The 272,947-nt window shown below is 48.4% G+C and overlaps 4 protein-coding genes, 1 non-coding gene and 5 pseudogenes across 7 annotated transcripts; 5 read left to right on the top strand and 5 right to left on the bottom strand.

The window, feature by feature from the left end:
- The first annotated feature begins 16,941 nt into the window (after positions 1–16,941).
- On the top strand, positions 16,942–17,812 carry LOC142446255 (protein FAM76A pseudogene; annotated as a pseudogene).
- Positions 17,813–29,911: 12,099 nt separating this feature from the next.
- On the bottom strand, positions 29,912–30,721 carry LOC142446253 (ras-related protein Rab-6A-like; annotated as a pseudogene).
- Positions 30,722–30,738: 17 nt separating this feature from the next.
- LOC142445584 (protein FAM76A-like) lies at positions 30,739–54,594 on the top strand (annotated as a pseudogene).
- A 17,753-nt stretch (positions 54,595–72,347) lies between these two features.
- LOC142446252 (phospholipase A and acyltransferase 3-like) lies at positions 72,348–89,546 on the bottom strand. Its single transcript, XM_075548026.1, has 4 exons — positions 89,409–89,546; positions 77,440–77,542; positions 74,033–74,301; positions 72,348–72,570 (listed from the first exon to the last, which is right to left on the bottom strand). The coding sequence occupies exons 1-4, from the start codon at positions 89,415–89,417 to the stop codon at positions 72,484–72,486; spliced, it is 468 nt and encodes a 155-aa protein (XP_075404141.1). The 5' UTR covers positions 89,418–89,546; the 3' UTR covers positions 72,348–72,483.
- On the top strand, positions 78,713–79,505 carry LOC142444264 (protein FAM76A pseudogene; annotated as a pseudogene).
- Positions 89,547–101,755: 12,209 nt separating the features above from the next.
- LOC142446251 (small ribosomal subunit protein uS5 pseudogene) lies at positions 101,756–102,669 on the bottom strand (annotated as a pseudogene).
- A 22,515-nt stretch (positions 102,670–125,184) lies between these two features.
- ATL3 (atlastin GTPase 3) lies at positions 125,185–172,036 on the bottom strand. Its single transcript, XM_075545567.1, has 13 exons — positions 171,880–172,036; positions 153,850–154,064; positions 152,454–152,597; positions 148,526–148,630; positions 147,844–147,894; positions 142,915–142,971; positions 142,084–142,176; positions 141,258–141,396; positions 134,540–134,667; positions 132,858–132,914; positions 131,729–131,800; positions 130,961–131,392; positions 125,185–130,019 (listed from the first exon to the last, which is right to left on the bottom strand). Exons 1-13 carry the CDS (start codon positions 171,923–171,925, stop codon positions 129,930–129,932), a joined length of 1,629 nt encoding a protein of 542 aa, XP_075401682.1. The 5' UTR covers positions 171,926–172,036; the 3' UTR covers positions 125,185–129,929.
- An 11,472-nt stretch (positions 172,037–183,508) lies between these two features.
- RTN3 (reticulon 3) lies at positions 183,509–244,392 on the top strand. 2 transcript variants are annotated; one of them, XM_075545564.1, is made up of 7 exons: positions 183,509–183,811; positions 233,980–234,187; positions 237,356–237,494; positions 237,888–237,957; positions 239,215–239,261; positions 241,090–241,148; positions 242,472–244,392. In XM_075545564.1, the coding sequence occupies exons 1-7, from the start codon at positions 183,670–183,672 to the stop codon at positions 242,515–242,517; spliced, it is 711 nt and encodes a 236-aa protein (XP_075401679.1). In that variant the 5' UTR covers positions 183,509–183,669; the 3' UTR covers positions 242,518–244,392. The 2 variants fall into 2 exon arrangements, with proteins under 2 accessions (XP_075401679.1, XP_075401677.1); XM_075545562.1 differs by lacking the exon at positions 183,509–183,811 and adding an exon at positions 215,540–217,541.
- Positions 228,284–228,445, top strand: LOC142447326 (U1 spliceosomal RNA). The gene has a single exon (XR_012784067.1). It is a non-coding gene; the product is annotated as a U1 spliceosomal RNA (small nuclear RNA).
- A 7-nt stretch (positions 244,393–244,399) lies between the features above and the next one.
- On the bottom strand, positions 244,400–251,842 carry ZFTA (zinc finger translocation associated). 2 transcript variants are annotated; one of them, XM_075545566.1, is made up of 5 exons: positions 251,638–251,842; positions 249,081–249,575; positions 248,170–248,538; positions 247,376–247,918; positions 244,400–247,063 (listed from the first exon to the last, which is right to left on the bottom strand). In XM_075545566.1, exons 1-5 carry the CDS (start codon positions 251,777–251,779, stop codon positions 246,585–246,587), a joined length of 2,028 nt encoding a protein of 675 aa, XP_075401681.1. In that variant the 5' UTR covers positions 251,780–251,842; the 3' UTR covers positions 244,400–246,584. The 2 variants fall into 2 exon arrangements, with proteins under 2 accessions (XP_075401681.1, XP_075401680.1); XM_075545565.1 differs by lacking the exon at positions 248,170–248,538 and having other exon boundaries at positions 251,638–251,819.
- Between the last annotated feature and the right edge of the window lie 21,105 nt (positions 251,843–272,947).

Genomic DNA, 272,947 nt, shown 5'->3' with positions numbered 1-272,947 from the left:
GAATTCCATTGGACTGCTATACACATCAGATAAGACCACAGAAGAGGAGATAAAAAAGTGGTACCCTTCACAATAGCCAAACACAAATTCTGAAAACATGTCGACCTGCCCCTTTGGATTGCTGAGACTGCAACTCTTTACAGGAGTACAAAGTTTGTTTTTCTTCCGGGAAGTGACTGGTGGTTTCCGAACACATAACCCACTATACCCCAGGACTCCTAATATTATGGGTGAGAAATCTTGCTTCTGCCAAGGACTAGCTGCATATTAGAACATCAATTGTGGGCCACACTGGTCAAACTTTAATGAATTCACCCCTAATGGGATGGCTAGAGGAGCCCTGGCTGTTTAGTGCTACATGCCGGGCTCTTAACTGCAGGGTCAGTAGTCCGAAATTACCTACGTCTCTGTGGGACAAAGACAAGGCTTTCCCTTCCTATAAAGATCTCCCGCCTCACAAACTCAGAGGGGCTGTTGGAGACTGTCCTGTAGGGTCTCTGTGAGTCAGCGTCCCTCGGTGGCAATGGGGTCGGTTTGGAGTGTGATGGCTGGTGCTGCATCGCCTTGATGAGGCATGCTCTGTCAGATGGCCTTGATGGTTTCCTGGACTAGGGAAGGTCGTGGGCCAGATGTCCCCCACCCCACCCCCCTGTGTACTTTGAGCTTCATAATTGTGGGTGTTCTCTCTTGACAGCTTGCTCTTACTGAATGGCACCTGGAAGCAAGAACTGAGGCTCCAGGATCCAGTGCTAAGATGGGATTCTGGTTTTGCTTCATTTGGCCACAAGGAAGACATTCACTCTCTGGCCCCAAAACCTTATTTCTCCTGCTGGACTATCCGAGAATCTCTCTGTCATCCCATCAACGCTGACTCAGAGCGAGCCCCTGTGGGTGGCCGAGGCTGGAACCCTTTATGGGAGCAGAGGGCCCAGTCTTTATTCCACTGGTGGTTTGGAACTGCTGGCTATTCGGTTCACAGCCCAACGCAAAACACTCCACCACCAGAGCTCCAAAAAGTTTGTGCAAGAAGTCCCATATCTTTCATTCCATTTCTCGAAGGGCTTTCTGAAGCCCCATCACATGTGCAGGTAGGTGCGCTGTGGTCTACAGCACATAAGTCATTCCATATGTAATTAGACTTGTTGTGAGCACCACGTCAAAATCTTACGGAGGCCTGCCTCCTGGTCTCCTTGCCTCCGCTGTCACCATTGCTGCCCCATCTGGAGGTGCTGACAGGGCCTGAGGGAGCTTTACCTCAGCAGCTGCAGCTGAGACATATAGAGACAGGAACGGTCAGAGGCAGTCAGCAGGGATGAAGCAGGGTGTCCCCAGGGTCCTGCAGGTGCCACCTGCCCACAGGACAAGGTCCAAGATCCCTGGAGCCATGTCCTCTGCCTTACTTGCCCGAGTCCCTCCCATTGTCCACTTCCGAATGAGTCTGAGCTTGGTGTCTTTGAATCCTCTCGGGGGAAAGAAAAGGAGAGCTGATTTCTCCAAAAACGAAACCCAAACAAAACAAAACCTAACAGGACCATGGAAGAATATGCTCACCTTGAGTGAGGTCCACCCTGCGGGACACTGAAAGTGAACTTCTCCATATCGAAGCAAGTGTTAGAAGAATCAGAACAGCACCAGACCCCACCCCTGCTCTGAGACGACTCTGGCAGGTCATTCAAAGCCTTGCTGGCCATCTAAGCGGGAGCTCCTTGCTGAGAAAGGTCTCACTTTGGTCACCGACCTTGAATCCAGGTTACTCCAGTGCTGGCCCTCTGAAGACAGTCCTGAGCAGTGTCTTTGTCTTTTTTAAAGTGTGTTTCTCTGTCCGTCTGAGCAGTGTCCACCTCCTCTCTGGGACAGGTCCAGAATTGGGGAGCCCACAGACCTGGAGAAGGGGCGGTGTATGCTGAGTGAGAGGCACTGGTTAGTTCAGATACAGCTGATCGGCCCTTGAGTGTAGGCTTGGTTGCGGGTCAGGGAGTGGGGAACCCCTGTTCTCTGGGAGGAAGTGAATCCCCACCTCGTCTGCCCTGGAGTCAGTTCATTCCTGTCGGTGCCTAAACTTTTCCTCTTCCTTCACAGCATTTGTCCTCCTTTTTAAGTTCTGTCAATCATGGCTGATCGGTGACCTGTCCCTCCAGAGCAGCCTCAGATTTGGAAATCAGACCCTTTCCAGGAAGTGGCAGGCCGAGCACAATAGAGTTAGATCCAAGTGGAAGAAGGGAGGCTCATGCAATTACACAGGACTGTGATGGGGATGAGAGCGTTAGTAAGCAGGGTATGATTGGGTTTACTTACTAATCTGTAGGGAGTCATGTCATAGGGGGACCTGGCTTACTGGGCAAGCTGTCCCTGTTACAGATTGTAACTTTGAAAAGAGGGTTTGATTCAATAGGAATGAGCTGTGTTGAGTGAGACAGATGCCACTCAGAACTCGAAACATCATGACACGTGGTGCAATATAGGAATTTGGGTCATCTTCCCCTGCAATGATGGGAAATGGAATTCTTGCTTAAAGATGTGGCCCCTGTCACAACTGAAGGGAGACATCTGGGATGGTTTGGGAAAGACATGGATCTTCCCAGGGTCTTCCCCTGCCCGTTACCTTGTCCAGGCAGGAGGACAGATTGGTTTCTCTGGTCAGTGTTGACAGTGCCCTGTCCCTGGTTTAGAATAGGGGTTTGCAAACTGTGGCTTGAGAGGATTATGTGGCTCTCTGTGTCCGTACGTGTGACCCTGAAGTCAAATTGGAAATGAAAATAAAACGATCCTGGTTTCTTTTCTTTTTCTTTTTTTTCTTTTTTTTTCCTGGTTTCTTTTTAAAGATGGTATTCAGAGAACGGTGGCTTCATTTGTTTGTAAAATGATCCTTCTGGCTCTCAAATCATTTTTAAATTATTGCAAGGGACAGAACTGGCTCTTCTGTGTTAAGTCTGCTGGCCCCTGGTGCAGACATCTGGGGACACAGTGATAAGTCCTCTTGGGGGCCCAGGTGGAGACCATCTATCGTTATGCTGACACCACCTGATAGGCTGCCATGGGATGGGCTAGACTAGTGAAAGAGCTGGCAGGAGTCCTGGCCCCTCTGACCTGATCTCTCTCCATAGATTTCCTTGGATCTGTGATATCCCAGCCCTCCATTCCTTGATTCTGGAGATGAGGAAGGGATAGACCAGCTCATGGGATCCCTGGCTCTCAAGCAGAGTTGCTCACTACAGAACAGTCGATGAGCACAAGTAAGCTTGTGCTTATGTTCTTGACTAGCTAACCTGCCCCTGTGATGTTGTATGAGTTCAGTGTGTTCCTTTTGCAGTCAAGAGCTTCTAAGTGGACCCTGTCTCTTCGTGGAAACCTTCAGATCCAGGAAGCTGGCACGACTGCAAGGAGACGTTAGCCATGGGCTCAAACATCCCATAGATCGTGAGCTTGTCGCACGACCAGGCAGTGTTCCGTTGTGCAGTACACTGGGAGTCAGGTCGCTGGGCATCAGAAGCAGCTTGATGGGAGCCAACAGCAGCAGCAGCCTCCACAGAAACTCGTGTGAGGTTCAGGCTGTGCTCTGTGAGACGTCAGTCCACCATGCTGAGGGGCTTCCTGTTTTTAATCATGTTACTGGGGGCTCGTACAGCTCTGATCACAATCCATCCATCCAGTGTGTCAAGCGCATTTTTACCTTTGTTGCCATCATCATTGTCCAAACTTCTTCTTTCCACTTGAGCCCTCGGCTTCCTTTTTCACACTGTCCCTGTTTTACCACCATGATGGCCACCTCCAGCAGGGTTCTCAACTTGAGGGTTGCGACCCCTTTGGGAGTCAAATGCTCCCTTTGCAGGGGTCATCTGATTCATAACAATACAAAATGACAGCGATGAAGTAGCAACAAGAATAACTTTATGGTTGGGGGGTCACCACTACATGAGGGACTGTATGACAGGGTCGTAGCATGAGTAAGGTTGAGAACCACTGCTCTGCAGGGACTGCTATCACCTGATGACATGTCCTCCGTGTGTAAGAAGTCCCCCCACCCTGAATTCTATGGAACCGCCTGGCTGCCCTTCTCCCAAGACAGATTTGGTCCTTCTGGCAGTCCATCCTTCAAAGCATCGACTCTTCTTTGCCCTTCTTTATTCACTGTCCCATGTCTGCATATGAAGTGATTGAAAACCCAACACTTAGTGACAAGGTAGTCCTCAGAGTGACAGCTGTGCTTTTGAACTCCTAGGTGTGGAGGAGGCTGAGGATTCCTTGGGACACAGAGTGCTCTCCAGCTGCGGCTCTCGACACATCAGTAAAGGGTCCCGGGGTCAAGCTCCAGCTTCTCCACCAGGGTATCTGCTGTCTCCCAGAGTCTGGTCACAGGGTCTCCGTTGTTTGCTGTTGTCGTCATACCAAGAACGCAATCCTGGGGACCTGGCAGATTTTTCCCTGAGAGCCCCGGCTATCCACGTGGGCGATGGGGATGTGGTCCATCCGACACCTGTAAGCGACAACAAGGGCACCTGTTTCTGTTGTTGCCTCACCTCCAAGGTTAGGATGGGGTTTGTTTGTTTGTTTGTTCCTTAAGAGGATGCTAAGGAATATAAACACCACACTTGAGATGACAAAACCAAGCAACAACGTGCTTAAGTATTGTGTACAGCTGCTGTCTCCATATTAAACAATGGCAATAACCTCACGGACATCTGAGCTCTTTGTGAGTGATATTCCAATGCCATCGGCTACTTTGTAAACCTATCTCTGCGTCCAGAACTGTGCAGATCATGGACTACAAGACAGTTGCACTAAGGATTTCCCAAGGATCAGCTCAGTGCACCAGGAAGAAACGCTGAAAAACAAACAGACAAACTCCCTGCCATCGGGTCAATTCTGACTACGAGTGACCCAGTAGGACGGGGCAGAACGCCTGCTGTGGGTTTCTCAGACGAGAACACTTTATGGGGGTAGAAAGGCTGCTTTTTCTCCCATCGAGTAAGTGGAGCTTCAGTGTGCTGACCTTGTAGTTAGCAGCCCCACCTGTAGCCCAGTAAGCCGTCAGGGCTCCCCAAAAAAGCCTGGTTTCTGGAATTTTTTTTTAAAATAAAGCCATTTCAAATCCTGATTCCGTGACTTACTGTGGTAGATTCAGACACTCCATCTCACTAGGTCCAGTATCGGCGCTGCAAAGTGAAGGTGGTAATGCTCACATTCAGGCACAGAATGAGGATGACATTCGGTAATCTATGAAAGACAGAGACAGTGCCTCAATGCTTCATGTCCTCCTCGCGTTCGGCAAGCAGGTGGTGACTATAAGACAGCATGAACAAGCGGTCACTGTTGGCCAGCACTCCCTCTACACCAGATGCCAAAGTAACCATTGTACCATGCACATCCTCCAAGCAACCCTGAAAGGAATGCCGCCATCCTCCACAATTTATAGACCAAGGAACAGGGGGGGTATGGTTGTTGCCCCACAATCTCAGCCAATAAGTGGAAGAGCAGAATTCAAGCCCCGCTTTCCTTTCGCTTTCAGGAGTCTCTGCCCTAAAACCAGCACCCATCACAATGATCAACCTATTACACCCACCCCCACGGGGGGGATGAACAACAGAAACATGGGTGGATAGAGACAGCAGGTGGTGTAAGATATGATAATTATAATAATGTATAATTTATCAAGGGTTCACAAGGGTGGGAGGGTGGAGGAGAGAGAGAAAAAAGAGGAGCTCAAGTAGAAAGAAATATTTTCAAATGAAGATGGCAACATCTGTACAAATGTGTTTGATACAATTGATGTATCGATTGTTACATAACCTGTAAGGGGCCCCAGTAAAATGATATATAAAACAAGAAAAAAATCAAGCCTTAAATTTAATAGTGAAGCCGTACTTCCGGAAGCTCCACCTACTCAGTGATGGCCACTGACACTGCTGAACCACATGAGCATCAACAGACAGCAGCCAATACCTGTGCAATCGGCCTTCATCCGTGCTACACACACTGCCCAAGCACTCACAGTCTCTGCCACACACCCCAAGAGACAGGGGATGAGTCCTAAGAACACACCAACACACAACCATCGGTTGAGCACAAAGATAACACCACCATGATGTTCCTGACGCAACAGTTTCACTTCACACGAAGAACTGAGGCAGGGACTCGAACAAATGGCGAAAACACAGAGTCACAAGACCTTTCTAAGGGAGACACGGCACTGGAACTACTTGTAAGGAATTCAAAGGCACGATACTTAGGATTTTTCTATGGATGACAAGGAAGATGTACTATGGATGCAAGCAAGGAAAATACAACACAATTTCAGAAATATTCAGGAAAACGCTCCAAGAAAACACCAACTAAATAAAAATTGGAAACATACAAAAAACAGCAAATTGCAACCCAAACGATTAATACTAAGATTTGAGAAACAGATGACACATTTAAATTAGCCAATCCCCAAAAGGTAAAAATTATATGGCCCCACTGTTAAAAGGGGGGTGGGTCTAAAAGACATTCATACAAAAGAGAATAGACTCAGGTGATTGCTAAGGGAGGGAAGACAAAGCAATGGACTTGACTGTTGATGGATGTTAACTTGGGTGAAATGGAAGATAGTTGTCACCAAAAAGAAGAAAAAAACCAAGAACTGGGTGAAGTATTTGGGTTTCAATTATTAGTTCCAACTGCTGAATATGAAATTGATTATCTGAAATGTAACCCCCACCTAGTTTACAACGAAATATTCAACAATGAAAATGTTATTAAACAATGGAAATGTCAGGCACCAGGACAGGCAAGGGGAGTCATACTGGATGCAGTGCGATGGCCTTTCCTCCTGATGATGTTCTGGTGGAGTGTCTTGGTGAACCTGGAGCTCTAAAGGAGCTCTGAAGCTGTCACCCCTCCCCAGAGTGGGAGGAACACTTGGTCTTATCAGCACTGCCAGCGCCCATTGCACACACACGTTCACCTCACCCTGAGAAGCACAGCGCACAAGGTCTCTCCCAGGAACTGTGGCCAGGGGTGGCCCCACCAGCAAGCATCTTCATAGAAACTTAGAGACTTGAGCAGCCAAATACCTTCCCTTCAATGTGCTGATGGTTTCCAGTCTGTTCCATGTGATATGCTCCCAGACTGTGAAGTTTACCTCCCAGGCAGTCCCCCAGAGGGGATAGCAAGCTCTAAACCCTTGTGGTTTGTTAGGATCTAGAAATAATACACACACACACATACACACACAAAGACACATACACACACAAAGACACATACACACACATACATACACATACACACATATACACACACATACACATATACATGCACATACACACATGCACACACATACACGCACACACACATACACACATACACTACACACACACACACACACACGTCAGCAAAGAGTTGAGCCACAGTTTTATTAAATCATAGAATCGCTTCAAAAGGAATCAAGCCTGTCCATCTCTCCAGTTAAGAACGACTTAAGCAGAGATAAGATACAAAGGGGTGCCCTCCAATGGATTCCCCCGCTCCCCAAAGCTATGTATTTAATTCTTTTCTCCCAAAAAACCTTATCACCTTCAAAGGACTCTCCATTACATTTAATACATTTGTCAAATCTGCGATTTCCTTCTTGGAAACACTTTTCAAACTCATCTGTTTGGATGGCTAAAAGCACCTCTCTCATTTTTTCTTCACCTTCTACATTGTCAGAGCTCTGTCCTTCCAGGTCCCTCTTCATTCACAAAACAAAAAGAAGTTGCATGGATTAAGAGCAGTTAAGTAAGGTATGTGGGAAAAGAAAGGCATGCTGGGGTTGTTTAGCCAAAAACTGGCACACTGAAATGACTGCCTGAACAGGTGCATTGTTGTGGGGGTAAAACAAGTCCCCCATCTGCCACAAATCAAGCTTTTTTGAGGGATCCCATATTATTACACAATCTTTTCAGAACTTCTGAATAGAAAGCTTAATTAACAGTCTGACCTGGTGATACGAACTCCAAATTCACTAGCAGTCGACATGTTCATCTATTAGGGAAGTTGACGATGTCCAGATCGAGGTTTGCCATCCATCAACACTTCACCTTTGTTGAAAAGAGAAAACTACTCATACACTTGAGTTTTTCCCATAGCGCCGCCCTGGTAAGCTGTGTTCAACATCGCAGTCGTTTAAGGCATTTTTCCAGAACTGTGACTGAGAGAACCTTCCTGGATGACACCACTGGGCGCACTCACAGCGAGTTGCTCAATGATCACCTACAAGGAAAATTGTACTACGAACGGGCCACTCTGCTCTGCTCAGTCGAGGGAAATTCTGGGGTTTTTTTTTGGGGGGGTCCCCTCTTGTACTCTTCACTCCATGAGCTAAGTGAGTCCCCCCTCTCAAGTCGAGAAGGGACGTTGTTAGAGGAACACTTCTGGTTTTTAAATGGTACCTTCAAATGGGACTGGGCTGCCGCTCTGCAGATGGTCCAGCGGCGTTGTGGTCAGGCGCTCTACCAGTCCTTGGGTCTCATACATCGTTTCTTTGCCATTTATCTAGGTTGTGGCTGTGGCGGGTCCTCTCAGAATGTCTCAGGATTCTCTCTGAGTACTGCCTGTCTCAGGATTTCCACAAGGGCTTGGCTGGCTTCCAGGCAAAGTGCTTACCAAGTCAGTTCCTCCAGAGTCCTTTGTGCATGACTTGTTCCACAGGGTCCTTTTTCATTCACTTAGCAGGCAGGGCAGCAGCCCCCGTTCTGTCCCTGCCACGGCTTTATTTTTGATGGTGGAAGCCACTGAGTCTAGCCCAACTCCTGGAGACCCCATGGAAAAAGACCACAGCGCTACCCTGAGAGTCCAGACCCACGGTCCCCCAGGTTTTCGTGGACTGATTTTCTGAAAGCATCTACCAAGCTTTCCTCCTCGGCCATCGTACTCTGGAATCCACCCCCCCCCACCCCCAGCCCACCCCACCCCTACACACACAACCCGCAGAGCATCAGGGCAACACAGAAGCCTTCGCTGAGAGTTGCGTGGTGGCTGCATTGGAGGTGCCCCACCTGGGAATTGAACACAGGTCTTTCCCATGTAAGATAACAATTCACGTTTATAAAACCCCAGTGGGGAGAACCAGGCAACTATCAAAGCGCATTTAGCCAAGGTGGGGATGGCTGGTGGCCGTACAAACCTCCTCAGAAAGAACTAAGAGGTTTGACTCAAAAGCTCAGGCGTCTGGGCCAATTGGGCTTGGAGGGAAACCCCGAGTGTGTGCGCACTGGCCGCGTGTCCTTGGCTAAGTGGGTCGGCTTCTCTGGGCCCAGTCTCCCTTCAGCGAGCACCTCAGATGGGGTTGAAGCCGGTTTACACTTGTGCCCTGAGCAGATGTGGTGGGGGGAGGGGGGCTAAGCAGTGGAGGGGGTGGCTGCGGACTGCTGCTGGCCAGGTGAGGGGTATGGATGAATGTGTCTCTCACTACTCATGCTTTCCAAGAAAAAGGGCATTTCAGATGTGGAGGGAAAAGGGGTTGGGTGTAAATATTTCACCTTGCACACAGTAATGGTAGATTGGGAAGTAAGACTTAGGGGAGCTATGAAAGCCTGCTTTTAATTTAGGTTAATAATCTCACCTGGGAGACTCAAATAGTGCTGCAAGATCCAGTGTGTGTGTGTGTGTGTGTGTGTGTGTGTGTGTGTGTGTGTGTGTGTGTGTGGCGGCTCGCGCACGTCCGCCCCCTCACGTGGGCACAGGTACAAGGGTGTCTGCACCGCATCTACAGCCATGTTGGGATCATGTGAGCCAGCTCCGTCAGGCAGCGCTGATTGGCCTTATTGAGAGGCCACGTGACCCACGGGAAGCCAATCAACAGACGGAACCCCGTGGTGGAGAACTGAGCCAATCAGAGCCCCTCCGGAACTGCATCAGGAGCACCGGAAGTGGCAGGATTCGGGCAGTGGGAGTCGGGGCAGGTGAGCGGAGCTGAGGTCACAAGGGAATCCTTGTGGCACCAGACGAGGGGGCTTGTGGGAAGCAGGGAGGTGAGCGAGCAGGTGCGCTGAGGAGGTGGAAGCTGCAAGGCCGACCAAGGCGTTGAGAGCCCATCAAGGGTCCTCTGGCAGAGTGCCCGCCGCCCTGCTGGACGCCTGCATCTGGTTGAGGCCAACGCACTGCAAGCGAAGCCACCTCCCCCCCAATCTCCCACCTGTAAGCGGACGCTTGCATGTCGCTGCGATGTGGGGCAGGTTTCAGCAAGCTTCCGGACTAAGACGAGGCGGAAAGGCCTGGCGAGTTACTTCCAATACCAGCCAATGACAACTGTGCGGGTCCCGGTGGTGCAGTTGGTGGCGGAGCGAGCAGCATGTCATCCTGCTGTGTGGGGTCGCTGTGAGTGCGGCCCCAACAGCTCAATCAGCCATCATCCTCAGTGCAGAGCCTCAGGGAGCATCAAGAGGGAGGGGAGCCGGCAGTCCCGGAGCTGAGTCCCATTCACTACGGAGAACCTCCATCTGCGCCCAGCGGCTCATTCCCTCAGTGGTCAGGTGGAAGGCTCTTAGCGTGTCCAGCACTCAAACCTGTCTCCTTGCCTGCCATGCCTTATCCTCACTCCACTAAGAGCACAGCTCTCAGAGAGGGAACAGGAGAACTAGAATGGCCAGAGCGACCTCTCTGTCAGCAGGCCAGAGTGCCCTGTCCCCTGCCCTCCCCCACACGACGGACGTCACACTGGGCTGTGTTTCCCCCAAAGGAAATCTTTCTATTCTTCAGGAAACACAAGGATATGACTTGGAAGTCAGGTGTGCCTGACCCTTGGCACCGTGTTCTTTTCGATCGCCTCATTTGCTTGTGAAAGCTGGACCTTGGGTAAGGAAGACCGAAGAAGGGTCAATGGGTTTGAATGGTAGAGCGAGAGAAGACTATTTGAAGCACAACGGGCTGCAAAGAGGACAAGTCTGTCCTGGAAGCATGGCCAGCGTGCTCCTTAGAGGCAAGGACGGTGACACGTCATCTCACATGTCAGGAGAGACCAGTCCCTGGAGATGGACATCATGCTTGGAAAGTCCAGGGGCAGCGGCGAAAAATGAGAGGGATTGACGCAGTGGCTACAATAATGGGCAGAAGAATGACGCGTGTGAGGATGGTGCAGGACCAGACGAGGTTGTGTTGTGTTGTACATAGAGTTGTGTTGAGTAGGGACAGACTCAGGGGCACCTTACAACAGGAAGAATAACAAGAACATCAACAGCAGTTCTTTTATTGAGCTCTGATAAAATAAGCTGCAGTGAGTAGAAATCAGTAAAATCGGTAAAGCAAGACCTGAATATCCTGTGTAGGTTAGAGACCTCTAAGTTGTTGGGTTTACTGTTTTTGCCACTACTTTGGGAGCAGCAAGTTGTCAACGATGTTCATGGCTCCCAGGGCTAAGACTCTCATGCCTACTGCCATGGCATCAGTTACCTGCAACACAGGAGACGGTGGGACAGACTTACCCTCAAGGATTAGACAACAGACACACACCAAGAGTCCTCAGCTCATAAAGCCCCATTGGGTCTTTGCTCTTTGCACCTAAATCCCTCCTGCCCCAACTGCTGTCCTGACTTCAACTTTGACGTCCCTCTTGATGGGAGATCCTGCCCCCTCCTGGATCTCCGGTGCCTAACCTGAGGGCAAACACCACTGAACCTGAAGCAGGTTGCTTCTCCTGGTGCCCTGCTCCTAAACAGAGGGCACTTTCACAGAAACATGCAGCCCATGGAGGGAAGGTCCATGCCTGGTCTATGGGCTCCCTCAGAATTAAGCTTCTACAGGGAGGTGGTTGACATTGAAATATACCTTCAACTGTGTATTTGAATTTAAATATGAAGCCTGGTGGAGGGGGGGTGTTCTAAAAGAAATGAACGCTCAGGCTGATTACATCGATGATAACGCCTGCCTTTGTCCTTGGCAGGATGAGGCAGACAGGGTCCCCTCGCGGAATGCGCTCACTCTGAAGCTCCCAGGTTGGAGGGACACATGGACGTACAGGCAAGACACATGGTGTCAGAAATCTTACCTTTTGCCAATGGTTCACATTTACTAATTGGAAACATCGGTGTCAGCTAATATGAATGAGGGGGTGCTCAGTCTGTCTACTTTCTTGAGAGCAGGAGTGGCCCCTATTCTTGTACAGAACAATGACCAAACCCTTTTATTGTCACAGAAGGCCCAACCTGTACCTACTGCCTGGGGCTGCTTTGGGGGCTGAGCAGATCAGGGCCAAAGGACTAGCTGCTGGGCAGACCTCCAAGATGTACTGGCTGGTCCTGTGAACAGGGACACAGGGCGAGCATACCTGGTTACCGTGGGGGATTCTGTAGCGAAGATTCTTCACAAAGTGTTCACAGTTATGGCTGATCAGGTCATAGACCAGTTCCTGCCCCACCATCTCTTTTGCCTGGCGAACGATCATGTTGGGAGGCAGTGGTGTGTACTTGGCATCATCTTTGTTATTGATCTGATACTTGTATCCCCAAGCCACCACGTACAGCAATTCCATCTTCACCTTGGCCTTGTCTGTTTTGCTTGACCCAATGCTGGCTGAGTTCACTCCAGAAAGTCCACCTATAGATCCCAAGAAAAAAGACCTTGTTTGTCATGGCAAAGGGGATGGGGTACAATCCTCATGGTTGGCAGTTCAAAACCACCAGTAACTCCATGGAGAAAGACTGGCCTTTCTATTCTTGTAAGTGGTTACAGTCTTGGAAGCCCACAGGGGGTGGCTGTGAATTAGCAAGGACTCAATTGCAGTAAGTGAGAGGGAAGGTTTGATGGCTTAGTGGTGACAAGTAGGGCTACTAACTGCAAGGTTAACCGTTTGAAACCCAGCTGCTAATTTGGAGAAAGACAGAGCTCTCTACTCCGATAAATGGTTAGTCTTAGGGGAATTGATCACAAGGATCTACATTTGACCTCTTCCCTGGGGGACGGACAACAGAAAAGTGGTGAAGGGAGACGGACATGGCAAGCGATGACCAAATAATAAGTTATAAATTATTAAAGGTTCATTAGTGAGTGGGGAGGGGGGAGCGGGTAGGGAGGGGGCAAAAATGAGGACCTGATGCCAGGGGCTTAAGAGGAGAGCAAATGTTTTGAGAATAATGAGGGCAATGAATGCACAAATGTGCTTTACACAATTGATGTGTGTATGGATTGTGATAAGAGTTGTATGACCCCCTAATCAAATGATTAAAAAAAGAGTCTCAGAAAACCACAGAGGGCACGTCTACCCTGTCCTTTTGTCCTTACAGATTTAATGGTGGTGAGATTTTTAGGGGAGGTTTAGGTGCCCTGGTGGCTTAGTGGTTATGTGTTGGGCTGTGAACTGCAAGGTCAGCAGCTCAAAGTCCCCAGCCTCTCCACAGGAGAAAGACGAGGCTTTTAACTCCCATAAAGAGTTACTGTCTTGGAAACCCACACGGGCAGTTCTACATTATCCTATGGAGTCACAAAGAGTCAGAATTGACTGGATGGCAGTGGGTTTTGGAGGGACTGCTTGGCTATCCCACCATGTCTCAAGTTCAAGGAGAACAGATGAGACCCTGGACTGTGTGATGGGAGGCCCCACTGGAATTCCCTGGACTCTGGTTCCTCCCTTCCTAAAGTGGAGGATGTGGGTTTTCCCAGAGGATTGTGGGAGTCCATTGTTCTGAAAGCATCAGGAGGGAGGGCAGAGAGGGGCAGCAGAGAAGAGGCAGGGCACATCCAGGTTCTAGGCCCAGTTTTCCCCTCACTAGCTGTGACCTCAAAACTTGCTTAACCTCCCTGAGCCAGGCCAGAGGAGCCGCACAGGCTAAGGTGACATCTTGAGACACTCGGGGACAAACGACAGCTGTGTGCAACCGAGGCGCAGGTTCTAGCTCAGGCTCATGCAAGTCTGTCCTCTCTGAGCCCCAGTTCTAACATTGACATGTTGAGGGGGATGCTCCAGATGAAATCCATGCTCTCTCCAGCTCAAAGTCTCGGATTCTCCTCTAAGTGGGTGCTGGATCCACCCAGGCCTGCTGGGAAGCTGGTGGAAGTGCCAGGAAGCACCAGGGAGGGACTGATGGCATCAGGTCTCAGAAGGACAGGCTGAAAACAAGCCAATTCACACGCTGGGGATTTTTGGGTTTGTTACAGTATAGTTGACACCTTTCTGTTTCCCTTTCAAAGTGCATGTCAAAGGATGCTGACTTTGTCCCTGCTCTGATCCCTCCAGCTGTGGGGACAGGGCAGGAGCAGAGAGGGGAGATGCTGCTAAGAACAAAGGAGAGAGGGGGTCTCTCCACACCCCTCACCCCTCCTACTGGACTGCAGATTCCAGAGAAGGAGAAACTGGGGAGCAAGCTGACTATAGATATAAGGTACCACCAAGCATTTACTTCTGCATCTTTGCCCTTCAGTCTCCCAACCCTGAGTCAGGCTTCTCTGTTTCTCACTGCCTGTCCCATGTCTCTCAGTCCCTAGATTCTCTCCTCCCCCTCACTCTCTTGTTACATCCCATATGCTCCCCACACCCCAGCCTCCTCTGCTCCACCTTGTCCTCCTCTCCCCTCCCCCTCCCTGCTCTCCTGAGGCCTCTCATCACAGAGGCAGTGCTTTCTCTCCACCCACAGAGGGCGAGCTCACATATCAGGTGGGGGCGGGGGTTGGGCATACTGTGCTGTGGGGCTCCTGAAAGAGTTTTCCAACAACAACAAAAGCACTCACTGCCACGGAGATGATTCCGACTCAGTGCCCCTATAAGACAGAGTAGAACCCAATGTTTCCATCCGTTGGAACAGCTGGTGGAATTGAACCATCAACCTTGCAGTTAGCAGTTCATCATGTAGCTGTGAACAACACCAGAAATCCTTGGTGTGAACACCAATTGTGATGTATTTAAAGGAAACTCCTTTCTTACACATCCTTAACAAGGACTGAATGCTCAGGTGAGGAGACACATGGAGGGAAGCTTACAGAACACAGCGAAAGGGGCTGGAACCTCTCATGGAATGAAGTTCAACAGGCCATAGACTTATGGTCGAGAGGACAGCCGCTGATGATCTCAGCACGGAAAAGCCTGACTCAGCCTGGAAATGCTCCTGAGGGCCTACCGTGTGCCAGGCAGTGAGGGGAACACAAGCACGAGGTCACTGTGCATCTGTCCACACTTCTACATTCAGTCCTTACTTGGATCAGTTTCAACAGAGGCTCTGTCCTTACTTGGATTAGACAGGTGGACGACATAACCATCTCCCACATAGATGGCCCAGTGGTTATAGAGAGGACGAGAAATCTCGATCAAGTCTCCAGGTCTTGGTTTGTCCTGTAACAGAAACACCAGGGTCAGGAGGAGCTGAGCCCTCCCAGGGAGCAGCCAAGAGCTCCCTCAGCCTGGGAGTCACAGCAGAAACAGGGAGAGGAACTCTCTTCACAGAGGTAGAGGCCCCTCCCCTCTACTAGGATTGGTGGGGCTGGAAATGTGGTCTACAGGGAAGTGGGGTGGGGGATTAGGAAATGGAGAGGAGATCTGGGGGGTCTGTGACATTAGCATGCATTGCTAGATATGTGTTGCTTGTTTATATAGAACATGTTTGTGCCTGTCGGGAAATGTATTATTCCCAAGCACATCTATTGCCCCACAGTGGCCGCTAGTCATGTAATGGGTGTGGTGGTTAGGTTGTCTGCCAACTTGATGTACCTGGGTGAAGGTAGGGGTCGAGTCTCACCTGTCAATCAGGTCATAGGATTTGGTTGTGTTCTCTTAATAAGAGAGAAACCCAGGAGGACGATTTCTCTCTTCTCCTCTTTGTCTTCCTGCTTGCTTGGATTCTGCATCCAACTTTGGGGGAGCAGATGTGACTTGCTTTCCCAGGGATCTGTTGGCTCCATGTCATGTCTCTGTGGACCTTGGAGCCACGTGACCCTGCACCAACTGGGATGTGACCTCTTGATATCCTGTTGACCTTCCTGCTTCACCTTCCAACAGCTGCATGAGTCTGAAGGGGACTCCAGCTAGCAGCAGACTCATGGACTTGAGCTGGGCAGGGATGGGCTGCGTTCTTGACATACAATTCTTCCTAGACATTAAGGTCTGTCTTATACATATGAGAGCCATTGGTTTGCTTCCCTGGAAACCTCAGCTGTGTTCATGCAGCCTGAGTGAGGCTGGAGCTTCACTGTCCTGGTTTGCAAAGCCCAACATTCCCAACAGGATGCCGAGCACTTGATCCACATCACCCAGCACCCCTTTGACCATGAGGGGTCTCAGGAGGGTGAAGTCCCTGGCCAGTGATCCTTATCCAGAGAGTAGGAGAGCTGGTTTGAAATCTAAGTCTGACAGTTTCTAACATTTGGGCCCTAAATGATCGCAGGCAGGGCTGGGTCAGCTGCATGTCTAGCTTTAGGCAAGCCATCTCAGGGTGGAGTTGGGAGTTGGGGGTGGGGCTGTGCCTTCCTGGAATTCACATGAGTGGGGGGCACATTGGCCAGCCCCAGCTGGATGGTACATGCTCTAAGCACACGGATTTCACCAGTAAGGCTCTGAGGCCAACCACGAGCCATGCTCCTCCTGACTGAGATGGGCTGGGTCGGATGGAGCAGGGTGGCCTGACCAGGGCAGTTGAGCTATGGCGGGAGTGGTTGACATCGTCAGTAGCTTTGGAAACCTGCTAAGGACACATGGTTAGCAGCCAAGTCTGGCTGGGACTTAGGAGTCCATTCAACCAAAGAAGGGATGATTTGGGGTCATAAAAATAATACCTTTAAAACCGAATGAGAATCCTCCAAAGCGGTAAGTTCCAAACTCTTTCTGCTCACAAATTTGAAATGACCCAGTAAAGTGAAACAGCATCCACCATCTCTGAGCCCTCCTGACCTGCCGGTGTCTGCCCACTGTAGCACCCCACAGCCTGTCCCTGCTGCTTCTGCCTCCAGATTGTGCTTCAAGCTGCCACATAAAGAAACCAGCCCTGAGCAAAGCCTGAGCTGCACATGGCGGTGCTCTGTGTTTGCACCAAATGCCGCCCGCGCCTCCCCTTCGAGGCTTTATCTCAGGAGCAGCTGCTGTGCAGGGGATGGCGGATTGCCCATCCTATGGAACCTACTGCAGTGGGGAGGACCAGGAGGAGAGTAAAACTGATGCAGTGTGCCAGAAATGTGCTCAGATCGTGCCAGCCTTGTCAGCGTTGCCACCTCATTGCTGCATTCATTGGCAATAAATGTCAGTGCCGTCCAACTTCAGAGACAACATATGGACTTCCCTGCCCTTGGGAACCGTGCAGGCAGGAAAGATGATGGAGAGAAGGCCGATGGGAAATGGCTGTGTTTTCCCTGCGCTGTCAACAAAGGACTCCTTCCAAAGGCCAAAGAGCAGAGGATGCCCCTGAGCAGCTCCTCCCGTGCCGGCCACCAGGAGAAGGAGCAGTGTACTGGACAGAGTGGGAGCCATTCCACCAGCCAGAAAACACTTTCTACATCTTCAGTACAAATGAAATCCCAAAGAACAAGGCCAAGTTTGACCCAATCACAACCAATGGAGAGAGCTTTTCCCCAGACCTGGCTCTGGGTTCACCGGGCCCTGTCCACTCTGTCATCATTGCCCGACTCAAGGAAGAAGTGGCCACTCTGGAGAAGAGGCGGCAACCAAAGGATCAAATGCTTTTAGAGAAAGAGAAGATTACTGAGTTGAAGGTGGATTGTCAGTAACCAGGACTCTCAGATTACAGCCAAAATGAACCAGAAGGCACAAACCCACAGAAGTCACAGAACAACTGCAGGCCCCAAACTGAGAATTTCTGCAGCAGACCACTGCCTGTCCAAAAGCAGGAAGTTTGAGAAATTGGGAGCCACAACTTCTCCCTGAGAGCCCACCAGGAGGCCATCCAGCAGCAGCACATGGAGTGCTCGGTTACCTGTGGGAGAGCCCTCTGGTGTCTGGGAATTGTAAGCTTTCTTAAGCAATCTCAATTTTTTTACTTTGTTTTCTTTGTGCAGTGCAGTGATGGACTGAGTGGAAACACTTGGTTTATGCTCTGTATGGGCTGCAAGCCTGAGTGTTCGGGGTTTGAATCTCTCCTTTCCCGCTCTCCCCCCTCTCGGGGGCACTACTCACTGTTTTGTGTGTTTGTTTGTTCTTGGTTTGGGTTTTTGTGGCAATCCCTGCTCAGTGTTATGTGCAGAATAATGTCCCCCATCGTCCTATCCTGCCATCCCCAGGAGCAAACAGTGAGGCATCGATTACCTGGCCCTGCGACCCTCTGAACTTCTGAAACTGCCCGTGGAAGACTTGTGAAGTGGAAGAGGCCTGGCCTCTCCAAGCAACCTTTGACCTCAGGGTACACTCTTGGTTTTATTCCCCAGGTATATTATGTGTGGACTCTGTCCTCTGTATAGCAGACGTTTTCATTTTTAAAAAATGAAACTTCTTCCTGATAAAGGAACATAGTGGCCTGGCCAGTTCTTCTCGTGAAAGCCATGCCCCTTGAAGCAGCAGCCTGCTCTCCCGCTTTTCCTCAGAACCCCGTCTCTTTCTTGTCACCGTGGAGTCTAAAAACCTGACTGTTCAGGTGGAACCATTCGGTCCTTAAGTATGAAGTCAAGTGCCTCTAGGAGGGTCTCGTGGAAGAGGATTGAAGGGGATATTTCAGGGAGGGAGCAAAGATCCGAACAGTCTGTCTTTTAAAATAAGGACAGAAGGGAAGGCTGTCCAGGTTGACCTGGACATTCCCCCAACCCCTTTCCTGACCACTTCATGTGGCTGATGTTAAATTCTCACACGACGGCTTCCTTAGAACAAAAGACTTGCTTATGTCGCTCGTCTCACTGGGCAATTTACAGAGTATCTATTTATTTATCATCTGAGCAGGTTGAAAATGGAATCATGTTTGAACTATTGAGCAGTTCTGGGGTGCAGAGGAGGTGCTCAGTATGGACTCTTGAGTAAATCTGACAGAAATTAAATGCTCACACTAACCTTCTCCCCATGTCCCCCACACCCCGGGCTCCACACTTCCTCCTCTTCATGGAAATGTACTGCAAGCAGGTGCATCTCAGGCACAGTTTGACCTCGGCCAGAAGTGCCTTTAGAACCCATGGTTCTTGACCCCATCAGGACTCGACAAAAACTGGATTTCAAAGCGAAATGTCGAGAACATTTTGCATCTGAACTCGAACAAAACATCAGAATCCAACCCGATGCACGTGATTTTTGTAAACAAAAGCAGTTCATGTTTCGGTCACTGGGCGTTAGTTGTCAGTATGCGTTGTGTAAACCTTCTGCAGCTGGGTTCCAAGCGTTTGCTGTAATTTTCTTAGTTCTTACGGATTTTTGTAATGTTTTTAGATTAAAAAAACACATGGGTCCAAAAAAGAGATTTTTGAAAAGAATCACCATGCTCAGGAAGTGGTTAACTGTGTTATCGATATTTTTTATGATAATTTAGGAAACCCTTTTAGAAAACAGTGAATGAAATGCCAACAGCAGAACGCATTAGACAGATTTAAATTTTTTAGAGAAAACCAGCCAGGTCTTTGTGAAAAGAGAAAAAAAAACCCTGAAGAGCAGCTGGCAGTAGATTATCTGGAAGGGGCTTCTTCTTCCAACAGTGACTCTCTCTCCGTCCCTCCTCTCCACATCCGTGCCCACAGATCCAGGTCCTCCTCAGTCTCCAGGCATGGGCCATACTGTAGTTATTAAAAACATTTCCAATGGTGTGTTTCTTATTTAAATTATATTATTTAACTCTGAACTTATTTACTTTGAAATATCTGTGTCACATATTGTATAAAAGGCGAGGTTAGGGTAAAAATTTGGTGGTCGAGTACGGATTAATCCATTTTCATGTTTTTCTTATGGGAAATATTGACTCGGAACTCGACTGCATCCCATCTCGATGCTTGTTCTAGAACGGATTAGCGTTGAAGTCTGGGGTTCTACTGTCTGTGTCCCGGTCTTCCCTCCTTGACCTTGGTCAACCATGCCCGGGAACCTGCTCGTCCAGAAGAGAGGACATATGTGCGTTTCCAGACAAGTACTCAGGGTCTCTATGTGACTGTTGCTGAAAGAATTGGCCCAACACGCCTGCAAACCCCACTGCCCTGGAGTCATTAACCGAGGAGGTGACTAGAGCGAGCAGTAATGCTGCAGGCAGGTGACTTGGGCCTCAGCCTCCAGATTGTAGCAGTGAGTGTCACTTGCTCCGCATTTCCTAGAACCAAACTGCTCCGTCCTTTCGGATGGCGACCGCACACGTGGAAGCCTGGACAGCGGTGCGTGCGGAAGTGGACGGCTGCAGTTGAGAAGAGGAACAATGGGCCATGATGCTCTTATGTCTCCCCAGTAGGGCATGTACATTTCCCTTCTAAGCTAGGGAGACAGCAGCGTTCAATCGTTTTGTAATCTTTTGACTGAGAAACTGTTAAGTCACGATCAGCTGTGGGATAATATTTTTTTAAACATAAACTTTATTTCTTAGCATATACTCCATGAAGGTGAAGACACTTGCAGGTAAGATGAGTTGTTTAGCTCACCCTGCAGAGCTAACCGTTTTGTTTAATTAACCACGTCAGCGTCAGTACAGTAGTTTTCATACTTCTAACTAATTAAAGAATTTTTCATTTTTTTTTAAGATTAGGGAACAAAGGAAGTCAGAAGGAGCCAAATTAGGACTGGAGGTGGATGCCTAATGATTTCTCATGGAAACTTTTTAAACGTTGTCCTTGTTGACGAGAGGCTTGAACAGGAGTATTGTCTTCGAGAGGAGAGATTCTCGGGTAAAACTTTCCCAGGCATTTTTCTCCTAAAACTTTGACTAACTGACTTTGAAAACAGTCTCATAAAAAGCAGATGTTGTTCTTTGACCTTCCAAGAAGCCAAGAAGCAAAATGCCTTCAGTATCCCCCAAAACTAGTATCATGACTTTGCTCCTGATTAGTCCACTTTTGTTTCGACTGGACCGCTTCCATGCCTTGTTTTCTGTTTTGTCCATGTTTGTAAAGCCATGTTGTAAAGCCATGTTTCATCTTCCATTAGAATTCTTCTGAGACGGATAATATTTTTCAGATTGCTTTTGAGTGCAGATGTGTGTGTGTGTGTGTGTGTAAATTTTGTGAAATGATAGCCATGTTTTGTTTTTTAGTTTCAAAACCTGAAAAAATTACATGAAATATGACAATATGAACATACTCTTAGTTATCTAATCTTTTTCTAACTTATTGGCATTCAATATAAAGCAAATTCACACATTTTATAACCTTCAAAAATCCCCAAAAATGGAAAGAAGGGGACTCAGTCATGAAATTTGCTTCCTAAAGGTTATGACATGTTTTGCCATGAACCTGAGTATGTGACTTTTGGTAACACCTTTGGTTTCTTGGTATGATTGTAATAATGAACACTTTTAAACACAGGCATGTTTTGCTTTGTACAGACTTTGACAAAGAAATGTGTGTGAATAAAAATTTTATTGACTCGGCAAAAATGATCTAACATTTGAAATACATCAAATGTGTTGGGCGCTAATCCATTAAACATGTGAGCACCCATGAATATTGCTCATTTTTTAAATTCCTGGATGATGCCAAGGATGTGTCATATTCTACTAAAAGCTGGTTAATCGAGGAAAAGGCTTAAGTATTTCCTAAATAAACTACCCTTGGAGAACTCAATTAAGGACAACCAACCCAAACCCAAATACAATGGGGCTGAGGTAGTTAGTTTATTGTGCCAACCTGGCCAATAAACACATGAAGAATTAATTGAAGGGCAGAGAGATAAATGGCTCGGCGAGCCTCGCCTATTCTGTCTCTTGCTCTTTGATCATCGGACCAGTGTGCGGCTGCCTTGCTTGTCCTTTGCCTCACTTTGCAAGCTACACTACCTGTGGGATACCTAACCCATGGACTGTGTTGCTGTAATTTGAGGTTCCTTCAAGACCTGCTTCGCCACACCGTTGGAATTTACATCTCTTGAGCTGGTGACTGTTGGACCCTGTCATCTGGCTGACTGTTGGTGACCTGCCTTGCTGTTTGCTGCCTGTGCCCGGATAGGCTGAATTGCTCTACGGAGGACTACTTGGCGGCCCTCAAGACTTTAAGGACTGCCAATGTCTCACAGCTCTCTCACGGGAGTGAGTTTCTCTGAGCCATTTGTACTGTTTTATTATTTAATTAACTGTTTATTTCTTATGTTATGTATCTCCATGTATAAATATATATAAAATTATTCATATTCTAGTTTTGTTTCTCTAGAGAACCCTGTCTAACACAGGGGGTGAGCTGTGTAAGCACTGCCCACGTGGTTGAGAGTGGGGACACCCAGAAATGCTGAGCCCCCCACAGGCTGGTTGTGGGAAAGTGCACACCTTCACATGTGTGGGGAAGATGCCAGGTGAGGGCCTATCCTGTGTGTGTAGGACGTTGGCCACGGATTCCCAATTAGCTTGTGTACATTTACTAATCTGTAGTAACCAATTCCACATGTGCCTTGACCTCCCTCTCTCCCTCATCAGCAGGATCCAGGGAAGACCTGGCGTGCCATGGAGCAAGGGAAAGCTGCATAGGTATATGGGAGGGTCAGTGGTGCCAGCACCCCTCCCAGTTCCTGCTCTAGGTGCCCCAGGCCAATAGACTTGGCAGGACAAAAGATGCCTTGACTTTTCAGGAGGGGAGGATTTTGGACTCTGTTCACACATTCTAAGTCAGACAGCGATCAGCGAGACATCAGTACCTCAGCTTGTTCCCCTGCTTTGACCAGGGAATGGGCACTCACCAGGAAGCACCATGGTGGGCTCATGTCCTTCCAGAACCTTCCCACCTGCCCTTCCTTTCCCTGAAATAGGAATTCGACTCCTTGTAAGTGTTTTAATCCCCACAATTGCAGGGGTAGCAAATCTAGTAGACAGGGCTGGCTTAGTGTAATGGTTGTCTCACTTCCTAGATCATTTGTTTGAGCAACTTCACATTTTTTACCACATTAAAGATTCTGCTCTTGAGTGTAGCTGACACCTTTCTCCCAAGTGACCAACACCTTCCTACAGAATCAAAGTCTCCTTTCAAAGTGAATGTCCCTGACAGGGAGTGTTTACCCAGAGAACAGGGTATGCTCCGGTTTGCCTGTGTTTACTTCGTGAGTTTGCCAGGATTCTCTAGAGAAGCAAAACTCGGATGCTTATAATTAAATACATATAAAAGAGGATAAATTTACACAGAGGAAAGGAATATCACAGCTAATGAGTCCACAGCAGTACAGAGGGCTCAGTTCAACTCACTTTCGTGGAACAGTTAATATACTGGAAGTCCTGGGCTGCTGGGTCCAAGATCAAGGAAGCAGGCAGTGGAGTCTTCCCTCAGGCAAGGCAGGCAGGCAGAGTCTGCCCACAGCGATAGACAGCAGGGTGGGTCAACAGCAGTCAGAAGCTCCGGAGCTTAGTGGAGCAGGTCCCATGGGATCTGGAGCTCAAGTGAGGCAACAGGATCCACCAGCATCGAGTGCAAGCAATGCAAGCACCAGCCACTTGGCGAAGCAGGTCTTGAAGCAGCCTCCAGCTCTAGCAACACGATGCACTGGTTGGCTTGGCGCACGAGTAGTACAGCATACAGGTCGAGGAAGAGAACTAGCTAAAGCGGCAGCACAATGGTCTGATCACCAGAGAGCAAGAGGGAGATGGGATGCCGGCTGTCTTTACTTTTGGTCATCCTCCAATCAAGCTGCAACCTGATTAGACTCTGCTGATATGTTTCTATTGGGCTAGTTGGCACAATAAACCTAGCGATACATTTAGTGATCTGTAGAGAGCCATTTCACACCTGCTCACACCGATTGTTCACTACTGATCCTTGAGAAGGTACACGTGGACACATGCACAGGAGCCTCATGTGACATTATTCTCGACAGATTGGTAAGTAAAGAAAAGAAAGCCAGTGTGTGTCTTATGTACCGGGGACTCCATGCCTGCACAGTTGTTTGAGCCAGGCTTGCTCTTTTCCAGTCAGCCACCCCTAAGCCGGGTCTACTTTTCCTGGACAATTTCTGGTCCATGAAATTAGGACAACTGAGAGGGGACACTTCAGAGATCAGAGGCTGAAATGAAAATGGACTTTCAAAGGACAAGTATCTAGGAGACAGAGGGGTGCGGAGAGCTGTTTGACCAGCGAAGGGAATAAACTCCGACCAATTCCAAAGGCAGACAAGGTAGGAATATCCTCCCTGTCCAGGGACCTGGACTCCTCCAGACTGGCCTGTACCTGGACGTACACCTGAACTCCCCAGGAGTCCAGCCCAGGCAGACAGTGCCCTTTCCTGGGGCTCTCTGTGCTAGCCCGTCTGACACTGACCAGAGGCACAGATCCCTCTCCCAGGGGTTGCATGATTCAGAATGGTAGCAAAATTATAGTTATGACGTACCAACATAAATAATCTTAGGGGTGGGAGTGGGGGTCACCACCACATGAGGAATTGTATGAAAAGGTCATGGCATTAGGAAGGTTGAGAACCACTGCATTGGGCTGTAGGGAAGGCCTGTCTCAGGGAACGTTCCACAACAGGGGGATTCCTGTGGCTGTGGTCCTTCACCACACTGCCCTTCGTGGCCGACTTGCCTGTCTCCTCATGCTCACGGCTCCCCTGACTGTGACAGTGGCTGTGACATCCTCAAGGGCAGGGCTTCCATCTCTGCTGTTCTGGCCTTGTGTCTGCCTCTCTCTCCACCCTGGCCAAGCCCCAGCAGAAGCCCAGCCCCTGTGAGCTGAGGGAAAGGTCTGGTGCCTGCAAACGGGGACACAGGTCGAACATACCGAGTCAGGGCAGCAGAATCCGTAGCGAAGATTCTTTGCAAAGTGTTTGCTGTTCTGACTGATCATGTCATAGACCAGCTCCTGGCCCACCAACCGTTCAGCATTCTGAACAATTATGTGCGCAGGCAGGTGGGTGAACTTGGCATCATCCTTGTTATTGATCTGATATTCCTTTTGCCCAGCAATCATGGACAGCAATTCCTTCTTCACCGTGGCCTTACCTTCTGTGACTGGCCCGATACCAGCTAAAGTCCTTGCATTAAATAGACCTATAGATTGATAAAGAAGAAAAAGAAGAAAAAACCTTGGTCCTGGGAATGGCCGGAGGGAATGAGCTGGCCCCAAGGCAGGTCCCTTTGTTGTCCTTGGCACCAGAAGCACCATGGAGCCCTGGTGGTGGAGTGGTTAAGCATTGGGCTTCAATCCTCATTCTTGGCAGGTCAAAACCACCAGAAGCTCAGTGGGAGAAACACTGGGCTTTCTACTCCTTTAAATGGTTACCGTCTTGGGAGCCCTTAGGGGTCACTATGAGTCAGCATTGACTTGAAGTCAGTCAGTGAGAGGGAAGGAGAGGGAAGAATTGGTGGCTATTGGTTAGGGGTGGGGCTAAGAACTGCAAGATTAGCAGTTTTAAAAGGAGCTGCTCAGTGGGAGAGAGATGGGGCGATCGCCTGTAAAGAGTTACAGTCTCAGAAAGCCACAGGGACACCTCTACCTTGTCAGGATCGATGCGATGGCAGTGAGGTTTTTGAAGGAAGGCTTAGGTCCCCTCATGGTGTAGTGCTTATGTGTTGGACTGCTAAATGCAAGGTCAGCAGCTCAGAACTACCAGCCTCTCCATGAAAGAGAGATGAGACTTTCAACTCCCATAAAGAGTTACTGTCTTGGAAACCCACACGTGTGGTTCTACTCTGCACCATAGAGTCACCCAGAGTCAGAATTCACTGGATTGTAGTGAATTTCAGAGGGACCGCTTTGTTGTCCTATCTTGTCTCAAGTTCAAGGAGAACAGATGAGACCCTGGACTGTGTGATGGGAGGGCGCACTGGAATTCCCTAGACTCAGGTTCCTCCCTTCCTAAAGTGGAGGATGTGGGTTTCCCCAGAGGATTGTGGGAGTTCATTGTCTCTGAAAGCATCAGAAGGGAGGGCAGAAAGTGGCAGGCAGAGAAGGGGCAGGGCACATCCAGGGGCTAGGCCCAGTTTCCCCCTCACTAGCTGTGACCTCAAAACTTGCTAACTTGCTTAACATCCCTGAGCCAGGGCAGAGGAGCCCCGCAGGCTAAGGTGACATCTTGAGACAGTTGGGGACAAACGACAGCTGTGTGCAACCGAGGCCCAGGTTCTAGTTCAGGCTCATGCAAGCCGGTCCTCTCCGAGCCCTAGTTCTAACATTGACAAGTTGAGGGAGGTGGACCAGATGAAATCCATGCTCTCTCCAGCTCAGAGTCTTCGATTCTCCACGGAGTGGATGCTGGATTCACCCAGGCCTGCTGGGAAGCTGGAAGGAGCTGCCAGAAACTATGAGGAAGGACTGATGGACACCAGGTCCCAGAGGCAACAGGCTGAAAGCAGCTCAACTCACACAGAGCCTTCAGTTGAAAGTGCATTTCAAAGGCTGCTGGCCTTGTCCCTGCTCTGATCCCTCCAGCTGTGGGAAGAGGGCAGCAGCAGAGGGGAGAGACCCCTGCTGAGAACAAAGCAGAGAGATGGTCTCTGTTCCGCCCACTTCTTCCTGAACCACAGATCCCAGAGAAGGGGACACTCTCTGGCTCCCTCCTCCCCCAATAACCTTCTAGTTACATCCCTCCTGCTCCCCGCATCCCAGCCTCCTCTGCTCCACCTGGCCACCTCTCTCCTCCCCCTCCCTGCCCTCCTGACACCTCTCATCACAGAGACAGTGCTTTCTCTCCACCCACAGAGGGCGAGCTCACACATCGCTGGCCATGCTGCCCTGTGCGACTCGGGGGAAATTTGGGCACCAGGAACCAAATTACTGTCTGCCACAGACAGGACCCTAACTCAGGGTGGCCCTATAGGAAAGCACGTGGTTCACTGTGCATCTGTCCACACTTCTAAACTCAGTCCTTAGGTTTAAACAGAGAATCCATCCTTACTTCGATCAGTCAGGTGGACGACATATCCACCTCCCACGTAGATGGCCCAGTGGCTATGGAGAAGGCGAAAAACCTCGATCAGGTCTCCAGGTCTTGGTTTGTCCTGTAACAGAAACACCAGGGTCAGGAGGAGCTGAGCCCTCCCAGGGAGCAGCAGGAGATCCCGCAGCCTGGGGGTCGCAGCAGAAACAGGGAGGGGAGCTCTCTTCACACAGGTGGGGGCCCTCCCCTTTTACTAGGATTGCTGGGGCTGGAACTGTGCTCCAGAGGGAAGGAGGGAGAAATGGAGAGGGGCTCTGTGGGTCCATGAAGTCAGTGTGCAACGTGAGATATGCGTGTGATGATCTGAGAGCAGGAAGGACCACCTATTTTTGTCAACATCAACAACTCCAAAATCCTTTCATTGTCCCACAAGGCCAGCCTGTACCTATTACTTTTCTCTGCTTTGGTCCCTGAGGTAGTTACAGAATCTGAATTTGAGAGGGTTATGAGTGAAGGGATGGAGTCCAGCCTGTCAATCAGGTCTTCACCAATGAAGCCTCTGTGTGGGCATGGCCTTCTCCTGAGGATTCTGGGAAGTCGGGTATTCCTCCTGGGAGATGGGAGACACTCTGCTCACTCTCTGTGAGACATCCCTATTGAGAAGACACATGGAGAGAGGCTAATGGAGCCAGACCTCTAGAGCTGGAGAAGCGCATGGAGACCCCTGCCAGAGCTGACATGGTTACAATGTCACTGGGTCCCCAAGACTTCCCACCTGCTGGCCTGTGATCCTCCTGCATTTGGCATTATTGCATGTGTTTTGTGATTCTGAAGAGGACTTTATAGATTGATATCCGACGTATGAGCTAATATTGGACTTGTGAACTTGATCTGGACTGGGCTGGGATGTTTTCTCAAGATTCAATTGCTCCTGTTTATACAGCTCCTTCTTTTTCCCCCCCATATTGAATTGATAGTTATTCCAGGACATGCCATGTCAAAATGAAACAAAACAGTCAACCCTTGCCTTTAACCATAAGATTGCATTAGAAAAGCACTTGACACCTCCCTCCCGTCTTTGAGCATAAGTTGTTGGTATGTGGGCTGATGAGTACCTGAAAGCATTTCTTTATCCAGATCAATAATCCAAGTGCTCTCTCAATACTACAAGGTGACAATAAGTGGACCGTGGAGGAGGGAGAAGAAAGAGAGGGACTACGGTTCCCAGTTCAAGGGCGTGGTTGCAGTGAGGAGATGAGGAGGTAGGAAAATAGTTTTGTTATCCTTTTACCTCTATAATGTCGTAAGCAATGCTTACAACCTAAATTTAGCAGGGTTTCTCTGAGCTGACGCTCAGAAATGTTCTTCCTGCAATGTACTTACAAATGTGTTTATTAACTTACACAGCAAGCTCACTATAACTAGTAAAGGTTAAATGGGCGCACGCCCAGTACACGTGTTTGCAGTGTGTCAAGGGAAGTATAGCTTGCCATGGGGATCGAGCTCTAAATAGTCAACATTACGGCCATAACCTGAAAATAGTTATATAAAAAAGCAGAGAAATAAATAGCGCCAACGGGAAAAAGAAGATTAATTGTAGCTTAAATGTAAAACTGAATCACCAGTTCATTTATCAAACTATACAGATTTAATAAAAAGAAAAAACCATCCTGAGAAACCCAACATTTTTTTAAAAGCTAAAAGTAAGGCATAAATCTGCATAATATTAATTTTAACTTCCATTCCATCCTTCCTCTCTTCTGTGTATGCTTTTTCAGATCTGCCCATAGGGGCTTATGAAAAACCATGTTTTCTTCTTCAATTTAAGATGCTTTCCTTTATTCCTCAATTTGACCTAAAATGTCCGGAGTAAACTGTCTGCTATTCTCTGAAGGATTCTTTTATTGGTGAGCTTTGCATAACCATGGTTCCCACTGGTTATAGTACTTTTGATCATGGTGCCAAACTAGAATTCTTCCCCTAGTTCTCTTTAAAAGAATTTTACTTCGTGCTAGACACATGCACAGCATTTTTTTTAAGAAAGGAAAAAACTCAAGAGAAATCGATTTCTCTAAAGGGCTTTTCTTAGGAGAAACAGTCCTTACAACTTTGCAATTTTTCATAATAAAGAATTCAATATTAAAAACCTATCTGAGGCATTTGTTCACATCTCTCTCCTACAGTCTTCGAACGCACACGTGAAAGGGTCGTTTGTTTTGGTTAGAAAGACTTTTGATGTTCCCCACTTGTGAGTCCTCAGTATGTTCAGTAGGACTCATGGTGAAGATGCACCGGACCTCAGAACCTTCTTCAAGCCCTGCCCACCATGAGAGCGGAGCTCTGACCTGCGAGGAGGTCTTCATCATTTCTCTCAGTGCTCAAGAATTATTTTGGATATTTTGGCCCCAAAAAGGTGACCAGATTTAAACATTGGTAAAGCGGGACACCATTGATGAAACTCATATCCCGGCGCAATAACCACATGGCAGCCGAAAACTGTACACCCTCGCTTGTCGTGCATTCTTTCCAAAAACGAAAGGATAATTCAGACAGGCCTGGTTTTCCTGTTGCTTCTGCTCCCTGCTGTCTGTTGTGAGGAAGGGCGGGGTGAGAATAAAGCATGAAAGGAATGGCTCAGGTGAAGAAAGACAGGGAGGGTCAGCAGGTGGGCAAGCGCTGTTATGAGCTTCTTGTTCCTCAGCAAACCCTCATGCCACACTTATACTATGAAGATTTCCATCATTGTGAAGTGCATCATCAGAACATTCAAAAAGGCAAAAAAGGTTAAGAAAACGTATCTAACTTTTAAAGTTATCTCTACAAAATGCTGAAATCCATTGGCTTTTTGTGAAAAACAAATGATGGTGACGCTGTCTTTATTTGTGCTTGGGAAGCTCACAGATCATCTCCATGAGACAGGAAGCAGTGAGGAATTGCAATACATTATAACTGAAGGGTAAAGATTCAAGCCAATATTCACACTGCCCGGCAGTCAGTGAAGGAGCCAAGGGCGGGGGTGGGGGGTGCTCAGAGCAGTGAGCTTCTGGGGAAGGCTGAAGATGCCTTTGGAGATTAGCAAGAACAGCCCCCTTCCCTGACAGGTTGCTCTGGAGGCTTTTCCAGTTTTATGTCAATCATGTCTTCTTTGCCTCTGGCCTGTGTGCTTTCCATCCCAGATAATGCTGCTACAACACATCGAAAGAGCTGCTTTAAATAATATCCCGTGGCACTAGTCTCAAAAAAACATGACCTTGAGCTCTTTGGCTTTCCTCTCTCCCATGGAAGCACGGACACTTGCCTCTTGTCAGCAAAGTCTGTTTTATTTCCTACTAACATGGTGATAACATAACTTCCTCTTCCTGTTCTGACATCATCCATCCATTCTGTACTTTGCTGGAATGAGTGGACATTGTGATGGCAGAAGCAACAATTGCCACCGGGGAGTCACGAATGTAGGTAGGAATCAAGCGCCTGAACTGCTCGTGACCTGCTGTGTCTCATAATGCCAATTGTACTGTTCAATCTCCCATGGACATTGTTTTTTGTTTGTTTTTAAACATTTTATTAAGGGCTCATACAACTCTTATCACAATCCATACATATACATACATCACTTGTATAAAGCACATCTGTACATTCTTTGCCCTAATCATTTTCAAAGCATTTGCTCTCCACTTAAGCCCTTTGCATCAGGTCCTCTTTTTTCCCCCTCCCTCCCTGCACCCCCCTCCCTCATGAGCCCTTGATAATATATCAATTATTATTTTGTCATATCTTGCCCTATCCTCCCTTCACCCCCTTTTCTGTTGCCATGGACATTGTTTTTGATAAAAAGCCAATGCCAATTGTTGCCTGACAGGTGTTGTTAGACCTGTCATACATGAATCCAGTGATCAATGATGTCTTTCCAGTTCCTGGACGGCAATGATCTCATCAGTCAGGTCCGCGCGCAGCACGGCAGGGGAGAGAGCAGGGGAGCATGAAGCTCTTTGTTACACACATGTGCATGTCTATGGATTTATTTCTCTAGTCCACCCAGACTAACACAGCAGTCAAGCAGAGGGGGGCCCCAGGGACCATCTGCTGGACAGACCTCCAGCATGTACTGTCTGTCCCGGGTGATGTGGCTTTGGCTCCTGCAGACCCATGCTGGCCCCCCTGCCTGCGCTCACCCCCATGCCACTCTCCCTCCTCACCTCTGCCTCATCCCCAGCTTCAGCTGAACTGAAAGCCTTAAATCAGACTCAGCTCAGGGGATACCTCTTCTAGGAAGACTTCCTTGGAGCTGAACACTCATGGGTTGATTAAGTAGTTAACTATTTTGAGCCTTAGTTTCAGCCATCTGGAAATTGTGTGGAATCAACCTGCCTCTGGGCCAGTGGTTCTCAACCTGTGAGTCATGACCCTTTTAGGGGTCAAACGACCCTCTCCCAGGGGACCGCCTGATTTATAACGGTAGCAAAATTATAGTTATGAAGTAGCAACAAAAATAATTTTAGAGTTGGGGGCGTCACCACATGAGGAACTGTGTGAAAGGGTCACGGCATTAGGAAGGTTGAGAACCACTGCAGTGGGCTGTAGGGAAGGCCTGTCTCAGGGAAGGTTCCACAACAGGGGGATTCCTGTGGCTGTGGTCCTTCACCGCACTGCCCTGCGTGGCCGACTTGCCTGTCTCCTCATGCTCACGGCTCCCCTGACTGTGACAGTGGCTGTGACATCCTCAAGGGCAGGGCTTCCATCTCTGCTGTTCTGACCTTGTGCCTGCCTCTCTCTTCACCCTGGCCAAGGCCCCAGCAGAGGCCCAGCCCCTGTGAGCTGAGGGAAAGGTCTGGTGCCTGTAAACGGGGACACAGAGTGAACATACCGAGTCAGGGCAGCAGAATCCGTAGCGAAGATTCTTTGCAAAGTGTTTGCTGTTCTGACTGATCATGTCATAGACCAGCTCCTGGCCCACCAACTGTTCAGCATTCTGAACAATTATGCGCGCAGGCAGGGGGGTGAACTTGGCATCGTTCTTGTTATTGATCTGGTACTTGTATCCACCAGCCACCACGGACAGCAACTCCTTCTTCACCGTGGCCTTACCTCTTGTGACTGACCAGGTGTTCACTAAATCCAGTCCAGAAAATCCACCTTTAGATCAAGAAAGAAGAAACGACATTGGTCATGGCATGGCAAGACAAGCTGAGTGCTCCCCAAGATGGGCCCCTTGTGGTCCTTGGCACCCATGGATTCCTTGCGGTATCCTGGTTAAACCTAGAGCTACGATCCGCATGTTCGGCAGCTAAAAATGAGCAGCAGCTCTGTGGGTCAAAGAGCGGGCTTTCTACTCCTCTAAACGGTTAAAGTATGGGAAACCGACAGGAGGCACTCGGAGTAGACATTGACTCGATCTCAGTGGGTGAGAGGGAAGACTTGATGGATGCTGCTCCACAGGAGAAAGTGGTGTTAGAGGCTCAGAAAATCACAGAGGTACTTCTACCCTGTTCTTTCATCAGGATGCACTTAATGGGAGTGAGTTTTTGGAGGGAAGCCTTAGACACCCTCCTGTTTGTGTGTTTCTGTGTTGGGCTGCTAACTGCAAGGTCAGCAGCTGAAATTCACCAGCCTCTCCACAGGAGAGGGGTGAGGCTTCGACTCCCACAAAGAGTTATGGTCTTGGAAACCCACACAACACACCCTATAGAGTCACCATGAGTCAGACAAGCTTGATTATCTTTTTTTTTAATGATTTTATTAGGGGCTCATACCACTCTCACATTTGTACATTCATTGCCCTCATCATTCTCAAAACATTTGCTCTCCACGTAAGCCCCTGGCATCAGCTCTTCATTTTCCCCCCTCCCTCCCCGCTCCCCCTTCCTTCATGAACCCTGGATAATTTATAAATTATTATTTTGTCATAAGCTTGATTATCTTATCTTGTCTCAAGTTCAAAGAGAACAGATGAGTCACTTGACTGTGAGCTAGGAAATCCCACTGGACTTCCCTGGGCTCTGGTTCCTCCCTTCCTAAAGTAGAGGGTGTGGGTTTTCCCAGAGGACTGTGGGAGTTCATTGCCTCTGACAGCATCAGAAGGGAGGGCAGAGAGCGGCAAGCAGAGAAGAGGCAGGGCAAATCCAGGTGCTAGGCAGAGTTTCCCCCTCACTAGCAGTGACCTCAAAACTTGCTTAACCTCCCTGAGCCAGGACAGAGGAACCCCACAGGCTAAGGTGACATCTTGAGGCAATCGGGGACAAACGACAGCTGTGTGCAACCAAGGCCCAGGTTCTAGCTCAGGCTCATGCAAGCCGGTCCTCCCCATGCCCCAGTTCTAACATTGACATGTTGAGGGGGATGCTCCAGATGAAATCCATGCTCTCTCCAGCTCAAAACTCTCTGGGAAGCTGGAAGGAGTTGCCAGAAACCATGAGGGAAGGACTGATGGACAGCAGGTCTCAGAGGCAACAGGCTGAAAGCAGCCCAACTCACACAGAGCCTTCAGTTGAAAGTGCATTTCAAAGGCTGCTGGCTTTGTCCCTGTTCTGATCCCTCCAGCTGTGGGAAGAGGGCAGGAGCAGAGGGGAGAGACCCCTACTGAGAACAAAGCAAAGAGATGGTCCCTGCTCCCCCCACTTCTTCCTGAACCACAGATCCCAGAGAAGGGGACACTGGGGAAACCAGTTTACTGTAGAGATGAGATCCCACCAAGCATTCACTCTTCATGAGAGAAGTACACTGTCTTCAGCATCTTTGCCCCTCAGTCTCCCCAACCCTGAGTCAGGCCTTCTATGTTTCTACCTGCCCCTTCCATGTCTCTCAGTCCCTGGTCCCTCTGGCTCCCTCCTCCCCCAATAACCTTCTAGTTACATCCCTCCTCCTCCCCACATCCCATCCTGCTCTGCTCCACCTGGCCACCTCTCCCATCCCCCTCCCTGCCCTCCTGACACCTCCCATCACAGAGGCAGTGCTTTCTCTCCACCCACAGAGGGCGAGCTCACACATCGCTGGCCATGCTGCCCTGTGGGACTCGGGGGAAATTTGGGCACCAGGAACCAAACCACTGTCTGCCACAGACAGGACCCTGACTCAGAGTGACCCTATAGGACAGAGTGGAACTGCCTTGTGGGTTCCATCCTTGGGAGAAGCGGGAGGGATTGATCCATTGACCCTGTGGCTAGTGGTTAGACATGAAACCCTCTTCACCGCCTAAACTCTCTGGTGTGAACACCAGGTGTGAAGTATTTGAAGGAAGCTTGTTTCTTACTTCTTTCTTAGAGATCCCAAACAAGACATGAGTGCTCAGACCACAGAACACGTGGAGAGATGATCACCCAGTGCAGTGGAGGGGCGGGAACCACTAACGGAATAAAGGTCAACAGTCCACAGACTTTCCACCTAGAGGACAGCAGGTGATGATGACAGCACAGAACAGCCTGACTCAGTCAGCAAATGCTCCCTGAGGGCCTACTGTGTGCCAGGCAGTGAAGGGAACACAAGCACGTGGTTCACTGTGCATCTGTCCACACTTCTAAACTCAGTCCTTAGGTTTATACAGAGAATCCGTGCTTACCTCGATCAGTCAGGTGGACGACATAACCGTCTCCCACATAGACGGCCCAGTGGCTATGGAGAAACTGAGAAACCTCAATCAGGTCTCCACGTCTTGGTTTGTCCTATAACAGAAACACCAGGGTCAGGAGGAGCTGAGCCCTCCCTGGGAGCAGCCAAGAGATCCTTCAGCCTGGGGGTCACTGCAGAAACAGGGAGACAGAACTCTCTTCACACAGGTGGAGGCCTCTCCATTCACTAGGCTAGCTGGGGCTGGAAGTGCTCCAGAGGGAAGGAGGGGGCGGAGGTGGAGAGGAGCTCTGTGGGTTCATGAAGTCAGGGTGCATCACTAGATATGGGTTTGTTGTTTTCACACATATTGGTGCCTGTCAGGAAATGTATTATTCCCACGCACGTGTGATACCCCACAATGGCAACATGTCCTGTAATGCATGGATGGTTAGATTCTCTGCCAACCTGATGTACGTGGGTGAAGGAAGGGGTGAAGTATAACCTATCAATCAAGTCATAGCCCGAGGATGTGGGTGTGGTCTATTAATAAGAGAGACACCCCGGAGGATGGATCTCTCTCTCCACCTCTTTGCCTTCCTGCTTGCTAGGATTCTGCATCTGATTTGGGGGAGGGGATGTGACTTGGTGTCCCTGGGAGCTATTGTCTCCGTGTTGTGTCTCTGTGGACCTTGGAGCCACGTGACCCTGCACCAACTGGGCTGTGACCTCTTGACATCCTGTTGACCTTCCTGCTTCACCTTCCAACAGCTGCGTGAGTCTGAAGGGGACTCCAGCTAGCAGCAGACTCATGGACTTGAGCTGGGCAGGGATGGGCTGCGTTCTTGACATACAATTCTTCCTTATTATAAAGTTCTTTCTTATACATATGTGAGCGCGATTAGTTTGCTTCCCTGGAAACCTCAGCTGTGTTCATGCAGCCTGAGTGAGGCTGGAGCTTCACTGTCCTGGTGTGCAAAGCCCAACATGCCCAACAGGATGCCGAGCACTTGACCCACATCACGCATGAGGGGTCTCAGGAGGGTGAAGTCCCTGGCCAGTGATCCTTATCCAGAGAGTAGGAGAGCTGGTTTGAAATCTAAGTCTGACAGTTTCTAACATTTGGGCCCTTAATGATCACAGGCAGGGCTGGGTCCACTGCATGTCTAGCTTTAGGCAAGGCACCTCGGGGTGGAGTTGGGAGTTGTCGGTGGGGCTGTGCCTTCCTGGAATTCACATGAATTGGGGGCACATTGGCCAGCCCCAGCTGGATGGCACATGCTCTAAGCATACAAATTTTATCAGCATGGCTCTGAGCCAACAACTGTCATGCACCCCCCTCCCTGACTGAGATGTGCTGAGTCACATGGGGTAGGATGGCTAGACCAGGGCAATTGAGCTATGCGACGTTGTCAGTTACTTGGGAAGCCTGCTAGGGAGACATGATTAACAGTCAAACCTGGATGGGTCTTAGGAACCCATTTGGCCAAAGAAGGAATGTTTGGGAGTCATAAAAATAATAACTTTAAGTCGGAATCCCAATCCTCCGAAGCTGTGAGTTCTAACCACTTTCTGCTCGATCAACCTTGAAATGACCCAGTAAAGTGAACCAGCATCCACAATCTCTGAGCCCTCCCTGACCTGCCGGTGTCTGCCCACTGTAGCACCCACAGCCTGTCCCTGCTGCTTCTGCCTGCAGATTGTGCTTCAAGCTGCCACATAAAGAAACCAGCCCTGAGCAAAGCCCGGGCTACACATATGCACCAAGTACCACCAGCGATTCCCCCTTGAGGATAGATCTCAGGGGAAGCAGCTGTGCAGGGCATGTCGGATTGCCCATCCAGTTGTGAAGTGCACCTGCTATAGGACTGAGGACCGGAAGGAGAGTATATCCAGTAAAAAATTCCAGAAATGTGCTCAGAATGTTCACTTGTACAAAATACCCAAACCATGTCAGTAGTGCAACACAATTGCAGCATTCGTTGGCGACAAATAACAGCGCTCTGCAAATTCAGAGACAATGTATGGACTCCCCTGCTCTCAGGAACCGTGCAGGCAGGAAAGATGATGGAAAGAAGGCCGATGGGAAACGGCTGTGTTTTCCCTGCGCTGTCTACAAAGGACTCCTTCCAAAGAGCAAAGAGCAGAGGACGCCCCTGAGTAGCTCCTCCCGTGCCAGCCACCAGGAGAAGGAGCAGTGTACTGGACAGAGTGGGAGCCATTCCACCAGCCAGAAAACACTTTCTACATCTTCAGTAAAAGTGAAATCCCAAAAAAACAGGCCAAGTTTGACCCAATCACAACCAATGGAGAGAGCTTTTCCCCAGACCTGGCTCTGGGTTCACCGGGCCCTGTCCACTCTGTCATCATTGCCCGACTCAAGGAAGAAGTGGCCACTCTGGAGAAGAGGCTGCAACCAAAGGATCCAATGCTTTTAGAGAAAGAGAAGATTGCTGAGTTGAAGTCGGATTGTCAGTAACCAGGACTCTCAGATTACAGCCAAAATGAACCAGAAGACGCAAACCCACAGAAGTTACAGAACAACTGCAGGCCCCAAACTAATTCTGAAACAGACCACTGCCTTGTCCAAGAACAGGAAGTCTGAGAAATTGGGGAGCTACAACTTCTCCCTGAGAGCCCACCAGGAAGCCACCCAGCAGCAGCGCATGGAGTGCTCGGTTCCCGGTGGGAGAGCCCTCTGGTATCTGGGAATTGCAAGCTTTCTTTAAAAATCTTCATTTTATTACTTTTGTCTTTTTTGTGCCATTGCAGTGGATGGACTGAGTGGAAACATCTGGTTTGTGCTCCATACGGACTGTGTGCTTGAATGGGGTTTCAATCTCTCCTTTTTCTCTCTCTCCCCTATTTTCGGCACTACTCTTTGTTGTTGTTGTTGTTGTTTTGTGGCAATCATGCTCAGTGTTATGTGCAGAGTAATTTCCCCCATGGTAATATACTGCCACATCCATGAGCAAATAGTGAGCCATTCCTTACCTGGCACTGCCACCCTCTGAACTGAAACTGCCAGCGGGAAGAATGTAAAGGTTGCAAAAGCAACCGTTTGCTTGAGGGTATGCTCTTGGTTTTTCCCCCAGGTCTATTATATGAACTTCATACTATGTGTAGCAACGTTTTATTTATTTATTTTTAAGAGAGACTTCTTCCTCATGAAGGACTAACGGTAGCCTAGTTAGTTCTTCTTATAAAAGGGATCCCTCTTGAAGGAAGAGGCCTGCTCTCCAGCTTTTCGTGAGAATCCCATCTTTTCTTTCTTGCTACCTTGCAAGCCAGCCTGTGTGACCACATGGGGCTGAAGGGATCAGTTATCGGGCATCAAAGAACAAAAATAATCATATTGTGTGCTCACCTCTCTGATACAATTGCTGAAGACAAACGGGTACATAAGCAAATGTGGTGAAGAAAGCTGATGATGCCCAGTTCTCAAAAGGTATAGCGTCTGAGGTCTTAAAGGCTTGAAGTTAAACAAGCGGCCATCTAGCTCAGAAGCAAAATAGCCCACATGGAAGAGGAACACCAGCCTGTGTGATCATGAGGTGTTGAAGGGATCAGGTATCAGGCATCAAGGGACAAAAAATCAAATCATTGTGAATGAGGGGGAGTTCAGAGTGGGGACCCAAGACCCATCTGTAGACAACAGGACATCCCCTTACAAAAGGGTTGCAGGGAGGAGATGAGCCCGTCAGGGTGCAGCGTAGCCATGATGAAACATACAACTTGCCTCTATTTCCTAAATGCTTCTCTCCAAGCCCCTCCCCACCCCACTATCATGATCCCAGTTCTACCTTACAAATCTGGCTAGACCAGAGGATGTACACTGATTCAGATAGGAACTGGAAACACAGAGAATCCAGGACAGATGATCCCTTCAGGACCAGTGGTGTGAGTGGTGTTACCAGGAGTGTGGAGGGAAGGTGGGGTGTAAAGGAGAAACCAATTACAAGGATCTGCATATAACCCCCTCCCTAGGGGACAGACAACAGAAAAGTGGGTGAAGGGAAACATCGGACAGTGTAAGACATGACAAAATAATAATAATTTGTAAATTATCAAGGGTTCGTGAGGGAGCGGGGAGGAGGAGAAAAATGAGAAGCTGATCCCAAGGGCTCAAGCAAAAAGCACATGTTTTGAGTATGACGATGGCAACAAATGTACAGATGTGCATGACACAATGGGTGGATGGATGGGTTGTGATAAGTGTAAAGGTGAAACTGAGGTACAGGGAGACAGACAGACATAACTGACAGGACAAGGGAGAGCAGAAACAGAAATAGCTTTATTAGAGGGGAAACTCCCGATGAGGTTCTGTGACCTAGGCCAACGGGTCAGGGAAATCCTCAGCCGCTGGGGGAGCAGGTTTTTAAGGGGTAGTGAGGCATGTATGGCAATTGTGGCAATTAGCATATGGGGTCTTGTTTACTCCTTGCGGCTTTCTTTGAACCCAGAGCATTTGGTTTCACTGGCTATCTTATCTGGAGCCATCTGCTGCTGACCTTTGGGATGTACAGGGAAGTGCATGCAGGTCCCTGATCTGCTTCAGCTTAGTCCAAACATTCCATCCTTTTTAGTGATAAAGGGGCGTCGATATCTGATGTGACTACTTCCTGCTGATATAGCAACAGGGCAAGGCTATGGGCGGGAATGGTTTGGACCAGCATTGGCATGAAGGGGCATGTAAGGATGTAACAAGAGTTGGTTAGCATTATATTGGATATGTCTTCATTCATTCTTGAAGTAAAGGGGTTAAAAGTAACAGCAAGCAAATTATTACTCGGTGTCGTACCAGGGCCGTGACCCAGGACATAATGGGGTTTTGGAATCAGGAGGTGGTTGCTGTGTTGCCCCAGCAGCGACTTCTGTTTTCTTCAGCCATGGTTTTTACATTTTGCTCAACCAGTCCCAACTCATTAATACAGCAGCGTCACTCTTCTCCTAGAAACATGCATGTGCCTTCTTTGTCAGCTGTTAACAGGTCTAATGCACAACGGTTCTGAAGGGTCACCTGCGCAGGGATGTAAGCTGTTGCTGTAAGGAGGTGAGAGACTCTGAGGTGGAGTTTATGACTAGCTGGAGTTGTTTGTTAAAGTTCTGTGTTTGGAGCATGCTGAGCTCTAATTCTCTCCTGGAAATTGTTGTTGCTGCCAGGGAGGAGGTAAAACCAAGGTTTACTGGGACAGGTAGGGATACAAGTACGCTTTCCCTTACTAGCGCTGATTTATTATCATGTTAACAGCAGCACTCTTGGACTGTCACTGCAGGGAGGCTAGAGAGACAGGATGGATTAGGAATGCTGCTCTTCTTGACTTTGGGTGGGGAGTAACTATGCTAATTCATTCTGACCATGTAGGACGAGCTGAGGAACTGCATACAGGAAAACAAGGTCCTTCTGTGGAAAAGTTTACACATTTAGTTATTTGCTCAGCCAAAGTCGGTACGTGGAGGTCCTTTCTGACCCAGCATCTATCTAGAGTAAACCCTGAGTGGTGGGGTGAGGCACAGGCCCGAATATACAATCGCAGAATGAGATAATGGTGCCTTGAAGGGAGAGAGAAGTTGGGCTGCGTTTGCTTTAAAACTGTTTCAGGTGGGGGCTGCAGGTAAAGGCAAACAAATGCTGACAATCGGCGTTAAGGGGGGTGGTGAAAAAGGTGTAGTGGAGGGGGATATGTGGGACAAAAGAGTTAGGTGTTGGGAATTACTGGGTATATGGGGATACCAGCTTCGTTAATGAGGCGCAGGTTCTGGACCAAGCGATAAGTACCATTTGGTTTCTTCCTGGTGAGACTGAAGTGTTGCAGGGAGAGTGGGTAGCAGTAATGAAGTGGTCAGAAAGGAGGCATTGTGTGATGGGTTAGCATCGGGTAGCAATGAGGTCTGCAGGGCCAGTTCTTTCATGTCGGGTGAAAGAAGGGGAAGGAGCAGAGGTGCTGTGAGACCAAAAGTAAGGTGTAAGGAGGCGCCTAACTTATTTTAAATGTCTCTTCCAAAAAAAAATAAAAAGAGGACCTGATGCAGAGGGCTTAAGAGGAGAGCAAATGCTTTGAGAGTGATCAGGGCAAAGAATGTACGGATGTGCTTTATACAATTGATATATGAATATGTGTGGATTGAGATAAGAGTTGTATGAGCCTCTAATAAAATGTAAAAAAAAGAGAAAAGAAAAAAAAGAAAGAAAATGATTAGGGCAAAGAATGTACAGATGTGCTTTATACAATTGATGTATGTATATGCATGGATTGTGATAAGAGTTGTATGAGCCCCTAATAAAATGTGTTTTTTTTTCATGGCTCTTCCCAACAGAGGGACAGGGCACGAAGGGATTATAATGAAGGAATGAGTGAAGGGCTAGTACCCCTGGGGTAGGCAGGCTTGCCATCAATATCCATGACCGAGATTGAGGAAGGACTGCCTTGTCCTGAAAATGAGGGCAGGTCAGAAGAGATAGCTTCTGTGTAAGAAGGAAATTTACTCGCCCAATACCTTGAGCAATACTTTAGGTTCGGGTGTGGGGGTGTCCAGTTAGGGTTTCTTCAGACTTTGGCCAATCCAAGCAGGGCCAACAGCGGGTCAGGAATTGGAAGGACAGTCCCCCAAGTGGAGATGTAAAGGGCCTGTCACTTTTCCAAGGACAGTCTGACTTCCAGTGTCTGCTTTGACCACACGCTGGGCAGGGTTTGGTTGGAGCGCCAGCCATGGGCACTCCCATTACCAGTGCCTTCCTTCTCCACACCTGAAGCAGGCGCCAGGTGATGGTCATTGTTCCCCTACACCCTTGCCCCACACTGCCTTTCTGGGGCCTTGGGGGATTGCCGGCCACGGGGCTGCTACCAAGGCGTGGGTTTGAAAATTTACCTTCTGCTGGAACCAAGCATCACAGGCTGACTCTGCCTGCTCCATACAGCTGTTAAAAACCTTAAATGCCATATTCACTAAATCTCAGATGGGGGTTTGAGGACCTTTCAGGTCAAAACATTAGTTAAGTGGCTTAAAAGGCAGCTAGATTTTTGTCAGGTTTTTGAGTGATCTTCTTAAGTTTATTAAAATGGGAAATGGCCTGAAGCCAAGCCAGAACACACTGAAGCATTTTTTTTTCACAGTCTGTCCCTACCTGTTTGATTGTCAATTTGTTCACTCTAACCAGGTTTTTGTCTGGGGACCGCCCAGGTCAGGGTGGGTTAAATGAATCTGGTTGGGGTGCTGCTGAACAGCGAGAAAAATGACAAAAAATATTATGCCAGGACAAAGCATGAGCTCGAGTTAAATATCGAAACTCCTTAATAGAGGTGGTGGGATCATTAGAAAGGAGCCTAAACACTTTTCAGTCTGAGATAAATCAGTGAGAGAGAAGGGAGCATGAACTGGACCATTCTCAGTCGTGGTCACTTGCGGGAGCGGACAGAGAAGGGGGGTTCTGAGACTGCGTGTACTTGCTACTTGGCGAGGGGAGTGCAGACAGGTTCCTTGAGAGAGGTGGGTAGCTCGGGAGAAGAGGACGTGGGGGCTCCGGGTGGCCAGAATCAGGAGAGTGGTGAGTAGGAGGGGAGACAAGGTGTTCAGGCAAGTCTGAAAAGGTAGACACTAAAGGGAGTGCAGAAGAGGAGGAATTCTCTTTAGTCAGGAGGACTTGGGAAGGGGAGCAGGAAATACAAAGAAGTGGGCGGGAGCGCATAGAAAAGGCGGCCAGCATGTACAGAATCTCAGACTATTTGTGAGTTTACTGGCAGAAATTGTCCAGATTTCAGAGGATTTTGAGATAAAAAATGCGACAGGTAATTAAAGTTGTTACTTCCCGGAGCTTTCTGACCCCTCCCTCCTGCCGGTCTCAGGGCGGCAACCATGGCTCAGGCTTATGGTGAACTGGGATTTGCACCCCGCTTCCCTATCTAGGAGAGGTCTGTCAGAGCTGTGGGTTCAGAGGAGGCTGAGCAGGGAGGAGTCGGGAAGGGGAGAGAGATACACCAGGGAGCCTGAAGGGTCTGGCTCTGGGGAGGTGAGGGGTGTCAGAGACCCAGTCACCTCAGCCTTTAGGAGTTGAAGGGGTAGCAAAGGGAGGTGATGGTGAGGGGCACCCAGAATATGGAAGAAACCTTACTGGGGGAGCAGACAAGGTCAGGAGGTTCGGAGAAAGACTGAAGGGGAGTACTGTCAGGGGCCTGATTAAGAAAGTGTTTGGCTAAGAGACCTTGAGCAGGGTGACACGTAGTAGAGAGGGATGGGAGCGAAGAGAGAAAAAGACCTGAACATATAGGACTTCTGATTATTTGTGAGTTTGTTGACAGAAATTGTTGAGGTTGTGCAGAATGTAAAAATCAAAAGTGCTATTTTCGGGGAGAGCAGAGAGGGAGAGGGGAAAATGAGGAGCTGATGCCAGGGGCTTACGTGAAGAGCCAATGTTTTGAGAATGATGAAGGCAATGAATGTACAAATGTGCTTTATACAACTGATGTATGTATGGCTTGTGATAAGGGTTGTATGCGCCCCTAGTAAAATGATTTTTTTTTTAAGAAAAGAATGCTATTTTCTGGCTAGCGCAACTCATTATCCAATTGGTATTGAGGCCAAACTTTGTTACAGAAACAGACCAGGCATTTAGGGTGGAGATCAGGAGCCAAGCCCAATTCAGGTTGGCAGTGGGCACCCCGAAGGACTGTCCTTAGGGGACTGGGTCAGAAGGGCGTCCCCTGGTCCCCGTTTGCACCCATCAGTCAGAAAGTGGTCCAGTGACCCTGAGGCCATTCCGGTCAGAGTTAGGGACCCAGGGGAGAGTCCTGGATTCTCCGGAACAGGAAGGTTTCCTGGCATAGATCTGTGGCTTTGGTCTAGCAAACAGGGACCTCGGATCAGAGAGACACAATGGAAGCCAAGGAGGGGGAGGAGGGGGCCTGGCTTTCTGGCTGTAAAAGATGGCATTTAGTTAGGCCTTTGTTCAGGGTGAGAGGAAGGGGAAGCGGAACATTTTAGAGAAAGCACTGCAGGGCCCCAAATGCAGAACACACAAACAGGAAGAAAGGGCTCAGACACACCCTCTGCGTTCCAGTCCAGGCAGAAGGTGCAGTGACTGCTAGGCCCAGTGCTAGGAGTCCTGTTGTCAGCAGGAGTCCCAGGAGGTGAGCACAGAGACAAAAGGCTGGAGACCACATGAGAGAAGACAGACACAGAGAAAAGACGGACACGAGAAACTGGCCTTATCATTGCACCCTTTAGGGGAAAGGCAGTCCTTTCCAGCTCCGCTTGGTACCAGGGTTGCAGAATAAACCCCCGCAGCAGCACCACGCTCAGCTTCCTAGTGCGCATGCTTCTCAGGGCTTTGAGCGAGCTAGCCTCCCTCGGACCCTACGTTCCCGTATGAGTTTGCTGGTCCTCAGTGTCCAGGGCGGCAAACGAGACAAACGAGACAGAACAAACACAGCGAGATACTGACCAGAAGTCACTCGTTCAGACAGGCTCTGGAGGTTCAAGAGGAGAGGAGGGGTGGACTGCGTCCGAGCCAAAGCAGGGCTTGATGTCATCTCTGCCTGCCCTCGCAAGCCCATCCCTGTGCCCGGATCAGGACTGTGATTCTTCTCTGACTCCACCTTCCAATCAGAACGATGCAAGGGACCCTCCTGTCTATAGGAAACATTGCTCTCCCCCAAACCTATGTACGATTGGGATGCCTTTGTTCCACTTCCTGTTCACTCTCCCTTTTCCCCCTTCTCCCTCCTGCTTGCTCTTCTCTCTGGCTGCTTCTCACTCCACGGGCTCTCCTGCCTGCAGGTGCCCCAGGGAGCTATTCCCAGCAGCTGTCCCTTCACTCTTTCTGTGCCAAGTCCGATTGCAGAAAGCTGATGGAAAACCTAACTGCTCTTCTTTTCCATATCAACAGCCTGCACGGCCTCTGGCCCTTTCGAGTCAGCGCTCTCTGTTTCTTTCGCCTGGCCCTGACCTTCCTCTATCCGAAATTCTTTTTACCAACCCCCTTTCCTAATCCTTTCCCTGTAAACTGCATTTCCCAAATACACACCTATGAATTGAAGAATCTCGCTCCATCTCTCGTCCCTGATAAAACCCAACACCTAGTGTGGCAATGGGCCCATTCCCTTGGAATCCACTGGTCGTATCATGTTCCTCATCATCCTGAAGCTGCCGGCTTGATAGAGCGATGAAATGGGCTCCTAAAGACACAATTACGGTGCCAACTAGGTGGCAACAACTTGCGGGACTGGGGCAATGTTCTCCAGGAAGCTGTATACACTCTAAACCAGCAGCCAATATATGGTGCTGTGTCTCCAATAGCCAGAATTCATGGGTCCAGGAACCAAGGGGTGGAAGCTGGAGTGGCACCACTCACTATTACTCCTAGTGATCCCCTTGTAGCATTTTTGCTTCCTGTCCCAGCAACCCTGTGTTCCTCAGGCCTGGAGGTCCTGGTCCCGAAGAAAGGAACTCTCCCACCTGGAAACACAGCACTGATTCCACTGAACTGGCAGCTGAGAATGCCCCCTGGGCACTTTGGACTTCTCATGCCTTTGGAGCAACTGGTCAGGAAGGGTGTCACTGTACTAAGTGGTGTGATTAATCCTGATTACCAAGGATAAATTGGACTGGTGTTACATAATGGAGGTAAAGAAGAATATGTCTGGAATCCAGGAGACCCCATAGGCCGACTCTTAGTGTTACCATGCCCTGTGATTAAAGTAAATGGTAAGTTACAGCCCCCCAATCCTCACAGGACTTATAATGACCCAGACCCCTCGGGAATGAAGGTCTGGGTCACCCTGCCAGGCCAAAAACCACAGCCAGCTGAGGTGCTTGCTGAGGGCAAAGGTCATACAGAATGGGTAGTAGAAGAAGGTAGTTCTATCTATCAATTACAACCACATGATCAATTGCAAAAGCAAGGTTTGTAATTGTCAATGTATTTTCTTTTTATGTGCTTATTGCATATATTTCCTTTGTTCAGGTATGACATATCAGATACAATTGGACTCAGTGTGTTTTCATTTATATGTATGATAGATGACTGATGATAAGTAGAAGTGTGATTTCATCAATGTTCGAAAATTATATAAGTATATATGGCTAAAGAATTGTGTACAGGTGCCAGGTTGGCAAGGAGTGGATTGAGATAGCTTATTGTACCAGCCTGGCCGATAAACACAAGTGGGATTAATTAAAGGGCAGAGAGATAAGCGGCTCGGTGAGCCTCGCCTTTCTTGTCTCTCGCTCTTTAATCATCGGACCAGTGTGCAGCTGCCTTGCTTGTTCTGTGCCTCAATTTAAAGGGGTACACTACCTGTGGGACGCCTAGCCCGTGGACTGTGTCGCTGTAAGTTAAGGTCCCTTTAAGACCATATGAATGAAATTTACATCTCTGGAGCTGGGGACTGACAGTTGGTGACCTGGCTGACTGTTGGTGACCTGCCTTGCTGTTTGCAGCCTGTGCTGGGATAGCCTGAATCTCTCTACAGAGGACTACCTGACGGCCCTCAAGACTTGAAGGACTGCCAGTGTCTCACAACTCTCTCACGGGAGTGAGTCGCACTGAGCCATTTGTACTGCTTTATAATTTAACTGTTCATTTCTTATATTATATATCTATCTCTATATAATTTAATAGTTCATTTCTTGTGTTATATATCTACCTTTATAAATACATATATATAATTGTCAGCAATTTGGTTTTATCTCTCTAGAGAACCCTGTCTAATACACACATTTTCACATGCATTTTTCATTGAGAAAGTACAAGTGAACGCTTGCACAGGAGTTTCATGGGACATTGTCATGACTGATTGGCAAGTAAACATAAGTAAGCCCGTGTGTGCCTTGCTTACTGGGGACTCCATGCCTGCACAATTGTATGTGCCAGACTTGCTCTTTATTCAGTCTGCCATCACTAAGCCAGGTCTAGCCCTTCCTGGAGATTTTCTAATGCAATCAATTAAGACTACTGGGAGGGGACATTTCAGAGATCAGAGGCTGAAATGAAAATGGACGTTCCAAGGAGGACAAGTATCTAGAAGACAGGAGTGAGGACAGGGGTTTGGACATGGGCGGGAATAGACTCCAGCTGGTTCCAAGGACAGACGAGGTGGAATAGTCTCCCTTCCCAGAAACCCAGAGTCCCCCAGACTGGCCTGCTCCCCATCCTCAGGAGTCCAGCCCAGACCTACAGCGCCCTTTCCTGGGTCTCTCTGTGCTCCTCTCTCTGGGTCTGATACTGACCAGAGGGACAGAGATACAGACTTTAACAAGAGGAAGGCACTTCCCTTGAGGGTTTTTAGACAAGTCCGCCAGTTAGGTGCACCCAGGAGCTGCTCCCGGTCTGAAGTCTGCAAGAGAGTCCGCTGAGAGCCACTAAGAGAAAGTTTGCATCCACTTACCATAGCCATTGCAGGACAACGGTGCTGCTGCTGGGAGGCTGATGTGTCTGCCACCTGCTTTTTGGTGCAGGGCTATCTTTAGACCACCTTTATAAATGCTGGGCATTTGACTTTCGGTTTCCTTTTGCCTTTACCATGTTACTTAAAATACACTAGGGTATCACCCAAAGCCACTTATCTTTCAAGGGTTCCCACAATTTCTGTTGTTTTAAGGGAAAGGTCTCCTTTTTAAAAAAATTTTGCATCTTGTTAGGTGCTATCAAAATCAGTTGCATCTCATAGTGGCCCTATGCACCACACAACAAAACACTCCCCAGTCCCAAACCCACCTCACCATTGAGAGACACTGTGCTTAGCCCATTTTTGCAGCCACTGTATCGATCCATCTGGTCAAGGGTCTTCCTCTCTTTCTCTGCCCACCCCTTTACCAAGCATGATATCAGTCTCCAGGGCCTGCTCTCTGCTGACAACATGCCCTAAGTATGTGAGACCAAGGCTCACCATCCTTGCACCTTGGCAGGATTTCTATCCGTTCAGGTGGGTTTGTCCTTTTGGAGGCCATGCTGTTTTCAATATTCTTCCCCGCAATTCAAATGCAAGGATTCTTCAGTCTTCCCTAGTCCATGTTCAGCTCTGACATGCATACGAGGCAACTGAAAATCCCATAGCTTGGTTCCTCAAAGTAGCATCTTTGCTTCCAACACTTTAAAGAGGTGCTGTGCAGGAGATTTACCCCGTGCAACCCGTCATTTGACGACTTGCCTGCTGCTTCCATGGCCATTGGTTGTGGATCCAAGAGCAAGATCAACTCCTTGACAACCTCAATCTTTTCCCCATTTATCATAAGGCGACTTATTGGTCCAATTGTGAGGATTTGGGTCTTCTTGACATTGGGTGGTAATTAATCCACACTAAAGGCTGCAATCCTGGATCTTTATCAGCAAGTGCCTCACGTCCTCCACACTTTCAGCGTGCAAGGTTGTGCCATCTGCATATCACAGAGTGTGAAGAAGCCACCCTCCAATCCTGATGCCACACTCTTCTTCGTATAATCAGACTTCTCTGATGATTTGCTCAGCATTTAGATGGAACAAGGATGGTGAGAGGATCCAGCCCTGACGCACACCTTTCCTGATTTTAAACCAAGCAGTATGCCCTTGTTTGTTCCCACGCCTGCCGCTTGATCCGTGCACAAGTCCGCATGCGCACAATGAAGTGTTCCGGAATTCCCATTCCTCTCAAGGTCACCCACCCCACCCCCTCAGGACTCGCTCTTCTTCCTCTCACATTGTCTCTGCACATCTGCTCCGTTCCCCACAGGTTCCTTCTAATCAGGGCTCTTGAATCCTCCAGTTGCAGTTTTGAAGAGAGCTGTCCTGGAGTGCTGAGTCAGTCAGTATGGCTCTTCCACCTCGTAACTACTGCCAAATGACTATGTCCGGCTATGCAATTGTAAGTTGTAGCTTATCAAAGGGACTGGATAGCTTGCTAAGAATATAAATAAGTGTGTGGATCCCTTGTGGGTGTTAGAACACAAATAAGGTGTAAGGAACCCAAGCAAGGGGATTGGTGAGTCTTGCCATCCCATTAGGTTTAGAAAGATTTGTTCCGGAGAAGGGAAGGGGAATCTCACTACCATCAAGAAAGACAAAGTAGCCAGTTACTTGCCTAAGAAACCCCATCATGAAGGTGATTGGCCATGATTTCTGTGTAGCCATAGCAATACAGTGTCAAACCCAGCAAAGAAGTAGAGAGTGCCATGGGAGGGATGACTGATATCAGAACTCTAAAAAGGGTGGAGGGCAGAGGGCTGCCTGACTTGCTCCTAAGAATAAGCCTTGGGCAGATACTGACTGTGGCTTTCTCTCCCATGCCTGAAATTAGAGGAGGTCAGATGCCACCTCCTTGCTTTCTGCTGATTTGTTTGACGTCACAATTTGTCTTGCTCTATTAAGTTTCTTCAGTGAAACCAAGCCAATCCCCTATTTAGAGAGGACATTTATTTTAAGGACTTGACTCATAGGATTGTTGAGCTATGCAGTCCAAAATCTAGAAGTCAGGTGATAAACGGGAAACTCTGGCAGTCTTGTTCCAAACCTCTAAGCTAAGCCACATAGTAGAGATTATTTATAGTCATTGGACTGAATCCTCTCCTTGAGAAATCTCACCTTTGCGCTGTAAGACCTTCTAAGGGCAAGAAGAGGCCTACATATTTTATGGATGGTATTGTGCATGCACATTACCCTTATTTTTTTTTATTTTTTTACATTTTATTAGGGACTCATACAACTCTTATCACCATCCATACATATACATACATCAATTGTATAAAGCACATCCATACATTCCCTGCCCCAATCATTCTCAAGGCATTTGCTCTCCACTTAAGCCCCTTGCATCAGGTCCTCTTTTTTTTTCCCCTCCCTCCCCTTCCCCCCTCCCTCATGACACATGACCCTTATTTAAATGCGAATTATATGCAAATGTCTTCATAGTGCAGTGCAGTGAATGGTTTAATGTGGTTTTTCTAGGCACAGCCTCTATAACATTCTGTAATAGTCTATTGGGTCACCTTTCTTTGGAATGGGCAGGAATATGGATCTCTTCCAGTCAATTAGCCAAATAGCTGTCTTCCAAATTTCCTGTGCTTCATCAACTTGCTCAAAGATTTCAATTGATACTCCATCAATTCCTGGAGCCGTGTGTTTGGCTAATGTTTTCAGTGCAGCTTGAATTTCTTCCTTCAACACCATTAGTTCTTGTCCATATGCTATTTCCTGAAATGGTGGAATGTCAACCAGATCTTTTTGGTACAGTGACTCTGTGTATCATTTCCATCGTCTGCAGTTGCTTCCTGCATCATTTAATATTTTGACCATATTGAAACTTGAGGCTTGAATTTTTTGGTAAGTTCTTTCCGTTGGTATAAGATATGCTGAGCGTGTTCTTCCTCTGTGGTTTTCTCATTTTAGGTCTTTACACATTTCATTATAACATTTGCTTTTTCTTCTTGCAGTACCCTTTGAAATTTTCTATTCAGCTCTTGGACTTCAGCGTTTTGTCTCGTTGCTTTAGCTCCTCTGTGACTAAGAGCAAGTTTCAGTCTCTTCTGACGTCCACTTTGATCTTTTCTTTCTTTCTTGTCTTTTTAATGACCTTTGATTTCTTCATGAATGATGCTCTTGACGTCCTCTCATAGCTCATCAGGTCTTCTGTCATTGGTGCTCAATGAGTCAAATGTGTTCCTGAGAAGTTCTCAAAACTCAGGTGGGATAGCCTCAAGGTTGTACTTTGGCTCCCTTGGACTTGTTTCAATTTTCTTCAGCTTTATCCTGAACTTACCTAGGAGCAATTGATGGTCTGTTCCACAGTCAGCTCCTGGCCTGGTTTTATTGCTGATATGATCTTCTCTAGCTTGTCTTCCCACAAATGCAGTCGATTTGATTTCTGTGTATTCCATCTGGAGAAGTCAATGTGTACAGTTGCCTTTTTAGTTGTTGAAAAAAAAGTATTTTCTATGAGCAAGTTATTGGTTTTTCAAAATTCTATCATGTGATCTCCAACTTTATTTCTATCACCTCATTTGTATTTTCCAACTACTGTTTCTTCCTCTTTGTTTCCAACGTTTGCATTCCAATTCCCAATAATCATCAATGCACCTTGATTGCACATTTGATCAATTTCCAACCTAAGTCGTTGGTAAAATTCTTCCATTTGTTCATCACTAGCTTTTGTGGTTGGTGCACACATATGAATAATAGTTATTTGATTGTATTTTCTTGAAGGTGGATAGATATAATCCTATCGTGATATAGGACTTCTTCACTTTCAGACAGCATTGCTCTTTATGATTGGTTTCGTCATGTCCATTTTTACAAGAGAGGCCATGATTTCCTCTGGATTGGGTTATTTACTCGCAGAGTAAATCATTATTTTCTGATCCAAAAATAGCCAATACCAGTGCATTTTAGTTCACTGATGCCCAGGATATCAATCTTTAAGCATTCCATTCATTTCTGGTAACTTCTAAAATCCTAGATTCATAATTCCGCACAACCCATGTTCTGATCCCGAGGAGATTTTTGCAGCCGTTTCTCCTTATGTCAAATTGGACCCCATCAGCAAGTGAAGATCCCCACGATTCCACTTCCACAGACTTTACTCCCATCCACGTCACCATGGTCGACCCCACTGTGAGAAATCAGCTCCTCCTCAGTCACACTTTGTGCTGCCTCATGCTGGAAGAACCCGATTGTTTTATCTCTGACAATGCTCCCTTTCCATTCATTAGGTCTCCAGTATCTGACAATGTTTTGAAGCTAAGCAGGGAGGTGAGTCCTTCTTCACTGTCTGTTATTAGTTCAGAAGCTCCCCCTGAAACCTCTTCACTTTGACCTTGAAGGCATTTGCAATATCAATAACAAAGCTTCCAGCATCACAACAACAAACAAGCTTCCACAGGACAATGACCTGACAGACAAGTGGTGGGGTACAGAATTGGTGGTACCCTCTGTGTATAGTCACCTTCATTCCCCATCCTTCCCTTGTCCAGCAAGGGACCAGCAAGGCGGGGTGCTGACCTTCTGTCTACTTTGTTGTCAGCAGAGGTCTCTGCTCCTTACTCCACCCTGATCTCACAGCTGGAGTAGTGCAGCAGGGACAAAGCTGTAATCCTCTAAAATGCTCCCTCCAGAGGGAAGTAAAACTGTCAAACCGAAGTGTACAAAAAGAAAATAAAACACATGGATAATTTAGGAAGTGGCCACTCAGTGAACTATTATTCAGAGACTGTGGTAGCGCCAACAGGCTCTGTATGAATCAGGCTGCTTTCAACTTGTCCTTCTGAGACCCTGGGGTCCACAGGTTCCTCACGGATGGCTCCAGGTTTTCCAGCCCTAGAAGTGACAGAAGCAAGAGAATCTAGGACAGGAAGGTGGTGGATAGTACCTGGCCCTTACCTCTCAGTTTCTAAATGAGAAAACTCTCCTGAGCGAGAAGCACCTTGCTTGAACACAGGCAGTGAGTGAGCCTAGGTTGGATAGGGGGGTCCCCTGTCTTGCTCAACTTATTGTCACCCTATCTTACTGGAGCTCCTCGGCTCTACCTTAGGAAGGTTTAGTGACTTTTTGAGGCCACAAGTAAAGAGGAGGAAGCTGGACTAGGACTTGGACAAGACCTGCCTCCTCTCCTCCTTGCACCTTTCTGCTCTGTCCACTGATGCTTTCAAGAACATCCGAACTCCCTCAGGTCTTTGGAAGAATTCATGTCTTCCACATTAGGAAGAAAGAACAGAGTCCAGCGAATGGCCGTGACCTCTGTTGTCATCTGGCCATGGTCACATCTGTTCTCTTGAGCTTAAGTGGAAGCAGGAAACAAGGCCTTCCTTCTAAATCTAAAAAACTAACCTCACACTGCTATTGGGTGGATTCTGATTCTGACTGCCAAGCTCCGCCTTACTCAAGGTATTGAAGAAAGGAGGCTGCCATGGGGGCTCAGTTCAGTTGCTGTGGGACTTCCTAGGACTAATATCTCGGTTTCATCTTTGTGAATTCATAGGTGAGTCTTCAGGACTAGTTTATTTAAGGGTTTGAAGGGCATCAATAAGAAGGCCAGAGTGAAGAGGAAATTTCTGTCTGTGGTGCTTGGGCAGGAAAAATGCAGATCCATAACAAACATGATGCCGAGGACCCACCTCTGCCTCCTGACCAAATTGTCCAGAGGGCAGAAGATCTGCTTGGGCAGGAGATGGACAGCAGTGTGCTCAGCCAGAACTGAGTCCTTTGTGGACATGCTGTGGTGTGGATTCTCCTGCAATGACACGGTATGTCCTCCTTGTGTCCCCATTCCTTGCTCTTAGAACTTCCCCTCAGCTGACTGTGGTGAGTCTCTGCTGTGGAGATAGAGTAGCAGAGATAGAATCCTTGCCCTTGAGGATTTCACAGTCCCAAGAAAGGACTGGGCTTCTTCTGCCTTTGTGAAGAGAGCTATGCCTCCCAGAGACACAGCTGAAGGGACTGTGTTTGGTTTCCCATTAGAAAAAGAACAGGGGAGAAGCAAGGAGTCCCCAGTGGCCTCTACTTCTCTACCAGGTGCAATGTGACCAGCCTCCAAATGGGACTTCCAGAATGAACCAGTTCTTACTGGGTAGTCCCTCTCCTACCTCACCCCTAACTCCAGGAAACTATTGTCATACTTAAAGCCTTGGTCCTGGATCTGCTACTAAATTCCTTGGTATCAGGTCCAGTGGCAGCATTACTAAGGACAGCAGAGACATCTGTTCTTTGACAAAGCTTACTCCACCCATCTTCCCACCCAGTTAAGTGATGTCAGCCTGGGAAGCTGGTGCCAGGCCCCTGGGTGTTGTCTGCACCAACCAGAAAGATGCTCAGGGGCCCTCCTGTCTAAAGGAGGTATAGACATCTGGAAGACTCAACACTACCTGAAATGACTCTTTGTTCCTCTCTTTCTGTTCTCTGACTGCGCTCCTGCTACCCTCCTGCTGCTCTGGTCTCTCCTGCCTCTCACCCCTGCTCACCCCTGTAATGCCAGCTCTCCCTCCAGCTGGGACCCTTTCTGCTGGTTCTGTAGCAGACAAGAGAGCCGGTTAACACCTTCCTTGCCAGAATCTGTTGTAGTTTGTTAGTGGCTCTGTATTCCACCTAGTTTTCTCTTCCTTTATGTAATAGTAGCTCTTGTGGGCTTTATACCTTTTAAGTTAGCTAATTCCCTGGCTTTAGTGTTGAAGGCCATTAAGACTCAGCCTTGAAAAGGCTGAAAAGTTTCATGACCTATATATCAGTGTTTGCTGATTTCTTCTGCGGCTTAACATTTTGAACAGACTGTTAAGAACAAGAAAGTATGCAAGGTCTGGGAAAATGGGTTGTTTAATTTTCTCAAGGATGTCTGGCTTGGCAGAAGATAGAGTTGTGATGTGTATCAAATGTGCTTGCTTAATAATGATATAGTTATAACCCTGGGTTGTTTCTGCATGGATAAAAGGAGAATGTGGAATAAACTCAGGGCTTCAGTATTCACAGTTGCCTTCCCAATACTTTCTGTCTCTCTTTTTCCCCTTAATCCTCATTCCCCCTTTCAGGACTGTTCAACTCATCAGCAGGCTCTGACAAGAGTGGCGCCCGAAACAAGGACCTGGAAACAGGGGACAAAGTGAAGGACACCGCGGATTATGAAGGTGTACGTGAAGAGAGTGGTGGTGCAGTGAGTGGCTATTGGGAGAAAAATGGGGCAAGGAAAGAGCAACCAGCTTTTTGTAAATATGCTTCAAAGTATGTTAAAAGCTAGAGGAGAAAAGGTAAGCTACCAAAGATTAGAGAAGTTTTTAGATTTTGTGGTAAGTTTTGTCCTTGGTTTCCTGAGGACGGAACTGTAAATATTGAAACTTGGCAGAAAGTAGGGCAATGGCTAAAAGATCACTATACTGCAAATGGACCTGGTAAAGTTCCCATAGACACGTTTAGTCTGTGGAATTTAGTTAGGGGTAGCCTGGACCCTGAGCATGAGGGACTCCAGGGTGAAAACAACCCATTTGCATGCTCAAACAAAAGTGAAAGTAAAGTTCCTTCTGCGCCTCTGCCTCCTCCTCTGCTGCTGAAGCCGCCAAAAGGTAAACTTTTGGGCTTTGAAAGCGAGGATGAGGAACCCCTTGACCCTGGCAATGCGGAGCAGTTAAAGGACGAGGCGGCTCATTATCATGATGAGGACTTAGGAATTTTTGCCGCCTCCAAAGAGCTTCAACCTGAGAGTCGCGACCCGGTGCAAAAGACTCAGGAGTCCTGCCCGGATGGGAGGAAGGTTATGCATCATTATCAGTAAAAGTGAGGGAGATGCAAGTCAAGTTAATAGAAAAGAACTGTCCGATAGAGTCCCAGGAATGGGTGCCAAAACTTACGGGGGCCACAGTATTTCAGAGGCTTCAGAGTGCACTCAGTGAAAAAAAAATCCTTTCCTAGAAGACTTGCCAGTTGTAGCACCAGTTGTGACTAGGGCTCCAGGGAAAGGATCCATGCTTAGTGCTGCCATACATGCTGCAGCAGAACAAGGAAAGGATGCGGGGGAGTTCAGTGTGCTGTTCCCTGTGACTGAGGGACAGGATGCTCAGGGTAATGTGGTTACAGATCTTACTCCAATTCCTTTTAAACAGCTAAAGGAACTCAAGGTTTCCTGTGCCCAATATGGCCTGACCACCCCTTTTACTCAGTCTTCATTAGATACACTTTCCATCGTGGTGATTGACCCTGCAGAATGGAAACAATTGGCCAGAGCCTGTATGTCAGGAGGAGATTACTTGTTATGGAAATCTGAATTTCATGAGTTGTCAAAATACAGCAGATAGTAACCAAGCTCAGCAGATTCCCATCAATGTTGGTATGATAGCGGGGGAAAGAGCACATAGGGACCTAGCAAAGCAGCTAAACCAGAATCCAGCCATCTATGTGCAAACCAGCGGAGTGGTGCGGCGGACCTGGAAAATATTGCCTGCCACAGGCAAGCAAACGGAGGACATTTCTAAGATGAGACAGGGACCTGGTGAGTTGTACCAGGATTTTGTAGCTAGATTGCTTGCTCCAGACAACGGCAAGACTCCTTGGAGATAATGATGCTGGCATGTTATTAATTAAACAATTGGCTTTTGAAAATGCAAATACTGCCTGCCAAGCTGTGCTGAGACCTTTTAGGAAAATGGGGGTTATTACAGGACTCAGAACGGTTAATGCTACTATGGAGCTTATGGGAGCCCTACAGCCTGGGCTTCCTTCCCCTTCTGCTATCCAGCCCATACATATAAAATCATCTTAGATTTAAAAGATTGTTTTTACACTATCCCACTGGATCCAAATGATTGTAAAATATTTGCCTTTAGTGTTCCTTCCACCAACTTCAAAGAGCCTATGAAGAGGTATCATTGGCTTGTTTTGCCTCAAGGCATGGCTCCAACCCGGTATTAATATAGGGAAGAGGGCATGTTTGTGTTTTTCCGCAGGATGCTGATGGGAGCATGGTGACTGCCTGAATGGTGGTGCGGTTTGGAGACCATGTGGACGGTGACATGTCTTGGAATGATCCTGAGGGTGATACCAGCAGCATACAGTGAGCAACACTGGGCTTACATTCCTGATCCATCACTCCTACACTCTGCTGTCTGGAAGAGTCTGGAAATCACAGTGTGGGTTAATGACTCATGCCTCTTAGGACAGCCAGCCACAAGACACATACAGTCACAAACCCTATCAAACTACAACTATTCGGGATATGGAATGGGACTTCCTTTATGTGTACATAAGAATCAAAATACCAGCCATAAGGGATGCATGTGGATGTATCAAACGACTAGGTCTGGAGGACAAACGGTGCGCATTACCCTCCCTGTACAAAGTGAGGGGCCCAGTGTGACCTCACCTGCTCTGCAATCTTTTTCCCCTTGTGGACTAGAGACTTGAAAGAATAACAAAACGTATTGTGGAGATCGTGTCTCATGGACAAGCCCATTTGATTCAACATCACAGATGAAAGATATGTCATTGATTGGTCAGGAAATCAGGACAGTAGTCAAAGTAATACTGATGAGTTGGGGAAAGGGCTGTCTACGGAACTTCGGTGGTCAGACTCGGGTTTTCCTCAAACTCAATGGTGGAAAATAGGGGCTGCTTTGGGGAATGTAAACCTCGTGTCGCCTTCTCACAGACCTCAGGGAAATGTCACCACATGCGTATCATAACCTTATGTACTTTTAGTAGGGAATGTTACCATAGAACATGATGGCCCCAAGTTTTATATGTTTTATAATAATTGTAACTTGACTAACTGTATTACCTGGACCTCTGAAGGTATTGTTATCACAGTTTTGAACCAACCTTCTTTTGCTATGGAACCAGTAAATATCACTGGACCCTGGTATTCAGAAAGAGGGTTACAGGTATTAGAAGAGATTGAAAAACCATTAACCAGACCTAAGAACTTTGAGGTTTGCTTTTAGTAACTATTTTAGCTATATTAATTTTAGTTGCTACTGCTACTACTACAGCTATTGAGTTTCACACACCATACAAACTGCCCGCTTTGTTAATGAAATATCCAAAAATGTGACTAATGTGTTGAGTGCTCAAGAAGCTATAGAAAGGAAGTTAGAACAAAAGGTAAATGCTCTTTCTGACATGGTCATGTATTTAGGAGATGAGGTGCAGGGGCTTAAGGTCAGAGCTCATCTACAATGCCATGCTGAATATTCATGATTTGTGTTATATCCAAGTAGTACAACAGCAGTCAGCAGAGTTGGGGAAAGGTGAAGAATCATCTTCAAGGTATTTGGGAGGCTTTTGGCACATTGCTAATGATCCTTTAGATTTAATACAACTCAATCAGGAAATACAAGCCATGAAAGAAGCTAAGCTCCTTGGTTGTGATGCTGCTAAAGCCGCTGAGGATTGGCTCCAGCATTATCGAGATGCTTTCTCTTCATTAGGAAATCTCAGAGGCTGCCTCACATGCGTACATCTCTAGTCACAACAGGAGTGTGTGTGTTGTTGATTTTATGCATACTCCCTATAATACTGTGCAAGGTTATGGTTGAATTACTGGCCTTAGCAACAAAGGTACATGAAGTACACCTGCGTACTTTGCCCCCTCCCCAAACAGGAATATAAGGCAGAGGCTGGTTAGTCAGAGACAGGTAAGATCGAGTCTGAGTCTCCCAACCTAAGACAGGTCTGTGTTGCCTGGAAGACTGTGATTGATGATGGGTAAGGACAATTTCAGGACTCCACAACCTAAGACAGGCACAGTCATCTGCTGACGTTTTGAGTAAAGATGTCTTTAGTAAATAAAAAAGGGGAAGATGTTGAAGGTCACTAAGACAGCCTTGAAACGGCTATGAAGTCTCATGACCTATGTGTCAGTGTTTGCTGATTTCTTCTGCGGCTTAACATTTTGAACAGACTGTTAAGAACAAGAAAGTATGCAAGGTCTGGGAAAATAGGTTGTTTAATTTTCTGAAGGATGTCAGGCTTGGCAGAAGATAGAGTTGTGATGTGTATTAAATGTGTTTGCTTAACAATGAGATAATTATAACTCCGGTTGTTTCTGCAGAGATAATAGGAAAATGTGGAATAAACTCAGGGCTTCAGTATTCACTGTTGCCCTCCCAATACTTTCTGTCTCTCTTTTTCCCCTTAATCCTCACTCCCACTTTCAGGACTGTTCGACTCGTTGGCAGGCTCCAACACTTTAGACAAAAGGTCAACTCTAATCTTTCTTTATCTTATTATCCTAAACCCCTTTCTCCTCATTTCCTTTGATTTCCTGTTCCCTACCAACCTCAGCTCCCTCAATAAATCTATAAATTAAAGGTTTCACTCTGTCCCTTGTCTCAGTAAGACAGTGGTTCTCAATCTTCCTAATGCCGTAACCCTTTAATATAGTTCCTCATGTTGTGGTGAACATCCCAACCATAAAATTATTTTCATTGCTACTTGATAACTGTAATTTTGCTACTGTTGTGACTCAGACGACCCCTGTGGGAGGGTCATTCGACCCCCAAAGGGGTTGTGACCCACAGGTTGAGAACCACTGCTGTAAGACCTCACACTTTGGGGTATGTGAATCAGCAGAGAGAGATGACACATCAAATGACCTCTCGCATCATTTCTAGGATTTATATTATAGAGAGAGCCAGCCCAGCACAGATGGTCATCCGAGGGTTGGAAGGTTCTCATGAGACCCATCTTGGCTTCTTGGTTCCTGACTCTATTGGTCTCACATTTGTGGGAGAACATGATATAATCCTATACCCCTTTAAACACGAGTTCTGGCTGCTGCCACCAAGTCCATCTAGCTAGCAGAAACATTGCAGGAACTGACAGACCTGCAAAATGCCCAGGAGGGCAGAAAGCCTTATCCTGCTACCAGAGAGCAACTGGTGGTTCCAAACTGTTGACTTCAGAGTTCACAGACCAGAGAAAAGCTCAGTAAGCCACCAGGGATTCTTACCCACCTTAAACGGATAAGCACTTCAAGATAGGTAAGTGTGACATCTTAAATAAATGGCAGGCCCTCTTGTCCCTTTACCACTGCCTAAAAAAAACACTTTTGACATGCTTCCTACAGGATGGGTAACGTTGCAGATAGACCTTGCTACCACCAGGAGAAACAGAAGTGCTCTGGCGTGGTTAGCTTCATTATATATATATATTTCCCCCTTTTTCTTCACCAGGTTTCAGAGACAGAAGTTAGTGTATTGTGTAGTGGCTCCATGTTCTGTCTGTGGGCAAGACTGCCAAAAATGTCACTTCTCTGGCTGTCATGAATCCTCTTACATGTCTGAGAACATCCTGAGAAACTAATAGACTCAGGACTTTCAAGAGCACTTGACAGAGCACACCTGTTTAGCATCCTCCTGATGAGTCTATTATTGTTCCCTTACAGTGACTTCTAGGACTCCCTATGATGCGCCTTCATGTCATGGGGTTCACTCCAGGTGAATGTCCAGGTATGCAGATGAGGAACAGGTGCCTCTTTAATATTTGGTGTCTACAAGCCTGGACACTCATACAGGTATGAGCATGTTGTCTCCAAACATGTTCTTCTTTCGGAATTCTTCCCTTTGCACCCCTTAAAGGATTGAAAAGAAACAAGAGAACGGAGAAGAGGAATGGGATGGAGGAAGTTTGTTCCCAAGGGAACAGTCACTCACGGTGGGTCCATCGATGGCCCAGCGAGGGGTGTCACTGCTTCACAGATCAAGGTCACTGGGTACCAAAAATATTTTACTGGGAGGAGGCCCAGACTCTCAAGCCTCTCCTCTTGTTGCTTCTTCTCCTGCTGACAAGAATAATTTCAGGTGAAGAGCAACATTCAGACAAGAGTCAGAGAAAAGTTTGAATACAAAGGGTGAGTTATTAAATGAGGAAACTTTGGAAAAGAAGTCCAAAGGGCCCTGAACTCATCTAAAAGGCCCACAAGGCCTCTTTAAAGTGCTAAATATCAAGTATGCTACTTTGAGGACTAAGGCGGACCTAATACAAGACAGTATTTGCAATCATCTCACATGCATGTGACAGTTGGACATTGAATTCAGAAGAGCAGAGTAGAATTGATACCTGTGAATGATGGTGCCGGAGAATATTGAAAGTACTAAGAACTGCAATAAGAATGAACAGATCTGTCATGGGAAGAAGTACAGCCACAATGCACCTTAGAAGCAAGGGTGGTGAGACTTCATTGCATGTACTTGGGACATGTTATCAGGAAAGACAAGTCCTTGGAAAAGGATATCATGCTTGGTAGGGTAGATGAGTAGAGAAAACAAGGAAGATCTTGGAGAAGATGGATGGGCAGAATGGCTGCAACAGTGGCTCAAACATAAAAACACTTGTGAGGATGGCACGGTACTGGGCAGCGTTTCGTTTTGTTGTTCATCAGGTCACTTGAGTCAGAAGCAATTTGGCAGCATCTAACGACACCACGACCATGACTAGAAGGGTCATATAACAAATTTACAGCATGATAGAAGAGTTATCTCCCAAACCAGAATTAGAGCATGCAAGAACTTGATTAGCAGGAACCTAGAGGAAATAGAACAGAGCTGCAGAAAGCAGAGAAGACCAGAAATCTATTGACTTGTGCCTTATTGACTCTTCAAAGGCAACTGGGTGGATCATAATAAACTATGGATAACCTGGAAAAGAATGGGAATTACAGAACATTTCATTGTGCTCATGAAGAACTTGCACATGGATCAGGAGGCAGTTGTGTGAACAGAACAAAAGAGGACTATCACACCACCACCGAACTCACAGCTAGTGAGTGGATGCTGACTCAGAGAGACCATATAGGACTGGGTAGAACTGCTCCTGTGAGTTTCTGGGACTAACTGCTTATTGGGAATCAAAAACTCAGTCTTTCTCCCATGGTATGGCTGGTGGTTTCAAACTGCTGACCTTATGCATTGAAGTCCAAAGTGTAACTACTATGCAACCATGGGCTCCCTAAGGGAATACTGCATGGTTTAAAATCAGGAAAGGTGTGCAGCGGGGTTGTATCCTCTCACCATAGTTACTCAAACTGTCTGCTGAGGAAATCATTAGATAAGCTGGATTATGTGAAGAAGAATTTCTACAACAGGCTTGGGGAAAGGCTTACTAACAACCTGAGCTATGCAGATGACACCACCTTGCTTGCTGAAAGTAAGGAAGACCTAAAGCCCTTACTGTTGAAGATCAAGCATTGCAGTCTTCAGTACGGATTACAGCTCAATGTCAAGGAGACCAAAATCCTCACAACTGGACCAATAGAGAACATCTTGATGAAAATAGAAAAAGTTGATGTTGGTATGAATTTTGTCTTGTTTGGATCCACAATCAATGCTCACAGGATCGGCATTCAAGAAAGAGATCAAAGATGCATTGCATCGGGTCAATCTGCGACACAAGATCTTTTTAGAGTATTGAAAAGCAAGAATGTTACTTTGGGGACTAAGGTAAGCCTGACCCAAGACATGGTATTTTTTATCGCCTCATGTGTATATGAAAGTTGGACATTGATTAAGGAAGACTGTAGAAAATCAATGAATTTGAATTATGGGACAAATATTCAAAGGATCATGAACCGGTAAAAGAACAAACAGAGCTGTCTTGGAAGAAGTCTAGCCCGAGCGTTCCTCGGAGGCAAGGATGGCGCCACTTCATCTTATCCGCCTTGGACACGTTGTCAGGAGACCCGTCCTTGGAGAAGAGCATCATGATTGGTAAAGAGGAGGGGCCTTCAACAAGACAGGGTGACACTATGACAGCCACAGTGACTTCAATCATAGGGACAATTGTGAGGAAGGTGCAGGCCTGGGCAGTGCTTCATTCTGTTGTGCATAGGATCAGTATAGATCAGAACCAACTCAATTGCATCTAACAACAACAGCAGCAGCAGCAACAACAGCCAACCAACTGTGTTCTTCCTCCTATTCCCAGGCTGAAATAGCAGCCTTTCTTGGAGGGACCTAGAACGGTGCTTATCTCTCTAGCTTCAAGGCTAAGACCAGGTCAGGTTTCAGGTCAGTGTTCACATACTGAAGAGATAGAGTGAGTTCAGTTAGGGGAGGCCTCTCAAACCACAGGGCAAATCCACGTGAGTTATGATGGCTACAGACAGATCAGGGTTTCTGTTTGTTAAGTGAAAAGTGTCAGTGAGTTCACATGACCTTGTCCCCCCAATGCCACATTCATATAATATTGAATTATACCTCAGATGAAATTTCATCACAAGCATAGGCATTTAGTAAACATTAGCTCCACACAGAAGCACATCTTTCCCATTCTGGAAGTCACATGAAAATGAGACATCTACTATTGTTCTTGTGGGGGGAGGGGCTCATACAACTCTTATCACAATCTATACATCTATTCATTGTGTCAAGCACATTTGTGCATTTGTTGCCGTCATCATTTTCAAAACATATTCTTTCTATTTGAGTCCTTGGTATCAGCTTCTCATTTTCCCCTTCTCTCACCCCCTCCCTTCCTCATGAACCCTTGAGAATTGATAAATTATTACTATTTTTTCATGTCTTACACTGCCCAATATCTCCTTTCACCCACTTTTCTGTTGTCCATCCCCCTGGGAAGTGGTTATAGGTAGATCATTGTGATCATTTCACCCTTTCTCCCCCGACCTTCCCTTTCCCCTACTGACATGGCTACTCTCAATATTGGTCCTGAGGGGTTTCTCTGTCCTGGATTCCTTGTGTTTCCAGTACTTATCTGTACCCGTGTACATGCTCTGGTCTAGACGGATTTGTAAGGTAGAATTGGGGTCGTGATAGTGTGGGGGAGGAAGTATTAAAGTAGTAGAGGAAAATTGTATGTTTCATTGGTGCTATACTGCACCTTGACTGGCTGGTCTCCTCCCCCTCTGTCCTTCTTCTTGAGTTTGCTGCTAATTCTGGTTTTCTTCCCTCTCCATATGAAGTTGGTAATCAGATTTGCCAAATCTTTGAACAAAGATGATGGTACTTGTATCAGGATAGCATTAAACTTATATAGTGCCTTGGGCAGAACTGGCATCTTTCCTGTATTGAGTCTTCCAATCCATGAGCATGGGACATACTTCCATTTGTTGAGGTCACCCTTGGTTTTCTTGTAATTGTTTTCTGTAGTTTTCCTCGTACAAATCTTTTGTTCTTTTAGTAAAGTATGTCCCTAGATATTTCAATATGTGCTTGGCTATTGTGAAGGGTACCACATTTTTGTTTCCCTATTCTGTGGTCTTGTCCAATGTGTATAGCAGTCTGATAGACTCCTATTTGTTGATTTTGTACCCTGCCACTCTGACTTAGTCCCTATTGCTTCCAGTACTTCCCTTGTGGGGCTTTTGAGATTTTCCATATATAAAATCATTTCATCTGTTAATTACCTCGTCCTTCCCAAGGTGAATACCTTTGATGAATTTTCTTTGTCTTATGCTGACAGCTAGGACCTCCAGTACGATGTTAAATAAGAGTGGGGACAAGGAGCATCCTTGTCTGGTCCCCTTTTCAATGGGATTGTTTTCATCTTTTCTCCATTGACTACCATGTTGGCTGTTTGTTTTTCATATATATTGTATTATATTGAGGAATTTTCTTTCCATTCCTATCTTCTTTAGTGTCTTAAATAGGAATTGGTATTGGATGTTGTCGAATGCTTTTTCCATATCTATCCATATTATCATGTGGTTCTTATAATTTTTTATGTCAATGTGGCAAATAATACTAATGATATTTTGTATGTTGAACCATCTCTGCATCCCTGGTATGAATCCCACTTGGTCATGGTGAATTCCTTATTTTATTTTATTTTATTTTATTTTTGTATTCAATTGGCCAGTATTTTGTTAAGGATTTTTGCATCGATGTTCATTAGGGACATTGGTCTGTTGTTCTTGATTCTTGTGGGATCCTTGCCTGGTTTGGGTATCAAAGTTATAATAGCATCATAGAAAGAGTTCAAGAGTTTGCCATCTTTTTCTGGGTTCAGGAAGAGTTTATGTAGGATTGATGTCACTTCTTCCCTGAATACTTGGTATAATAGTCCTGTGAAGCCATCTGGTTCGAGGAATTTTTTTGTTGGTAATCCCTTGATAACCTTGTCTATTTCTTCTACTGCATATGAGTCTGAGCATATTCTTATTTGGACACTTTTATGTGAATGCTTGTTTTCCCCAAGCGGCTCACATTATTTTCTCCTTTTCCTCAAAGTGGATAGGTTAATTATTATGTGCCTTGGTGACTTCTTTCTTGGGATTCAGTCTTGCTGGTGTTCTTTCAGCCTCCTGAATGGTTGCCTGGTTTTCATTCATTACACTGGGGAAGTTTTCCTCCAAGAATTCTCTTGCTATTTTTGCTATTAACTTCTTTGTTGTGTCTTCTGCCGGTAATCCAATTACTCTAAGGTTGTTCCTCTACATAGCATCAGACATAGTTCTTAGGTTTTATTCAGCTTCTCTTATCTCAAGTGACTTTTTTCCATGTTTGTCAGTGTCTGCTTGACTGTCCTCTAGGTCACTGGTGCAATTCTCTGCCTCCTCCAGTCAGTTGGCCAAGTCTGTGAATTTGCTACTGGTGTTTGTTATTTCATCCCTAAGCTCTTATATTTCCCTTTTGTGTATGGTCTTTATCTCCTCTATCATTTCAAACCTTTTTCCGTATTGCTTCCCTCATATCCTGTATGACTCCATGCAGAATTCTGAAATTTTCTTTCTGTGGCAGATCAATGTCTGCTTCTCCTATGCACGACTTCAAGGTGGATCACAGATCTAGAGGTAAAACCTCAAATTATCAGGACTTCTTCTACATTTCCTTTGTTTTTCATTGAGGTTATTGGGGCTGATTGCTGTTTGTGTTGTGTTATTTTAGAGGATCCTGGCACCATTTTCCAGAGAGCTGAAGAGCACTGGGCTCTCTCTGGGAGACTCATAGGAATGCTTCTTCTCCTGCCTGCAGCTAATTGTGCTATGGGATTGGCCTACCTCTTTATCCACCTGTGGCTTCACTCTTTCTATGCCAACCAGTATTCTATTATTTGGAGGGCAAGTTACATGGTCCTCTCAGGGGATGGTAGTTGGTTGGTTGTTGACCCTCGATGATGGTGTTGCATTGGATGATCTCACAGGAAGCCATGCTGAAATGGGCCACAACAGCTTGGGCACCACAAAAGGTATGCAGGGGTGCCACAGAAGACAGGTGGCTGTGCCTGCTTTGGTGTAGAGCACCACGGAGGGTGGGCAGAATTTCCCTAGTAAGCTATGTTGCCACAGAGGTGGGACAGAGGTTCCTGCAGCAGTGTGGAGTACTGGAGAGTGTTGGCAGAGCTGCCTTAGTTCATGTCAGGCAGTATGGCAGGCGGGAGGAATTCCCTGTCATGTGGTACCACAGAGGTCGGGAAGGAGCTCTCCCAGCTATGCAAGTTGGATTTCCCCCAGAAGAAGGTGGATTGGCTTCCTCCAGCTGTGTGTTACAGCTGCACAGGGTGGAGCTCCCCTAGGCTGGATGGAGGGTGGGAGTAATTGCCCTGGGCTAAGGGGAGTGGTCCAGAGGTAGGCAGTGGCATGTGAGAGAAAAGGGAAGAGAAAAACAAAACAAAAACTTTGCCCCACTGAGACTGGAAGGGGGCTGGGAAAGAGAAAAGAGAGAGGAACAAAAGTAAAGAAATAGCTGAGCCCCACTTGCCTGACCGTGGGACTGGAGGGATTTAAACCCTGTGAGAGGTGGTTGCAAGCTGTGGCTATTGAAGTAAAGGCCTAGGACCAGCCAAAGAATTCCAGCTCTGACTGAGACTATAGTGGGGCTAAGGATAAACCTTAGCTGGCCTCCACAGTGGTAAGCCAAAAGCCCACAGATCCTCAAAACCTAGTGGATCTGTGCTACTTATCTTTATGATGCTTCTCCTGTGACCTGGCAGCATGGAATTTCCCTCTCAGTTGGTCTCCTGTGCTGATTTCTGTGGAGTCCCTCTGGTATGTGTTCCTCGGTCGCCATCTTTCTGGAAGTCGAGGAACATTTTACCAAAAGCTTATTGCCCACTCGTGTTTCCTCCTTTACGAATCTTCTATTCAAGTGTTTTGCCCAGTTGGCAATTCATTTTTTTTCTTGTTATGAACTAGCAAGATGCTGTAGTTTTAGTAATAAGTCCTCTGTCTGTTATGTCTTTACTTAATATATTTTCCATCTGTGGTTCTTTTAATGCACATGGGTGTTTTAGCTTTAGTATTTCCCACTCGTCCATTTTATCTTCCTCTGTTTGTATATACCTTTCTTTATTTCTAATAGCCCATGTATTCCCTGCGCTAAGGTTCTTCGATTTTTTTCCCCAAAATTTTCTCATTAATGACCCTGGTAACTTGAGGTTTTACCTCTAGATTTGTGATCTACCATGAATCTGTACTTGTGCCTGGAGTGAGGTAAAGGTCTTGTTTCATTCTTCTGTGGGCAGATACCCAGTTTTTCCAGCACCCTTTGTTGAAAATGTCATCTGCTTCCAATGTGATACAGTAGAACTCTGGTCCTCCACATCAGCACTTGACATAATCTGATTTCGACATGAAATGTCCAGAAAATTTTGCATCCGAGCCGAAACAAAAAATGGAAATCCAATGCATGTGATTTTTGTGAATAAAAGCAGTCTATGTTTCAGTGACTTGGCATTAGTTGGTATTGTTAATATTCATTTTTTGAACCTTTTGCGGCTGTGTTCCAACCATTTTGCTATAATTTTCTTAGTTTTGTGGGATTTTTGTACTGTGTTTTGTCAGGGTACCTGCCCTAACACAGCATCATGGGTCTGGTAGGTGCAATTGTACAGTGATAATAAGTAAAGATTATAGTGAAGTCATAAAGAGCATGAGAGATAGAAAAGAGATAGAAATAACAGAGGCAGACATGTTTCATGGTAGCAGTGCTCACCTTAGCACCACTTGGTGGTCCATGTGGAGAGAGAGAGATATTTAATGCCAGCCAAGGCTTTTTTATTCTCTGGGGCTATGCAAGCCCCCTAATTACAGGTGAGGACATACATCACAGGAAAGGGTTGTGCTATAGGTAATATAGTAATGGGAGGGGGTGATCTAGAGGTATGCATGCAATAGGAAGAGGAGGGGTTGGAGCATATATGTGGCAAGATGGGTGGATCCTAGATTCAGGATGGCAGCCTAACTTTGGGTGTCACTGAGCTGGTTTGACCTGTTCCCTGGCTCAACTATAGAGACCATTATCAGTAGGTTGTGAAGTCCACCTACAGAAACCATGACTGCAAGCCTTTAGGGAGAAGTAGCCCATTGTCCTTAGCAGCAGGGAGCAGGCCTACCCGAGATGGGACTAGAAGTAGTCTGGCAGCTGTCTGCCTTAAGGGAAGTAACTTTTACCATTAGCTGCAAGCAGTGTCCTAAGTTTAACATATTTGGGGGAAACAACTTGGGAGAAATCTTCCTGTTTCCCACAGTGTTTAGATTAAAAAACATGGGTCTGAAGAAAAAGGGTTGTTTTTTTTTTTTTTAAGAATCATCATGACAAATAACTGGTTAACCGTGTTATCAATATTGTTGATGAATATTTAGTAAACCCTTTTAGAAAACAGTTAAGGAATCACCAACAGCAAACCACATTAGAGAGATGTTTTTTAAGAGGAAGCCTACCAGGTTCTCATGAAAAAAAGGCAATGAAGGGAAAAACTTGAAAGCATCTACCAGTTGATTTTCTTGAAGGGGTTCCCCTTCCAAACAGTGACTCTCTCCCCATACCTCCTCTCCACATGTGTGTCCACAGATCCAAATCCTCATCAATCTCAAGGTATAGGCCATGGTGTGGTTATTAAAAACTTTGTTAATGTTGTGTTTCTTATTTAAATTTTATTATTTAACTCTGAACTTATTTACTTTGAAATTTCTTTATAATGTTTTGTATAAAAAGGCAAGGTTAGGGTAAAAACTTGGTGGTCGAGAATGGATTAAAGAATTTTCCGTAATTTCTTATAGGAAACATTGATTCAAAATTTGACTTCACCCCATCTCGACACTCTTTCTAGAATGGATTAGTGTCGAGATCCGGGGTTCTACTGTATTTTTTGACCTTTGTTAATGATCAGTTGTTTATATGCTGTTGTGTTTATTTCTGGATTTTCTGGTTTTAGCCATTGGTCCTAGTATCTATCATACCAATACCATGCTGTTTGGACAACTGTGACTGTATAATAAGTTTGGAAGTCAGGTAGTGCACGTCTGCCAACTTTGTTCTTTTTCTTGAGGAGTTCTTTGCCATTTCTGGGCTCCTTACTTTTCCATATGAAGTCGGTAGTCAGTTTTTCAATTTCCTTGAAAAATTATGCTAGTATTTGTATCAGGACAGCATTAAATGTATATAGTGCATGTTTACAATACTGAGTCTTTTGACAACGAACATGGGATGTTCCTTCATTTGTGTAGGTCTTTTTTGTTTTATTGTAATAAAATTCTGTAGTTTTCTTCCTACAGATCTTTTTTTGGGTTAGGAATACCTCTAGGTATTTCTATTTATGTTCGGCTATTGTGGAAGTTACTACCTCATTGATCTCTTTTTCTATAATCTCATCAGTGGTCTATAGCAATACAATTGACTTCTGCTTGTTGATCTTATATCCTGCCACTCTACCATATTCCTTTGTTGCTTCCTTTGTTGGATCCTATGGCGTTTTTAATATATAAGATCATATCATCTGCAAATAGCTATAGTTTCACTTTTTCTTTGCCTAGTCACATACCTTTCATATCCTTACTTCATCTTGTATTATTAGCTAGAATCTCCAAGACGATGTAGAATAGAAGTGGAGACAGGGCTATTCCTTGTCAATTTCCCTTGTTCAGTGGGAGTGTTTTTGTCTTTTCTCCATGGATTGTAAGTCTGGCTGTTGGTTTTTCGTATATAGTTTTTATTATATTGAGGTAATTCTCTTCTAATCCTATCTTCTTGAGTGTTTTAATTAAGAATGGGTGTTGAATGTTGTCAAAAGCTATTGATATTATCCACTGGTTCTTGATCTCTTTCTTATTGATGTGATGCTGAATGTTGATGGCTTTTCATATCTTGAACCATCCCTGCATCCGAGGTAAAAATCCCACTGCGTCACCTGAATTACTTTTTTTGATATATGCACTTTTGTAACCTATTGTTCAAGATTTTGTTGAGTATTTTTGCATCTATATTTCTTAAAGTTATAGGCCTGTAGTTCTATACTCTTGTGTGATCCTTGCCTGGCTTTGGTGTCAACATTATACTGACTTCTTAGGATGTGTTTGGGAATTTACCGTCCAATACTATATTCTGGAAGAGCTGCGTAGAATTGGTGATCAGTGAAAGCTTGGTAGAACTGCCCTGTGAAGAATCTGGGCTGGGACTCTTAGTTCCGACTTCTTTGATAACCTTATTTATTTCTTCTTTTGCTATGAGTCTGCTCAAATTCGTGACATTCATCTGAGATCATTGGGGAGGGATTGTTTTTCCTGGTATTTTTCCATGCCTTGTGGAGTGGTGGGACCGGCCAGATCCATGACTCCCCCATGTTCTGATGGCAGTGTGGGCTTGAGGCAGGGGACGCTCCAGTCACAGGTCTTTGAGGTGCAGCCTTGGGTGGCTGGGTTATCCAGATATCAGCCACAGCAACTGGCAGAGCAGTGGGGCAGCATGTACCAGAGCCATGAGGAAGATTGGTGCACATGCCAGGACAGAGCCTGGGGAGACTGTGAGGCAAAATCGTGTCGTGTGTCTGGACTCTCCACTCAGCCTCCAGATCCCCAAACCCAGCAATCTCCCACGGAGCTCGCCACGCTATCACCCTAAACTCGGTGCCATTTTCCTGGAAGTTTCCTAGGTCGTTTATTTGGAATTTATCTAGGTGTGGCTCTGGGCCAGCCTCTCAGAATGTCTCAGGATTCTCCCTGAGTACTGCCAGTCTCCGGATTTCCACAAGGGCTTGCCTGGCTTCCAAGCAAAGGTGCTTACCAAGCCAGTTCCTCCGGAGTCCTTTGTGCATGACTTGTTCCACAGGGTCCTTTTTCATTCCCTTAACAGGCAGGGCAACAGCCCCCGTTCTGTCCCTGTCACGGCTTTATTTTTGATGTTGGATGCCACTGAGTCTAGCCCAATTCCTGGAGACCCCATGGAAAAGGACCACAGCGCTACCCTGGTGCTATCCCGGCCCCATCACCACTGAGAGTCCAGACCCACGGTCCCCCGGGTTTTCGTGGACTGATTTTCTGAAAGCATCTACCAAGCTTTCCTCCTCGGCCATCGTAGTCTGGAAGCTACACACACACACACACACACACACACACACACACAACCCGCCGAGCATCCTAGCAACACAAAAGCCTTCTCTGACAGTTGGGTGGTGGCTGCATTTGAGGTGCCCCACCTTGGAATTGAACACAGGTCTTTCCCATGGAAGATAACAATTCACTTTTTAATAACCCCAGTGGGGAGAACCAGGCAACTATCAAAGCGCATTTAGCCAAGGTGGGGATGGCTGGTGGCCGTACAAACCTCCTCAGAAAGAACTAAGAGGTTTGACTCAAAACTCAAATGTCTGGGCCAATTGGGCTTACAGGGAAGCCCTGAGTGTCTGCGCACAGGCCGCGTGTCCTTGGCTAAGTGGGTCGGCTTCTCTGGGCCCAGTCTCCCTTCAGCGAGCACCTCAGATGGGGTTGAAGCCAGTTTACACTTGTGCCCTGAGCAGATGTGGTGGAGGGAGGGGGGCTAAGCAGTGGGTGGGGGGTGGCTGCGGACTGCTGCTGGCCAGGTGAGGGGTATGGATGAATGTGTCTCTCACTACTCATGCTTTCCAAGAAAAAGGGCATTTCAGATGGGGAGGGAAAAGGGGTTGGGTGTAAATATTTCACCTTGCACACAGTAATGGTAGATTGGGAAGTAAGACTTAGGGGAGCTATGAAAGCCTGCTTTTAATTTAGGTTAATAATCTCACCTGGGAGACTCAAATAGTGCTGCAAGATCCAGTGTGTGTGTGTGTGTGTGTGTGTGTGTGTGTGTGTGTGTGTGTGGCGGCTCGCGCACGTCCGCCCCCTCACGTGGGCACAGGTACAAGGGTGTCTGCACCGCATCTACAGCCATGTTGGGATCATGTGAGCCAGCTCCGTCAGGCAGCGCTGATTGGCCTTATTGAGAGGCCACGTGACCCACGGGAAGCCAATCAACAGACGGAACCCCGTGGTGGAGAACTGAGCCAATCAGAGCCCCTCCGGAACTGCATCAGGAGCACCGGAAGTGGCAGGATTCGGGCAGTGGGAGTCGGGGCAGGCGAGCGGAGCTGAGGTCACAAGGGAATCCTTGTGGCACCAGACGAGGGGCCTTGTGGGAAGCAGGGAGGTGAGCGAGCAGGTGCGCTGAGGAGGTGGAAGCTGCAAGGCCGACCAAGGCGTTGAGAGCCCATCAAGGGTCCTCTGGCAGAGTGCCCGCCGCCCTGCTGGACGCCTGCATCTGGTTGAGGCCAACGCACTGCAAGCGAAGCCACCTCCCTCCCCATCTCCCACCTGTAAGCGGACGCTTGCTTGTCGCTGCGATGTGGGGCAGGTTTCAGCAAGCTTCCGGACTAAGACGAGGCGGAAAGGCCTGGCGAGTTACTTCCAATACCAGCCAATGACAACTGTGCGGGTCCCGGTGGTGCAGTTGGTGGCGGAGCGAGCAGCATGTCATCCTGCTGTGTGGGGTCGCTGTGAGTGCGGCCCCAACAGCTCAATCAGCCATCATCCTCAGTGCAGAGCCTCAGGGAGCATCAAGAGGGAGGGGAGCCGGCAGTCCCGGAGCTGAGTCCCATTCACTACGGAGAACCTCCATCTGCGCCCAGCGGCTCATTCCCTCAGTGGTCAGGTGGAAGGCTCTTAGCGTGTCCAGCACTCAAACCTGTCTCCTTGCCTGCCATGCCTTATCCTCACTCCACTAAGAGCACAGCTCTCAGAGAGGGAACAGGAGAACTAGAATGGCCAGAGCGACCTCTCTGTCAGCAGGCCAGAGTGCCCTGTCCCCTGCCCTCCCCCACACGACGGACGTCACACTGGGCTGTGTTTCCCCCAAAGGAAATCTTTCTATTCTTCAGGAAACACAAGGATATGACTTGGAAGTCAGGTGTGCCTGACCCTTGGCACCGTGTTCTTTTCGATCGCCTCATTTGCTTGTGAAAGCTGGACCTTGGGTAAGGAAGACCGAAGAAGGGTCAATGGGTTTGAATGGTAGAGCGAGAGAAGACTATTTGAAGCACAACGGGCTGCAAAGAGGACAAGTCTGTCCTGGAAGCATGGCCAGCATGCTCCTTAGAGGCAAGGACGGTGACACGTCATCTCACATGTCAGGAGAGACCAGTCCCTGGAGATGGACATCATGCTTGGAAAGTCCAGGGGCAGCGGCGAAAAATGAGAGGGATTGACGCAGTGGCTACAATAATGGGCTGAAGCATGACGCGTGTGAGGATGGTGCAGGACCAGACGAGGTTGTGTTGTGTTGTACATAGAGTTGTGTTGAGTAGGGACAGACTCAGGGGCACCTTACAACAGGAAGAATAACAAGAACATCAACAGCAGTTCTTTTATTGAGCTCTGATAAAATAAGCTGCAGTGAGTAGAAAACAGTAAAATCAGTAAAGCAAGCCCGAGATGTTTCTGTTTAGGCTAGAGGCCCCTAAGTAGTTGGAGTTACTGTTCTGGCCACTAGGTTTTGGACAGCAAGCTGCCAATGACGCGTATGGCTCCCACGACTAAGGCCCCAACGCCTAAAATCATGACTGCATCATCGACCTGCAACAGAGGAGAGGGTGGGACAGATTTACCTGCAGGTTATCAAAACACATTGCCACACAAAAGTCTTCAGCTCAGAAAGGCCCATTGGGCTTTTGTTCTTGTGACCCAAGTCCCAGACAGCTGCCCCCACTTCATCTTTGACCTCCCTCCTTATGAGACAAGCCCTGAATCCTGCTCCCTCTAAATCTGGGGTGCACAGCCTGATGACCCCAAGGAGGTTGACTCTCCAGTGCCCTGCTCCTAAACAGAGGGCGTTTCCATAAGAAACTTGCAGCCCATTTTGGGAAGGCCCCGGCCTTGTTTGGGGGCTACTCTAGGATTAACATTCTAGAGTGGGGAGGTTTACATGGAAATATACCTTCACGTGTGTAGTTGAATTGATACATGAAGGCAAAGTTTTGGGGTTTTTTGTAAAACAAATGAACACTTAGGCTGATTGCATCGATGATAACGCCTGCCTTTGTCCTCTGCAGGATGAGGCAGACAGGGTCCCCTCATGGAATGTGCTCACTCTGCAGCTCCCAGGTTGGAGGGACACATGGACGTACAGGCAAGACACGTGGTGTCAGAAATCCTAACTTTTGCCAATGGTTCACATTTACTATTTGCAAACATCGGTGTCAGCTATAATACATAAGGGGGTGCTCAGTTTGTCTACTTCCTTGAGAGCAGGAGCAGCCCCTATTTTTGTGAAGAACAACGACCCAAACCCTTTTATTGTCACAGAAGGCCAACCTGTACCTACTGCCTGGGGCTGCTTTGGGGGCTGAGCAGAGCAGGGCCACAGGACTAGCTGCTGGGCAGACCTCCAGCACGTACTGGCTGGTCCTTTAGAGGGAAAACCTACCCCCCACACACACACACACACCACCCCATGACGTGGCTTTGGCTCCTGCAGACCCGCGCTGGCCCCCCTGCCTGCACTCATCCCCATGCCACTCTCCCTCCTCACCTCTGCCTCATCCCCAGCTTCAGCTGAACTGAAAGGCTTAAGTCAGACTCAGCTCAGGGGATACCTCTTCTAGGAAGTCTTCCTTGACCACAGGCTTGGAGCAAAACACTTGTGGGTTCAAATCCCACTCCCCGCGCCCCGCAATCATGGCTGATGCCTATGAGAGACTCAGTTGCTAATGTTCTAATTCCTTAAGTCGGGCACTACAACCTGCTTAGCTGTTGGGAGGACTTGTCTCAGGGAAGGTTCCACAACAGGGGGATTCCTGTGGCTGTGGTCCGTCACCACACTGCCCTGCATGGCCGAATTGCCTGTCTCCTCATGCTCACGGCTCCCCTGACTGTGACAGTGGCTGTGACATCCTCAAGGGCAGGGCTTCCATCTCTGCTGTTCTGGCCTTGTGCCTGCCTCTCTCTCCACCCTGGCCAAGCCCCCAGCGGACACCCAGCCTCTGAGAGTTGAAGGGAAGTTTTGGTTCCTATAAACGGGGGCATGGGACGAGCATACCTGGTCACTGTGGGGGATTCTGTAGCGAAGATTCTTCACAAAGTGTTCACAGTTATGGCTGATCAGGTCATAGGCCAGCTCCTGCCCTACCATCTCTTTTGCCTGGCGAACAATCATGTTGGGAGGCAGTGGTGTGTACTTGGCATCATCTTTGTTATTGATCTGATACTTGTATCCCCCAACCACCATGGACAGCAATTCCATCTTCACCTTGGCCTTGCTTGTTTTGTTTGACCCAATGCTGGCTGAGCTCACTCCAGAAAGTCCACCTATAGATCCCAAGAAAAAAGACCTTGTTCATGGGCATGGGCAAGGAGATGGGCTACAATCCTCATGGTCGGCAGTTCAAAACCACCTGTAACTCCATGGAGAAAGACTGGCCTTTCTATTCTTGTAAGTGGTTACAGTCTTGGAAGCCCACAGAGAGTGGCTGTGAGTCAGCAAGGACTCAATTGCAGTGAGTGAGAGGGAAGGCTTGATGGCTTAGTGGTGACAAGTAGGGCTATTAACTGCAAGATTAACAGTTCAAAGCCCAGGCGCTAATCGGGAGAAAGACAGGGATTTCTACTCCTATAAAGAGTTAGTCTCAGAAAACCACAGGGGGCACTTCTTCCCTGTCCTTTTGTCATTACAGATTTAATGGTGGTGAGATTTTTAGGGAAGGTTTAGGTGCCCTGGTGGATTAGTGGTTATGTGTTGGGCACCTAACTGCAAGGTCAGAAGCTCAAAGCCCCCAGCCTCTCCAAAGGAGAAAGACGAGGCTTTCAACTCCCATAAAGAGTTACTGTCTTGGAAACCCACACGGGCAGTTCTACATTGCCCTATGGAGTCACCAGGAGTCAGAATTGACTGGATGGCACTGGGTTTTGGAGGGAGGGCTTTGTTGTCCTATCTTGTCTCAAGTTCAAAGAGCACAAATGAGACCCTGGACTGTGTGATGGGAGGGCGCACTGGACTTCCCTGGGCTCTGTTTCCTTCCTTCCTAAAGTAGAGGATGTGGGTTTTCCCAGAGGATTGTGGGAGTTCATTGTGTCTGAAATCATCAGGAGGGAGGGCAGAGAGGGGCAGCAGAGAAGAGGCAGGGCACATCCAGGTTCTAGGCCCAGTTCCCCCCTCACTAGCTGTGACCTCAAAACTTGCTTAACCTCCCTGAGCCAAGGCAGAGGAGCCACACAGGCTAAGGTGACATATTGAGACAGTCGGGGACAAACAACAGCTGTGTGCAACCCAGTCCCAGGTTCTAGCTCAGGCTCATGCAAGCCGGTCCTCCCTGAGCCCCAGTTCTAACATTGACATGTTGAGGGGGATGCTCCAGATGAAATCCATGCTCTCTCCAGCTCAAAGTCTCAGATTCTCCTCTAAGTGGGTGCTGGATACCCAGGCCTGCTGGGAAGCCAGGAAGCACCCGGGAGGGACTGATGGCATCAGAAAGACAGGTTGAAAGCAACTCAAATCCCATGGAGCCTAAGTTTGTCCCGGACTTTTTGGGTTTCTTACACTGTAGTTTACACATTTTTATCTCCCTTTCAAAGTGCATTTCAAAGGATGCAGGCTTTGTTCCTCCTCTGATCACTCCAGCTGTGGTAACAGGGCAGGGGCAGAGGGGAGAGACCCCTGCTGAGAACAAAGGAGAGAGAAGGGTCTCTTCACAACCCTCCTTACTGGACTATAGTTCCCAGAGGAGAGACTGGGGAAGCAAGTTGACTATAGATATAAGGTACCAAGAAGCATTTACTTCTGCTTCTTTGCCCCTCAGTCTCCCCAACCCTGAATCAGGCCTTCTATGTTTCTTTTTTTTTAAACGTTTTATTAGGGGCTCATACAACTCTTATCACAATCCATACATATACATACATCAATTGTATAAAGCACATCCATACATTCCCTGCCCCAATCATTCTCAAAGCATTTGCTCTCCACTTAAGCCCTCTACATCAGGTCCTCTTTTTTTTATCCCCCTCCCACCCCGCTCCCCCCTCCCTCATGTGCCCTTGGTAATTTATACATCGCTATTTTGTCATATCTTGCCCTATCCGGAGTCTCCCTTCCCCCCCTTCTCTGCCGTCCCTCTCCCAGGGAGGAGGTCACATGTGGATCCTTGTAATCAGTTCCCCCTTTCCAACCCACTCACCCTACACTCTCCCAGCATTGCCCCTCACACCCTTGTTCCTGAGGGTATCATCCGCCCTGGATTCCCTGTGCCTCTAGCCCTCATATGTACTAGTGTACAACCTCTGCCCTATCCAGCCCTGCAAGGTAGAATTCGGATCATGGTAGTTGGGGGGAGGAAGCATCCAGGATCTGGGGGAAAGCTGTGTTCTTCATCGGTACTACCTCGCACCCTGACTGACCCATCTCCTCTCCTAAAACCCTCTATGAGGGGATCTCCAGTGGCCGACACTTGGGCCTTGGGTCTCCACTCTGCACTTCCCCCTTCATTCAATATGGTATATATATATATATATACATATATATACACATATATACACATACATATATTCTTTTTTTTTTTTTGCATGATGCCTTATACCTGGTCCCTTGGGCACCTCGTGATCGCACTGGCTGGTGTGCTTCTTCCATGTGGGCTTTTTTGCTTCTGAGCTAGATGGCTGCTTGTTCACCTTCTATGTTTCTACCTGCCCCTTCTCTGTCTCTCAGTCCCTGGTCCCTCTGCCCCACCCCCACTTTCTAGTTACATCCCTCATGCTCCCCACATCCCAGCCTCCTCTGCTCCACCTTGCCCTCCTCTCCCCTCCCCCTCCCTGCCCTGCTGACACCTCTCATCACAAAGGCAGTGCTTTCTCTCCACCCACAGAGGGCGAGCTCACACATCACTGGACATGCTGCCCTGTGGGACTCAGGAAAGAGTTGGCAACAACAACAAAACCACTCACTGCCACGGAGATGATCCTGACTCAGTGACCCTATAGGACAGAGTAGAATTGCCCCTGTGGTTTCCGTCCTTTGGCACAGCTGGTGGGATTGAACCATTGACCCTGTGGTTAACAGTCCAACATGTAGCCCTCCACACCACCAGAGCCCTTTGTTGTGAACACCAGTTGTGAAGGATTTGAAGGAAGCATGTTTCTTTTTCCATTCTTAGAGATCCAGAACAAGACATGAATGCTCAGGGGAGTAGACACGTGGAGGGAAGCTTACCAAGCATGCAGTGGAGGGGCTGGAGCCTCTAATGGAATGAAGGTCAACAGTCCACAGACTGATGATCTAGAGACAGCCGCTGATGGTCTCAGCACGGAAAAGCATGACTCAGTCAGCAAATGCTCACTGAGGGCCTACTGTGTGCCTGGCAGTGAAGGGAACACAAGCACATGGTTCACTGTGCATCTGTCCACACTTCTAAACTCTGTCCTTACTTGGATCAGTTTCAACAGAGGCTCTGTCCTTACTTGGATTAGACAGGTGGACGATATAACCATCTCCCACGTAGATGGCCCAATGGCTAAAGAGAGGACAAGAAATCTCGATCAGGTCTCCAGGTCTTGGCTTGTCCTGTAACAGAAAAAGCAGGTGAGGCAGAGCTGAGCCCTCCCAGGGAACAGCCAAGAGCTCCCTCAACCTGGGGGTCACAGCAGAAACAGGGAGGGGAGCTCTCTTCACACAGGTGGGGGCCCCTCCCCTTTACTAGGATTGATGGGGCTTGAAATGTGTTCTACAGGGAAGTGGGGTGTGGGGAAGGGAAATGGAGAGGAGATCTGGGGGTCTATGACATTAGCAAGCATTGCTAGATATGTGTTTGTTATTTGTATAGAACATGTTTGTGCCTGTCAGGAAATGTATTGTTCCCAAGCACATCTATTGCCCCACAGTGGCCACTAGTCATGTAATGGGTGTGGTGGTTAGGTTCTCTGCCAACCTGATGTACCTGGGTGAAGGTAGGGGTCAAGTCTAACCTGTCAATCAGGTCATAGGATTTGGATACAGGTGTGGTCTCTTAATAAGGGAGGCACTAAGGGAGGACTGCTCTCTCTCTTCACTTCTTTGTTCTCCTTTTTGCTTGCATTGTGCATCTGTTTTGGGGGGGAAAGATGTGACTTGCTGTCCCTGGGAGCTATTGTCTTCGTGTTGTGTCTCTGTGGACCTTGGAGCCACGTGACGCTGCACCAACTGGGCTGTCACCTCTTGACATCCTGTTGACCTTCCTGCTTCACCTTCCAACAGCTGCGTGAGTCTGAAGGGGACTCCTGCTAGCAGCGGACTCATGGACTTGAGCTGGGCAGGGATGGGCTGCGTTCTTGACATACAATTCTTCCTAGACATACAGGTCTGTCTTATACATATGAGAGCCATTGGTTTGCTTCCCTGGAAACCTCAGCGGTGTTCATGCAGCCTGAGTGAGGCTGCAGCTTCACTGTCCTGGTGTGCAAAGCGCAACATGCCCAATAGGATGCCGAGCACTTGACCCACATCACCCAGCACCCCTTTGACCATGAGGGGTCTCAGGAGGGTGAAGTCCCTGGCCAGTGATCCTTATCCAGAGAGTAGGAGAGCTGGTTTGAAACCTAGGGTTGACCGTTTCTAATATTTGGGCCCTAAATGATCTCAGGCAGGGCTGGGACAGGCTGGGCTCCAGGTCCAGCCCGAGGCAAGGCATCTCAGTGTGGACTTGGGAGTTGGTGGTGGGGCAGTATCTTCCTGGAATTCACATGGGCTGTGCAGGGGATGGCGGATTGTCCATCCTATTGTACCTACTTCAGTGGGCAGGACCAGGAGGAGAGTAAAACTGATGCAGTGTGCCAGAAATGTGTTCAGATCATGCCAGCCTTGTCAGCGTTGCCACCTCATTGTTGCATTCATTGGCAATAAATGTCAGTGCCGTCCAATTTCAGAGACAATGTATGGACTCCCCTGCTCTCAGGAACCGTGCAGGCAGGAAAGATGATGGAGAGAAGGCCGATGGGAAATGGCTGTGTTTTCCCTGCGCTGTCTACAAAGGACTCCTTCCAAAGAGCAAAGAGCAGAGGACGCCCCTGAGCAGCTCCTCCCGTGCCGGCCACCAGGAGAAGGAGCAGTGTACTGGACAGAGTGGGAGCTATTCCAACAGCCAGAAAACACTTTCTACATCTTCGGTAATAATGAAATCCCAAAGAACAAGGCCAAGTTTGACCCAATCACAACCAATGGAGAGAGCTTTTCCCCAGACCTGGCTCTGGGTTCACCGGGCCCTGACCACTCTGTCATCAGTGCCCAACTCAAGGAAGAAGTGGCCACTCTGGAGAAGAGGCTGCAACCAAAGGATCAAATGCTTTTAGAGAAAGAGAAGATTGCTGAGTTGAAGGTGGATTGTCAATGATCAGGACTCTCAGATTACAGCCAAAATGAACCAGAAGGCGCAAACCCACAGAAGTTACAGAACAACTGCAGGCCCCAAACTGAGAACTTCTGCAGCAGACCACTCACTGCCTTGTCCAAGAGCAGGAAGTCCGAGAAGTTGGGAGCCATAACTTCTCCCTGAGAGGCCACCCAGCAGCAGCACATGGAGTGCTCCGTTCCCCATGGGAGAGCCCAATGGTTTCTGGGAATTGCAAGCTTTCTTAAGCAATCTCAGTTTTTTTACTTTGTTTTTGTGTTTAGTGCAGTGATAGACTGAGTGGAAACACTTGGTTTGTGTGTGTATGCACTGTATGCCTGAGTGTTTGGGGTTTGAATCTCTCCTTTTCCTCTCTCTCACCCTCTTGGGCACTACTATTTGGTGGGTTGGTTTGGTTTGGGTTTGGGTTTCGGTTTCGGTTTCGGTTTTTTTGTGGAGATCACTGCTCAGTGTTATGTGCAGAATAATTTTCCCCATCTTTGTATCCTGCCATACCATTGAGCAAACAGTGAAGCATTGATTCCCTGGCACTGCAACCCTCTGAACTTCTGTAACTTCCAACTGAAGACTTGTAAAGTGGAAGAGGCCTGGCCTCTTCAGCCCACCATTTGCTCCAGGGTATACTCTTGGTTTTTCTTTTTCCAGATATATTATGTATGAACATTGTACTATGTGTAGCAGTTTCATTTATTTACTTTTTAAAGAAACTTCCTGATAAAGGAATAATGGTAGGCTAGCTAGTTCTTCTTGTAAAAGCCATGCCTCTTGAAGGAAGAGTCCTGCTCTCCAGCTTTTCCTGAGAATCCCAACTTTTCTTTCCTGTTACCTTGGAGTAGTCTTAAAAACTGATGGCTCAGGTGGAACAATTCTGTTCATATGTAGGAAGTGAAGTGCCTTTTGGAGGGCCTCTTGGATAATCCTTTAAGGAGATATTTCTTATCAGGGAAGGAGCAAGGATTGGAACAGTCTGTCTTTGTTTTGTTTTTTAGGGTTGTTGTTTGTTTTTTTTAGTATGTCTTTTTAAAGAAGGGTAGAAAGGAAGGCTACACAGGTTGTGTTGGATACTCCCCCAACCCCTTTCCTGACTATTTCATGCAATTGATGTCCAATTCTCACACTTCCTTTAGAACAATAGACTTACTTATAATTACTTATCTTACCGTGTAATTGACAGGGCTTTTTTTTTTAATCGGAGCAAATCAAAATGGAATAGTATTTGAACTATAGAGCGTTTCCTGAGTGCAGATTAAGTGCTCAGTACGGACTCAAGTAAATCTGATTGAGAAAAATGCTAACATTTACCTTCTCCCCATAGCTCCCCCAACCCAGCCTCCACACTCCCTGCTCTTAATGGAAATGTACAGCAAACAGGTGCTTCTCAGGCACAAGTTGGCCTCAGCCAGAAGGTTGTGTGCCCTGTCTTCCCTCCTTGACCTTGGTCAACCAAGCCCGGGAACCTGCTCGTCCAGAAGAGAGGACAGATGTGCATTTCCAGACAAGCGGTTAGGGTCTCTATGTGACTGTTGCTGAAAGAATTGGCCCAACGCGCCTGCAAACCCCACTGCCCTGGAGTCATTAACCGAGGAGGTGACTAGAGCGAGCAGTAATGTTGCAGGCAGGTGACTTGGGCCTCAGCTTCCAAATTGTAGCAGTGAGTGTCACTTGCTCCGCATTTCCTAGAACCAAACTTCTCCGTCCTTTTGGATGGCGACCTCACGTGTGGAACCCTGGGCAGCGGTGTGTGCAGAAGTGGACAGCTACAGTTGAAAAGAGAAACAATGGACCATGATGCTCTTACGTCTCCCCAGTAGGAAATGTACATTTCCTTTCTAAGCTAGGGAAAAAGCAGTGTTCAATCGTTTTGTAACCTTTTGACTGAGAAACTGCTAAGTCATGATCAATTGTCAGATAATATTTTCCAGATGTTCTTTTGAGTCTTGGGGAAAGATTGTGGAAAATGATAGTCATGTCTTTTGTTTTTGTTTGTTTTTTTATTTTAAAGTCTGAGATATTCTGTTACATGATATACAAAAATATAAACACACTCTGAGTTTTCTCATTATTTTACTGTCTAGGCCACTGCCAACCTCCAGAGGACTCCCCTTATCCTAGGGCATTTATGCCAGACCTCCACCCAGCTGGGAGTGCTCCACCCCCTGCAGCATAATCCAAGGCTGGGGAAAGCCAACACACCCTCCACCAGGGAATATCCTACCCAACTTCTTCCCAGGGAAATTCCAACCACCCAGCTTCTGCAGTGCTTAACGCTTCAGGGGAAATCCTGCCTGGGAGCTCCTCTCCATCCTCTGTGGTTCAATGTGACTGAGGGAACTTCCTCCCAACAGCCGTAGTGCCTCACACAGCCTAAGGCACCTTGGCCAACATTTACCAATGGCCCATGCTGCTGCAGGATCCTTTTCCCAACCTTCACAGTAATCTACCTGACCAGGGAAATTCCATCCACCATTCATGGTGCTCTACACCAAAGCGGGCAATCCACCAACCTTCCATGGCACTCCTGTTGCAGCAAGCACCCACGCATGCCATCTGTGGTGCCCTAAGCTGACCTGGGCCACACCATCATGGCTTCTTGTGAGATCACCCATTATAACACCTTCCTCATGGGTCCACAACAACCCAACCAGCGTCCCCTGAGAGGACCATCCAACTTGCCCTCCAGATAGCATAATACTGGTTGACTAGGGAAAGAGTGAAGTCACAGGAGGATACATTGGTAGGCTAATTCCATAGTGAAATTAGTTGTAGGCAGATCGAAGAAGCATTCCTATGAGTCTTGGAGAGCCAGTGCTCTTTGGCTCCCTGGAAAATTGCACCTGGCTCTTCTAAAATAACGCAATGCAAACAGCAATCAACCCCAACAACCTCAATCGAAAAAACAGGAGAAACAAAAGGCAATGGTAAGTGATGTCCTGAACCTAACGACGTGAATAGAAGAAGCAGACATTGATCTGCCACAGAAAGAAATTTTCAGAATGCTGCCTGGAGTCATATAGGATATGAGGGAAACAATACAGATACAGGAAGAAATGACAGAGGAGATAAAGTCCATACACCAAAGGGAAATATAAGAACTTAGGAACTAGGCAACAAAAACCAGTTGCACACTCACGGCTTCACCAATTCACTGGAGGAGGCAGAGAATTGCACCAATGACCTAGAGGACAGCCAAGCAGACTTTTAAAAATGTGAACAAAAGTGAAATGAGATCATCAGAGAAGCTGAAGAAAACCTAGGAGCTATATCTGATGCTTTGAAGAGAAACAACATCAAAATAATTAAATTACCGGGGGAAGACACAACAAAGAAGTCATCTGCAACAATAGTGAAAGAATTCTTGGAGAAAAACTTCCCCAGCTTAATGAATGAAAACCAGGCAAAAATTCAGGAAGCTGAAAGAACACCAGCTAGACTGAATCAAAAGAAGTCACCAACGCACATAATAGTTAAACTATCCAACTTTGAGGAAAAGGCGAAAATCATGAGAGCAGCTAGGGAAAAGCAAACAATCACATATAAAGGTTCCCAAATAAGAATATTCTCAGACCTATCAGTGGACACTGTGAAGAAGAGGAGAGAGTGGAGTAACAGATTCCAAAAATTGAAGGAAAATAGCGCAAACCCAAGAATACTCTACCCAGCCAAATTATCTATCAAGATAGATGGAGAAGTAAGAGACTTCCCCTACCAGGCAAAACTCAACGAATACATTAGAAGAAACCCAGCCCTACAAAAGATCCTTGCCAAAACAGTATGGCCAGAAGAACAACACGCACCAAGCATAAATAAGAGACTGCCAGATAGAACAATCCCACCAGGGGGCAACAAAGAGAAAACAGACCCCAAGACAGCATTGGTTTAAGGGTGGAAAGAAGTCAAGAATGAACACCTACACACACACACACACACACACACACATGCACAACACACATGCACAACACACTGATAATAAAGGGAGGTAGGAAAAGACCCAACCCAAAAGATATACTATGACATCACAGAGTCCACAGATGGAGATAATAACCCTGAATATCAATGGACTGAACTCAGACATTAAAAGACTAAGGCTAGGAGACTGGCTTAGAAAATACAACCCACCGCTCTGCTGCCTACACGAAACACATCACAAGACTACAGACAAAAATAGCCTCAGAATCAAAGGCTGGATAAAGGCATACCAAGCAAATAGCAACTTAAAACAACAGGGGTCACAATCATAATCTCAAATAAAATTGACCTCAAAGTGCAAACCATAAAAAGAGATAAGGAGGAACACGATATAATGCTCAAGGGAATGGTAGGCAAAAAACCACTAAGCATTTTAAACATATTCCCCGAACAAGAGACCCACTGAAAACATTAACCAAATGCTCCAAAAGTTGAAAAAAAGAAATCACAGGTGACTTCAATACATCGCTCTCTGAGAAAGATAGACAAAGGGAAAGAATCTCAACAAGGAGTCTAAAAATCTAAACACTACAATTAGACAATGTGACCTGATAGTTACAGAGCTTTTCATCCAAATAAAAAAGAGTTCACATTCTTTACAAGCCCACATGGCACATATTCAGAGATAGACCACATGCTGGGGCATAAGGCAAACCTGCATACATTTAAACACATTGATATCATACAGACCTCTCTCTCTGACCACTGTCCCATAAGACTGGAAATCAGCAAAAGGAAGATGAAGAAGACAAGAGCAAGCAATTGGAGGGTGAATAACTCTACTACAAAAGGACTGTGTACTGGCCCGGATGAGAGATGAAATTAGGAAATTTCTAGAAACCAATGAGAATTAGAACACGACATACCAAGACTTATGGGACACAGCAAAGGCAGTTATCAGAGGAAGTTTCATAGTAATACATGCAAACCTGAAAAAGGAAGATAGACTTATGATTGATATGCTGCCGCCAAAGTTACAGCAACAAGAGCAGAGTGGACAGGACAGTTCTACTAATAGCAAAATAAAAGAAATAATTAAGATCAGGGCTGAGATTCAGGAGACGGAAAATAAGAAAACTATGGAAAAAAGAATTTGGTTCTTTGAAAGGATAAACAAAACTGAGAGGCTGCTGGCAAAGCTAACCAAAGACAGGAGGGGACAAATTTCAATAGCAAGGATAAGGGATGAAAGAGGGGACAATACAACCGACCCTAATGAAATCAAAAGGATAATTATACAGTACTACGAAGGACTGTGCCCTAATGATTCAACAGCTTGGAAGACATGGACAAATTCCTGGAAAAACAATCCCTCCCTAGACTATCCCCGACGGATGTCAAGGATCTCAATAGACCCATAGCGATAGAAGAAATAGACATAAATGTCACGGGATTACCAACAAAAAAATCCCCTGAACCAGATGGCTTCACAGGAGAATTCTAGGAAGCATTCAAGGAAGAACTGACACCAATCCTACTCAAACCTTTCTAGAACATAGAAAAAGATGGCAAACTCCCGAACTGCTTCTATGAAGCTAGTATAACTGATACCGAAACTTGGCAGGGATCCCACAAGAATCAAGAACTACAAACCAATATCCTAAATGAACATCGATGCAAAAGTCCTTAACAAAATACTGGCCAAGAGAAAAAGTACATGAGGGGCTGGGCCCAAACCCAACTATGTGGACAGCCACCCCTCCCCACAGAAGAATTTACTTCAGAGGACAGCACTGAGGCTGCAGCTCAGGGAGAGGAACATGTCTGATCAGAGCACATGGGAGAAAATGAAGGGGGAATAAGAGAGTGGAGCATATCCTGGCCCACTAAGTCTTGAGGACGATATTCCCACTCAGAGCAACCAATCCACAGAAAAGACCATGTGGCCAGCCCCACTATGAGACGCGACATCCCTCACTGACCCATAGTCGTACAGAGGACAACACTGGAGACACAGTGTGGAAGTTGCTCCCAACCTGACCCCTCCAGACCGGGGCAAAACACTAAGGGCGTACACCAGAACAGCAAGGGGAGCAGAGCAAGGATGTCCCGAGGGAGTACCAATAATAGATTTTGGGGACCAGGGCTTGGCACCCCATCAGACTCAAGCAAAAAACACTCCTAAAGGCCTACAAACAGTCCTTGAACTATCCACAGGCTTTTGTGTGTGTGTGTGTCTTTGGTTTTTGTTATTGTTTTTTGTTTTCTTTTGTTGCTTTCTTTTACTCCATCTTGTTTTTGTGCATGTTATTATTTCCACAGGTCTATCTACATAAGATAAGCTGAATAAACAATCTGGAGGAGAAAACAGTGGGACCGAGGGTTCCAGGTGGACATGGGAGTGGGGAAGGTGAGGGAAAAGGAACTGATGTTGGCAAACCCAGGGACAAGGGAACAACAGATGATCCAAAATCGGTGGTGAGTGGGTGTGAGAGGCCTGGTAGGGCTTGATCAAGGGTAAGGTAACTGAGAAGAATTACTGAAACCCAAATGAAGGCTGAGTATGATAGAGGGATAAGAGAAAAGTAAAAGGAAATAGAGAAAAGAACTAAGAGGCAAAGGGTATTTATAGATGTCTAAATACAGACATGTACATATGTAAATATATTTTATATGATAATAAGGAAATATATATATATATATATGTTTAGTATTAAGGTAGCAGATGGACATTGGGCCTCCACTCAAGTACTCCCTCAATGCAAGAACACTTTGTTCTATTAAACTGGCCTTCCATGACGCTCACCTTCCTGAGAGGATCACTAAAGACAAATGGGTGCGCAGCAAATGTGATGAAGAAAGTTGATAGAACTCAGCTCTCAAAAGATATAGCATTTGGGATCTTAAAGGCTTGAAGGTAAACAAGTGGTCATCTAACTCAGAAGCAACAAAGCCCACATGGAGGAAGCACACCAGCCTGTGTGATCACAAGGTGTCAAAGGGATGGAGATATCAGGCAAAAAGAACAAAAAATCATATCATTGTGAATGAGGGGGGTTGCAGATTGGGGACCTAAAGCCCATCTGAAGGCAACTGGACATCCTCTTACAGAAGGGTCTTGGGTAGGAGATGAGTCGGTCAGGGTGCGATGTAGCAACAATGGAACATACAACTTTCCTCTAGTTCCTCAATGCTTCCTCTCCCCTCCCCCACCAACTATCATGATCCCACTTCTACCTTACAAATCCAGCTAGACCAGAGGATGTACACTGGTACAGATAGGAACTGGAAACACGGGGAATCCAGGACAGATGATCCCCTCAGGACCAGTGGTGAGAGTGTTGATACCAGGAGCGTGAAGGGAAGGTGGGGTAGCAAGGGGGAACCGATTACAAGGATCTACATATAACCTCCTCCCTGGGAGATGGACAACAGAAAAGTGGATGAAGGGAAATGTCGGACAGTGTAAGATATGACAAAATAATAATAATTTATAAATTATCAAGGGTTCATGAGGGAGGGGGAAAAGTGAGGAGCTGATATCAAGGGCTCAAGTAGAAAGCAAATGTTTTGAGAATGATGAGGGCAACAAATGTACAAATGTGCTTGACCAAATGGATGGATATATGAATTGATAAGAGTTGTACGAGCCCCCAATAAAACAAATTTTTTAAAAGCTGCAGACTGCTTCTTTAAAAATTTACAGTCAAAAATTAATATTTACACCCTTGAAAACCCAAAAAAATCAAATAAATTAGGACACTGTTTTTCCATGAAATTGAGCACGTAACTTTTGGTAGCACCTTGTTTCTTTGTATGTTTGTGATAATGAACATTTTTAAATGTAAGAATGTTTTTGCTTTGTATAGACTTTGACAAATAAATGTGTTCATCAAAATTCATATTGACTCAGGAAAAACTAAAGAAATAACTTTACATTTATTGAAATACATCAAATGTGTTTGGTGCTAACGCATTGAATATGCTGTCATCCATGAATGTCATTTATTTCTCAAATTCCAGGAGGATATCAAGGAGTTATCCCATTATTCTAAAAACTGGTAAATCAAGGAAAAGGCTCAAGCATTTCCTAAAGAAATTAAGCGAGAGAACTAAATTAAAGATAACAAAACCCAAACCACATGTGGTCTTATTAAACTAGGGTCAGCCCCCCTCACGTGAGGGAGAGTGGGGATGCCCTGGAAATGATGAGCCTGGGAAAGTGAGCACTTTCACAAGTGTGGGGAAGAGGCCGGGTGAGGGCTCCTCCTGTGGGTGGGGAGGTTGGTCACGGATGCCCAGTTGTATTGATTGACTAAACTATTGTGTTCAATGCCACATGAGTTCCAACAATCCTGTGTGCCTGTCCCTCCCTCCCTCATCGCCAGGATCCTAGAGAGGCTTCAGATGCGTAATTGTTCCCAACAGATTAGCAAGCAAATGAAAGTAAGGTCAGGGTTTACCCAAAAGTCATCATGATTACCCAATAGCTATCTGCCTAAGCTGAGGTAGGGTGGAGTACTCTGGGTCTCCAGGAAGGGGGCACATTCCTACTTGTGTGCTCCTGGGCCAGCTGGAAGAAATCAAGGAACTGTTCATAATTTTATGAGTTCAGCAGCTCCTTTCCTGTTTTTAATCCACTGAACTGGGGGGGGGGGGGGGGGTCCACCACGTCCTGGAAATTTTCTGACTCAGTGAATTAGAAAGACTGAGAGGGGAATTTCAAGAGCACTAATCTGTAGTAACCAATTCCACATGGGTTCCAGCGATCCTGTGTGCCTGGCCCTCCCTCCCTCCCTCCCTCATCCCCAGGATCCAGGGAAGGCCTGGAGTGCCATGGAGCAAAGGAAAGCTTTGGGGGAGGGTCAGCGGTGCCGGACTTCCACCAGTTCCTGCTCCAGCCACCCCAGGGCCACAGATCAGCCAGGCCTTGGCAGGACAAAGGTGCCTCCACTTGGCAGGAGGGGAGGAATATTTACTGGGTCTACACATTCTACATTAAACAGTAATCAGTGAGACATCAGTACCTCAGCTTGTTCCCCTCCATTGACCAGGTAATGGGCACAGGGCAGGCACCATGGAGAGTTCATGTCCTTCCAGAACCTTCCCACCTGCTCTCTATGCCCCTGGAGTAGGAAATGCATTTCCTATGAAGTGTTTTATTCCAACAATTTCAGGGGCAGTATAGCTCATAGATAAGTTAAGCGTAGTGTTTGTCTGGCGTATCAGGTCATCGGAGTGAACAATTTCAGTTTTGACCACATTAAAGATTCTGCTTTTAAGGATGGCTGTGGCTGACACCTGTCTTTGCCCCAAACCAACATCACCTTCCTACAAAATAAAAGCCTCTTCTAAAAGTTAAAGTCCCTGAGAAGGAGAGGTTCCCCAGGAAGCAAAGTGTGCTCTCGCTTACTTGTGCTTACTTAGTGATCTGCAGAGAACCATTTCACACATGTTCACACCGATTGTTCACTACAGATCATTGAGAAGGTACAAGTGAACACTGGCCCAGGAGGTTCCTGTGATATTGTTCTTGACCGATTGGCAAGTAAACATAAGTAAGCCCGTGTGTGCCTCACTTGCTGGGCGCTCCATGCCTGCACAAATGCATGAGCCGGGCTTGCTCTGGTTCAGCCTGCCACCAGTGAGCGAGGTCTAGCCCTTCCTGAAGATTTTCTGATGCCATCCATTAGGACTACCGGGAGGGGACCTTTCAGAGATCAGAGGCTGAAAGGAAAATGGACGTTCCAAGGAGGGAAAGTATCTAGAAGACAGGACTGAGCAGAGGGGTTTGGACAGAGGTAGGAATAGACTCCAGCTGGTTCCAAGGACAGACGAGGTGGAATAGTCTCCCATCCCAGAGACCCAGTGTCCCCCAGACTGGCCTGCACCCCATCCCCAGGAGTCCAGCCCAGGAAGACAGTGCTCTTTCCTGGGGCTCTCTGTGCTCCTCTCTCTGGGTCTGACACTGACCAGAGGGACAGAGATACAGACTTTAACAAGAGGAACATAATGTCCTTGAGAGAGCAAAAGACAAGTCCCGCAGTTAGCTGTACCCAAGAGCTGCTACCAGACTGAAGTCTTTCCAGTAGTGGAAGCTCCCCATTCAGAATCACCGAGAGAATGTTTCCATCAACTTACCACAGACATTTCAGGACAAAAGGTGGAGTTGCTCTTGGGCTGACTGTCTCTGCCGTCTGCTCTCTGGTGCTCTCTGATCCTGGGTTGCTTTGGGACTAACTTTTATACCAGTGCTGAGCATCTCACTTTCAGTTTCCTTTTCCGCTTACAATGTCACATAAAATTTCAAATCCTGCACAGCCAGCCCCAATTGCACCACTTCCCCCCAGAAGAATGTACTTCAGAGCATTCTGAAGCTGCAGCTCAGGGAGAGGGCCATGTCTGATCAGAGCACACAGGAGCAAACAAAGAGGGAAGGAGAGAAAAGGGAACACATCCTGGCCCACCAAGCCCCAAGGCCAATATTCCTGCTGAGAGCAGCCAATGCACAGAGAAAGGACCATAGGGCCAGCCCTACCATGAGACAAGATGTCCCTAACTGACCCATAGCACTACGAGGGTCAACACTGGAGGCACAGTGTGGGAATTGTGCCTGATCTGACCCCACCACACCAGGGCTGAACACTAAGGGCAGGCAACAGAACAGCAAGGAGAATGGAACAGAGCAATGAAGTCCCCAGGGAATACCAAAAATAGACTTGGGGACCAGGGTGTGACACCCCATCAGACTCAACAGGGAAAATGCCCCGACCAGCGGGACTCACTTATTCGAGGGGTTTCCAAGGGGGACCCAGCCTGAAAGAGAAACAGGCGAGAGAGAGGAGCAAGACCAAGCAGATTCTTGTCAAGGTCTCAGTTTATTGCTACACAAGCCTCTTTTTAAAGGGTGAGGCAAACAAAGGAATTCCAAGGGAAGATATAACAAAAGGAAGGGCGGGGGGGGGGGGGGGGTAGAGCACACAGGGCAGGTGGACACAAATCTACGGTTGTAATGTCTGGTGCTGGAGCAGACAAGGGTGGGCCATCTGGTGTGTGTCAGGATAAGATAAGGTTGAGGTGACGTGGCTTTAGCCCTGCCGGGCAGACAGTATGGAGTCGGTTTTGTCAGGCTGATTATGTCCGGTTCCCAACAGGAAAACACTCCTAAAGCTCAACAAACACACCTGGAACTATTTATAGGTGCTTTTTTTTAAATCATTTTATTAGGGGCTTGTACAACTCTTATCACAATCCATACATCCATCCATGTGTCAAGCACATTTGTACATTTGTTGCCATCATCATTTTCAAAACATTTTCTTTCTACTTGAGTCCTTGGTATCAGCTCCTCATTTTCCCCTTCCTCCCCCATCCAGGCTTTTCTTTTTTTGTCAGTGGTTTTTGGTTGTCTTTTGTTTTTTTGTTTTGCTCTGTCTTATTTTTGTGCTTATTATTGTCTCTGCATGTTTATCTAGATAAGATATGCGGGATAAACAATCCAGAGGAGAAAACAATGCAACTGGCGGTTCTGGGGGACATGGGAGAGGGGCAGGTGGGGGAAATAAAAGGGGGGTGTCAACCAACCCAGGGAGAAGGGAACAACGAGTGATCTAAAATCAATGGTCAGGAGGGCATAGGATGCCTGGTGGGGCTTGATCAAAGGCAATGTAGCCAAGAGGAATTACTCAAACCTGAATGAAGGCTGAACATGATAGTGGGACAAGAAAAAAGTAAAAGGAAACAGAGAAAAGAACTAGGAGGCAAAGGACACTTATAGAGGTCTTAATACAGGCATGTACATATGTAAATATATTTATATATAATGGTAGGGGAATATATCTATGTACATATATTTATATGTTAAGTATTAAAGTAACAGATGGACATTGAGCCTCTATTCAAGTACTCCCTCAACGCAAGAACACTTTGTTCTAATAACCTGGCATTCTGTGATGCTCACCTTTCTGACATGATCGCTGAAGACAAAATGAGTGCATAAATGTGGAGAAGAAAGCTGATGGTGCCTGGCTATCAAAAGATATATCGTCTGGGGTCTTAACAGCTTGAAAATAAACAAGCAGCCATCTTGCTGAGAATCAAGAAAACCCTCATAGAAGAAGCACACCAGGCTGTGTGATCATGAGGTGTCGATGGGATCAGGTATCAGGCATCAAAGACCCAGAACAAAAAATCACATCAATGGGAATGAGGGGGAGTGCAGAGTGGAGACCCAAAGCCCATCTGTAGACAATTGAACATCCCCTAGCAGAAGGGTCACAGGTAAGAGCCCAGTCAGTCAGGATAGGGTATAGCACCGATGAAACATACAACTTTTCACTAGTTCTTTAATGCTTCCTCCCCCCACCACTTCTACCCCAATTCTACCTTACAAATCCAAATAGACCAAAGCATGTACATGGGTACAGATAAGAGCTGGAAACACAGGGAATCCAGGACAAATAAACCTCTCAGGACCAATAATGACAGTAGTGGAGGAAGGTGGGGGAATAAGGGGAGAACCAATCACAACGATCGACATAACCCTCTCCCAGAGGGGATGGATAACAGAAAAGTGAGTGAAGGGAGACATTGGTCAGTGTTAAGACATGAAAAATAATGATAATTTATAAATTATCAAGAGTTCATGAGGGAGGGAGGGTGGGGAGGTGTGAATGAGCTGATACCAAGAACTCAAGTATAAAGAAAATATTGAATGTGTTGAAAATGATGATGGCAATAAATGTACAAATGTGCTTGACACAGTAGATGGATAGATGAATTGTGATAACAGCTGAATGAGCCCCCAGTAAAATGATGTAAATCAAAATAAATCCCAAACCCGCTTATATTTCCATGGTCTCAAAAAGTTTGTTTTCAGGTGGTGGTTCTCAACCTTGCTAATGCTGCGACCCTTTAACACAGTTTCTCATGTTGTGGTGACCCCCCCCCCCCACCGCCAACCATAACATTATTTTTGTCGCTACTCCATCACTGTAATTTTGGTACTGTTAGGAATCAGGCGACCCCTGAGAAAGGGTCATTCAACCACCCAAAGAGATCCTGACCCCCATGTTGAGAACCGCTGTTTCAAGGGAAAGATGGCCTCCTTTTCTTTGTTGTTGTTCTTGTTGTTAGGTGTGATTGAGTCAAATGCAACCTCTTATGACCGAGTGCACAACAGAACACACTGCCCAGTCCTGCACCACCCACACAATTGATCCTCTGCTTGAACCCATTGTTGCAGCCACTGTATCAGTTCATCTCATTGAAGGTCTTCCTCTCTCCTTGTCCACTACTTTACCAAACACGGTGTGCTTCTCCAGGGATTGGTCTCTCCCAACTACATGTCCAAAAAATGTGACACAAAGTCTCACCAGCCTTGCCTCTTGGCAGGACTTCTATCAATACCGATGTATTTGTCCTTCTATAGTTCATGATATCTTCAATATTCTCCAGCCCCACAATTCCAGCGCAAGGACTCTTCAGTCTTCCTTATTCAATGTGCAACTTGCACATACATTTAAGGCACTTGAAAATTCCATAGCGTGGGTCCTCAAAGTAACATCTTTGCTTTCGACACTTTAAAGAGGCGTTCTGCAGCAGATTTTCCCAATGTAATGCATCGTTTGAGCATTTGACTGTCGCTTCCGTGGACATTTAGTGTGGTTGCAAGCAAGACAAACTCCTTGAAAACCTCAATCTTTTCTCCATTTACCATGATGCAACCTATTCATCCAATTGTGAGGATTTGGGTCTTCTTCACATTGGGTTGTAATCCATACTGAAAGTTCCAATCCTTGATCTCCATCAGCAAGTGCCTCGAGTCCTCCACACTTTCAGTTAGAAAGCTTGTTTCATCTACATATTGCAGATTGTTAATCAGCCTTCCTCCCATCCTAATGCCACATTGTTCTTCATATAATCCTTCTCTGATGATTTTCTCAGCGTACAGATGGAATAATTATTGTGACAAACTCCAACCCTGTTGCACACCTTGCCTGATTTTAAGCCAGGCAGTATTCCCTTGTTCTGTTTGCACAACTGCCACTTGACCCTTGTACAAGTTCCTCGTGAACACAATGGCGTGTTCTGGAATTCCCACTCTTCTCAAGGCCATCCAGAGTTTGTAATGAGGTACAGAATCAAATTCCATGGCACAGTCAATGCAACACAAGTAAACATCTTTCTGGTATTCCCCGATTTCAGATAAGATCGATTTGTCGTCAGTAATGATATCCCTTGTTGCATATCTGAATCGGGCCTGAACCTCTGGCAGTTCCCTGTCAATGTATTGCTGCAACCATGGTTGGATGATCTTCAGCAAAATTTCACTTGCAGGTGGTATCAATGCTGTTGTTCTACACTGAGCATTCTGTTGGGTCACCTCTCTTTGTAGAGGGTACAAACATAGATATCTTCCAGTCGGTTGGCTTTCAAATTTCCTGGCATAGATGACTAAATACTTCCAGTGCTTCATCAGTTTGTTGAAACACTTTAATTGGTATTCTATCAATTCCTGGAGTCTTGTTTTTGTCTAATGTTTTCAGGGCAGTTAGAACTTCTTCTTAGAGTACCATTGGTTGTTGCTCATATGCTACCTCTTGAAATGGTTGAATGTCAACATGTTCCTTTTAGTACAGTGACTCTGTATTCTTCCTGTCTTCTTTGGATACTTTGCAGGCATCATTTGATGTTTTGCTCATAGAATTTACAACTTGAAGTTTGCAATTTTTCTTGTGTTCTTTCAGTTTAAGATATGCTGAGCGTGTTCTTCCTTTGCGTATTTGATTGTAATATTTTACTTTGTCTTCTTCAGCCGCCCTTTGAAATGTTTTATTCAGCTCTTTGACTTCATTTTTTTCCTTCCATTTGCCTTAGCTACTCTGTAATTAAGAGCAAGTTTCAGAGTCTCTTCTCAGATCCACTATGAATTTTTCTGCCTTTCGTGTCTTTTTAATCACTTTTTGTTTTCTTCGTGAATAATGTTCTTAATGGTCTCTCGCAGCTGATCAGGTCTTCTGTCATTAGTGTTCATTGCGTCAAATCTGCTCTTGAAATGTTTCAAAATTCACATGGGATAGACTCAAGGTCGTATTTTGGTTCTTATGGATTTGTTTTTATTTTCTTCTGCTTCAGTCTGAACATATATATGAGCAATTGATAGTCTGCTTCATCATCAGTTCCCAGCTTGATTTTAGCTGCTGATCTTGTTCTTCCCCATAGTTTCTTCCCACAGACGTAGTTAATTTCATATCTGTGTATTCCATCTGGAGAAAAGAAATTCATCTGTATTTTTATTGTTGTATTGTTGAAAAAAGGTATTTTCAGTGAGCTAGTCGTTGGTCTTGCAAAATTATGTCATGTAATCTCCAACTTTGTATCTGTAACCAAGACCATATTTTCCAACTTTGACCTGAAGGCGTTGATAAAGTGATGGAATTCTTCAATTCTTCATCACTAGCTTTTGTAATTGGTACATAAATTTGAGTAATACATGTATTTATTGGATTTTCTTGAAGGTGGCTGGATATAATCCTATCACGCACAGCATTATACTTCAAAAGAGATCCTGAAATTTCCTTTTTGACAATAAATACAATGCCATTCCTCTTGACTGTGTCATTCCGGAATATGTTTCTCCCATTCAAAGTAACCAATAATAATCCATGTCAGCTCACTAATGCTTAGGGTATCAATTTTTGTGGGTTCCATTTTGATAGAAAAAATGGGCCAGAACATGAGTTTCAAATAACAGGCTTGATTGGGAATTGCAGTCTGCCAAGCTACTCTGAGGATGCGAAGAGGAGCCCCAACACAAAGAATGCACTCACAGATACATCTCGTGGTGCACACTGGTAACTAGGGCATATCCTCCTGATGGGCATGTTTGAATGAAAGGGGTGACGTGACCTTTGACATGCGCATGCACAGGAGGCTTTTGGTGCCCATGCAGGAAGGTGTATGGGTGGTGGGTGTGGCTGGAGAGTCTGTGAGCAAGAATCGTGGGAGGGAAATGTTTGGATAGCCAGACGCAGTTTTACACTAAGTTGGATCCACTATTCTTGCCTTTTGATAATAGGAAATAGGGCGGGTGGCCTCATCTTCTGTAACTGCTTCCTGCTGGGTAGGAGTGATGAAAGGCTTATAAGTATCCATAGGGTCCGGTGAGCACCTCAAGGGCTGGGACCCAGCCAAATACATAGCTCCACGTAGGTTTGATTGGTGAAGTCACCCATGCGTTCCTGCAAAAAGCTCTGAAAATGCTGGAACCAACAAGGCCCAAAGCACAGAGTTATACATGTTAAATTGAGAGGTCCCAGGAGTGACAGGAGCCATGGGTCTTTTAATCTGATGGAAACAAGCAACGGAGCTTTGGGTAGCATCCCAAACTCATGGGTTACCTAGAGCAGGTGATGAAGGAAGGGAATTGGTGGGGGGCGTTGGGACACTAGAGTTATTTTGCGGGGAGATGGAGGCAGAAAGTGTGTCTGGTGTGGCTTGTAAGAGAGGTGACAGGTTTGGATCCCAAGACCTCTGGTAAATGAAAAATTACTACTATTTAGAATTTAATAAGAATATCTCTGCCCAGTAGATGGACAGGGCATTTTGGAATGACTAGAAACTGGTGTGAGAATTGTACATTATAAAGGCTACATAAGAATGGCTATGTAACGGGGGGTTGTGAGATTATACCTGAGACTCCTACTGTAGTGGTGGATGCTAAGGGAGCTTTCCTGAATGTTCAGGTTGTGTTGTAAACGTGGTCCCTGTGACCAAAAGAAAAGAAATTGGCTTTCCTGAGATGATGATCGTTACCCTGGGCTCATGAAGATGGTCTCCATTGGGATCATTGGCTCTGGGAACCGGCAGTCCTCTGGGGTTCAACCTAGAATCCCTGACAACAAGGCTTCTTGAGCTGATTGCTCTAGAGGTGTTTGGGAAGAGATTCTCTTTCCCACCCTCTGGCCAACGGGCTATCAACTCCCCAGTGCCCCCCTTCTTTGTAGTGTGGACAAGATGTCAGCAAGGGTCGAGGATGGGGGCATTCATGTGCCCAATAGCCCGTCTGGGAACATTTAAAGCAGGGCCCAGCTGGCTTACCAATTCGTAGCCCAGTGTTTATTGGTCTGGATTCACCCGCATTGCCCTGAAATCCTCAGCCAACATCTGATATGTAGCAATGTCTCTTTCTATAAGATCTATTTTCTCCTGTTCCTCCCTTTTATTGAAAACCTTGATGGCTGAATGAGAAGGCCTCATTGTGGAGTTTGAGGACCTTCCACAAGCCTTTTAAGCTTCTTCTTAATGTTGGGAGCTGCCAGTGAGATAAAGTGTGAATGGAGTAAAGTAGTGAAGGTTTGAGGGACCAGCCCTGGGGAACATATGGAAAGCCTCCGAGAGAATGGATAGGAGCTGGGCAGGAGTTTTTTTGGGGGGGTCTTCTCATCGTTGACTGCTTTTATTAGGCTGTGGCAGTTACATCATCTCCTGTCAACTTTCAAAGGGGTGGAGTCTGGCCTGTCAATCAGGTCGCAGTTTGATGACCTCATTTGGAAGTGTAAAGGAGATAAATAGCTCATTGGAGGCCAGATACACTCTCTGTTTGTCTCCCTGGGAGACATTCCTGTTAACAATCCAGATGGAGCTACACTGATGGAGCCAGAGCCCTGAAACTGGAGGCGCCACATGGAGACCCACGGTAGCACTGAGATTCTTCCACAGCCGCTGCACCCATAAGACTTTTCCCCCCAAAATTTAAAAAAAAATACTTTCCACCCACTGGCCTGTGATCTTCCTGCATTCAGCATCATTGCATGTGCTGGGTGAATATGAAGAGGAATTTACAGACTGGTCTTGGACATCTGGGATAATATCAGACTTATGGACTTGATCTGGACTGAGCTGAGATGTTTTCTTAATGTACAATTGTTCTTTGATAGAAAGCTCTTTCTTTTTTCTTTTGTATGTGTGTGTGTGTGTATGTGTGTGTGTGTGTGTATATATATATATATAAGAAAGACCTTTATATACAAGAGCAATTGAATATTGAGAAAACATCCCAGCCCAGTCCAGATAAAGTCTGTAAGTCCAATATTAGCCCGTATGTTTGATATCAAACTATAAAATCCTCTTCAAACTCACACAGCACATTTAATGATGTCAAATGCAGGAAGATCATATGCCAGTGAGTGGGAAGTCTTGTAGATCCAGTGGTGATGTAAGCATCTCAGTGCTGGCAGGAGTCTCCACAAGGCTTCTCCAGCACCCAGGGTTCTGGCTGCATCACAGTAGCTTCATGTGGTTTCTCATCACAAATGTCTTGCAGGAGTGTGTCTCCTGCCTCCAAGGAGGAAGACAGGAGTTTCCAGATTCCTCAGGAGAAGGCCATGCCCACACAGAAGCCTCATTGGCTATGACCTGATTGACAGGCTAGACTCCACCCCTTCACTCTTTTTTTTATCATTTTTATCATTTTTTAGGGGCTCATACAACTCTTATCACAATTCACACATACATCAATTGTGTAAAGCACATTTGTGCATTCATCATTCTCAAAACATTTGTTCTCCGCTTAAGCCCCTGACATCAGCTCCTCATTTTTCCCCCTCCCTCTCCACTACCCCCTTCCTTATGAACCCCAGATAATTTATAAATTGTTATTTTGTCATATCTTACACTGTCCGACTCTCCCTTACCCCCTTTTTCTGTTGCCCATCTCCCAAAGAGGAGGTTATATGTAGATCCTTGTAATCGGTTCCCCCTTTCCAACCCACCCTCCCTCTACCCTCCCTGTATTGCCACTCTCACTACTGGTCCTGAAGGATCATCCACCCTGGATTCCCTGTGTTTCCAGCTCTTATCTGTACCAGTGTACATCCTCTGGTCTACCCAGATTTGTAAGTAGAATTGGGATCATGATAGTGGGTGGGGAGGAAGCATTTAGGAACTAGAGCAAAGTTGTATGTTTCGTCATTGTTACACTGCACCCTGACTGGCTCATCTCCTCCCAGAGACCCTTCGGTAAGGGATGTCCAGTTGCCTACAGATGTGTCTTGGGTCCCCAATCTGCACTCCTCCTCATTCACAATATTTGAGTTTTTGTTCTTTTATGCCTGATACCTGATCCCTTCGACACCTCATGATCACACAGGCTGGTTTGCTTCTTCCATGTGGGCTTTTGTTGCTTCTGAGCTAGATGGCCGCTTGTTTACCTTCAAACCTTTAAGTCCCCAGATGTTATATCTTTTGATAGCTGGACCATCAGCTTTCTTCGCCACATTTGCTTATTCACCCATTTGTCTTCAGCGATCATATTAGGGAGGTGAACATATAATGATATGATTTTTTGTTCTTTGATGCCTTCTACCTGATCCCTTCGGCACCTCGTGAACATGCAGGCTGGTGTGCTTCTTCCATGTGGGCTTTGTTGTTTCTTAGTTAGATGGCCGCTTGTTTACCTTCAAACTTTTAAGACCCCAGACCTTATATCTTTTGATAGCCAGGCACCATCAGCTTTCTTCACCACACTTGCTTATGCATCCACTTTGTCATCAGTGATTGTGTTGGGAAGGTGAGCATCATGGAATGCCAGTTTAATAGAACAAAGTATTCTTGCATTGAGGGAGTACTTGAGCGGAGGCCCAATGTCCATCTGCTACCTTAATACTAAACCTATAAATATATGCACATAGATCTATTTCCACATCCTCATACATAAATATATATATTTTTAAACATTTTATTAGGGCCTCATACAACTCTTATCACAATCCATACATCAATTGTATAAAGCACATCTGTACATTCTTTGCCCTAATCATTTTCAAAGCATTTGCTCTCCACTTAAGCCCTTTGCATCAGGCCTTCTTTTTTTTCCCCCTCCCTCCCCGCTTTCCCCTCCCTCATGAGTCCTTGATCGTTTATAGATTGTTATTTTGTCATATCTTGCCCTATCCGGAGTCTCTATTCACCCCCTTCTCTGCTGTCCATCTCCAAGGGAGGAGGTCACATGCAGATCCTTGTAATTGGTTCCCCCTTTCCAACCCACTCACCCTCTACTCTCCCAGTATCACCCCTCACACCCCTGGTCCTGAAGGTATCATCAGCCCTGGATTCCCTGTGCCTCCAGCTCCTATATGCACCAGTGTACAACCTCTGCTCTATCCAGTCTTGGAAGGTAGAATTCAGATCATGGTAGTTGCAGGGAGGAAGCATCCAGGATCTAGGGGAAAGCTGTATTCTTCATCAGTGCTACATCACACCCCGACTGACTCGTTTCCTCCCCTAAACCCTTCTGTGAGGGGATCTCCAGTGGCCGACAAATGGGCTTTGGGTCTCCACTCTGCACTTCCCCCTTCATTCACTATGGTATATATATTTTTTGGGATGTTGCCTTATACCTGGTCCCTTTGGCTCCTCGTGATCGCACAGGTTGGTGTGCTTCTTCCATGTGGGCTTTGTTGCTTCTGAGCTAGATGGTCGTTTGTTCACCTTCAAGCCTGTAAGGACCCCGGACACTATCTCTTTTGATAGCCGGGCACTATCAGTTTTCTTCGCCACATTTGCTTATGCACCGTTTGTCCTCGGCGATCGTATCATGGAGGTGTGCAGCCAATGATATGATTTTTTTGTTCTTTGATGCCTTATAACTGATCCCTTCAGAACCACGTGATCACACAGGCTGGTGTGTTCTTCCATGTGAGCTTTGTTGCTTCTGAGCTAGATGGCTGCTTGTTTATCTTCAAGCCTTTAAGACCCCAGACACTATCTCTTTTGATAGCAGGGCACCATCAGCTTTCTTCACCACATTTACTTGTTCACCCGCTTTGGCTTCAGCAGTTGTGTCGGGAGGGTGAGCATCGTAGAGTGACAATTTAATAAAAGAAAGTATTCATGCATTGAGGGAGTGCTTGAGTAGAGGCCCAATGTCCTTCCGCCACCTTAATACTAAACCTATAAATATAGACACATAGATCTATTTCCCCATCCTCATATATATATATTTGCATGTACATGTCTTTGTCTAGACCTCTATAAATGCCCTTTGACTCCTAGCCTCATACATAAATATATTTACATATGTTCATGCCTGTATTAGACCTCTATAAATGCTCTTTATCTCCTGGCTCTTTCCTCTATTTCCTTTTACTTTCCTCTTGTCCCACTATCATTCTCAGCCTTCATTTAGGTTACAGTAATACCTCCTGGTTACATTACCCTTGATCACACACTACCAGGCCTCCTACACCCTCCTCACCACCGATTTGGATCACTTGTTGTTCTCTTTTCCCTGGGCTTGTTACCACTACCTTTCCCCCCACCTTCCCCTCTCCCATGTCTAACCTATCTTATTTAGACAGACCTGCAGAGATAATAACATGCACAAAAACAAGACAAAGCAAAACCAAGCAACAAAATTAACAACAAGCCAATGACAACAAAAAAAAACACAACAACCAGAAAGAGACGCTTGTAGTTAGCTCAAGGACTGTTTGTTGGCCTTTAGTTGTGTTCTACAGTGGAGTCTGTTGGGGTGCCAAGTCCTGGCCCCAAACTCTATTTCTGGTATTCCCTGGGGTCTTTGTTGCTCTGTTCCCCTTGCTGTTCTGTTCCATGCCCTTAGTGTTTTGCTTCAGTGTGGTGGGATCAGATCGGGCAGAATTCCCACATTGTGTCTCTGGTGTTGTCCCCTGTAGGGCTATGAGTCAGTGAGGGATGTCATGTCTCATAGTGGGACCGGTCATATGATCCTCTCTGTGGATTGGCTGCTCTGAGCAGGAATCTCTTTGTCAAGGCTTGGTGGGCCAGGATGTGCTCCACTCTCTTCCTACCCCTTCATTTGCTCCCATGTGCTCTGATCAGACATGTCCCAGATCTGCAGATTCAGTGCTGTCCTCTGAAATATATTCTTCTGGGAGGAGGGGTAGCTGTCCACGTAGTTAGGATGGGGGCAGGCCCCCCAGACTTCTCCACCAGTTACCTACTCCATGCTGGCATGTTGCATTCACATCTTGGAGCACTGAGTTGAAGTCTGGTCCCTCTTTCTCTGTGGAGATATAAACAATACCCTCCCCTGGGTGAGTTAGTGCCCTGTGCCCCCATTACCCATTTCTTTTTAATTTCCTCCCCCCTCCTCTTTTAGTTGGCATAAAGATCTTTCTTATACACATGTGAGTGTCTATGAATTTGTTTCTCTAGTGTCCTGGGACTAACACATAACTGCCTTTTGTAAGTCTTCAATGAGGTGCATAACCATGTCGTCTTGGAAAGTGGAGTCCCCATAACCAAGTTGATAAATCCAGTTAAAATCTTGTCAGGGAACTTCATCAGAGCCCACTGGTTTATTCTGGTCCTGAGCATGAATTTCATAGCCTCTCTGTGGGACTGCTATACCCAGACTCTCTCCCTGTCTTCATGAGGTAAAGTAGATTTAAGAGTAATATAAATTAAAAATAATAATTTATTTTAATTTGGGGGGGGCAGGCTCAATTCACTTTATTACATTTTGTATAAAATTGACTATGTGGCAGCCACAGCTGGAGCCTGGGTCCTCTGCATGGAGACTCTGGTGTGGGTCTTCACAAGATGGTCAGTGAATTCCTGATAGGGAGACTTGGTGAACACGGTCTCTTTCCAGAGGTCAGGGGTCAGATAGCTGTACGTCTTGGAGATGGCATCAAAGGTGGCTTTGGCAAAGTTGCCCAGGGTGGCTGTACAGCCCCTAGCCGACGTGTAGCAGTCATCAATCCCTGCCATCATCAGCAGTTTCTTGGGCACAGGGGCTGAGACGATGCCAGTGCCCCTGGGGGCAGGGATGAGTCGCACCTGCACAGACCCACAGCGGCCGGTCACCTTGCAGGGGACCGTGTGGGGCTTGCCGATCTTGTTGCCCCAGTAGTCTCGCCGCACAATGGACAGCTTGGCCAGGATGATGGCCCCTCGGATGGCGGTGGCGACTTCCTTGGAGCACTTGACACCCAGGCCAACGTGCCCATTGTAGTCCCCGATGGCAACGAAGGCCTTGAGCCTCGTGCGCTGGCCGGCTCGGGTCTGCTCTGCACAGGCATGATCTTTAGGACCTCGTCCTTGAGAGCCATCCCCAGGGGGAAGTCAATGACCTCAGACTCCTTGATGGGCAGCAGGGAGAACAGAGAGATCTCCTCCAGGGACTTGATCTTCATGTCCTTGACCAGACGACCCAGCTTGGTGACAGGGAGGCACTCCTTGTCTTCGGCTTTGCCCCCGCGAGCTCCGCGGCCTCGTCCACGGCCCCGACCCCGGCCGCGACCACGTCCTCGCAAGCCGCTGCCGAAGCCTCCGCGGAAGCCGCCGCGAGCTCCGGATCCCGGGCCCCCGGAGCCTCCAGGCCCTCCCGCTGCACCGGCGTCATCCGCCATTTGGTGTTTTCTCGGAGAAGTTATTTTCATTTTTAAAAAGAAAAATATAAATATCATGCCATGTAAGATCATAAGACTGGTTGAGCTATTTGAACACGTTAATATGTGTCTGGGTTAAAGGAAAAGTTTTCCACATGTTATTCCAAGAACCAACAGGACATAAAGAGAAAAAGGGTCGTGCACTCTAATGAGTCGCTCAACTCCTGCCACCTCACAAAGAGGGAGAAGAGGGGCTGGGCGAGGTCTGAAGGTGAAATTTTCAGATATATAGAAGAGGCTTTTTAGCAAGGAAGGCCTGAGCAGGAATGGGTGTGGGGTGGAAACAATGGTGGCAGAGGGGAGGGGCGAGATAAGTGAAGAAGCTGGAGGCAGCAGGAGGAAAGATGGTCACATAGAGGAAAGGGTAGGGGACAATGGGGGAGAAGATGGTGAATCAGAAAATGACAGGTGAAGAAGGAGGAAGGAGCTGGGGGGCAGAATGTGAGACACTAAGGATAAGCGGGAGGAGGATTATGAGGAAGAGGAGGAGGGGCGGCAGATTCAGCTGTGGGTAGAGAGGCGTGATCCGGAAGGATTGAAGGAAAATCCATTGTCTGGGAGAGGGGGCTTTTCCTGAGCCAGCAGGAGTTGGGTAGTGGGCCAGTTTGGGCACAGATGGGGGTGAGAGTGAAGATGGAAAAAGGCCGGTACATAAGAAACTTCTAGGAATTTCCCTTTATGTTGACAAAAATTATCAAGGCCCTGGAGGATGTTAAAATCGAGAGTGCCATCCCCTGGCCATTTTGAGCTATTGTCTAATTTCTTTTGAGTCCAAATCTGGCTACAAAGAAGAATTAAGTATTTAGGCCTAAGGACTGGGTTTAGACCCAGAGGTTTCAGATAAGCAAGTAAGCACCCCAGAGGCAAATTTTGGGGTGGCTTTGATTTGGTATCTCCCATGGTCAGGGGATGAGTGTAATTTGAGCTCCTGAGAAGTGTAACAGGCTCAGGGATCATCCTCAGTGAATCCATCAGACTTCAGAGCAGAGAGGGAAGCAGGTCAGGAAAGTATTGCTTCTGCTGAGTGCTACCCAAGCCCAGGGGGCTTAGCATCCACCGACCTGGTACCGGTATTTCTAGATGGGGCCTTTCTGAAAGGCAGTAGAGACATGGAGGACTGGAGAAAGGGAATTCAAATGAGCACTCCCCAAAAATCAGCAGGAGTGGGAATACATAGTCTATATGGAAGCAGAGAAGATCCCTAGAAAATACCTGCTCCAGAAGGTCTGGGAGGGGTGGCCAGGAGGCCAGTCAATCCAAAAGAGAATCATTGTGGTCCCGGCACTGCACCCTGCCAGGTTTCTGCACCAAGTGACAGAAAAAGATGGCTGGAACATGGGTATCAAGTAGAAGTCTTTATTATGAATTGCAGCCTGCTGGGATACTCCAGGGATGGGAAGAGTAGCCTGGACACACAAAAAAATGCACTCGGGGGTGCACACTAGTAACTAGGCCTGGGAGAGTATCATGTATCCTCCTCATTGGCAAGTTTGAATGAAGGGGGTGAGGCTTTGGGCACTCACTCGGGAAGGTGGGGGGAGGGATGGAGAGAGTTTGTGAACAAGAATCATGGGAGGGAAACCTTTGGAATGGCCAGGCGCAGTTTTACGCTCATCCATTAGAGTTCATTTTTATATGTCTTCCGATTTTCCTAAATTCATACCTCATCCATTCTAAGTGCCGGTTGTTAGATTTTTGCAGCTGTTCCTTCTTGTTTTGAGTTGTGCCCCAACAGCACATGGAGGCTTTACTCCCACAGGTTTTATTCCATTCACATCACCATGGTTGACACTATGTTGAGAAGACAGCTCCTTTCAAGTCCCTTCTGAACCAAGGGGCCAATAGTTTGGTAGTATCTCTGACCGTGTTCTCGTTTCATATCTGACATGTTTCAAAGCTTTGCATAAGGTTTTCAGTGGGTACTTCCTCTGAAGTGGGCAGCCGGTTCCTTCTTCATTGTCTATTCTTCGTCCGGAAGCTCCACTGAAACCTGTTCATCTGTTGGGTGACTGCTGGCATTTGAAACACCCGTGATATCGCTCCCGGCATCACAGCGATGCACAGGCCACTGCAGTGCAGCACACTGACAGGCAGTGCCTCTCTTTGTATACTCTCTCCCTTTTCTTAGAGACCTCAATGGGAAAAATCACAGTTAAAAAAAATCAGCTACAGAGGTTTACTTTACTTTTCATGCACAAGGGATTTTCATTTCAAATCTTTCTCTGGTGGCAAAAGAAAAACACAACAACAAAGAAATTATGTCCCATAAGTATTTTTCCTTTGCAATTTTCCTGATAGAAATAATCGCTTTAGCAGTTATGGAAACACAAGTATGCGCTTTCTGTGCTTGGAGGTAAATATTGTCATCTTCATTTAATAGAACCAATTTCCAATCTAGAGGAGACAGAGCGTCTGACTCTGCTGTGAAATGTGATAGAGACAGGGTGTGGGACAGCTTCTTTCCCCCGAAGTCAGGCTCTTTCCACTGCACTGACCTGAAGCTTAGAGAGAAATGTGCGCCACAGTAGTCTTGGATCCAGTTGTGGGCACATAGAAAGGCCCCCCCAAATCACTACCTGTGTATGGAATCCAAACTACTTTCCAAAATGCATCGACTTTTGTTTAGCTTTTTAAACTAATGTCAAATGATGACTCTAAAGTGAACCAGAGACATGAAATAACCATCGCTATATGAATGGACTTTGGGCTCACACTTAACTCTAGCCTCAATTTTTAAGAGTTATTATTGCTGGTGGGATGAAGGATGGAGAGGGTGCGGGGATTTGGGGAGCAAACGATGAATGCGGGAGAGTAGAGGGAGCCCTAGAACTGATTGGGATGGTATATACACACTTTTTTAATATTCTAAAATTTTAATATTATTTTTAAATGGGAATTAATATATATCATATCATTCCATAGTTCAATCACATTGCAATCAACTCCTTTTAAAATCAAGTTAACCATGGATGTGTGTGATACATGAATATCAAGGAAATATAGAGAAAAATATTTTTAAATGTTTGGAATTTTACAACACAGTGCATTGCTAAAAGGCAGACAGGTTGGAAGTGGCTGTCACCTAAAAGGGGTAGATGACCTCTACTTACTTCTTAGTGATTAAACAGCTAGGTCCTGCTATCTTGTTAGTCAACAAAGACATCCTGAAACTGGCCTCAAAGTACCTACTGTTCCGTTTGCAAGCTCATGGTCCACAATGGTTTCCTGTGGTTACCGTGAAAACTGAATTCATGTAAAACATCCATATACGACTCCCTAAAGTGTAAATGCCAAAGGCAAAGGTATCTATATATTACTTTGAAATCTGTTCTTAAACAGACACCACTAGGAAAGCCCACTTGCTGTCAGTCTCCTCGCTGGTGTACCTTCTAGTAAACTTCTATTTCTTCCTCTCACTTGGAGGAGGTCGATTGGCTTCAAGGCTCTAAGGTATGTACCTGAGTTTGAGTTTGCAAGGTGGGAGGTTCCTGTCTTGTCCATCAGTCAGGCCTTTCCCTGTGCCTGCCCCTTGTGGATCCCTCACATCACCTAAAGTACATAATTCTCAGAGAGAAAGCATGAGACGTACACAGAAAAACCAGGACACATCTCACAGGCAACAAGTCGGAGTATCCTGCCACGCTCACAACGGACTTCACGCTGGGCTGCATTTCCCCAAATAAATCTTGATATGCTTTTATTTGGCTCTTAATAACTTTAAATGAGTATGAAACAGCAAAGTCAATAAGTAAAGCCCCCACCTGTTGGCTAATGCCCCTAAGTCATTGGAATTATTGATTTTCACGCTTGTTTCTGGCCAGCAGGCAGGCACACAATGAGACTGGCAGCTGCCAGGACCGCTGCTCCACCGCCTATTGTCACGAACGCATCCCTGACCTGGAACAGAGGACAGGCTGGGCAAGACCACCGACACACAGGGATCTAACCACAGATGCGCACACCAAGGGTCTTCAGCTCAGAAAAACCCCATCCAGCCTTAGATCTTTCCACCCAAATCCCAGACTGCCACCTCCTCCTAACCCTACCCCACCACTTCACCACAAGCCTTCTCCCACTTTACAAGAGCTGAATCCCGCTCCCTCAGAATCTGGGGCGTACAACCTGAGGACCCCAAGTAGGTTGATTCTCTAGTGCCCTGCTCCTAAACCAAGAGCGCTTCCAGAAGAAATGTTTGTCCCACGAAGGGCGGGTCCCTGCCTGGTCTACGGGCTCCCTCGGATTAGGATTCTGCCGGGGGGTGGTTGACATGGAACTATGCCTTCACGGTGTATTTGCACTCAAATATTAAGCCAGGTTGGGTTGTTTTTGTTTTCGTTTTGTTTGGTTTTGCTTTTTCCTAAAATAAATGAACGCTCAGGCTGATTGCATCAATGATAACGCCTGCCTTTGTCCTCGGCAGGATGAGGCAGACAGGGTCCCCTCGCAGAATGCCCTCACTGTGCAGCTCCCAGGTTGGAGGGACACATGGACGTACAGGCAAGACACGTGGTGTCAGAAATTCTAGCTTTTGCCAATGGTTCACATTTACTATTTGGAAACATCGGTGTCAGCTAATATGAATGAGGGGGTGCTCAGTTTGTCTACTTCCTTGAGAGCAGGAGTGGCCCCTATTTTTGTGAAGAACAACGACCCAAACCCTTTTATTGTCACAGAAGGCCAACCTGTACCTACTGCCTGGGGCTGCTTTGGGGGCTGAGCAGAGCAGGGCCAAAGGACTAGCTGCTGGGCAGACCTCCAGCATGTACTGGCTGGCGCTTTAGAGGGAAAGCCTTCCCAGGCTTTGCTTCTCCAGGCCCCACTGGCCCCACTGCCTGCACGCATCCCCATGCCAACTCTCCCTCCTCACCTCTGTCTCACACCCAGCTTCAGCTGAACTGAAAGGGTTAAGTCAGACTCAGCTCAGGTGTTACCTCTTCTGGGAAGCTTTCCTTATAGCTGAACACAGATAGGTTCAAATCCCCCTTTCGCACAGTGGCTGGTGTGCGAGAGACTCAACTCCTAATTGAGTAATTCCTTAAGTACTTTGAGCATCTCTTCCAACCTGCCTGGGGGCTGTAGGGAAGGCCTGTCTCAGGGAAGGTTCCCCAACAGGGGGATTCCTGTGGCTGTGGTCCTTCACCGCACTGCCCTGCGTGGCCGACTTGCCTGTCTCCTCATGCTCACGGCTCCCCTGACAGTGACAGTGGCTGTGACATCCTCAAGGGCAGGGCTTCCATCTCTGCTGTTCTGGCCTTGTGCCTGCCTCTCTCTCCCCACTGTCCAAGCCCCCAGCAGAAACCCAGCCCCTGTGAGCTGAAGGAAAGGTCTGGTTCCTGTAAACGGGGACACAGGTGAGCGTACCTGGTCGCTGCAGGGGGTACTCCATAGCAAAGCTTCTTCATAAGTGTTTGCTGTTGTGGCTGATGGGGTCCTAGACCAACTCCTGCCTCACCAGCTTCTCTGCCTGCTGGACGATTTTGGTGAGAGACTGGGGTGGGGACTTGGCATCGTGCTTGGTATTAATCTGGTACTTGTCTCCCACAGTCACCACGGCAATTCCCTCCTCACTGTGGCCTTCTCCGCTTCAACGGACATCATGCTAGATGAATGAGCCCCAACAAGTGCACCTGTGGATCCACAAAGAAGAGGGAGACAAGAGAGATTGGTCCTGGGCAAGGTCACAGGGGCTGAGCTTGCCCCAAAGTAAGCAGCCTCATTGTCCTTTGCACCAGGAATAAGGGTGAGCTAGGGTGTGACTGGCCTTCCTACCTTCGCTTAAGCTCAAGGAGGACAGGTGAAATATCATGAGTGAATTATGCACTTATGCAATTCCTGAAAACTTTCAAAGAGTTGAAAATCCTGTCAGAACAATTTCTGTAAGTTCAATGGAAGCAGAAAGGGGGGTTTGAAAGATGAGCAGAATACAAGCGGGTACCCAAAAAAAGGAATTGGGCCGGGTGAGAGGCGCTTTTGTAGTGCACGTTTTTCCTGCGAGGCGTGCATTGAGCAACTCACTTTGGAGCGAGCGCACCCTGCGGCATCTCCTGGGAAGGTTCTCTCTGGTCACAGGGAATTTTTTCATAAAAGGTTTCCCTGGAACCTCGTTTTTGGTGATGGCCAATTTAAGAGTACTGCGGATGGCTGTGAATTTTTGTTTCCTGCCTGAGAAAAATGCTGCAGAAACTGTTGTGATGTTGGGCACAGTTTGCAAGGACAGCGCTATGGGAGAAACTCAAGCGTACAAGTGTTTTCTCGTTTCCAAAAAAGTGAAATGCCGATTGATGACAAACCTTGTTCTGGACGCCTGTCAACTTCCTGAATGGATGAAAATGTCTACTCTTAATGCATTTGGAGTTTGCTCTACAAGGTCAAATTGTTAATTACGCTTTCTATTTAGAGGTTCTGAAAAGATAGCATAACAGTGTGCAACAACCAAGGCCTGATTTTTGCCAGGTGGGGGGCTGGTTTTGCCAACATGACAATGTACCTGCTCATGCAGCCATCTCAGGGCGCCAGTTTTTTGGGTTTTTGGGTTTTTTTTGGCAAAAAGAAAAGCATGTCTCTCTTGCCCCATGCACCTGACCTCACTCCCTGTGACTTCTTTGTGTTTCCATGAAGGAAGAGGGACATGAAAGGACAACGATTTGATAAAGTGGAAGAAGGGAAAAACAACACGATGTGCTGTCAGCCATCCACACAGATGAGGTTGACAAATGCTTCCAAGAATGGAATCCCAGATTTGACAAAATGTATTAAGCGTAATGGAGAGTATTTTGAAGGTGATAATGTTGTCTGTCAAGCATATTTTTACACATGTAGCCATCATCATTAGTGAAACATTTACTTTCTATTTGAGCCCTTGGTATCAACTCTTTTTCCCCTCCCTCCCCCCATCCCCACCCTCCTGACACCTTGATAAATTACAAATTATTATTATTTTCATACCTTGCACCAACTGCTGCATCCTTTCACCCACGCTTCTCTTGTTCATCCCCCTGGGAGGGGAGATTCTGGGGGTTATGCATCAATCATTATGATGAGGTTCCTCCTTTCCACCCCTCTTCCCCCTCACCCCACTTTCCCCTACCCTCCTGGATTTGCTACTCTCATTTCTGTTCCTGAGGGGTTAATCTGAGATAAGGTTATTTTGTTTAAAAATTTTTAAATAAATACATAACTTTGGGGAAAACAAATTCTAGGGGTTTTTTTGGGTACCCCATCTTATGAGCGTAACTGAATTTGTTTCTCCAGTTAATCCGACCTAATACAGTGAGCCAAAGGCACACTCAGCTGGAGTTTACAGGACATGAGAGGGGGGGGGGGTGTTCTAAGAACAACTTCCCCAAACCCTGACCTCCACTCTCCAGGTCACCTGACTCCCAAAGAATCTCACTCCGAGGCATCTTCGGCCTTCCATCTTCACTTCAGTCTTCTCAGGATGAGGCTGGAGCTCTCTGGTCAGGCCAATGGCAAGAATCCCCAGGAAAATTGTTGGTGGACTGTGTCTTCAGTCTTCTTCTCCCCCCGCCCCCATCTGCATCTGCACACAAAACCCCAAACCAAACTCACTGCCATTGAGTCAGCGCTGACCCATACTGACTCTGCAGGGCCCTTTGCGGGAGAAGAAGGCCTCTCTCTCTCCCACAGAGCAGCCAGTGGTTTCAAACTTCTGACCTAGCAGACACCAGAAAACGCGTCATCACTGCACTGCCAGACATCCTTTGTCCACCCGGTCTCTGTGTAAATAAAAAAATAGCAGTTCATCTTCAGGTTTGGCCAAGTGATGGGGGTTCTTCCTATAAACACCCTGCGCATCGCAGCCCGTTCCCGAACCCTGGGCTTGGGATGCAGACCGAGCAGAATTTCAGGCCCTTTGTCTTTGTGCAGGAAGCAGCACGAGCCACCCCGTGAGAGGCCCTTTCCGTGTGGTCCTCACCGCTCCGGAACCCCTGCCTCCCACGCCGCCTCCACGTGCGCCTCTGCAGCCTGAACTTTGGCTCCAGGTCTGCGCACGCGCCAACACGCACACCCGTTTACCTGAGTGTCTAGTTCTCACTTTTTACACCGCCTGACTGTGTGTCATCTGACAGTTTGGACGAACAGGCAGCCGTCAGGTGCCGTCAAGTCGGCTCTGACTCCGAGGGCCTCTACGCAGGACAACGTGAAGCACTGCGGCGCCTGCGCCGGCCTCACAGCGGTTCTCCTGCTGCAAGCAACTGCTGCAGCCACCGTGTCCACCCGTCCTGTCGACGGTCTTCCTGCTTTGGCCGGCAGTAAGAGCCTACATCTACAGGACGCTTGGGAGACACCGTCAGGGATTACAACCGTGGTTGTAAAGGAGTGAGCAGGATGGGTGGTGAGCTCCTGGGAAACAGCATGGGCAGGGAAAGTCAGTAAAATTCCTGGTGATTATCTGGTTGGTAGGATTGGTGTGTTGCTTGAAGCCACAGTTGATCATCTAAATGCTTTTCCCATTCCTAGGATGCTAAATGGAACCCAGGGCTTCATGGGTCCTTTGGAGTAGAGGACGGTATGTATATTCTATTGACCGGTTTAAAAATAAAAATAAAAGATGCCTCTGGTGACTGAGCCAAAAAAAACAGGGGCACACTTTTGAGAAAGCAGAGGTGTTGGTTGTACAAAAGGAAGCCCTGGGCAAGGCATGGGCACAGCAGCGTTGAAACCTGGCTGCCTTCCGATTCAATGTCAACAGCACCAAGGGTTATTTTTCAGACAAGATCAGACTGGAACTATAATCCCCCGACGTTTCCTCTCTTCTTTGGTCCCATTTGTAGAGGGAAGGCCGAAAATCCTAACGTCCCCGAGAGAAAGAATTGTTGTTTATGCTCTGAAATGCATAATGCTCTGCACTATATGGGGAGGGAGCTATGACCACCACCCACACCGCTTTGCCCATCACTAGATGGACCAATGGGCTCTTTTTCAAGCCATCAGCAGGGCTCACTCAGACAACTGCGTTGACCAAATGACATCCATTGTCAGGGAAGCCAGCCCCTAGCACATCATTACGGGTCCGGTAGGCACAATTGTACAGCGATAATAAGTAAAGATCATAGTAAAGTTACAGAGAGCATGAGAGATAGAAGTGAAGTACTGAAATAAATGGAGTCAGACACGATTCATGGTAGCATGCTCACCTCAGCCCCGCTTGGTGGTCCACATGGAGGGAGAGAGAGATTTTAATGCTAACCCAGGCTTTTTATCTTCTCTGGGGACATGCAAGCCCCCTAATTACAGGTGAGGACATACGTCACAGGAAGGGGCTGTGCTATAGGTAATACAGTAATGAAGGGGTGGTCTAGGGACATATGGGCAATAGGAAGAGGAGGGATTGGGGGTACACATGTGGCAAGATGGGCGGATCCTAGATTTAGGATGGCGGCTTAACTTTGACCTGTGCTCTGGGTCTCCATAGGAACCATTTCAGTAGGGTGTGAACCCCACCTACAGGAACCAAATAGATGACTGCAGGCGTCCATTGTTCTTAACAGCAGGGAGGGGCCCCCTGCAGTCTGGCAACTGATGGCCCTCAGGGAGGATGCCTGTGAGCATCTGACCTCCCCCCATGATCCATACCTGTAGCAGAGCATTGTCCTGACAGCGGTTCCTTGTCCCAATGATCCCAGGTTGGTCTTGGTCCGGTGACATATCCAGATGGCAACCTCCCAACTAGTGCACTGTGTCAACCTCTCTCTCAATAAGTACAGGGGAGGCCCAGGGCCAGCAAAATCTCACACCCAGATGGCTCTGTCCAAGGCCTGTCACCACTCTGGCCAGTGGTGGCCATGCAAGCCTCCATTGATGGCATCTGGTTTGAAACTGGCTCAGGGAAAGAACATCATCCATGGGCCAAACTGATGGCTGTGTGGCTGTTCATCTCTCTCAAGCGCTGGCCCTTAATCCTTTGTACAGACCGTTGGGTGGCACTTTGTGGGCTAATTAGGAGGATTGACCAATCTAAAAGGAGCAGTGGACGGCAATGGTCAACGTGGGTCGGGAAAAGTCCTGAGACTGTTTTCCATCTGGCAATTCATTCACTTCTTTCCTCACAGGGAACAAGAATCACACACAGGACAAGCTAGAATGGTGCATCCAGAAGAGGAAATTACTCACTGGATTCTCCCAGAAAAGCAGACACCCTAGTGGCCAGGAGACTGTGTGAGATGGCTGTGAGAGTGCGCACGCATGAGTGTGTGAGAATGTGGGTGAGCGGGCATGAGTGTGTGTGGTTGTAAGAATGCACATGGGTGTGAGGGAACATGTATGTGTGAGAGACAGCAGTTCTGCTGTAGCCTGCTGTCTGTTCCCAGAAAGAAAACAACCCAGACAGCCAACAAGTTCAAAAGAAAAAGTTATTTCCTGCGCAGGGACCGTCAGCCCTCTTGAGAGGAGACTGAGCGGTGGCCTGTCTAATTTTCCAAAGGCTTTTATAGTTTTGAAGTGTGCAGGTTCGCAAGCAAGCAGAGCACAGAAGCGGGATATTGCGGTTAGCCATTCTTAGTGGAACAATCACTGCGCTGGTCGTTCTCGCAAGCCTTCTGAACATCCATTTCCTTTAGTACATTCCGATGCGCTCCGTCTGCACAGCCTACCTCCCTGATATCAGCTGGTTCATTTACTGGTCATAGCTAGTTCATTTATAGTTCATAATGGCTCTGTCCTCTCAAAATGGCTTCACTCTGATCAAGGCTGTTTAAGCTCTTCCTTCCTCCCAGCCAAGCCCTTTCAGAGATCATGGCCAGAGTTGGAGGAAATGCCAGAGGTTCACGGTCATTTTTATTCAGCCTAATCAAAGTCTTAGCATCAGGCATGGAGGTCAATGCCGAAGGGCAGACTGAGGCGCTCGGCCTCTGACTTGTATCAGGAAGCTGAGCTTCATGTATCCAGGTCATGCTTAAGTCTCCTTAAGGAGCGAGGTACAGAACCCTTTCCAACACCAAGAAACATGGCCCATTTGGGATATAAAAAAGACTTCCTCCAGCTTTGTCTCCCCCAAAGATATGCCAAACATTAGAGGCTGTTTGCCAGCAAGTGGTGGGAGGTCAGGTGCTTAGAGATCTGTAGGTGGGGCTCACACCCTACTGATGATGGTTTCTATGGAGAGCCAGAGAACAGGTCAAACCTGTTCAGTGACATCCAAAGTTAGGCTGCCATCCTGTATCTAAGATCCGCCCATCTTGTCACATGTGTACCCCCCCAATCCCTCCCCTTCCTATTGTGTGTCTATCCCTAGATTGTCCCCCTCTCATTGCCGTATAACCTATAGTGCAACCCCTTCCTGTGACATTTGTCTTTACCTGTAATTAGGAGCCTTGTATGCCCCCCAAAGATATATAAACCTTGGTTAGCAGTAAAGAGCTCTCTCCCTGGTGCTCTCCCCCTGTTCCCTGGTCCCTCTCCCCCATCCTCCCTCACTGTTCCCTCTCCCTCTGTCCTCCTTCCCCTCCCCCTCTCTCCTGCCCTTCTGTCTCCCATCTCCACATGGACCACCAACTGAGGCTGAGGTGAGCATGCTACTATGAAATGTGTCTGACTCCATTCTTTCAATCTCTCTTCTATCTCTCCTGCTCTCGATGACTTTACTATAAGCTTTACTTATCGCTGTGCAATTGCACCTACCGCGCCTGTGATGATTTGTCAGGGGCAGCCTCCCCTGACAGCCCATCGCAGGTTTAAAGGTCTTGGCCCCTCTGTGCTCTCTCAGGTTTAGGGCAACAAGGATATAGCCCACACTGCCCTCTGGTGAGTGAAGAAGCAAAGTGGGGGCACTGGTTCATTTTAGGTAAGCAGATCCAGAGAGCCTGGCCACATCCCACAGCAAAACCCTGTAGAGCTAACTGAGAAGTGCTTCGAACACAGGGAGGAAGGAACGACTTAACAAGAATCCATCCTTACATCAAAGGAGCAGGGTGAATGACACAATCACCTGCCACCATACATGGCCCGTGCTTATAGAGAGGGCGGAAAATCTCAATCAGGTCTCCAAATCTTGGCTTGTCCTGCAACAGAAAATCCAGGGTACGGAGGAAGCTGAGCCCTCCCGGGAACATCCAAGAGCCCTCTCAGCCTGGTCACCCCAGCAGAAGCAGCAAGAGGAAGCTATTTTCACAAAGGCGGAAGCCCCTTCCCATGACCGGACTGCTGGGCTTGAAACTGACCTGCAGGAAAGGACAGAGAGGTGTGCACAGCGGTGTGCACAGCTGCCTAGGAGTGTGCTGTTAGCGTGGAGCGTGGTTTTGACTGTGAGCAAGTTTATGATTCAGGAGTACATCTAAAATGTCTCATGGGGCTTCTGGCTGCATCTCGGGCCAGAGTGAGGCTCGAGTTTCAGAGCTCTGGGTTACAGAGCCCAGCATGCCAGACACAAGGCCGCGCACTTCAACTTCACTACCTACTCCCCCTTAGGATCAGAGCATCATCAACTTGCCCTGGAAATGAGAAAACTGAGTCTCAGGACATTGAAGTCACATGCCAGAGACCCTTAACTAGTAAGTATTAGAGCAAGTTTGAAACCGAGTGAGGTAGTTAGTTTATTATGCCAACCCGGCCGATAAACGCATGTGGAATTAATTGAAGGGCAGAAAGATAAATGGCTCAGCGAGCCTCACCTTTCTTGTCTCTTGCTCTTTGATCATCGGACCAGTGTGCAGCTGCCTTGCTTGTTCTGTGCCTCGATTTGCAAGCTACACTACCTGTGGAACACCTAACCCGTGGACTGTGTCACTGTAATTTGAGGTTCCTTCAAGACCTGTTTCACCACACCATTGGAATTTACATCTCCTGAGCTGGGGACTGTTGGACCCTGTCATCTGACTGACTGTTGGTGACCTGCCTTGCTGTTTGCTGCCTGTGCCCGAATAGCCTGAATTGCTCTACAGAGGACTACCCAGTGGCCCTCAAGACTTCAAGGACTGCCAGTGTCTCACAACTCTCTCATGGGAGTGAACTGCACTGAGCCATTTGTACTGCTTTATAATTTAATTAACTGTTTATTTATGTTATATATCTATCTATCTGTATAAATATATATATATAATTATTAGCATTATGGTTTTGTTTCTCTAGAGAACCCCGTCTAGCACATTCAAATGCACATTGTAAATGGAATATTTAATTCAGTTCTTTCACTTTGAGATATAACTCATGCTGATATACACTGAGATGTGCTGAACTGAATTGGAAAACTAAATTAAAGACAACAGAATCTACAACCATGAAACAATGCATACAGAGTACTATTATTTCTTTATACAAATGGAGGAGAACATATCTGAAAGAGTACACATCAAACTACAGAGCGGAGACACTCTGTCTTAAACATGGAGGAATGTGAAGATGGACACTCTGCTGCAGACCTACGCAGAGAAGAAAAGTTTCACACATCTTCCTGGGGCACTCACTGAAGCCATTCTTCCGGTAAGATGTTGTCTTGGCCCACCCTTCTTCCCTCTAGCTCCACCTAGGAATTCTTGGGAATCCGGGTCAAGGTTTCATGATCACCACCCTATCTGGAAACAGAGCCAAGGCTCATGTGCAGTCAGCAAGTAACTTTTGAACTTGGCATGAAGGAAGAGAAGCCAGCGTTGGCAGTGTAGATTGAAATGGAAACCCCAGTCCGCTGCTTTCTGGGCATGTGGCGTGGGCTGCTCTGTAGAGACCAGCGTGCGAGCCCTTCCCAAACCCCAGACAAGTATCTCCCTGCTGGCATCCACTCAGAGACTTCAGCATCCTTGGAAAATAGGTCCAGGTAGGGGTTGGCATTGGGGAGGGGGCTTGGCCTCCTCACCTTGGGTGGCGTGCGTGTGCTGCCTGCAAGGACCGGTGATTCACCTTCCTTGGGCGCTTTGAACAGAAGAGCTTGATATTGAGAAACCAGGTGGACCAGAACTGGAACATTCTCCAGGACTTTGAGCATCGCAGCAGAACCAGCAGGACCCATGCGGTCTTGTCCCAGGAGGAGGCAGCCTCTCTCAACATTCGTACTCCACTCCATTTGGCTCTAATTTCAGTGGGATGATCCTGACGGAATTCTCACCCCCTCATTCTGGAAGGAGAGAGTGGGGTTGTCTTAGCTCACTGCCTCCTGAAGCCACTGGTCAGATTGTCTTCGTGATGATAAATCCCAAATACCACGAGTGGGGGGCTGTGGTGGACAGAAAGTTATTTCCTCGCAGTTGAGGGGCTAAAAGTCCTAAGTCAGGGAATGGCCTCAGGGGGCATTCCGCTCTGAGGGTCTGCATCTCTTTTCTGCTTCTTTCCCTCAGTTCTGTTGACATCTTGATTCACCATCCATCCATTTGAGCCTGCATCTTTGTGCTTCACCTGCTCATTGTGCATCTGACAGGTGACTAGCTTTACACCCCTCCTTCAGCGATGTGGTCTCGTTAACATGACAGAGAAGGCACTCTTCCCCAGTGGGATTGCAGCCACAGTTTGGGGTTAGGTTTCAGGAGACATGATTTTTAGGGCACACAATTTAATCCAGAACAGTAACTAAGATTGATTTTCAACAGCTGGCAGAGAAAAGTTGTTCTTATCCTAGAACCGGCGAGTTTAACGCCAACACAGTTTTATATAAGTATTATGTCCTGTTCTCATTAGAATACTGTGGGAGTTACATAATCTGGTGCCAACTTGAGATTACTAAGAGTGAAAGGATGGAGTTTAACTTGTCAATCAGGATGCAGCTTGATGACCTCATTTGGAGGCACAATGGAGATAAATAGCTGACTAGAGGCCAGATGCAATCTCTGCTTGTCTCCCCAAGAGACATTCTGGGTGACAAGCCTGATGGAGCGACACTGATGCAGTCAGAGCCCTAGAGCTGGAGGAGTCACCTGGAGACCCACGCCAATGCTAAGATGTTTTCACCATCACTGGATCCACTAGACTCCACCCACTGGCCTGTGATCTTCCTGCATTCAGCGTCAATGTATGGCTATGTGAGTCTAAAGAGGAATTTGTGGACTGATATCAACATATGAGGTCATATTGGACTTATGGACTTGATCTGGACTGGACTAGGATGTTTTCTTAATGTACAATTGCTCTTTGATATAAAGTTCCCTCTAACACTTATATGAGCGCCTATGAATTTGTTTCTCTAGTCCACCCAGATTAATACAGATACCATTGGAATACAAGCTGCTCCGTGATCTCAGAAAGGAGACAGACTGGAATAGGATCCCAGGCCTCCTACACACATCCTAAACAGAACCCCAAGGATGATACAGTCCCAAGACCATAACCTGCCAGTGGCTGAGTTGAAAGCCAAGTCCGTGACCCAAGTCACGACTCCTCATCCAAAGGATTTCCCACAGCCTCTAATTCACCCTCTAGACCCAGGCTGTGAAAATGTGGCAGACTCCAGCAGCGCAGGGTGTTAGGGATTGAATTGTGTCCTAAAAATACCGTACATACTCACGTATAAGCTGAGTCTTTCCAGTTTTTATGCAGTTTTTGTGGTACTCGGCTGGTTGATGTTAGGGTCGGTTTATATTTGAGTATAGACGGTGCATGTTGGAGATCCTAACCCCTGTACATGGGAATGTAATCCTTTGGAAACAAGGTTTGCTTTCTGTTAATTATATCTTACCTGAGTTGGTGTTGTAGAGAAATGAGTGTCTTTCTGTGGTTTTTTGCTTTGGTCCTTGGGAAAAATAGTTTGAGAGATGTTTCCCCTCAGCCCTGAGGAGTTAACCTTGTCTTGGTTTTCTTTCTTTCTTTCTCTTTTCAACAGTTTCATTGGCACTCCATCCACATCGCATACGCTTTCATAGTTCAACCATGTCAAGAAGGGTTGTGCAATCAGCTCTTTACTGCAATCAATTTTGGAAGGTTTCCTCTCTCCTCATAGGTACAGCTATTCATGTACTTTTTCCCCCCAATTTTGGCAAAAATACACACAACAAAACATTCTCCAATTCATCACCGTTGACATGTATGAGTCAGGGCCACTGACCATGCTCTTTGCTTTACACAACCATTACCAATGTCCATTTCCAAATTGTTCCACCGCCATTAAAATGAACTCAGCGCCCCCTACGCAAAAACTCATCCTCCTTCACCCATGGTCACCACCGGTCAAGCTTGATTGCTTTTTCAGTGGTTTTCTTGATATAATATTCACATATCATCCGTGTGTTAGCCTGGGTGGACAAGAGAAACAAATCCAGAGAGACTCATATGTGTATAAGAAAGCACTTTATATACAAGAACAAGTGAATATTGAGAAAATATCCCAACCCAGTCCAGGTCAAGTCCATAAGTCCAATATTACCCCATATGTCAGTACTAGTCCATAAATTCCTCTTTAGACTCACGCAGCCATGCAATGATGCCAAGTGCAGGAAGATCACAGGCCATTAGGTGGAAAGTCTTGGGGATCCAGTGGTAGTAGAAGTATCTCAGCACTGGCAGGGGTGTCCACATGGCTCCTTCAGCTCCAGTGTATGTAGCTCTATGTGTCTTCTCAACAGGAATGTTTCGAAGGGAGTGTGCCTGTGTCCTGCCTCCAGTGAGCTATCTATCTCCTTAATGCCTCCAAATGAGGTCATCAAGCTGCGAACTGGAGATCCAATGCCCATCTGTAGACAATTGGACATCCCCTCACAGAGGAGTCCCAGGGAAGAGATGAGCCAGTCAGGGTGCAGTATAGCACCAATGAAACACACAACTTTCCTCTAGTTCTTTGGTGCTTCCTACACCCCACTATCATGACCTCAATTCTACCTTACAAATCAGATTAGACCAGAGCATGCACACTGCTACAGATAAGAGCCCGCAACACAGGGAATCCAGGATAGATAAACCCCTCAGGGCCAACAAGGAGAGTAGAGATACCAGGAGGATTAGGGGAGGGTGGGGGGAGAAAGGGGGAATAGATCAGAACGGATCAATCTAGAAACCCCTCCCAGGGGATGAATAACAGAAAAGTGGGTGAGGGGCGACGGAGGATGATGTAAGATATGCAAAAAATAATCTATAACTTATCCAGGGTTTGTGAGGGAGGGCAGGTGGGGGAGGGAGGGGGAAGAAATGAGGAGCTGCTATCAGGGACTCAAGTGGGAAGAGAATGCTTTGAAAATGATGATGGCGGTATATGTGCAAATGTGCTTGATACACTGGAGGGACGTATGGATTGTGATAAGAGATGTAAGAGCCCCCAATAAAAGTATTTTTTTAAGCTGATGGACAAGCTAAACTCCACCTCTTCACTCTGAATACTCTCAAATTGACAACAGATGATGTAGCTACCACAATCCACTTTCACACTTAAACTGCTTCTAAACAGAGTTGTTTCCCATCATCACCATCAGCTGTACTGGCCCCTCCCCTCTCCTGTCTTAGTTTTCTACACCGGAGGGCTTGTTGCTCTGGGTCAGGTTGTTTGACATTTCCTGGGGGAAAATTGCCGCTAACTTGGCTTCTTCTGTAGTCCTGGGCTGTAACTGAGATTGCTATGTACCTTCCCAGGATTGGACAAGATATGCATATAAATGAAATGATTATGGACTATGTAAATGAGGGGACTACAACCTCCGGTGAAAATGAAGGATTCGTCGCCTACCCAGGAGGGCCATTGCCCCAAGCCGCACAGCTTCACGGTTCACGGGGCAAAGGATAAAGTTGTCAAAGCTGCTGGAAGCACCCTCGGTGCTCACGGAAGCAGAAGTCCAGAAAGCCAACGACACAGGGCGATGGCCACTGGCAGGACTGCTGCGTGTGATGCCTTTAAAGTGTTGGACAGCAAGGAGATCACTTTGTGGGTTAAGTGCACCTGACCCGAACCATGGTATTTCCAGTCGCCTCGTGTGCACATGAACGTTGGACACTAAATGAGGAATGTGGGGACCCTTCTTGCAAGCAGCATCTTCAAGTTGGCATTATTACTGGGGAGCGAACGTGGTGGGGAAGGAATAACTCTTAGTTGGGAGAATGTGACTGGGCTTCACCTCCAGCTCCCTCCACCAGATTCTTAGTGATAAAGGTGGGGAATGTGTCTGTACACACTCGCTTCCTGCTTCTCCGTTTCCGACATGCCCCCCTTTTGTTTTAAATCAAAAAGGCCACTGAGGTGACACGGTCATTTTCTACATGTTGGAAGCCTTCTGACTGCCAAGGCAAAAACCATGACAATAAGTAATACAGCCAGACCAGAATTTGGGCTATGGGAAATACCTTGCATCCAGGCTCAGGGGATTAAGCTCCCCCAGCCCATCACCAGTTGCTTAATTGTGCCCAGGCTAGGGGGTGATTGAAAATCTACATGCGGGTCTTGAAGGCATCTGGGTCTGACACCACCACCCCCCCCACCAAGGTTCCTCTCGCCAATCTCACAGGTGAACACTGCCATCCCGGACTGCGAACACCTAGCGGCGGTACTGGAGGAGGGTCTGCAGACCCCCAGCACTCCCTCGTCAGTCTCGGCAGCGTTGCCCTGTCCAGCTTGCTGGCCTCATCTGCCAAGGAGACGCTCCCTCCTGAGTTGCAGGGCTTCCCACTGGGGGTTCCGGGAAGCCCCTCCTGCTTCCCGCCCAGCAGCAGACCGCACCTGCAGGGCCACCTGGTTGCGGGGCAGCGCCCCACAGTTCCGCACCTCCTTTCCCGATGCTGGGATGCTGGATCGCTGGTTCCCACGCCGCCCCGCTGCTCGGCCTCAGCATGTCAGCCTGGTCCTGTGATGCTACAGGTTCAGGTGCAGGCTCAGGGCCAGGACCCGATCCTCTGGTGCTGCAGGCTCGGTCCCAGCTTGCTGGGGGCCCGGCCTGCGCTCCCGCAGTGGCCCCCAGGGACCCCTTGGCTGTGGAGATGCCCAGGAGCTTGGGGAGCTGCAGCCTGCCTCCACACGGAATGCCATGGGCAGTCTCCCCAGCCTGTGTGCCCCCTCTACCCCCATCCCCAAAGGGACAGCCCAAGAAGAGCTGACCTCCCAGAGCTGCTGTCCACTGCCCCCAGTGCGGTTTACTTTCCTTCAATTACTAATGACCTGTGGGGACGCTCCTGCATGACCAGAGCAGAGTCCAGCAGAGTCCCCACATACTCCATGACCTGTGAGGTTAGATTCTTTGGAAGTGCTGTCCTACATGGTGTTTGCTTTAGCAAAAGTAATTGCCCTAACTGATCTCCCTTTCCTGTAATCCAGGGACATTGGGCTTTAATCGTTTTAAATTCCCTTTCATAATATTGAGCAATAACTCCAGCAACAATTTAAATACCTTGAGTATCTATACTAGATTTCCCTAATAAAATGTCTACTGCTCTTTCCATCAGAGGCTCCCATTCTTTGGTTTTCACAGAATGCTGGGGAAGCTTTCGAACCATTTCTTTGCTAGTTAAATTTTCGGGAACACAGGCCAGGCTTTGGAGAGTCAGTTCTGGACCTGCCCGTTGCTGCAGAATGTTGCCAGCGACCCGGCCTTTTAGGGATGTCCAATGTTACCACGACCAAACATTCTCCCTTTGGTCTCGATTGAAGATCTCTTTCTTAAGATCTCTCTCCTCTGCTGTCTCAGTCTCTACTTTTTGTATTTTATAGCCTTGTTTAGAATTTGTGATTTTATTATAAACAATCTTCCTCTAAGACAGCGGTTCTCAACCTGTGAGTTAGGACCCCTTTGGGGGTCAAATGACCCTTTCATGAGGGTTGCCTAAGGCCACCGGAAAACACATATTAATAATTAGAAATAGCTATTTCACAATATATAATCACATAGTTTTTGAGATTAATCACTGTTTTAATTATGTTGAATTTTTAACAATGAAAATACATCCAGAATATCAGATATTTACATTATGATTCATAACAGTCGCAAAATGAATCATAAAGTAGCAACAAAAATAATTTTATGGTTGGGGGTCACACAACATGAGGAACTGTATTAAAGGGTCACGGCCTTAGGAAGGCTGAGAACCACTGCTCTAAGCCCTTAAGGTTCTGGAAGCTGAAGTCGTCTGGGGGCAGTGAGGCTTTGGCCATGAGGTTTTGTTCAGAAGCAGAGGCCTTACAAACCAGTCCTTCTTCTGGTTTGTTTGTTTTTTCAAAGATTTTTCACTCCATTCATACTCAACGCGACTTTAGCTTGCTTTGTAAATTTGGATAGCTTACAAAGCACTTCTCCCTGGACTGATCCTCTTCGTCCTGTCTGCAGAGGTTCTAAAACCATTTTAACTTGAGCCCACAGAGACCATGTTTCCACTGGAATATTCTCCTCCCTCCCCTGTTGTCTGTCCCAACTTCTTAAATCTCTGCATCTAAAGTTCCTTCCTCTGGGAACCATGGACTATACATTGTTACGACTTGTAGAAAATCTTGCATCTCCCTCTGTTACACCGTTTCTTCAGTGAGTGAGCAAACAGATGGTAAATTTTATATTTACTTTCTCCCTGCCCCATTCATCTAAAATATGAATCCCCTACCCGGATTATCACTTCAAAATAATTTCCCTGATTCAGTCTACCTCCCTATTCATGACATTGAGTTTTTGTAAGTTCTTTGCCTTCAATAGTGCACGTTTTTCCCCTAACCCTTGATTAAAACTCATCCCTATTGAGAAGCCCTGAAGTATCTGTGACACATGTATCTGCAAGAAAGCAGATACTTCCTCTTACAGAACAATCCACATCCTGAAACAGAGGAAAAGTCCGGGATATCTCAGGTTGCCTAACTGGCCCGCTCGGGGGAAGAGTGCAGAGGAACGTGTGTAGTGGTCTGCGCCAGTTGATGACTCCCCGTGGGTCTGGTGGAAATGCCCATCACAGAACCCCACCCACTGGCACATGGGGGGACATGGCCAAGATGTGGCTCGCTATAGCACTGGACCGGCAGGGGCAGTTATCGAATGGGGCTGTTCTAGCCAGTCTCAAACTCCCTCCAAATGACCCTCTCTTGCTTGGCTCTGGTAAGGTTCACCTGTGAGTAAACGGGCAGGATTACATGGAGCCATCCTGCCAAGTAAAACGAGCCCTCTGAGCAGCAGATTTCATTACCAACAAGAGGCAGGAGTGGAGAGTGTCCTCTGGACCCACAATTCCTGCACCGTGAACTGCCTGGGTCAGACAGGTGTACTTTCAGAGAGCAGATCAGGAGCCAGAGCCTGGGCTTTCTCAGTGAAGCTGAGTGCTTTTGTGCAGGGCGCTGGTTTGTAGAGTGGGGGCGGGGCGGGGCGCCCAAGTGGAGCTAAGTGACTTTGCACTGCTGTGGTTGACAAGAGTGAGGTGCCTCTGGGCACTTCAAGGCCAAATGCCTTCCAGTTGAGGCTTGGCAGAGCGGTGAGCCCCTGTGGGCATTTACGAGCAGACCTGAAAATTTTTTCTAATGTTACAACTCAAACCTGAGCATTTCTCACTGGGGTGACAACTTGTTAACTTCCTTCATACAGCCTGTAATTGTGGATTGTATCTGGGAGTCCTACGAAGCCATCACAAAGGCTGCTAGGACCCAGCTAGGTAGGAGGGACTCGAAGACATCATAGACCCAGTGGTCAGGATAGCACGGCTGGCCTTGGAATCAGAAACCTCCTCCGGAATGAAGCTCTACACACTGACGCACGCACGCACGCACGCACGCACACACACACACATTTTTATTTTCAGTTTTAAAATGCCTTTGCTCTGGGAACAGCCCAGTGGAAGTGTCAGGCCGGGAGCCATTTGTTCCTGTCCTGCCCAGCAGCCTGAAGGCAGGCCATCTGAGCACATGGAGCCACTGAGGCCCTCGAAAGCATGAAGACGCCCCCGGTGTCTGGTGGACATCCACTTCAGGAGCCACGTCAAGTACTTGTCTTTTTCTGGCTTCAGCTGGTTCTGTTTCGAAGACTAATGATAACCAAAGGCAAAAATGCCCAAGCACGGATGGCAAGCCCCGCATTCCCATAGAACCCCTTCCCCACCAATGCCCTGCGTCCTCCAAGTGTGGGGGCACCGATGCTCTAGTTCTGCATCTGGGTTCTCCAGAATGCTCCACGGATCTGCTCACTCCTGCCCTCAGGGCAAGGATGACCAGGATGGTTTTACACCAGGGATGAATCATTTCAAGGTGGGGCCAAATACAATGTTCGCTGTGGCTCCAAGGATCCTTTCCAACAACCCCCCCCCCCTCATGGTCTCCAAGGTTGTCATGGAGCGGAAAGCTTTGGGAAGTTTTACTTGCTCTTACAATAGGGGACCATTTGCTGTGGGTAGGGCAACCAGATTTTAAAAAGAGCTGCAAATTCAAGAATCATCCCAAGATCCAGGTTATCAATTAAATGTGGCTTTTTAAAACAGGAGTGGTGGCAGCTCCACCTTCCCCAACACTCTGAGGAGATTCTTTTCCACAGCTGAGAAAGCCATCCGAGGACACCCACGTCACCCGCTCTGGCAGGGCCCACCATCCACTTCTCATACAGCTTGCCAAGCCCAAACCAACATATTCCACAGATGTGGCCACATTAACGGGCAGAGACAAGAAAAAGCAGATGTTGTTGTGCTGGAAATCTTTATTCCACTGAATGGCCTTTTTAGGAGTGACACAGAGACATGCTTTAATAGACAAACAGCAGCATCTCACCCCACTGCACTTTTTAAAAACGATACGGAAATTTAAAGGCATTGGAAGACAGGGATAGAGCATAAATTTTTCACAAGCTTTTTTTTAAACAAAGACAAAAGATGTCTGGCAGAAAAATCCGGTGTGATCAAGATTAAGATGAACTCCTTTAAGTCAATGGCAGCACATAAAGCAGAAATGCTTTGGGAATCAAATGCAACGCTTCCTTGGTCATAGCTCATTTAATTTTTGGTTCTGGCACGTAACATTCCTTCCCAAGGAACTACTTTCTACCAAAGCCTCTCTGACCCTGCTCCCGTTTTTGAAAAATTCCTGACAAAGGGTACTTTGGTCCTCCATGATCAGTCATGGTTCAGTCATTCATTCTTGTCCGTTGTTTTTATTGTGGCTCAAGGTTTTATACGTAGAGACTTAGGGAATTCGGTCACAGTGCTGAATTTTGCTTTTTAAAAGGAAAAATAACTTTTTAAAGTCAACAAAGTTCATCTGCTAGTAAATGGGATACTTGTACATTCAGGTTTCAGAGAAGGCACAAGGGCAAATTCATTTAGAAAAACCCGCGCTGGGAGCTGACATCCTCCTCCTGATTGGAAGGTGTCCTTATTACTCGTAACGCGTACAACTCACAGGGCTTGTATCTGGCAGGAGGTCACCTGGACCGAACCTGGGGGCTTCCACTTGTCCCCCACCACCCGGGATGGCACTTTTTCCTTGCTATCTTCCACCCCCTGGGGTAGTCTCTGTGGCCAACTTTGCACAACTGTTGTTTCTAGAAATGGTGATCCCAGGCACCTAAAACCAATGGCCGGAGTCAATAACGGGGTACCAGAATGGGACTCTGAGCATTTTCACACCCATGTTTACCAGGATAGATGAGAACCACCACCCAAAATGTACCTCCACCATGACTTTCTCATTCAACTGCAAATTATTTTTGCAATGGGCTTAAAAGCTATTTCAAAGGAGATGGAGGGAGGGGGAAAAAAAGGCACACAGGCAGTTTGAACTTGTCCTAACGGGCCTGTCTTCATTAAGCCCTTCTTCCGTGATAAACCATTGTTGGATCGGATGTAAGCTATAGAATGTTGTGGCCCATGCTGGCTTCCTTGGACGGAAATATCACATTACCCCCAATTATATCTTAGGAATAAAGTAGTTCTGTGAAAACTTTCTTGCATGTTGAAGTATCTACAAAATAAAATTTGGTTACAAAAATAAAAGCATTTGTGTTTTAGGACTTTTGCCCAGCTTTGAACCAACCTCCTTGATCTCTAACTCACACCTGTGCCTGCATCCTTCCAAGCTCCCGCTATCCCGGGCCCCACTTTCACACGCCCTGCAGCACATGGGGACAGTGTGCCAACGCAGGTTTATTTCCAGTGGAGGCGAGAGCAAGGACAAGGGAACCGTAAGCAATGCTCACAGGCAAACGGCAAGCACAGGGCTGGCGTTCACCTACGTCTCCTGGGTCAGATTCTTCTCAGCAGAGATAAGGCTCTGAGGATGGTTTTACACTTACACCTGGTAGTTTCATCCTTAAGATTGTATCTGGAAACCAACCAATCCCGAAAGATTTCTCAGTGTCACTTTGAGTCTCTGTTATTTTTACTATCAGTAAGATAAGTGGAAGAATAAAACAAAAACAAAAAACTCAGCAACATTTCAAACTTCTTAAATGAGTCATTTGACCAGAAGACCGTGGAGACCCTCATCTACAGGTTAACAGGAATACGCTTCGGGAGTGTTAGAGATGAGCTGCCTCCAGGGCGGCAGAGCCACCAGCACTGGCCTGTCACTCGTGTCCTCCCGCACACATGTCGCTGGCCTGCAACTGACAGGCTGAGGGAAGGTGAGAGGTCAAGGGCATTCTCTTCGAGCTGGGGGATAGGCATCCCCCTGGAATGACTATTCAGTCAGCAATCAGAAGGCATCTCATTTTTAAAAGCTGATCTGATGCCAGAAACTCATGGTTAAACAGAAAACTCCAAAGAACCCTTACTATTCCCCTCAGGGGGGGGAAGTTTCCAGAAGCTGAATAATTAAGTCATATAGTCAAAAATAAGCTTCCCTGGGGTAATTAAGCCACGGTGATTTCTTTATAATACCAAAATAGAGGTGGTGAAACTGCACAGTAACTCAATCCTAAGAGGTAACTAAATCAGACATTGCCACTCTAGGGTCCATCGGCAGCTTACTGAAGGCATTTTTTCTGCTTACAAAGCATCCTCCATCCGCCCATCTTCCCAGTTAAGGTACATCAGTCCCTACAACACTGGCGTCTGGCCCACTGGGGTTATGGGCACCACCAGAAAGATGAGGGATTCATTCACATCTAAAAGAACGTACACATGTCCCAAAAACGTAAATGCCCTGGAGCTGCCGCTGTCTGGCTCTCTAGCCGGCCTGCTTGGCTAGTTTTGAAATGCCTCTTTCTCCAGTTCACTTCCAGACACCTGCCCTGGGACCCTTTCCACCAGCCTTTCCCCAGGGCAATAAAAGGCACACAGCTGCTGCAGCTGGAGAAACCCGTAACCCTTTCCCAGCCAAACCTACTGCAGTTTGCTAGGGGTCTGTACTGAACCCTCTCTTCTTTCCTGTGATGGGGGTTCCTCTGGCCTCTATTTCTTTTTTTTTGAGTCAGCTAATTCTCTGACCTTTCTCTATGTGGCTATCCCAAACTCCTTCCACCTCATCTCCTTGGATCTCCGGTTCCCTACAAACCTCACTGCCCTCAGTAAATCTATTCATTAAAAAGTCGCTCTGTCTCTCATCTTCTCAAAGACCTCATGGCCACAATTTTAGGATCGGGAGAGACTAATACTTTAGTGTCAGACTATGTTTGGGACATAACTTTTCTCACCATTAAAAGCCAGACTACTTTTAACAGTTAAGTATTCTGAAATGGATACATTTTCTCATGGAAGCCATGTAAAGAGCAAAGTGCATCAGCATTTGTGAAGCTCACTAATGAGAGGTGAGGCCCCCCTGGGGCTGCACAGCCTCAGTCCAATAGCAAGTGAATAAAACAGCATGGATTTCAGGGCAAGATGGCACAAAATTAGGGAAGGGGAAAAAACAACAAACCACCAGATGCTTGGAATTAATCCGGGACCTACAAAAACACTTGAGATGTAATAGGTTAAAGCTGTCACAAGAAAAGCCTTAGATTTACACATGAAAGGCGAACACCTCCCCAGCTCCCAGTCAGACTCTGCGCGTGTGAAATGTATGCTCCCAGTCAGACTCCACGTGTACGAAATTTTCGTTCTGATTTTGCCTTGGGCCTCCAATCTCTCCCAGAAGGACGATTCTCATGAAAAATTAAGCCTCATCGCCTGAATGTTTACGGACATACTCGCAGGCTAGTTTTAAGCGGTGGTTGGTGTGTTTCTCTTCAGAGCCACAGCTCACCCTCACAAAGCAAGGGAAGACAACCAGCTGAGCAGCACAGGTTCAGACACAATCAAAGCAACCAGTGACGGCCGTAGATATTTCTGTGTTGTCTGTATTTAAAAGTAGGACTTTGGACCTCACAGGACCAAAGCGATTTTAACGCTACCAAATAGTGGCAAGTGACATTTCCAAAGAAGAGCAGAACATGAACATTCCGTGAGCAAATCGAGCCATTATGCATTCCTATGGAAAGCGCATCATAGGGACAGTGCACAGCAGGAAGCAGACGGGCTGACTGAGCCGCATGGAACAGGTTATCAAGAAAAGGCAGCGATCGGTGGTAACTGGTTTCCCTCTAATCTTAGTAAGTCCTTATGAAGAGCTCACCAAACAGAAAACAGAAAAAAGGCAACGATTCTCAAACGATCATGACGAGAAGTCACGTATAGTGCATATGCATGTACAGTGTCTGGGTGTATACACACACACACATACGTATACATACATACATACATACATACACACACACACACCCTCCTGAACCTGACCAGGCACAACAAACGCAAGCGACCTATCAGAGGTCACACTCAAGCTCCAGCACCCAGCGCATTCCCTGACTGAGCCACTCAGGCCTGTCTGCACGATGGAATCACCAGGTCAGCCCCAAGGGTGCGGTCTACTTGAATGAGGACTCCGGAGTAACAGAGGGATGGTCTGTAAAGTGCGTTCAGTCTCAAAGTTCTGAAGCATTTGCGAGTCTGAAAAGCTTAAAAATAAAAAAGTTATCTCCTCAAAGAGTAACGTTTAAAAACAAAACAAAAATCACCTGGTACATGTCACCCCAAAGACGCACCCTCCTGGAGGTAGTCCCCCATCCCCTACCACACCCCAAACCTCAGGCTCAGTCTCAAAGGCACTAAGTGGCACAGGAAGGGCTTCAAGCTGCATTCCGTTGTCTCCTGTCACCGTTCCCCGTCGTCAAGTGCACCAAGCAGAGAGCAGAGAGGAAGCAGACAGAGGCTGGGGTCGACACAGCAAGGAAAGCAAGGCTTTCAGCAGAAGTGGAGGTGTGGCTAAGGAGCTGAGGGCCCAGGCGAGGCCGTCCCGTTTATTACAGTGCCGCCAGTGTCAGCTCATCCGAGGTGGTGTCAAGGTCGCCATCCGTCTCCTCTGGGCCTGGACCTGGACCTGGGGCCGTGGCAGAAACCAGACGACATCAGAAGGGGGCCAGACGGACTCTCGTGGGATCCGCCTGTGCAGGTGTTACTGAGCTTTCCTCTCCACCGCCTGCTGTCTCCCAACAATCGCATCCCGAAGAGCCGCTTGAGTGGAATTACACATGTAAGAAGTAGCCTGCAAAAGTCCAGCGGGTTGTACGTCACTTAATGAAACAACACGGCAACCAGAAGGGCAGCCTTGGAGATCATTGTCCAAGTCCCCTCCTCCTGGGGTGGTGGGGAGTGGGGAAAACAGGACGGACTGAGGAGGAGGAGGAGGAGGAGGAGGAGGAGGAGGAGGGATAGTAATGTAGCTGTGGGGACAGGAGAGGGAGCTCCTGAGCACTGCTCTGCAGGATGGGTAGGTGCGGGCAGGCCCGGTGGGCAGCTCCCCGGGTTTCCTCCCCAGCTTCTTGTCTCTACCTGACCTCTCCGGGCTACTCAGAAAACCGGCCAGTCTCGGGCCTCTCTGAGAAGGCGATCCTGCTGAAGCCTGAACGCACGGTGATTTCTAAAGGAAGGAGCCGGCAGCCAGTCTCTAACGGGCTCGACTCAACACAGAAAACTGTGTTACGCTCAGCTTTCAAAGCTCTTGGTTTTCAGGGAAGCAGGTCAACCTTGGGAGGGGAACAAACACACAGGGGACGTGTCTGAAGAGGGTCACCAGACACTGCCTGCGAGACGCGTAACACTATGTCTGAAGCGGGGCTTCTGTCTGGAAAGGCGGCTTTTCAGGCAGGAAGGCAAAGTATTAAGAAAGAATATCAATAGCCTAACCCCACTGTCTTCCTTCCAGTTGATTCCAACTCACGGTCACGGCGACCCGATGGGGCGCTCTGGAGACTGTCTTCGTGGGGCAGCCAGCCTCCTCCCTCCCACAGAGCAAGCAGCCCGTGGGTCTGAAGGCCCAACGAGGCTGTCAGCAGCCCAACGCCTAGCCCTCTATGGGGGAAAATGGTCAGGGGCGGTTCTCGGGCCTTCTTTCAGAATGGAACTCTTCCCTCGAAGAGATTTCACGGCGTGAGCACCAATGCCTGTCCACCACCCCCCCAGCCCCCATCCACCAGGGCCACTCACCTGCTCTAATACCAAATTCGCGGCGTTATCGATGGCTCCGCCCAGCTCCCGGTATTCACCAGAGTACCTGATGTAACCCCAGGTGAGGAGCGCGATCAACAGCAGCCCCACCATACAGTTGAACAGCTGGGCCACGGCCTCGAGGCCCACGAAGTGAGTGAGGGCCGAGGCCACGTAGAGGGCCGCGATGCCGCTGAAGAGCACGGCGGGCGTGCGGAAGGTGCTGAAGACGTTCTTGCTGCTGTTGTGCTTGAGGAAGTTCTCGTAGAGCTCCTTGATCTCCTCCTCCAGCTCCTCCTGGTAGCGGAGGCTGAACTCCTTGCCCCCCATCTTCTTGGTCCTCTTGAAGTGGTCCAGCGCCAGCTGTCTACCCTCGCTGTGCTTCTCCTCCAGAATGTCTGGAGACAGGTACGGCTTCTCTCCCCCACAGATCTACGGACAACAGAGGTGCTCATCAGCCCTTCCCTAGGCCAGGGCCACGAGACCCGAGCCAGGTTTGGCGGGTTTCGAAAGGTCTCCGAGATTAACTTTCAAATGTCTCTCAAGACCAATCCCAGCTGGGCTCACCTCACCCGACAAGCATATTTCAATGGCCCCGGGTGGTACAGAGCGATGCCCAACTCTTTCCTAAAGTGATGATTGGCTGCAGGCCCCCATCACCAGGGCCAGCTGAACAGAGCTCGGTTGCTCATCACCTCCAGGCAGACTGCCAACAAGAGTGTGGCCCTTGGCGGTGGGTGCATGCAGGTAAGACCTCCGCGCACGTACCTCCTCCATGTGGTTGTAGTAAATGTCCTTGGCAGAGGCCGCAGCGGCGAGGTTGTTGGCTTCAGCGGTGGCCTTTAGAGAGAGGAGAGCGGGAGCTGGGGCTCCTTCTTTTGATGTCCTCTCGGCGAGAACCCCGTCGCGTTTCCTCCCAGCCTCTTCCCCGTCCTCCCTTTCTGATCCCCTCCCTTCTGAGACCCTAATTTATCAGAATCTGGTTCATAAAATAAAGCATGTCCCTTTCCCCAAAAAAGCTCAGTTTATACGTGAGAATCTTTAGCCTAAGCCAGTGGTTCTCAACCTATGGATCACAATCCCTTTTGGGAGGGCGGGGGTCAAGCGATCCTTTCACAGGGGTCGTTCGATTCATAACAGTAGCAAAATTAGTTATGCAGTAATAACAAGAGTAATTTTGTTGTAGGGGGGCCACCACCACATGAGAAACTGTATTAAAGGGTCGAGGCATTAGGAAGGTTGAGAACCACTGGCCTAAGCGAACCTCCCCAAACCCAAGGAGAACAACTTGCTTTGCTTCAGCACCAGATGCAAGAAATGGCATTGAGGCAATATAAGAGTTTTCTTTGCAGCGTCGGTCCCGGGCTCTAGCGACCACTTATGAAAGTGGTGTGTTGTTAAGAAAACCCACATTTGTCAACAACTGGTCTTAATGGCCAGCACGGGCAAATCAGGATGTGCATGGCACAATGGAAAGAGTGCTGTTGGTTGAGGACCAAAGAGCCCTGGGAAACCAGCACCCCAGTGAGTATGCATGGCGGCGTGTCAGGACATGTTCTGAGCAGGCCTCTCTAACATAATGAGCTTGGCTTTCTTCCCCAGGGTATAATCAGGCCAGGTTTTCCAAAGTACGTTTGGTTAGAAGCCCAGGGCCGGGGAGCAGCGGTCTTTGTGTTTCATCCCGTCACTAGGAGCCAGGATAAAGCGGGACCCGGCCATGCCACTGCAAAGTGCGCTAAAAACAGACCCCAGGGCTCCCCCACCCCCACCCCCCGAAGGGGGAAGGAGAGCTGCAGCTATCGATGCCCAGGGGCTCTGCCAAAGGGCTCCGCCTCGGGTGCACTCAGCACGTCCTGGTGGACAACAGACATGCGTGTGGGGTCCCAGGGCGGCTTACCTGCAGCATGGATTTGGGGTGAGGCAGATCTTCTCCTTGGTAAATTTTAATATAGGCCTTAGAACAGAAACAGGAAAAGGTCACACTTTAGACATAAATTTCCACTTGTGAAAACAGTGAGCCACTCAAGTGCTGCGTTCTCTCTCCTAAGGGCCTAGATGAGATGAGATGAGATGAACCACCGGGAATTAGCGACAACACACCACACCTCCTCCGAGTGCATGTTAGTGGCCGCGGTTAGCGCCATTCGCCAGCAGCACAAGCCCTGAGGCTAGGGCCTCGGGCAGACTCCCCATGCACACTGGCCAGACCACTCACTACCTGCGGGCGGGGACCATCCACCTGCGGGGGTTCCGTCACATCTAGGGGCCACACCATCTCCTTGAGGAGCCATCTTCCTCAGGCCACGGTAATCACTCCTCGGAGAGGGCTGGACTCTTGGGACAGATAGATGCTGCCACCTCCCTAGTGGCTCACTCCTGGAAGGGCAGGAAGGCCTCTGAAAACTTCCGTCACCAGCTCCCTTCGGCTTTGAATATAAGCACCTGTGGCCATCTTGTTGCCCAGGCTGGCTCAGGTCAGGTGCAACAGGGGCCTTGGTTTGCCTTCCCTGCGTGCAGGGCAGGCTCCAAGCCTTTGCAAATGCTTTCAAGAGCCACAGGTGCAGGGCATGAAGGTGGGTTCTGATCCAGAATTTGTGTGGGTTGGGTCAGACGTAGACAGGTTAAAGGGGAACACCTTATCACTTGGCCTCTCTTTGGGCCCGTTTCGAAGTTGTTCTACTCCTTAATATTTCACATTCTGTTTTGTTGGGGCTGTCAGCATGCTGCTTCTGTGTTTCAGTGCATGGGACCTAGGAGGGGTGGCTCTGCAGAGGCAGTAACTGATTCACGGCTTCTTGAGGGTGTGGTGGCAGAAGCTGGGGGGGAATGAGGGGCTGATAACAAGAAGAAAATGGGAACTGATTACAATGACATATAATCACCCCCCTCCCCAGAGAGCTGAACAGTAACGTGGATGAAGGGAGACAGCAGGCCACGTAAGATATAAAAATAATCATTGCTAATTTATCGGGGGGTCCATGAGGGTGGGAGGAAAGGGGAAAAAAGAGGAGCTGATACCAAGGGCTCAAACAGAAAGAAAATATTTTGAAAATGATGATGGCAACATATGTACAAATGTGTGTTAGAGCCCCCAGTAAAATTATTTATAATTAGAAGAAGAAAATGTTCTAAAGGTGACCGTGGTGATGACAGCACAACTCTTCTTGATTCGACTGAGCTACTGAAAGGTGGACTGTGTCCCAATAAGCCTGTCTGCTGACCATAGGGCCGGTTCGCTCATTTCAGAGTGAGGGGCCATGTACAGAACACTGAGGGGCAAGCACGAGGCGGGGGCTGGGTGTAAGCTGCCCGTGGCTGAGTGAGCCCTGGCTGCTGGTACTTGATCTCCAAGCACCCGAGTGCAAAGCACATCCATTTGCTTGTAGGGCAGATACTGCCACCCAGTGGCTCACTCCGGGAAGGACACGGAAGTCTCTCAGTGCTTCTCACCAACTCCCCCAAGGAGACTCTTGCCCCTTGAGCTTGGAAATAAGGCATTGTTACAGTTACTTCACTTCCTTGCTGACATTAACCTCCCACACTCCCCCCGGAAGTCCAGCCATCCGTCATGAAAGTCACCTTAAAATACTCCAGCAGTCCCCGGCAGGTGACCTTCGAGCCATTGATCTCCTTCTCCATCAAGTTAGAAGGGTCCAGGACGAAGGGTATCAGCGTCTGTAGCTGCTCTTTGAATTCACTGGCAATGTCTGTGCCCAGGAGCCGAGAGAAGGAAGGAAGGAGAGTGAGGGAGCAGCCGCCGACCAGCCTGACTGCACTCGCGTGAGCACAAAACACAATCCTCATGAGCGACCACCTGGCGGCGGCTTGATTTCAGGGAAGGGAGTCCTGGGGGAGTGGAAGGTCATGCACTGGGCTGCTAACCCATCAACTGCTCTGAGAAGGGACGATGAGGCTCCTGTAAAGATGGACGGCCTTGGCGGCCCACAGGGACACTGCTGTCCTGCAGGATTGATATGGATCACAATCAACTCAAAGGCAGTGGGTCAGGGGTTTATCTTGAAGGGGGTCTGGTGGCTCGGCGGATGAAGCATAGCCTCGCTGGCAACGCCTGACTGGGTTGCTGTCTTTAACACTGTGGGGTAAGGAGGGCCTCGACTGGCTTTTCTGAGTCGCTATCTTAACAAACCCCTCTCTCCTTCCTTTCTCCATCCAGGTTGCAGTCTGGGAGGTGTTTCTACTCTCCAGCCCATCCAGAAAGTTCACGTTAAATAACAAACTCCATACACAAGGTCTTCAAAATACCGCTACCAACGCCTCCTCTGGCTGAGGCCTGGCCCAGTGCTGACACGTGAAAAACATGGACACCGCCGGTTCCCCTTTGGCTATTCTAGTGCTCGCCGCCTTTGGTGTCAACAAAAGGAGGGGCGCCCGCCAGCCCCAGGCTCCAGTGGAGACCCACCCACCCCAAGCTCCCAGGCTGCCTTCTACCCTTTCCTTGACTCGCCTGCCATCGGCGCAGACATCAGCATTGTCCTTCTCCGACAGGTGTCCGCCCACCTGCAGAGGCTCTGGCTTCAGGGTTTGCTGCATTCATTCCCATGTGCTCCTCGCAAAGCCCTCCTGGCGGAAAGCACTGCCTACCTGTCTGGGGAGGCGAGACGCTGCCGCACCAGGGGCAGTACCTCCACCCAGCTCTCAAGAACAGCCACTATTCACGGCGAGAGAGTCGATGCCAACTCACAGCGACCCAACAGGGCAGGCTAGAAGACCCCTGTGAGTTTCTGAGACTGCAACTCTTCCCTGGAGTAGGAAGCCCCCCTTTCTCCCTCAGCGCCAGCGAGTGGGGGTTTCTAACTACTGACCCCGCGGTTAGCAACCCAACGTGTCACAACAGCAGCCAGGCCTCCTATGAAGAGACGGGGGAACCAGAACCCCAAGAACCCCACGGACGTGGTCTTCTCACATCATCCGGGTTCCCGGGTAATGAAGCCATTGAGTGGGTGGGCGGGTTCGGCATACATCAGGGAGGAAACTCTTCAGTGCAGTCCTGGCCCTTGGCCTCTGACATAGTTAAAGTTTATTGTGCCAGCCTGGCCGATAAGCACATGTGGGGTTAAATGAAGTGCAGAGGGATAAATGGCTCAGTGAGCCTCGCCTTTCGAATTCTTGAGTCTCTTGCTTTGTGACCAGGGTGCAGCTGCCTTAGCCAGTTCCCTGCTTCAGCTCTCAAGGCTCACTTCCTGCAAGACATCCCAAAGGAGAAGCTGCATGGACCTACCCTGATGCAGCCCTGGGTGCTGGAGCAGCCGTGTGCAGACCCCTGCCAGCACTGAGATGTTTACACGTGCACTGACTCGGCTTTCCTCCTGCAGTCAGCATCACTGAGTGTGTTTTGTGAGATGGACGAGGACTTTGTGGATTGGTGTCGGACATATGGGTTAATGTTGGACTTGTGGGCCTGGGCAGCACTGGGCTGGGATGTTTTCTTGATGTGTACTGAACCATTATATGAAACTCTCATATATGAGTCTCTGTGGAGTTGTTTCTCCAAAGTACTCAGACTAACACAGCCTCATTTATGAAACTGAGACATACTGACCTCATTCATTCATTTAGCAATGATTTGTCACACCATCACATTACACACCATGTTCAAGGAGTTGGGGGCGGAGGAGGGAACAAAGAAACACCTACAGGCGCTTACATCTGAAGAAGGGGGTGGTCTACCTCTGAATCTTGTTTCTTGTCTAACAACAGGCACGTTGCCCTGTCTGCCAATATAAAGGTCTGTCTCAGGCAAGCGCATCCCGGGCTAAGAGAGGGGCAAGACCAGGTGCGGAGGAACCGCCCACACCCAGGAAGATCACGTCAGCAGCCGCAGGCCTGGGACAGCTACTCTTCCAAAATTTGCAGCAGCCGCAGACCCAGCACTTTGATTTCGTTTGTGACTTCACTTGCTGTATCTGTGTGCGCTCATTCATCCATTCAGCAAACACATCCTCCATCCCCGCCACGTGCCACCAAGTGCTGCAAGAGCTTTGGGTAGGCTCGTCGCTGGAGATAGGGTGGTCACAGAGGCAGGGATACGGCTGGAGCTTCCGAGTGACCTTAGGGTTAGAAGACTTGAACTCTTTAAGCTGCACCTGAGCTTGGCCAAGGCTCTTCCCCGAAGCAATATGGAACCATAGTTCAACTGCCCCATGGGCTCTTCCCAGAGAAAATAGCTTGCGTCAAAGAGAAACACTACAGCCAGGCTCACTTCCAAAATTTGGTAGAGAATTAATTGTACATCTCTTTCTAACCACCAAGGGGCAACGTTATAACCAGCCCCTTTCTTTAGTTTGTTGTTAAAATAATGTCACCAAACTCACTGCCATTTAATTAAGCTATTCCAACTCACAGTGACCTATAAGACAGGGTGGAAGTGCCCTGTGGGTCTGAGACTCTAACGCTTTGTGGGCATGGAGTCTTGTCTTGTCAGACCAGTTGGACTCACAGGGCTCACCACACGTGCCACAGGACCAAACGCTGAGTGACCCTGTGCCACCCTCGCAGTTGCAGGAGTCCATCTCTTCTATGGTCTTCCTCGTTCTCTCTGACCCTCTGTCAAGCATGACGCCGTCCCCAGGGACCATCTCTCCTGATAACACGGCCAAACGCATGGGACAAAGTCTCACCATCTTCACTTCTTCCAAGATAGATTTGTTTGTTCTTCAGGTCATCGATGGCATTGTCAATATTGGTCACCAGCACCGCAATTCAAAATGCATCCATTTTTCTTCAGCCTTCCAATTTCACATGCAAATGAGTCAACTGGGCATACTGTGGCTTGCATCACTGTCCTCGCGTGCCCACTCTCAGGACTTACAGAGTCTTAGAGGTGAGACAGCAGTGTGCGCTGGAAAGGGCACTGGTTTGAGGCTCAGAATCTCAAACCTACATACTCTGGGCCTGAAAGTTCTTTGCTAAAAAACAATGGAGATTAAAATTCTTTAATTCATAGTAGAAAAAAATGCTATGGGGATTGAATAAAGTCTGTTTTACAAATATTTTCAGCATGGTGTCAGTCTCATAACAAGGAGCAGTCAGTTGTCTCCTTTTTAAAATTTCTCTATTTGATCATTCCTTGCACGCCTGGGAAGTGCTGAGAACAAGGGCGTGGCGGTGGGGAGTGAGGGGCACCGACTCAGGCCATGGTAGTGTCAATCACCTCCAAAGCACGCGACGGCTGAACCCTGAACACGGAAGGAAGATGGAAGAATCGATGTGTTTGCCGTGTGGGGCTGGTGACGAACACGGCGAGTGTCATGGACTGCCGACAGGCCAAACACGTCTGTCTGGGAGGAAGGGGGAAGAGAGTGAGACTTTGTCTCCGACATGTGAGGTGCCAGCTGCTGGAGAAGAGACGTCATGCTTGGTAGGAGAGAGGCAGCGACAAAGAGGAAGGCCCGGGGAAGAGGGACTCTTAAGAACAGACTCCAAGGCGCCGAGCAACAGCGACACGGAAGACACCTTGCCGTTGCCTGGATGGGGGACAACCGCGGAGCAACAGAACCAGAGCAGAGCTGCGTACGAGGGAGGCCGCGGGCTGGACAGCCTCTGTGGGGGGAGGACTAAACTTGGGACGAAATCTGCCTCTCCATTCAGCCGGGTTCTGAGAGGAGGATGGAGCGGTCTCGCCCTCCTGGCTTGTGCGGCGCATGCCGGGTTGCACTTCTCCAGTGGCAGATGAGTTTGCTCTCCTGGCGTTCGGCCAGGCGCCTTCAATCTTCTTCACCTGCACTGTCACTCAGACGCATCAACCCTGCTTCAGGGCTGCTGAGTCAGTGTCCGACTGTCACATGCCTAGGAGGTGACTGGAAATGCCATGGCAGGGGGCAGGCCAGGGTCCCCTGAGTCCTCAAAGGAACATCCTTGCTTTTCGGCAGGAAAGACCATTTTCTCTCTGCTGGGGACACAGCCATCCCTGCTAGCTTTTGTCAAACAGCGAGAAATGTTTTCAGTTCTGCTTATCAGTCCTCCCCCAATAGCTCGTCTGGCTCTCTTATCTAGCACCTGCTCGGAACTCACAAGTCACTTGTATCTGCAACTTCGTCAAAAGCACTCTTCACTGAAAAAGCTTCAAAATCTATTGGAAAGGTGATTGAAAAATCCCAAAATACCCATCTTCAAAGCTTAAAGGTAACATAAAGCCAGGTGCCATCAAGTCCCTAATAGTGCACAGCACCCTCTTCATACAATGAAATGCAACGCTGCCTGATCCCACGTCCTCCTCACCAGCACGCTGTCGGAGCCCATTGTGGCCAGCCCACCCGACCAGGGGTCCTTCCTCTTTCCTGTGGACCCTCTGACTTTACCAAACAGGAACTCCTTCTCGGGGGACAGGCCCCTCGTACTCCTGTGTCCACAGGTGAGACGAGTCTCGCCATCCCTGACTCTAAGAAGCATGCTGGCCAGGCCTCTTCCCACCTGGGTTGGCTCATCCTTTGAGCGGTCCAGTATTCAACTCTGTGATTCAAATGCTTATTCTCCAATCTTCCTTATTCGCTGGCCAGTTTTCACATGGGACCAGATGACCGCAGACCCCGCCACTTGGTCGGGGCACTTCAGTTGTCAGCCTGACACTGTGCTTTTTAACACTGTCAAGCACGCGGCCTTCTGCAGCAGATCCGCTCCATGCCTATGGTGTCTGAGTTCATGCTGCTTCCATGGGTTACTGACTGTGGAACCAAGGACCACGAAACCCCCCGACATGCTCCCTCTGGTCTTCACGCACTGGTCCGGTTGTGAAGATGTCCGGTTTTCTTCGCATCCGGGAGTAGGCCACACAGAAGGCTGACCTGACAGGGCTAACAAGACTGTCGCCAACGATCCTCGAGATAGGTGCAGCTCCTGGAGCAGGCACACCAGGGCAGACTAGTCATGTGTTTAGTGAGGTACAAGCATGAAGTAGCTTCCCCACCACCCCAGACCTTTCCATTAAAAACCCACTGATTTCACAGGACGAAAGACCCTCTAACCGGAGACCACAGAAATTAGATGGCGCCGGGCTGTATCAGTGATCACTCTGACCAACACCACAAAGGAAAGTCCTGCTTAAAATGGGTTTAAAAAAAAGAGGTAGAACAAAAGGCAGAGATGGAAAAAGACCAGCCTTGTTGGATTGAAAGACCTAGAAGAACCCCCGGGCTACCTTTCAGTGAACTGAGTCACAGCCGTCAACAGTGGGCTCCGTGTCCCCTGGATCAACAACTCCAGGGGCCCGCGAGAGCAGACAGGACACCAGGCCACGAAGGCCAGAGCAGCCGCGCCCCAAAAATGATGTAAAAGACAGAAAACCAGGTCGGGAATCGAGAAAGTGCTGACACACATATGTGCGCGCATGTGTATCTGTGTGTGTGTGTGTGTGTGTGTGTGTGCTCGTGACTGGACAATTAATGGGCCTACTGGGTAATCTTTCTATAGTTTAACAATGCATTATGGAACATCTTTGCATGTAACCAAATACTTACAGAGCCATCTACCTACCCTGTCCTTCTTAATGGCTGTGTTCTACTCCTTGGTATAAATGTGCCATAATTTAACTGATACCTCAAAAAGATGCTTCTGGGTAGTTTCCAATTGTTCCCTATTAGATAGCCAGAGTCAGATACTTCCTTGTATACACATTGCTATCCACACACTTAGAATAAAATTCCTGAAAGTGTTGGTAATTCAGCTGGGCCTCTAAAACTGGCAGCTATGATTGTGACTGTGCTACTGGCAATCTCGGCAGCTGGGGAAGCTTTACAAACAGAAGTGCTCAGTCTTATGCCCCAGGGCCAGCCAGGCAATGACTACAGTCCTAATGAGTAGGGAACGACATACACTGGAACTAAGAGTCCCAACTCCGATCCAGTCACCACCCACCTGGTCAGCACTTCCTGCTAGTCACCTGTGACCCAGCAGCAGGTGATGCTCCAATCCCAGAGGAAACCTGCCATGATGGCACGTGTCATGATGCCTCTCCTGGGGGGGCGGGGAATCTCACTCGATAAATACCAGCTTGTATTCAGGCTTCCTTTCCTGAGAACTTTTAAATCTTTGTAAACTAATAATCCTGTCTCTGAGAGAGATCACGGATGGCTATCGACACAGATGTTTCAGGTGGAGAAATCAAGACAAACGCATGCCAACGGTGACAGGAGCGGCAGCTGAACCGGATGGCAGATACTATTTCTGAAAGACCAGGGTTTTCTTGTAGACATGCACTATGTTCAAAAATCACCACTTTTGGGTCATCAGTCCCTGCCCAAGGTTAAAAAACTGCACGCTTCAAATAACATCTGCGGCACACCTTTCAGCTTCCCGTCGAAGTCCGGGCTGGTGGCCACCTGGAGTCCTGGGTGTGGCAGCAGGAAGCAGTTGACACTGGAGAAGCAGGAGTGGATGTGATTTCGAACATTCTGAATTTCCTCATGTTGATGCTCCTTCACCTGCCAAGGAAGACCCACAACTTACCTGTGGCCATTTCTGTTTCCCACCAGAAGCCACGCGTGCGGGACAAGGGAACGATCCCTCGGCCCGGCAGGTCACAGCGGCCCCATCTCGTCTGGTGAGAACACAGAACTAGGGAGCAGTAGGCGATGCACACAACAGATCCACTACGGCGCGGCTCCTTGAACAAACAGGTACTAGAGGGCTTTGTCCAAGTGGACTATTGCACAATACCTGGGAGAACAAGGGAGGCCTGTGGGAGGGAAGGAGGGTCTGACCAGTTAGCTACACTGACAAAGGGCTCTTGTGTTGGGCGTTGTGGAGCAGGCTGGGCCTGTTTCGGTCCTTCCCAAAATAAATAAGAACTCCGAGTTCAGATGAACACAACTAAACTTATGGATGCGACACTCCAAAGGCACACATGGAACCTGGCAGAAAGTGTGAAATGGCAGTGACACACCCAGAATTCTCTTCTACAGCCCTGTGCACGCATTCTATGCCCAGGTGCTGGTGTGTGCGTTTAACTCAGCCATGAAGAAAGCATCGATGCGCCACGCTTCCGTAGAGTGCTTGTGTTCCTACAATTCTCCATCACCTGCTCTGAGTGCAGTCACTGAAGGCGGAGAAGAAAGGAAGAGGCTGCCTGCGTTGGGGGTGGTTCCTCAGGGCATTCCTTCCCTCCGTACCTGGAGACGCTTATCCAAGAATGCCATGCCGCCCTGCAGTCCGTAATTGTACTCGTAGGGGAAGCTCCAGTCTCGAACCAAAAACATAAGTGTCTGTGAAGAAGAAGAGGAGAGCACACGTGTGGTCACTGCACATGAAAAGGCGCGTTTGCAAGATACGCAATGCTTGCGGTGCTTGTTTGCATCGCGCCCTGGCTTCTGCTGCTAAAGGGAGCGTGGCACTGCGCCCAAGGATTTCTCTGCTCTGCCACGTCACGGAAACCGACAGGAGGACACTTGTCAGCCACAGGTGAGGTCATCAGAGGTGGCTCTTCGATGAGGGCAGAAGGAAGAGATCGGAGGAGAAACGGCCCTGGAAGACGGCAAGGGGAAACCGAGTAAAGAGTGTGAGAAGGGATGAGGTCCTCCGCAAGAGAGGGGAATGGAATGATGCTCCAGCACTCAAAGCACCGCTCCCATCACATCTCCCTGCGGTGACTGTGCGTTCGCATCCTGGGACACAACGTGTCTAGGCCGGGGGCCGCCATGCTTGCCAGCCGTGCGCACTGACCCAGCTCCTCGGGGGCCTCGGCTGGAGCAGGAAAGCAACAGGGCACAGGGCTCTGCTCCAGTGAACCTGCGAGGCAGACCCCGACACTCTGCATCTCCTCCTGTCATTGGCATAAAGCGGTTTGCTTCATCAGTTTCTTTAAAAAACAAAACATGAGCATCTTTTCCAGCTCGTACATCTTATAAAAACAGGGCGGGGGGAGGGGGGGGTGTTCGCTTTGGCCTGTGGGCTGATCTGAATTGAAGCAGAGGTAAGGATTATTTTCCGAATCAACTTCCTACCTGGAAAGGCTTCTGAGAAATTTCATCCATTGCCAGGCGACCATATTCGGTGAAGAGCTTAAAAAAAAAAAAGTGTCATGGTGTTTAAGACAGAGCAGCTTAAAATATTCCTATGACGTATTCTTTAGCAAAGCTTTCATTTATAAATAGCTCCAATTTACATTGAGACTCAAAATTCTGCAGTTGCCACGAGTCCACAGGAGCCAGGTGTCTTAAAATAGCCTTGCTTATTCCTGTCTCTCATAGTCCCCATCCCAGCCCCAACTATGAGCAAACCAGACTCCCATCCCTCAGGCCCCCATGTGGCCTGGAATACTGCATTCACGACCATGTCTCCTGATCTCAGCCCGCGCCCTACAACAGATGGCTCCACAGCACCTCAGCGGGGGCGGTCTGCTCTCTTATCACTAAATCCTGTTCCGCCCTATCACGCCTCTGCTCAGAACCCTCCCATCTCCCTGGGTGTGAAAGCCAGGCCCACTTGCAGCTCTCCAACAGGGAGGCACAGGCTGCAGCAGCATCTTTGCGCTAGCTTCTCCCTCTGTAGGTCGTGCACACCCGCGAATTTCTACATGACCTCCCTGTGAAGGTCTGATACTTCTCTGTGGTACCATTTCTCTGTGGTGCCATCGCTGGCCACCTTTGTACCATGACCACAGCTCGCCACACCATCCAGCTGCCCACCCCTGCTCACTCGCCCTTCTCCTCCTTGATACTTTCGCACGATTTCGCCACATAGACTTCATTTACATGCTCCTGAGCGGTGTCTGCCTGGCTTTTGAAGGCCACGAGGGTGGGATGGGTGTCTGTTCCTTGCACTATGGTGGCTCCAGCAGCAAAGAGCTGGGTGGGCCCATGCTGGTCATCCACGCAGCGGGTGAGTGGGCATATTCTGAAGGTTTAGGGTCGGCACAAGTCCACTGCTCTATTTGTTCATGAAAGCTCACGGAAAGATAGCAGTCCAACAGTGAAAGGCTGTGTGTCCCGCAAGGACGGGGAAGGAGCTCTGACAGCAGGGAAGGGCTGCTCAAACCTTCCCTGAGGGAGACACACAAAGGCTACCTCTCTCGGGTTCCAACTTTTTCCGTTCCAAGAAATCTGGGTAAGGCAGAGGCCAGGGAGGAAGTGGCAGGCTGACAGCAGCTCTGAGAGGCACTGGCTACCTAGGAGGAGAGGTGGACGAGGACTACTAGAGACTGGTGAAGGTCTCTGGAGGGCGCTGTTGCTAGGTGTTGTCCAGGTGGCTGCGACTCCAGGTGACCCTGTGGGTGTGCCGCAGAATGGAACCCGCCCAGTCCTGGGCCAAGGCCACAACCGTTGCTGCAACGGAGCCCACCAGTGCAGCCACTGTACCAATCGTGCTTTGAGGGTCTTCCTCGTTTGCTGCCCCTCGACTTCACCAAGCTGGATATCTCTCTCCAGGGACCGGGCACCCACCCACCTAGGTTGTGCCGAGTCCTCTTCCTGGCCCCCTAGAGAAGACAGAAAATGTAGCCCCTAGATTTAACCCAAAACTAGACCTACCCTTCTCTAGACATACATGCCAAGGTCAGCTGACGTCAGGAATCCACCCCTTACCTTACCGGGAGGGACATGATATCAAAACCTGCCCACTGCACTGTGACTGATCCCTGAGCCCCTCACCCGGCTTCAAGCTGCCTCGCTGAGAGTTTAAAGACAAAGGTCTACAGGCGCAGTTACTCCAGCACTGGTCAAAGAGCGGTGCGATAACCACGCCCGTCCCCTCACCAAAGCTCCCAGGCAAGTTTCAGGGGCCTCCTCTTACACACGAGGGGCTTGAAAAGCTCATGGGAAAATTCAGGGGTATCCAACTTCCAGTGCTCCACTGCCTGTAGGAAACCACACCAGACATTTGAGAAAAGTCTGTAACAAGTGAGACACCGACTCAGGTCCCTGGGTTCCACGTATCATTTGCAATCCCGATTCCCTTTCCTCTGACTCCAGCACCTCCCAGACCTTCCCTGAAGGGATCCTCAACCCGGCCTCCAGTGGCCAGTTCTCTCCCCGACCCCTTCCCTTCCTGTCTGCTCATCTGCTTCTTGTTAGTCCTTGGTGGCACCTGCTACTCGGTCATGTCCGAGGTTCGGAGCTACAAAGAATGAAGAAAAGGCCCAGGCTAAGGTCTGCCTTAGGAGCGCTGGTGGTGTGGTGGCTACACGTGGGGCTGCTAAGCGCAAGGTCTGAAGTTCAAAACCACTAGCATTCTACTCCAGTAGCGTTACGGTCTCTGGAACGCACAGGGGCAGTTCTGCCCCACCCTACAGGGTCTCTGAGAGCCAGCATCGACTCAGAGGCAGGCAGTTCGGTTTGGGGTTTGGGAAGACGTTTACCGTGAAAACGTCTTCCACTGCGAATCAGAAGACCTGTAAAGCTTCAGGGAGAAGCCAACAAAACCAAACCCACCCAAAGGATCAGGGATCAGGTGGGAGGACTCCAGCAGTCACCCGGAGAACTGCAAGCCCAGGAGCCACTCCCTTCCCACGCCCAAGAGCTTCTCCATCCTAAGTCCTTAGAGGGAATCAAAACCTTTCCACTCTCTCGGAACCTCCATAAAGTAACCTCCTCTCTCTGCCCGAGTCCTCAGGAAGCTGCTAGAGGACCGAGTGAAAGGAGAGACTTAGAAGAAATGTGTCCGGGCTCTGCTATCGTCTACGGAGCAGCAGCTTGCCAGCCTGGAGTCTAGGCACAGACACATGAAGTACGGCTATTTGCTGCCAAACCCAACCCCACGGCCTTCAGGACGCTCTGACCCTCCCTCGCCCTCACACAGGGCTTCCAAGGCTTGAAAGCTTTACAGGAGCAGAGTCTCATCTTTCTCCGCATTGCAGCAAGGGGGTCTGAACTGCCAACTGTACAATTAGCAGTCCGTTACAAGGTGGCCTGGGGGTGCAGCAGTTAAGCAGTCAGCTGCTAACCAAAAGGTCGGCAGTTCAAACCCCCAGCCAATCCAGCTGCTCACGGTCATAAAAATGGAGCATCTTGGAATATCTGTGGAGGAGGTCTGCTCTGACCCCTAAGGGGTACGATGAGTCAGAATCAACTTAATGGCAGTGGGACTTTAGGGGGTTTGGAGCATTAAGTGCCAGCAGTTAGGATCCATCTTCTTCTTTTAATGCAACGTCATGATGAACTACTTCCAGACTGATCGAAACACTGCCCGCTCGGCAGCACCCTTGCAGTTGTTCTGATGGCATCACTGCTACAATCACTGTCCCTCCACCTAATTGAGGGGTTCTTCCTCCTTTCCTGCTGACTTTCTGATTTACCGAGCACGATGTCCTTCTCCGGGGACGGGTCTCCCCCGCCAAAATATTCAAGACAACAGTTGACCACCCTCGCTTCTAAGCAGCATTCTGGCTTCCCTTCCACCAGGGCAGACTGGTTTGCTCTCCTGGAAGCCCGTGGCACGGTCAGTATTCTTTGCCTAAGGCAAATGCATCCATCTTTCCCCATCTTCCTTGTTCCACGTGCAGCTTTTTTCAAGTGCACACAAAGTGAGTGACAATCCTGTGGCTTGGGCTAGGCGTGTGTTAGACCTCCAAGTGACATCTTTGCTTCCTAAGACTTTAAATAGCTCTTCTGCAGTAGAGGAGCCTCAATCACTAACACCACCACCTGCACTCTCCAATGAGGAGAGCAGAATTAGAGGCACATGCCAGGAATTGCAGTGCAGAATACCCATGGAAGAGATGCATTGGGAGAAACAGGGAAGAATTGCGGCTGTTCAGGAAAACAGAAGACACTGACTAATAACAGCCATCAGATTATGGCTAGCCTGTAGTAAGCACCAACTAGGTGCCAGATACATACCTATATAGTTCACAAACGATTGGTTCGATCTCACCTGGGTTATGGAAAAAGCTTCATAAGCCAGCTCCCTGAGCGCCTTCCTGCTCCCTCCCCCACAATCTGCTCTGAGCAAGGCCTGCAGGTCTTATCCACCCCTCCTCCACACAAAGCCCAAGGCCCCTGTGGCCACACAGGTCCAACATGATCTGCAAGCACTGTCTGAGCTCCTCCCTCAGCTTCTTCCCACCACACCCTGCAAACGCTCCCCCACAGAGGCCTCTTGCTGAGCACACTGCCCCTCAGGGTCTTTGTCCTTTCCCCCTCCTTCGATCACACTTTCTTCCCGAATATGTTGGCAGGGCTTACTCGTCTGGTCAAATCAATAAGGTGTTTGCTGACCACGCCAGCTTCAGGCCAACAACAGATAAGCATTACACACGCCTGGGATCAAACACCTTCCTCCAACTTTCAATCTTTTATTAAAAATTACTCAGGAGCGAAAGAGAAAGACAAGCCAAAGACGCAGAAAAGAAACGAGTCTACAATAGTCTAGCACAGCCACAGCCGCACATGCCCTGAGAGCAGAACCCGAGGGTGCCGGCTACCACCACCATTCTCCCGAGGACCCCACAGAGGATTCTGACACGGTGGGAGGAAAATGTACAACATAGCTTAATTTTTTTTTTTTTAAGACCAGACTTAATGGACCTGCTGGGACTAGAGGACTCCTTCAAACCTCCTGGGGTGTTTTAGCTAAGTGACAGAAGGGTATGTAAAATAAAGACTATGACCCTTGACCACTGGCCTTCGCTAACAAAGCATCAGTGAGACCACACAGCCAGTAGTCGCTGATGCAGAGATGAAAGCGCTCTGGGGCAGTAGGACTAGATGGCTGGGACAATCAGAACAGAAATAGCAACATCAATACTTTGTGAAAAAATGTAATCAATGTCACTGAACAATTTGTTAGAAATTATTCATGAGGACCTAATTTGATAGGTTGTACAGAAAACACATGAAAGTTATTATTTTTTTTAAAACCTAATCCTAAAATTGTCTTCAGTCACAATATTTTTCAATGACATACAACAATGCCAAGCATGTGCTGGGGAATTATACCTGCAGCTGTTGAAGATCATCTTCCTGAATGTTCTGGGACAGATTATAGATCTGGAAAACAGAAATCCGGCTTGGTGACCCGCTCTGGCTTATTTCAAGAAAATCTCAAAGTTGAAAAATTTCCACACTTAAAAAGGTTCACACAGAACAATGCGAGAACCTGTCTAACCATAACAGTATTTGCATTTAGAAAACTACACAGGTGACACTGAAATCATAAAATCCCTCCTTTGTATTCTTAAATTCTTAACAAATCCACATTTTCTACAAGTTGTAGTAATGCACCTTCATTTCCACTTTTCAGGCTTCTCAACCTGTGGGTCGTGACCCCTTTGGGACCCTTTCACGGAGGTTGCCCGATTCCTAACAGTAACAAAATTAGTTATGAAGTAGCAACGAAAATAATCTTATGGCTGGGGGCCATAAAACATGAGGAATTGTATGAAAGGGTCCCAGCATCAGGAAGGTTGAGAACTGCTGTCTTGGGGCATTTCGAATTTAACAAGAACAAAAGTGGGGAGAGTGGTACAGCTCTCGACGTGTGACGAGTGGAATTTGCACCTGCAGTCACTGAACACTTCTGGATCTCATCACAGGGGGTCTGACAGCACACAGTAAGGCAAAGAAGGTTCTCCCCTTATCTGGCTTCCTCGGCAGAGCGTTCCCCGTCAGGTGGCTTTACCTGCACAGAACTAGTCATGGTGCTGAGAGCAAAGATGGTGGCACAGTCTTTCACAGTGGACTGGCTGTCAAAGGCCCCCTGGGTATCCATCAGAATGACCGCGACCTAGAAAGAGATGCACACAAAAGGCGTTTGAGAAAGAAGAGGGGAGAGAGTACCTTTAACACCCACATAAGCTGTACACCCCTGCTCAAAGATTCTGAAAGGGAAAGGCCAATTACATACTTCTGTGCTCTGCTTTAACCGCAGCCCTAATCGAGTAGTGATTACATTAGGCTGCTAACTGCAAGGTCCACAGTTCAAAAACACCAGCCACTCCATGGGAGAAAGATGAGGCTTTCCACTCTAGAAAGAGAGTCGCAGTCTCCGAAACCCACAAAGGCAGTTCTACCCTGTCCTGCAGGTGCACTGTGAGTCATAGTTGACTCGAGGGCAGTGAATTTAGTTTGGTTTTGGCTTTCTGCTTTGACTAAAGAACTCTGCTGGAGATGCCTCAGCTCTGACGTGGCGCAGGTACGACAGACACGTGCAGGGCAGCAGTAAGGAAGGAAACATCCCCCACCACGCAAAACGGCTAAATGTGGATGTCACTCAGCCTGCCAGTCAGTCCGGTTCATGGTTTTTTTGTTGGAAAAGGAAATTAAAAATACCCATACTTAAACCATTTTATGATGAAGACACTGTTACATTCGATGAGCAGCCAAGAATAATCATAGCTGGGAAGTCTGGATGTCCCATGCCAAAGAACAACGCTGGGCCCTTTTCTCACACCACACACAAAAACCAACTCAGAGAACATCAAAGATCTAACTGTAAAAGCTAGAACTATGAACTACAGCAGAGACTATAGCACCGAGACCATGAGCCACAGTGGAAGAGCAGAGTGGGCTTCCTAGCCCACAACATGAGAGAGAGGATAAGGGGCCACAGAAGTGAAAGGTCAAAGACCAGAGAAAGCCATGCCTACCAGTCTGGCTGAAAAGAGACCCTGAGGACAGAGAACTATATCCCTAACTTATGTAACCTGTTAGCTTTCCTACGAAATCCCACAGTCGTGAGTACCGCCTGGAGTTGTGAGCGGCCACAGTGATGAATTACTGACCCCATCAGAGAAGTGTAGCGTCATGGGACATGGGAGAGATAGGTGGTGTGCAAAAAGAATTAAGCCGGATGGAGGGTGGAGGCATGCCTGACCTCTGCCTCACAGAAATTATCCTTGGGCAGATGTGGAGTTGGATGGATTTTCCGTCTCCTGTGCATAACTAACTGGTGGAGGTCAGATGCTGGTCCCCACGCCATTTCTTCAATAACACATTCAAATGCCTCGAGTGATAAGGAGAAAATCTTAATGGAAACTAGCCTCCACCCCACGCCCGCCCAAAAAAAAGAGAAAGGTATGTACACAAAATCAAAGGTAAAAGTGACAGCAAATTTTTTTAAACTAAAATTTTTTAATTAAATAAAAAGAGTAACAGCAGATTTCTTGTCAGAATCATGTCAGCAGACACAGTGGGGCAACACCTTCAAAGTTTTGAAAGATTGTCAGCCCAGAACTCTATACCCAGGGAAGATAGTTTCAAATGCAAACAGGAAATAAAGACTTTTCCAGACATAGGAAAGTACAAAGTCTTACCAGCAAACTGGCCCTACGTGATACAGTAAAGGACATCCTGAGGCAGAAAGGAAACTCAACCGTGAGCAGCGGCAGTGTGACTTGATACCAGTTTGAAGCTGTGAGAAGTCGTGCGCTGGTGGAGTCCACCTACCAGTCCAATCAGCTCACGGCCAGATGATGCCTCGTTTCTAGAAGGAGACAGTGAGCACGTCTCTCCTCGCTGGTCCTTCGTCGTCATCCCTGCTAAGACTGTCTGCCTCCAGGTGGCCCCATGTGGGCCACTGACCCGGGGAGCCAACCTGTGCATTGTCACTGCCCTGCCATGTTCCCAGCAACCTTGGCTCCTTGAAAGTACCAGACCCACCAGCCTGTGCCCTCCCTTTCTGAGCCATCAGCCTTCAGCTATGGGAGTTTGAAGAGGGCGCAAGAAAGCAGTGGACCTGTGGGCTTGAGGCGGACTGGGCTGAGCTGCCTTCTTGATATGAAGTTACTGCCTGATATAAAGTTCTTTCTTATGCATGTAAGTGTCCCTGGTTTTGTTTCTCTAAACAACCCAGCCTAACAGGTGGGCTCACAGAATAGAGGACAGTTATTATAACCAAACAGGTAAATGTAGGACTGTTTGTTATTACTTAAATGTCCTCAAAGATCATTGTTTGAACAAAACAGAAACCCATGTTATTAAAGTGTGTGGCAAAAAAAAACCCATAAATGTTGGCAGACGAAAAATGGAATGTCAATTATATCTCAATAAAGATCATAGAAAATTAAGTTGGACAGAATGATATTTAGGGATCCTACCCACGAAAATTCCCAGGCTTAAGTGTCTACATCCCTATTTTGCTACATCATTTTCTACAGTATTTCCAACACATCTTCTTGCTAAAATGTCACAAAAAGACAAACCTAAAAGAATTTAAAAGCCACAAATTCACATGGAAAACAGAAGATGGGAAGAAAGCAGTCAAGAGCTGGGCGCCAACCCTCCAGTTAGGGGTTTCTGGCAGAATGTTCAGGGGAAAGCTGAGGATAAGCCTGAGAAGAGGGGTGAAAACCCTTACTCTCAGTCACAATCAATCACGGGACCAAGGCGGACAGCAGCAATCACAGCCAGGCCGAAAGGGACAGAGAAGGATGCGTGAAAAGGGGAACGCCAAGGGTCCGTGGGAAGAGCGCTGTTGTCATGTCTCACACAAAACAAGTAAAAACCACAGACACTACTGAACAGAAAACAAACAAAAGCCAGATACACTACTCAAAGTTAATTTCCTATATCAGCTTTCACTCTGTCTTCTTTCTAATAAGTTAATAGTCAACCTGCTACGCAGGAGCCTAAAGCAAGAGGTCAAGATCAAGAAAAGTAAACCCCGAGGCCCTGGGAAGGTGCTCAGAAACGAGCAGCAGAGATGGCTGACAAGGCAGTTTGTAGGGGGTGAAAGCATAAAGAAGGGGTTCATGTCCATGAGAAACCCAACCCACTAATCAGGTCCATTCCAACTCACAGTGACCTGACAGGACAGGCCCGGGACCGTGTCTTTTTGGGAACAAACAGGCTGATCCATCTCCTAGGGAGTGGCTGCTGGCCTTGTGGTTAGGCATTTTACTGCCAGCGCACCTGTAAGGAACCACCGTACCCCCACGTCCCCTCCTCTACTTCAGGAGACACTTGACTTGGCCCCCTCAATTCCGATGAGTTTTTGGCTGAAGCACCGAGACCCTGCAACTGCAGGCTACTGGGGCGGTAGGTCACTAGACCACAATGCCCTACTGATAAGTGTGGGAACAAGTGAGTGCCCGTTCTCACAACACTGAGGCTCCCCAGTGTCCTCTCCCTATTCGGCTTCCTTAACAATGGCAGCCAGGCCTCAGCCGCCCAAACAGGCAGGAGATAAAGAGCAGAATTAACATCTAAAAACAAAGCTGAAAGCAGCGGTCATTGTCAATAGGACACAGAATAGCAATACCCGGTATGTACAGTGAGTATAAGCTGACCCAATTATCCGCTGAGGCACCTAATTTTACCACCAAAAAAACGGCATTAAAAATGTGCTGGAAAATTTGGCTAACACTCGAGTATATACGATATATATTTTTGGTGTTGGTAAAAGCTCTAGGGTATGATTTGACCATTTAAACTATATTCATGTATTATTTTTATAAACCACACACTTCAACCACTTTTGTAAAAATGGACTGATTGTATTGTGTTAGTACTTCAATTAAATTCAGTTAGCACGGGACACACAAGGATTCCCGTCTGCTGGGTCACTCGATTTTGCTCTTCTTCATTTATTCATCCTTTCTCTTCCTTACCTTCTTCCCGCCTGGCTTCTCCACGGTGAAAACTTCACTCCAGATCTGAATCCCAGTGGTTTCTGGGTCGGACCCTCCCCGCCATGAAAATCCTGTTAATGGTTCTTCCAAGTCCCCCAACCAAGAGGAGCGGCTACCTTCCTTCTGCAAGAGAAAAAGACCTTCCTACTGGCTTGCCAATGGGTCCACTTACATGCCAGGCGAACACAGGAGCTTGTTCCCTGCTCCTCTGGGCAGACAAAGTGTGGAAAACTGAGGACCAGGAAGAGGGTGTATGCGGATCGATTCTCTACGCTCTGGGAGGCAGACTGGAGGGGGGCCTTGACATTTGTGAGTTGGAGATGAATCCCAGTCACATTCTCCTAAGTAAAAGTTATCCTCCACAATGTCTCCTGACACCCCCCCCTACCCGCCCCCAATAATGCCAATCTTAAGATGTTTTTTCCAAGGTCATGTCTGCTTACTATAAGCTTAAAGGTTGTCTGCCATTGAGGGCAAGCTGACCCTAGTGCCCACCCCACCCTAAGAGAAGCCCACTTCCTTCTGATAAGGCTCTTAGATCATTCACCACCACCCCCAGAAGAGCTCAGGGACACCTAAGGTCAAGCCAACTCAGGGATGGCCAAGATTAAGCTGCTATTGTAACCCTTGTTGGGTATGTGTTGTCTTATCATGTGTATGCCCCTGCCCCCAGTACATCCCCTTCCTGTTACGGACATGTATGCCGTAGCTTGCCAGCCCAAGACTATCTAGGTCTCTGAGGATAAATTACCGTATATACTCGAATATAAGCCTAACTGAGTATAAGCCGAGGTACCTAATTATTACCTGGGAAACCAGAAAAACTGATTGACTCGAGTATAAGCCTAGGGTGGGAAATGCAGGATGTGAATTAACAGAGACCAGAGGGGAGAGACGGAGCGCAGCCACAGACACATCCTTACCAGTTCAGCTGCCGGCATAAGTGAATTACTACGGGTGCTTCTGCGAATTGGAGCCGTCCACGTCATAGGACGGCTCTGATTGGTTAGACATGAGTAAACAAACATCCAAAGCCCTGCAGTGTCAGCGGGGCTTTGAATGAACAGTGGAGGAACGGCAATCACCCGCGAGATGTTACACCTCACTGGGGTACCACTGACCCGTGTATAAGCCAAACCCCTGTTTTTCAGCACATTTTTTGTGCTGAAAAACTCAGCTTATACATGAATGTATACAGTAGTTCTCTCTCTGGTTCCGGTCTCCATGGAAGAGGTGAGCCCTTGCACGCCTTGTCTGATGTTTCTTTGATTTACCCTTCAATTACACAGCCACCCCTTAGGACCCATTTGGTTGTGGAGGTTGGTCCCCCACAAAAAAAAATCTCACTTTATGAAATGCATCACTCCAACCTTACCTGGAAATACAAGTACCGCAGCATAAAGTCCAGAAAGAAGGACTTGCCCTTTCGGAAGGCCCCGGCCACCGACAGCACCACCACATCAAGGTCCCGGATGTGGTCCTGCAACAGGACACTGGCCAAGGCTTTCTCCTCTAGTTCAAAGGAATGCTGCTCCTTGTGGACACACACAATCTGCACAGGGCCTGGCTTTTTGCTCTCCATGGCATCCCCTACACGCAGAGATGAGAATCGGTTCAGAAATCAATGACACACACACAAATGACAGCAGTAAATTCGCATCGATCGTTATTCACACACAATGTAAGGGGGTCAAATGCACCAGTCCAGAAAAGAGTGGGGAACAGATATGCTGCCTACAAGAGACTCCCTAGAAACAAAGGCAAAAATAAATGTAAAGTCAAGGGGCAGAAGGTATGACCAGACAGTCCCCAAAGAAGACATTCAGGTGGGCAACGGACGTGTGAAGAAATGCTTGAGACTATCAGCCATCTGAGAGACGCAGAGCTAAGCCTGGTAACATCACCGGCCCCAGGACTGTAACGATGGTAACAAACAGGAAACAGCACAGGGTGGAGAGGGTGCAGGGATAGGAGAGCCTCCTAGACAGCTGGGGGCTGTAACGTAGCACAACCACTGTGGTATGGAAAGAAGTACGGTGCTGCCTCAGAGACGGGGAGTGGAAATAGCGTATGGTCCAGCGAGCCCTAGAGACGCGAGAGCGGTGGCATGAACAGATGCGTGCGCACTCACGGGCACTGCAGCCCTGTGCACCACGCCAAGATGAAAACCACCTCAGGGCCCATCGGTGGAAGAAGGGGCACACGCACAATGGACTAGTAGGCCACGGTGAAGGGCAGCAACGACACGGGTCAACCTCGAGAGGGCGTCAGGCTGAAATTCACCAATCAAAGAAGGGCGAGCTTTGAATCAAATGAAACCACATCATACAAAGATCGAGCAAGGGTTTTTACACTCAAGAAACAGACTTTGATGAAACTGCACGCACCAGGGGCAGGGGAAGAAGGGAGAGAAAGGGAAGTCACAAATTAGATTCTTTTCAGAAAAAGTTTCCCAGCGCCCCCCACCCTCCCCCGCCCGCAATGAAAATCCTTTTAACTGCAGCTCACAGCCCAGGAGGAAGTGGAGGTGTCTGCTTTGCAAGCCCCTGGGTCATTCCATGCACCCTCCCCAGGGTGGCAGCACCCACTTTGGGCACCACTGAGCTCGAAGGCAGGCAGGTGTTAACTTAGGTGAAGGGGAAGCCAACATCCAGCATGAGGACCCCTGCCCCCCCCCCATCTAATTTACCAGCATAAAAAGAATGTTTAACAACCCATGAGAGAGAGATGAGAAGAAAGTGACAGGATTAGGGGAAGACACACATTGGGAGGCTAGATGAGTTGTTGGATGTGAACCTGATGGTCACTCTGTAACCTTCACCTAAGACACAATAGTTTTTTTTCTAATTTTTAAACCAAGGAATAGAAATATATATATATATATATATATATATTTCAAGTTTATAAAATAAAATAAAGCAAGAGTGGCAATATTAATTTTTGATCAAATAGATTCCAAGGCCAAAACCTGCATAAGGGACAAGAAAGGGCAATGTGTGATTAGAGGGTCAATCCAACACGCAGAGGGAACCACAGTGTGTCTGCGCACCCAATGACAGACAGAGCTCCAGAACACACAGAGCAAACATGAACAGACTTGAAGTGATAAATCGACAACTCCACAACGGCAGTTGACTTTAGATGGTGAACAGTGCAAGGAGAAAGAAACTCAACAAACGCACAGTCTACTCTGCCGAAAGACCTTCATGTTCCTGATGGGTAGGAGGAAGAAGTTGGGGAGGACACAGATTGAAGAATACGATTCAGCTGTGAGGGACTGCCAACAGGGTTTATTGTAATTGCTATCCTGCTCAGTGTAAAAGCAGCCATCTCAGAAACAGGAGGGGAGGGGAGAGGAGGGGCAGATACCAGGAGTGGGGTGCGTCCTTTGGCCCCGGAGATTCCTTGATTTAGGAGACAGCTGTGACACCAGAGGAGCAGCAGAGGTACTGCAATCTCACTCACACTCACACTCACACACACACACACCCCACCCCACCCCCTTCCCATACCTTCAGGGAATCATATCACTACCCCCGTTACTGTTTCCGAAGGCGTTATGTATCTTGGCTTTCCTGAATTGAAAGCACAGTCATCCAACCTGACCTCATAGAAATAGAGAACACTCCCCCCCAAATGCATACATCTTCTTTTCTGGCGCACACGATCGTTCTCCAGAATAGACCATGCTATTAGGCCACAAAGCCCCTCTGTAAATTTAAGAACATCAAAATAGAATAATGCTTCTTCTCAGATAACAACCCAATGGAAGTAGAAATCCATAGTCTACAAACCAAAGAAAAACCCAAACCAAATTCATTGCCATCTAGTTGAGTCCGACTCGGGGACATTAAATACAAGGCCACAAAATAACACTTTGCTTAAAAATTACTGGGCAATAGAAGAAATAAATGTGAGGGAAAAATTCCTAGAATAAGAAAAAACTGTTGGAGATACTTTTTTTAAAGTACACATTGTGCACATAAGGAGAGAGCCAAGCATTCTTTCAGGGGGTGCGGGGGAGAGGGGCTGGCACCAAGGGCCCAATAGAAAGTAAAGGTCTAGAAAATGATGATGGCAACATATGAACAAATGTGCTTGATACAATTGATGTGTGGATTGTTACAAGAGCTGTAAAATGTCTTCGTTTTTATTTTTAAAAAGAGTTCTTTTAAAGGACAGAAAAACACTAACCATAAAAGAAAATGACAGATTAAACTTCATTAAAATTATGAGCTGATGTTCATTAAAAGACATCATCCAGGTAGTAAAATGACAAGCGAGGGCAAAAGGCGAGGAGGAAATAGTCACAAGAGCTACAGTCAAAGAGTTACGTCCAGAATCAATAGAGAAGCCAGTAAGCACAAGACCGAGAATCCAATTTGAAGAACAGATGCAAAAGGCTTTGACCGGGCCCTTCACAAAAAAGGATATTTGTATGGCCAGTAACTAGGAAAGTGTCCGTTCAAACCCCAATGAGACCACCGTTTGCCCAACAAAATAGCTGCGATTTCAGATTGACAATACCAACCACGGGAAAGAATTGGGGTGTCTGGGACTCATGTGTTTCTCATGGGAACAATACATAGCATGTTTCCACCGCAGAAAGCTGGCTATAGCTACTACAGAGAAAGCTGTGCTCCAGCACGCCCAGAGAGAAATGGATACATGAGTCCACAGGGCAGCTAGATTCACCGAGGTCTCAAAGTGGAACCAATCCAAATGCCCACCAGCCCAGGAAGAGGACAGGTACTGTGGTACAGTGAAGCTCCCAAGAGCAGAATGTGCCAGGACTGCCTTGTTAGTTCTGGGGCGTCTCCCAAGTGTTCCCCTTTGATGACATAGTACTTTTTTATTGCTTCTTGTAGTGGAAAAAAATATTTGTGGTTTTCTTCTCGGACAGGCTTCCCCGCTTGCACAGTGCTGGCTTTCCCAGACTACTGTTGCTCCCACTCCTCACGCTGCGTGTCAGTGCGAAAGAACAGCACCATAGACGGACCAAACCGCAGGGACAAACCTCACGCGCTACTCTGAGCAGCCATGCAATTGTGTTTTATGATTCCATTGACACAAAAGCTCAAGAACAGGCAAAACTACGCAAGCCTGACAGAAACCAGCAGTGTCACTTTGGTGGAAGAGTGGTTGCTGAATAGAAAGACGCAGGAGGATGCTCCCGGACTGCTGGAAACAGCCTCTCTCTTAATCTGGGGGGTCTCTGTATGAGTGCTTGACAAAGCAGAGGGTCAGTGCGAACAAGAAGACCCTCAAGAGATGGCCTCACACAGCAGCGACTCTAAGAATAGCACTGCACTTGGCAGGGGCAGTTCCCTCTGGCGCTGTAGTGTCAGGACCCCCTGCAGCGCTGCACGTTGTGCTCCCATCCTACTCCACACAAGGGGGGTTAGTGGTTACACATTGGGCTGCTCACCGCAAGGTCAGCAGTTCAAGACCATCAGCTGCTCCTCAGGACAAAGATGAGGCCTTCAACTCCAGTAAACACCGGCGGTCTTAGAAACCCACAGGAGCAGTTCTACCCTGTCCTACAGGGTTGGCTAAGGGTTGGAATCAACGCTGGCAATTAAAACTCGCCAGCTACTGAGTCCCCTTCTCCACAAACAATATTGATAAGGTAAATTTCTAGTCTACTGCTGCAAGTCAGTATGAAGAAAACTGAATTTAAAAAAAAAAAAGAAAACTGAATTTACATAGCACGTGGATCAACACTCAGTTCTAAGAATGAGCTCAAAAGGCTGCACGTGTGCATGAAAAGCAAAAGTCTCTGACTGTGATAGCTATCACTACAGGGCCTTTCTAACTGCCTGGGACCTACATCATTTTCTTTACTCCTCCGGACAACTCCACGACCTAAAGATGTTGCCTCATTTTTAAAATAAGGAAACTGGAGCTTACCAAGATTAAGTACCTTGCCCAATGGGTTCTGGAAATAAGTTCAACAACATCTCTAGGTAACTATGTCTTACAACTTTTGTTTTTGTTTAAACAAATCCACAATTTTATTTACTTTTCAATAAGTTTAAGCCCTCGAGAGGTACAGCATCACACAGATTTGGACCTGAGCAATAACACTGTTTCCATGGGTCACGTTTAAGCTCAAAATGAAGTTACTCGTTAGTAGTTTCTCAACCAGAGTCAAGAGCACAGGCTAGAAATTACTTGAAATGCAACTTCTCTACAGCTGTGGATTTATGCAGAGCACTCAAAATCTACCAGTGAGAATCGCAGATTGAGCCCCAGCAAGACTTCCTTGTGGACAAATGAGTACCACTGGCATTAAAGATGACGGGTTTAAGTAGTATAAAGTTTTTATTTTAATACAGTGGTTCTCAATCTATGGGTCACAACCCCTTTGGGGGTCAAATGACCCTTTCACAGGGGTAGCCCAATTCATAACTGTAGTAAAATTAGCTATGAAGTAGCAACGAAAATAATTTTATGGTTGGGGTCACCACAACAGGAGGAACTGTATTACAGGGTCGCAGCATTAGGAAGGTTGAGAGCCAGTTTTAATAGTTATGTATTTTAATATGCTAGAAAATAGTAAACCCATGCTTTCAAAGGGAGGCTAAATTTTAAAAGTGAATCAACGTTAAAAAAACTTAAGAGCAAAAATGAACTAAGAGACTGCACAGACTTAGTCCTTAAAATGACTTCTTTGCACTGTAACACTGTAAGATCTTTGGCAGGGCCTCTGTCTAATGGAATAAGGTCTCAATAAGGGACTGGGACACAAGGACTCCATGGTCTTTCTGGTTGGGGAAGGCAAGGATGCACATGGTAAAGTACTACACCATTTGTGAGAAAACAGAATGTCCTTTCTGGGAATTCTCTCAGACCTTGTCCTATATATTTCTTCTTTCCCCTCTATAATAAAAGCTGTCATTGTAAGCAAAAAAAAAAGACTGCACAGATTGGCAGATGGGTCAAAACCAGATAGCTGGTCTCTCAGTTCCTGCGGGCTGGGCACAGTGGGGACTGCAGACACAATCACCTTTGCTGCCAGACTTTACCCTTTAAAAACCAGAGTGGGTGTTGTCCAGGTGGCTCTGACCCTCAGTGGCTTGTTGGTGTAATAGTTACACACTGGGCTGTTAACCACACAAGGGCAGCAAGTTCAAAACCACCAGTCACTCGGAGGGAGAAAAGAGAGATGAGTTAACAGCTGGGAAGCTTGTCCTATGGGGTAGGGTCGCTAGAAGTCAGCATCGACTCAGTGGTAGAGAGTTTAGTTTGGGGATTGGCCTATCAAAAGCAGACTGCCAGAGCTTTCCTCCAGCACCTGAGTGACTCCCACCACCCTCCTTTCGGTTAGCAGCCACGCACACCAACAACCCTGGCACCACTTAGGAACCCCAGAAGCTAGAGAAATGGAGTCCTCCTTTTCAGACTTAATATTTCGGGCAGCAAAAACAAAAAACAAAAAAACGGTTCTCACTACTTTTTAACAATGTGCCGACCATGGGAAAACAAGTGAGCCATGTCATCACTGTATAAATGTACTACTCCAAGGCTTTTCCTATCCACTGCTGCCCCCACGAGCAGGGAACCCACTCTGTGACTAATCTCTGAGTGTTCTTAACGGCTATAGCAGGTAGTGAATCCAAGCCCTAAAGGAGTCCGCACAAAAGGATTAGCAGACTTGATCAGCACCTCCTGGGGTAAAGTACCCCGCAGTGCACAAAGAAGGGGAAGAAGAAGCAGAGCTGGCAGGGTTTTCCAACATTTCTTCCTCCCTCCCGCTGGGTCACACCTCTTTAGGTGAGCAGATAAGGCGACCAAAAGCAACACTTTCCCCAGTAGTTTCATAGCTAGGGTAAGGCCAGGTGAGTCAGTTCTGACCAAGTGGGGATGACTGGAAGTGATAGGGACCACGCTTCCAGGTCATGGCAACTGCCCCTTCCCGTTGACTGGGTGTCAAGGTGGGAGTGAGTCATCCTGGGCCAGGTGCAGGAGAGCAACACCCTAGAAATATGGGGAAAAGGTAAGTAGGTCTAGGGCAGCGGTTCTCAACCTGTGGGTCTCCACCCCTTTGGGGTATTGAACGAGCCTTTCACAGGGGTCGCCGATTCGTAGGAGTAGCAAAATGACAGTGATGAAGTAGCAAGGAAAATAATTGTGTGGTTGGGGGTGTCACAACATGAGGAACTGTATTAAAGGGTCACAGCATTAGGAAGGTTGAGAACCCCTGGTCTAGGGCTTCTTGCAGCAGAATTTCCATCCTGCTGGCTTCTGTGTGAAAGAAAACTAATGTCGCCCTTGTTTGAATCCCTTGGAGGGTCTGTCCAATACAGGCACACGGCGTCCTAATAGCCAAACACTACTACTAAGCAGTGAAGACTGATGCCGTCAGCCCTCAGAGCACTGCAGCCTTACGCTTCACGGTGAAAGCACAGCAGACGCACAATCACCATGACTGTGATGATCCCTAAGTGAATGGCAGGCACTGTCACATAGTTGAAGGGCACAAGCTGGAGGAGGCAGGTGGCATCAGTAGAGTGACATGCATGGCTATACCATGGCTACAGACAAGCTGAACCAAACCAACAGCAAATATAAGAAGCCGAAGAGAGCCTTTCCTGTCTCCTGCGCTGTTGGCCCAGCCTGGCGCCCAGCAGAAAGTGAGCAGAGGGAGGGAGGGAGGGAGGGAGGGAGGATGCTTGCCTTTGCCTCCACCAGTCTGAGCACTGTTACCCTACCATCCTGTTCGCCGACTTTCTCTTGTTTCCTGTGAGACGCTGCCGGGTCAGTTCGGACTCAGCAACTCTACACACAGCAGAATAAAACCCGGCCGAGTCCTGCGCCATCCGCACAACGGCTCTTATGTGTGAGGTCCATTGCTGTCAGCCCTTCTTGTCTAGAGCCTTCCTCTTTGCTTCCTCTCCACCACAGCCTGGTCGCCTTCTCCAGGGACTGGTCCTGACAGGTTCAAAGTCCGTAAGACAGTATCTCGCCATCTTTGCTTTTAAAAAGCTTCTGGCTCACTTTTTGGCACACCCTCGGCTCTCCCTTCCTAAAGACAACGTGGCTGCATTTTTGACTGTCCACTCGTCCCAGTCCAGGCGTCACATGGACTCCCTTTACTGCTTCACTTCGAGCAGCAAAGTCTGCAGGTCTTCTATAACAAGAACCGAGCCCTGGGACTCGGTGACAGGGCACCATCCTCAGGTCTTCTCCCACCTCATGGGCTCCTTTCACTGCCTCCTCCTATTTCCCTGTGGATAAACCCCACCCCCACCCCCGTTTGTCTTTTGCAGTTCTCCCTCCCTCTATGAGCTCTTTACTCTCTTACGTTCAATTATATCTTCTATAATGACAACCCAACTTCATTCCATGTCTAACCTGCATTCAAAGGTCCAAATGTACAACTGCCTAAGGGACAGCCACCTGGCTCACCCCCTCACCTCAATCTCAGGGGTGCTGTGAGGAACTATATGGGCCTAAGAGTCAAGAAACAAGTTCCTGGTCCAGTTCTGCCACTAACCAACCATGTGATTCTTCTGGGAAGGTGGAGTCTTCCGTTGCATCAAGAAAGTGAGTCAAGTGTTTAACCTCTAGAGCTCTTTCGGCGTGAACATTTACAAGTCTGCACCTCATGATGCCAAGACGGGGCTACATTCAGCGACCCAATTTTTTCAACCTAACGCCACCTCCAATCCACAGCTCAGACTTTTCCCTGACTACCTTCCTCGCTGCCATCAAGACCATTCCATATGCTGGCCACCCCAGCTGCCGGGTGTCACCAAACCCCATCCATCTACGCTCCTGTCTGGCACCGTTAGGAGGAAGGATCGTTTGCACTGACGGTAGCGTTTTACTTCCTGACAATCCCATTCGCTCTACCACACCAGGCCACTGGACCAGGCTTTTTCTAGCAGTCCAATTCAGTGACCCTTGAATAACTGGACCGTTTCCTGGAGATTTACATGGGCCACGCTTGCTAAGTCATTTATATCATGCCCATCTGGCAAAGGAGGAGATCTACATTTCCAGGATTTTTCGAAAACTGTAACTAAGGTCATAGGACAACCTGGATACAAAGTGTTAAACGGGAACCAATTCTGCTGGGTGAAAGTTCTGCTGGGTGAATGTAGGTTTCTCTGTTTACAGGACTGCTGTAACTAGGGTGACTGCATCACACACGTGATACATGTAAATGCTGCTGCATCTGCAAATGTTGTGACTATGTACACTTGTGTGAGGCAGGGTTCTCTCGAGAAACCAAACCAGGACACTTATGATTATATATATGTGTGTGTGTGTGTATGTACGTACATGTATGTTTATGTATATGTATAAGGAAAGATTTATATATATGTAGGATAGATTTTTATATATGTGTGTGTAGGATAGATTTATATATATATGTAGGATTTACATGTGTGTGGGGGGGATAGATTTATATATATATGTAGAAAGATAGATTTTTATATATATATAGGATAGATTTTTAGATATATATGTAGGACAGACTTATGTGTGTGTGTAGAAGGATAGATTTATATGTGTGTGTGTGTGTGTGTATGTGTGTGTAGGAGGATAGATTTAGACAACAAGAAGAAATGTAACAACTAATTAGTGCACACAGCAGTACAGAGGGCTCAGTTCAACTCACGTGCATGGAACAGTTAATATACTGTAAGCCCTGTAACTCACGTGGGCTGCCGGTCCAAGGTCAGGGAGGCAGGCAGCAGAGTCCTCCCTTGGGCAAGGCAGGCAGAGTCTACCCGCAGGCAGCAACCAGCAGGGGTTCAGCAACAGTCAGTAGGCTACAGAGCTTCATCAAGCAGACCCAGATGGGATATCAAACTCAAGCAATGCAAGGCGACAGGATCCACCAGCGGCAAGCTCAAACGGATACATGCACTAGCAGCCTGACCAAACAGTTCTAGAAGAAGCCAACAAGATCCAGGGGTCGGTTTGACCCACAGGTGGTGTAGCACACAGGTTGAGGCAGAGAACTCGCTAAAGCAGCAGCACGTTGGCCCGATCACCAGAGAGCTAGCCAATATCTCTTTGCCCTCCCATCAAACTGGAACCTGATTAATCTCACATGTCCTTATTGACCGGGTTGGCACAATAAACCTAACCATTACACATTTTAATAGTAAGAAAATGTGAACAGGAAAACAATAAAGTAACTTGCTTAAGTGAAAGATTTAGGGGGCTTGGGGGTTGTTGTTTGTGCCCCTCACTAATAAAGCACCTCCTCCCTCAACTCAGGAATCAGTCACAAACGCTGGAGTTATAGGGAGAAAACCAGAAACGTTTCTAGGTGGCAAGCTTACATGCCTTCTCCCTTTGGAGCGCCAACAGTTTCACAAGGACTCCTTTCTCATCACATCTGAACACTGATCTCTGAACAGAGTGAAAGTAACATTGAAACTGGCTGTAATGCTTTTGTAGCACATTGGGCTAGTTTCCAACAAGAAGAGAGGACAGAGTTGAAAGAATAACATTGACACAAGGTGACTAAAACTGTACCCTACTGGATCAAAATCAGGATTTTCAGCTCTGCTGAAAACAAAAAGTCTAAGAAGTAAGTTCTACAGAAAAATGAGAGTGGGGAAAAGTTTAAATATCCCTCCAATACTGGAGATCATCTGAACAGTATGGATGGGCTAAAAATTAAGCGTTGGAAAGAATTTTTATTAAGAATTATTACAGCACTGAATTATTAGAATTCCTAGAACCCTGGACTTTATGGGGATCAGAAATATGTAACTAATTGCAATGTTGTTGCTAAGTATTGCCAGGTCAATTCTGACCCACAGCAACCAAAAGCAGAACAGAACAGAACACTGCCCAGTCCTGTGTCATTCTTCACAATTGTTCTTATGTTTACGCCCAGTGTTGCAGCCACTGTTACCCATCCATCGCATGAGGGGCTTTCTCACCATCTACTTCATCAACCACGCTGTGTCCTTCTGCAGTACTCAGCCCTCCGCAGACGGTGGCCAGAGCAGGAGGGAAAGCGGGTTTACATGAATCTGTGGGCTTACACAGATGAATAAAAGCAAACCCTATTTAAAGCATCAAGTCTAAGGCATGAGGTCTACAGAAAAGCAGTGGGGGAAAGATCAAATGCCCCTCCTATCACTGAAAAGGCCATCTGAACCGTTTAGATGAATCCAATGAAACCAGTTCAATGGAGTCGGCTACAATTGCTATTTCAGCAAATGCATCAAGAATTTGTGTCAACAACGGCTGGAGCCAAAGTGGGTGAACAAGTAAATGTGGTGAGGAAAGCTGATGGTGCCCGGCTATCAAGGGAGGTAGTGACTGGGGTCTTGGAGGCTTGAGGATGGACAAGCGGCCATCTGGCTCAGAAGCAGCGGAGTCCACATGGAAGAACACACCAGCCTGTGTGATCGAGTGGTCCCAAAGGGATCAGTTATCAGGCATCAAAGAACAAAAAATCATATCATTGACTGCACACCTCCATGATAGGATCGCTGAAGACAAATGGGTGCATAAGCAAATGTGGTGAAGAAAGCTGATGGTGCCCGGCTATCAAAAGAGATAGTGTCTGGGGTCTTAAAGGCTTGAAGGTGAACAAGCGGCCATCAAGCTCAGAAGCAAAAAAGCCCACATGGAAGAAGCACACCGGTCAGTGCGATCACGAGGTGCCAAGGGACCAGGTATAAGGCATCATGCAAAAAAAAAAACAACGATATAAGTGTGTGTATATATGTGTATATATGTGTATATGTATATGTATATATATCATATTAAATGAAGGGGGAAGTGCAGAGTGGAGACCCAAGGCCCAAGTGTCGGCCAATGGAGATCCCCTCATAGAGGCGTTTAGGAGCGGAGATGGGTTAATTAGGGTGCGAGGTAGTACCGATGAAGAACGCGGCTTTCCCCCGGATCCTGGATGCTTCCTCCCCCTAACTACCATGATCCGAATTCTACCTTGCAGGCCTGGATGGGACAGAGGCTGTACACTGGTGCATATGAGGGCTGGAGGTACGGGGAATCTAGGGTGGATGATACCTTCAGGACCAAGGGTGTGAGGGACGATGCTGGGAGAGTGGAGGGTGAGTGGGTTGGAAAGGGGGAACTGATTACAAGGATCCACATGTGACCTCTTCCCTGGGAGAGGGACAGCAGAGAAGGGGGGAAGGGAGACTCCGGATAGGGCAAAATATGACAAAATAACGAGGTATAAATTGCCAGGGGCACATGAGGGAGGGGGGAAAGGGGAGGGAGGGAAAAAAAAAAAAGAGGACCTGATGCGGGGGGCTTGGGTGAAGAGCAAATGCCTTGAGAATGATTGGGGCAGGGAATGTATGGATGTGCTTTATACAATTGATGTATGTATATGTATGGATTGTGGTAAGAGTTGTATGAGTCCCTAATAAAATGTAAAAGAAGAAAAGAGGAAAAAATGATTAGGGCAAAGACTGTGCGGATGTGCTTTATACAATTGATGTATGTATATGTATGGACTGTGATAAGAATTGTATGAGCCCCAATAAATTGTTAAAATTTAAAAAAAAAGAAAAAAGAATTTGTGTCAATTAATTTATCAGTCAACCAGGGCTTCTCAATCTCAGCACTACAGATAATCTTGATGTAAAGTGATGTCCTATGCATTGTGGGATGTTCCTGACCTCTCCCCATAGCATGCGTTGCGTCGCTAACTGAAAAGTCAGCAGTTCGAAACCAGCAGCTCCTCGGCTGCCCACCAGGGCAGTTCTACCCTGTCTGCTCTATAGGGTCACTCTGAGTTGGAATTGACTAGGTGGCAGTGAGCTTGGCTTTTTGGTTTTCATCTCATTGGATACGGCCCTTTCCCCGGGTTCTGACAACCAAAAGTCTCTGCACAGAGTCGAATGTACCCTCACTCACTGTTGAGTCCATTCTAATTCATACTGCACCTGTAAGACAGTAAAACTGCCCCCATGGGGCAATAGTTGTTTCTTTTTTCAAAACCATTTTATTGGGAGCCAACACAGATGTATCATTCCACAGTTCAATCACATCAAGCAGTATTATACAATTGCGACCATGTTTTGAAACATTATCTTCCTTCTTCAAATCCCTCACAGCAGCTCTCCTTTACACACACACACACGCACGCACGCACGCACGCACACGCACGCAGGCACGCACGCACGCACGCACAAGAACCTTCACCCCCACCCCTCAGGAGCCATTAGTCTACTCACAGTCTCTACAGGTTCATCGATCCCGAGTTTCACGTAACGAAAAACACATTACAAAAATTCAAGACAAAATACCCCAATAAGAAGGAAAAAAGGCAGCACAAAAAATATTCAAAGCCAGATCAAGCCCAACGTCTATCAGATTGAGATCAACTGACAGGTTTTAAGCGTTCAAGGCAGATTTATCATTCTGATCTCCGATAGTCATCTCTCCAGTGCACTACTTGGTAACCAGTTTGTTCCCATGCCTCTGTTATGGACAGAGGGAAATCACTGGAGATTTATTTCCTGTGTAGATCTCACAAATGTATCTTGGGCTCCCACTGCCATCCACAGCCTTCTGCAAACCAGAATCTCACATTTTAGACTGACATTACTTCTTCCTTCAATTTCAGATGATGTATTCACAATCCTTGGGTCACTGAAATTGGTGTGCTTCCTCCACGTGGACTTAGTTGACATCTCACTTTGATGGCTGCTTGCCTGGAAACAAGCCTCTAAGACCCCAGATGCTATTTTATCTGACAGCTGGGCACCATCCACATTCTTCACCACACTTTGCTATAGCACCCATATTCTTGCATTCCCTTCTTGAGGGCAAGTATCAGGGAGACTGTAAATTTCTGTAGGAGCAGAAAGTTTCATCTTTCTCCCATGGGGCAGCTTGTGGATTGGAACTACTGACCTTACCGTGAGCAGTCTACCTTGTAAGTCACTATACCACCACGGCTCTTGAATGGACCCTTTGGAGGTAAAAATCTCTCTGGGTTGAGAACCACTGGGGACTAAGGCAACTTTAGTGTTCAGCCTAAAGACCAAACTTTCTGTTCCCAGAAAGGTTTAACGGCCTGGGAAACACTGGAGGTGGGAGGGGGGTAGGGGGGATGCACTTTTACTCTGTCCTGTGATTGTGGGCTGGAATAGGATGGAAGGCATGGGGTCCCTGGAATGAAGAAAAACAAGTAAATTGAAGTAGAAGAAATTGCACTGAGGAGAGTGTGCATGACTCAAACTAAAGTTATGACCTGGGTTTTCCACTCGCTCTTAAAATACCACATTTTTCTGCAGGGCAAGCACCACACCCCCCAAAACCAGGCACACCATTTTGTGCCTTGTTCTTTCTGGCAGCTTTTAAACTTCCTGCTTCGCAAACAAAGCCAGAGAAAACATATCTTGTGCAAGGCTAAGTATATGAAGCCTTCTGCTAATTCTGAACTTCAGGGTGTGGTTTTCTTGGGGGTTTGGGAGGTGGGGGTTGGTTTGACATGCTGTTTGCTTTAGGGCAGTGAGGGTGGTGCTAATACAGGGGGCTTCAAAAAGTTGATGGGGGAAAAGGCCATTCTCATTTTCATGGCATCTTGTCCATGCAGTTTTTGAAGCCCTCTCCTATAGGTATGGTTAAGATATGCATGTGAATCACAGCCACACCGAGCTCTGCAGATTCCTGGATTCCTGAAGCTCAGCTAGGACTAAACCAGTGAAGAGTCAGCAAAGGCAAGGCACCCGGCTAAATCTACAAATGACTCTTAATAAAATGAATCAAGTGATGTCATTTGCCTCTTTCCTGAAAGTGAGACCACCACCAACATCAATTTTGTGGCTACCAGACCGTTTTCATTCGCTGTGTTCCACTAAAACGTGGCCTCATCGGCACTGGCATCATTTGACTTGGGCAAATGTCAGGGCAAACTCCGATGATCCCACTCCTCTGCATATTCTCCTCCCATGCCAACGTGGCCTGTCTCCCACTCCTTGCGATACTGTGTTAGGAAATCTATCATCCAACATGTTCCCACAACCGGAAGACTGGCAAGCACTGAGCATTTTATTACAAATGTGCAGATAGGCAACTTCTCATTGGGTAGTTAAGAAGTACACTTCCCACAAGGCAAGGAATCTATTGAAACTGAAATCACCACGGAGTAATCCTGAATAATCCCCAGATAGTCCTAGCCCTGATGGATGACACAGCAGGGAAGCAGTTAAATTACTCACCAGCCTTTCTGTGAGATGTTGCTGTGGGACCTAGGGAAAACTTGTGGGGTAGTTCTACTGGGTCATAGGGAGTTGCTATGAATTTATAAGGGCTGTAAGAGCCACCAATAAAATGATTTATTAACAACACCAAGGGAAAAAAAAGAATTGGAATCTACAAGGGCAGTGTGGGGGTTTTCCATTTACCTTTGGAATTCCAATTTGCATGCTAATGTAAAATGAGATTTCAGACTAGTATACAAATCAGAATTACCAAGCATTTGTTTTGTTTTGACTCTGTGTGCCTTCTCCAATCAACTAAGTCAAACTTTCCAGGGCCCCAAACCAAAACACCAAACTCACTGCCACTGTCTCGAGTGGAGCCCAGGTGATTCTACTGGGGGCTGAAAAAATCACTGCTCCAAAATGCTGGAGACCCTCCCCCTCCTATCCCTGCCCTCCTAAAAGCTTTCTGTTCACTATTCCCCCTGGATATGTTTTAGGTAACATGGTCTCAGCATCTCAAGGATAACTGAGAAAAATATTTCAAAATCTAACACTTTCTCAGTACTCCATTAGGAACTGTAACAGGCATGTCAGTCAAGTAAACTAGATCTCAAACACATTCACACCACCACGGGTTCCCAAGGTTTCTTGTCTTAGCTCTCTAGTTGAGAAATGCCACCAGTGGGCGGATTTATGAACCAGAAATTTCTTTTCCGGGTATTTAAGGAGGCTGTCTACTGCTACAGCAACCTTACAGGACACAGGTGAACTGCTCCGTAGGGTTTCTGAGGCTGTCAATCTTTATGAAAGCAGACTGCCGCCGCCGCCGCCGCCTCCGCCTCCTCCTCCAGAGGCAGCAGCTAGTTCCACTGACCTTGACTTTCCATGAGCAGTCCCCTCACCGTTTGTTTAACCCACTGCTCCAGCAGGGCTCCTGCTCAAGAGGTTCACTCACTGCCATCAGTGAATTCTGACTCACGGGGACCCTACAGAGCAGGGCAGAAGTGTCCCTGTGAGTCTGAGCCTTTAACTCTTTACAGGAGTAGAAAGGCCAGTCTTTCTCCCTCGCAGAGACTGAATGTTTCAAACTGCAGTTAGCTGTTCAACCTCTAAGCACTAGGCCATCAGGGTTCCTTTGTTTAGAGGGGAGAAGTCCAAATTCAGGATGCTGGCTCTAGGGGCAGGCCTCTTCTCTTTCAGTCCTCTCTAGGCTCTGGACTAGAGAAAGGTCCTTCTCTCTGGATTCAGCTCCTGGCAAAACTCCTGTGCCTTGGCACCTCCTTCCCTGCTTCATTTATATCTCAAGAAACTGATTCCAGAGCCCCCACACCCCCACCCCACCCTGACTCATTAACATGACAAAGAAATCCCATTCCCAAACTGGATTATAACCTTGGGCATAGAGGTTAGGATTTACAGCCTTTTTTGGGGTGGGGTGGGGGGGAACCACACACACACACACACACACACACACACACACACAAATTCAATCCCCAAACGTTCTTCAAAAAGAATCTCAAACGAAATAACAGTAATGTAAAATTGATCAAGGATTCACACGAGGGTAGGAGGGTGGAGGAGGGAGGGGATAAAAGAGCTCAAGTAGAAAGAAAATGTTTGGGGAACGTTGCTGGCAACATCTGTACAAGTGTGCATACAACTGAATGATGGACTGCTGTGCTTTGTAGGAGCCCCCAATAAAATGATTCACAACAACAACAAAAGGTGGAATCTCAAAATGTGGCCTTCTTAGCAACAGGGTCGCAATGAGTCTCGGCATGGGATCAATGAAAGCAAGTTTGCTTGAACTGGGAAAGTGGCATGGGCTCTGTATTCCTTGCTTCATGAAACAAACTTGCTTCCATTGATCGGATGCCGACTCATTGCAACCCTGCTGCTATGAAGGCCGCATTTGTGTTCTCCTTCAGGAGACTTAGAGCAGAAAGCCGCAGGGACTTCTAGCCCCCAAGTTAGTTCCTGTGTGAATGAGGTTTTTAAAAAAGAGGAGCGCTGGTGGGAATCTCTGTGCAGATCTGGCACAGGGAACAACACACCTTTGAAGAACCATGTCCTTCTCCCAAGCATCCGCCCCAGAGGTCCCATAGTTCTTCCCGCTTTTCACAAAAACACTCCACCCTGTGTTGCCTTCAGATTTGAGGACTGTGATTAAAAAGAACCCCTCAACCTTGCTCGCCCATCCCACCCTTCTTTCTTTCCTGCACAGCCCACTGAATCTGTCCATCATAAAGTCAGCGAGATAAAATGACAAAAGAAATCCATCCTGTGAATTGGGGGTGGGGAGGGAAGGGAGTGACCTCTCCCGCTGGTTTTCCTAAATTGTCCAGTTTCGGGACGTGGTGGTGCTCACTTGGCTGCTAACCACAAAGTCAACGGTTCGTACCCACCAGTCGCTCGGCGCCAGGAAGATGAGCCTTTGCACGTGAGGAGTTACAGTCTCGGCAAACCCACTGGGCACTGCCACCCCGGCCTATAGGGTCGCTAGGAGTCGAAATCGACTCGATGGCAGGGAAGCCCAGCGACAGCTTCGGGAAACAACCCAGGTACTGAAAGAACGCACCCAGACCGGTGGGGGCTGTCACCTACGTTTAGGTGCTTGGGGGTGCAGGGAGCTGGGGGTGCAGGGGGTTGGGGGTGCCAGGACGAGGGGGCTTCAGAATTTGGTGGGGAAACGGGATGTCGACGGAACAGCACTTTCCCCAAAACCTGCTGAAGTCCCCTGGCACTTGCTGGCGTCGCTGCACCCAGGTGCTGAGCCCCGATAGAGCCGAGGCTGCGCCGCGCTCCGCCACTTGGCTAAAGGCCGAGCACTGAACGCATCTGCCCGGCCGCTCCAGCCCGGCCCGTTAAACCGCCCGGCCCGCACTTCGCCGCGGAGCCCAGGGCGGGGTCCGGCCGGCCGGCCGGCTGCGGCTCCGCCCCCCGAACCCCGCGGCCCCCCGCCCCGCCCGGCGCACGCCAGCGAGCCCCCTGCGGGCAGCCGCGGCCCCGGGCAGCGCCCGCGGCCCCTCGGGCTGGGAGCCGGGCCCCGGAGCGGCCGTCCCCGGCCCGCGGCGGAGGGAAGCGCCGTCGGCGTCGCCGGGCCGGGCGCCGCGGAAGCTCCTGGCCGCGAACTCGCCAGCCAAGGGGCGCGCGGGCGTCTCCTCGGAGCTCCCGGCGGGAGGGACGGCGGGGGTGGCCCGGAAGAGGGTCCCGGGAGACGTGGCGCGGCGCCTCACCTGCTCCTCCCGAGACAGCCGCTGCCGCACGCTGAGGGGCCAACATGGAGCCTCCGCCTTCCTCGGGCCGCAGCAGCAGGGCGCAGCCGAGCGGGCGGGCGGCGGCGCGTACGGGCGGGGCCTGGGCGCCAGAAGCCACAGGGCCGGAGGAGGGGCGCGCGGAGGCGGCGGCGAGCGGAGCGGGGCGGGCCCCGGCGGGAAAGCGCACGCGGCGCCCGCCCGCCACCGCCCCGGGCGCGTGCTGGTGCGCGTGCGTGTGCGCGTGCGCAGGGGCGCGCCACCCGCTAACCTTGGGCTGGGCTCTGCGGCCGACGGTCCATTGGGTATTGTAGTCCCTCGTTGTCTGACTCCCAGCCGGTCGTCCCCATTCTGTCCACTGAAAGAGCTGCGGCTCGGCGCGGTTCCCCGACGACTGAACTACAATTCCCAGCAGGCCAAGCGCGAGCCGGAAGGAGAGGGCCACCCCGGCTCGCCCGCGAGCCGGGCCTTAAGAGCTGGAAGCTGGCCCCGGCGGCCGATTTGGGGTCGCCGGCATGGTAGAGCGGAGGGATGCAGGCCGAGGCCAAAGGTGGGCGACACCCCGATCTAAAGAGTAAAGGGAGGCCTAATCCCTAAATGATGTGGGCGTCACTGGATTTTGACTTCACAAGGAGAGGAGCCGATGACGTCATCGCCTTCATGGTCACCCCGTATTCCTGACTCTAGACAAGACTGATGGTGCAAATTGCCCCTCTAAGGAGAACCCTTCCACGGGCTTTGTTCAGCCTAAGCCACAAACAGCTTGTGTCAACCGGGAGTTTACAAGGCTTTGTCGTAAAGGCTTTGTTTTGCTCCATTCCTTAAATTGTGAATTGGGTGGAGGTTTCCCATTTAACTCTGCTTCATCCACATTTTATTTCTGGTCACTGATGGCAGTCCCCACAATGTCACATCACTGCCCCACTTCCTTTGTCTCCTGTTTCCATTCTTATTTCCAAAGCCTTCTGAACTGCATCCTTATGTAAAAAAGGATGCCCTTTTGATCTCAAATGGTTGATTTTTCTAAGATGTGTGCACCTCACCTACTGTGTTTACCTCTAAAGAGACGTTAAGCCTTTATGGACCTTTAGCCCCAAACCACCCTGGAGGTGAGTTCATTTCCACCCCCGAGGGCATTCGTTTGGAGCGCTCCACCCTCTTGTCCAACCAGCAAGCTGGGGCTTCCTGTGTGATTTGGTATTCTCCTTCCACATTTTCCTCCCACTCTACAGACTTTCTAATCGGATCCCTTTGTGAGCAATTGGTGGTGGTAGCTAGGCGTCATCTAATGCTGAACTGAGGGTTGGGAAGGCTGGGGCTCACGTGGTCCATCACGCCATTGGATGAGTTTCTGTGAGTCTTCCACTGGTTTTCTTCACTCTTCTTCAGGACCGAAAAAAAACAGGTGCATGTTCTGTGGCCACTTTTCTTAGGTTTTTGTGGGGTTTTTTGCATGCACAATTTTGCTTAAACTGTATGGTGGTGATTTTCATTGAATCAATGCCAGCTCGTGGTGACAGCAAACACAAAAAAGTCCAAATATGCTGTTTGCCTACTTTACATGTGGTGGAGAAAACACTTATTGCCATAATTAAGGAATAAGTTGTTTTGTCTTTGTCAGGTGAGACAATGGCTTTGGAATAAATAGCTCTGAGGTCACAGGAAGCTGAAGCATCACCATTGTCACCTGGATTTGACAAATTACTCCATTTCTGCCTCTGTCAACCATTCTCATGGGGGGGGGGGTCAACCATTCTAATCTACTCAGGACCAACCACCGGTAGACCCACCCTGGCAAGGTTCATTGGTATGTTTTACTTACATAATCAGGTCAAAGGTAAAGATTATTTTACCTAATCCCACTTAATGGAAGTCTCTTTGACTTTTTTCCTTCTGATACTACCCAGATTCTTGAGATTTCAACAGCCCCCTCTAGGCTGTAAGGTTAGACCTCGACCAACTAAAGCCAGCAATTAACTAGAAGTGAACCCCAAGGCAGATAGCCACTAGGGATACACATGGGGTGTGCAGAAGGCAATACCTACGGGATGTGACACACAGGACATGTGACTTGCTCAGAAAGAGAAAGGAGGGGCCAAAGGACAATTGTTTGTCACAATTGAAACATGTGCAGGAATTTGAGATTCCTACCCTTTGAAGATCCTCACACCCTCATTCACCTCTGCTGCTCTCCTTTCTGCCTAAGACTTCTTGTTATCTGACTTGTTTTATTCCATGGTTTGTCTTTTCCCATTCGGATGTAGGTTCAGAAAGGACAGGAATGCTTGTCTCTTTTGTTTACTACTGTATCTTCCAGCACCTCAAACATTCCCAGGCAGATAGTAGAGACTCAAATATCTGTTGACCGACTAAAGAAGGTTTATAGTACACTTTCGGGAGAAAGATAGGGCTTTCTACTCCTGGAGGCAGTTACAGGCTCAGAAATCCACAGAGCAGTTCTACCCTGTGCTATAGCATCACTGTGAGTCAGCAATGCAATGACTCCATGGAAGTGAGTGAGATTACACTTGTATTAGAGCTTAAATTCTGAGCTCCCTGGTTTGCAAAAGGCAATGGATGGCAGTGACAGCCCAAACCCCATGTGCAGAGTCCCCATATAGAGTAAGCCTGCACAGAATGCTTTCTGGTCTTTAACGAAGATGTAGCTCATCTTGCCCTGGAGTGAGGATTACCTCCTCCATCTCTGGCCATCCCTGGGATAGGCATTCTTTCTCTTAGGGGCTTGCCGAGGTGTGTCCTGGATGGAGCTCACTGTATTGGGCCCGGTACTGAGAGTCTCCTAATCATGAGTCAGTCTAGCCCTGACTGCTTTGGCCAGAAGGCGCTGGACCATCTTGTAAATCCTGGTAACTAATGATGTAAGTGTTCTAATCGTGGTCCCCTTCCTGCTTCTGCAACTGACGCATTGATCTGCTACCAGGCATGCTTTTGTGAGTTTCCTTTGTGCTTTCTCCCGGTTCCCCAACATCCTCCCCCCCTCACACACCCCCCATTCAGCTTTGCTCCTGTCAATCCTCCTTGGATGCCATTTGAACTGCATGCTAATGGCCTCTCTCATCCGGATGATGTCTTTGCCATCTCTATCTCTTTTAAGACTTAATAACGTTTCTCTTTACATGATATTTGAGATGGGGGTCTCTCTTGCACCCTAAAACACACTTACCACAGCTCGCTTTATTGTTTGCTGCCAATGAGCTAGCTCAGACACATGGTGACCTTTGCCCTATGTCTACTTAGAAAGAGCTCTGCCCTGTCCCGTGTCATCCTCACAATCAAAGGCATGGCGGGGCCCACCCTTAGGCCTATCGTTCCCACCAATCCATCTCATCAATGGTCTCCCTTGCCTCACCTGTGCTCGGCTTCTTAGACACCCCTAGAGGAGGCAGAGCTTCGAGCAGGACAGCCTCCCACAAACCTTCACAGTACAAGTTGGCAGATGGGTGGCTGTCACTCACTTTAATGCTCCTTTAATATTAAGGGCCTAACTTTGATTTTCTGAAAGTCATTCTGTCCAGAAGTGACCAGCAAACACTGACGTCTACCCCAGTAAAATTGACGTTATCAGGGAGGGGTGAGCGGGGAGGAGGTGGGGGGGGGGGAAGTAAAATGAGGAGCTGATTCCAGAAGCCCAAGCAGAGAACAAGTGTTTGGAGAATGATGAGGGCAACGAATGTATACGTGTGCTTTCCACAATTGATGTATGTGTATCTTGTGATAAGAGTTGTATGAGCCCCAATAAAATAATTTGAAAAAGAAAATCCACGTTCCCAAGGTCAATATTAGTACATGAGCCTCCCCTGTACCTTGTGGACGCTTTCTCGCCTTGAGAACAACACCGCGATACCAATGTTTCCGAATTAGTCACGGCTTCAGAAGCGACCCCTGTAAATGAGAAACGTGATTTTGGTTTTGTGTGATTGTTGCTGCTTTGCTTTCCTTCTCAAGCATCCAGGCCCAACAAAACAAAGGACGAGCATTCAAAATGCCAAAGAGTGAGGATGCTCGTTACCACCGGACAGCAGTGTGTCATCACTCTCAATTGAGTCACCCAGCCCAGGGAGGGCACGCTCCCTTTGGGGCTCCCCTGGGTGTGTCCTTGAATGGAGGTGTCCATGCCATGGGACAACTAGTCAGGAGCCCTTCCCTCACAGCCTAAGGGAAGCCCCTAGCCCAATATTGTAAGGTCCCCTGTCTAACATAATGTACCTGTCCCACTCGTGACCCCACCCCCTCTCCCCCTTAGGGAGTTCCACCAGTAACTAGGATGTCTTGATCTGCCACCAACCCATATTTTTGTCACAGTTTTCTTTGCTCTGCCATGTCATTTTGAAAGCTCTGTATCTCAGCGACCCTTTGGATACATGACCTGGGGCTGATGGTCTCCCTCGTCCAGATGAGATGTCGCTAGTTATCTCGTCCTGGGCCTATTTAAGGTTTAACAAAGGTTCTCTTTAAGCCCAAATCACTGCCATCGCGTCAATGAAGACTCACAGCAGCCAATAGTACAGGATAGAACTGTCTAGTTAGTTTCCAAGACTCTTCATGGGAGTAGAAAGTCCTGTCTTTCGCCAAGGAGCGGCTGGTGGTCTCGAACTGCATACTTTGAGGATTGTAGTCCAATGCATAACCACTACATTATCAGGGTTCTTTAGCTCAAATAGAGTGGAATAGTATGGCTGCAGGCTGAGCCTTCTTTGTAGTTCAGAACTAAATGCAATGATAAGTTTGAGCAGCAAAAGCCACATACTTTGGGGTCAAAATGACTTGGCTGTGAACTCTGGTCCACTGCTCACTGGCTGTGCAGCTTTGGGTGAGTTACTTCACCTCTCTGAACCGGTTTCATCATCTGCAAACTAATTCAAAGACCCACATCACAGAGGTGTGGGAGATTACAGGAGAAGCATTTGGTCTTGATGACAGTGTGGGCCAGGGACCAAAACATTCTCTTAATTCTGGACAAGCAAAAATAAAGTCATAAAAAGAAAGACAAGAGATTTTTATGAAGTATAAAAATAGCAAAATTGTTTGGGGCAATAAGCACTCACGTGACTCAGATTCCAAAATCCAGGAGCTTGTCGGTGCGCACTGTGCTCGGTGTTGATGCCCTGACCATGTGTAAGACATTGTCATCCTTCAGGAACTCAAGTGGGGGGGGGGGCGGGTAAACAGCCAAGGGAGTCGTCATCACTTGCTATGACCATGCTGGTGCCCAGCTTGGCATTCTTGCCCATCTTCTACTTGCAGGATTAGTCTTTGAGCAGTAGTTCTTTTTTTTTTTTTAATATTTTATGAGGGGCTCATACAACTCTTATCACAATCCATACCTACATCAATTGTGTAAAGCACATCTGTACATTCATTGCCCTCATTGCTCTCCAAACATTTGCTCTCCGCTTAAGCCCCTGGTGTCAGGTCCTTATTTTTTCCCCTCCCTCCCTGCTCTCTGCTCCCTCATGAACCCTTGATAGTTTATAAATTATTATTTTGTCATCTCTTGCCCTGTCCGGAGTCTCCCTTCACCCCTTTTCTGTTGTCCGTCCCCCAGGGAGGAGGTCACATGTTGATCCTTGTAATCGGTTCCCTCTTTCCAACCCACTCTCCCTCTACCCTCCCAGTATCACCCCTCACACCCCTGGTCCTGAAGGTATCATCCGCCCTGGATTCCTTGTGCCTCCAGCTCCTATCTGTACCAGTGTACATCCTCTGCTCTATCCAGACTTGCAAGGTAGAATTCGGATCATGATAGTTGGGAGGAGGGGATGGGGGAAAGGAAGCATTTAGGAACTGGAGGAAAGCTGTATTCTTCATTGGTGCTATGTCGCACCCTAACTGACTCATCTCCTCCCCTAGACCCCTCTGCAAGGGGATCTCCAGTGGCCGACAAATGGGCTTTGGGTCTCCACCTCGTGATCACACAGGCTGGTGTGTTCGTCCATGTGGGCTTTGTTGCTTCTGAGCTAGATGGCTGCTTGTTTATCTTCAAGCCTTTTTTTTTATCTTCAAGCCTTTAAGACCCCAGATGCTATATCTTTTGATAGCCGGGCACCATCAGCTTTCTTCACCACATTTGCTTGTTCACCTGCTTTGTCTTCAGTAGTTATGTCGAGAGGGTGAGCATCATAGAGTGCCAATTTAATAGAAGAAAGTATTCTTGCATTGACGGAGTACTTGAGTAGAGGCCCAATGTCCTTCCGCCACCTTCATACTAAACCTATAAACACAGGCACATAGCTCTATTTCCCCATCCTCATATATATATTTGCATATGTACATGTCTTTATCTAGACCTCTACAAATGCCCTTTACCTCCCAGCTCTTTCCTCTATTTCCCTTGACTTTCCTCCTGTCCTACTATTATTCAGCAGTAGTTCTGGCTCTAGGAAAGGACCCAAAACTCACTACCATGGACTCAATGCCAATTCATGACTCATGGTGACCCTATAGGACAGACTAGGATTGGTTCTGTCAGCTAGATTTAGGGACAGGGGCTCTTCCCATGCCTGCAAAGGCCCCCATTAAGGATGTTGAGAAGAAATCAGGCGGCCATTAGACACCTATGAAGAGCCCCCTACACTGAGCATGCCCACACTCAAGGCCTTGAGCCAGCTGGGAAGTACGCCTGGGCAGTCCAAATGAGGCCCAGGCTCATGACATCACCCTGGTGAGATCAACCCAGCCAATGGGGTCAACCAATACCTTCAACCACGCCTTCCCTCAGTCAGGAGGTGGGCCAGAGTAAAGGTGGGGAGCAGGCTCTCTAACCCCGCACCTAGTGGCAGGTCACCCATTCGGGTGCACATGCACCCACTCAGCCTACTCCGGGCCCACAGCTTTTTCCCCCTTGCCTTCTTGTGCCCCACACTCCATGCACTCCTGTCCCTAGCTCCCTCGACCCCTCAGTCCCTGGGATTCACACACACACACACACACACACATACACACACACACCCCAGTTACACACAGTGTGGTGCTCTCTTCCACGAGGTTGCTCATGCCCAGTTGTGAACCCCTTTGAGACTATCAAACCTGAAACTGGCTCTACCTTCATAAAAACTCACTTGGATCACAAAATAGGCTTCAGTGTGAATGCAAAGCCCAAATCCGAGGTATTACCCACTCAAGAAACCTTACAGTTCCTATGCGTTGCTGATGCTGTAACTCACGATGGGAATGGAAAACCCTGGCTTTGTCCCGGGGAAGGGGCAGGCTGGGACATTAACATCCTCCGGCAACATTTCAACATCTGTGTCTCAATTTGTTCATGTGTCAAATGGACTCAGGTGAGCAATAAACCGAGGTGGGAAATTCGTCATGTAATGCCAGTCCTTAAAGGATCAGAGAAGGGGCCTTGGGTGGCCGATGGAGTGCATGCCTGAGCTACAAAAGATCAGTGGTTCAAACCCACTGGCTGCTCATCAGGAGAAAGATGAGGCTGTCTACTCCTATCAAGATTTACAGCCTCAGAAATGTTTTGAAACCTTGGTAGCAAATGCACAATACCGCTAGATGTGATTGAACTGTGGAATGTTATGATATCTGTAAGAGCTCCCAATAAAATGATGAAAAAAAGAAAGAAGGTTTAAAGCCTTGGAAACCCCAAAGCGACAGCTATATCCTGTCCAAGAGTCAGAATCAACTCAATGGCAGTACATGTGGAAGTTTTGGAAAAGGTCCAGAAGGAGCCCTGGTGGCATAACAGTTAAGCACTTGGCACAAAGGTTGGCAGTTCAAATCCACCTAGCAGTTGTATAAAAGAAAGAGCTAGTTAGTGATCTGGTCCAATAAAGATGACAGTGCAGGAAACTCTATGGGACAGTTCTACTCTATCGCATTGCAAGGGAAATCCTAACGGGGAATTTTAACCTCTGGAAATGAAACCCAGTGCACTGGCTCACCCCACGTACTTTCTCATTCCTAGAACGCACCCATCCCAGGACCCCTTCCTCCTGTACTAAAGACCTTGTCTATATTAGAAATCCCTGCCTACTCAGATTCTGTGGCCCTGCTCCTTTTGTGACCTTGCTCTTGCAGATAAAGTATAAAAGCTACGCCCCACCCGACAATCAGGCCCAGATCTTACTGAAGGCCAGTTCCTCCGGGTCCCTGGCTAATAAATTTGTCCTCTTTTGAGTTCTCTGAGAGTACCTGCCGCCTGGTCATTCTCGAGTCACGATTTTGTTGTTAGAGCACTCGGGCGCTGTGAATTGAAAGTGACTGAGGAGCACCTAACGAGCAGCATAGGGCCCAAAGAAGTGGTTATGATCCAGGGAATATCTGTAAAATCCCATCTGCTTATACAGAAGACTCCTGATCAAAGGATGGGGGTCGGGGTAGGGAGACGTAGAGCAGTTTTAAATTCTCATAGACTCTAAACTTTCGGGAGCCACAGAAGCGGCATCAACCTCTGAAGCCACTGCCCTGAGATCATATTGACACCTTGAGCCAAAAAGATCCCCTGAAGCTTCCTGAAAATCAAACAGGAGCTTAGCTTAACTAGTAAAGCACTCCCTCCCCATAGCACGATGGCTTTGTGTTGTCTGGGGCTTGTTCTGGGTTCGATTTATTTGTCCTATTTAGCTTTATGTAGGGAGCTCTGGTGGCATAGTGGTTATGAGTTGGGCTGCTAACTGCATGGTCAGCAGTTCAAAACCACCGAACGCTCTGCGGTAGAAAGAGGAGGCTTTCTATTCTAGTAAAGAGTTACACTCTTAGAAACCCACAGGAGCAGTTCTACCCTACCCTATAGACTCAGGATGAGTCAGAATTGACTTGATGGCAGTGAGGAAATTAGTTAGCTTTATGTTACGTTCCAAGCCCCCAAGCAGCTTGCAAGCTCATTGAAGACAGAGCAGCCTATTTTTAGATCCCTCCTAAGTGGCCAGGATACTGTGATGCACACAGCAGGTGACTGGTCAAGATCAGTGAGGACAAACTATTTGCACAAATGTGCAAACATCCCGAGCAGGAATCAGTCTCAGGGAAGTTGACAGGTGCAGCAAGAAAGCAGGAAGTAGAGACAGCTTCAGCAATTGGATCTCCCACAAGGGCACCATTGTAAAACAAAACAACAAAACAAAACAAAACACCTCTTTGTAGCCCTGATTGTGCAGTGGTTACTAGTTGGGCTTTGATCCACATGGTCTGCACTTCAAAACCACCAGCATCTCCTCAGGAAGAAGGCTGGGCTTTCTACTCCAGCCAACAGGTACAGTCTCAGAAACCCACAGGAGGCCAATATGAGTCAGCACTGACTCCACTCCATGGCAGTGAGTTTGGTTTTGGAAAGGACTGGAGAAGCTACCAAAAGCCCATCATAGTCTTGATTTTTAGTTTCTTTTCTCTGCTTCTAGTGACAAGTGGTTTAGCACTCCGATGCCAACCTGCAGGTCCCTGTTTTGAACCCACCAGCTCTCCGCAGTAGAAAGATATGCGTTAGCTCCTAAAGCAGGGGTTCTCAAGCTTCCTCATGCCGCGACCCTTTCATACAATTCCTCATGTGGTGGTGACCCCTCCAACCATGAAATTATTTTCGTTGCTACTTCCTAACTGTAATTTTGCTGCTGTTATGAATCGGGGGACCCCTGCGAAAGGGTCATTCAACCCCCAAAGGGGTCGCGAACTACAGGTTGAAAACTGCTGCCCTAAAGACTTACAGCCTTGGACACCCTGTGGGACAGTTCTACTCTGTCCTGTAGGGGCTCTGCTGTGAGTACTGACTGGACTGATGGCAACCCCTCCGCGGCCCCCAGCCCCCATCCCCGCCCCTGCCTCTCTGCCTCTCTCTGCTTCCGAACACCATGAAAATGAGCCTTCTTGCCAACCCAGGAGGAGGCCTGGTGATGCGGTAGGCTAAGCACAAGGTTAGGGGTGCAAAACCAGCAGCCACTCCCCTCATCTAGAAAGATGAGGCTGTCATGTCAATTCCCCCAAAGACTTACACTACTGGAAGTCCGAAGGAGCAGTTCTACTCTGCTCTGTACAGGGCGGCTACGAGTTGGAATCGATGTGGCTTTGCAACCCTGGCTTCCCAGCTGGGTATCACTGGTCAGGACCAGCATCATCCATCGCCCAGCACCTGATGACACAGGTTATTTATTCATTTGACATTGTGGGTCCACAACCAGCTTGGTTATCAGATCGGCTTGTATTTCCCTTTGCCATCTAAGGGGCAGTTTGTTGCCGCATTCTCAGCTGATGCCTTAAGGACCAGCCTAAGAGACTTGCTGCAGAGTTATTTTGGGAAAGATTCTTCTGTGCCTTTTCTAGGCCGCTGCAACACCCACAAATTTTGGGGTTTTTTTTTTTATCCTCCTGTCAGGGTTTTACCTGACCTTAAAAAAACTGTCAAGGGCAGATGGAGTCCACTGAGTGTTCTAGAAGATTTCCACTGGCCTGATCGTTTCGCCCACTACCCCGCCTCCGCTGCAGCCGCGCTGACTTCATCCTCTGCCATGAGCTTGCATCTTTACAGGATCTGCTTATCCTGTAATTGCCCTTCAGGTCATTGATTGCTGCCTTAGCAATAACAATGGCAACAGCCTGGGTTTTTATGATTTCCAGGATCTGGTGGTCTCCTTTTAAAAAGGATGGTGCAAATCATTTTACCCCGAAGAAACACTTAAAAATAACCCCCAAAAGTTCCGTGTAAGCTAGCTGTCTGGTCTCAAATACACTGCTGAGGACCCCTTTGAGGTGATGAGTGAAACTCACTGATGCATCGGTTGTGCCAAGTTCTGGGTGTCTAATAGCTTACCAGCCCCCATAACCACAACCAGGATGTTCTTACCTCCCATTTTCTCCTTTCCTCACCAAGCCAGCCTTCCCCCTTCAGTATACGTCTTCTCTATCTGGGCGCCTATGCGCAGGAAAGGACAGGCTTAAGGCTCAAGGCGGACCCCTCTGGGGGGCCAGTAACGAGATAAGAATAAGAAGCAGGCTGGTTGGCTGCATTGCGATGTGAGCAGAATGAGTAATGATATTCCATTCTGCACAGGCTCTCCCCAGCCTTCCAAACGCCAGCCCTGCCTTCTATGCGGCGCGGGGATGAGCTATAGCGACACATCCAGAGAAATTCACACAACACCCTGCAGGCTGGGCCTACTCAACACCATGGTTTTCACGGTTTCATCTTGCCTTGGGAGGAAAGGCATCAAACAAAAGATATTGGCTCTGGAATACATGGAAGAGGTATTCCCTCACCCCCTCCCCCCGGGCCCGCCTCAAGGAAAGCAAAAAAGAAACTTCTCTCATTAAAAAGACACCAATTGCCGGCCCTAAAGCATTTACAGAAATAGAGATGAGGAATCACGCATTCGCAGACTCCCCCCGCCCCCCGGGCCGCTGCGGCGGCCGAGGTGGGCGGGGCTTGGCGCGTGGACACGCCCCCTGCGCCTCGCCCGCAGAGCCAGCCGCTCCAGCGGGAACCTCGGTTTGGCCCGCCTTCCGGGCCGGGAGCCGAGGGACAGTTTCTGCGCCTGCGCCGTGCGCCGCCGCGCGTCTCGCGCGGCCCCGAGCCGCCCCCGCCGCACGCTCGGGGCCCTTTGTGCGCCTGCGCGCTCCCGCTCCAGCCCTCCCGCTCGGCTCGGCTGAGTCAGTCAGTCAGTCAGTCAGTCAGTCAGTCAGTCGGAGTCAGTCCCCGGAGCAGCAGTGAAGCGTCTCCAGAGCCCCACCTGCGCGATTACTCGACTTCCCCTCCCTCTCTCCCGCCCCGCGTCTCTCTTCACCCTCTCTCCGGTCCCTGCTCGCGCAGCCATGGCGGAGCCGTCGGCGGCCACTCAGTCTCCGTCCGTCTCGTCGTCGTCCTCCGGGGCCGAGCCCTCCGCGCCGGGCGGCGGCGGGAGCCCGGGAGCCTGCCCCGCCCTAGAGGAGAAGAGCTGCGGCTCGTCCTGTGCGGGTAAGGAGAGCCCGGGGAGCCCCCGCCGGGGAGGGAGGGCTCCCGGGGCGCGGGGCGCAGGGGGGCGCGGACCCGGAAACTAGCCGGGGCTGCTGGAGGGCTCCGGCCCCAGGGGACGCGCGTTTGGGAAATGTGCAGAGGGGGGAGGGAACTAAGGTCGAGCAAACGGTGAGGAAATAACGGGGTGTGAGGGAAACAGGTTGGGGGCTGGGAGGGCTTCCAGGGGAGTGGGCGTTAACGCCGAGACCGGGCTGGTGGCGGGTGGGATGCTGGGGCCGGAGCCGAACCGGGTTGGGGGATTCGGAAGCGCCCTCCTCTGCGCGGGGTGGGCTTAGTGGAGGGGCTGGGGGGTTAAGAGGGACCCAGGCTGGAAAGAAAATCGGGGTAGGCTGGGGGACGGAGCAATACGGGGTGACTTGGTGGTGGCAGGGGTGCATTGCAGATTTGCAGACAGGTGTTGTCATAATGGAGCATTCATGGGAGTCGTCGATTTTTTTTTTCCCCCGAATAGCTTCTGGAGAGGGTGCGGGCAGTGTAACCTGCTTCTTGACTGCTTTTCTTTGCCTTTTTGACATTCGGGCGGCAGGCGCGAGGTTTCAAGGACTCCGGGGGTGGGGGGGCGCTAAGCCAGGCTGAGACGAGCCTCCCCCACCCCGTCCAGAAGATTTGGGGAGGGAGTTGCGAATGGGCCAAGATGGATGCGCCGCGGCATGTGCCGCCCGGCCTGCTCCGCTGGGGCGCGGCGTGGGGGTGGGCGCATGCAAGCGGTCGCTAATATTCTAGAAGGTTCAGAAAATAGGGAGCCGGGCGAGGCCATCGAATACGTTCCGATTTCGTATCTTTTGTGGGCTGTTAGTGATCGCAGCGGAACAAAGGGGAGCGTTTGCAGCAAAAAAGCGGGGGGAAGGGGAGACAATCCAGACAAAGCGGGAGCTGGTTGAACCCCCTCTCCCCTCCCTGGGCTGAGAAAGGCTCGGGGGCGGGGGGTGGGGGGGAAGCTGCAGGCCGCCTTTAGTTTCCATTGTATCGACGTCTGCCTGCTGGGGGGAGCTGGCTGGCAGGTTCCCCTGGCGCGGTATCTGCACTGCAGATATGCCTTGTGGAGGGGGGAAAAATTGCACCATGAGCAGCAGGCAGGTGGTAGTTCTTAAAGGAACTGAGTCTTTGAATTACACACCCCAAAAAAGCGTCTTGTTAAAGAAAGGGCCATAAGCTAAGGCGAGTACAGATCATTTAGCTTGCTGGTTAGTTTGTAATGGTAAGCAATTTATTAAGATTTGAAAATGCTTCTTTGTCTCCAGGGCCAGAGTCTTGGGCTGATGGCTGTAAAGAACATACCATGTCCGGGTTTAGTTGGAAAGATAATCTCCATTGTGGGTGTCCACCTGTTTAAGGCTCTCCCCTGCATGGTTACGATAGTGGTTTCCTCAGAAAGACCCTGCAGTCCAGCTAGCTGTCCGAGCAATGAGGCAGCACATTTGGACCCTGGTTTCCTTTCTGTCACCCGTATTGCTCCTCCATTTTTTGTCTCCAGGCAAAGATCCTCAGGAACCCTGGCGGTGTCGTGGTTATGCATTGGGCTGCTAACCTCAAGGTCTTTCGTTCAAAACCACCAGGCACCAGAAGATGGGGCTTTCTCTTGCTGTAAAGAGGAGTCCTGGTCTTAGAAAAGCACAGGGCCAGGTTCTACCCTGCCTTCTCTAAAGCGTTGCTGTGAATCGACATCAACCCTGTGGCAGTGAGTTTGGTTTTTTGGTTTGGGCAAAGATCCAGGCGAACAACTCCCTTATAAAACCAATGTGACATTTGGACATCTAGCACAGCTCAATCTTTGGCCCTTTGGAGCATGCCTTTGGGGTGTTCTTAAACCCCCCCCCCCCTCCCTGCAGTATTTGATTTGGCCCCCGTGGTGTAGTCCTTATGCCTTGGGCTGGGATCGCAAAGGTCAGCAGTTTGTAACCACCAGCAAGCAGGCTCTGCAGGAGAGAGAGAGGAATGTTCTCCTGCTCCCTGGGACCTCACAGGGGCAGTTCTACCCTGTCCTATAGGGTTGCTCTGAGTCTGCACTACTCAGTGGCAGTGAGTTTTAGGGTCCGTGGTCATCAAGGACATAGATGCCATCTGTACTTCCAAATTGTAGCACATTGGAAATGAAAGCTAGAACGATCTAGCATGTGCTGGCAAATGGCGGATCAGCTTCTCTCCACTCCCTCTCCAGTGTGGCAGAGTGGGTTACGGAATTGAGCTGCCAACAACCAAGGCAGCAGTTCAAAACCACCAGCCGTTCCTCCCGAGAAAGACTAGGCTTTTTCACTCCAGTGAAGAGTCACAGCCACAGAAACCCACAGGGGCAGTTCTACCCTGTCCTGTAGGGTTGCCGTGAGTCTGCACTACTCAGTGGCTGTGAGCTTGAGCTGATGCGTCGTTTAAAGAAAAACTGGCTTCCTTCCTGGTGCATTGACATGACAGTGCTTTGTTCACGAGTGGATAGACGCATATACAAACCCCAGCAGGCAAATCCTAACTCGGGAATGCATATTTAAGGTGTGATCTGTGTGGCAGTGTATCTGATGATCATTTACCCCCGTCACAGTTTGCTGAGTGCTTGGCTGCTAGCCAGAAGGTTGGAGCCCACCATTAACTCCTCAGGAGAACGATACGGCAATCTACCTGCTTCTGCAAGTTCTTGGAACCCTTGTAGGGCAGGTTTTTTTCTATCCTCTAGGGGCACTCTGAGTCCGGAGTCTCACAATTTCATTATTGGCTTTACCTTTGCTTGTTTTTATTTTCATTCTCTATGATGCTGGAAAGGATGCTGAAGCGACATGTTAGAAAATGTAGTCGAATTTGTAAAGTGTTGTCCCAGCTGCATGGTTTTTTCTTTACACTTCCTCCACACTACTAAATACTTCAATGTGGATCCATTATTATTTTTAAAAATTGTTTCATTGGGGTGGGGCTCTTAACAAATTTTGTAACAATCCATCATTTAATGATATTAAGCACACTTGTGCATATGTTGCCATCAACATTTCCAAAACTTGAGCCCTTGGTCAGCTCCCTTTTTTACCCCTCCCTCCCCTCCCCTTCCCACTTTTGTGAATCCTTGATCAATGATATATTATTGTTGTTATTTCATGACTTGCACTGTCCGTTCTCCCTTCACCCACATTTCTTTTATTGGTCCCCCTGGCAGCTGGGCTATATATTCACCTTGTGCTGGGTTCTGGGTTCTTCTCGTCCACCACCACCCCCCTCCCTCCTCCATCATTTTGTAATAGAATTGTATTACAGAATTATTTCTTGGGTCAACTGTTGGCATTCTGGCTGTCACCTTGGGCACATAGAGCAGTGCTTGGTATGTAGTAATTCTGGCCAGGAACTTGTTGCATGATCATCGTACCAAAGAGCTGAGAGGAACCCCCAGGAAATGAACTGGCTGGATGCTCTGCCATACACTCTTTTGCAGTGTAATGTGGGTCGGTGTTGGTGAACCCAGTGCCAGATTTTCATTGGTCAGATCCTGCTTGAATAGAAAAGTTGACCTCAAGATACCGCAGCATTTAGTTATTTCATCGCAGAAGCTCAGCTGATTTGCAAAATGGTTTCTCTACCTCCTGTAGAAAATGTCTCAGCCTTCAGCATTCTGAAAACACATGACAGCTCTAATTTCCAAAAAGTAACACTTAAAATGAAAACCCTACCAGAGTGTTGCTGCCAGCCTCCGGGGTCAGGCTCTTCGCCCAGCTCCTCTGGGTTTAGAGCCTTTCAAAGGCCAAGTGAAAGCAGAGACATAAGTAGTTGCTCGGTGTCCTATAGAAGACTGTCTTGATAGTCGGTGCTGCTGAGCATTTAGCAAGGCTGGCTCATATATAGAGGCCTGGTGGCATAGTGGATTACACATTGGGCTAACCAGGAGGATAGTAGTTTGAAACCACCAACTGCTTTGTAGGGGAAAAATGAGGCTTTTTATTCCTAGAAAGAGTTACCGTCTCGGAAACCCACAGGGGCAGTTCTACCCAGTCCTATAGGGTTGCCATAAATCAAAATGGAATGACAGTGAGTTTGGGGTTGTTTTTTGGTTTATAAGTAAAGGGAATGGGTGGGGCAATCTCCAGTAAGGTGCCTGGGAGATTAGTACAACCAGCAGCTCAATATCCCGGGAGAAGAATGGCAAGGGTCAGGTTGCTTCCCAGCTTTCTACCTTTGAAGAAAACTTAAGGCTTGAAAGGCAGAAATCTGAGGCTTAATAAGCAGTGGCGAAGAAAACTGATGGTGCCTGGCTATCTAAAGATAGAGCTTCTGCAGTCTTAAAGGCTTGAAGGTGAACAAGCGGCCATCTAGCTCAGAAGCAACAAAGCCCACATGGAAGAAGCACATCAGCCTATATGATCATGAGGTGTCAAAGAGATCAGGTATCAGGCATGAAAGAACAAAAAATTATATCATTGTGAATGAGGGTAAGTACGGAGTGGGGACCCAAAGCCTATCTGTAGGCAACTGGACATCCCTTACAGAAGGATCGCGGGGAGGAGACAAGCCATTCAGCGTGCAGGGTAGCAACGATGAAACAAAACTTTCCAGTAGTTCTTTAGTGCCTCCTCCCTCCCACTATCATGATCCCAATTCTACCTTACAAATATGGCTAGACCAGAGGATGTACACTGGTACAGATAGGAAGTGGAAACACGGAATCCAGGACGGATGAACCCCTCAGGACCAATGGTGAGAGTGGCGATACTGGGAGGGTGGAGGGAAGGTGGGGTAGAAAGGGGGAACCGATTACAAGGATCTACATATAACCCCCTCCCTAGGGGACGGACAACAGAAAAGTGGGTGAAGGGAGACATCAGACAGTGTAAGACATGACAAAATAAAAATTTATAAATTTTCAAGGGTTCATGAGGCAAGGGAGGTGGGGAGGTAGGGGGGGGGATGAGCTGATACCAAGGGCTAAAGTAGAAAGTAAATGTTTTGAGACTGGTGATGGCAACAAATGTGCTTGACACAATAAATGTATGTATGGATTGTGATAAGAGTTATACCAGTCCCCAATAAAGTGATTGGGGGAAAAAAAATCTGGGGCTTAAATATTTCCTGGACTTTTATTATTTTTTCCCTCTAAATGAGCTTAGCTTTACTTATCGTCAAGTATAGATAATGTGCATATTATTTGGATTGTAAACATGTCTTAATTTTCACTCTGTAAAATACTGAAACTGTAACTTGCCATTGACCTTTTTTTATTATTGCCATGAAATTATGAAACCAGAATAAAGCTCCATTTCTTGTATCTGCCCCAGAAATTTGTTCAAATCTAAAACAGCATGGGCAATTCTTTTTTTCCCCTCTTATGAAATGTAATCATTCTGTGTCCTTGATTTGGTTCCACCACACACAATTCTGGCGTGTCATTGTATGTGATTTGTATTTCTGGAACCCTTTAAGGAATCTGACCACCTGTTCAACATTGAGATCATCCATGTGTTCTGTTTGTCACATTAGCAGTGGCAAAATAACATAGGGGTAAAGAGCCCAGAGTTGAGCCCCCAGACATTCTTGTGTGGCGTTGTGCAAATTTAGCCTCGGCCTCAACTTTTCTTAACTCTTAAAATGAGAGGTAATGGGACCTATCTCTAAATTGGCATGAAGCTTAAACTAGAAAACACACGTAACGACCCCAGCACTGCTTTGCTGGTAGTACATGCTGTGACCCACATTGCCATTCAAGGGGAAGGAGTAAAATGGAGATTAGCAATGTGGGCACAGTAAATTTGCTTGGTGCCAGGAAGTCCTGACTTCCATTGAATGGCACCTTCTGTGTGATGCAGCCATTTGCAGGTTCAACTCCGTTTGTGCTTTTATTGTTAAAGTTACCGGCAGAATTAAAAACAAGAAATCACTCTCTTCTTGAAATAAAGGAAAGCCTGGTTTCCTTTCCTTCCCCACAGCGAGGCAGTTGTGTCCGTGTGACACGCACACTGATGTCTGAAGGCAGCTCCCTCTCACTCAGCTAGTCTGGGAAGGGAGGCATGGCATGGGTGATGTGGAGATGGCTTGTCTGACACGTCAGTATACTTAAAAGTGTCCCACTTCATACGAGGAAAAGCCATGGTTTGTTAGGAACTCTTCCCATCAGTAGAGGCCAGAGCAGAGGCAACCGCAGGCATGGCCCTGGCGCCGGGTCCCCACATGCCCATTGACCTGGGTGGTTTTATTCCTCCGGAATACGATGTTCGTTCCACTACGCTTCTCTCTCAGAGTCAAATTCACAGGTAATTTAAGCACTCTGATCAGATTAACTAGCCTGGCCTACATATCTTTAACAGACACAATTTAGCCCTAACTTAAAATATCTTGGAGGTTTTATTCATGACGTTGCTGGGAAGGCAGTCAGAATTGTTGTCTTGCGGGATTTTATAAACGGTCTGTAAACAAAATGAAACCAGTAATCCTTGCTTGTGTTGTCTTCTGCCAATGAGGTAATGACCCACTGAGTCATTACCTGAGTAGTCAGTAGTCACCTGCCTAATGTGGTACGTGTGTCCAGCGCTTGTTAAATCATGCTTGGTAACGAGGCATTTGGTGGCAAGTCATTAAAAGCATGGTTTTGGTTTGAGTCGAGAGGCTGCTCTATAGAAAAGCACTTCTCCATCCGTGTGTCCTAGGATGCATTGCTGTAGTCATCCTAAGAATTACAAAAGCTCTTGGTGAGTAGATTTTGCAACATAAGCATTTCGGGGGTTGTATGTACTGACCTTATGGTTTATGTTCAACTTTATTGTTAATGAATTCAAACCCCCAAAATAATACAGACTTGTGAAATAAATTATCTGCTTCATAGTAAAACTTTTTAGATCGGGTGACCAAGTTCATAAAATCAACTCATTTTCAAGTTTCCTAGGAAATGGACTTAGCTTTTATTTTACTCACTTGTTGCTGGGAATAATTTCAAAATTAATTTGGAGCCATGAGTTACCGTAGGGTGTTTGAACGAAGTATGCTTAGTGAGTATAGTTAAAGTCTTGCGTGTGATTGCATCATGTGCCTTGTGTAAGATGTGTCACTCTATAATATTGCGACCTCAGAGATGACAGTCTCTGAATACAGCATAAGACTTTGCTGTTCATTTCACTTTTAGGGGGATTGGTTGGGGGTCAGTTGTCAGCAAATGGGCACTACTTATGTGTGGATCATTTAAATTTTCAAGTAAATATTTTTTACCTTTTTCCCCCCCTAATTAACTGGTGTATTTCTTCCTCTCAGTAGGTCAGGAGCCCTGTTTCTGCTGCCGGGTAAGCATTAGACTGCTAATATTAGCAAGACAGGGGGTTCAGACCCCACCAGCTGCTTCATGGGAGAGCAAGGAGGCCGTCTATTCCAATAAAGCTTTACCGTCTGCACAACACCACATAGGTCGCTGTGAATGGGCCCGATGGCAATGAGTTTGGTTTTCTTTTTTCTTTTCTTTTTTTAAATCATTTTATTGGGGGCTCGTACAACTCTTCTCATAATCCATACATACATCCATGTGTCAAGCACATTCGTACATTTGTTGCCATCATCATTCTCAAAACGTTTTCTACTTGAGCCCTTGATACCAGCTTCTCATTTCCCCCCTCTCTCCCCTCTCCCTCATGAACCCTAGATAATTTATAAATTATTATTTTGTCATATCTTACACAGTCTGACGTTTCCCTTCACCCACTTTTCTGTTGTCCCTCCTCAGGGAGGAAGTTACGTGTAGATTCTTGTAATTGGTTCCCCCTTTCTACTCCACCTTACCGCCACTCTCACCACTGCTTCTAAAGGGATCATCTGTCTTGAATTCCCTGTGTTTCCAGTTCCTATTTGTACCAGTGTACATCCTCTGGTCTAGCCAGATTTGTAAGGTAGAAGTAGAATTGGGATCATGATAGTGGGGGGAGGAAATATTTAAGAACTAGAGGAAAGATATGTTTCATCATTGCTATCCTGCACCCTGACTGCCTCAACTCCTCCCCATGACCCTTCTGTAAGGGGGTGTTCAGTTGCCTACAGATGGGCTTTGGGTCTCCACTCTGCACTCACCCTCATTTACAGTGATAAGATTTTTTGTTCTTTGATGCCTGATACATGATCCCTTCCACACCCCGTAGTCACACAGGCTGGTGTGCTTCTTCCATGTGGGCTTTGTTGCTTCTGAGCTAGATGGCTGCTTGTTTATCTGCATAAGACCCCAGACACTATATCTTTTGTTTTTGTTTTTCATATATGGCTTTATTGTAATGGAGATTTTTCTCTTCTAATTCTATCTTCTTTTTTTTTTTTTAAACAATTTTTAGGGGCTCATACAACTCTTATCACAGTCCATACATATACTTACATCAATTGTATAAAGCACATCTGTACATTCTTTTCCCTAATCATTTTTTTCTCCTCTTTTCTTTTTTTACATTTTATTAGGGACTCATAGAACTCTTATCACCATCCATACATATACATACATCAATTATATAAAGCACATCCATACATTCCCTGCCCCAATCATTCTCAAAGCATTTGCTCTCCACTTAAGCCCTCTGCATCAGGTCCTCTTTTTTTTTCCCCCTCCCTCCCTTTCCCCCCCCCCTCATGTGCCCTTGGTAATTTATACATCATTATTTTGTCATATCTTGCCCTATCTGGAGTCTCCCCTCCCCCCGACACTATATCTTTTTTAGCCAGGCACCATCAGCTTTCTTCACCACATTTGCCTTCAGTGATAGTGTCAGGAAGGTGAGCATCATGGAATGCCAGTTTAATAGAACAAAGTGTTCTTGCATTGAGTAAGTACTTGAGTGGAGGTCCAGTGTCCATCTGCTGCCTTAATATTAAACCTATAAATATATGCACATAGATCTATTTCCCTACCATCCTATATAAATACACATATGTACATGCCTGTATTTAGACCTCTATAAATACCCTTTGCCTCCTAGTTCTTTCCTCTGTTTGCTTTTACTTTTCTCTTGTCCCACTATCATGCTCAGCCTTCATTTGGGTTTCAATAATTTATCTCAGTTACATTGCCCTTGCTGAATCCCTACCAGGCTTCTCACACCCTCCTTGCCACTAATTTTGGATCACTCGTTGCTCCCCTGTCCCTGGGTTGGTCAACACCACCTCCTTTCCCCCGCCTCCCCCTCTCAAATGTTCCCCACCCCAGGAATGGTCCCGTTGTTTTCTCCTCCAGACTGTTCATCTAGCCTATCTTATCTATCTTATCTAGGTAGACCTGCATGCGTTTAGTTTTCCAAGAGTATCTAACAAGGAGAAATGGAAGCTTTGGGACATTGTTCCTCTGGCAGATTAACTCGCTCAACTTAAGGATATGTTGGAAAACTTTTTTTTAAGCAAAATTAATACAATTTTCTTTTTATCTTGTTACCTGAAAAGCATTCCAACACTAAACTGGTTTTCATTTACATATAAGTTGTAGACAGAATTGATCTTGATGATACTTTATTCTTTTTTATTTTTAATCATCTTGGGGCTCCTATAATGCTTATCACAGTTCATCCATTGTGTCAAGCACATTTGTTGCCATCATCATTCTCAAAACATGTGATATGCTATTCTTGTGCATTGTTTTGGGGCTTAAACTGTTGTATCCATACATTAGCCCAATTCTCCAAATGTTTGCACATACATGGAATCTCTGGTGGTTGCTGTGGGAAACAAAAGCATCACTTATCTCTCCTGAGGCTCCACTCGGTTGGAGACTTGTGTTATGTTTATCTGAATGCTTAACTACTCTTTCTGAACTCAGGCCATTTGGAAACCTTATTTTGCAGCTTCAGAGTCAGGCTCAAAGAGATTGACTGATGAGCCCAAAGTTTAGTGGCTGTGGACCTGACGGTGGGGATGGACTTGGGGATTATGGGCTTAGTACAGCCATCTTCCAATGGACAGTGAACCCCGTGAGGCCAGACTGCAGCGTGGCTGCCTGGGCTTTCCCAGGCTCTCCGGGTGTTTGCCTTTTGTAGGCTCAGGTATGTTATTACTCCTTTCAAATCACTCTCCAGGAGTGAGCAATATTTGAGTTCCCTCCTCTGGCACGTTTCTGCTTCACACAGCTTCTGGTGTTCACACATACACACCACCTCTCTTTACAATGTGGGGAAATAAATAAATAAAAACATGGAGCAAGTCTGCGACTCGTTTACTTACCCTCAAGTTCAGTGATCAGTTAACTTAAAAACTTGTCATTTGTGGTTCTTGGTTCCCAAGCCAGGTGCCCTTGGCTTCCACTGCTGTTACGAAACACCTGTCCAGTTCACCATGTTTTTCGGAATGATTAAATCCAGTGGTCACTTCTCCATTTCAAGTCAACTGTATGACCAATTGCTTCTTCCGCCTGGAAGCACCGTTTTCATTTCCCTTTCCTTGTATCTCACTCTCTTGACTTTCCTCCTCTCTTAATGGCTGCCACACCTTCTTTCCATTGCTTTTAGGGGGCGGGGTCAGGGGGTGATAGCTTATATATCAACAATTAACCATCAGAAAGTAGGCAGTTGTTTTCACAAGGCTGCCCAGCCAGTGCCACTTGTTAATTTCAGAACAGTTTCAGCACTCCATGAAGAAAAGCCCCATCCCCGTGGGAGCAGTCATTCTGGAGCCCCCACCCCCACCCCTTGGCAACCACTTGTCTAATTTCTAATGCTGTGATTCACCTAATCTTGAGATAGCTTGTTGTGGGTTCTTTTTTATCTCCCCAACTTCAGAAGACTGGAGTGCCACTTGGAATGTCTCTCTCTACCCTTAGTGTTCTCATGTGTAACACCCAGGCTTGTGTTTTGCAATGTCATCTTCAGTCACCATGTGTAATAGGTATCCTAAGCTTACTCTGTCCAAGCCCAAACCTCTGGTTCTTCCTTTAAACTTGTTCTTGCCACCTCCACCCTTCTGTCTTCCCCAGTTCAGTAAATGGCAGCGCCTCCCATCTTTGACCAAAGTCAAAAAGCTTTGAGTCACGGTTGACTCTTGTACCCCTTTAATAAGAGGGCTTCACAAAGTTCAGGGGAGAATCCCACAATCTGTTCATTCCATACTTCCACCAAATTTCTGCGGCCGCCTTGTACATCCTCCTGCAAATTCTTGTACTCTGCCTTCTGACCCATTCTTTCAACTTCTCTCTGCTGCTACCCTGGGCCAGGATATCATCATAGCTCTCCTGGTGGTTGGAGATGCCTCCTCCCTATCTCTCCTCGAGGCCTTTCCCTCACAAGAGCTGCGGTGAGCTTGTAAAAAGGTAACTCGGATCCCATCGCTGTCTCCAGTGAAATGCTCCAGTGGCTTCCCGTCATACTCAGAGTAAATGCAGGCGTCTATGGAGGGCTTAGGATGCCCTGTGATACCCTTGTCCACTCTGTCTCAGCCACATAGGCCTCCCTGCTCCCGTTCATTACAGGAATACCCTTCTCCCCATGAGGGTCTCCTCATTTATCATTGACTCCACCTGAACATCCTTCCCTCCTGACTCCGTGCACGCCCCACGTCCTCGCCTTGAGTTGTTCTGTTGTCCCTTTCACCAGGCCGCCCTCTCGATTGCCAGCCAAAAAGTGGTGATTCAAATCTGCCTGGGGTGGGGGTGAGGGTGGGGTTGTCAGACAGGCCTGGCAATCAAGATCAAATCCTAAGGGTCACTAAGAGACTGCCTGGCAATTGACAGCAACACCATAGGCCTCCATGCCCTATTTCTCTTGTCGCTTGATGTCATCTCTCTGATTTGGTTTGACTCGGTTATTGTGTTTATTACTTGTCTTCCCCATAAGAATATTAAGTTCTGTCGCAGTGAGGGGGGGATTACCTGTTATATTCAGCGCTCTATCTCTAATACCTGAGTAGTACCTGGCATGAAACATTTTCACAGATGTTGGAATGAATGAGAGCAGAGACCTTACTGGTTTCATTCACAGAGATGTGGTAACCTAAGAAATGAAAATAAGCTCTTGACGCATAATAATAGGTTTCTGATAAGTGCTAATGGATTGGCTGACTAACTGCAGGAATGAAGAAACATCCCAGAAAAACATGCATTTAGCAAATTTTGCATACTTTTGGAAAGTTCATGAACTCTGAAATCAGGCCATAAACCTCAAGTTAGTACCAGGTGAGTATTAAAAGTGAAATTGTAGCACGTGAGTATTAACAGTGGAATTTAGATTTTGCCGAAATGTAGCCCTGTAGAAACAATGCCTACTCGGTTGGGTGGGGAGGAGGTCTCGTAATTCTTCCTGTCCTAAGTATAGCTGATGTGTCAGGATGCCCGCTCTTGTAAGAAGGAACCCTGGTGGCATAGTGGGTTACATGTTGGAGCGCTGGCCTGAAGGTCAGTCTAGACCCACCAGCCTCTCCTCAGGAGAAAGCCGAAGCGGCTGCTCCCAGAATGATGGACAGTCTGGGAAACCCACAAGGACAGCTCTCCTTGCCTTACAGCGTCCTTTTGTTACAGGATCGCTAAGTCAGAATCGACTTGTTGGCAATGGGTTTGGCCTTTTTCAGTTTTCTCTTATTGTCTTTGCTTCTAGACTCTCTTAGGTATTTTCCACTAACGGCTTTAACCCAGAAGACTCTCCGTAGCCACACAAATGCCTCATTTGGACACTTTAGAGACTTCCAATAAAGACTCAGTGGTAGGCTGGTCTAATGCTTCCAGGGTAGACAATATGCCAGAATAAACTTAACTTTCCTTTTATGCCTCCTCACAGAATCTCAGATTTTGATTAGGTTCATGCACAGCAGTATTTGGAAAAGAGCAAGACATTCCTAAAAGCAAATGTACTATTTTTTAAAAACTGGATTTATTGACATATAATTCACACATCATTACAATTTAATAGTTGTGTCAAGAATTGTGCACTTTATTACCAAACCATTTCAGAACGTTTTCTTCTTTCTCATACTCGGTGTTATAAATGCACTGTTTTAAAAGTTGGATTTGTAAGCTATTCGGAGCTAGTATCCTGGCTACACAATCCATTTTGCTTCTATTCGCCGTTCTCATTTTGTGCCCTTTGCACCAGTAGAGCCCTTGGTGGGACTCAAGTGAATCATTTGAAAACCAACCTGCCGGTTTGCATTCTCTCTCTCCAAGGATGTGCTGCCTAATCTGCAGTTCGGGCTATGCTTACTGACTTGCTTCCAGAGGACAGCGTGGAAGTAGAGGGAGTTAACTCCAATGGGCAAGCCTGGCAGGTGTGTCCTCAGCGAGGGGATCGAAGTTGTCACCTTCAGCAACAAGGTCTAATGGTGTGACAGCAGCTCTTCACCTCTGTATTATTCTTCCCAACACCACTCTAACCAGGAGGAAAACTTCAGACAAGCCCACGTGTGGGGGGGTAGGGGGCGGGTGGGGCACTGCAAAATAAGTGACCTGCCTTCACAGCTGTCAGCATCCTAAACCAAGGAAAGTCCAAGAAACCCGCATGGTGCTAAGGAAGAGTGACGACCTGCTGTGACGTGGGCCCTGGCTGAGGTCCTGGAGCAGGAAAAGGATGTAGGAAGAACTAATGAGATTCAAGTGAAGAGGGGAGTTTACCAAACAGAACCCCAAGCCCAACGCCTTTGAGTCCATTCCGACTGCCAGTGGCCCCACCGGACAGAGGACAGCTGTCCCTAACATTGTCAAGGCTAGACATCTTTACAGACACAGACTGCCACGACGTTCATTTCCAGAGCAACTGGGAGTTTCAGGCTGCCTTACAAGTAGCAGCCAAATGTCCACTGCTGTGTGACCAGCCTCCAACAGTTAATGAGCATTAAAAAGACTCACTGCTAATTGATTTCCTTTCCACCCCACAAGAGCCCTGGTGGCACAGTGGTTCCGGCGTTGAGATGCACAAAGTCAACAATGCAATACCTCCAGCTGATCCGTGCGAGAGAGAGGAGGCTTTCGACTCCCAGAGTGATAGTCTCGGAAACCCACAGGGCAGTGTATCCGTCCCATAAGATCGACAATAAGCATTACATGTGAGCTACTAATCATAGGGGTATTCAGCAGTTCCCATGCTAGCTCTGCACCCTTCCTGTAGATCTAGAATTCTTTTAAGATTAAAGTGTTTTTTTTCAAGTATGAATATAAATAGAAATTGCTTTCCCTATAAAATTGGGAGGCAGGAAGATCCAGCCTCATCTCTTCTACTGAATAACGTAATGGAGGCCCTAGCCAGTGCTAGTGGGGAGGAGAATTAGGACATTAAAGTCTTTGGAGGAGAGAGAACCGGTCTGCTTAGCCCTGGGACTATTTGGGGTGGGGTGGGAGTACTAATATCCTCTGAGAAAGCACTGGAAGCACTTACTATGGCAAGAAATTTGGAAGACAGCTATTGGGGCAACTGACTGGAAGAGATCTGTTATTTGTATGCATTCTGAAAGGAAGGTGACCCAACAGAATGTGCAAATTATAGAACAATGTCATTGATATCACATGCAAGCAAAATTTTGCTGAAGATCATCCAACATCAGCAATGGATCTTAGCTGAAAGTAGAGACTACCAGGAAGATGTTGACTTGTGTTTCATTGACTGCGCGAAGGCATTTGAGTGTGTGGATCATAACAAACTATGGAGAGCGCTAAACAAATCTGCCTTGGAAGAAATACAGCCAGAATGCTCCTTAGAGGTACGGGTGGTGAGACTTTGTCTCACCTACTTTGGACGTGTTGTCAGGAGAGACCAGTCCCTGGAGAAAGTCATCCTGCTTGGTAAAGGGGAGGGGCAGCAAAAAAGAGGAAGAAGATCTCAGGGAGATTGATTGACACTGGGGTTACAGCAGTGGGCTCCATCATTAGCAACAACCAAAGCAACATAAGAGCAATTGTGAGGATGGCGCACGACGGGGCAGTGCTTCATCCTCCTGTGCGTTGGGTTTGTTTGCTGAGAACCAACCAACTCGAGGACACCTGCCAACAGTCTCAGGACCACTCATCACAAACCCATGTGTTCCCAGTAGAATTGTGCTGGTGTTTTCAAAGTCCGTCAACAGGTGGTAGTGGACACAGTTTAGCAGTGCATGTGGAGGCCTAATGAGTTGCTAGTAAGATGTAGTCACAGGAAAGAAGACTGCCTTTTGAACAATGCCTTACTGTTTTATTTCATGGCCCAAACCCACTGCCATTGAGGCGATTCTGAAGCGATGTGACCCTGTATTGTGTCTGAGACTGAATCTCCATAGGAGCAGCCTCATCTTTCTCCCTTGGAGCCACTGGTAGTTAGGAGACCTACACCTACCCTACTGCAGCACCGGGGCTCCTGAGTTTAAAGCAGATGAGAAAAATGTACACGAGTCTAGATTTCAGCGCTAGAAAGAACTGTTAATGTTTAATGTTAAGCAAGCTAGATCAATTTCTTTTTCTTTGTGTACTTTGAAGATGCCTTTGTAATATAAGAAAGAAAAAGTCTAATGTGTAAGTCATTCCTCAAAACAGTATCTGAAAGAAGTTGGTTTCTCTTTTTAAAGATAAAGCCTGTATTCTGCTGGTCTTGAACTACCATTGGCACCAAATGAACAGTTAACTGAAAAGTGTATTTTACCAGGAGATGAGAAAATTCAAACATATTTGGCAGTATTTTTTCCTTCGATGTAAATAAAAATTTGATTCTCACACCCAGCCCAAATCTTCCTTTCTCCCCCTGGTACTACTCCCAACACAGGTTTAACCGGGCAGACTCGAGAACCTGCACCAGGCAAGAAGAGGGCACACGGGCCTTTCTGTTCCTCTTTCCTCCCTGTTTTTCCTTTCTTCGCCCAGTCATTTTGCCTCTGGGGAGGGGAGGGGGCTGATAGATCTTACTTCACTCATTGGTGTAGTATTCTAAAATGTAAACTTGACCGGTAACCCTCCAGGTATGTACCGGACACATTTCAGACCCAGCCATCTACCTACCTATACGTGTTCTGACTGGGAGGGCTCGTGATATGGAAGGAAAGTCTCAGGTTTGAATCTTGATTCTGATACAGGTCTCGGTTTTTTCACCTGTAAAATGAGGGGAGTTTTACCTAACCTTATCTCTATTGGTAAGATTTTTTTAAAAAATCATTTCATTGGGGGCTCTTTACAACTCTTAACACGGTCCATACATGCGTCCGTTTTGTCAAGCACATTTGTACAATCTGTTTCCATCATCGTTTTCAAAAGGTAAGAAGTTGATTTAGTGGGATCTGTATATAGAGCTAGGAGCCCGGGTGGTACAGTGGCTATATGTTGGGCTGTGATCCGTATGGCCGGCAGTTCGAAACCACCAGTTCCAAGGGAGAAAGACTGGGCTTTCTGCTGCCGTAAACAGTCTCAGAAAATCCACAGGGGATGGTTAAAGTCTGCAGTGACTCAATGGCAGCGTTTGATTTGGTTTGTTTTTTTGTTGTTATATAAGCGTTAGACTGCTAACGGAAAGGTTGGTGGTTCCGACCACCCACTGCTCCACAGAAGAAAGCTTGAGGCCATGTCCTCCTATAAAGTTTTTCAGCCTGGGTCACCATGAGTTGGAATCGACTCAGTGGGTAGTGGGTTTAAAGTTAGTCCCTACCATACCGTGCATATTCAGTACCCAGAAAGTAAATGGAAGTCCAGTCTTCCAAGAGGCTTTTGTTGTATTTTGTGGTGGTGGTTTGTTGTTTTTGTTTTTAGTTTGCTGTAGCTTGTTAGGGATTGAAAATCCAGTGAAGACCACAATTAACTTCCTCTAAAATGTTTTAATGAAGGACCTGCCAGAACACACATCTTAGGTCTCCTTATTTCCCCTTTGAGGCAGCTAACCCTTTCCAAGTAGGTGGGGCATGTATTTGGAGTGATAAGAGAGAAATGGTGGGGAAGGAGGGGGAAAAGGAGCCATCAATCTTAAGGGCTCAAGTAGAAGGCAAATGTTTTGAGAATGATGAGGGCAACAAATGTACAAATGTGCTTGACACGATGGATGTATGTATGGATTGTGATAAGAGTTGTACGAGCCCCCAATAAAATTATTTTTTTTATGGGAGGGGGAGAAAAGTAAGCAGAAAATACTAAAAGCTGAAACAACTTTCAAATGGGTCAAAAGGGAGATCAAATGATAGGGTATTTATTACATTTTAACCTAACCGCATCTGCGGTGATCGGCTTTGCCATGCTCTGATAGATAGCAAGGCTGTTGACAACCCTGGATGGTGTACTCTGCACGTCTTTTAGTGTCAGTAAACCCTCATTGTGGAGAGGTACAAAATCTTACCTTGACCTCTCCCTTACTTACTGTACTTGTTATTCCTTTAAAAGATGCACTTTCTTCTTCTTTTTAAAGATGTACTTTTCTTAAACCCTTGTAAAACACAGAGTGGTTTTAAGTACATGTTTGCCCAAATTTTCAATAGGTTCACCTTTACTTACATTACATTCTAGCAACTTTCTGGGCATTGGTCCAGCAAGTGTTGCTTCTTTTTGGTGGGCAATTTCTTTGACATTTAAGGCTGTTTGTAATCTGTCCAATGACCCCCTCTCTCCAGCATGCCCTCCCTGGCCTCCATCACCTGATGGACAGCCTTGAAGACCAGCCAGTCTTTTTTGGAACACTCTCCATACCCAGTGACTGACTTCACTGGTTTTCCGGCACACGTTATATGGCCTGTCCTCCTTTTCCAGGTACTCGTGTGCTCAGACGGCCATCTCTGTGCCCAGTGCCAGCACAGTACCTCGGGCACCGCTACTGAAGAATACATGTGACTAGTTAATAGCATTTAAAGATTAGGATCTCCATTCTAGGGGCCCTGCTCGCTCTGTCTCCAAAATCAGGAGTGGGAATACCATTTGTTTTTCTAAGTTAACTGACTTGCGTGCAACCTTGGTACACACTAATGCTGGTATCAGTGTTCTGTATCAGAGTAGATGCTGTCCATAAAGCTCTGTGTTGAAATTTTCCATTAGGTGGAGGTGAAAAGGCAAGACAGCTGGAAAGTTAATTGGCCCTCCTCCCACTTCTGGCACTGGGTCCCCATTTGGTTGTTCAGGCTGGTTCAGATTTGAACTCATCAGCTGGCCAGGCAGGAATGTTGACAGGAAATGCATACAGAAATGAAGCCTGCTGGGAAAATGAAAGATGTAGATAAACATGTCGGTTTTTTAAAAGAGAGGTAAAAACAAGCTGCCATCTAGCTCAGAAGCAACAAAGCCCACATGGAAGAAGCACACCAGCCTGTGCGATCAGGAGGTGTCAAAGGGATCAATCAGGCATCATCCAGAACAGAATATCTTACCATAGTGAATGAGGTGGGGAGTGTAGAATGAAGACCCAAAGCCCATTTGTAGGCCACTGGTCACCCCCTTACAGAAGGGTCTCAGGGCAGAGATGAGCCAGTCAGGGTGTGATGTAGCAACGAGAAATACAACTTTCCTCTAGTTCCTAAATGCTTCCCTCCCCCCACTATCATGATCCCAATTCTACCTTGCAAGTCTGGCTAGACCAGAGGATATACACTGGTACATATAGGAACTGGAAACACAGGGAAGCCAGGACAGATGATCCCTTCAGGACCAGTGAGTGGCGATACTGGGAGGGTAGAGGGAAGGTAGTTGGAAAAAGGGAACTGATTACAAGGATCTACATGTGACCTTCTCCCTGGGGGATGGACAACAGAAAAGTGGGTGAAAGCATATGTCGTACAGGTCAAGATAAGGCAAAAATTTATAAATTATCAAGGGTTCATGAGGGAGGGGGAGCGGGGAGGGAGGGGAAAAAGTGAGGACCTGATGCCAGGGGCTTAAGTGGAGAGCAAATGTTTTGAGAATGATGAGGGCAATGAATGTACAAATGTGCTTTACACAATTGATGTATGCATGGATTGTGATAAGAGTTGTATGAGCCCCTAATAAAATGATTTAAAAACAAATAAATAAAACTTATTTCTACTTAAAAGAGAGAGAGAGGTAAAGAAAGTTTTTTGTTGTAGGAGTAACTGACACTAATACTAAGATCATTAAGACAGTAGATTTTTGAGTTCTGAATTTTAGAGAAATCTGGCATCTAGCACAGACTATCTTGATATTAATATGTTTGTTTTTTAATTAATACTTGCAGTTAGAGCTATGCTCCAATCCTTTCACATGATCTTTTTATTTAAGTGTATTTTTTCACATTTGTTAAAACACTTTTTAACAGTATTATTGACATATAATTCACATCATACAATCCAGTACGTCATTCATATTAAGAAGAGTTGTGCAATCATCACAATTTTAGAACATTTACTTTTTTCTTGTAATCATTGCTCTAAGCTTCCCATTTCTCCCAGCTGCCCTTGCCATGCCCCAGGAAACCATTATACCCCCACACACCCCCAGTTACTGTCCATAGATTTACCTATCTTGGATTTCATATACAGAAAAACAGCAAAAAAATTTAACGATAACAAAGTAAAACAAAAATCTAAATAGTAAAGAAAGCAGAAAATGTTAAAAACTAGGACAAATTAAAAATGAGTCATAAGGGATATCAAATGATAAGGTGGTAGATGTAACCCAACTAGATCTGCAACAATCCACTTTCCAATGTCCTCTGCATGATGGCAAGGCCACTCACATCCCTGGACTGTGGTCTGAGGGGATTCACCGGAGGCTTGATCCATGTGGGAACTCTGCAAATGGATTTTAGGTCTCCACAGTCATCCATAACATTTTGCAAACCAAGTGTTGGTGATTTAAATTCTGATACCATTTCCTTTTTTTTAAAACCATTTCCTTTTTTGCATTTGGCTTTTATTGTTCACAATTCTTGGATCACACAGGCTGGTGAGCTTTCCTCCATGTGAATGGCTGCTTGTTTGAAGATAAGCCTTTGAGAACCCAGACGCTGTTCTGGGAAAACATTTTTTAATTGTGAAGCAAAAGCTTAAAGAACATTGGGGGCAGTGGAGTTGGTTCGTTCCATGGAACATTATTCATTTCATCTTTCCATTTTTATTGAAAGGATAATATATAGTCACTTTTTTGTTTGTTTTTTCCTATAGTAAAAGGTCCAAGACTGGTAGACAAAAGAAGGTCGCCTTCTTCCTGCACACCTGATGGTCCGTTCAGCTAGGAAATGCCAATGTTGCTGGTTATTGCTTATTTTCAATACTGCGCCTTGCTTGTATGGCTTAGTAACTCTGATTCCACATGACCACGCATGACTGTTCCCGGTTCCTTTAGATGGCAGCAAGTGCTCACTGTGGGATGTGATGGTGCATTCCGTCTCCCAGGAGCCCTGCGGCTGCTAGTGCCGGGCGAAATCACCAGTGGCTCCACAATAGAAAGACGGATCTTTCTACTTCTAGAAAGAGCCACACTCAGAAACTCATGGTGGACAATTTTGACCTGTCCTGCATGGTTACCTGTAAGTTGACCCTGATCCAATGGCAATGATCTTGGATAATTTTAGACCTACTCATAGTTGTCTAGATTGGTTCTGGCATTTGCTGTTGTGAGTATCCTCAGACGCATGACTGCTTAGAACAGGCGTTCTCAAACTATAGCCCGCGGGCCACATGCGACCCACCGAGGACATTTATCTGGCCCGCGGGGTGTTTTTGCCCCGTCCTGGTTTTTTACTTCAAAATAAGATATGTGCAGTGTGCATAGGAATTTGTTCATAGTTTTTTTAAAAACTATGTCCAGCCCTCCAACAGGTCTGAGGAACAGTGAACTGACCCCCTGTTTAAAAAGTTTGAGGACCCCTGGCTTAGAAAGTATTTATTGTGATAAGAGCTGTATGAGCCCCTAATAAAATGTTTTTTAAAAAATAAAGCATTTAATGGGTGAGGGGAGGGGCCTGTTCATTTGTAAAATATTACTGTGTATTGCCCAGTTAGAGGTATAGAATCGTTTGCAAGTACTCCTGTTTCTCCAGAGAACTGAGATCAACGGATTTTCTTATCCAGGGTAAACCGGCACCATGTATTTTTACATGCCCACATTAGCGATCAGCTCCTCAAAGTGCAGGTTAAACTGGTTGAAATCAAATACTAATTAGCATGCAGAATCACAGTTTCTTCTACGCAGGGGAGCGTCCTTGTCCCTGGGTTATTCTTGAGTAAAAATATTAAGGGCTCTTCTTTCTTCCTTTGTAAACGAGCATTTGTTGGTTTGTCTTTTAATTGGCTTTTGGGAATGGTTCTTTTAGCCAAGCTAAGGCTTTGCTGCCAGGTGAGTGAAAACAGTACTTGCAAACAGGGTTTGGGGTTTCCTCCCTTGCTAAACTCCTTGAAGGGATGCTCGGCCCCCTTCCAAAAAATCAAAGTGAGAAACTGCTGTGTGAGGCTGTCAAATGCTCATGCTCTGTATTTCCTTTCAGATGCCTTTGTTGCTTCCTCTTCCTCTCAGCCTGTGTCTCTGTTTTCGACCTCACAAGGCAAGTCTGTCATTTTGTTTGTGCGTTAACTAAAGAAAAATGTTGAGAAAGAGGCTGTAACTGGGAATACAAGGCACACACTTTCTATTGCCCGGCCAGATTCCTGAGAGTGAAACTAATTACAAGCCAGTCCTTTCTGTTTCCCATTTCCAATGGGTGTCTTGTTGAGAGTAGAACAAAGCTGGGTGGACCCTGGACATAGCAGAAGCATTAAGTGTGATTTTCGGCATTTCATAAAAATTCACCTACAGAATTTGGAGCAGATAAAATTGTACCTCTGAAAACGTGTCACCGCCACCTCCACCACCCCCCATCATGCATTTTACGTATTGATTTGTGATTATATAATTGTTTTGGAGAGAGACTGGCTTTGAAAAGGCAGTTCTAAAATGTGCTTCCACTGATTTACTAAAATACTTGCCAAACTAGCTGGAGTCCCTCAGTGCTGACTTATTTGAGATTTGTCCCACACGCTGGGCTAGTTCCAAATTGCCTGGGAACTTTCAGCAAGTTTGTTGACGTTCTGGCCAGCAAGGGCTGGTTGTCCTAGACTAGAGATTAAGTTGTGGCTTTGTTCTGTTGTGGTGGTGGTGTTTCAGATCTGCCGACCAGTGAGGAAGGGAATCATGGAGAAGGGTGAGGAAGGGTGTGTCTGGAGAGCTGAGTGCTGCCCTGATTAGCACTAAGGATGAAGTGCTCCGGATTTTGTGCTTCTCTGGACCGCAGAGGTTAATTAGGCAAGCCCTTACCCCAAAATGCCCTTTAAGTCACTAAGTAGAGCTAGCTAAGAAACTCCGTGGGCCCAGCTGCCATCCTGAAGATGCAAAATCTGAAGCTGGTGTTGCTGAAGACTGTGACCTTATAAGGACAAGAACTGAGTGGGATAAAAGAAACCTAGTAAGAGTTGTGCTTGGCTTATCCCATTTCTGAAGGAGCAGGATGGACAATTTGTTGTTAGCCTGATGACCCTGGGGGACCCTTCCTAAGTTTGTGAATTTGGATACCATGTGGGTCAGAGCTGGCTTGAAATTCACCTGTTTGCATTAAAAGAGAATTACCTTGTGAATATCAGAAAATAATTCAAACATACATGGGGTCTCTATTTTTGACATCTGGAATCGGGCTAGATTTCCATTTTGAATATTTTTTCAAATGAGAAATTTGATAAGCTGGTTTTTTAAAAACCCATAATGTAAATAAAACAGATCAATATAATTTCTCTATTTAGGTACTTAAAGTCTAACTAATTAATCGAGTCACTTTTTTCCCTCCGAAATATAAAGAGACTAAATCCTGGAGTGTATGTAACAAACAACTCACATACCTAAGGAAATCTTTAGAAAATAATTGTCATGGCTTAAAATTTTATTTTCATCCCTGGTAAAAAAAAAGCATGTATACACTGGATAGAATGGAGATAATCAGCCTATTCTCACTAAAAACTAATGTTACAAAACCAACCAAGTTCTAAGCTGACTTCTTTTTCACAGTGTGTATATAATAGTTTGTAGAAAAACATACATCTCTCTGTCATTCAACCTTATTGGTTAGTGTTATTGGAGAACGGGCATATCAAGAGGCTGCTAAAATACCATAGCCCTTCAGCTGCTCAGCTGAGCCTCTGTTGCGCATTTTGTTGGGGGAGGGAGGGGGGATTCACACCTGGTAGAAAGTAGACTAGTTGGTGCCCTACCAGAAGTTGACCTGCTGGGTAGTTTGCGGGAACACTTGGGCAGATCGCTAAGTCGGGTCTAAAGCGGGAGCCCTGGTTAGCTGTTGGTCAGCGATTTCAAACCACCAGCTTGCTCCTCCGAAGAAAGGGGAAACTTTTACTCCCAGGAAGAGTTAGTCTCCGAAACCCAAGGGGGGGGGGGAGAGAAATCTACCCTGTCCTATAGGGTCTCTAAGAGTTGGAATTCACTTGATGGCAGTGAGAGTTTGGCTTTTTAAAGTAGCCAGGGCTGTAGCTTCTGGTCTGCCTTATGAAAACCAGAGGAGTCTTTGATGTGCTTGGTCAACTGGACTAAAACCCCTGGGGGTAGGAGCCCAGGGCCTCCTGGAGTTAGTGCCTGAGGGCAGTAACCCAAGTAGCTGTCTCTGGCTCCCTTGCCAACCTTGGGGAAATGGTTCCACCTATTTATATGCCTGAATGCTATTATTATACAATATGCAATAACAATAGGGCATTTTTAGGTTTAGGAAGTTTATTGCTGATGTATATATGCATCATAATTGGACTTCAGGGACATGCATAAATGCTCCTCCCCCAAAGTTATTAACTTGAACCAAGTACAGGTCAATGAAGATGGTCAAAAGCAAATAATGTAACGTTTATTCCTTTGTATTGCTTTGGAGTGCAAAACAAGAAACCAAACCTCTTGCAGTTGACTTGATTCAACTCCATGTGTTGGCGGGAGATTAGAGCTGCGAGCCCTGGGGGTTTCCATTGCTTGTGGGCTTTCAGAAGTAGGCGGCCAGGCCTTTTTTCTGCGGCACCTCTGGATGGGACTCCACTGACCTTTGACTGGTGGCAGAGCCCGGAACTGTTCACTCCCCTGGGGACTCAGCTTTGTGAGAGCTGGTGGACAGCTTTGATTCGTCTCTCCATGGATTAATCAGTTCCTTCTTACACAAGCTGGGCCCGAGTCAGTCTTTTGCAGTACTTTGTACATTCCTCTTTCTCTGAGAAGAGTTAGGTTTTGCGTATTCCTGAGAGTTTCAAGTAAGGAAATGACATGTCCCGACATCTTTCTGTGCGGTCGGAGCCGTGGTGGCATAGTGGGTTATATGTGTTGGCCTGCTAACCACGAGGTCAGCAGTTGGAGATCACCGTGAAGGAGAAAGATGGGGCTGGAAAGAGTTACCATCTCAGATGGTTACTGATTTGTTTCTAGGTTATCCACGGGTGCAGTTCTTCCCTGTCCTGTGGAGTCAGAAATGATGTGATGGCAGTGAGCTTAGGTAGCTAAAGAGACGTGAACATAGATGTAGTGTGTGGCTAATTGTACGGTGGGGCTGGCCTACTCGGGGCTCTGAATAGCTCCTTTAACCTTGGCAGCCACGTCTGGAGGGGCAGCCCTAGCCCTCTGACACATAGGCAGCTGCTGTTTAAAGTGGTAGAGGATCTTGCTCAAGGTCACCCAGGAAGTAAGCCACAGACCTAGGGCTCCAAAGCCACACCGATACTAAAACTAATAAAGGGAAGTCCTTGTGTTGTGGTTCTTGAAATCTTAGGACTTTAGCTATACATTGTGTTAGAGGTGTTCTTTTGAGATTAGCGTTACAGCCATGAGAGCAGGAAAGGAAGAAGCTACAGTGTTAACTAGAGTCACCTCTGTAAGTGCTGTGTGACTGTGTGTTCTCTGGGGCTCTGCATCTTCCATCAAGATACAAAGTCAATTGTAAATGAGGTTTTTAACTCTTTTGAAACCTTCCATAAGAATGGAAGCCAGACACTATGGATTTTCTGTAGAAAACACTGAAGAAAAGTTAGGAGAAAATAGGGTTAGAAAGAGGACTCCGCACCCCACCCCCTGCAGAACAAAGCCCATTTGCATTGATGAACAATAGTTACCTTCTCTTGGGCTTGCACACTAGCTCTTAGGATTAGGAAGTTAAAACACTGAACTTTGGGCAAGCTTTGAGGGTCAAATTTTGCCAATTACAGCCTCTTTTTTTTTTTTTTTTCAACAAAAGCAAGACATTTTTCTTTGTTCCAGAGACTTTCTGTTGTTTGGGGATCCAGCTTGGCTGCACAGTGTCTGCTGGCTAACTTCCTATTTTTATGTTGTGGCTGCAAAATTGCTGCTCCTGTTTTGCACGATGATTTGCCTTTCCTTCTTGCTATGTGAACACGAGAAAATTCAAGTGTAGGAAAACCTATGCCTGAATATCCAGGCCTCCCTGGGATGAGTGTGCAGTGTGTTTGTGGAAAGGCCTCTTTGGCCTATTGCAGGCTGGCACCCCCTTTCTTCACCGTTATGTATAGAATGGCCAGGCAATGGCGTGCCCTTGAATTTGACATCACGGACATCTTGAGTCGAGAAGTAACCAAGGGGACTCTGACTGTGAAGCATGTTACCCACCTTCCACTCTATTGAAGACTTGGATCATTACTGGTTTCTTTCTTGATCAGATCATATGCTCGGTCATTTATGAACACATAACTAAATATCTTTGAACTCCTTTATCTAAGATGGTTTGGGGTAGCAGGAACAAAGTAAAGCTGATTGAAAGGCTGCTGTAACAGTCAGGGAAGATTTCTTAAAATTCAGCTATCTACCTGGCACGGCTACCAGATTCACTGGGACACTGTGGTTCCATCGTGTCGTCAGAGCGCCCCGCCTTGCCCTCTATGTTAAAATATAGTGGCCAGGGCATTGTAGTTGCCATCAAGCCTCTGTTGGCCCAGTGTGCGCAGAGTAGAACTGCTCCTGAGTGTTCTGGACTGTGACTTGACAGAAGCAGATCAAGGGCACATCTGCACGCGCAGAGCCACCAGCCCATTTGCCCTGCCCAGGGACCCACTAGCCCATAGAAGAGAGAAGATTCGTGCTTTTTGTTCCCCTACCAGATTCTCAAAGGCCCCTGCAGTGTTGAATGAGGAGAGTTGCCTTTAAATTAGTATGTGTAAGTAGTAAAGTAACCTCCTCTGCTCCAAGTTACACTCCCGGACAAGCCCCTTCCATGGTATGGCAAGTGCCAGTCTCCTTCCTGTGGGGTGTGCAGCCAGGAGTCAGAAGTGGCCCCCCAGCAAACTGATGTCAGGTTCTGAACTGCAGCTAAGATGTTGTGCCCACCTGGGACTGAGTGCAGTAAAGTTGGGTTTCTCCGACTAGGGTCAGCACCTGTGGTTCTAAAAAGTTGGGAAGTGACTGAAAGATTGTGCCCAGGGCTGTTTTTATGTTAAGCTGTTACGCTGTTCATTGAACCAACGTGTACTTTGACCTTAAGGATGCAAAAATCATTTGTTGAAATACTCTGCTCATTGATGTAGAATATTTATATGTAAGGTCAGTGGTTCTCAACCTGGGGTCACCTAGTTCATCCTGCATATCAGATATTACATTACGGTTCATAACAGTAGCTAAATTACAGTTAAGAAGTAGTAATGAAAATAATTTTATGGTTGGGGGTCACCACAACACGAGGAACTGTATTAAAGGGCCGTGGCATTAGAACTACTGTGTTAGGTGGTTGTGTTAAGTTGAGTTGTCTAGAGAAACAAAACTAGTGACACATATGTGTAAAAAGAACTTTATATTAAGGAGGCACCCCAATCCAGTTCATCTCAAGTCCATAGGTCCATTGCTAGCCAGACCCCTCGTCAAACTCACATAGCTGCAGGCCTGTGACACAGAATGGTGAAGTGGGAAGCAGGGAGATCACAGGCCAGTCACTGGGTGCAGAGCCGGGTGGATCCAAGGTCTGTGGAAACATGGCAGAGTGCCGAGATCTGTCCTGGCCTGCAGCCCACACGGGCTGTCCCTGGAGGCAGTCACAAAAGTCGTAGCAAGCAGAAAGGCTAAAAGGGGCTGAGAGGAAGGAGAAGTTCCCAGTGCCACTATCAAAGGGCACCATCCACGGAGCCATCAACAAACAGATGATTGATAGGTTGGACCCCACCCCTACACGTTCACACAGGTGCATGTTGACACGAAATCTAACTGCCACAGTTGTTTTAATTATCTTTGTCCAGATATAAGGTAGCATTTAAGTTCTATTCCTGAGGTATCGAAGGCATCTGGCCTGTACTGTTGGGTAAGCATTGGACTGCAAAGCTTATGATTAGCTGTTCAAACCCACCAGCTGCTCTGAGGGAGGAGGAGGAGGGCCTGTCTGCTCCTGTAAAGAAAGACCGTTCTTTAAACTACCCTTTGCTGGTTTCGGAATGTGTCTAAGGCTTGGTCTGAATGAGAGTTTTTCTGTAGTACGGACTCACTCACTGCCATCGAGTCAGTTGCAACTCATTGTGACCCTGCAGGATGGAGTAGAACTGGCCCTCTGGTTTCTGAGACTAACTTTATGGGGTGGTTAGTAACGGCCAGATGAAAATGAGAATTAACAGTATGCATTGCTTCTCTCCCTCAGTAAAATGTCATGTGACCTGGAGTCTCCCTTTGAATCCAGAGAGATTTTCTGAGTTTGGAACAAAAACTCATCTGACTCATAGCGACCCTGTAAGTAGACAGCCTCATCTTTCTCCTGTCGAGCAGCTGGTTGGGGTTGAACTCTGGCCTTGGAGTTAGCAGCTCAATGTGTCACCCACTACACCATGAGAGCCCTGATTGAATGGTTGGTGGTGTGACTTGCTAACTGAAAGGTCAGCAGTGTGGACCCACCAGCTGCTCCTTGGGAGAAAGGAGTGGCAGTCTGTTCCATTAAAGATTTACAGCCTTGGAAAATTGATGGCGGGGGGCAGTCTGCTTTCCCCTAAAACGTCACTATGAATTGCAGTAGACAGCCGTGGGTTTGGGTTTTTGATGTGCAACTCTTGTTTGATAGTAATTGAATAGCACCATATTTTAAGGGATTAGGGCTTTTATAAATGAATACACACATTAAATTTCACTGTGGAGCAAAAATTCACTTTGAAAATGTTGATGGAATTGTTTGGGGTGGTGTTAATTGTAGGGATAGCTTTTAGTTTATTGTGGTTAATTGTTTTATTTACCCAGGGAAACTTAGCTCAAACACATACTTTAGGAACACAGATCAGAGTCAACATTCTTGGAAGTCAACCGAAAGATATTCTGTACATCCCAAATCATGCAGCACTCAGAAAGAGAGTGGGTTTCCCCGGCTCCCCACAGCCCTTCATGGAGTCATGGTAGCTATCGACATCATGCTGGGTCTGCTAGCATGCGAGATCGGAGGACTGCTTCTTCCAACAGGAATGCCCAGGCACTTGGCAAAAAGCCACACTGGAAGACCGGGTGGGTGGGTGGTTCTTGGATCAACACCAGCGTCCCTACCAGCTGATGGAGAGACATGGAGTTGCTATTTTAGAAAAAAGACAGACATTTCCTGAGAGGTAAAATGACCCGAGTTAAGCCATCTGGCGGTGTTTTATGTTGTACAGTATCTTACAAAGGAATGACTCTCCAACTCCCTGGAGCTCTCTGCTGTCTCAGTAGGCTAATTGGAAGTGTTTGTTTATGGTGCTTCTTGGAGTCTGGGCTTCGTTATTTGTTATGTTTTCCTGCATGGGTAGAGTCACTCTGGCCCATGTTTTCCTTTGTCTTGGTAAGAATCCGCTTTCTCCAGGTTTGCTAAAGTTTCAGTTAGCCAGTGAGATTTCTGTTCATTTGCTGAAATTCTAAACAAGATGCTTACCATGAAAGCATGATTGAGGAGACTAGTTGACGTTCCAGTCCTGAGATCAGGTGCTGGCTGAACTCGCCCCTCCCCAAACAAAACAAAACACTACCCATCCCAAATATTAAGGTACACCCTCATTATTAGGAAGCATACTTAGAGCTGATTTAGGCACATAAGGCATGCTTGTCATATTAAAGAATTTTAATAAAATGTGTGCAATCCTTAAGGCACTTACGGCATTTAGCACAGGACTTGTTGGTATTTTGAGAACAGGATGTCTAATCTAATCCTCTAACTTGACCTCCGAATATTATGCACCGAACTGAAGGTTTGAGCTCTGGCAGTGGGAAGAGTTACATACACACTGAGCTGTTCATCACAAGGTCTCGAACCGACCAGCAACTCTAGGAGAAAGATGAGGCTTTCTATGCCATAAAAAGTTAAAGTTTTGTAAACCCAAAGGAGCAGCTCCACTCTTGTCGTAGAGGGTCACCGTGAGGTGGAATTGACTCAATGACAGTGAGGTGTGTGTGTAATTTGGGACTTCGGGAGTATTGAGAGTTCATGGAAGATGGGAAAGGAACACAGCTTGGCAAAGGGCCGGTTTCTCTCCTGACAAACCACGCTTCTCTTTCCTGTCGTGTGTCTCTTCTTTAAGATTCTTCAGGTGCTTGCCGCTTCATTTATTTGTCGTCGTCGTCACTGCCTACTCGATTTTTGCTCATCAGCGCTCCCTCTCTTGTAAGCCCCATAAAGTAATTGTGAAGCCGCTTTGGTTGTGCTTTCACTCAGTGTCTGGCACATGACTTGCTGTCCAGTGGCGGGCTCAGTCATCTAAAGTCCGTCTGCACAAAGCATACAAACAGATCCTTCCCTCAGCGGTGGAGCCTGTGTTGTTCACCTCGCAGTTCTGCTCCTGCTTGGAGTGAGGGCTTCCCAAACCACATCAGATATAGTGGCCAGTAAAGATTGGATCACTAACAAGGTCAGCAGATTAAAACCACCACGCTCCCTCTGCTGGAGAAAGATGAGGCTTTCTACTCCCCTGCAGAGTTGCCGTCTCAGACACCCACAGCAGCCTGCCCTATGGGGTGACTGAGTGAGAATGGACATCCTGGCAGTAGGTTTGGTTTTGTTTTATATACAAAAGAGTTTCAGAAAGTTGGCGCCATAGTGGAATTAAAAGATAATGGCGTTTTCCCACAGACTTTATGAAACCTCCCTGGTCTACGGAGTGCTTTGAGTGATCCTGTCTCATTAATATTTCCCCATTAGTGCAAGCTGAGCACCCAAACTGCGTTGTGATGGGTGTGGAATGTGCTCAACAACGTGGGACCCTCCGTCTACAAAGACCTTTCACAGTCCCACTATTCCAAAAGCTGATTCTTTTTCTCTCCCATTCAGTGATGTGTTGGGGTAGGAGTACTTGATCTGGTACTTAGGAGCATCTTTGTGATCATGGAATCCCGTTGTCAAAGGAAGATCCTTAATTATCCTTTCTGTGTGTATCTTTCTTGACCATGTTTGAATCAAGTCCTTGTTTGGCTTTGTTTGCCTACTATTACTTCTGACCAGAAAAATGGAAGCGGAAGAAAGGTCACCTCCAAGGCATTTTTCTTCCATACCTTCCCAGTTACTCATGCTGCAGGCATCACCACGCTCAGTCTTGGACTCGTGCCTTTGGAATGGTCTGAGACCGGCCATGTATCGGACTCTGGAGATAGAGCCGGGCGGCCCCCGAGCCATGAGCAGGAGTGAGCCAGGGCTGCAGCACCACGCAAGAAAGCCAGTGCCTCCCCTTGGCATGCGTGTTTTGGGTTCTTCCATTCAGAACTTGTTTGTTCTTTTTGAGTGCAATGGAAAATTAATTTGGTAACGGAAAATTTAATAACTGATCAGGTTGAATTTTAATGTCTTGTGTCTAGTAGAAGGCAGGAGCTTGGTGGCATAAGGCTGCTCAAAACTACAGTCCCAGAAACCCCTGGGGGCAGTTCAACCCTGTCCTGTAGGGTCGCCAGGAGGCAGCATCAACTTTTCAGCAGGGAGTTTATTTTGATTTTGGTGTCCATTAAATGGTTTCCTGTTTTTAAAGGATTTCTGACATTAACTCAATTCTAACCAAAAAAAAAAAAAAACAACCCCAAAACCATCTGCACTGTTCCATTTGTGTTGAAAATAAGGGTCGGGGCAAGAGATCTTGAAACCAACCATACTCTTCAGGGCCTCTACCGTTGAAGCCCTCTGTGTGTGGACAAAGCTGGGCCAGCAGAGGAGAGGACTGACTCCTTCCAGCCTCCTTTGCTGGCTCCAGAAGGGCTCTCTTCTACCTGCTGCTGGTAAAAGGGACTCTGGCCACCTTTTTTGGCTTGGTATTTCTCTTGGATTGTGTCAGACTACAACAGTGGGCGGAGAGGGACAGTGTTCAAATCCTTGAGCTTGCTGATGGAGGTGGAACGGCGCTTCCTCCCATCAAGTTTCATTTTGTGTGTGTGTGTGTGTGTGTCACGCAGAGGGGGTCTGCTGCTTCCATCAAGACAGCTGTCCTTCCCCACACCTCCCTCCCAGTAGCGGGGCCCTTCTTCCTGCTTCACCTTTACACTAGGAATGGACCGAGCAAAAAAGAATTTGTTGTGAAAATACTTTGTCCTTTGCAACTGGTGGCATGCCATGGCTTCGCTGCTTTCCTGTTGGCATGTCTTGCGAGGGTGGCAATGGGTGGTGGTTTTGTTGTGTATTTCTGCGTATGCTTATATATATATATACAGCTTGTGTTTGTATATATCATTCTAAAGCACTGAAAGCATGCTGCTTGGCCCGATGAGCTGGTGTGTAATTGTACCTGGTAAACTGTTGTGTTCTCCCGCGGGAACCCCAACAGGAGAGGCATTGAGCTCTCTGTTCTCATGAGACACCTGCACATTTGATGGCTTCCTCCTCTGTTCCGTCTTCTGAACCAGATAACCCTGCCCTGACCACACCGCATGGAGAAAAAGCCAGCGCAGTCGGCAGCCAGCCTGTTGTTGCCAAAGATGTCAGCCCGACCTTCGGGAACATGAAGGGAGTGGAGAGTCCTCAGGGGACAGACAACAATGAGGGAGCACCCTGGACTCAGCCTTCCATCCCAGCCAGCTTCCCACAAGCTCCGGCTTTTCTCCCGAAGGACGTTGGTCACAAGGAAATGAATAAAGAGCAAGAAGCCAAGGACCCGGCTGCTGTCCCAAGTCGGGATCCTAAGTCTGTGCCGGTGGCAGATGACAAGTTCACCTTGCTCTCAGCTCAGAGAGCAGGCGCCGGGCAGTCCGAGGCAGGAGGCATTCCTCCCAGCTCTTTATCCCCACCCCAAAATGACACGATGGAGAGAGAGTCCCCCGAGTCGCCATTTGAAGTCATCCTGGACAAAGCCGCATTTGACAGGGAGTTTCAGGACTCCTATAAGGAGAGCCTTCGGGATTTGGGGAGCTGGGCGGCGCCTGCTGATGGTGAGTCCACAGCCGACCTGGCCGAGAGGAAAGACAAATTGTTCCCCCTGCCGAGTAAAGAGCTGGGGCGCTACCCAGCCTCTTCACTGCTCACACGGCAGTTCTCACACACAACTGCCGCGCTGGAAGAAGTGTCTCGGTGCGTCAGTGACATGCACAACTTTACTAACGAAGTACTGACCTGGGATTTGATTCCCCAGGCGAAGCAACAGTCTGACAAATCTGACTACGACAAAGGAACAACCAGACTCGAGGAGGGTGAATATAATTCCAACATCCCCGTGGTCAATCTGAAAGCTAACTTGGGCCAGAAAATTCCCGTATGTTCCACAAATGGAAACAATCCCTTCATCATATCTACAGGTGACAGAGCAGACTGTCTTGATTCTGCAAAGGATGTTGGCATCAAAGACATGGGAGACAATGTGCAGCAAGCAGAGGACACCCCTTTAGGGTTACCTGGCTTTTCGTTTGAGAAAAGTGTTTCTTTGGGATCTGGGGTGACTACCAGGAAAGTGGCTTTGCCTAGTGACTGCCCAAAAGATGAAGTGACCTGGCAGAGCTCTGCATTGGGAGAAATGACAGAGGCTGACAGCTCTGGCGAGTCTGATGACACAGTAATAGAGGACATCACAGCCAACATGCCATCTCAAAGTGCCGCAAAAACTGGCGAAAGAGACGTGGGAGAGATTCCCAGTCGCCCCAGAGAAAACAACCCATCGGAAAGTTTTGTAGGGCCCGTCAGTGACTCAGAGCCACGACAAGCTCAGCCTGATCTTCTTGGAAAGAGTCCGCTTGGTAAGGTGATTCCTCCACAGGTACCTGCAGTGAACTTCAGCTCAGAAGCTGTGAAGCAGCCCCGGAATCTGAGTGATGCTGCGCCTGGAAAGCCTGTTGTAACCGCAGATGACGAGGCAGAATCCTCCCTCCTGAATGTGACAGCTTCGGCCTATTGGGAGGCATCGTGTGGGAAAAATGTAGATGATTCCTCCCCAGAGGACCTGCTAACAGCCTTCACCAACTCCCAAGAGAAAGAGATCATGGTTAGAGAGGAAGGCAGTGCCTTTGAAGCAGGAGCTGAGGAGAAGACGGAATATAGGCGGGCTCTCCCGGAAGGAGTCTTACGTCAGTCTGGTAGCTCCAAAGTTCAAGGCACAAGCAGCCAGGACACAGACCAAACTGAAGAAAACAATCAGAGCGTGCCTCGAGGCTGTTCCCCTCTGCAGAATACTCTGGCAGCATCTCTTGACTTGGAGCAGGAACAGCTGACCATCCGAGCCCTGAAAGAATTAGGGGAAAGGCAGGCCAAGGAGTCAGCTTTTGCACAGGGTGAAGTGGACTCGCCTTCTGAAGAAATTGCCAGGCAAACGTTCACATCTGCACCAGATTCTTCTTTTAACACCCTTGAACGGTCAACGGTCAAGGCCGAATCTGATCTTGGGAATTCTGAAAACCCTGCTCTTTTCAAAGACACTGTTAAGGTAGATTCCATATCCAGCCTTAGCAAGACTGAACTGGTAGACAAGCATGTCCTAGCAAGACTTCTGACACACCTCTCAGGTAACCACTTATCTTAGAAATACTGCATGGGGTGATTGCTGCTGTGAGGGACGGCTTTCCCTAGTGCTAGCTTTTCTTTGACTTTGGTTGTAATTTACAAAATTACAGCATGAATTAAAAACTGTCTTGTAGGGGGAAGATTCATAAACCGCATTTTTAAATCTCCACAATAGAAGCACCACGTACCACTTAAGGTTATTTTCTTTTGATGTGAATCTCATTAAATCTATTTAGCAAGGTTAAGGAATTCCTGCTGGAGAAGACAGCAAATGGAACTTTTAATTAATCTGATATACGCCCCAGAGATTTTATGCACTGAATATAGGTAGTAACGAGTACTGTAATAACATCTTGTGAGTCATCCTTAAGAGAGAACCAGTATGTTCTTGAGGCCCAAGCACATAATAGAAGATGGTGCCTTTTCTTTGTTCGCCGTTTAACTTGACTGATCGCTTTCCTAGCAATGGACTTTCGGTTTAAATACTTCCAGTGATGTGTATTCTAGGGCTATTTAAAGCCCCTACAGAAGGAGCACCCCCACCCGACCTGATAATCAAGTGCTGTACCTAATGTCTGTTCAGTGCTAGGAGAAGACACGGTTTTTAAACTTTAATGAGATTTTTAGAGTAAACGTATACTTGGAAGTTTGATTAGACCATTGGCTTTTGATAACAGTTTTTCCTTTCCTGAACAACTTACTGGCTCATCCTGGATAACTAATACTTGTACTTTTCTTAATTGTGGAGTGAAATGTGAAAATGCAGCTATTGTAGGAACCAACACAGTAAATACTCAGTCAGATTTAGCCCATCTTACAGGGCCTTAACGTAATAGATGTGCCAGTGACAATATCAGGGCATTTATTTCCAGTAATTGAAGGCCATTGAATTTGCATTAAGGAATGCTAGATTGGAGTTCTTGACCTTGCTATGCCAAGAAGGGTGACCTTGAGTAAGTAAGTCAGTTCCATGACTTTTCAAGGCCTTGGTTTCCTTTTCTGTTTCTATAGATCGTTTCTATAGTGCGGTCGCTCGCTTCACTTTAATTTCTTCTTCCTGGTTTCTTGTTAGAATTCTTACAGGCAGTACTTTTGAGTGATGTGGCGGCAGGTAGAAACTTAGGCTGTGAGAACTTGGGTGTTCTGGACAATGCCTGCTTTGGTGTGGCCTCCAACAACTAGTACAGCTGGTTCAGCACCTTCCCTTTTGAATATGGTAATGGTCATTAGGTTGCCTTGTTGTTTTATAGGTTTAACAATATCTGATGTACTAGGCAAATACATTAGTAGTTCCTAGCCAAGTTGTATCTAGTATGAGAAATGAAAGGGCTGTGAACTTTCAGGATACGTGTCACTAACAAAAATCAATGATTAGGAAATACTTTTCATTTGGTAATTAAACAGTGGTATCGTTATTAGACCAAGGAGCTGGAAGGGCTTTCATTGCCACTTTCAAACTTGAAACCCTTTTCAAATTGCCTTACTTTAGGAATAAGTTGGTGAGAGCCATGGAAGCTCGGCCAGTATCCTTTATCAGCGTGGCTGCATTAACTTGCTTACTGAAGGCAGAAAGATTGGAGTTCATTTACCTTCTTGGAGAAGTACGTTCGGGTGACTCGTAGAGAAGCCTGCCCCTCCTGAGCTAGGGCTGCTGTGGGTTGTACGCACACAGAAGAGGGTGTCATCTGCCTGGTGTTGGACAGGTCCTAAGGACTTGACCTTTGTTCCTGTATTAGCAGCTGACAACTGAAGAAGAGACTCTCTAAAAATACTGAGTTACTTGGTGACAACCAGATGGCTTTCACCTGATTCTTAATGTGTCCTTTTTTTTAAAAATCATTTTATTGGGGGCCGTACAACTCTTATCACCATCCATCCATTGTGTCAAGCACATTTATGCATTTGTTGCCATCATCATTCTCAAAGCATTCGCTTTCTGCTTGAGCCCTTGATATCGGCTCCTCACTTTCCCCCTCCTTCCCCACTAACCCTCTCCCTCATGAACCCTTGATAATTTATCATTTATAAACTGTTTTTATTTTGTCATGTCTTACACTGTCCGATGTCTCCCTCCACCCACTTTTCTGTTGTCTGCCCCCAGGGAGGGGGTTATATGTAGATCTTTATGATCGGTTCCTCCTTTCTCTCATTGTGTCCTATACAAGTGCCTGTTTTTCAGTTGATCACGCGCAAAAAAAGTAGACCATTCCCAGTTTTACATTAGTCTCTAATTATAAAAAGCATAATATGTGAATATTATCCTCAGATACACAGTTATAGAATTGCAATTACATCCTGCCTAAAATTGCCAGGGAAAATAAGGAAAAACAAAGTGAGCACTATTTTAAATATATATATCTGTATATGTTTTCTAATTATGTTTTCCTTTTATTGTTTTAACAGTATTATGCACACATGGTTCCTAATGAAACCAAGTCTCATTTCCTTTAAGATGACACTGTAATTGTTCAGTAATTCTAGTATGAAAGACTATTACTGTTCAGTGACCCCTGCCTCATAGAGGCCTTAGCCACCCTACAGGCCAGAGCAGAACTGCCCCTGTGGGTTCTGAGACTGCGTTATCTGTACGTAAAAAGCCTAGTCAGGTTCTCAAGGAGAACCTGGTAGCTTCAAGCTGCTGACCTTTCGGTTAGTAGCCCGACTTGTAACCCCTACACCACCAGGGCTCCTTAGTGCAGTGCAAGTCGTTAACATGTTCAGCTGTTGCCTGAAAGACTGGAGGGAGGTTCAAGTCCACCTCCAAAGATTCCTCAGGGGGAAAAAAAAATCTATAGATCTATTGCCAAGAAAAACCTAGCCATTGAAAATCCATGGCACACGGCTCTCTGACATGTGGGCTTGCTGAGACTTGGACTAGACTGCCATATGGTTATTTTTTCCCTTCACATAGCTAAGTGGATGAAGATAGCTTTGTGGGTTTTCAGCACGCAGACTGGCTAGGGTGCAAGGAAGCAAGAAGGTATGTCATTTATAGCTCACAGATATATAAATATACATATGCCACTTAGTGATACGGTCTTTTAGGAAGTAGTTAATCACAGGAAACAGCGGCTTAGAATTAATTTAGCAAATTTGTATCAAATTTTCCCTGAGGGGAAATTAATTTGAGCTTAAAAAAATAACAAATTCCTTGTGGCCCTGTTAATACCCAAAACTACTGGGTATTGTTTGGGTGTCTTTTAACAGTTGGAGATGGACTATGCTATGACTTAACCATACATCAGGATACTGTGCAGCTCTTCCAATGTTACAGATTTTGTTTTGTTTTTAAAAATAGAAAACCCCAAACTCCTTGCCATCAGTGACCTTAATACAGAATTTTTTTGTTGTTGTTTTTTTTGATACAGAATTTTTTCAAGGCTAAATCTTTGAGCGCAGATAGACTCAACTTTATCCTGTGAATCTTCTGGTGGGTTTTGAAGCACCAGCCTGTGGTTAAGCAGTCTAGTGTTTATGCACCAGTGCCAAATACAAAAACACATGCCACGTTTCTGTATGTGTCAGTAGCTTCTATTAGCTGTTAACATTAGCTATCATATTTGCTTCCCAATTGAAAGATGAAATGCTCCTAGATGACCACCAGACCCCCTCTCCTGCTAGTCCAAGAGACAGCCAGCAGCATGGGCCTGGCACACCCTTCTGCTTCAAGTATGTGGATACACGCACGTAGGGGTGCATGCATGCAAATGAATGCACACCAATGCTTACGTAGCCTTCTTTTGTGAGTGTTTTTAATGTTTTGTTACTATTATCAGGTTCTATAAAAGTTTTCATTCAAAACATCTTTTGTACTAAAGTAGATAGTTTAACAGCTAGATAGTAGTTTTCTTTTTTTAAAACTGTTTTTTTATTGTTTTAGACAGCATTAACAATCCTGTATTACACATACACGAATTTCCCTAAACTCAGTGTGTCCCTTCATAACGATTTCACGTCTAGGTATGTGAATTATTTCTTCCTTCTACTCTCACTTTATTCTCGAAGTTAGGGTGCCTGCTGTGAGGGGAGAGTGTTATAATTTATTTTAATAAAGGTTGTGCAGATCGAGCACCAGCAGATGAATATCTTAAGTGGGGGAAGTGAGTTCGTAAACAAGATTGACAGGGTAATTTCTATTTTGATAGCATTAAAAGGGAATTATACACCATGAATAGGAAGTAAATTTTTATCAAACAGGATCCTCATGGGTTTTCTTTCAGTGTGGTCAAGTAGGCTTTTACTGGGCTCGCCCTTCCTGCACATAAGTAACACAGACTGCGCTGGCGAGTGAGCAGAAGCAGGCAGGTTTGGAAAGAGGGCTGAACTTGAAAGAAGAGGCAGTATGAAATTAGTTTCCCAATTTGACTGTTTTTAAGTTGCTGTAGACACCACGCAGGTTGGGTAAAATTTTAATGTAAAACAAAAACACTCCCCGCCACCAAACTTAAAAGTGTAGCATAAAGAGCCAGAAGACAGAGTCTGAGCCAGCACAGCCAGTCGGCAGTGGAGCGAAGGGAAGGGGGATCCTGGGAGGAAAAGTAAGAAAGTGAGACGTGAGAGCCTAAAACTGCAAAAACTCCACTAAGGTCCGAAGGTCTGCCCCAGAGATAGAGGTTTACAGTCACAGTCCAACTAAAAGAATGTAAGTGATGTTTAGTGTGATGGTCCAACAAAATTTAGTTGCATGCTAAGAAAAATATCACCACTCTTCAGAAAACTAAGGATACATCGAAAAGTGTACTTACTAGGGTTCCAGCTCATGCACGCATTAGGGCAGGGCTCCTCAAACCTTTTAAACAGGACTGTCCCTCAGACACGTTGGAGGGCTGGACTGTAGTTAAAAGAAAACTGTGAACAAATTCCTGTGCACACTGCACACATCTTATTTAGAAGTAAAAGAACAAATGGGGCTAAAACAACCGGCAGGCTGGATAAATGTCCTTGGCGGGCCACACGTGGCCCACGGGCCGTGGTTTGAGGGCGCCTGCATTAGGGTGTTCCAAAAACAAATGTGCTTAAACACGTCTCTGAAGAGGGAATGGTCTTAAACATGCTCTCTCAGTCGTACACTTGCCTTAGTCTCGTTGAATCGTCCTCAGAACAGAATATTTTCTTTTTGTTGCATGGTAAGTAATTTTGAGGTCTTAGCTAAGATAAAAAATTTAACACACCTCAGATGAGTATTTTCTATTGCCTCTTCTGCCTGTGAAAGTTGAATATTGAATATGAAAGACTGAAGAAGAATCCTGCATGCGAATGATGGTGCTGGGGAAGACTACGGAAAGTGCCACACACTGCCAATCTGTCATGGCAGCAGTATGGCCAAGTGCTCCTTACATTGGACATGCTTCCAGGAGAGACCGATCCCTGGAGAAGGGCATCCTGCTTGGTAAAGTGAAGGGTAGCAAAAAGAGGAAGGGCTGGGCAGTGTTGGTTGCTGTGCTCAGGGTCACCAAGGTAGGACCCAATTGGATGGCACCTATAACAACAGCAAAAGGCGAACATCTTTCCAGATCACTGAAGCCGCACAATAAGGGTTTACGAATGTAACCATTGTTAGATGGGCCAGGGGTTTTAATGAGGCTGAAGACCGTTCCAGCTAATGTCAGACCCATAGGCTTTGAGTTGGACTGGCCTGCTTTCTTCATCTAAAATTATTATTTGTATAAAGCTGTCTTATACATATCTGAGTGTCATAGGTTTTGTTTCTCCAGGCAGTTCAGCCTAACACAATCATCGATTGTTCATATGGGAGTGTTTTTAATCCACAAGACCCCAAAGTCTGACCGTTAATTTATCTTGCCTGGATTTAGAAATCATCCTAACACTAGATGTGACCCATTGAACACTAACGACCAAAGGCTAAATGAGTTGTGAGATTATATCAAGGACATCAGACATGAAGAAAGCAGAAGTTCTTTTAAAACAGGAAGGAAATAAAGACCCAAGTGGCTATCACAAGAGATTCCAAAATGAGCCAAAAGCCAATAGGAGAAACGATAAAGTAGAAGGGCAGGTCAAATGGACAAAGTAAAAGTATTTTAATGGAATGTACAAAGATGAGTCAGAAAACTGAAGAAAAACGTCAAGCCTCGAGTTGCAATCTTGAAAGAGTCTGTGGGCATATTGGATATACTGTCAGGTGAGACCAGTCCCTGGAGAAGGGCGCTGTGCTTGGTAAAGCTGAGGGACAGTGAAAAAGAGGAAGACCGTCAACAAGATGGACTGACACTGACCGCAGTGGGCTCAGGCATGTGGACCCTGAAGGGCTAGCACAGGACCGCGCGGTGCTTCCTCTGGGTGGGCGTAGGGTTGCTGTGGGCACCTAACAACAAACAACGTAGGCAGCGCAGGCGTGGGTGCAGGAGCATCAAGGTAAGATGGAAAGAAGACAGAGTTGCTTTTCCTAACGTGCTCCAGAGCCCTTGGTATTAAAGAATGGAATCCAGGCTACACTGCAGGCATTAGCAGAATGTGGGGCCTCAGGAATTGACCAGTTGAGATGAACACCTCCTTCAAGTACTCAAAAGCAAAGATGGCCCATCCAGGACTAAGGTGTTATCTTACCCGAGCTGTGGTATTTTCTGTCACCTCGTATTTCTGTGAAAGCCGGACAAGAAATAAGAAAGACTAGAGCAGGATATATGCCTTTGAATTATGGTGTTAATGAAGAATATTAAATATACCCTGGAATGCCGGAAGAGAAAGTACAGCTCGAATGCTCTGCGGCTGCAGGGATGTTGAGACTTCAGCTCACCCACTGGGCATGTTATCAAGGGGGACCCATCCCAGGAACGGGACATGCTGACTAAAGAAGACAACTAGCAAAAGAGAGCAAGACACACTGCAAGATGGACCCACACAGGGCTCAACAATGCAGTCATTGTGAGAATGGGTGCGTTTCGTCCTGTTGAACATAGGCTCACTATGAGTAAGAGTTTGCTCAGTAACAATGAACAATCCTGACATGAGGACATTTGAAAACATCCGTGAATCGCATTTTCCCAAGAACCTTTAGGAGCGCCCTGACCGGGTGTCCCTGTGCACATTTAACAGTACAAAGAAGGGATAGCTCAGCAAGCTCCAGCCCTCGTTTCCGTGGTTGTCCTGATTCCCGGAACTGTCTGTGCTGCCACCTATTCCGTAGTCCTTTCACCCTAAGGGTACATGCCTGAAGGGGCTGGAATACTAGTCCTGTCAGAATTGGTTGCTTCCCTAGAGCATGGTAGTGCTAAGAGGTATCCCAAGGGGTCTCCTGTATTCCAGATAGACTCTTCTTTACCCTCATTATGTAACCAGTCTGTTCCCCTGGATGATCAGTCACACCGTTGTTTTTTGGGGTTTTTTTGGTCTATTGATCCAGAGGTATGAGGAGCCTGAAGTGACCTGGTTGCATTCTTAGTTTCCCGTTCATTAGAATCAGTATTATGTTTTCTGGTGGGAGCATAAGGTCTCAGACAGGAAGCAGAAATGTTGAGTTGTGTCACCAAGGGTCATAGTGAGTGGGGTCACTCCCATTTTTACCCCCTTGCTTCCTGGACTCATGAAAAAACCCTTGCTGTGGTAGAAGCATTGCCACATGTTGGACACCAGTTTGGAACACACGCAGCCTCCAAGAGAGCGTTGCTGTGAAAATGCAAGGCATTGCCATCCGGGTGGTATTGTGATGGTGTCTCTAGAGGACCAGCGGATCCTGGAGCGTAGGCACATTGCTGCACTTGATTCGCTGTGAAGCGAGTTCCTTGATCTGAGGCATTACTGCGGAGGATACATCTGTGAGTGTGAGTCCCTGGTTGGTCGTTTTGGCAGAAGCATTGCATGCAGGGAAGGCACGCCGCATCCAGATCGTCTATCCCAGTAAAGAGACAACACTGACCTTTCCATGAGAGAAGCTGCCCAGCGTCGTCAGCCTGCTACTAGGTTGCTGATTGATCGTCCAGAGGCCTGGGGCCATATTGGGAACTCAGCGTTGCCACTCACAGCAGTGACTGTAGCCAAGTTGGTCTCACTGGGTAGAAATCTTTGTTCTTGGGTCCATGCATAACCTCCCCCTTTGCCACCGTGGCCACTTTGTGCATGAGTCCAAGGACAATTAGTAGTTGGGAAAGATGATGACTGGGCTTTTCTCCAAGGCAGTCCCTGTATATCAGATTGCAGAATGGAGGATAATTGCATCATATGGAGAGTCATGGCCAAGCCACGCGGGCTCAAAGCATTAACCGTCCCAAGATGCATGCTGGAGTACATTTCCCTGATGCCTGTAATCCACTTCCAACTGTATAAAAAAGTAATGGATTAACGGGCTGCTGGAGGGCTAGACATGTGAGTAAGTGTAGTAAAACGTCAAAGGGAAATTTTAGGTGACGGGGACACGGGCATTTACTCTAAACCCCGCTCATCTTTCCTTTGTGTTGAGGCTGAGGGGCGCAGTAATACCGTCCCAGTTACTATCCAATTTCCGTGGTCTCCCCGGGAGAAGCACCCGTGAGCTGCTAGGAAACTGGAGAGATTACGTCCTCAGAAGTCAGTCTGTCCATTGCTGAGCTTCAGTTGGTTCTTTGCACAGGCTGGGTAGCTACTAAATTCTCCGGCTAAACTTAACCATTCAGATCTAAGCGTGCTGGAAAGACCTGTGAAAAGAAACTCCCATTCTCCGGCTTTTACCCAGCTCGTCTGTTATGTAGAGGGGCGATCAATGCAGTGTTTGTTCTCTGTAAAGTCTGAAAGTGAGGGCAAAGGGGAGAATACATTATTACACTGAACGAAAACGTTTTTTTCTGCGAGAGGAATGCTAGCTTGGGGCAAAAAGTTCACAGAGTCCGCCTATTTATTGCTTATAACATTTAAGTATTGTTGCTCATGCGTCCTGGGGCTGGCTGGACCAGGACCAGCTCTCTGGCGTGTCTGCAGTCAGCTGGGGTCTTCAGCTCCGCTCCATGGGTTCTCTCATCCTGCAGTAAGGCAGTCTCCCAAAGAGGACTCGAGGTCTGGGCCCAGCACTGACACACTGCCCTTTCCATTGCAAATGACAAAACCAGCCCAGTTTCTAGGGACACAAACTCTGCTTCTTGCTGGAGTCACAGTGCAAGGGACAAGAATTCGGGAAAGTGATTAGAGGAGAGAACCCATTTTATGTTGTGTGTTCAGACCGAAATCATGCCCCACTCCGGCCTTACCTGATGGGCTGTCAAAGAAGCGTGCAGCTAGCTCCAAGCAGGTCTGAGTAGCAGAGAGTTGTGTTGAGCTCAAAACGCAATGTGCTAGAAGGGTGGAAAAGCCTTCCAGTGTGAGTGGGTTTCTAGTTTATAGAGTCGATCGTTTCAGCATGCTTAGATCTAGACAGTTGTTTAGCCGGAGAATTTAGTACTTAGCCAACATGTGCAGAGAACCAACCGGACCTCGTGGGGACAAAGGAAAAAGGAAATTGACGCCCAAGTCTGTGCCTCCATCTATCCCACATGGCTCAACACTGCACTGTTTGTTTTTAATTCTGTGACTAAATTGGGAAGCTCACATTTTCAGATTTGCCTGGCTCTTCTGTACGGGGAGGGGCAGTCAATGCGATTTTGTTCTCTGTGCTCGGTAAATCTGAAATTGAGGGCAAAGGGGGGGGGGTTCGTTATTGTAGTGAACGAAAACGTTTTTTTCTGAGCGTCCAAGGAATGCTAGCTTGAAAAGGGATCTCTGCAAATTTCCCTGGCCGGCTGCCAGGCTCATCCAGGGCCAAGTCATGTGTGTCCAGCTTCCACAGTGACAGCCTTGTGTTCAGTCAGGAATCCTTCTTTGCCATAGAGCTGCGGGAGAGGCCTTTGGGGAAGATCCCCTGTGGCAGGGCTGGCTGTAAACCCACTTCAGCAGCACAAACTTGGGTCTGGATTCGGGGACATTCTCTGAGTAGAGTCTCACAATTCCAGATGATGAGTTCTTAATGTAACCAAAGAACATCATCAGTGTGGGGGGAAAAAAAAAGCATATTTTTTTCCCCACCCAACTGTCCCTGGTGGCATACTGACACGTTGGGCTGCTAACAGCAAGGTCAGCAGTGCAAGTCCACCAACTACTCAGAGAGAAAAACGAGGCTTTCTACTCCTGTAAAGACCTAAAGAAACCCACAGGGGCAATTCTGGCCTGTCCTGTCAGGTTGCTGTGAGTCAGAATCGACTCATGGCAGTGAGGGTTTTTGTTGTGTTTTGTTTTTTAACTTAACTGCCTGCCCTCCCTCCCTTTCAAGTCTGCTTACTTTTTTTTAGAGATGTGCTGTCTGTCTCTTAAATTTTAAAAGACTGTTTTGCAAGAAGGAGAAGACTGTATTATAGGACTCCTGGGATTGACAACGTTAATCTTGTTTAAAATAAAGTTAAAAGCTTAACTAAACATTGAGAGGTCTTTTTAACAGTTTTCATTTCAGAGTAAGGGTTTGAGCGGCCTGGCCTCGCTTTTCTACCTCTAAGGTATCCCTGTGAGAGTCGATTAAATTTGGGGCCTTTCGGGACAGCTGTAGTTGGAGTCAGACCCGGAGCTTTCTCCAACGTCAAGTCACACAGTGTGGATGGTTAGAGAATCAACCAAGGTGCCTCCTCCCATGGAGACAGTGCTTCCTTTTTCCTGCCTTCCGAGATAACTGTGGGGTGAAGTAGTGCCCTCTCTTGTTGAAGAACGGGTACTGCAGCTTCCATCCTTCTTCAGGCCACAAGTCAACTTTCTTTTTTTAAGCTCCTAGAGCTCATCTATAACCATACAGAGAATATTTACCTGGCAGGGGAGTTACCATGATCACGAAGGTGGTTTTCCCAGGGCGAGGCTTATCCATTGAACTCCAGATGTGCTGACCCCTGAGATTTCCCCTAGGCGGGAAACTCGGCTGCATAATTTGTGGTAGTGGGTAGTGCGTTCGCGCTCCCCCCTAAAAAAATAAAATAATTTTTGAAAAAAAAACATACAGAGACACCTGTACTATTCAGAAGAAAACACACCGGGCCTGGCAGCTAGTTACAATGAAGGTCTTGAGGCGGGAAAAATAAGAGTAGGAAATTAACCGTGTCTGATCTTAACACGACCGATTTAACCACACTGCCCTTCCCTTTTAAAAAGGCTTTACATTCACCAGTTCATCCCCATGCCGTCTCCTGAACTTCCCATCACTCTGCCCACCTCCCCAATCCTTCCAAACTTTAGCCAAGCTTTTAAATTAAAAGTCATGACCACATTGCTAACTAAGCTGAAAATGAAGGATTAATTCAGAATTTGACCAAGTACATAAGCACGTTTGGTGGCCGTAGGCATTCTTTGTCACATGCCTCATGTCCAATAGCAGAAGAATTAAGATAAATGAGAATTGATTGATTATTACAGTCATGAAAAGAGACGAGATTATATTACACACGCATTGGACTTATCAGGAGAGACCAGTCCCTGGAGAAAGAGATCGTGTTTGGTAAAGTAGAAGGGAAGCAAAAATGCATTGAGGCTTATACCAGAAAAGGACGTGGGAGTGGGGCGAGGGAGTGTACTGTAAGTCTCTTTACAATTAAGAGACATTGTAGGTCATACGGTAGTAACATATTAACGTACGTGTGTGGTATTAAGGAATGACCTGGGAAATTAACTTAAGAGCTTTTCACTTTCCCATGCCACATCCAACTTTTGTGGGTGGTCAATCTTACGCCTTTTAGAAGGGGCTCCCCGCCAAGCCCCATTCTGTCTCTAAGGTCATGTATCCGGTTGCGGTTGGTCAGCCCTTTGGTTCTCAGTTACTTTTTTTGTTGAGGGGGTGGGGCAAGGAGCTTGGCCTCTTTGATACCACCTAATCCTTTTGAGGTTGATTCGTGCTGATTATATTACTGATTGCGTGTTGAGCGAATTATTTTGCTCAGTCGTATTCTGATGTATCTGGTTTATTGATGAGCATTTGCATAGTTTCCAGGTTGGGACGAGAGTACAGTGAAGTTGCTAGGAACATTCAGGTCTTTACGTAGACATATATTGTTTTTTGTTGGACAAATAGTTCAGTGTGAGCTTGCTGGATCATATGATAATGGGTAATATGATCGTCGTATTTAACTTTTATAAGCAATCGCCTTTTCTGAAGTAGCTTATATCGTGTTACATTCCTGCTAGCCTGGCGTGAGAGTTGTGGTTCCCCCATATCCTTACCAGCACTCTTTCTAATTTTTTTTGGACAATTTATTGGGGCTCATACAATTCTTATCACAGTTCATACATATACATACATCAATTGTATAAAGCACATCTGTACAGTCTTTGCCCTAATCATTTTTTTCTCTTTTCTTCTTTTACATTTTATTAGGGACTCATACAACTCTTATCCCCATCCATACATATACATACATCAATTGTATAAAGCACATCCATACATTCCCTGCCCCAATCATTCTCAAGGCATTTGCTCTCCACTTAAGCCCCTTGCATCAGGTCTCTTTTTTTCTCCCCTCCCTCTTCCTAATTTTAGACATTCTAGGTGCACGTTGGCATCTCATGGTGGTTTTAGTTTTCATTTTCCTAGTGGCTAGTGGTTGGACATGTTTTCATGCCATCCACTTACCTCCAATGAGGTGTCTGCCCAATTTTTATTAAATTGTTTTCTTGTTAAATTGGATTTTATATTTACCTTAAAAACATACTGTTAGGAGCCCTTGTGATGTAGTGGTTACACATGGGGCTACTAACTGCAGGTTGGTAGTTCGAAACCACCAGCCAATCCTTGGGAGAAAGACAGCTTTTTATTCCCGTAAAGCAGTGGTTCTCAACCTGTGGGTCTCAACCCTTTTGGGGGTCGAACGACCCTTTCACAGTCACCCGATTCATAACAGTAGCAAAATTACAGTTTTGAAGTAGCAACGAAAATAATTTAGTGGTTGGCGGGGTCACCACCACATGAGGAACTGTATGAAAGGGTCGCGGCATGAGGAAGGTTGAGAACCGCTGCCGTGCAGAGTGACAGTCTCAGAAAGGCACAGGAGCAGTTCCACCCTGCCCCGAGGGTCGCTGAGGCGGCACCGGATCAATGGCAATGACTTCTGTGGGGGTTTTGGTAAATGCGCTGATTTGAGATGACTGTATTGTTCTTTAGTTTGTTACTATGGTGGGTTATTATTGGCTGAGTTTCAAACATTAAATCAGTCTCACATTCATGGAAAAAAACCCACTTGGTAAGGATGGTGTGAATCTTTTTTATATGTGGTGGGATTTAATTTGCGGTATTTTGGTTAAGTTTTTAATCTACGTCCCTGAGTGCTAGTGACCTCTGATGATAGCGGTCTCTAGCTATCCTGTCGTGCAGTGTTTTTGCCTAGTTTTAGAGTCGTGTAACTCGGCCTCCTCTTCTGGGAGAAGTGGTTGTAGAATAGGTGTTACTTGACAGAAGGCCTTGGTGAGGCCATCTGGACCAGGAGCATCATATTTTTCCTAATAGCCCCTTATCACCTACTCAGCGGGGTCTCGATGAGTCAGGATCGACTGAATGGCAGGGAGATTTCAATGTCCGTCTGTAGGATCAGTCAATCCTAGTCCTGGCAATTTGTGTCTTCTGTTTCCTGGTTGGTTCAGCTCCTCGGGCATTTCTTGCTGTAAGAAGTACTGAGCTGACTGAAGCAGCAAGTGCACTTGATGGAAGTCTGCTCTGACTCACAACCACCCCGGGTCCGACAGCACAAAACGCTGCCCGGTCCTGCATCGTCTTCACAACCGTCATTATGTCATGTTGGTGCTCAGTGAAAGTGGAATAGAGCCAAAATGCAATGTCATGCCCCCCCCCCATGCTTCCCTGGTTATGAAATAACACCCCTCTCCACCCTCCCACCAACCACATCTGGGTTTCACACTTTAAACATTGGGCAACTTGCCTCATTGCCTAACTTTTTATTGAGTCTTTCATCTTCCTCGGGCTTCTCCAGAGGTCTTGGTGTGCACGGTTAAGGAGTTGATGCTGACCACAAGGTCGGCCGTTCACATCCATCAGCTGCTCTGTGGAATGGCCTGGCCCACCGCTCTGTAAGACTGCAGCCTAGGAAACCTCCGAGGCTGTTGATTCTGCCACTTGGGATCTGCCGCATGGCCCCATGAGCATCTCTCCCCAGGGCACCAGAGACATGACAGGTCCCAAGCCCGGGCCACTTCCTTGGTTCCCCTAGCCTGCCAGAGCACACTTGATACAGCATTCCATGCAAAACTGATGGTCCGAAGGGCCCTTAAGGAAACCAATGAAAGCTGTGACATGCTGCCCTGCCCTCGGGCACACTGAAGGGGGGGGGAAGGGAGGGAGCTGAGCATGATGAAAGGGTTGAACTTTGCACAGAGTGCCCAGAATCTCCGAGGGAGTGACCCACAAGCTGTGACCTGACTGAAGTAGAGGAGTGAGCTGAGCAAGGCCTCTGGAAAGCATTGCCGTGCGGAAGTTCTCCCTCTATTATCGTCAGTGTGCACGTCCCTCCTCTATCTCACCATTTCGTTTACTATTACACAAGGAGTAGTGTAATTGCAAGGCCAGCGATTCAGACTCACTAGCCCATCAGTCCCCAAACTTACCCTCTTCAGAGGGAGAAAGACTCAAGAGCTCCCCGCTTCCAGGATTTCAAAATTTTCATGCCATAGTGTGCCATCCAGGATCAAGTGTGGGTATCTGCTTTTGCAGCCCACCCAGATCATTCCAGTGCCCCCTAGGCCCGGGTATCACCCACCCCGCAAGAGGGGGCGATCTCAGCCACCCTAGGGGACACTCTACTCCACCCTCAGGAGTATATGCCCCGGGTGCTGCACACCTGGAGGGGCACCATTTGCAAGAGTGTTTCGTATGACACTTTTCCAGCAGATGGCAGTACAGAGTCATGAGGCCACGGTAGCTTTTTTCTAATCTGCACAAAAGTAGAATTCCAACTTGCCTTTAGTCTACTTTCTCAGCCCTTGTTTCTTCTCTAAAACATCAAGGCCATTTTCTTTCTAGGCCCCAAGCCTTGTACTCTAACCTTTTCTTTTATCTCTGTTTTCAAATATTTCCAACTTAAAAGAGATTTTCTAGCACAGTTCAAAAACTCCATATAGCCTCCCCTCCAGCTCACTGATGGTAGGAGTTGGCCACATTTGCCGTCTACTGCCCTCTCCATCAAGACCCACTGCCATTGAGTGGGCTCTCTGTGTGGTTCCGTGGCACAGAGTGGAGCTGCCCCTCTGGGTTTGCAAGGCTGTAAACTTTACAGAAGCACGTCACCAGGTCTTTTCTTGCGTGGAGCTGCCAGTGAGCTCAGACCACAACCAGTAGTAGCCAAGTGCTGTGGTTCTGTGCCACTCTCTCCCCCCTATAGGGAACAGGCTTTTCTGGGACCACTTGAGAGTTGCCCCGGTACTCTGAAAGACTGGGCTGTGCGTCTTCAAGTGAAAGCTTTCTCTGGTGCTTGTTTTATGTACCCATAATACACTTGTCACAGGGAATTTAACATTGACCCGCCACATTCATCCATTATCGTCCACATTTAAATGTGCCAGTTGTCTCGATAATGTTTTTTATAGCTATGTAAACACCCTTACCCAACATCAAAAGGAGGTACCCTGATTGTGTGGTGTTTAAGTGGTTGACTGGTAACTGTTAATTTAAAGGTTCGAATCCACCAGAAGATACACAGAAGAAAACCGTGGTGGTTTGCTTCCTTCAGTCTTACAGCCTTGGAAACCCACAGGGGGCAGCTGTAGTCTGTCCTGTAGGGGCACCGTGAGTCCCATCAACTCTATAGCAATTGGTTTGGTTTTTGGTACCCTCGGTCCAGTTCATGATCATCCTTTATATATCTTACATTATCATGTCTTCTTACTCTGGCATATTATTAATAAGTTGCCTCCCCCAATAACTTCAGAAGTGTTCAAGGTTGGGTATTACATGGTCAGCCCTACCCATGATGTCTCATCATAACTAGCTCTAGAAGCCTATTTTTATTTTCTACACTCTGCCAGCCCCCTCTGCAGTTGACCATTTCAGCTTAGTTCTGATCAGATATTCTGTTGACCCCACTAATTTATGTCTGCCTTGCTTAGTTTAGCCAATGGTTATCAAGATTTTGCCTTCCTTGCCTTTTGTACTGAGATGTTTGATGCTTTGCTCCAATGTATTTGAGTAGTGTGCCCCTGACCCCCTAAAAATACAAGCTCTTGGGTGTTTGGAAATCCATCCTGAAGCTAAATCTGTGCAGCTGGGGAGCCCCTTTTGGCATGTTTCATTACCCATGAATTAATGATGTCCACCCCCTCCGGGAGCACTGTCACTGTCTGCCGATCTCCTGCTTCACCGGCAGGGTTGCGGATCAGGGAACCAGAGAGCAGTCCTGACCTTGTAGCTTATGGGTGCTTGATTTACTTATTGGGTGGGGTTTTTAATTGTGAACTGGGTGAAGTGTTCTTTAAAAAAGCCCCCTCCCCTTTTGTTTGCTTTTGCAGTGCACGACCTGATTTTCTGGCGAGATGTGAAGAAAACCGGGGTTGTCTTCGGCACCACACTGATTGTGCTGCTGTCCCTGGCCGCCTTCAGTGTCATCAGCGTGGTCTCTTACCTCATCCTGGCTCTTCTCTCTGTCACCATCAACTTCAGGGTCTACAAGTCTGTCATCCAAGCTGTGCAGAAGTCAGAAGAAGGCCACCCATTCAAGTAAGTTCAAATGCCGCAGATAACAAGCAGCATTGTCGCAGATAAAGGCTCTGCTGGGGCCGATGTGGTCCCAAGACTCACGCATGATGGGACCTCGTGCAGCCGGCCAGTGGCACAGACCCTGAGGTGACCAGGATACAAGCCAAGACCCCTGAGCCAAAGTAGAGACTCAGGTCAAGACCAAACAGGACTGGACTGAACAGGGTGGGGAACGGACAGGGTCTGGGACAGCACTTAACCTTAAGTAGTGTCCCAAGTCCATGTATAAGCCCCCATGGATTTGAATCTTGAAAACTCTGAAACCAAACTCACTGCCATCCAGTCAATGCTGACTCAGCAACCCCGTAGGACAGGGGAGTAGAGCTGTCCCCGTGGGTTTCTGGGACTGCAGCTCTCGACAGGGGTAGAAAGCCTGTCTGTCTTCTGAGGAGAGTGGCTGGTGGTTCCGGCTGTTGGCCTTGCACTTCGCAGCCCAGCTCAGCCATCACCGCACCCTGTCTGGTGTTGAAGTTGCGGACTTGGTAGCGGCATAGCCTACAGGGACAGTGTTGGATAGCAGAGCTCACTCTGCGTTCTGTGTTTGATGACTGGTTTCCTGCTTCTTGCCTTGGTTTCTGATTAACAGGCGGGTCTTGATGAAGTCTGTAGGTCTTGGGTTTTCTGGAATCCAATCTAGCCTTTTTTCTTCTTGTTTTAAATATATGAACCAAGGTAACGGGAAGATTTGGCCTGGTTTGTGTAAAGCATCTGCTGCGGCTCTCGGGGCTATGGAGGACAGATGATCTAGCTACAGCTCTGCTTCTCAGTGTCCCCTGGTAAAAACAGAAGGAATAATTTTAAACCGTATTGTGATCATTACAGCTTGATTGCAAACTGAACAGAACTTCCAATTCTCATGGACTCGAGACTTCCTGGAGCCACAGAGACTGGGTGAACCCCTACAACTGTTGCTCTAAGACAATCTGCAAACGTTCAGCCAAAAATATTCGTGAAAGTTTTCTGAAAACTAAATGGTAGTTAGCTTACCTAGTAAGCGATATCTGTCTTGAGTATTATGTTCTCTCTCTCTCTCTCTCTCTCTTTTTAATAGATCATTTTATTGGGGGCTCTTACAGCTCTTATAACAATCTATACATCAGTTGTATCAAGCATATTTGTACATATGTTGCCATCATCATTTTCTAAACACTTACTTTCTATTTGAGCCCTTGGTATCAGCTCCTCTTTACCTCTCCCTCCTACCCTCATGACCCCTTGATAAATTATTATTATTTTCATATATCTGTTGTTCATCCCCCTGGGAGGGGGGATATGTATCAGTCATTACGATGTGGTTCCCCTTTCCTCCCCTTTTCTCCCTAACCTCCCTCTCCCTTCCTGGTATCTCTGTTCCCAGCATTGTGTATGGTCTTTTAAGGTCAACCTGTAAGGAATCACTTTGACAACACCTGCATGATTAGCTGGAAACATGAGGGGCCAATGAGTTTATGTTAGTGAGGGAGGAGGAGCCACTCAGAAAAGGAAGGGGAGACTCCCTGTGGAACTCAGATTATCATGAATGCTAGTGAGCTGCACATGTAGAAAGGACTGAATGGGCTGGTGTGTTCTGTGTGTATTCTCAGCAGGGGAAAAGAGTGAATTTTTTTAAGTATTTGCAAATTAGTTTTAACAAATCACTAGTTGTGAAATAAATGAGTGAATGAATTTTATTGGGATTGGTTTGTTTGTTTCCACAGCCTTAGGTGTTTTGACAGTTTTTGTGGGTCCCCCCTTGCCCCTTCTTTTGGAGTCACACCACTGCAGGTTTATAAAATGAGTTTCACTAAATTGGATTAACAACAGGCATCTAATTCTCCAAAGTTTTATATTTGGTAGTAGATATTTTCTTAACAGGTAGAAAGGAAAGCCTGCCTGTCCCTCTTCAGTTATCCCCACAGGCAGTAGGGGTAGGCGCCTCAACTCTTCCAAGACCAAAGTATTTTCCGCGGTGCATCTTTTGTTGAAGAACTGTGGATTTTTATGACAGTTGGTGGTACACCTGGAGCCCTGGGCATCGCTGGTTCTGGTGTTAATGGGATGATGCTTAGCTCTTCAGATCACAGTTACCTAGGCATTATGAAAGGTAGGCCTGCCTTTACCTTCATCTTTTTGTGGCCAATGGGACACAGTATACCCACTTAAAATTTCCAACTGTGAGATTTAGTGGGGAAAGCTTTTCCCACTTTTAGAGCATACTGGAAATTTTAAGTGGGTGTACTCTGTGTCCGACGGGCCACAGAAAGATGAAGGCAAAGGCAGGCCTACCTTTCATAATGCTGTTCCCATCACCTAGCTGAGTGTGTGCTATGCCGCCAGGCTTTCCTTAGAGACTGCGTGAACGACCAAGGCGTGAGCACGTGCTTGATTACCAGCCCGCAGTGCACCTGGGGCAGAACCGAGTGCTGTCTGACTGTGGCGAATGATTCAGTGGTTGTCAGCCCCATCAAACTCAGAATCCCCATCCTCCGTTTTGCTTTCTTAAACCAATACTTAGAAGGCTTCTTTTCTCCTCCTAACATGAAATTCATAGCTCCTATGATCTACCCACAAGCATAATTTCAAAAATACAGATCTTAATTTTAAAGGAATACAAGTATCGAAAGTTATTTATAATATTTCTTTTCTTTGTTATTTAATGGCTGGGACTTGACCACACCAAAAATCGTAATAAAGAAATCAGAGACTCGCAGCAGCTACGGGTATAAACCACCAGTACCAATTTCAAAATCCTGGGAGAGATGTCTTAGCGACATCTCAACAAAAGCAAAGCGAGGCTTTCAGACGAGGGCTAGCTGTGCAGAGAGCGTGTGTGTGTGTGTGTGTGTGTGTGTGTGTGTGTGTGTGTGTGTGTGTGTGTGTGTGTTGGACTCGTGGTGAGTACATACATGTAGGTTTCCACCATCCTGCATGGGATAGGACAGGACTGGATGATTCTCAATTGTTCACCCTTGTGTGGACATCTTTGCCCTGGCCCACTGAGTGGCAGTGGTCTCTCCACTCCCCCATCCCCAGGATAATTTCTGAAATACCCTCGCGGTCAGTCAGGTTCACATTCTAAAGAATGCTAGGCCAGTGTTCCCCAGAAGTCTTCTGTGCCACCTGCCTTACCGTTGTTTCTCCTTCCCAAAGAGCCTACCTGGATGTGGACATCACGCTGTCCTCCGAGGCTTTCCATAACTACGTGAATGCGGCCATGGTGCACGTCAACAAGGCTCTGAAACTCATCATCCGTCTCTTTCTGGTGGAAGACCTGGTGGACTCCCTGAAGGTGAGAGGCTTCTGTGCCTTCTGGTGGTGAGGCTGGAAAGCTGGCAGCTCGGTTATAATTCAGAGGCCAAGCAGGAAGTAGGTTTCACGGGACAAAATGTCACGTATGCTTGCCATAATCAGCCATCAAGATATGGGGCTGGGAACCAACAGAGAAGGCCCTTGCGCCTGGAGAACTCAGAGGAGACCAGGGATCCGTAATCGACAGAAGTGTGCGTAGCTACCAGTGAACCACAGGGTTCTCTTCCCTGCCCTCCAATGTGAGTGCTAATGGGGGGACCGGCCTTTGGAACTTCCCACAGCACCCGTCACTAGCGCAACGCAGGTTTAAATAGAGGAGAGTGTCCTCCATTGGCCTGCGCTTTGCTGACCCCCCGGTGCTTGGCTTCCACAGCTGGCTGTCTTCATGTGGCTGATGACCTACGTCGGTGCCGTTTTCAATGGAATCACCCTTCTGATTCTCGGTAAGAGGGCAAGGAAGTCGTTTGATACTTAGGGAAGTAACCGGTTAGGAATAGGAGCCAAGAGACTAGCTCCACTTGTTTCACATAGCCCCACTGTTTGTGTTACCCATAAACAATCCCCAGACAGCAAGCCCACAGCCATCAAGCCGATTCTGACTTAGAGCAGCCCTGTGTAAGTTGACAGGGACAGACTTTCTCCCTCGGAGCAGCCGCGGACCCTGTGGTTAGCAGCCCACTGTCCACCAGTCCAGCGGTGCCCCCACGGCTCATTTATTTTCTATCCACACACACAGCCATCGAGTGGCTGCCAACTCATAGTGACCCCATAGGGCAGGGTTGAACTGCCCCTGTGAGTTTCCGAGATTGTGTGTGTGTGTGTGTGTGTGTGTGTGTGTGTGTGTGTGTGTGTGTGTGTAAACGAACCATAGAAACTTTTTTTTTAATTTTTGTTTTTATTTTTTTTCCCACAGCTGCCCCCAGGCAGCTCCCCACCCCCTTCTCCATAGAAACTTTTATTGAATGAAAACATCAAAATGTGAAGTTATTGTATCTCAACATTTTGTTTTACTTAGGTCTATACTCTTCTGAAAGTAAAGGGTTCTCTTTTTTTTTTTTTCCTTATCATTTTATCGGGGGCTCATACAACTCTTATCACAATCCATACATCTATCAATGGTGTAAAGCACGTTTGTTCTTTCGTTGCCCTCATTCTCGAAACATTTGCTCTCCACTGAAGCCACTGGCATCAGCTCCTCATTTTTATCTCCTCCCTCCCCGCTGCCCCTCTGAGATTTTCTTTATGGGAGTAGTCTCTCTCTCTCTCTCTCTCTCTGCTACCAGGGCTCCTCTGTACTGTAGACTGTAGATGTTGGAAAGGCCTGTGTGGGTCCTTCCAACTGTAAAGACGTGGCAGCCTCTGACTGTCCAGGAGCAAGGACAGCCAGCCACCGAGAGCTCTGCGGAGCCCGGTTCTGCTCTGACACCGACAAGGCACCATGAGTTGGAATCGACACCAGTGGATTTTTATAAAGAAACCTCAAAGCAACGAGAAGTAAAGGAGAATTATGTAGATTTTGTTGATTTAGGTATCAGGGTTTTATCTTCATAATTTGGAATAAAGAAGGCAGCCTGATTCTGGGACTTCTGCCTGTGTTAAGGAAGATTTAGGTTTCCCTCTGTATGCTTGATGGGGGCGGGTGGGGGGAGGGTGTTGCCTCTGCGACTGTCTGGTATTCACGCTTGTTTATTGTCCTCTAGCTGAATTGCTTGTGTTCAGCGTTCCTGTCGTCTACGAGAAGTACAAGGTAAGCGTTGGCCCTCTGCAGCTATCCCCACATGTGTGACTGGCCTCAGTTCTACTTTCAGGCTTTGGAAGTTCAGAGCAGGCTTTCTATAAATCTCACTTCTTTCTTTCTTTTCCAAAGTTAACTACCTAGAAGAGACTTGTAGCTAGTGTTCTCCAAGAGAAGAAATTAGATGTGTGGGGGAGAGAGGATAGGAAGGAGACTCACTTTTAAATTTCTGTCACATTGCTATATCCGCTACCATGACTTTTGTGTATATCGCACCCACGCAAATAACACGCATCGGCTGTTAACTCCTGGTGGGTTTTCAAAGTTGGGGAGAAACTCCGTGCAGTGTGCCCATGATTGACATGAAGATATGATAGTCTAAAAACCAAGTTTCTAGACATTGTTAAATAAAAGCTGTGCTCCAAGACAAAGGCCTTGGAAGGCGCCTCTGCTGGATCTGGCTGTTTTGTGGGACTCTTGAAGAAGCACCGTGGTTCACATCAGCCAGGCACTGCCCCTCCCAATGGGTAAAGACACACCGCCACCCCTAATCAACCTGGTTCAAACAGCGCCCTGCCTTCGCCACGGTCCCCCAGCAGTGCTCTGAGAGCTGCAAGGCCGTGTCTGCCAAGGAGCGCTTGACATTGAAAGATAGAGTAAAAGGTGACCAAGCTCGCCATGACCAGAATGGAACCAGCTCACTTCTGACTGGCAGCAGCCCTCCAGGACGAGGTAGCGCTGCCCGACTGGACTGGTGGTTTCAAACTGCTGATCTTGTGGTGAACAGCTCCTTTCGCTATGGGGGTGGGGGGGGGGTGAGAGATTACACTCCTCCCAGGGCCCTTCCCGTTTACCCTGAAAGATCCAATGTGAAGCACCCGGCCTACGTGAGCTGTGTTCTGAGCAGTCGGCCAAAGGCGAAGGTCATGTGAGCAGAAAGCAGCCCAACTCAGGCACTTGAGGGCGAGACAGTACAGTGCAGAAGATGAGGGAGCAGGGGAGGAAGTGGCGCTCCCATACTGTGTGCGAGCTCAGGCAGCAGTTTGGCCAGGACTGAATTGAAATGCAGCTCAGTACAGAAAGCCTTGATTTTTGTAGTCGCTTGCATTCATGGTAGAGAAAAGACCTTTTCAAATGCAAGCTGTAGCTCTGTGTGGGACGGACTAGGGGGGCTATGTTAAAGCTTCTGCTGTTTCTAACTACTCCGAGGTTCCTTTAATTCCCTGACATGCATGCGGAGGAGCGCACAGCAAGGGAATCCCTATCAGTAGTAACTGCTTGCAGGCTTTGGGATGTTGCATTTCCTTTTACTTGTGATGAGATTCTATATATTTAAAAGAGCGAGAGCTGTGTCTGAAAAGAAACTTGAAAGGAGAGGCTGGCCAGGGCTCATTGCCACGGGCGGGTTGTGGTGCACTGTGGAGTGCCACAGAGCAGGTCTCAGATGCACGAGGGTGAAGTTTCCGTCCACACACTGGATTTCTGGCTCTTGGGCCTTTGCTGAGTGACTGACACATGGTTTGAGTGCAGAATCCCCCTCAGGCTCCCAGTGTCTCCTAGACAAAGAAGTTTCCTGGGAATTTCCGAGCAGGGGAGACAGACCTCTCTCTGCTAAAGAAAGTGTTTTTTCACGTCAACCAAGTGTGGGACATTTATGGTAACCTTTGAAATCTGAAGTTTTTAAAATCCTTTAAGAAAGTGGGCATTACTGTAATTTTCTAGACTAGTCAGTAGTGTTTACAAATAGAGCCAAAAGCGGTTAAACTAACGAAAGAGGCAGGCCTCCGGGGACTGAGTGCATCTCGATGTAACCAGCTGTGTGTGCTTTCTTCCCCCAAAGACCCAGATCGATCACTACGTGGGCATCGTCCGGAAGCAGACCAAGGCAATCGTGGACAAGTAAGTCCACTGGGTGTCATCCTTTGCCCCTGGGAACCCGGGGCTAATAGAGTCAGCGAGTGCAAGGACTTGTTTCAGCAGCAGCTTGTACAATGATCATGCGTTTGGGGGGCGAGGGGTCATGGAATAGGCCCCTCTGCTTGAGCTGGCCTTTCAGTGTCCATTGCTGCCTCCACAAGTTTCTCAAGCTTATAAATATGTAGAAAGATGCAGGTCACAGAACACCTGCTGGTCCTGCACTTACCCAAGCATCCAGGTCCGCAACATTCATTATCACCCCCTTAGATCGCCAATGTGCTCATCCTGGAGCAGGCATGGCGCCCCCTTCCCAGCCCCCACCCCCACCCCAGTAAGCGCTGCTGCAAACAGCTCAGGTTCTAGGCACATCACATGGATGGGGTTAAGCCAAACTCGCCTCTCGTTTCAGAAATTGTGATATAAAGGACAGAAGGCTGAAAATAGCTATTTTGTTAACCAATGAAGTATTATTGTTCAAATTCTCTAGTCATTTAGATATCCATGTCTGACTTCTTTCAAAAAACTTTTCTTATTCATTTATTTAAAGTTTTTAATTAGAGCAAATGCTTCTGAACCCAACACCTAGAACTAAAATGTTAACCCTTTCCACGTTTTCTTATATGCTGTTTAAAAAAAAGCCCTTCTCACACCCCAGGTTTTTACCCCGGTGTTGGGCGCTATGAGCGGGGGCACTGGAATGGCCAGCTGCCTCCTTTAGTCTCTGCTGGAGCTAGAGCTGAAGCCAGCCAAGAGCTTAGCCTGGTTATTCTAAATGAGTAGCTCCAAGTGTGTCTGCTTCATTTGGGGAAGCAGAGTGGAGGCCGGTGCTCCCAGGTGTGAATGGCCTGAGTGCAGATCATGATTACCTTGGGATTGCTGAATGCCCTTGCCCAGAACCAAGGGCAGGCGTGGCCTTCCTTCTCTGAGAGGCTGGGAATCAGTGCCAGCTTTTAGGCTTGTGAGGACCCTGCCCCGTCTCGAATTTCTAGGTGCCCTTAACCCCTGACTCTGCTGGCTTACCCCGCAGCCCGAGTGGCTGCCCTGCGTTCCTGTGTGTGCCTCAGAGCTGCAGAAAGGAGAAGCCGGGCTTCTGCCCGTGTGCTCACGTTCCTTCCTGCAACCTCTCTGTAGGCCCCAGGAGGCTCTGGCAGCCAGCAGCCTGCAGTGCAGGGTGGGAGTGGTTCTGCATGCGCCCAGGGGCTCAGCCCAGCCCAGCCGGGGGCACCTGTGAGAACTTCTCCAGTCTGCTGAAACCAGAGCAAAGGCGAGTGCGCTGTGCTTTCACCTCCTTTTCTTCTTTACTAGGATCCAAGCAAAACTCCCTGGAATCGCCAAAAAGAAGGCCGAATGAGCCCCCGCAACCGGACATTGCATACATTACTAAAACCCCGCGTAATAGTCATAACATTGTCACTTGTCTCAGAAGGGACTCACTGAGGTCTCTCCAGCCTGCATCCCAAGCTTATTTTTTAATTTGGTGGTTTCTCTCCTCTTTCCCTTCACCCCTCCATATCAAGCACAGGAATTGTTGGACTGGGGAAAAAAAGAGTTTTTATGAAGCATTGAATGACTAGGATCGATCAGCACCTGGCTGGTGGTGGCTTCTCCTGGTAGTTGGACGAGAGGGAAGCTTGAGACACAGCTCTTGGGCTCTTCTCACCTGTTGGGATGTGTCTCGGGCTGACGCAGTGTCCCCATTGTAGTTCCCCCTATTTTTAAGTTAAGAAATGCTGGTTAATTTATGAAGAAATGCCCTAGGGACAGCGGTGGGAATTGGGTTTGGGGGTTGTAATCCTGTCTTCCTGCCCCACACCAGGAGCAGCCTCCCTTAATCCGCTTCCTCACCGAAAGGAGGTCCAGCTCGCACTCAATTCACTGGTGACAGCAAGACCTAGCCAGCCTGCCTCCTCTAGCCCTGCTCCTGAGCCGGCTTGGAAACGACAGGAAAGGGGAGGGAGGAGTGTGGTGGTGAGGGGCTGCGCCCCCCCACCCCCAGCAGCCCAGGACAGGAGAAGCTCTACCACGGGTCTGTCCTTCCTGTGGGGATGCCATTGCCGAGCACCATTTTGGAAACTCCTTCCTTGAAGCGTGCTTGCCTCTCCCGCCCCTGCCCCTGCCCCTGCCCAACCCCACCCCCAGCTGTTTCATAAATATGGTTGTACTTTTCCTATGAAATAAATGTCTGTAACTGCTGTACACTGCTGTAAACGTGTTAGAAAAAACAGTAACAATCTGCAGTGGGCTCCTCCAGTGCCGAGTCTCTGTCCCCCGCCTCAGGCCTGGGCGAGGGGCAAGCAGTCTGAAGAGATGAACCACGGAAACGCAATGCTTGGGTTGGTTTTGTTTGCTTTTTCATCTTTTATCTGCCTTCTCTTCCCCAGTTGCATCTGTAACCTCAGTGCACTGTTCGCCCCAAAGGACCAAATCTGTGCGGGATGACGTGTCTGTGCCCTGGGTGTGCTTGCAGGGAGCGGTGACTGCCTGCGGCTGGTGTGGGCAGCAGACCAGGGCCTGTGGGGTCTTTGCCCTCTCGGAGCCGAGCTGTGTTTTAGAACTGTGGCTGCGGCTGCTGTGGGCCTCTCTCCACCAATGTGAGGGGAAGGTAACCAAGCTGGATTGTGGGTGGGCCTGAGGCAGAGCCACCCCCAGCAGATGGGGAGCAAGAGGGAATCCTGACTTCTCTGAGACTTCCGGTCTGCCTCCCCTACTACAGTCCATCCGATCAACTTGGAAGAAAGTCATGAGTTCCTCTGGGTGCTCTAATGGGCAATTTTGAGATGGCCCCCCAGAGGGTCTGCCCTGGTGATTCTAGAGGAAGGGCTGACATCTGAGGTCCCAGAGCACTGCAGCAGTCTTGGAAGGTAGTAGAAGGGGCTTCTCCCTCCCTTCTTAAAAAACCTCTTCAGTTTTTTGCAAATTAAGGATGTGGATGGTTGAGAGGGGCCTCGTTTCCATTTGTTTAACTTACTTTTCTTTGGAAGCTTCTGCCTGACTGCTGTCTCAGCAGGTGCTCTCCTGTGGCTGCTGGGGGCAAACTGAGGCGGACCTTTGTGCCATGCAGATGCGGGGTGTTTTTGTTTTTAAGGAAACCTCTAGGTGAGAAATGTCTACTGAAACTGTGGGGGTGTGTGTGCAGCATAAAAGGACAACAGCCCCTGGGAGCGGACACTGAGTTTCTTGTAAGCCTGCAGATTGATGTGGTCTTAATAAAACAACAACAACACGGCTGCGGTCATCCTGCTGCCTTTATTCGTGATACACAGGTCTGGGTGTGAAGCCATCCAGGCTGCCAGCCCCCCCCCCCCACTCGGCTCCCAGAGCTCTGAACAGCCACCAACAGTGGACACTGGTGAGGGTCCCCACGGCCACAGAGCTTCCATTACCCGGGAGCAGAGCTGTGCATTTGGTTTCTGGAGGAGGAGAAGCCAAGGCCACCTCCCTGGGGAGGGCAGAAGGTTCTGCCAAAGACCCAAGCTGCGCCACACCCTCCCCCGAGTCAGTGAGCTTCCACCTGGTCACCGTGGAAAATGGAAACCGAGGAGTGTACCAGGTTTTCATTGACAGAATTGGTCACCTCTAGGCTGCTGGTCCATTAAGCTAAGGTGTCTGCGACCCTTAAGCTGGGTTTTAAGTTTTTTATTCAACATACCTCTTAGGAAACTCAGGCTGAAAACTTCAAAAATAAACGGCAGATGCAAACAACCTCGCAAATACACATACAATATTCAAATAATGTCACTAAGTAACCGTGGTGTATAAATATGTATTCAGAGTAACATTTACATATTGGCCAGAAGAGCAAACATACCATTAAAAGCCATCTGAAGAAACTTCACCTGTGAGGCTGGAAGGGGACAGGTTAGGCCCAAGGATCTGCATTTTGACCAGGCCTACCGGTGGTCCCTCCCTGCTTGGGGAGTGGTGGGGGGGGACTACCTGCCTCACCACACCTCCTGCCGGGCCTGGCTGATCTGAATAGGCAGCCCAGTTTGCCTAACAATTTTGACTGGCAGAGTGGCAAAACTCCTCATTCTGGAACTGAAAAAACAGCATGCATGAAGGAAAGTAAAAGAATGGCAGTGCCCGGCTTGGTGCCACCCAGAATCCCTGCTCACCCGCTCTTAATACTGTCTCACGAGCCCTGCAGGGCCAAACACTGGGCAGTCAGTCGCTGGAGTCCCGCGATCTGATGGGACAGGCCTCTTCCATTTGTGCTGCAGTGCCAAGCACCCCCTGTAGGGCCATGCCCAGTACCTATTCACTAGTCTAGCGGTAAGAGAACAGGAGGCTGGGTGGCATAATGGAAAGAACACTGCATTGGGAGTTGGGCTTTGTTTTTTCTTTTATTGTAGTTAGCCTCTGGGACACATTGCACTGATCTGAGTGGTGGGGTGCGCCCCTGACGGGGGTCTTTCCCAGCTGACCATCATCTTGGGTTTTATAAAAATGATAGAAAATCCATGGTAGAAAATTCAGCTCCCAATTCAGGGAGAGTTTACAGGGTAGAGCTGGGGGCTTCTCTGTCCTTGGCACCAGGATTCCTCTGTGCCCACCCCTCAAGCTGACTAAACCTTGCTCTTAGACCCAGGGTGGAACCTGTAGTGTTAGGCCTGTGAAGCAGCAGAGAAGGCTTGGAGAGCGAGGTCACTGCCTGGGGGGAGTGTGGGGGTGCCCGTTCCCCACCTGCCCCTGCCCTGGCCCTCCCTTTGGGTCCCTCTTCCCCAGCCACCTCACAGCTTAATCTCTGAAACACGCATAATAAATAAGACACTTTTGCACATAAGGGTGGTTGGGACAGCTCCCTCCCCGCCCCTCCCCCATTCATATAAAAGCATTAAATACAGTTTCAAAATAAAATACAAAGAGCAACAAGGGCCTGGTCTTGGGGCCACATGGTCTCCACAGGAGAACGAAACATGAACATCCCTCTCGGACCTGCCAGGGAGATCGGTCGCTGGGGCCCCTCCCGCACCGCGCGCGCGCGCAGGGAGAAAGGCAGGCTGAGCCGGGCGCCCGGCCCTGGGGGCTGAGCACAGGGCAGCGTGTCGCCGCTGGCAGCGGGCACGCAGAGGGTGCGGGAGCCGGATGCCATGGGTCAAGGGCCGGGCCGGGACCGCCAGTGCCCCAGGCACGGATGCCCCTGGCGGCAGGTGGGGTTCCCAAACCCCACCGGGGAGAGGCTGGAACAGGACACGGCCCTGCCGCCTCCGCGAAGGGGCCTCAGCAGGACCAGGAGCGCCCCAAGCCGCGGGCACCAGGGCTCCGCACCCTAATACTGACTGTCAGCGCCCCCCACCCCGGGGCTGGGCTAACACTGGCGGGCCGCTTTGGCTTCTCAGAAACGTGCGGCCCCCGGGGGCTGTGCCCGCCTGGCGAGCGTACCCAGCCCGGCCAGCGGGGAGGGGGGGCGGGGGGCCGCTACGCCCGGCACGCGGCGCCCGCCTTGAGGTCGGCGGCGCCCTGGCGCGGCGCGGGCGCCCCGAAGCCCTCGTGGCCATAGCAGCGCAGCGCCGCCTCCTCGTAGGCCTCCAGGATGGTCTGGCGCTCCTCGGGCGTGAAGTCCATGGAGAAGGGGTGCACCTGCAGGATGTGCCGCTTGATGGTGCTGACCTTCAGCGTGGCCAGCGCGCCGCCGCACACCATGCACACCAGGCCGCGCCGGCTGCCGTCGTAGTCCATCAGGTACTCGCCCCGCCAGCGCGGCTGGTAGTTCCGCCGTTGCTCCCGGCTCCGGGGCGGGGGGGGCGGCGGCGGCGGCGGCGGGGGCGGGGGCAGGGGCGGAAAGGCCAAGCCCCCGGGCTCCGCACCCTCCTCCTCTTCCTCTTCTTCCTCCTCCTCCTCGTCCTCTTCCTCCGCAGGCCGCTCGGTTGGCTCCCCCGGGGACAGTGGGACGTCGCCTAGGGGGGGAGGGGGGCGAACAAAGGGTCGGGACTGCAGCGGGTGGAGGGCACGCCGGCCATGGCCACAGCGTCCCCTCACCCTTGGCTTCTGCCCTAGCAAACCACAGCCCCTCCTCTACCTGGCGCCCCCTCCTCACCTGTGCCCTCCTGCCCACCTGGCTGACTCCCAGCCCCATCCTGTCCGGTGCCTCTGTCCTCCTCCCCGGCCCTCCGCCCACCTGCTGTCCTCCCTGGCCCCCCCAGTCAGGCCACCTCCGGGCCGCTCGCTCGCCTGCCGTCCTGCGCCGCCCACCTCTGTCCTCCGCTCACCCCACCACTCCTCCTCTGGCTCCTCCTCCGCCCCTCCCCGCTCGGAGGCCGAGGCTGTGCTGGGGGCGGCCGGGCCCCGGGGGGACTCGGGGCAGGGCAGCCCCAGGGCCAGCAGATGGGCAGCCTTCTCGCTCCACTCCTGCGCGATGAGGGCTTTGACAGGCCCGCTGAGGCGCGTGGAGCCGGGGTGGCGCTGGCGGATGTGCCGCTTGATGGTGCTCATCTTGAGCGAGGCCAGCGCGCCGCCGCACACCATGCACACCAGGCCGCGCCGGCCGCCGTCGAACTCCATCAGGTACTCCAGCCGCCAGCGCTCCTGGTAGTGGCGGCGGTGGTCGCGGCCCCGCGGCGACTGGCCCGGGACCCCTGCCCTCTCGCCCTGGCCCCCCTCCTCCTCCTCCACTGCGGGCCGGGGGCTCTCAGGGGCCCAACCAGCCTCTTCCTTTACGTCTGGGGGGCTGAGGTCCTGAGAGGAGGGGGCTCTGGCAGCAGGGGCCGAGTCCTGGCACTTTCTGGTCAGGTCCTGGGGGACGAGGTTGTCGTCTGTTGGGGAAGGGGTGAGGGAGAGGGGCTCAGCCTGCTGTCGGGGATGCCCTTACCCATGCCAAGGGGGTCCCTGGTTCCTCACCCCAGTCCCAATCTAAAAGCCCCAGCCAGAGTGAGTGAGTGAGTGAGTGAGTGACAGAAAGAGAGAGTGTGTGTGTAAAGGGGTGATTCTTGGCCCTCAGTCATCCGGAACAAACCCCTCTTTGCAGCCTCGATTCCGAATCTCAGCTCTAAGATAGGCCTCGCACCTGGTGGGGGCTCAGGCAGCACTTCGGGCTGGCTGTCCCAGGCCTGCAGCAGGGCGCTGCGCTGGGGGCCGCTGAGCCCCAGGGAGCTGGGGTGCGCCTCCAGCACGTGGGCCCGGATGTCGTCCAGGTGCAGGCTGGGCAGTGCCCTGCCGCAGGCCATGCACACCAGCCGGTTCCCCCGTGGGTCATAGTCCATGAGAAACTCGGCTCGGAACCAGCTCTGCAGGGACTGCTTCAGCCTCCGCTCCAGGCGCCGGGCCCCCAGCCCCCTGCTGCCCCCGGCCCTCCGGGAGGTCCGACGCCGAGCCCGGGGTGCCTCTTGGCCCCCTCGACGCTGGCGCCGGCCACCCCCACCAGCTGGGGCTTTGCCTGGAAGGTTGGAGGGGGGAGGGAGGGAACTGAGACGCTGGCCCTCTTGCGAGGGGGGCCCCCACCACAGCCAGGTCCTCCGATAGCCTTGCCCTCACTTGGCTCTGACTGCCCGCCCACCTGAGCCCTCTCCTTCCTTTTTCTTCAAGTCCTGCGCTCCTCCTCCATCTCAACTGTCCTGCGCAGTCCCAAGCCCCACCCTCCCCAGCGCCAAGCCCCACCCTCCCCAGCCCCAAGCCCCTCGCCCCACCTCCAGAAACACCAGCCAGTCAGCAGCACCTTATCCACTCCTGTCCCCTCACTGGCCCCCGAGTGGCCTCCCCTGCCAATCTCCCAGCTCCCCCTCCTGTAGTCGCCTGGAGCCTTCCTTTCAAACTGCAGAATGCCAAAGCCAGCAGGGACACTAGGGAGCCCCGCACCCCCACCCTGGCCCCCACTATTGCAGGGGGCAGTAAGCGACCTCACCCCACGAGGTGGAGGAGGAGGAGGAGGAGGAGCAGCCAATGGCTCCCAAACCTGTGCTTCTCCCCGCTCCTGGTTACCTTGGCCCTTGGGCTGGCAAGCTGGCAGGCTGGCCCCCTCTTCCTCCTCTTCCTCTTCCTCCTCCTCCTCCTCCTCTGCCCCCTGGGCCCCCAGGCCCTCAGCCTCTCCACAGGCCCCCAGCCCCAGGTGGGCATCCCAGCTGCTGCTGATGACCTCCTTTTCGCGGGGACTCCAGTGCAAGGAGTAGGGGTGCTTCTGGCGGATGTGCCGCTTGATGGTGCTGAGCTTGAGGGTGGCCAGGGAGCTGCCGCACACCATGCACACCATGCCGTGCCGAGCCGGGTTGAAGTCCATCAGGTACTCCAGCCGCCAGTGGTCGTGGTAGTAGCGCCGGTGGTCACGGCCGGGGATTCGGCTCTTCCCGGGTCTCGAGGCCCGGGCCTCACAGTGGTCAGAGTATTTCCTGCCTGCTGATGCTGGGCCCCGGGCCCTGGAGGACAGAGGGGTACTTCCCCAGGACCCCAAGGCACCCCCTTCCAGCTGCAGATCTTGCCCTGAAGAGGAGGGGAAGGGAGACAGCGTTTTTCAACCTCCAAATTCCTGGGTGGGGACCCGAGGCTTTGCTCAAGGGCAGGGCAGGGATGGAGACATCAATCAGGGGAGGCCTCCGAGGGAGTTGCCACAGGGCCCCTTGACAAAGAGCTCCGGTCCCTTTAAAAGACAATGGAGCACAAAAGGATGGGGACGCTGAAGATGGGGGCCAGGGAGGCAGAGGGTCTGTGTGGGCCCTTTCTGAAAGAGTGAATCCTGGAGACAAGCAGCATGCTGGGCAGTCCCGGCCAGAGCAGCCAGGGGGGCCCGGAGAAACAAAGGGGGCATCTGTCTGCATCCAGGGCTGCACTCGGGACCCACCCACCTGGGGCCGCGGCCAGGAGGGCCCCACCCGGAATCTTCTCCCATTTCCAATGCTGCCTCAAATACAGCTCCTAAGAGTCGACACCCCTCACCCACGGGTGGGCGGGGTAGGTGCTAAACACTGTCAGTTCCTCCCAATGCAGGCAACCACTGGGAGGTTCCCGGGGACAAGGCCGACAGCACTTCCAGGACAAGGAGACCTTGGGTCCCCTAGCGTCCGCGAGAGCCAATGACCCTGGCTGGGGAGAGGGAGAGGGCGGGAGGACCATCACAGTGGCGGCTGAAGAGACTGCGGCAGGGAGTGGCCACCAGCCCACTGGAGCCCATTAAGCCTTTCTGGGGATTTATTTTTTGCTCTTGGCAGGGAGCTGGCCACCGCCCAGCCCTCGGATGGGCGGTTGCTGGAGAGGCTGAGCACAGCCCACTCACCCCGTGTCGCTTCCCGTTGCCAAAGGGACAGAGACCCCAGTGGGCCCCTACCTCCCGTATGAGGTAGGGACCTAGTTTATTTTGTTAAATGGTCTCCTGAGCAGAGAGACTGAACGGCCAGATTGTGGGGATTCCACCCAGTGGAAAATCAAAGGGTCAGGTAGACAAAAGACAAGATCAGAAAGGGCTCCTGTCACTCGCCCCCCCCCCACACACACACCTTTCTTTCTTTTTAAAGTAAAGCCAGAGAAAACGAACTGACTTCACATCTAGGGAGCTGGGTTCGAGTCCTGGCTTCACAGGTAACTTGTTCTGTGACCCTCGAGAGGTCACCCGTGCTGGGGCCCTAAGCGCCTTTGTCTGATCTAGATTGGTCTCTAAGCATCCTGCCAGCGCTGGATCCCAGCTAGTCTACGGTGGACTGGCCCTTTAAGAGCCGAATAAAGGGGAGGAGCCGAGATTCTTTTAAAAACAAAAGGGGCAGGGGAGTTCCTGCCCCGAGAGGGGAGGGGACGCAGACAGGGGCAGAGTCTCCCGGGGCCCCGGCGGGACCCTCCGGGGTCTGCACGCCTCGTCCCGGCGGCAGTGACAGGAGGCAGCGGCGCTGACAGCGACGAGCGGGGCGCACTGGCTGCAAGCACTAGCGCTGACCCATGTGGCAAACATTCTCTGAAGCGACGGGGGAGATAACAGCAGAAGGGGGCCTGTCGTGTGTCCTAGTGGGCGAGTCCAGCCCCTCAGCCCGACGGGGGACGGCGGTGGCGGGTCCCCCCCAGGCTCAACGGGAGAACGTGGGACTTGAAAGAAAAAGGCCCCGAGCCGAGGGGGCAGTCCGATTTAACTCTGCGGCTCTGGGGGGAAGCCCCCCGCCCCCAGGGGACCCGGGGTCTGACTACACTTTGAGGGGACAGCTGGATAAGAGCGATCGCCGGGGAGTCGGACCCAGAAAGGGGCGGGGGCGGCCGAGTGCAAGCGGCCCATGGCCAGCGCCCGGGCGCGTCCGGCCCCCTGGGCCCCCGCGGCCTGGCCCCCTAGGCGGGGCCTTTAAGGGGGAGGGGATCCGCCCGAGCCCCGAGGCCGCCCCGGGAGCCGGGCGGGGGGCTCCCCGCTGGCCCTGCAGCCGCGATCCGCGCCCGCCAGGTGGCGCCCCCGGCCGCCCTGCCCGCGTCCCCCCCTTTGTTCGGCGGCGGAGAGGGGCCCGGAGCCCGGAGCCGCAGCCCTCCCCTCCCCCACGCCGGGGCCCCCGCCCGGGTCGCCGGCCCCAGCGCTTACCGCCGTCGTCGTCCTCGGGCTCCGCACCGCCTCCCGACCCGGCGGGCGGCAGCCGTCGGCCCCGTGCCGAGGCCGCTGCTGGCCCGGGGCCGCCCCTGCCGCCGCCGCCGCTCCGGCTCCGGTGGTCCCCGCCGGGCTCCATGCGCTGCGCTGCGGAGCGGGGCCCCGGGGCGGCTGGGCGCGGGGCCGCGGGGCCGGCGGCGGCCCGGGCGGGGCGCGGGGTGCGCGGGGCCCCGGGGCGCGGGGCGCATGCACAGGCGGCCGGCCGCACGGACGGCTGGCTGCTCGCTCGGCGGCGCGGGCTGGACCGGGGTGGGGATTCCTGTCTGGGGCCCCTGGGGCTCCTTTAAGGGCTCCTGGGTAAATTTAAAGGGGCCGCGCGCTATTTCCTCCTGCCAGCTCGCGGGGGGCTCGGGGGGAGAGGCGGGAGGCGCCGAGCCCAGCCGAGGCTCCGCAGCCGGCGCCCGCCAGGAGCGCAGACCCCGCCGCCCTCGCGGCTCCGCACTGCCGCTTCCGGGGCTCCGCTCCCCGCTCCCGAAGGCTGGCCGAGGTGGCTAGGGGCGCCCGTGTCCACAGCGACGCGCTTCCCCCCAGCTCGGCGCACAGCCACCGCCCCCTCGGGGCACCTCCGCGTCCCGCTCCCCGCCGCGCGCTGGCAGGGGAGCGCCCCGAGCGAGCGGAGCGCGGAGGCCCAGTCCCCGCCGATCGCCCTCCAGCCGCGAGAGCGAGGCGCGAGCTGGACGCGGGCCCCGGAGCGGCCGCCACTGGCAGGGGCCCCAGCTGGTTGCGCCCCGCCGAGAGGGTGGAGCCGGGGGGCGGCCGCGCCCCCTCCCGCGGGAGCCGCGGGGCAGCGCGGGGAGCTCGGCTTCTCCATGGGAAGGATGGACGGCGAGGCTCCCGGAGCCGCCGCCTCGGGGACAGGGGCGGGCGGGAAGAGGGGGCCGCGCGGGGGGCCCGACGCGGCGGGGCGACACGCCAAGAGGGTGGGCACGAGCGGCCGTGACTCAGGCTCCTGTCCGCGCAGGCCTGAGGGTGCCAAACGAGGCCCTTGCGCAGCCCCAGAGCCCCCGCTGGGCCCGGGGCAGCGGGGAACACCGGCCCTGGGCGCGGGTACGGCCCCGGGGACGCACGGCTCCGCAGCCGGGGAGCGCCCGGGGGTCCCCCGAGCTCCGGAGAAGCGGCCGCCCGGGGCGAGGACCGTCTGGAGGAGCAGGTGTCTGCGGTGCCTGTGGTTGGTCGCCCACAACAAAGGCGATTCCTGGAAATCCAAATTACGGCGCGCGAGCGGCCGGGCTGGGTCCAGTTCCCTGGAGGTGGGGCTGGTTCGCTGCGCTCCAGGGCGCGCCGCGCTGGATCGCCCGAGTCGCGGAGGGCAGCTGCGCGCGCTCGGCTCCGACCGGGCTCCCGCGTTCTTTCAGGCGGCGCAGGGACTCGACCAGACTGATGCTGGGTTGTTCCCGAGATCTCGCTTTGGAAAGAGAAACCGCCGCCGCCGCCGCCGGCTCCCAGCCTTTCGGGGGCCCTGGAAGGAGTCAGTCTCTTGGAATACAGGAAGCCCGTCTGGAGGATTTATGAGGCGGACACAGGAACTGAGCCTTCTTAAGTGCTTAATGGCATCTGTCGCCGTGGGGAAATAGTGTGCCAGCATCTTCTCTCGGTCCTGGCGAGAGACCTCGTGTGGGGTAAACTGAGGCCCAGTCTCGCAGCTGTGATCTCCCTACCGCCTGCCGCGCTGCTCTCCGGAAGGCCCTGAGATTTCCGTCACCCTTCGAGGTCCCTGGGGCCTCCGGCCCTGGAGCTGGATGGAGTGGAGGATGGATCTTGTGAAGATGAGCGATCTCAGGACATCATGAGCGCCCGCACGAGGGACACAAAGGGGAAATGAAAGGCAGCCCCGGCCTGGCCTTCGATGCTTCTATGGATGTTCAAAATAAAACTAAAAAGCCCAGGGGCTTATGATGTAAGAAGTCTGATCCTTGCCCTGGGAACATCCTTACATCTTAAAACAAAACACACCCTTGAAGTCTTACAATCAAACAATAGTTTAGATAAGGAGTAAAAACTAAAATGTCTTGAGCCTCGGGCTGCTTTCTAGGACCAACTGACAGACACTGCCATCCGGTGTTGTCCACTCGTAGTGACACCCAACGCCCACCCGCACCCCCCCACCGGGTTTCCAACTGGTAACCAGTGTGCTACCAGGAATCCTCTGATTGATAAAAAAAAAAAACAACTGAGAAGATGGGCGTGGAAACCCGTGAGGCAGGGAGTTCGCATGAATGAACGAGGAAGACTCAGCACAAGGGGATGGATGCAGCTCAATGGAATCCCTGTCGCTGACTCAGACAGGTGACATTGTTAATGGTTCTGCTGGGTGTATTCTCCAGAGCAACAACAGCAACGAGATCAGTGAAAGTTTCTAAATGAAACCCTCTTAGGGCTGAGGGACCTCCTATTTTGAGTTTTTTAAGGTCCCCCAATCTCCCCACCCTACCCTTACCACCCCCCACTCCGCCAGACCTGCCTCTGTGTGACACTGCAGGGCCTGTCTTGCCAGTGACGTTCCTTGGACCCCTTAAAGTTGTATATACATGTTGAACTGGCCCCTAACTCGTGTCCACTGTGACAAAATGCTGTCCAGTCCTGTGCCGTCCCCAGGATGGGTGACAGATTGGATCTCAGATAGGGTTTTTGTTGGCTGATTCCACTACCAGGCCTTTCTTCTGACTCCCCACCTGGCGGTTCTGCAGAATTCTGTTCGGCATCATAGCAGCGCACACCCTCCCATGTCGGATGAGAGGGATGAGTGGTGGCTGAGTAGGAAGTGTGTGCCGTTCCGAACCCACACTCACTGCCATCAAGTCCCTTCTGACCCAAAGCCACCCTCTAGGACAAGGTACCAGCTTCCTGTGGGTTTTTCTGAGACTAACTTTTTACCGGATTTAAAATCCTGGTCTTTCTCCCCTCGGGCAGTGTGTGGTTCCCAACTGCTGTGTGTGAGGTTACAGCCCCACCCGGAACCCGATGCCCCGCCAGGGCTCCTAGGGGATGTGCCCTGGGAGTGAGATTTCTGCCCCTCACAGGCATATAAATGGGTACCTTTATTTGTTGTTAAAAGACAGGCAAATAAATAAATAGGGTTTAAAAAAAAAGAAGACAGGTATCCAAGTCACTTTCAACAACCCCTCCCGGCTCCTCTCTCAGCCAGCTCGCCTCAAGACTAGCCTCAAGCCTCCACCATCAGAAGCTGTGCCCATTGGGTCCTCATAGTGACTCCACGAGGCCGGAGCTTCACTCCGCAGTCGAAGAAACGGGCGGCTCAGAGAGGCCAGTGTCCCACCCAAGGCCATTCGTTCCTTGACTAGGGGTTACACGTTGGGCTGCGAGCGAAAGGTCAGCAGTTCAAAACCACCAGTTGCTCTGTGGGAGAGATGAGGCTTTCTACTCCCGTAAACAGTTACAGTCTCCGAAACTCACAGGGGACAGTTGGACCCTGTCGTACAGGGTCCCTATGAGTCTGCATCACCCGGATGGCAGTGAGAGTTAGAGTCCATCAGGAAAGGAGCCCTGGTGGCAGAGTGGTGGTTGTACGGGGGGCTGCGATCCTCGAGGTCTGCAGATCGAAACCACCAACAGCTCCTCTGCCAGAGAAACACAGAGCTGCCCACGCCTGTAAAACAAGAGGTCCTTCTACCCTGTCCTATCGAGAGGCTCACTGTGACTTGTCATCATCTAGGTGGCAATGACTTTGTTTCCCAGGTGACAGGCCAGGTAGGCATTCGAGAGCTGAAAAGTAAGACACTCCCCACCCTTGTCTTCACCTTGAAGAGCCCTGCTGGCGTAGAGGGTTATGAGTTAGGCTGCCAACTGCAATGTCTGCTGTTCAAATCCACCAGCTGCCCCGAGAATAGATCCCGTAACAGTCTCGCATCCCACCAGAGGTAGTTCTGTAGGGTGGAACGCCAGGTCGGGACCCACTCTGGCAATGAGTTGAATCTTTACCTTCAACCCATCCTGTCAGTAGGGTGGGGGTGAAGGCGGGGTGCATGCAATCAGGGCCAAATAGTCCTTCCCGGGGTCCTTGGCACTTCACCGTCCTGGGCAGTCTTCCTCTACTGAAAAAGGCAGACCTTTTCATACATTTCTGTAGACTCTGCACGTTCCTTCATTTCTTTCTTTCTTTTTTCCTTTTTCTTTCTTTCTTTCGTTTTCCTGTGATGGAAAAAGTAAACACCTTTTCTCCAGGACCCTTGGAGTTGACCTTCCCCCTTCCTGATTTTAAAATAAATTAGACCCTTTTCATGATCTCCTAAAAGTATACTGCTGCTCTTGTGTCTGCTGAGAAGCTTGCCCTGGTGACAATGCAGGGCGATCGGTGCCAAGGGAGAGGAAACAGAAGCCTCCGGAAGCAGGAAGCGCCAGGTGAGGGGCATTACTCGCGGCTCGGCAGAAGAAAATGTGGGAATGAGCATGGAAAGTCCCAGGTGCCCCTCGGTCTGTATTTGTCCCAGAGGCACCTTACTAGAACCCATCTGCAGAACTTTCTGGAAGAACTTCTGAGAAGACGAGAGAGCTATTAGCACAGTCCAACCTGGAAGGAGAGCCCGCCCAAGTGAAAGCCACCAAGGCAGCAGGGCCGGAGCCGAGAAGATGGAAAATTCTAGAAGGGTCCTGGCACAGCCAGTGCAAGGGCCCAGCGTGGAAGATGAAATGCTGCCTGAATGGTGCACCCTGGCGTCTGCCCAGGACGAAGGCCCCCTCTTCTCACCATTGAGCTCTTTGCCAGTGAAGCTCTGGGTCGGAGAGCTGCCCCCTTCCCATTTGGACCCATAACCACCTATAGGAGGCAGTAGAGCTCCATGCTGCTAGGATTTTCCACTGACATCTTAGGGAAGCGGCTGCCTCGTCTTGCTCCTACAGAGCAGCTGGTGGGTTTGAACCACCACCTCTGCCCGACAAAATGGCAGTGGAGTGTTTCACCACTGCACCCCAGGCCTCGGTGGGAGGGGACATAAAGCCAGCCCGCCCAGTCACAATGCCACTGAGTCTAGTCCAAGTGTCAGGACCCCGAGTGGACACAGCAGAATTGGCCCACGGGATTCCAAGGCTGTCGTCTTTGTGCAAGCAGACTGTGCCCCCCATGGAGCACCGAGGGGTCCGACCATCAGCTTTTTGGTTGGTCGGCAAGCACTTAACCCCTGTGCCACCAGGGCTCCTTCTTCTGCCCGGAGGGGACCTATTTCCCCAACATATTCACCCAGAGGGGCCCTCTCTAAACTTCCATCGTTTGCATAGTGGTTGGCTGCTGATGACAAGGTTGGAGGTTCAAGCACAAGCAAAGGCACCTCGGGAGAGAGGCCTGGAGACCTATGTTTGAAAAGCACCCCCTGACAGCCCTGTGAGAACCCACTCACCACCATGGAGTCCGTGTCGACTCACAACAACCCTACCGGGCAGGGTAGGACCACCATGTGGGTTTCAGAGACTCACCCTGTACGGGAGAAAGCCATGTCTTTTTCCCATGGAGTGGTGGGGGTTTTGAACTGCTGACTGTGAGGGTAGCCGTCCAAGGAGTAACCACTAAGCTACCAGGACACAGTTTCACTTGAATGCAAAGAAGGTCAGAATGCGTTGGAGGCCCCTGGACAGCTACCGTATATGTTCGTGTATAAGTCGAGTTTTTCCAGCGCATTTTTAATGCAGCTTTTGTGCTAACACTGGGTGCCTCGGCTGATATTCGGGTGGGCTTATACGCGAGTATATACGGCACTTGGTGTTTGGTGTGTTTTTTGCACCAGAGGTAAGTTGTGACCCTTCTCCTTACTAAGTTTCACTCACTCGCGAGTTCGCTCGCACTCATCCAGTCCTCTGGGACAGGGTAGAGCTGTCCCCGTGGGTTCCTGAGACTTGGAAATCTCTATGGGAATAGAGAGTCTCACCTCTCTCCTGTGGAACAGGCCACTGTTTCAATCGGCTGACGTCGCGGTGAGCAGCTCAATGCATAACCACTGCTCCGGCAAGGCTCCTTTCCAAAGGGATAGAGCCTTACAACTCAAAAGAGCAAGGAAAAATCCACTGGGCAAAATGACCAAAGGCTCTGGGCCGAATTCTCTGCCATCAAGCTAGTTCTGTTTCCTAAGGGCTCAGTGGGACAGAGTAGACTTGCCCCTGGGAGGTCTTGGGACTGTGAATCTTAACGGGAATAGAAAGCTTCATTTTCTCTCCAAACTGCTGACCTTGAGGTTCACAGCCTGGAGCGTGATCCACCACACCACCAGCAATCCGCCACCTCCCAGAACAGACAAAACCAAACTAAATTCACTGCAGGGAGTCAGTGCTGACTCACAGTGACTCTCTAGGGCAACGGTTCTCAACAGTAGAAAATGACAGAGATGAAGTAGCAACGAAAGTAATGTTATGGTTGGGGGTCACCACCACATGAGGAACCGTATGAAAGGGTCACGGCATCAGGAAGGTTGAGAAGCGCTGCCCAGTGGCTTTCCAAGACCGTAAATGTTTATGGGATTAGAAAGCCCAACTTTTTGCCCACAGAGCTGCTGGGGGGTTTGAACAACTGACCATGCAGATCCCAGCCCAATCTGTAACCGCTACACCACCAGGGCTCGTACTCAGGAACTACAAACAATCCGTAAACACACGACTAGCTCCACTGGGCTGGCTAGTCGGGCACCAGCAAGATGTTATTGGTCACTCATCTGATGGGCAAAGAGTTTGATACTAACAGGATGGGGACGGCCTGGGGGAGAGGCTGAGCACATGGGGATGTGTAATTCAGTAGGGCCTCTTTGTTGTTGTTGTTGTTGTTGAGAGGTGCTTCCTGCCCCTTCCAACTCATAGCGAGACCCCGATGTCCAACGGAACAGAACACTGCTGGGTCCCATGCCCTTCTCACAATTGTTCTATTGGGCCCATTGTTGCAGCCACCGGGTCAGTCCATCTCGTTGAGGGCTTTCCTGTCTTTTCTGACCCTCCAGCTCACTAAACATGACGTCCTCCTCCAGGGAGTGCTCTCTCCTGATTTATGTCCAAGGTGCATGAGCGGAAACCTCTAAGGAGCATTCCGGCTGTACTTCACCAAGACAGCTCTGTTTGTTCTTTTGGCGGTGCATGGTGCTTTCAAGATTCCATAGTTCAAATGATCGCCTTTTTTTCCCATGTCCAACTTCCACATGCATATGAGGTGATTGAAAGTATCATGGCGAGGTCTGAGGGGCCGGCCCCAATCCCAACTACATGGACTGCACCCCCTCTCCTCTGAGAGGAATTCACTTCAGAGGACAGCACTGAAGCTACAGCTCAGGGAGAGGGATCAGAGAACACAAGAACAAATGAAGGGGGAGGAAGAGAGAGTGTAGCACATCCTGGCCCACCAAGCCCTGAGGATGATGTTCCTGCTCAGAGCAGCCAATGCACAGAGAGGACCATAGGACCAGTCCCACTACGAGACCCGATATCCCTCACTGACCCATAGCGCTACAGGGGACAACACTGGAGACGCAGTCGGGGAATTGTGCCCAATCTGACCCCACCACACCAAGGCGAAACACTAGGTGCCGATAGGATCAGGTATCAGGCATCAAAGAACAAAAAAATCATATCATTGTAAATGAAGGGGAGTGTAGAGACCCAAAGCCCATCTATAGGCAACTGGACATCCCCTTACAGAAGCATCACGGGACGAGACATGCCAGTCAGGGTGCAGGGTAGCACTAATGAGACACACAACTTTCCTCTAGTTCTTTAATGCTTTCCCACCCACCCCACCATCACGACCCCAATTCTACCTTACAAATCTAGCTAGACCAGAGGATGTACACGGGTCCAGATAAGAGCTGGAAACACAGAGAATCCAGGATAGCTAAACCCCTCAGGACCAATAATGAGAGTAGCCATACCAGGAGGGGAAGGGGAAGGTAGGGTAGAAAGGGAGAACCGATCACTATGATCTACATATAACCCCCTCCCTGGGGAATGGACAACAGAAAAGTGGGTGAAGGGAGACATCGGTCAAAGTAAGAGATGAAAAAAATACTAATAATTTACAAATTATCAAAGGTTCGTGAGGGAGGGTTGGTGGGGGAAGGAGGGCAAAGGGGGAAAAATGAGGAGCTGATAGCAAGGGCTCAAGTAAAAAGAAACTGTTTTGAAAATGATGATGGCAACAAGTGTCCCATGTGCTTGACACACAATGGACGGATATATGGATTGCAATAAGCATTGTACGAGCCCCTGAAAAAATGGTTTTTTAAGAAGAAAATATCATGGCTTGGGTCAGTGACAGCTCAGTGCTCAAAGCGACAGCCTTGCTTTTCAATGCTTTAAAGAGGTCGCGTGCAGCAGATTCACTCAATGCAGTGTGTCATAAGCTCTCTCAACTGCTGCCTCCATGAGCGTTGATTGTGGATCCAAGCAAGACGAACGAAATCCCTGACATCAATCTTTTCTCCAGTTATCATGCTGTGACCTATTATATTGGTCCAGTTGTGGCGATGTGGGTCTTGCTGACACTGAGTCGTCATCCACGCTGAAGGCTGCAGTCCTTGATCTGCAGCAGCCAGGGCTTCAAGTCCTCCTCGCACTCAGTAAGCAAGGTCGTGTCAGCCGCACGTCCCAGGTTCTTAGTGAGGCTTCCTCCCCTCCGGATGCCATAGTCTTCTTCCTGGAAACTCGGCATCCCGATGGAAGAAGGAGGGTGAGAGGAGACAGCCCTGCCACACACCTCTCCCGACTTTGAACTACACAAGATTCCGTGTTCTGTTCACACTGCTGCACAGGTCGGAACCGCGTGAGCACAGGGAACTGGGCTGGAATCCCGTTCTTCTCAAGGCTCTCCAGGTGGTTTTGATCCGCTTTATTAGGGATCCTTTGAGAGGCAATTCAGCCAGATCTGTGTGAAGCTGAAATGCACATAGAAATGGGGTGTGTTGATTACACAGCTCTTTTGAATACAGTTCAACCATTGAATTGTGTGATTGTGAATCATATATAAATAAAATGTTTTTTAAATGAAGAAGAAGAAATTCACTGTGGTCCACTGGGTTGGCTCCTGGAAAGAAAAAGGACAAGAAAGTCAAAACTCGCAACCAACCAACCCACTGCCATCAAGTGACCCTCTGGCGACCCTGTAGAATCGAGTGGAGACGTGCGATTCCCAAACCGTCCATCTGCAGGAAGATTAGTTATTACTCTTCTCCCTCGGAGCTGCTGGTGGTTTCAAACTGCCGACCTTGAGGTTAGTCGTCCAACACGTAACCCATTATACCACCAGGGCTCCCCAGATCGAGGCTGGAGTTATAGAACTGCTGTTGTGAGGTGCCAGCCAGTGGGTTTCAACTCCGAGCACCCCGATGTACAACAGAACGAAACACCGCCTGGTCCTCCACCATCCTCACCACTGCCTTTGGGTTTGAGCCCGCCCGTCCAGCCTCTGTGTCCCTCCGTCCCTCCGTCTTGTCTACGCGCTTCCTCTCTCTCACCGCCCCTCCACTTACCAAGCAGGATGTCCTTCTGCAGGGACCGGTCTCTCCTGACCACACGTCCAAAGCACATGAGACACAGTCTCAGCACTGTTGCCTCTGAGGAGCCTTCTTGCTGTGCTTCTTCTGGGAAGTTCGGTGCGTGGTATGTTTTCGAGATTCTTTGCCAACGCCATCATTCAAAACGCATGGAATCTTCTCCGGTCTTCCTTCTTCCGTGTCCACCTTTCACAGGCATAGGAGGCCATGGACAAGACCAGCGCTCTGGTCAGGGGCACCTGAGTCCTCAAAGTTGCCTCCTAGCTTTTCAACACTTGAAAGAGGTCTCGGTACTAGTAAGGGACAAACAGACTTTCTTAGTCTTGGCACGTGGCCCGTGAGAATCTGAGAGAATTAACATCGGGGAAACTGGATACGGGATGCATGGAAACGATATCACTTTTTCAATTCTCCTGCAAATCTAAAATGATTCCAACGTATAAAAGGTTCACCCCAAATTGAATAGACCCTCTCATCAGGAATTCTACCCTCAGAGAAGGACTCAGAAGAGCCACTCAGAGTCACAGGCCAGGGTGATCCCTGCAGCATGCCAGGGAATGAAAACCTCCGTGTCGTCAAGGAGCCTTGGTGGTGCTGGGGGGTGAGGTGCTGGGCTGGTCGCCGTTCAAACCCACCAGCTGCTTCTCCAGAGGAAGATGAGGCTGTCAGCTCTCATCGAGATTTAGTCTGGAAACCCTAAGGAGTGATTCTGTCCTGTTCTTTAGGGCCATTCCGTTTAAAATCCGTTCAGTGAGAAAGAGCTGAATGCGCCAGGGTGTATCGGTTTAGGAATACAATGGAGGAATAAAAAGAATAGAAATAAAAAGGAGGGATTCAAGCCCAACTACTAATGTAGGCGTCCAACAGGAATAAAGCTTGTCGGCCTTTACAGATGATTAAACATACTAATTGTAAGACGTAGGCAATTGTGTTCTGAGGTGTGGCGGCGCCCCATGGGAAAGTAATAGCTCTATATGCTTGCTTTCTTTTTTAAAAAAACCCTATTATTCGGGGCTCGTACAACTTTTGTCACAATCCATACGTTCATCCATGTGTCCAGCACATTTGCACATTTATTGCCCTCATTCTTTTCAAAGCATTCTCTTTCCACGTGAGCCCTTGGTTTCAGCTTCTCATTTTTGCCCCTCTCTCCCTCCCTCATGAACCCTTGATAATTTATAAATTATTATTTTTTATGTCTTGCACTGACCAGTGTCTCCCTTCACCCATTTTGCTGTTGCCCATCCCCTGGGAGGGGGTTATAGGCAGATTATTGTGATCAGTTCCCCCTATTTTCCCCCACCTTCCCCTTCCCCTCCTGGTACGGCTACTCTCAATTATTGGTCCTGAAGGAGTCATTCACCCTGGATTCCCTGTGTTTCCAGTTCCTATATGTACCAGTGTATATCCTCTGGTCTAGCCAGACTTGCAAAGTACAATTGGGATCATGATAGTGGGGGGAGGAAGCATTTAAGAACCAGAGGAAAGTTGTATGTTTCATGGTTGCCACCCTGCACCCTGACTGGTTCATCTTCCCACAACCCTTCAGTAAGGGGGTGTCCAGTTGCCTACAGATGGGCTTTGGCACATGTCTTATCTAGATAGACATGCAGAGATAATAATATGCACAAAAACAAGACAGAGCAAAGCAGCAAAAGAAAACAACAACAACAACAACAAAAAGCCAACGACAAGGACAAGAAAAGCCTATAAATCAGTGGTTCTCAACCTGTGGGTCAAGACCCCTTTGGGGGGTCAAAGGACCCGTTCACAGGGGTCGCCTGATTCATAACAGTAACAAAATTAAAGTGATGAAGTAGCAATGAAAATAACTTTATGGCTGGGGGTCAGCACCACATGAGGAACTGTATGAAAGGGTCACAGCATGAGGAAGGTTGAGAACCACTGCTATAAATAGTTCAAGGTCTATTTGTTGATTGTTAGGAGTGTTTGTGGGTCGAGTCTGATGGGATGCCACAGCCTAGCCCCAAAGTCTATTTTTGGAATTCCATGGGGACTTCCTTGCTCTGCTCCCCTTGCTGTTCTGTTGCACGCCCTTAGTGTTTTGCCTTGGTGTGGTGGGGTCAGATTGGGCGTAATTCCCACACTGTCTCCAGTCTTGTCCCCTGTAGGGCTATGGGTCAGTGAGGGATGTCGTGTCTCATAGTGGGGCCGGCCATATGGTCCTCTCCTTGCATTGGCTGCTCTGAGCAGCGATATCGTCCTCAATCTTGGTGGGCCAGAATGTGCTCCACTCTCTCCCCTGCCCTTCATTTGCTCTGATCAGACAGCCCCTCTCTCTGAGCTGTAGCTCCATGCTGTCCTCTGAAGTGAATTCTTCCGCAAGGAGAAGGGGCTGTGCACATACTGGGGATTGGGGCCGGCCCCTCAGAGCTCTCTACTGGTCCCCTACTCCATGCCGGTATGTTGCATTCACATCTTGGAGCATCGATTGAAGTCTGGTCCCTCTTTCCCTGTGGAGATAAAAACAACACCCTCTCTATGGATGGGTTAGTGCCCTGTTCCCCCACTACTCATGTTTCCCCCCTCCCCTTTTGGCTACCATGTGTATCCCTGGATTTGGTCTGGACTTCACCCCAGGAATGTATCTACAAGATTTCTCCAACTCTTGGTTGCCATCTGACTTCACAAGGTAAATAGCAATCATCACACTGCATAGTTGTGTGCATCCCAAAGGAGGCCTGGTGGCATCGTGGCTAATCGCCGGGCTGCTAACTGCAAAGCCAGCAGTTCAAAACCACCAGCCACTCCATAAGAGCAAAATGAGGCTTTCTACTCTGACAAAGAAATAGTGACCGTCTCAGAGACCCACAGGGGGCAGTTCTACCCTGTCTTCTAGGGTCGGTATGAGTCAGCATCACGAGATGGCAGGGAGTTTGGAGTTTGAATGTGCATCACCCTGGTACAAGCAGGGTGCATGCAGACGTGGAGCCTTCAAGAAGGTCTCGATATGAGAAAAGTCACCACCCATCTGTTAGTTTGTCCTCCTGTGGTGAACAACCAGGATGGACAGATTTCTGCGTGGCTTCCAGATGATGCAGACTCGACCCAGCAATCTGCTCCTGAAAATTGGCCAGTGCAATCCTTACAGCTCCAGGTAGACTGCTACCAACCTGTCTCGCTGAGTGAGTCACTTCTTTCTTGAAGGGTCTGCACAAAGCTGGATCCTCTGAGGCAAAGGTTAAAGATGTCTCAGAGGCCCATCTTTCGGGAACTGCTGTGTGATGCCGGCAACCTCTAACACAGACCATCCGTACCACGCCTCCCACATTTGGGTTCAATAACTCACTGCAGGGTCTCCTGGAACTGGGCATCCATACTCACTCCTCGGTGGTTGATTAGGAAAAGTAACAAAAACCAGCTAACTCACTGTTGTCAAGTCCACGCTGACCCATGGTGACCCTATAGGACAGGGGAGAGCTGCCCCTGTGACTTTCCAAGACTGTCCCTGTTGATGGGAGTTTGAAAGCCCTGTCGTTCGCCCTTGGAGCGGCCGGTGGTTTTGAACTGCTAACCTTGTGGATCTCGGTCCAAGGCACACCCATGAAGGCACCAGGGCTCAGTTAGGGAAGGAACAAGGTACCATTAGGAATCAGTCACAACTCAGAAGCTACAGGATGCAATGCTTGATCAGGACCACCTCTTCTCACCCACAATGGCGAGCCCTTGCCCGCGGCCTCTGAGAGTGTTCCTGCTCTTAGCTCTGGGGTCCCCGAGTCCCAGGGCAGCCATCAGACTCCGGCCACCTGCTTCCTGACTCCTTACACCCTTTTGTGGTTACTCTTGCTCCTGTTACACTGCTTTGTCTTCCTAGTGACAGCTCCCTCGGTCCCTGGGTCCAGGTCATTCACAGCTCAGGGGACACCTGCCACTCCAGCCTCTTCCTTCTTGATAGCAGCGAGTTTCCCTCTTCCTGCCTCTGACTGTACTTCTTCCTCAGAGGCATATTCCCAACCAATCCTTTGGTGGGAGTCACAAGACTCCCCGTGGGTTTCCAAGCCTATAACTCTTGATGGGATTAGAAAGCCCAGTTTTCTCCCGAGGAGCAGCTGGGGCTTTGAACTGCTCACCTTGTGGATCGCAGCCCAACTGGTAACCACTATGCCGCCAGGACTCCTATGTGTGGCTGGAGGGACCGTATGACATAACTCACTGCCCCACACTTGTTTTGAACACATCAGCGGGAGAGATGGAGACTCAGAGGAAGACATCGCAATTGGTTCATGAAATCAGCCCTCGGTGAGATGGATGCACTGGCGCAGTAGCCGTACCATGGACCAGTTAGGCAGTTATGAGAGAGACAGGATTGAGCAATTTTTTTTGTTTGCAATTTTCGGTTTGGTTTGTTTTGCTAACTTTTTTTTTGTTGTTGTTGCTAACTTTTCTAATTTGAACTGGGTGAAGGTTTACAGAGCAGATCATCGGTTTTACATCCAAGGAATCAGACACATTCTGTTTCGGTTCATGCATTTCCAACTCTTCAAGATACCAGCACCCACCCCGCCTCCTCCCTGGGTTTCCTGCCTCCATCTTTCCAAATCCTTCCGAACCTGGTCCTGGTGGCTCCTTCTAAGATAGACACGCATTGATAGTGTGAGGATTCCCCTTATAGACTTGTGTATTGTTTGGCGAAAAATCGATCCCTAGTGGTGAATTCTGTTCCAGACCTGAAGGATGCTTTAGGGCCCGAGTCTTGGGGGTTCTACTAGACTCCATCCGATCAGCAAGTCTGGTCTCTCTCATGATCTGAGTTGTCTTCCACATCTCTCGCCCACTCCATCCAGGTCCTTCTACTGTGATCCCTTTCAGAGCACCTGGGAGCCGGGGCCGGGCACCGTCTCTTCCTCTGGTCTCAGGGTCCTGGGGGCTGATGGAAGTTTGCACTGCACACTGCTCCGCAGGACTGATTGCTTCCATGTGTCCTTGGTAGTCCCTGATTGCTCTTCCTTCCTCCAAACAGCCCAGTGCCATTGTGTCGATGCCGACTCCTAGATGCCGGTCAGGCAGGGTAGAACTGGGAGTAGAAAGTCCCATCTCTCTCCCTCAGAGCCGTGGGGGGTTTCAAACGGCTGACCTTCTGATTAGCAGCCTAACGTGTGACCCATCTGCCGCCACTCAAGCTCCTTGAATTCAGTGAGAGACCTCCCTCAGTCAACCACTACGCCACCAGGACTGCCAACAGGGGGAGTCCTTAGACGTCCCCCCATAAGCTTTTTAAGACCCGCTGTTACCCACCAAAGGAGCCTGCCGATTCTGTGGACGATGTGTAGCAATGACCTTAGGAGGACCAGGCGGTGTTTCACTCTGTGGCAGGTGGGAAACCCATGAACAAAGGCGACTTGATGGCAGCTATCTAGCCAGCTTTGAAAGGAGCTCTGTTGGTACAGTCAGTTGACCATCCAAGGGGGGTGGTTGAAATCCATCAAGCGCTCCGTGGCAGAGAGATGAGGCTGACATCTCCGGTAAACATTTACAGTCTTGGAAACCCTAAGGAGCAGTAGTTGTGCTTTGTCCTATGAGGTTGCTGTGACCTGGGTCCCCGTGGCAGTGGCCTGCGCTGTGAGGACAGCTAGGGGGCGCCCATAGCCTTACTTGGACTCTTGGCCACTCAGGCCTCATCCCCGATAGGATGTCTCCATTCCTATTTCCCTCTTCTCCTTAGAGGCTTCCTCGTCTCTTCCCTTAGCTGTCCATTTAAAACTACCACTGTGCTGCGTGAGGGTACAGCTTGTCCCGGAAGCTCACCGGGACAGTTCTGGCCTGCCCTGTGGGGTCACTACGAGTCACAGTGGACTCGCTGGCGGTGAGTTTGGTTTCACCGGGCTCAAGCATCTTCCTGATGAGATGAATGGCTTCCTCGCCACGCAATGACCCCAGTACATACTTGTGACGGATGGAATGGAGTCCCTCTCCGCCCCCAAATATGGTGGGCTCATCATCCCTTCACCTGTGGAGAGGAGGCCCCCAGGAAGGCCAAGGGTTAAGGTCTCCTCTGCTAGCCAAATGCTTGGCAGTTTGAACTCGGGAAAACCAAACACCGCCAGGGAGTCCCTTCTGATTGAACTGCCCCGGTGAATTTCTGAACGTGTCACCCTGGACCGGAGTAGAAAGCCCTGTCTTTCTCCCACAGAGCTCGCTGGTGATTTCAAACTGCAGATCTTGCGGCTCGCAGGCCAACACGTAACCAAGACGCGGCTGGGACTTCTGGACTCAAGGAGTTGACGCTGCTGTTGGAAAGGCCACCACCTGGAACGGTCTGTGGGGCAGTTCTGCCCTGCCTGCGGAGTCACCTGGAGTCAGGATGGGCGCCAAGGCAGCGGACAGCGTATCTATCGCCCTCATCCGATTGGGAAGTACGGTTTTCCGTGGCGTGTTATTCCACCGCCCTTGAGTCGATTCTCACCTCGATGGACCATGCAGGTTTTAATCGATACACGAGTGTAGGGTGTGTCCAAGCAATTCACTCCGGGTTTCTTCCAGGAGAAGGTTAAGACTGAGAAAGGGGGAGGAGGGCTCCGGAGGAGGATGGCAGTGGGAGGGAAATCCCTGGTTACCAATGCTTGGAAAGTGAAATAGACCAAGAAGGGCGTCCTGGATTTAGGCTGCCAGCCCCCGAGCCATGAGAAAATAAACGTCTAGTCTTCTAAAGTCGTCCAGCTGTGGTGTTTCCATTCTTTTAGGGGACAAAAGAGACCCCTCAGTTCCTAATATAATTTAAGGAGAACATGTATTAAGTCTTAAACAGCACACTCTTGCTTCCTGAAAATGAGGAGGACTGGAAGCCATTGCTGATGACGATCAAGGATGGCAGCTTTCAGGATGGATGCCAGCTCAAGGTCAAGAAGATCGAAATAAATCCTCACACGGGGACCACGAGGTAACAATCATGAGAAAGGGAGAAAAGACTGCCGTTGTCAGGGGGTTCCTCTCGCTTGGCTCCACAACCGGTGCTCATGGAAGCGGCAGTCAGGAGATCAGCAGGCACGTCGCCCTGCGTCACCCTGCTGCACACGACCTCTTAGAAGACTGAAATGCAAGCATGCAGCTTTGAGGACCAGGTGGGCCTGACCCAAGGCAGGGTGCTTTCAATTGCCTCATACACGTGTGACAGTTGGACATGGAATCAGGAAGACAGAAGGAGTTGCTAGAGGAGAACATAAAAATGACCGCAGGCTGCCAAAAGGACGAGCAACTCTGTCTTGGAAGAAGCAGGGCCAGGGTGCTCCACAGACACTTGGGACATGTTGTCAGGAGAGACAAGTCCCTGGAGGAAGGACCTCCTGCCTGATCAGGTGGAGGGACGAGGTGCCTGCCCCAGAGGAAGGCTTGGGAGGATGGCCCAGGACCGGGGGATGGTCCTTTGGTCTGTGGTGCGGAGGGTTGTTATGGGTTGCAACCGACTCGATGGAGACTAACGACAACCACAGCCACAAACAGGAGGAGGAGAAGACCCATCATCTGGATGGGAGAGGTCATCAGCACGAGGGCTAGAATTTAAAGAAACTTGGCCCCTTAACTGGGACACGAGGTGGCGCAGGAAACTCACAAAAGCAAGACTGGTGACACCTTGTGTGGCCCTTACATAAGGTCCTGTCAAGGGGTGGGATCTAGCCTGTCAAGCAGGTTGCAGCTTGGTGGGTGACCTCATTTGGGAGGCGGCAATGGAGATAAATAGCTCACCGGAGACCAGATACACGCTCTCTCCCTGCGAGACACTCCTGTCGACAAGCCACCTGGAGCTACCCTGGTGCTGGGGGAGCCACGTGGAGAACCACGCCAGCGCTGAGATGTCTCCAGCACTGTATCCACCAGACTTTCCACCCACTGGCCTGTCATCTTCCTGCACTCGGTGTCATTGCATGTGTTTTGTGAGTCTGAAGAATTTACAGAGTGGTATCGGACATAAGGGCTAATATCAGAGTTATGGACTTAATCTAGACTGGGCTGGGATGTTTTCTCAATATACAATTGCTCTTTTCCATACAGCTCTTTCTTGTACACATATGTGTGTCTATGAATTTGTTTCTCTAGTCAACTCAGACTAACACACACGGATACATCACAGTTGCAGGGTGGGGATACAGAAACAGGTAAGGGATCATGATTGAGACATGTATACTATGCTAGACAGAGGAGCTTACAAAATTGGTTCAGGACCATCAGGACCATGCATCCCTAGTACCCTGAATTCCACGAAGGACACACCCAAGCAAGTCCTTGGCCAGACCAACCCTTCCCAGGCAGGCTGGAGGATTGGTGGCCATGCCCTGTCAGCTGTGAGGCCTTCTGCCTGAGGGCTAGGCCATTCACACTGTGGGTAAAATAGTGAGAAAGGACATCAAGTGAACTGTTGAATTGATGTGGAGACTCAAATGGGTTGAGGGCTTCCACTGTGTGATTGTTGAGGTTTATTGTGCCAACCTGGCTGATAAACACATGTGGGATTAATGAAGGGCAGAGAGCTAAATGGCTCGGTGAGACTCGCCTTTCTAGTCTCTTGTTCTCTGATGGTCAGACCAGGGTGCAGCTGCCTTAGCTAGTTCTCTGCCTCAGCTGGCAAGGCTCACTTCCTGTGATACATCCCTGAGGAGAAGCCTCATGGACCTACCCTGATGCAGCCCTGGGTGCTGGAGCAGCTGCGTGGAGACCCCAGCCAGAGCCGAGATGCTTGCAACACACTCACTGATACGGCTTTCCTCCTGCAGTTGGCGTCATTGTGTGTGTTTTGTGAGTTTGAGGAGGATATTGGGCTCAGGTGGGACTTATGGGCTTGGACAGCACTGGGTTGGGATGCTTTCTGAATGAACACTTACCCTTTATATGAAAGTCTCTCTTCTATACAAATGAGTTTCTGTGGATTTGTTTCTCTAGTCTACCCAGACCAACACACACCGTAAACCTTATCCTTCGGCAAACTTAGCACTCACAAATTTAAGTTCAAATGCCCTGTTTCAGCAGCTCCAGGAAACCGAAGACGAAACCTAATTTCTGTTTACTTGGCAAAATTCTTCTGATGGACCCCAAAGAAACAACAACAAAGCATTGTGAGGTACATTTCAATTCTTGGGACCCCCGTTGGACAGAGCAGAGCTGCTGGTAGGGACTGGGTTATGCACCGGGCTGCTACCACGGGTCCGCAGTTGGAACCCATCACGTGGTCCGTGGGAGAAAGATGAGGCTTTCTATTCCTGTAAATTGTTTAAAGTCCGGGAAGCCCACAGGGGCAGCTCTCTGCTGTCCTACAGAATCGTTGTGTATCAGAATTGCCTCCATCGCAGGGTTTTGTGAGGCTGTGATCTTTAGGCAAGCAGACTGCTTCCTCTTTCTCCTACAGAGCAGCTGGTGGGTTTAAAGTGCTGACCTTTCAGTTGGCAGACAAGCACTTAAGCATCGTGTCTCCAGGGCTCCAGATGTCAAGGTCTCTGTGGGCCAGGCCTTGGCGATATTCAAGGCTGGCCGTGAGGGGAGGGACACAGGGAGCCTGTGTCTGGAGCTGCAGGGATGGTGACCTCCTGGTTGGGATTCGACTCACTTGAAATCCGCTGGGAAAGGCAGACTATTCCACCATGTTCAGTCAACCACAACCACACACACACACACACACGTGTCTACCACCTCACCTTCTCCTTGCCCCTCCTGCTTCCACTTCCTGTGGGGAGCTTGGCTGTCTCCCCCTCCAGCCTGCCTTCCCATCCTCAAAGGAGAGTCCTGGGGCCCATGACCAGAGGAAGAAGACCACAGGGGGCTAGTCCCCTGGGGATGCTGCATACTATGCTGTCTCTGTCTGCGCATGTCTAGCTATGACCTGGCAGCTGCATTCTCCTTGGCAGCCCTGAAAAACAATGGTGGGGGAACTCCTGCGGTGGACAGAGAGCCCTAGGCAACACCCCAGGGGCTCATCTTGCCTAAAAAGATTGATGGCCAGAGGTCCAGTTCTACAGGAACTCAGGGGGAGTCATCAGTGCTTTGACTGGGGGTTCAGGGACATCCAAGAGATGGGAATGGAAAATTGGTAGCATAGAGGCGGTCTTGATTTCCATGGATGCTGTAACAAGCACAACAAAGGAAGGGCCTTGTAAGAATAGAAATGTTTGTCTCATAGCAGCGATCAAGTCGGTTCCAGCCCACAGCAACTCTGAGACCAATGGAGGGAGACACCGAACCGGGTCCTGGACCCCACCATGGTTCCTCTGCCTGAGCCCATGGTTGCAGCCCCGGTGTCCATCCATCTTGTCCAGGGCCTTCCTCCTTTTCGCCGCCCCTCCACTTGACCAAGCAGGATGTCCTTCTCCAGGGACTGGTCTCTCCTGACCATAGAACCAAAGCATATAAGACAGAGTCTGGCCGACCTTGCCCCAAAGGTCATACTTCCTTCAAGACAGATTGGTTTGTCCTTTTAGCAGCCCGTGGTGCCTCTGATCTGCTTCGCCCCAGCATCGTCATTCACATGCACTGATGCCTCTTTGACCTTCCATATTCAAGGTCAAACTTTCATAGCAAGTCAAGGGATTGAAAACATCATGGCTTGAGTCAGGCTGACTCTAGTCCCCAAAGTAACACCCTTGCTTTGGAACACTTTAAAGAGTTCTTACGCAATCTGGCAGCTCTCAAAAAGCCAAGCCAAACTCACCGCTCTTGAGTCGCTTCAGACTCATAGCGACCCTGTAGAACAAGGGAGATGGGTCCTTGTGAGTTTCTGTACGGTAACATTTCACAGACATAGAAGGCCCTGTCTTTCTCCTGTGGCCCTGCTGGTGGGTTTGAACTGCTGACCTTTCTGTTCACAGCCCAGCTCCTAACACTATCAGGTGTGTGAGTCCAGGTTGACTAAAGAAACAAATTCAGAGACACTCATATGTGTATAAGAGAGAGCTTTATATCAAAGAGCAATTATATATTGAGAAAACATCCTAGCCCAGTCTGATCAAGTCCATAATTCCGATAGGAGTGCAGATGTCCAATTATTAGTCCATCAATTCCTCTTTAGACTCACGCAGCACATGCAGTGATCACAGGCCAGGGGTGGGAAGTCTTGGGGATCCAGTGGCGGTGGAAGCATCCCCTGGGCTCTGGCTGCCATCAGCCTGGCTGATGTGGCTTGTCAACAGGAAGGTGAAGCAGAGTGACCCACCTCTTCTGATGGTAGACTAAAGAAAGACTTCCTAGAATCCTCATGAGAAGGCCACACCCACAAGAAGGATCATCAGGTGGTGACTTGATTGACAGGCTGGACTCCACCCCTTCATACTTTTATCAAGTTGACCTGAAATTGTGTCACTACCACACAGTTCTAAAGGGTGGAAATCCAAATCAGGGGACTGGCCATGGGGATTCTCTCTGAAAGCCCAACAAGAGAGTTGGTTCCATACCTCCCTCTGAGCTTGACATCTTTTAGGCATCTTCGGTCCTGCTTCTATATCTGTATCCTTTCTCATCATTTTTAGACACCACTCGGGAATGGAATTAGAATCCACTATACGACACCTAAAAAGACTCCATTTCCTAACAAGGTTAGATGCACAGCCACTAGGGGTTAGGACTTAATTCCCCTTTGTGGGGACACAATGTATCTATTACAGAGAGACAGGTGCCTAGGAGAGAAAAACAGGAATGGATCTCAGTGATGAGGGCAGAATGTGAAGATAAAGTGAAGATATGCAGATGTCCATCTTAATACTCCCTGAAAAAGCAAACACACTGAAAATAAACAAAAGACTTGAACATATTCTTAGAAAAAGAGAATATACAAATGG

Source organism: Tenrec ecaudatus, chromosome 4 (genome assembly GCF_050624435.1).
Source record: "Tenrec ecaudatus isolate mTenEca1 chromosome 4, mTenEca1.hap1, whole genome shotgun sequence".
NCBI classification, from domain to species: domain Eukaryota; kingdom Metazoa; phylum Chordata; class Mammalia; order Afrosoricida; family Tenrecidae; genus Tenrec; species Tenrec ecaudatus.
Note: the sequence above shows the minus strand (reverse complement) of the source record. Positions and strands in the feature narration are given on the sequence as shown.

What these genes read in the sequence shown, in the direction of transcription:
- LOC142446252 (XM_075548026.1), bottom strand. An exon ending in CGTCCACCTGTCTAATCCAA is followed by an intron (nt 74,302 to 77,439) that starts GTAAGGACAGAG and finishes TGGGATCTATAG; the next exon opens with GTGGACTTTCTGGAGTGAGC. An exon ending in GAATCCCCCACAGTGACCAG is followed by an intron (nt 72,571 to 74,032) that starts GTATGCTCGTCC and finishes CCTCTGTTGCAG; the next exon opens with GTCGATGATGCAGTCATGAT.
- ATL3 (XM_075545567.1), bottom strand. Translation starts at nt 171,925, where the DNA reads ATGTTGGCCCCTCAGCGTGCGGCAGCGGCTGTCTCGGGAGGAGCAG. An exon ending in GGCTGTCTCGGGAGGAGCAG is followed by an intron (nt 154,065 to 171,879) that starts GTGAGGCGCCGC and finishes CTCTGCGTGTAG; the next exon opens with GGGATGCCATGGAGAGCAAA. An exon ending in ATGATCTTCAACAGCTGCAG is followed by an intron (nt 142,972 to 147,843) that starts GTATAATTCCCC and finishes TTTTTTTTTAAG; the next exon opens with CTCTTCACCGAATATGGTCG.
- RTN3 (XM_075545562.1), top strand. Translation starts at nt 215,555, where the DNA reads ATGAAGGGAGTGGAGAGTCCTCAGGGGACAGACAACAATGAGGGAGCA. An exon ending in ACCTGGTGGACTCCCTGAAG is followed by an intron (nt 237,495 to 237,887) that starts GTGAGAGGCTTC and finishes TGGCTTCCACAG; the next exon opens with CTGGCTGTCTTCATGTGGCT. An exon ending in ACCAAGGCAATCGTGGACAA is followed by an intron (nt 241,149 to 242,471) that starts GTAAGTCCACTG and finishes CTTCTTTACTAG; the next exon opens with GATCCAAGCAAAACTCCCTG.
- ZFTA (XM_075545566.1), bottom strand. Translation starts at nt 251,779, where the DNA reads ATGGAGCCCGGCGGGGACCACCGGAGCCGGAGCGGCGGCGGCGGCAGG. An exon ending in GCCCGAGGACGACGACGGCG is followed by an intron (nt 249,576 to 251,637) that starts GTAAGCGCTGGG and finishes CCTCCTCTTCAG; the next exon opens with GGCAAGATCTGCAGCTGGAA. An exon ending in GCCAGAGGAGGAGTGGTGGG is followed by an intron (nt 247,064 to 247,375) that starts GTGAGCGGAGGA and finishes CTCCCCCCCTAG; the next exon opens with GCGACGTCCCACTGTCCCCG.